Source organism: Gymnogyps californianus, chromosome 12, assembly GCF_018139145.2.
Source record: "Gymnogyps californianus isolate 813 chromosome 12, ASM1813914v2, whole genome shotgun sequence".
In the NCBI taxonomy this organism is placed as follows: domain Eukaryota; kingdom Metazoa; phylum Chordata; class Aves; order Accipitriformes; family Cathartidae; genus Gymnogyps; species Gymnogyps californianus.
In genome coordinates, this window is record NC_059482.1 from 14,591,490 (window position 1) to 14,868,123 (window position 276,634).

The 276,634-nt window shown below is 40.1% G+C and overlaps 9 protein-coding genes and 1 long non-coding RNA gene across 14 annotated transcripts; 4 read left to right on the plus strand and 6 right to left on the minus strand.

Moving 5' to 3' along the window:
• Positions 1–41,719: 41,719 nt before the first annotated feature.
• Positions 41,720–60,857, minus strand: SHCBP1 (SHC binding and spindle associated 1). The gene is made up of 13 exons (XM_050904274.1): positions 60,728–60,857; positions 58,266–58,436; positions 57,539–57,654; positions 56,300–56,508; positions 55,167–55,259; positions 52,326–52,559; positions 52,056–52,224; positions 50,669–50,789; positions 47,511–47,642; positions 46,464–46,582; positions 45,619–45,705; positions 45,148–45,289; positions 41,720–44,390 (listed from the first exon to the last, which is right to left on the minus strand). The coding sequence occupies exons 1-13, from the start codon at positions 60,855–60,857 to the stop codon at positions 44,068–44,070; spliced, it is 2,046 nt and encodes a 681-aa protein (XP_050760231.1). The 3' UTR covers positions 41,720–44,067.
• A 32,276-nt stretch (positions 60,858–93,133) lies between these two features.
• LOC127021299 (histamine H3 receptor-like) lies at positions 93,134–97,052 on the plus strand. Its single transcript, XM_050904275.1, has 3 exons — positions 93,134–93,389; positions 93,469–93,635; positions 95,994–97,052. The coding sequence occupies exons 1-3, from the start codon at positions 93,134–93,136 to the stop codon at positions 96,876–96,878; spliced, it is 1,308 nt and encodes a 435-aa protein (XP_050760232.1). The 3' UTR covers positions 96,879–97,052.
• A 2,385-nt stretch (positions 97,053–99,437) lies between these two features.
• VPS35 (VPS35 retromer complex component) lies at positions 99,438–126,077 on the minus strand. Its single transcript, XM_050903719.1, has 17 exons — positions 126,044–126,077; positions 119,017–119,115; positions 117,435–117,531; positions 116,536–116,659; positions 114,799–114,981; positions 114,263–114,476; positions 113,405–113,488; positions 112,838–112,947; positions 109,722–109,818; positions 109,484–109,632; positions 108,750–108,957; positions 108,062–108,217; positions 105,092–105,214; positions 103,947–104,126; positions 102,513–102,752; positions 101,652–101,795; positions 99,438–100,338 (listed from the first exon to the last, which is right to left on the minus strand). The coding sequence occupies exons 1-17, from the start codon at positions 126,044–126,046 to the stop codon at positions 100,159–100,161; spliced, it is 2,391 nt and encodes a 796-aa protein (XP_050759676.1). The 5' UTR covers positions 126,047–126,077; the 3' UTR covers positions 99,438–100,158.
• Positions 126,078–126,303: 226 nt separating this feature from the next.
• On the plus strand, positions 126,304–133,383 carry ORC6 (origin recognition complex subunit 6). 2 transcript variants are annotated; one of them, XM_050904034.1, is made up of 7 exons: positions 126,304–126,368; positions 127,108–127,237; positions 128,065–128,228; positions 129,357–129,446; positions 130,568–130,680; positions 131,962–132,036; positions 132,692–133,383. In XM_050904034.1, the coding sequence occupies exons 1-7, from the start codon at positions 126,304–126,306 to the stop codon at positions 132,859–132,861; spliced, it is 807 nt and encodes a 268-aa protein (XP_050759991.1). In that variant the 3' UTR covers positions 132,862–133,383. The 2 variants fall into 2 exon arrangements, with proteins under 2 accessions (XP_050759991.1, XP_050759992.1); XM_050904035.1 differs by having other exon boundaries at positions 131,965–132,036.
• Positions 133,384–134,729: 1,346 nt separating this feature from the next.
• On the minus strand, positions 134,730–171,528 carry MYLK3 (myosin light chain kinase 3). 2 transcript variants are annotated; one of them, XM_050903877.1, is made up of 13 exons: positions 171,475–171,528; positions 154,706–154,796; positions 152,973–153,411; positions 149,506–150,077; positions 147,691–147,796; positions 146,464–146,557; positions 146,034–146,143; positions 144,667–144,808; positions 142,381–142,451; positions 140,707–140,835; positions 139,505–139,657; positions 137,494–137,626; positions 134,730–136,480 (listed from the first exon to the last, which is right to left on the minus strand). In XM_050903877.1, exons 1-13 carry the CDS (start codon positions 171,514–171,516, stop codon positions 136,409–136,411), a joined length of 2,154 nt encoding a protein of 717 aa, XP_050759834.1. In that variant the 5' UTR covers positions 171,517–171,528; the 3' UTR covers positions 134,730–136,408. The 2 variants fall into 2 exon arrangements, with proteins under 2 accessions (XP_050759834.1, XP_050759833.1); XM_050903876.1 differs by lacking the exon at positions 171,475–171,528 and adding an exon at positions 158,267–158,779.
• A 12,707-nt stretch (positions 171,529–184,235) lies between these two features.
• Positions 184,236–198,147, minus strand: C12H16orf87 (chromosome 12 C16orf87 homolog). Of its 2 annotated transcripts, XM_050903883.1 has the most exons (4): positions 198,024–198,147; positions 193,484–193,580; positions 190,653–190,835; positions 184,236–184,949 (listed from the first exon to the last, which is right to left on the minus strand). In XM_050903883.1, the coding sequence occupies exons 1-4, from the start codon at positions 198,087–198,089 to the stop codon at positions 184,831–184,833; spliced, it is 465 nt and encodes a 154-aa protein (XP_050759840.1). In that variant the 5' UTR covers positions 198,090–198,147; the 3' UTR covers positions 184,236–184,830. The 2 variants fall into 2 exon arrangements, with proteins under 2 accessions (XP_050759840.1, XP_050759841.1); XM_050903884.1 differs by lacking the exon at positions 190,653–190,835.
• A 5,368-nt stretch (positions 198,148–203,515) lies between these two features.
• On the minus strand, positions 203,516–239,162 carry LOC127020986 (uncharacterized). The gene is made up of 3 exons (XR_007767148.1): positions 239,120–239,162; positions 222,435–222,545; positions 203,516–204,222 (listed from the first exon to the last, which is right to left on the minus strand). It is a non-coding gene; the product is annotated as an uncharacterized LOC127020986 (long non-coding RNA).
• On the plus strand, positions 209,345–237,699 carry GPT2 (glutamic--pyruvic transaminase 2). Its single transcript, XM_050903878.1, has 11 exons — positions 209,345–210,025; positions 220,827–220,916; positions 222,414–222,522; positions 226,781–226,914; positions 228,880–229,123; positions 229,893–229,972; positions 230,546–230,682; positions 231,381–231,555; positions 232,379–232,534; positions 233,608–233,720; positions 234,971–237,699. Exons 1-11 carry the CDS (start codon positions 209,684–209,686, stop codon positions 235,059–235,061), a joined length of 1,671 nt encoding a protein of 556 aa, XP_050759835.1. The 5' UTR covers positions 209,345–209,683; the 3' UTR covers positions 235,062–237,699.
• Positions 239,163–248,938: 9,776 nt separating the features above from the next.
• On the plus strand, positions 248,939–257,046 carry LOC127020984 (borealin-2-like). Of its 2 annotated transcripts, XM_050903879.1 has the most exons (10): positions 248,939–249,068; positions 249,808–249,936; positions 250,943–250,983; positions 251,330–251,390; positions 252,057–252,124; positions 252,928–252,995; positions 254,306–254,404; positions 255,551–255,683; positions 255,925–256,011; positions 256,846–257,046. In XM_050903879.1, the coding sequence occupies exons 1-10, from the start codon at positions 248,939–248,941 to the stop codon at positions 256,891–256,893; spliced, it is 864 nt and encodes a 287-aa protein (XP_050759836.1). In that variant the 3' UTR covers positions 256,894–257,046. The 2 variants fall into 2 exon arrangements, with proteins under 2 accessions (XP_050759836.1, XP_050759837.1); XM_050903880.1 differs by lacking the exon at positions 248,939–249,068 and having other exon boundaries at positions 249,277–249,936; positions 250,937–250,983.
• A 2,859-nt stretch (positions 257,047–259,905) lies between these two features.
• On the minus strand, positions 259,906–272,485 carry DNAJA2 (DnaJ heat shock protein family (Hsp40) member A2). The gene is made up of 9 exons (XM_050903887.1): positions 272,347–272,485; positions 269,329–269,388; positions 268,139–268,362; positions 266,659–266,739; positions 266,209–266,342; positions 264,294–264,490; positions 262,437–262,581; positions 262,143–262,270; positions 259,906–261,654 (listed from the first exon to the last, which is right to left on the minus strand). Exons 1-9 carry the CDS (start codon positions 272,422–272,424, stop codon positions 261,466–261,468), a joined length of 1,236 nt encoding a protein of 411 aa, XP_050759844.1. The 5' UTR covers positions 272,425–272,485; the 3' UTR covers positions 259,906–261,465.
• Positions 272,486–276,634: the final 4,149 nt, after the last annotated feature.

The window sequence follows — 276,634 nt, forward strand, 5'->3', positions numbered from 1 at the left end:
ACACACTCCCTGTGGCTCCCCAAGGAGGTGAATGGCATGGAACGCTGTACATTTACGAGGTAGCAGATAGACACCCTTTGTACGCTGTTCATCCATCATGTTGATTAATAAGAACATAACCTGATGTTTAAGCTACCACTCCATTTTCTAACCAGTTAATGGAGATGTCCATTCAACATTAAAGTTCTCTGGCAGGAAAGCAACATTTGGATTTATCACAGTTTACATCAAGAGTATTTATTTTTCTTGATTTGCTTTAAGTATCTTAATTGGTAGAGCACACAAATACAACACATTTGGGAGGCAGTAAAAGATTGTTTGCTGTTTCAAGTTATTGATCAGAAATAAGCATGGCTCAAAATGATTCAGTCTCAAAATTATGCATTATTTTGAATGGCTGACAAAGTTCTCTATAGCAAGAAGTAATTTAGGAATTAAAACAGTTGAAAGAAAAGAATATTTTGCTTGCTTAAATTTGTGGGGAAAAAATACTAAACAAAAATAAATACCATGTTCCTAAAGTAACTTAGAACTTGCTGTTTATGTGGAATACATGAAGGAAAGAGGGGGAGAAAAATGAAAAAGAAAAAAAAAAGTGCAATGTATGGCCCTAAAACTGTTTCCCTTTAATCTGGGGATATCCCTGTCATTTGCTACTGGTAGTAGAAGGTAACAATTCCTCTGCCTTTCTGTTTGTTTGGGGGAGCGAGGGTATTTCTATACAGGAAATTCTATTCTAAAGCCATTTTCTGATGCAAGTTACATCAAAGAAATCACTATATGCTGCTGAAAAGTTTTGATTCTCATCAGCCCACATTTCTGATTAGGTTTGCTGGGCTTATTTTGTCACAGTTCCTGACCAGCTGTCCTGTAAGGACGTGATACAGGAACCCATTCTGTGTTTAGTCCACTGAGAGCAGGAGTCTGTTGCAGTCCTACAAGTGCACGTGTGCACACACACACACACACAAAACCCATGTTGTCCAATAGGCCAACTGGCTTGCAAATCAAAATATGACAATTTAGCTTAACAGCAGTTAAGACTACAAAGGCCAAATAAAATTGTTCAACTTTTACTTCAGTAAGTACAGTCATGCAGAGGCTGTACGTGAAAGTGAACAATGATCAGTAGTTGCATGACATTCTACCTTAATTCTGATCTTTTTTTCCCATTTGACTTCAGCCATGTAGCATTCAAGACTGTAACAGCACCCCTTCTGATATTTATTCATCGCTATAGCAATATGCCAGAGCACTCTGTATCATTTAAAAACCTAATGAAGTTCTAACATTATTGCTAGTTAGACTATTCATAAAATTTTACTATGATTATTCATTTTTGTTTCCATTCCAGTACTTCTCTTCCACATTAATCTTGCGCATCATACTAATGGAAGTGCTTTCATGTAAGCTAATGTCTGTGTCACTTGCATCCTTAAAGGTTGAGCATTCTCTGTCTAGGAGTCACTGCTTCTCCCTGTGTATTTTATTTCATGCTCTGACAGCTTGTAAAGAGTATCAAAACAGAGCACTTAGGACTACAGGCAACAGGAAAACTTTCTCTTCCATATCCCCTAGCCAACAGCTCTCTTACAAAAACTGGTCTGTTGACCACCTCCTCTCTTCTTCACTGCAACGCAGTACTGTCACCCTTATGATTAATAAACAATACCTTACTATTGGACAGGAAGGAAATTCCTTCATGCAAGTTAAAGCCTGGTCTATACACAGATTTTGCTCCACTGTAACTCATACATAAATGAGAATAAGAAAAACCTCAAGCCTTGATACAAGGTTACCTTCACAATCTAGCACCAGTGGAAATAGAGAAGAATGCCTTCAGCCTGCATGCAAATATATCTATAGCTGTCATCACATCCACAGGGTGATTGTGCTACCTAAGGATAAGATGTACCTCAACCACGTTTGTTCAGTAAAAGTAATAACACAACGTGGAGCTACACAGAACCTTATGTTCCTTTTAGTGATAAGCACAGCTACTACTTGAACACATCTGCAAAAGCAATTTCTGCATTCATCCTGACACAGTAATCTTCAACCAACACAGAAATATGGTAACTTTCTACTGTCCTCGATTGGGGCTAGTTTCAGAGAGGTTTGCACAGTATTACCTCAATAGAATTGCTTGCTCCTTCAACAAACATTGTTTTCTGTCAAGCAAGTTTCTTTATTGTATTCTTCTATTGATGTGCATTGTAGAGAAAAGGGAGATAATTTTGCAAGACATCAGTGGTAGTGCAAAACTGAATCTGGAAGCAAAGGAACATTTTCTTATTTTGTTACGTATTAACAATATTTAGAGAGGAAGGGAAGCAGCTCTTTTTATCTGTTATTTTAAAAATAAACTTGGTCTAAACTATTTAAGTGAAGAAACTGTCTTAAAACAATTTCAAAAGAAAATTTCTTAAGGTTCACAATATGGTTTTGTGATTATATCTATTATATCATATTTCATACATACCATTTTAAAATAAGTGTGCACTATTTGAAAATTCTTAGCCATTAAATGTAAACAAACACTACACATATTCAAAATAAGAATTCTTTTTTTTTTTTCAGGTTTAAAAATAATTTAACCTAATAAAGTCAGCATTTCTGTCTTTCATAGTGAGGGAGAGGCCCAAGCTTCTGCAGCCTGTATTTCACCACTTTTTCTTGTCTGTGCCGTGTTCCAGTGCAAAAATATTAGAGCAGGAGTTAAGGCAAATCCAGCAGCAAGTTTCACCTAAAAGTTTGTTCTCTGTATAGGAAGAACTATTGCTAGTTCTTCCTCCATCCATCTATCCCATCGCAAAGATCACTGAGCCATGCAATGCCTAGCTCAGATTTTTTTCTTAAATTAAGCACATTTATAGTCTCAATACATGCAGAATTTCCAACAAGGGCACGGGCACACATACACACATGGGCATATTCAGCTGGAGAAAATCTTTGCAGTTCAGAATTCAGAAGTTATGAGATTTTGTCTGGGTCCTACTATGCAGACGTGTTCTTGCTTTACCTCCTGGGCTGTTGCACAACATTTTTTTTCCCTACAGAGTGCCCCAAATACACTGCCTAAGTGTTGCTAAACATACAGGTTTGAACAAACTGAATTAGAAACCTGAGTTATGAGTGAAATCTAACACTTTTGACTTAAAGTCACAACCCCTAGAGTTTTTATGGCTTCTTAGACTTACAAACCTGGGTCCAGAATTACAGCATTTCAGGAGAAGGACTTGCATTCTTGTCATCTTTGGCAAATCCACAATAATTAGGGGTTTTATCATGTCCAAATTAAGCTATATTTAACAGATTTAATGATATAATATTTAGTAGTTTATCCATAACAGAAGAAAGAATGTCAAGGAAGCTTTGACAATTTTCAGCAATTGTTAGTTTTGCTTTATATAAAAAGTTTATATAAATAGGCTTACGCAAAAAGTTTATATAAAACCTTTTGCAGAGGTTCAGGGCAAAACACCTTCACTTCTGCTTGGCTGAACACTCCTGGAGCGCTGCTAGAATCCTGATCATTTTGCGCAGTATTCAGCTGATGATGGTCTCAGCTGACATGCAAATTCCTGGGAACCAATAGGCTTGTGTGATAAAAGAGCACCGTGTGTTACAGTAGCGTTCATCTAGATAATGATTTAGTCACCAATGGTCATGTTATCATGAAGATTTACAATGAAATTCTGACCTCTCTGCACTAAACAACAGAACTATTACCCTCAGTGGGACCAGCTCACTTCATTCTGACAAAGATGCACCTGGTGAAAGGGATAGCAGCTATCCAACAGAACAACCACTGGCCCTTAAGAAGTGCTCAGAAACAGCAGTTGCAGATGCTTTAATTCTTCTGGAGGAGAGTTAGTTCTTCAGGGAGTGTTATGAGACATCTTTTTGGGGAATAGCGATTACAGAGGAGTGGAAGGATTTTTTGAGGGAAGCACAAGCATACAAGCACAGCTCTAACAAAAGCAAGATAAAGTTGTCCATTTTCCCTCTATCCAGAAACTGTTTCACAGATGAGTAAAATAAGCAATATAACCTATTTTTATTCTATCATGAACTCTTGCAAGGACCATTCCTGACCAAGGACATCTGGGTAATTTCATTGCTAAAAACTGAAAAGATGCCCGCATGCTTCCCTACTTCTCTAAGACACACTACAATATCTGTCTTGACTTTTTTATTCTCCTGATTGATTACACTTCCAGGGAGACTGGTTTTTTCCAGAAAACTAAAGCAAATACAGTCTCTCCCATGGACACACCACAGGACTTTATGAGCTGCTTATGCAAATGACTACTTAACTGGAGATGGTTCTACACAGGACACTAACATCAATTATAAACTGGGATGCACAGAACTAAGACACAATAGGAACCCTTCTGCTTCTGTTTTCATGACATGCAGTTTAAACTATACCAGTACTTTCCACGGGCCTCTAATTCAGTAGACAAATAATCTTACAGCCAAACTGTCTCATCAAAACATACATTATTGGTACCGCTACTGCTTAACCCACTTTTTTTCTGGGAGATTTACTTTACACTTCAGGATTGGCTCAGTGAGGGAAATTAAATTCATCCCTTCTGCAGTTTCAAGCATATTCTTCTGACTAAAAACTTTCACCTGTGAGGGAAAAAAAAAAAAGGGGGCAGGGGATTCTCACAAACTTTCTACTTGATGTAAACAGGCACAAGCATTTGTGTTACACAAACAGATGCCTCCCATGTGCCAGCCTTCAAACACTCACTGGTCTGCAGGTGGACTGAACCTTCTTCTCTGCAATGCTCTGGATGGGGACTGATTGCCTCATTAGGTTCTTACTTGTGTTCAAGTGTAAAGATAGGAGGAACCTTCCTTGTTGTGCACCTATATTGTGGAAGAAACAGTTCTATTCTACAAAGCTAGACTACCCTTGCTTTCTGCAGGTTTTTTTTTTTTACCCGCTTACATTGAGTATTTCCTTGGGAAAAGGGAGGAAAGTTGTTCAGGTTGGGGGGGGGGGGGGGGGGGGGGGGGGGGGGGGGGGGGGGGGGGGGTGATGTGTTTTTTTTACCCCTCCCAGGGAGAATTCACTTGTTCTTAAGATAACAACGTAACTGCTTTAACAAAGTTCAAACTTGCAAAGACAAGGCCCTCCATTCCAGCAATCTGACTTGGCAAAGTTAACTTGTGTATGTCTAACTACTCTTATGCTTGAGAACAATCAAATGCTCAAGTGCCAGACTGCAACAAGAGCGTTCAGCATCCTGCAGGATCAAGCCTTGAATATAAATACAAGCTAGTAAGGAGTTTTCCAAGCATTTCATTCTTTTGGTTCTTCAAGGTGGCATAAAAGCGGGGTTTTTTATTTCTTGTCATATAATATACTATTTTATTCCTTGGATTTTATGTCAACTATACTTTGCACTTCAGATTTTTGGAAAAAAGCATATCCTGTGAGGTTTCAATTTTAAATTTCAGTACATTCTGAACAGTTCTGCACTTGCACAAAAGCATTGATTTCAACTTTATCCCATCTCAGTAAGTGTTCCCTAGGAATTAAATGGAAGTGACAGCATCAGAACTGGTTGTAGATAACGTATTTGGAACCAGATTACATAAAGTAGTATTATGTATAATTAATAGATCTCCAGAGAGATCTGCCTTTCTAGACTCAGTTATAGAAAGAGCGCCCTATGGCATATCTTTGCAAATCTGTTTTCCTACAACTGGGAAAAATTTATGTCTAAAAGCAATGAAATATGTCATAGTCCTCCAGAGCACAGATATTAACTTTCTCTGAAACTAAACTGCGTGAAGTGAAAAAATTAGCATAGGATTAACGTTTTTTAAGGACTCCTAACATGCAAAATTATTTTACTGAAATTGACAGCAGTTAGGTTTGTCTCTTGACGTGGTACTAGTGATGGAGAACCCCAGAGGGACTGATGTTCCAGCCCTAACAACTAATCAGGATTCAGACGCTTATTAGAACTAGTAAGAATAAGTAAGAAAAGTAGTAAGTTTCTTGGAAGATATTTTTCCCTCTGTCCTCCCAGATAGAGTTTGAGCCATTTCTTTCAGACTTCTAGTATACAAGATAAATCTTGGTTTAGTGAGACTCAGGAAGGGGGAAAAAAAGGGAGGGGAATAAAACATCAAGTATGAGGAAAAAGAAGAAAGTCAGGATTAATGAAAGTCACAAATGGCTCAAGTTCAAAGTCTCCTGATTTTTTGCTATAATCTAGTACATTCTTTACATTTTTCTAACTATGTGTTTTCTTTGCCAAAATGCAAACTTTTTACTAAAACAAGAAGGGAGAACAAGTACAGTCTTATTCAAAAATCATATAGTATTTAAATGAGAAGAAAAACATTTCTGAAATTTCAGATTTTGACATGTAACATTTAGCTACACTGATTATCAAGTTTAGTGCTGAGATATACCAGATTGCACTAGTCAGGTGATTTCTTCCAATATGACTGCCTTTTCTGATCAGGATATATACTCCTGCATATCTTTTCAGTAAATATTGCCAAGTACCAAATGCACTATAAACAATTTCACAGAACACCTTTCAAAAATGTTGAGACTCAAAGTGATCCAATATTGAATTCCAGAGGTCTGGGGTTTTTTAACCCAATATACAACACTGCAATGTATAAAAATAGAAAATTAGTCAACTACACATGAAGAAAAGAAAAAAAAAAGAAGTTATATTATATATCAGTTATTTTTAATAGTGTTTTAACTTGAAACCTATTGTTTTCCAAAGTACTCACTAAACTGGAAACTTCTCATAACCTCACAAAACAGAAGCAATTTCCAAGTGCAACCACTCGACATACAAAACAATTTAGTGTTACTATAGCAACATATTCACATTTCTAGACTTCTTTGTTTATTTTAACTGTGAATCTTAACACTGCATGAGTGTACTTTCACACAAATACACAGTGGTGGAGTAACATCATTCTCACAGAAGCCAACAGAGAGATTCAGTACTGAAAGCAGTTTGGTGGGTGAAAAATTCCACCTGCTAGCACATGTCAGCAATGTATTTAGTATATACGTGTACAAACCACAGAATGTGAGACAACTCAACCTCTTTCTGGTTTCTAAGTGCTACCTGATGAAACAGCAGTAATAATCAACACACTGATTACTATGCATACACATGCTTGCAGTATGTGTCCATTTGAGCATAAGTTCTGGTGTAGCTGGACAAACAATAACATGAAGGTTATCATCTCACATAAAAGTGAACATAGCCATCTTTAGAAGGAAATTGCTTAAAGTCAGTCATGTTTGTTTATGTTTTGTCCTTACTTAGATGCAAGTTTTGTAAGCTGTTAAAGTTTTATACCAGAGTGCCTTCTAGTGGTAAAGGAGCTACAAACCTCAGCTTGAAACAGAAATCCTAACATTTACCAAATAATTATTCAGTAAATGAATCAACACCAAAATATATTTATATATGTCTTATTGGAAATATCTGTTGCATGTCAGAACCACAGTTTTCCATAGTAATGCTGTTTATAAAAATAGAAGCATAATTTAAGAATGAAAAGATATTACTTACCAAATGGATAAGTGAGAAAACAACAAATAATATATACACCATTCAGCTTTGGCAATATACTTGACCTGGATTGCAGTTTTATGCCAGGTGGTAAAAATTAGCAATATCATGAGTTAATTCCACAATTCTATTAGCAGTATTTATCAGAATGATTTTCAACTGTACCAGCCACATGTCAAAAGTTTATGTAATACCGAACCATTTAAAAAAAAAAAAAAAAAAAAAGATGTTTATACTTGGATCTGCTTAAGAGCTGTCAGCCAGCCACCTGACACCACAGTAGCTCAACATCTAATAGACCAACACTGCATTGAGCCCAACTACATTTTCTTTTTTAGATCAGAAAATAAAATCTCACTGGTGAGTTACACATATAATAATAGCCCATTCATGTTATCGAAATATCCATCTAAACTCCTGTTTGTTTAGGTCCTTCCCAGGAAAAGGAAGCATGAAGTAGTGAATGGATACTGTTGGCTCCTATTCAGAAACCCAGTGTAGGGGAGCTAATCATTGGAATGCATCGCTAATCATTGGAATACATCATCGTCTGATGCTGTAGTTTGTAACCAAATCCAGGCTGTAATACTTTGATCAGACTACAGAACGGGATTGAGCATCAGACCAGTACAGAAAAAAGGACCAAAACCTACTTTTGTAACAACTTCCTCAGGCATATCAAGCACTATTAACTTCATAATCAGTCCTTAGGAGTTTACAAAAGTAAATATTACAAACAACCAACACAGTCACAACTGGCAATTCTGAGATATAAAAACATCTGAAAAGGTGGAAAAGAAATGGTCAGATTGTTCAGGGATTGTTGCATTTTTCTCAGCCTATCAATCGTACCTGTAAAGTGTTTTGCAGAGCCTTTGCATTAAGTTATATATAAACTGCAGGTGTAGATCGCTGGCTGCTGTGTTTAATGTGCTTTTAGTAATGGCAGTCAGCTTTGGAACAACCCTCTAGCTTGAAATGCTATAGGAAGAAACGGAAACTACTGGTGAGGGAAAGGATGAGGGAGGGAAGGGAACTGTCTGTTCAGAGAGATTGTGCATCTTCACCTAACCTCTGGGCTAGCTCACCAGCACTATACTGCATTGAAGTCACTTCTTCATCTCTTTTTCTTTTCTGGAAACATAACAGATCAGTATACAGAAGCTACTAGGAAACAGTACCATATCCAAGGAAAATCAAAAGAGATTATGCACCAAACTGATGCTAAATTTATTTGAATGTTTCATATGCATTTCAGAAGAGATGCTTAATGGTTACAGAAAATCTAGGCAGAGGGCTTCATTCAAATTGAGGTTATGGTATTAAAAGTTAAGAAAGACTCAAAGCCAATTGCAAATTAACTTCTATAGACAACAGATTAACAACCCATACTTTCCAAAATCACTTCTGTGACTAGCAACCAAGTTATCACACACACATCACTGATAATGATCTTAAAGTCCAGAAGTAAATTCTGCTGCTCCCATAATCCCCAACGAAGGCTTGTCAATTAGGACAGCTTTATACCAGAGAATTTATTTCTCTCACATAATCCTGTGATTAAGTTATTTACATCTGTTGAAAAACATGACAAAAACCTCTATTAATTTAGGGAATTGCGCATGTAGATAAAAACTGATAAACATCAACTGAAGTATTAGTCCTACTAGAGTGCCATCCGGTGATCTGTAAGCAAACCACCTAGCAGACAGAAAATGAGGTGTTTTTTTTCTTTTCCCCTGGGGCCACGACTACCAACTGCACCTCAGCACTGCCCCTCACGAGGACGCCTGAGGCGGGCTGATCACCCCTCAGAACAGGAAGGTGCCTTCAGACCGTGGAGTTACCTAAAGTCTCACGGCATCCCCAGGCGCGTACCGTGGGCATCGCACGGCCGCAGCGCGCAGCCCCACGCTGGAGGACGAGCTCCCAGCCACGGACCCCGCTCCCGCCGGCGCCCGGGAACCTTCTGGAAGCTGCGGGCTCCGCGCGGCCGCCCTAACGGTTCCGAGGCCGGGAGCTAGTGAGCCGTTGGTCGGCCCTCAGCCCCGGCACGCGCCCGCGCCCCCGCTCGCTGCTTCGAACGGTTCGCGGCTCGCGAGTAACCGGCCGCCACGCGACTGCCTTCCCGCTCCTGCGCACGGCGCTCGGTGAGCCCCCCTCAGCCCCAGCGGGGCTCGTACCGCCATTGCTCGTGGCGCTACAGCCCTTCCCCGGGCACCCGCCGCTGAGCCCGGCGTGAGGCGGCAGCCGCCCGCCCCCCCCACAGCCCGGGCCTCTTAAAGGCTCGGGGGCAGCTGGCAGCGTTTGTAGTACGCAGCTCCGCCGCCCCGGATTGCCGTTGAAACCGGCCTGGTGTGCCCTCACGTTCGGGATACAGGAGCTCTGCTGACTGTATTTATTCTCTGGTGGCAGCAGGACTCCGTACCTGATGAACCACAAACAGGGTTGCTGTGGGATTTACCTCCAGCTCCCCATGTATACAAAAACTGTGCTTGTAGCCTGACAGTGGAGAGGCCATGTCACCTCAGTACAGCCCATAAGGCTGTAATAAATCACTTGTGTGCTTTGTTGGACAACATTCAAGCAGTACAACGCAGCCTTTGTACAGGCTCCCTCTGTAAGGAGTTGCTGCCTCAGTCACCTCCATAGTCACAGAAGAATAGTTCAATTTACGCCAATGACGCTAATTCATACATGCAAAATTAAACACTATGGAAAGTGGAATCTTATGCAAACAATATACGTAGCATCTTATTAATTTCACTGAGACTCAATGAAGACTTTTAACCAAAGAAGTCACACAAACTAGTTAACTGCATACATAGTTTCTTAATAGTTGTCAGGCAACTAAATTGCCAAAGATAAATGCTCTCCCCTCAGTTCAGCATCAGTAATGGAACAGGTAGCCTAGCCCATGGCAAAGTAAGCCTTGTGGGACCTGCCTATAGTCTGCTTTTCAGGACTACAAAGATGACAGAATGCAATATCCCAAATAAAGCATCAGAAACCAAGTGCAGTCTTCTCCTTTAAATAAATTTTCACAGTTGCAGTCTAGCTCAGCATACCTGCGCTGGAAATAAAAGCCAGGTCAGGTCGTCTACTATCTTCTACTTCGGCAATAGTTGTGTGGATAGGCCTGGATCTCAGCAACATCTTCTTGCAGCAGCTGAACTGTTTTTATCACCCCGTTCCTTCTCCACAACTAGTCCTCTCTCCTATAAAAGCACTTTCTAGTGAATTCATAAATGCAAGAGGTCTTCAGCACATGAACGTTCCTGCATCCCTTTCTGAGATACATAGTTCTGTGTATATGACAATACTTAATAATTTCAGGTTAGCTTTGATTACTGTACAAAACCAGGGGCAATTTCTAATATATGACCACACCTGCAATTCCATTCTCTCCAATCCACTCTGTTCATGAGTAGAATTACCTTTTAACTCCCCCACAGTAATCTATGTACTGGTGGTTATATATCCCTTCCAGGTAGAGGAATGATACCAAGATGAGTTTTCCATACCAACACTTGAGCCAACGCTTTAGTAACAGAAGAATAATTCTCTAATCCTGTTTCAGTTTCTCCTCTTTCTCTCAATATATTTGTAATATATATTGTAATATGTATCTCTTACGTCAAGGAACAGTAGCCAATATTAGTCACGGATGTAAAAGCAGTTCTTAATCAGTGAGCTTGAATGGTGGTATAGAACACAATTTCTAAGGCGGATTTCTTAAAGCTTCCTGCTGAAAGAGGGAAGGGCAGGAGGTGCTCTTCATAAAACTGGTAGTTATGAACTCCTGTATTCCCACCTCTCTGCTGGTGACATATAGTTCAACAAGACACATGAGCTGTTTGTACCAAGTTGCCATTTGTAAGACAGGAGAACATCATTTACCACATTTAGCAGATTAGTGACGAGAGCAGATAATTGATGTTTTCAAAATATTTTAAAGTTAAAATAGGAGTATTAATTTTTTGTTCTCCTTTCCCTGCCTTCAGCTTTACTAGAAGTTTCTCCTTGTATGTGCTGGTTATGACTTTTAGCTTCTCCAGCAGGTTCTCCGCTAGACTCGGAAGTCTGTCTTCTATAACCTTTCTAATCCTGTTGTGAGCTCCTACCCTTTAATGTAGAAATGATTGTAGTGGACCCATTCCATTTTACAAACTGCATGTGGATCAGCTGTTTTGTAGAAACGCTAATTCCTTAATAATTTATGCTGTATGTGGATCATCAGGAGACATTTTTGCCCCCTTTCATAAATTCAGTCTTTTTCACTGTTGATGCATTTCATGTCAATAAAGACAACTTTTTACTGAGATCAAGTCTTGAGGGTGGGAGTTGTCAATTTTAATAGATATGCTACCAGCATATTCTTGAGACTCGCTTGTTTGACACCTTGTTTTTATATTTCATACTTACAACAGGTAAGTGTAATGGTAAAACATGCAAGAACAAGGCAGTGTTTTGACAGATTGCACTCTGGCAGCAATTAGAGAACTTGAAGAGTGTAGTAGTATTTTGGGAACATTTCATTTCAAATCCAAACATGTTTTCTGATTTGTTTCAAATACATACAGAACTTCTGCTGCATCATCATTATACTGTGTACTGCTGCTGGAGTATTCAAATGCCCAAAGTGCAGAAAACAACCAGTAAAAGCAGCTGTTCAGAGCTAATCTGTATCTGTTAGGACAGAGACAATGCCAGCCACAGGAAACTGAAATCTTAAGCACCTGGAAATCAAGAGATTGACTTTCAGACATCAATGCTTTTTAAAATGGTGCATTATGGTTCTTTTGGCTTCTTGGTTTTGATACTTTAGAGATGTGAAAGACAGCATCCTTTCCTGTTGTTTACTCACAGTCAATGCAAATTATGTCATATTCTAAAAAAAATGGTCATGCAGATTGATGGTTTGCCTTGCTGTCCTGGGAGGGATAAGAAATTGTCAGGAAGGAGAAGGAAGGAACACACCTTCCTTAAGAGCAACACGTATAGTTGGCTGGAAGAGCCTCCTACAATCCACATGTAGGTGAGCAGGAAATGGCAGGGCAGCAAGGAGGGAGCCTGCAGCACAAGGGTAGGCTGGGAGAATCCTGGTGAACACGGGGCATGGGTACACAAGCAGAGCGTTGAAGTGGCAGGGGGGAAAAAGCCTTTTCTTAGCCACCCAAAGTATGCTTTTTTTTTTTTTTATGAGAAAAAAGGTGTTAACTAAGGATGGAAAGGGTCCATACCACAAGAACACAGCGGGCAAGGGCAAATCATTGCCAAAATGCTATTTTCATTCCACTTTACCCAAGTGATTTGATTTTCTTTTAATTTCCAGATAGCTTGTATTCATAAGTGTTTTTTGAGATTAGTACATTCATGCAAAATATTTCTAATTTAGCAAGACAGAATTCCCTGACAATGGTTCTTTAAAAAAATTACTGACAAATTCTAACAAAGTTTTTCATATGCCCCACATATGTGGATAGTAATTCTAGCTGCATGTCATGATTAATGAGACAGCTCCCATCAAAGACAACAAGAAGAGACTGAGTTTGTTTTTACTGAAGGAAGCAATCAAATGGTATACAAAACTAAAAAAAAATCATAAAAAATATAGAACTATCTATAATTATGGAAATATAAACAGTACTTCACCAAGTGGGGAAGTTTCAACTAGACAGTGCATGGATTTGGCAAACACTTTGCTTGCACAAATAAATTTTGTCTTTTCAGAGCTTCAGTGAAGAGGAACGGCATTGCTACAGCTGAAGGAACTCTCCAAAGATTCTGGACTCGGTGGTATGTGCATTTCTTACGTCAATATAGAAGGAAATGTTTTACGTCAGTTAAAATGGAAAGAATGTAATGTTGGCCTGCTTTACTAACGTAACTGATGAAATCCCAGCTTTATGGTTTTGCTCTTTATCAACATCTTTTATTAAATTGCTTCATAAATAGTCTTGCCTCTGAAATGAGCAAAAGCTCATACTACTGCAGGTAGTGAATCGATGGAATGAATATCCATTTCTGATTGCTGTCAGATAGACAGCAGTTTAGTAGAACACTTAAGCTTTAAAGAGCAAGCTTAAATCTTACTGGAGACAATTACATCCTTTGCTAAATTTAAACTGAAGAAAATGGTTGTAGTACCTTTAACAGGCTCATGGTTATGTTCAGCAGTAAGATAAATAGTATTAATAAAAGGTAATAATAAAGTAGCCTGGACAAAAAAATACATAAGACAAATACAAATTACCTACTGAATAGGAGTGTGTTATATTAAAAAAAGTATTTGTTCCTTTAGCTCAAACTTGAAACAGTGGGTCAGACTGTATATTTCCGGAAGGAGTAACATTTTAAAAGTACCCTTTGCTGCATAGTAGCCATAATAACGTCTTGGTTTCTGTATTCTCATCCTAATTTTCATCATCCTTTTTATAACAGGGAGGATTTCCAACAAACACTCAGTCCAGGGCAAAATTAGTCAGTGTTATTTAGAATTAAGTTTCAGTTCATTTTTCAAACTGAAAGAGGGTTAAGCCAATCTAAGCTTTATGACATATCAGCCCGTAGAGAAACACAACATTAGTAAAGGCCAGACTCTCAACAGGAATCAAGGCTATAAAATACAGTGCTACATAATAGGATCCCTGTCTCACAGGATGTTTCATCTTATACTTTGTGATACTGTTATGCCTCTGTGCTTCTTTAACCAGATCAGGTGGAATTTGTAGGCATCTTTCTAATTTGATTCATGTGCTGTCTGTATGTTAGGTGACAGGTTTGCCACTCGAGTGTCAGTAAGATTTTTTAGGACTCAAAATATCCTGATGAAAACTTCTGTTGGGAAGTTCCCAACAAAATCTATTAAGAGGGCTCAGAAAACTCTTTACTTTTTTTTCTCAAGTTTCTACCAGCTGTAATATCCACCTCTGAAATCTCTGAAAATTTAAACTGAAAGCAAATATTATCTGTCTTTAATTCTTCCGTTTTACAATGGTCTTGGAGCTTACTGTAGAAATGAGTTGGTTTTAGTCACATTCTGGATTAGAAAGGCTTTAAAGAAGCCACAAATGTCTGACCAATTATACCTGCAGTTGTGCAGTAAGGGTAGGATTTTAGTTTCAAACAATATGCAGTATTTCACTGTCAAATTATCAAGAATATTGGTTGAAAAATCACATGAACTGGGATGCTATCAGCAAATCAGAAAACAATTAAATGGAGTATGGATTTATGTACGTAGTACGGAACTATAGAGAAAAGAAGTTTATGTTTTTCAAAGTAGTGATGCTAGTTTCACACTAATTGCACACACCAGGAGGTTTCATTTTACTGGGACATATTCATATTAACATCTTGATCTGTGTTAATATCCAGTTATTCTAAGTGTATGTTTATTTTAAAAAGGTACTTCACAAACCACTAAGTATAATTCATGACAGGGCACCTTCAAAAATACTTTGTGACAGCAGGCCAAATTCACTACCAATGAATTTCTGGCACTTGATGGATTTAAACTAGAGGTGAATTTAGCCCGATGCACTTCGTTGTCTTTGGATTTTCATTGATTATATGGCTCCATAACGTCCTTTTGTCAGTGTAGTAGCTTTTTGTAACACAACCTCTTCCAACAGCCTTTCAGAATGGCTTCCCGTACCACTTCAAAATGCATGCTCTAGTTAAATTTGGATAGAGGCCACTGATAACCAAACAAGACAGGGATCCAAATAAAGTTGCCTAATCTTTTACTACCAATTTTTCCCCTGGTTCTATGAGAAAAGCCCAGGAGCATGTGAATCAAATGAGCACCCGATCTAAAACAAGCCTGAATTAGTGCTGTGATATGTTGGCCAACATGCTCACAGAGAGATGGTCTAGGTTAAGAAGTTTACAGTGGAGTTTCTGCCAGCTGTGATTTCCACCACTGAAAACTGGAAATTGCCTTCCAATACAACAGAATTTTTTTGTCTGTTTGTTTTTCCAGTACAGGTGGAGAGAAGACTCTGAAACTTCTTTTCTAAAACAAAAGGATAAATACCTCTGCATGGTTTTCCCTCAAATGTCTATTTTCTTCTCTTTTTAAAAAAATCACATGTACTTGAAAGGGAGATGTAAAGGCAATGGAATTCTTTCTGTAGTGTCAGATACCGTTCATGATTCTCTTATCCCTTCAAAATTCTGTTATTTATGGTGAAATCTGAAAGCAACCAGCTACAGGAAAGTCTCATTCTAGTTTAAAAGCCAAACACAATTGGAAAGTAAAACAAAACCCAAAGCATTTCCCTCCTGCAGAATTTTTCCTAATGCATTCACGCAAGCTTTTGCACCATATTTTATAAACAGTATTTGACAATGCCAGAAAATACAGTCATATATAGTTGTCAGGAATAGAAGTTTTCAGCCTTGGGAAAGATTTTACAGTGTAACATAGTCAACAGTACGAAAACTTTTAAGATACCCTTCTTTCCTTCAGATATTAAAATATAAGTTCATATAAGTCCATCATCTGCAAATTACTGCTCACCTAAGTAAGAGATTTTGTAGGAACAGACTCACAATCTTGCTTCAGCAGGGTTTTGGCATATGTAAGACTAGAATTTGGCCTATGGGAAGTGTTAAACTAATTTATATTACAGAGAACTAGTGACACAGAAAATCAAAGCAGATGCAATATCCATAAAAAAGCGCTCTCATGAATATTCAAGCTTTTATTTTAAGTAATAGTATATATTATCCTACTCAAAAAAAGATATTCAACATTACCAGCAGGTAAGTAGCAGTGGGGCAGAGTGCAAATTTGTGATGTGAGGCAAGGCAGGAGGAAATTCTACTTACAAAGAGAAATATGTATATCTTTGGTTTGGGAACATACATTGTATAACAGTTTTATAATTCTGCCTACATATTAATGGCCTAAATGTTTAGATTTGCATCTGGAGCAGATATTGGGCAGGACTTGCAAAGTCTCATTTTCGAAAGGTTTAAAAATCAGAAAATGTCTTTCTACAGACGCATATCACGCATCCAAACCACAAGAACATATGCACTCAAACATTGATGGAAATTAGCTAGGAAGCAAATTCCTATTTTGTTAATGTTGCTTATGGTTTGCTCGTATTTGCTTTTGACCTTGGAGAGAGATGCCCTCATGGGCGGGAATGAATGTTGTCAGTATTGGCTTTTAACAAAAATATCCAGATTGCATCCCAGATCCATGAATGTCTGTCCTGTACTGGGCAAAGCGGGAAAGGGGGAAAAAATAGCTTTACAGATAAGTGGCCAAGTACCACAACTGCTCTAACTTGGATGGCTTTAGAGTGCATCTGGGTTGTGCAAGTAGTGGCTCAATCCTACACTCCCCAAACTCACCTCATATTCAAACGGGGCAAACTCTGGGGTATTGCAGGACAAAGTCCCATGCAAGTCCTTTCAGCAGTGTGAACAAGCCAGGGAGAGCCCTGGGTAAGTCCAAATTGTCATCTCCCGTAATTCCTTATTAAGACCTCACACAATTAAAATACAGGTGGCTTCTGGGTGTCATTTAGACATGTGCGTTACAGATCAGGGAGTGTGTTATGCTTGAGCCCATTACTTGGCCCATCCTCTTGCAAATAATCTATAGTTGAGGATATGGGCCCAGAGAATGTTCTAACACCCTCACATCACCTTGGAAACCCTGTTACTCCGCAGAGCTCATTCTATGTCCATTTTCCATGACTGAATCATGCAAACGACCCTTTCGCACAATAGGTCTAAAACATTTATCTGTGGGAGCACAAGAGGCCACATTTCTCCTAGACCTATTTCGCATCCATTATTCTACAGTATGGTTTCCTCTTCTTTCCATAACAAACATAGCTCAAAGTTTTCTTATTCAAGGCTGTGTGGAGTAGTTCCCTAGAGAATTCTGGACACTTTGTGAGAGATTGACATAGAGGCACCCAGGATAATCAGCACAGCGCTGAAGTACAGTGTCTTTAATTATTAATTCCTGATTGCAGTTTATCTCCACCGACCCATATGTCAGAGAGCTGACCACAGCCCTAGCTCACGTGGGAAAATTTTGTAATGACAGAAAAGAAATACAATTAGATACAACCAGCTGTTCATGCCCCTTGAAAAGAGAAAGTGAAAACTAACAGGCTGTATAGAATGCCACATCATCGGGCATTCCTGCAGCTAGACCGTTCCAGAAAAGTCTCTTTGAATTTTTTCACTGCAGCTATTTATCAAATGTAACAGAAGTAAAAAACAAAGCAAACAAACTCCAAAACAAACAACTGGCACAGAAAGATTTTGTTAATCCCTTCAAGTTTTCAGTTATTGCTGCTTTCAGAAGGAACATAGAACTCCTAAGGACACTACGGCTTGGCACATTTCATGTAAAGCAAATAATTGCCCTTCAAACAGATTTTCAGGTTATGAGATCTCTATCCATACAGCTTTTCTGTTTTTCTTTGGGAAGTGGGTGGATTTTTTTTTTTTTCCTGGATTAGATTTCACAATCTTTAACCTTTCAGCAACCCCTAAAAGTAATAAAATGTTGTTCAGCTCCCAAAGTGCAGGAATGAAGGAGAAAGACAGACATTGTCAGAATCGCTTTGCTCTTTATTCACTACTTGAGGGAAGCAGGAAGACATTTCTGGATAAGAAAATAGTATAAAACACATTTGACCCTTTTACTGCAGAAGTCATTACGACTGGCAGAGAATCCATCTGTTCAGTGTAACACCAACGTATTTGCCATTCTGTCAGTTGATCACTAGAGATGTTACTTATTTGTGCTTTCACGGTCCTCTGCACATGCAAAGTATTTATCTGTGTCTTCAGTAATTAACGTCACATTACCAAAGGGGAAAGCAGTTTCTCAGTAGAGCGCAACTAACTCCCACCTTACACATTACACATTATTCCACAAACTTCACATAACAAAGACCTAGCAGTGATGATGATGCATAAAAACAGGGAGCCTTGCCAAACAAGATGCCTGGCAGCCTTTTCTACTTGGGTTGTCCCTGAGGTAAGCAATGCAGAGTAAATCAGAGATATTCCTATTTCCACAGAGGAAATAATAGTTCACTGATTTATTTTTGCTCGCTCAAACAGTAGATACACAGTTCCAGATTTTAAGCTGGCAAGGTTACTTTGTTAGGAACATGTTATATTTATCTCCATCTCCAGGTTCAACAAAAAACACCCGCTGTTCTAGTATGGGAATAACGGGTATCTCTCTCTTAAATAGACCGTGATGCAAATATGCTGTGCGTGTACACGTTTCACTACATATGTTGAAAACGTATACTGAGAATGAACAGACTATTGCGAAAGATGGTCAGCTGCATGGGGTTTTCTTTCTAAAAGAAAGCATCAGTGCTTCCCCAAGGAAACCCTTCCAAAGCAGAAAGGCTCTTTGAAAGGCACTTCCCTCAACTAATGCACAAGAATATTGAGTGGAAATCAACCTTCCTGTGTCCTTACCCACCCGGGACCAGAACCATGGTGGATAAATTCCATGCATGCAGAACACAAACACTATTAAAATCTGGTATAACTAAGTGTTCGATAACTCTTGCTCTAGAGGACATTGTCTCAGCATTTATAAATGAATAGTGGCCAAATACAGCTGATAACTAGGAACAAGGCATGGGTTCTCTAAGGCAGAGGAATACATAGGATTCCTTAACCCAACTGTTCACTTATAAATGAGACAAACCTCAGGGGAGTCATAGAGCTTTTGAGGTCTTAGACGCTTTGTTCAAAGTGAAAACTACTAAATGAGACTCTCTCCACCAGTGACTTCACAATATACTCCAACATCAGCCGGTTTGGAAAATATGTTGATTTCTAGGTCTGTCTTCTTAAACCTCATCTCTCTTTCTCTGGCACATGAGCACTCAAAAGGCATACAGTATACAAGCTAAGATTTTAAGTCCTAGTGCTCTGCATCAAAACTTTGCAGTTGCATTGATACTAACTTGCCTTTTGTTAAGTGTTCAAGTTGTGAGATCAGGCATGCACGACAGAGTTCCGGTTTTAGCTTGCAGGGCATCTAAAACTTGAGGTAAAAAATCTTGTTCTCTTTGTTTTTGAAGTCAAGACGAAATAAGTATTGATACCATATAAAATGAAGAGGATATTTTACAAGACTTCATACATTTCTTCCAGAGCAGGAAGACTCTGAGGATCAATAATCACTGTATCAAAAAGGCCATAAAACAATTGGCAGACACCAGATGTTACCCTTAGATGTTTCATTCAGTGATCTTAAGATATTATTCCTTCCACAACCCAAAATGTCAAATATAAAACAAAGGTAATGAAATCCAAGCAATAGAAATCTTCACTTGAGGCATGCTTATGTGCACCTTCCAGAAGCCAAGTAACAAGGTCATCCCATGTAGTTTCACTTAGGAGTATTTCTGGAATTAAATCTACCTGGCTTGCTTATTGCTTCCTCTTTAGTACATCTCCAGTAATAATTCACTGAAAGTATGCAGCAGAGCTACATCAGACAGTCACTACAAAGCTGTAAGCGCTTTAAGACTCAGATGGTATCACCTTTGTGATGGCCACAAAACCTGAAACTGATACTTTTTTAAAGTTGCCTTAAATGTATAAATGTAAAAATAGAACTAGAGACTCAGCATCAAAATTCTCTGCACCAAGTCTGAACACCTCTTACTGTCACTAGCTACCTAGGAAACTAAAGACCACCAATTTCCTGCAAGAGAAACCTGAGTATCGTCACTCCCTTAGAAATGTGCCTTAAATGTCTACATTTGCCTTTGAAAGTTAATCTTAAATTTTATCAGCCACTGCAGTTTTTCACTGCTTATGCCTATGAGCAACTTAAAACCCTTGTACATGGGGGTAGAAGTTATCCCTTAATTTCATTAGCCTAGAACTAACCAGTTTAAGGTCAGCATTAGATATTTTATCACTTTACTACTTTGGCATCTGCAAAATACTCTCAGCAAAACCATGCGAAGCTTCAGCAGACCATGAACACAGCTATTTAACATCCCAGATTTCTTCCACACCCAACAACTTGTGTGATGCAATTATACTTCACTTCTTTTTTGTGGTCTCAATGTAACTGAATACATAGAATACACTGGAAAAATAGGATGAGATTTAACAGATTGCATTAATTCAACCAGATTAATATGTCCAGTTTGCCAGGACTGAAATAGTTTTACAAAGAACAGAAAAGAATGCGTGTGCAGAGTCATTTCACCCCAGACGTTCCTGGCACTGATTTGCTCGCTTAGCCAACATTCTTACAGCTCTCAGCTGAAAGTGGCAGCTACCAAAATGTTTGTAACTGTGAGAGTTGCTGATGCTGGGCCAGGAACTGGAGGTGTGATGGAACCCAGGAATCAGCACTTTGTCAGAGAGGAGAGAGGAACTAACCTTTTTCTTTCTTTCACACACCATGTCTTGAAGGAACACAGATCCACTTCATGGCATAAATCAGGATGATAGTGATGCACATGTGTTTCTCTGTCAAGGAAAGGGAAAAGATCTTCCAAGAGTCGAAGGCAGTAGGAGGCTGAGAAGGAATTTGTACCATTACCACTGTAATGTACTCTCTTTGGTACGTTACAGTGGTAATGGTACAAATTCCTCCTGTACCATCTTTGGCACGTTACAGTGCCAATACAGAAGGTACGCAGGTGGTCTCAATGACTGCAACAAAACTACAAGAGCTCCAGGGGAAGAGGTGGGAATGTTTCCCACTGTCACCAGTGGAAAACCACCCCAGGACCAAAATATGCAAAAGACACTGGGCAGTGTTAGTCCTCCAATAAATCTCTCAGTCATGTGCTAAGCCTGGCTGGATATCAGAGCTTTAACCCCAGATTGTTCTTTCCAAATCATGTTTACATTATATTCTTCCGCAGAGAAGGACATTTCTCTCTGATTTTTTGGTGTTAGCTTGTCTTTGCTTTGTATGTGTGCAGCTCAGATTATGATGGAGCCCTGCACCCGTATGGTGCTCTAAGCTTTACCAAATTGATTACAATTAAAGTAGACAGTTCTTTGACTGATCCTCTTTTCTTAAGTAGAGCTAATGCAGATTAACTGTTCATAGAAAGACGCTTTAAGTATCCAGTGCAAGAGAAATCTCATATTAAACATTACCAGTGGCATCACGATGTATCATCGTCATCGTTTAATGTGTTGTGCTGTTTGACAATATAATAAAAATGAGCAAATAAAAATATACTTCTGTGCAAAAAGACCTAAGTTTTAACTCTCTCACTTGCATTTCATATGTGCTGTCTCATTGAACAGCAGTTCAAACTACAGCAAGAAGTAACCCTTGGGTGTCCTTCTGTCTAAGAATGAACACAGTTGTATCTACTGAAAAATTAGGCTGTCCACAGAGCCATAAATTTGAAATTTCTTAACTCCTTTTCAGTCTTAGTTTTGTTGCTAAACATATCCAAATACATAAAATGAAAGAGATGTGGAATATTAGAATGACTATTGAGACATGACAAACTCTCATAGTAGCGCATAACATTTTTCACAACTGCATTCCAAGACATAAAAAACCCCAAAGCATGAGCATGCATAAATTAATTATTAAACCACAGGGCTTTCAAAAATACATTTCTTAATTTCGAACAAGGGGTTTATTCTGCTTTGACTCATGGTCAAAGTTTTGAGAAAACTCATGGTCAAGGAAATCATTTCCAGCATAAGTAAGCAAATGAACAGAATTTGTACAACTTACTATATAAAAAACACCAAGGTTTGTATACGACAAACTCTTTACGTAAGCAGAAGGATGCAAAGGACTGATTCATAGGCTACTTTAAGTGAAATAAACAGTAACCTTGCTTCATTGTGATTAGTCCTTACAGAACAGATTGATGAGTAACTCACTAACTGTTGAAGGCACAACGAAGAATGCCCGTGGAATTTACGCAATTTACAAATCCACGCTGCTACAAGTTTTTTTCAATATTCATTTGCTTGTCTCCATTTCTCCTCCAGTGACTCACAGAGCTTAGACTACAGCTATTTAAGCCCTCCAAAGATATTCCTGGATACAAGCATGAAAGGCATGAATGAAGCCAATGCTAGGCGAAAAGGAGCATGTTTTGATTCTTAATGTTCCCAGACAAGAATACTCGAGAATTACTGAAACATCACAATTCAAGCGAAATTAAGCAGCAGAATGTTTGTCAATGCTTCCGTAAGAAAGGCACTTGTGTAACTAAAACCCAATTTCTAGATGAAGATTTGGCCCAGTTTTGGGAAAGATTCTCACTCCCAAATAATTTCATTCTTTATATATTTTAGTATATAAAGAAGTCTATTTGCTTTTAAAACCACACAAAAGTATGTCTTAAAAAAAATGTTTTGCAGCCACTACTTTCTTACGAAAAGGGATCTTTGATGAATAATTCTGCAGAAACATAGATATTAAATTTGACTGATACATAGTTGATTCTCCACTGCCTTTTGGGGACGGAGGAATGTTAAGAGTGCATAGAAATAAATGCCATGGCTAAACTTAGCTGGACTCGTATCAATATGAGAGAGCAACCGTGACAGCCATTACATCAGTAATACAGTACGTGCTCATGTTGAACTGGAAGGAAACACTTTTTCAGACTGGTTGTACATGGAAGATTTAGGTCTGATGACATTTTCTCTCAGCTGGAATTTAACCAGGAGTATTAGGTAAACTATCCTGTGGCAGTGGGAATTACATTACACCAACGTAAAGATTTTTGGGTGAAGACTTAGACACCTTCCTAAGTTATTTGCCAAAGCATTTTGACAGTAGCCTATCTCCTACAAGAAAGTACTGCAGCACACTGAAATGCAACTGCAGTATCCAGTGACTTGTAAGGATGCCAGTCTTTTTAGCAGTCACTACACTGTATCATCTATTACTATGCAGCACACATGCCACACACTGTACACTTGGTATTGTAATTTAACTCCCATGCATTGCATGAGTATCATTTTCAAAAAGTGTTTGCATGTGGCAAAGAGTTCTGAGAAGCAAGAACAAGCAAGCCAGCAACTGTTCCTCAGAACACACAAATTTTATTATGGCAAACCACAACAGCAGTCCAGAAGCCAAGAATACGTTAAAGATTATTATACCATCTGGTATGTTTAGAAAAGTTTTTATTCAAATTTAAAATCATATAACCCCTCTGGCTTCCCCCCCCCCCCAAAAAAAAAAACCAACAAAACAAAACCAAAAAACCACTTACATCATGTCCTTTTTCCTTAACATAACCTTCTGGCTGAGCGACAAAATGCCCAGCAATAATAATCTTTCATGGTAACGGTTTAGACTTTATAACATCATAACTGGCAAAGAGTCCCTGCTGAGAGAAGGGATTGTGACAGATGGCATGAGGTATTGAAGTAATTTTACTGACAAAGCAGTAAGCATGTGATAGAAGTTCAAAATCTATTCAATATATTCCAGTTGAAGCAAGTCTAACAGGTGTTAAAGTAGAAGCTTGATAGTAATGTTATTCAGAAAAGAGGAGAAGTTTTCTACACCATTGAAAATACATGTATGACTTTTTTGTTTGTTTTCTGGATGAAGGCTTAAAACTTCCATTTGGGGAATAAACAAAGCGCCAGTTTACAAATTATCTTCATATGCTAGAATAGGATTAAGAGGCCTGGAGCCAAACTTTAGAGCACTGAAAGAACAGGTTATTTAAGGTAGTGTAATTGGTAGACATTGTGGATTTGATACAGGCAAATGGTTCAAATAGTTCATCCATTTAAACCAGTACTGAGAAATCCATACACTTTTGCTAACAAATCTGAATTCAGCTTAAAGAGAGGAGTAAATGTATCACTAAATTTACCAAAATTCTTTCATTAACTTGTTAATTCTTTATGGATAATCAAATGGTCACAGATAAAAACAGTCATGTCATATCTTCATAACAAAAATGCTCTTGTCCAGCAAGTGGAAACTTAATCAAGGATGATTGCATCTGCTCCCAATTCTTCTACAATCCTTTGGTGTGACCTTGGGAAAGCCATTTTACCTCTCTGTTTATGATTTGTCATTTACCCTCTCTACTCCCCTTTGTTAGTCCTGTCTATTTAAAATATACAAGTTAGGGATCAAGCTGTAATGGAAGTAATCAAATCCTTGGAAGAAAGCTGTATGAATTATTGTGGAAAGAGAAGATAATACAGCAAATGATTGGCGTGCTAAGAGCTGCATTCAGTGGCATTTTACACAATACCAATATTTGTTATCTTAAGCAAAAGCTCCCACTGTAGCACTTCAGGGGGAAAAATACCGAAACATTTATAGACACCACAAAGTAAGGAGCTAGGCATCAGGACAGCAGAAAGGATTTTATTCCGGAATTGTTTAATTCTATTTTAATTCTTAGGGTTTTTATTTAATAGGGGAGGAGGTTAAATCTCAAAGATCTTTTTCTTGCACATTCTTATAGAACTGAGGTGCACATTCTGCTTACCAACCAACTGTACTATACTTTCGTGCACTACCAGAGCTATAAGCAAATCTATTGTTTAAAAGAGAAACCCACTGAGTGATGGTAAAAGACACCTAACAGCCTAGAAGTAGTTTGATCACATGACCATCAACAATTATTCTTATAACCCTGTGCACCAAGGTTAAGCAATGGTGATTGTTCCTACATAAATTGGAAGAAATACCTGAGTTCCTCCCCACTGGATTTCCCAAGCAATTTTTACTCCCTCTCCATTTTTAAATGGCACCTCTAATTGTTCCCACTAGTTTTGTCAAAGACTAGAAGGACTGTAATCAGAATCCTTCACTGTCACTACCATCCCCTTACTGAAACGTTCTGATTTTGAGACATTTTGTTCCCTTCACACAATCCTGTAGTGCTCAGTTATCCTTGGAAGCAACCACAGATCAATAAGATTGGGTGTCAGTTTTTCCCAGTTCTCAGCATACCTAATAAAAGATATTATGTCTTCTTGCAAACCTTATACCCATCAGATTATAATACCTCTACTACTTTGGCAGCCATTAACAGCATATTAGTAAATAGTTCTGTGGCAAGTTGTAAGCCAAGAAAAGATGAGGAAGGGAGAACTACATTGACTAGGTGCTTATTTTTTTGAGCTTGCTTAAAGGCACAGTCTACTAACTGTGAAGCAATAACACCCCCTGGGGGTGGTTAGCATAGTTTAAATTGTCAAAGGTCACCTGGGGCTTTTTCTCGTAGTTGCCAGAATTCCTATTCCAGCATCTATGGGCTCTGTCACTGAGATACATTTCCAATGTCTTTTTATTCCAGCTAAACCAACACAAAAATACAAACAGTTTTCTCTACTGTTTCAGCTCATTCTGCTTCCTGTTCCAAGTGTACAAGCATACACAATAGATGGAAGCAAGGCTAGCTTTTTCCCCTTTGCCTATTTGGGAAACTGAAATTGCTCCAGACTAAAGTGTACTTTATTTCAAATGCCAGTTGTGTCCTACCAGCTCGCTCATTCCATTAAGCCCTTTGTTAAATCATTACCAGAAAAGGATGATCAGCAACAAGCCAGAACGTTCTGTCTCAAAAAAGTAAGCTATTATATTGAAACAAATGTTACTGAAACAAGAATTTCATGTCTGGACTTCTGTAGGGTGGAGTTTTACAATTTTAAGTTATTGCAGCACTATAACCTTCATAGTAAATCAGGTGGGAAGACTGACATGAAAAGCCTTTTACATAAATGTAAAATATTAGCCGTTTACTTTGACCAAAAGTCAGATCTGCTCTTGGTAAGATTTCACTTCAAGAGATGAAAAAGAAAACTAATTTCCTTGTTCATTTGTCGCCCTCACTTTTGAAGTTATCTCATAAAAGGCATTCCCACCTCAAATATTATGGTGCAGTTACAAGCCTGTGACTCAGGATGTTCAAGATCTACAACCCATTCAGATGTAGTCCTTAGAAAGTCAGCTGCCCATGAGCACTGGGGGATGACTTTGGAACATGATATTTTAGCTTTTCAACATCCAGGAAAGCAGGACATCAGCCTTAGCTGAAGCTGTAAAGGAATACAAAACCAAACAGGTTTTTTTTTCGCATTCAGATCTCTTCTGCATGTATATCCCCCATAGATTAAATCTATAAAAGAAACAAAAACCTAACAGCTTGTAATTCCACAGCAATGTGCATTATACTTATGTGCGGGTAATCCAAAGGAACATTTACCCCAGTCCTCCATGTTCCCCAATGCTGCTTCATCTCTACCAACACCTACACTTCTTATACTGTACAAATTTTCTTGTGATGAGGATTACCTGAAGATATGCTTTTAAGAAACAGTACTTTTCAAGGATACAAAAGTCTTTGGAGATGCAGATCACATACCTGAGAATAACGGAAATATTACTGAAATCAACTGAAAGAGAAAATCCAATGGTTATAACAGAAAAATCTTTTCCTAGTTACAGCAGCACAGCTGATAGTTTGATTCCAGAAACCTGACTGTTTAAGAGTTATTAAAAAGATAATACAATCAGTTAATGCTAATGTTCATCACTAGTTGGCTGTTTTAGAAACGATAGGAATATTCATCAAAATGCAAATAAAAAGGATATTTTTCAAAATTAATAAAGATAAACATTAAAAAGAAGCAAGCAGCCAGGAAAAAAAAAAAAGTAGTCAACAGGATCATTAAGGAATGTGAATACACTAATAGTGACAGATGAGGCTGATGTTGCTGAAGGCCTGAATAAGTTATTTGCTTTAACATTCATGAAATAATTTGGAGGACATCCCTTAGACCAAATACATTTTCATAGGGGAGGGTCACATGGTGAATGAAATATGAGACAGTTTTATTATTCCAGAGCTCATAGAACAGTTCAATATTTAAGACAATGAAAAGCTGACATTGCATCAGCTTACAATGAGAATAACAAAAAAACTGGGCGCTCCTAACTTGCTCTTTTCCAATAGGAAAGATGATACAACAGCAGAAACTAGAAGATGACAGTATTGCACTTAGACCTATCAGAAACAAAATGGCTGAGCTGCTGGCTAAAATAGTTCCTTACTTCCTAGCATGGAGGACAAGAAGATTGCTCATGCTATTTCTACTCTTTTGAGAAATATCATAGACCTCACTTATCTAGCTTCCAATAAATTGGCTTAATAACTAAAAACAAAATTATAATGACTATTTGCTGACAGACACAAACAGCAGGGATGAGCCATGCTCCCTGCAGGCCACCGTCAGCCACATGACCTTTATCAGAGTAAATATACAAAAACCAGCTGGCAGGATCTGTTCAGGCTCACAAAAGGCCTTTGACAGTTCTTCAACAAAAGTCTGTTAGAAAACCCAAATAACCATATGATAAAAAGCAAAATACTTGCTCAAAACCAGAAACTGTCCAGGGGAGAGAAATTAAAGAAGGAATAATTGGTTTACTGTCAGTATGGCTGAAGAATAACAGTAATGCCTCAAGATTCTGTATAACACTGTTTTCTAAAGCAATTTGACAGAAAAAGTGAACATTTCATAGTATTTGGCCAGCTTGTTCAAAAAAACAAAAAGAAATGGATCATCTGGAATAGAGTTGGTAAGCAACATTCAAAGACACAGATTTGTGGTTTCATTAGGTAGATTTGACTGTGTCCTACGTAGGCAAAAGTTGTTGGGCCTGTTCCTCAAAAGCACAATGGACTGTGCTGTGGAGTTATGCCACTATTGCTAAAGAGGTTCTGACAAGCTTTCTCTGATTGCCATGGCTCGTGTCTAATTCTGTTTCCAAGCTGCAAGCATGCCAACTCTGTCACAGATTTATACACCTTATCACCTGAATAACAGAAATGTTCAGGCAAGTATAGCTAATTTGTCATAACCACAAGATGAATTTTAGGCAATCATTAGATTTTCTATTGAAGAAGAAAATGACTCCTGTTCTTTTTGTGAATGAGTAAGGTCATCCAGGAGGCATCTTTCACCTGCCAGTCTTCTGAATCACAGTGTTGAGTTGCATTTGTTTGAATCCCACAGGCCACTTTTTTTTTTTTTAATAAAATGAAAAAGCTTTCCATGCACATTTCAGCATGAAAGCCTCATAACTCCCTATTCTTTGTACTGATTGCAGCACTTACCTGAGAGAAACATCTGCTAGAGCGCAAATACTGCAGAATAATCTTCTTTGGGTTAACATTCTGTATTGCCATTATGAAATGTTTTTTTTCTAACCAGATAGCTATACTAATTTTAAATCAATCTAATGTACTATGATTAAATACTGTGATTAAATGAAGGAGAAAATTAAGCTAAGACCATACAGACCTCAAGGCTTTTGCAGCATCCGTTCCCTGTTGTAGGTGCAGAAGGGACTTGTTATAGGTGGCAAGAAATTGAAACTTTCCACAGAATCTTGGAATATCAGAAAGATCAGATATGACTTTATGTGCAATAAATGTAGCTTTTCATTACGTGACAGTAAAACTACTTTGCATTGCATTGTATGCAGATCAGATATCTAAATGAATTTTTGGCAGTATCTATCAGGGTTTTTCTAAGATGCTCACTTCTAGTGGGTGAACAGCAGAATCACATAGAACAAAGAAAGTATGGCTGCTTCAGTTGTGCTGTTACTAGTAAATCCTTTCCCAAATAGAGACTTCAGGTCATTGGGCCATAGGTATGTGGCTCATTTCAGCTGGGTCCTTATGCAAAGCTAACCTACACACAAGAAAAACATCTGCATTCATCATGCCCTCCCATATTTTGTAGGAACTGTTCAGGCTACAAAGACTGGCCCATTTACCTGTGCAAAATTACCACTGTTTTGGTGGAAAGCCCCTAGTAGCTTTGCTAAGTCAGTTGTGAAGTTCTTTCTCTTGCTGTGAACTGGCGTTTTTCAGTAGCTAAATATTTTCCATGGAAGAATGCTCAATGTAAATCTGCAAAAGGTATAGCTATCCTTCACACATTTTCATTCTTTTCCTCCATTAGAACTTGCCCTACACTTTACTAGGTGTCTTCTTCAGTGAAAGTACTATTTCAGTTAATGATGACATTTACTCTGTACAGCATGCTGGTATGGCTTTCTCTTCTGTGCCATAATTTGAAAGACCTAATTGTGTCCTGATATATGAAACTGTCTAGCTTTACAGGTGACTGTACTTTTTATGTCCACCCACTTTTCCTGATGTTTTCACCTTGATTTAGTGCATATTTAAAAAAAAATAATTTTAAGATCTGTGTTACAGGAGGGAAGGAGCACAAATACAGTACTAGTGCTTATGACTATCTCTACAGTCTTACACACAAAAACGACTGAGGTAACTTAGAGGACTCAGGAAGCGTTACAGCAGAGTGCTCACACACGTTAGTGATTTACACAAGTGAAACATGCTGTACTTCCCAGTGGACTGGTTTACATGAGATTTAAATTGTTTGTGTAGAGATGTTACACCAGCATGTTTCCCATCTGAAGCAAAATGCAACAAAATAGAAAGTCTCTCCCATAGTGAACTAACAAATTTAAACCAGCCTCCTTTGCCTGTTGCTATAGTAACCAGCTGCAGTAAGTGCTTTGCAGAAATTTCAGGCACAGGCTATATGAATTGTTTATGTAATCATATTTTATATGCAGACAGATCTCTGCCTTAATAAAAAGAAGTCACTGTATCACAGGAGAGATGTGTGTTTTACTGGCTGCACTAGCAGAACAGATGTAATACATGACTCTAGTATGAATAAAGCAAGAGACTGAATTTTCACTATGAATTTTTAACAGTTATGGCACATCATTACTCTATGATGTATCTGTTCTGGGACATGAAATAGAGCATTCTGTCTTTAGGGCTGTCAGTCAAGCATATCAGCCAGCATTAAATTCACTCGTAAAACATCTAGATTTTGTTTCTCTTATACAATAAATATTTTCCAAAATTACAAATACTTTTCTATAATAATAGAGTGTAGAGAAAATAAAAGCCCTGTTAGAGGGACATCTACAATCTTGAGTGAAGCCTTAGGAATGTCCTCAGAATATATAATATTCAGTCAGATATGACTGTTGTGTCTGTGGAGAGAATTTGAAATCTGAAGTCCCCTATGGACATTTTGTTTACCCTTTAAAAAAAGTTGGATTGCTTGTAAAAAGGGATATACACAAAAGCTCTAGAGCCTCCTGCTTAAATCTAAGAAGATGCAAAATAGGAAAGTTATAGCTATATCTCCCTACACCTGAAATGCAGTATTGACCTCCTTTCAGCATTGTAAAAGGAGATGTAAAACAATGCACATTACAAAATAAAACATCTAATGAGAGCCTTAATTACAGGAAAACATAGCGTTTCTCCACTTTACACCCAAGATGTGATTAATAGAGTCCAAAATACTATTTTCTTATGGATTTGAAAACATTTAAGCAGGAGAAGCTATGATTTTAGTCTATATTAATTCTAAGCACCTAACTCGTCTAAAAAATGCAGTCTCACAAAAGAAACGCATATATAGCACAAAAAGAGAAAAAGCATGTATAGCGTTTTGGTAAGATATGTCAGAGTAGTTCTGTGTTCATTTTTTCCTACGTTTGGCTGAAGCATTTCAGAATAAAATTTAGACTAGAGAATTATTCATACCAGGCTAAGCTTTATTTTTAACTTTTGACATAATTTGGCATGAAACAGTAATGGATTTAGTATAAATTTAGATGAAACTCTTTTCAAACACTTTGGTTTTGAGACAGTTCACCCTGTTGTTTTAATTCTCTGCACATTTGGTGGCATAACTTTGTTTCTGTGGCTTTTCTTCCACTATTCTTTTTTTTCCCCACTTACTGACACACTTCACAGGTTAGAAGCTTACTGACTGTTAATGATTTCATCATCTATCATTTAATTACTTGTATTCATTTTAAAGAAATTAGACTACTGCACAGGTCAAAAGGTTGTCTTGCTGCTTTGGTTAGCAAGAACATGAAATCTTCACAATCCGCTAGCTGACTCTGAAAGTGTGTTCTCCATTTCATTAACTAAATCATACCCAACTTCCATTGATAAACACAATAGCATGCATTGATTAAGTATGTCCATATTTAAGGAGGCAAATCAGCCTGCTTTCAGCTGATTAAAATTTTTCCCAGTTGTTTGTTATTCTGGTCTGACTCTTTTGTCTGTCTCTTTAGTGAGATGCTATGGGAATTCTGTTAAAATCTCTTTTTTTCTATTCCATTTGAAAGCACCAATTCTTTTCCCTAATCTATGTCACTAAGAGGTGGAACATTGCCAGAAAAAAAAAAAAAAAAAATCTGATTTCTACTATATCTCATTGCATTTCTACCTCCTAAAATACATTTAGAAGCTTTTTGCCTGCATTTGTGTTAAAAGACCTGGGGATGTTTTTTTCTCCCATAGTTATTTGATTACTTCGTTTCCACTCTGAATAAGCATTTATATGTTCATCTGACTGTAAACATATTTATCAGAAATAAAATTATCAGAATATAACCCTCGGGCTATATGAGCTTAAATTTGCATGGCTCTCCCTTTTTTAAGAAAAAGCTAAAGTATTTTAGGGGGAAAAATACAGACAATTTTGAAATCATTTAAGTATACAGTAGCAAACTACTACCCAAATGTCATGGAGGGAAGATAAAGACAACAGATGTTAGTGACAAAAATCCATTCAGTGTGTTTCCAATGGATTTTTATTTACTGGAGCAGGACGAGAAATTAATTGCAAAATGTTTTTCATGAAACTTTTTTTTCCCCCCACTTCTTAAAACCATACTAACTAGAAACACTTAACACAAACATTACTCTGTTTTGTGAAAACATCATAATGTTTTGTGAAAACTTCGTTGCTTTTGCAGAGCAGGGCTAGTTTGTGTTTGGTACCGCCACACACAGTACCTCTGTGACGGGCCCTGGCTGGCTGGCAGCTGGGGGACTGTTGTAATGCTGTTTCTCATAAGCAACTCCAGTGCTTCAGGTGCCCCCCCCCCCCCATTAGCACCGGCTGCTGCAGGGAACTCATCTCTGCCAGTGCAGGAGCGAGACAAGTCTTCACTGCATGCTCCTGAACATAGCAAATACGAGTAACTGCGAGGCAGTGAACGGCCATTTGTATGAGCCACCCCATATTATGAAGTGCAACAGTCGATAGCACCTCTTGTTTAAAACTAGAGCTTCATCCTCTATAACAAAACAAAAACTTTTCAAGTTGTTTGGGGTTTTTTTTTGCCAGTTCCCTACCTGGCTCTTTTCCTCCTCCTTACCTTGTATGTGGCTGTTTCTGGTGCCCTGCTGTTATGGTACTTTGAAATGATGAGCTAGAAATGGATCTGACCTACTTGTGGAAGAAGAAATGGAAGCTGTGAAGACAAAGACTACACAATTTAAAAAAAAAGAAAAAAGAATTAGCAGCATTTACCCTACTTGCAGGATTGTAGGGTAGGGTAGGAAGGTAAGGAGGAAATACTGAAAAATGCTAGTAACCCTCATAGCTATGTTCCGCAACAGCTTTCTAAGGAAAACAGCTTGGCACAATGTTTTCAAATCAAGTCAATGGTTATTCATGAAGTGTTGCAATCAATGTCATGTTTCTGATCACATGGCACCATCCTCCACTCAGCAAACTGGTGCATCCTTAGAGCTGGCTATAAAGATTGAAGATCACACATCACATTATTTTAATACATGCAAGAAATGCTATTTTTTACTTCTGATTTTTGCATACTGTTTTTCCCTGTCCAAAGAAGAAAAATGTTTTCCTTCTATTCGACTGTTTTCCTTTTATGCTTTACAACTAATCTACATAAAAATATCTTGTCACTCCTTCCTAGTGTTGCTGCTGAATATTTATTGCAAGATCCTTCAACATACTGTGTTTAAAGTCCACTCTTTTGTTCCTCATTTTCCTTGTAAAGTACCATTTGATCTTATTGTGTTCTGAATGGAGGAATCTGACAAATCTTTACTATGGATTTCTTGCAATTTAAACTTCACCTTTAAAGCAAATTTTTTATTTCTAACCTTTAAAGAGTCTCCTTCCTTTTCAGCTTTTAAAATTTGTTCCTTTCTGCCTCTTTGCTAATTCTAATTTCAAATCTGAGGTTTTTATCTTTTTCTTTATGTCACTGAATGATTTCTTCCCTCATTAAGTTATTTGTAAAGTTGCTATAAAAATAAAATTATCATTCATTCTATACTTCAGATGTAACTTCTGAAACACTTTACTGGCTTTATCTGAAACCTGTGCTCCTAAATAATTCAGGCACTTAAATGTAATGCAATCACATTTGAAAAAAGCAACATGATAAAGTAAGGCCAGACTGCTGTTTCTGATAATGACCAATAGCAAACACAGAGAAAAATAGAATTAGCAATTTTATACAAAGTTTTGTAGAAATAGCATTACTACAGTTGCAAAACTAAGAGAGTATGTTTCCTTGTTATAAGATACAGCTTAAATTAAGCTGGCTATCCAACCTATAATGGAATTATATTCTAAGAAGAATCCAAACATCACATGAAACAGAATACAAGGTGGATTCTGAGAATGCTTTCCACATTAGCTATTTCTGGCATTAGGTTGGGAAGAGAAATGGTGAATTTCACCATAACAAAGGGCCCTTATACATATTATTGGTGTCATCAAAGTTCCTATCACAGCACTTTGTGTACTATAATATATATTTATCAGAGTGAAAGATAATTTCCTCTATGCCTTTACTATAATTTCCCCATAACATTAGTCTCAGACAAGTTTTCCCACTAATACAGCAATACAGACAAAGAAAATTCCATACAACACTAATAAAATAATTATTGGCTTGTTCAAATTACTCTCAGTCAGTGAAGGAAGATAAACACATACGATGTTTAAATTGAAAACAGGAAAGTAACATCCTCAAACAGTAGGAATGATCAAAGTTACCTTGCACTGAAATGTTGAAATTGATTTTTCATTAGGAGTAAAAATACAAATATATCTAATGGGAAAAAACAAAATCAGTGTTCATCTGTGTGGGTTTTTTTGGCAAATTCTTTATTGATTTGAAAGAAATTGCAATTTAAAAAGTCAAAAAGATTAATTTACTGTATCACTTAACTACCACTCAGCAAACAGCAACAGTAAGCCTGGTGTACATAGCCAAAGAGACAGAATAAAAATTATCCTAACGAGTGTCCATGCATAAATGGATACACTGAAATAACAACCTAATTCTGGTTAATTCAGCTGCTCTCTCTGAATTTAATTATTCTAATTAAAATCGTCAAGCATCTACCAACCATGAGACAATTACAGCTTGCTTCTTCATATCCAAAACAAAATGCAAAGCTTCACAACTGAAAAGCAATCTATTACTACAGGATACAATACCAAAAAGAAAAACATGACTGTCTATGAAACCCCCCCAAGAATGGAAATGGAATATAAGAAAGACATATTTGAACGGTATATACTTGAGGCTGTCGTGTGTTTTACAGTACGTTTCCACTTAATCAGGTAGCACAAAGGAAGGACTTTAAAGACCAAAAAAGCAGTGAGGTGCAAGACAAATGCTTTTACACCTCCTGTCATCCCATTTTAAGGCGAAAAGGTTCTTGCTTTTTATCCCTATATTTCAAACAAGTCTAAAAAGAAAGAGATTCTTATGTGCTTAAAAAAAAGACAAAAATAATCAGGAGTTCTGTCTGCCCCCAGAGTCAAATACCAATACCCAGAACCAGGTAAAGGATGGCACACTCTCCTAGGCTGCTTCGTAATTCAAGATCCAATCTCGTAATATCTTATTCTTTTTTTGCACGTCCTCTCTTGCTTTTTGTGCCTTGTATCACTATGAGCATGAGGCAGACTTTTTGAATTCAAAAAAGCGTAACATAATACAAAAGCTACAGATGTGAGGTAGTTATGAAAGCCAGCGATGCATGAACATGAGTTTGTAAACAAGTATCAAGACCTGTGAACAGCATTGAAAGCATAATCAAAAGCATTTACACAACCACTGGTACAGCCCCTCAGAGAACTTAAACAAGAAGCAAGTCCTATGTCACCGTCATACCTTTAAGTAAATCATCCACATTTTCATGTTACCTTCCTCTGTCTATAAACATATATGAATTTAAGTGAAGCATGAAGATGTATTATGTCCCCCATATAGAATATTCACTTGGTACAAACAGTAGCAAACATTAATTGCAGATGGACTCAAACCTATAGAATGTGTTTGAGACATCCTGAAGAGAAAACAGAATCTGAATCTCATTTTAGAAAGTATTTCTAGAGGGACTTGTCTCAAAATAACCAAGTAAAAAGATCCAGCAGCTTTTAGATAGAGGAATGTTAACTACAGGAAAAGTGGAGATGCTAGCGCTGCAACATCTTGCACCCCACACAGGGAAAAAAAAAAAGTGTATCAAGCTTCCTTTTTATGTAAGTGCATTGCTCTTTCGAATACTAATTTCCACAATTATATAATCTGCTCCCAGGCCCTCATGACAATAAGAATTATTGTCTGCTACTATTATAAAGTGTAGAAACTAGGATAAACTGAAAGACATCTTCAAACAGATGAGTAAGGCAACACCACTGCAACATAGCATCGTGGAGTAAAAAGGAAAAGTTTTTGCAGGTTGCAAAGAGTGTCTTAAGACAATAGACAGCTTGACATGCAGTTATGCACAAATCCACATTGACAGAGATGCAGATAGGAGTTAAATAGACTCAGGTATTGGAAATACCTTCCTAGAGTCATGAAACACTATTGATAGTTTAAATACAATTATGAAACCAATATTCCAGTCGTGATCTCATTTCTGTTTCAGAACAACAAAAAAGGGGTTGGAAAGCCTTAGAAGCACTGAGCATTAGGCCACTTCATTTCAGAGAAAAGGTACGCTGCCAGCCAAACACGAACTTTAACCTGCAGTATTTCTCTCCCAAACTGCAGTAGGCACATCAGTGAATAGCACTTCCTTTAAAAATAGCTGCACAGGGTGACTTTGTGAGGACTAAGAATGTGCTAATGTGGTAACTACCTGTGACAAACATGTTTCACACTATTAAACAAGCACACCAAACCTGGAGAAAAGTGTTTGAACGAAAGGGCATGTTTTAAAATAAGCTTTTGAAGGAAAGATCAGAAAGACTCTTTGAGGACCCTCAAGTAAAGTGGTACTTCTGTTATACTACTGCTTTCAAGTTTTAATTTTCTGCTGAGAGATTAAGGCCTTACTAGAGTGGGTTAAGACTGCCCAATCATTTACCAAAAATTATACAAGCATCATATATAGTGTGACTCAAACTGCAGTCTGCAGACCACGAAACATGCCAGTGGACCTACACAGAGGAGTAGTCAATGACAGGAGTCAGTCAAGATCAACTAGAAACAGGCATGATGAAGAAGCTGAAATTAGTCTGAATACTTTGTTGATGTTTCTGTATGAGCCACGGGGATGAAAGCATTTGTAAAAAGGAAGAAAGGGTAACTATTCCTGCTAGAATTGGATGAGCATTTCACTAAGTAAACTAAGAAATCTGCTTGCCTGTCGGCATAAGGAGGAACTCTGAGTCAAGGAGCTTTTCAGAAAGTTAATCTCTCACTGCTGAGCCCTGAGAAGTCCACCACTTCCAGCCTATTACCCTGCACACATGACATTGAAAAGTGCATTGTTCAGTTGCCTCAATATCTATCAAGATCTGGCCTGTTACACATTTCAGTGATGTGAGCTTTGTCTTCCGAGGCATTTGTAATTTTACAAGTATTCGGACAGTGATGTTAGGAGCTGCACTGAGATGGTATCTACTGGATACATACATTAACTTCCATTTCCTTTTTTTTTTTTCCAGTGGATCAATACAGTGGTTAATTTATATGCTGTCCTCTAACCCACCAAAATTACTAGCCTTCTCCATCTTCCTTTCTTTCTGCCCTTTCTTTTTAATTAAAAAAAAAAAAAAAATCAAACAGGAAAACCAACAAGTGTCATCTAAACTGAGACTACACAATCACAGGGGTTTGTTTTGTTTTGGGTTTTTTCCATGAATTCGGCCAGGGCAATCACATTTTGTAATTGTTTTAGATGCAGCTCTGGCTGAAGCTTTGGACTTTTATTACAAAATCCCAATGTGGAATAATTATCCTCTCTGGAAAGATTTTTTTTTTAATAAAAATGGAAGATTGAAGTTAAAGGGATGCTATTAAAAGCGCGATTTGGAGCCACATAGCACTAAAATGCCTAAGCAAAATATTTTTTGCAGATCCTGCCTTAGCAGAGGCAGAGGTGCATCTAGAAACAGCTCTAACATCTTCGGCCATGACATTCACGTTCAATGGCAACAATTACCTCTACTTACAGTCAGTGTCATTTTGGCATCTTCACACAGAGCACATCTGCAACTTTAGAATTGCTAGCTCTGATACCTACGACAATGTAGCCATGCAGCATAGAGATCTCTGTGGCCTAACAAGATCAATCTAGGGCCTTGGGTATTGAAGCAGTTAGTTACAGCTAAACTGCTGCAGCTACCCTGCCTACACGTATATTAGAAAGTTAAAATAAAGCTCCATCAGCCAATGCACCAGGAGCTGTAATTGCACATTTGATTGCCTAGTCATCAGCCAAGGAACCTTCCTACATCTGGTCTGTCACCAATTTCTGCTTGCAGTGAGAGTCAAGCTCATGGGAATCAGGCAGACCATTCCCAAGGCCAGCTCCTCAGCCTTCAGCTCAGACTCCTAGGTTTTCAGTCTTTGCAACAGCAATTGCAGGCTATAAAATTCCTTCTCATATCACTACACTTGCACCTAACCAGAAACGAGGACAGGATGGGATGCACTGCTAGCTTTCTAGCAGTAGAAGACACACCGCTATTAACTGGTGTAAAAATGAGCTCAGCTAACTCTTGGCCTCCTTACCTTCCTGTAGGCATTGATCAATACCTTCTGTCTGTATTACTCCTTCTCCTGCCTTAACTAGTTCAAATATGACTCTAAAAAGTGGACTTCTAGATACACCAAAGAGTTTTTAAGAAGCCATAATCCACCCTTGAAAGAAGGCAGCTGTCCTCTTAGAAAATAGCTAGGTCATCCAAGAACAACATTTGCTTTAAAATTTAACACATCAGAACATGGATCTCTCAACTCCACTTGCCAGCAGCACAGTAAATACAATGATTTATATTCTTACTAAAAAACTTTTAAAAACACTTTTTATCCAACACCAGTTTCAAACCAAACACGCTGAACAATTTCTTATTCTCAGAAATTCTGTAAATGGTTCATTTGCTTTATTAGTAAATAGGTGGAGCAAAACAAAAAAATTGCATGACGTTCCTTCAAATTGCACTATACAGAAGCTATATCCAGCCTACAAAACACGAAAACCTGCCAGTTTCATTTCGGTTCCTATGTTTTAACCCTCAGCATTTTGCACATTACCCACAAAATCTATGCTTGCAAACAAAAGCCTACAATAAGTAGTTTCAGCAGAAGATGCGGCAAAACATTACTCTAAAAAACCCTCAAGCCAGCTGGCAAAATTCCTTTGCACTGGGGGGGGGGGGGGGGGGGGATCTTCTTTGGCACACAATAACATGCTGCTGCTGGCAAGCCTGCTGCGGTGTAGTACCAAATTACCACTTTGACAACATACAGACGTCATATTATCTAATCTCACATATTAAAGGACAGAGGCTAGACTTATTTCAGCCCTCCTTTATTTTAGAATAAGAAACAGGCACCTCACAGCATTGATTGCTCCTCTGAGTTGTGGTAGTTGTGCAGTAACTTTTTTCTTTGCTCCAAAAGTTAATTTTGTTGAGCTGAGTTTTATTGCCTTCCCCCCCCGCCCCCGCCCCCTCCACAAAGAAGATATGAGGTCTGGGCCCATACTCTACTGTGACTCTTCTCTGGTGAAAACAGTATGAAAGAAACCTTAAAGATAACAATATAAATTCTCAGAGGCATTCCAGAAATGATCTTTCAGATCCTAACTTTCTTTTATGAAAAGCATTTCCAAATTACTTGCAGATCAAGTGCTGAGGTAAAGCATACCTGCTTGAATTTATTCTGACTGGGATATTTGTGAAATAATGGCAATTTAAGTGTGAAATTCTGGAGAAACAGCTGGAGGCGGGGGAGGATTCTCTGTTCCTGCATAGATCCCCCACCCCCAAGGGTGGGGTGGGGGAACAGGAGCAGAGGAGATGACATTCAAAAACAGAGAACAAGGCAGACCTCAGATCAGCCAATGGCACTAGGAACAAACCACTTACATCATTAGATTTACTTTCAAATTTTACTTACTTTTAGATTCCTGGTGTGTTCAAATCAGACCTCTCCCATGACCAGTAATTGCTAAACCCCTTAGCTACTCACTCCAAGGTTAAGATTTCAGTCTCTTACTTAAGCTTTCTATTTTGTATAAATAATTAAATATTTATTGGGACAGACCTGGATATGATTCTCACACATTCCAGGTGAATGTAATAACCACTGTTCAGACCATTTTGGAGGCAGTCTCTTTTTAATTTTATACTTCTGGTTTACTAAAACAGGCTTGTGATTTAATCACCACGTTATCCACAGGAAAATGTGACTGCTGTAAGGCATAGATAAAACAACAACAAAAAAAATCCTCCTGTGAAGCCGAAGGTAATAGGGAAAGATTCTTAGCATTAAAAAAAAAAGTTTCTCTCTCTACCACTCCAAGTGTATAAAACTCCAAGTATTCTTCAGACCAGGAGTAGAGTGTTCTGTACAATAACTGGCTGGGTAATTCCTGATACTTTTGAAACCAGCCTGAACAGTAAGGTGTAAGGCAGCGTGGTTATCTGTAGCAAATGTAGAGCTTATCTGAAGCTCCACAGTTCCCCTCCTTATCTGAAGGGCTGCAAGGGGCACACTGATTGATTACAGGGAAAGAAGGTAGTTATTTCAGACCTGGCTTTGCACCCCCCAATTCATGCTGAGGGGTTTCCTCCTGTGTAACTCTCCACAAGCTCCAGGGACAGCACTGCCTCATCTGTGGGAGGAGGGGGCTGCCTCTGCTACATCAGTGGCTGGTTATCCCACAAAGGGAAGAAGATTTAAAATTAAAATAACAACTGTTGAAGAACAATGATGTAATTTTCTGCCTTGTTAGGGGATGACTTGGCAAACAACCTAGCTGCTACGCAAGGCCATTTTGCTTGTCAAGACAGCAATTCAGACATGCCTCCCTACTCCCTGGCACCAGGGCCTTCATCTTCTTGCCTGACTACAAGCATCTGCATGGAATCTAGTCATTAAGGCAAAAAGCTTGCTCACCATGAAAGCCCACAAGAGCCCAGCCAAGCAGCCAGGCACACCAGCAGCAGGTCCCTGGGCCTTCTGAGGCAGTGCCAGGTGGGGTCACAGCCACAGAACAACTCGTTGTGCCTATGCAGGGTGCCAAGAGCACTACGACAGGAGGTGAAAGGCATGGCTAAACCGCAGTCTCGGTGGGCTTCTCAGGTAACGTGCGACAGCCCTATGTCTACATGTACTGCAGCAATATATTCCCATTTGGCAGGTGTAGGAGTAGGGCATGGAGCCATTGTATGCCATTCCCAGAGAAAAATCATGGGAAAGTCTAGTACTATAAGCAAAGAACATTTTCAATTGCTTTACTGCTTATGAGCTGTTCTGGGTCTTTTTCCTCCACTGATGCAAATTCAGAGTTCACAGTCTGGCATATCTTCCCTTACACCAATAAAGTTCATCTCAATATAAAGTAATTTATACTGTAGCAGCTCTTCAGTTTAACATAGCTAATAAATGTTTTATAAAAAAAAGAGGTGGGTGGTGAGCTAAAAGTTATGACAAAGCTTGCAGCACTTCAGCTTTACTTCCCATGTGTTTTCTCATGAAAACGTAAGTGAATTTTTTGAAATTCTGCTGCTTAAACATTTCTTGAAACTAAATGTTTTCACCAGCTTTTCTTTGACAGCTACACAAGAAAGCATTCTGGAATTAGTTTCTCATTTAGGAGGCAGGGAATGTTCACAGAAAGGAGAGTAGATCATTAGTCATCGCTATACCATCAAATGCCTTTAAGAAAAAATAAAGACATTTAAGAAAATTTAAAAATGTAAGAAAAAATTAAAATTTAAGAAAAATATATAGAGAAACTGAATTTATGATTTCAAATATATAATCCGCTAAAAAATGCATCACTCCAAGTTGAGTGTACAAACCTTGTGTTAGTCAACAGTTCTTTCCCTTTATATCTAAACATTTCTCCTTCTGCACTTCAAAGGGGAATTAAAGCTGCAAAATAAAGAAACTTACATTTATCAATGACATAAGTGATTGGAAGGACAAAACTCTGAGATGAGAAGGCTCCATTCAAAGCTTAGTCCCTTGAGGCTCAAGTGTCATCACGACTTTAACCACAATTTTATCATACAGTTGCTGCACAAAGGAAACGGCTGGAAGTTGTACTAGCAGCCTCATCTTTTTACATATTGCTCCTTGACCTACTGACAACCTGCACAATAGAATCACTGTTGGCATCTTGCACAGGAACAGGCAAAATTGTGCTAGTATTGAAAGCAGAAGAGTTATGTTTTTATTGGTATCTTCATAAATGTAAAGCTGAATTTTAAAAAAGGGAGATAAGACGCTGTCAAGAGATAAGCCAGGCTTAAAATGAAGTGCAAGGGAAAGAAATGCTACCTACACATCACGAAGGCAGCTCACTCGGGAGAATTACGATTTTGAAAAGATGAGAGGAAAGAACCACAGAATTAATTTTTAGCCCCAGTCCTTCAATAAGGATTACACTTGGGAAATAAAGGCATAACATCAAAGCATGAAACGTGGCATGTGACCTGATGAATAGCTTAAGATACTAAACTACTGCCAGTCTTAGCATTAGGCTTTCACTTGACTCAAGTATTTCTTTAAAGTCACTAAGTGGCAAACAGGTATGGGTTTGTGCATGTTGAGATACTGCAATGGCATTTATGTTCATCAAAACCCAGAGTTTAGTCCGAAGTCAAATATCCTGAGCAGAACAAAACCAGAAGCAGTGGGCTAGGAAAGCTGCAATGAATTCTGTGGTTCACAAAATGGAAAAAAAATGCTTGTAAATTGCACTTTTCTCTTTTCCTTTCTATCAGCTGCTCACACTAAAACAAATCATATACTGAAGTGAATTTTGATTGTCATCTCAATTTAAGAACAGCTAGAGTGGAGTGAAAAATCTGGATCAGACTATTCACATCCACTTCTAGGCAATGCATTCATTTCTAGTGAAGGCATACACCTGCTAAGCTACTTTCAGAACTTATTCCAAAGTCAATTTGCTGGCAACATGCTTTTCCCTTCTTAACACCATATTTGATTCGGTTTCATAGGACATTCCGAATCACTTAGGAGTTAGTATTTTCCTACATACATTTCACACACCAGTTCAAAAACTGACCTACAACTCTTGAAGACAGTACAGAAGTTTGAAGAAGGCATCTAGATTTGTAATTAAAAAAAATCAGAGAGGCACTGAGAAGGAAGAGTCCTCAATCAGGCAGTCTTTCCAGTTTTTCCCTCAAGTAAAAACTAATAATGTGCAACAGTGAGCCACTGAAGTGCCTTTGTTTTACTGACTGTTCCACAGCTGTAGGCTGATGAGATTGCAGTGGAAAGTAATTTTTTAAATTTTCCATTCATTTCCAAAACCTCAGCTGCTACAAGTGCATACGGGTTTAAAAATTTTAGAATAATGCACTGAAAGCTACAGTATGAGACCACTAATAGACAGAAAGACATCTGTTTTGATTTCTCTTTATTCAGATTAATGGAGTTTAGTTAGATGCTGTCCTCCCTAAGGAAAAGGTGCACAGGCACTGGTAGCTGTTGGAAGTAAACAGCTGGGCACAGAAAGACACAGAAGACTGAATGATGCTACCCTTCCAAATGCTAAGTTTTCTAGAAAATCCTTCAAGTATGAAACATGGCAGCCAACCACTACGTTCCTAAGGAAGAGCATTTCACTAGCTTCTGTTCAACGTAAAAAATTAAAAAGTATGTCAATCTCTTACAAGAGTCAGCTGCAGACTAATGACACTTTAAAAAAATGTGGAGGAAGATGTACCACTAATTGCTGCACATTTTTTGTCCACTCTTCCATGATGAACCCTATCAATATTTTCTTTTTTGAGGATTTTTTTTTTTTTTACAATGAGAAGTTAAATAAAGACACTAAGAAAATTCATCAGAGAGCTAGCAAAGACGCAGCACATAGATTAGCAGAATACATGCACAGTCTCCATGCTAGAGTTCTGTTTTCTACCATGTTATCCATACTTGCAGCAAGGAAGCAAAGTTTCCACATGCAATATATATACTATTAATAAATATTTGTCACATTTTAGTAACATTATGGAAGGCTAATGGAACAGGTTAACTCCTTGGAAAGCAGCAGTGAAAATAACAGCTTGTGCAAATCTCTTATTGCAATGCCATTAGGAGTCAGGACAGTCAGAAAAGAAAGGTACCAAAACTTCCTTTCCCGTTCCATTTGAACTGATTGCCCACGATAGAAACAAACATTTCCTGTGACATTAAGTTGTCATCAGCTTCTGTGATTCCCAGTTCACTCAGTCTTTTCTTGTGCATCTGGCTCTTCTTTGCAGAAGTAGCCCCAAGTTCATTTGCAATTTCATAATTGCCTTCAGTTTGTTCAGAAATCTCAGCTTGCTCATAAAGCTCCAACTCATCAGTTACACATTCAGGTAGTTCTTCTTGCCTGAAGCCCTCTACACAGGCTGTCCCATCACCTGACTGGGTAGGCTGTGTAGTCCCTAAGTCAGGAAACAATAAGAATGTCATCAACAATCACGCAAAACAGCCAAATCATTTAAAACTCCTGGAATTAAATTTTCTTCAGTCTTAACATTTCTACCTCATCCCACTCACTTTTTGGATAACTACTTAGTGACAGCCACATATTCCAAATACAGTGCAAGATGCTTGAGGAAAAGGTTTCTTCTTGAGATGACTTCAAGTTGCCAAGTGATAGTGATATTAGAAGATTACAGTGGATTTACACATTGCACTTAGTGACAGTTCTTCTTAAATAAGACATAATATGAGAAATACAGTTGTCACATTTTATTTACTGCAGCGGAAAAATCTGTGCTGGGAGCACGTCTCAGCTCTAATGCATAAAAAAAATGAGCAGAGAATTATCATGAACCAGAAGAGCTGTAAGAGAAGCCATATTTGCTTTCTTGCTGGTCACACTCTTGTTTCTGTATGAGCCAAGGAGGCCATCAGTCATACAAGCTCTGCTTAGTAGGGAGCACAGATCAGGTACATGAGGACTTTACAATGGAACTGCACACACACCATGAAGCAGACATTCACCGTATTGCTCTGCAGCAAGTTCATCCTTTAGGAAATTCCAGTGTTCAGAGAGTTATGAAGATTTATTTCAGCTACATCAATGTAGACATTATTAGAAAATTTAAGAGACTTGATTATGAATTATGCAATCAAAAAACCTGGGTATACTAGATTTACTAGTTTTAGGAGTTTCTTCTAGGAAGAGAAAAATACCTTTTGTTCTCTCTACTGAAGCATCCTTTATGTCCAAGGGCATTGTTGGTCTAACCAGGACCACACCATATCCTTCATTATTATGGATCATATTATTGACCATGGTTATCTTGGGGATGTCATAATGTTCATCTAAAAAGTTCTAAAGCAAAGAAATGGAAATCCAACATGTTATGTCCAGCTAAAGGGATGCAAAATATTCCAGTTTTAGGTATGTATTAGCTAGAATTTTATTATTTACCTCTGCAAGTGACATTGCAAAAGGCATTTTCCTTCTGGCAGATAAAGTAAAACAAGTATACTGCTTTGGTGGACCAATCCAAGGCAAACAAGTACCATTATCATCATATGTGACATAAGAGTTCTACCATAAGGTATCAAGGTTATAAGCCAACCTAAACACAAATTATTTGCATTAATTCTAGCAGCTATAAGCTGTTGAAAAACAAGTACATTCTGCCTTGAACTGACCTTTATAAGTATTCCCTCCTTGCAGTGGTGTATGCCATTGTCTAAGAGGGTGCACGTACTACCTGGATATATTTCCACACCAGCACCCTACAAGATAAAATTGATAGCAGTTCACAAATAGTTCGGGCACATTTCCAATTTAACTTGACAACTCCATTGTGGATCCTTTGTGTTCATCTACCAGTTTGTGCAAAGCAAAATTGTGTTACTGCTCCAGCTTCACAGCTTCGTTAACCAACTTAAGCAGCAATACTCAAGGTTGAGGCCCCATGGATGATATCACCACCAGTCCATAAAAACTCTGATAAAGAGTAACTGCACAGCCTTGCATTACTTTCTTGTTCCTTAGTCATCCACCTTAACACTCAAAGCCCCATCATTCTTCGAAATGTTCTAATCAGAGTTCATTTCTGTGTTTATCATCCTTCTGTAAGAATCAATGGACAAGGTGTCCAGAAAGGGCATTTCATTTGCGGAATAAATGCAAGGTTTAATGAGAAAATTATTTATGGGCAGAGAAAACAGAAAATCACTTTAGAAGTATTGCAGGACATAAATCAGTCCAGAAATGCAGCAACGATTATTTCACAGATGTCCCCTGTTACTACATCATTTTCATATCATCACACACAAATCGGCATGAGACATTTCACTAGATACTATTGGAGGCTACAAGACCCCTGGGACCAATCTCTTAAACTCAAAAACATGTAGCTGTCCAAAATGAATTTGTAAAGGTTCTCTCAGGAGCGACAGAAGTCACCCCATTACTGACTGTATTATTTCCAAGCAGAAACCTTTATTTTAATTTAGGAAATAAGCCAGAGTTAAGCATTTGTTTGTACCTTGGCACCATACAGATCTGAGTTTTTCATTAATAGCTCAGCTGATGTTCGTACTGTTATGCCTGTAGTTTCACACTGTAACACACAATTCTCCAGCGTGGTTTTCCCATGATGGACATCTACATACACAGAAAACAAATATTGCTAAATGAATCAGTTACACAAAGGCAAACCCCTCCTACAGATAGATGGACTTGGAGCATTTTTGCAGTGTGATAAAATTACTATTTTAATTTTATCCACTTCAGGTTAATTTTACTGATTTGCTCATGCATGGTTTGAACTCATGCTTTTTCTAGTATAAGCAGGAACACTGCTGCAAGGGAGCACTAGTCAAAGGTTTGTCTGAGAGGTTTTTTGGCTTTTTTTTTTTTTGAAAGTGACAGCAACTATTCATTACATTCATAAAAGACCTTTGAATTAATAAGTTATTAAATACATGTATACAGGTGTTAATAAACATTTTAACATGTTTAAGACCAAACATCTGTTGAGGCAAAGTATTAATCAGCACCTTCTGCAAAGACAGAAGGCAGTGGCCAATAAACTCATTGGATACAACTTCGGATTATTTGAGCCTCAGTTTGAACGTGCTGTCAGCAAACAAAGTTCTACACTACTTCTACAGCACATGCCATTCCTCAACGGAGAGCTGGCTGGGTTCAGCTACAGCTGAATATTGCCATAGGGATTCTTTTGTGGAAAGAGGAATTATTTCCTTTTCCAGGTAGCCTGACATAAGCTGTGCAGCAGTCAGAGTCAGGTTGCCTTAACAGCAGAAAAATGATCAAGTCAAATGATCTTATCCAAGTACAGGAATAAAACACAAGAGCCACAATAGCTTGAAAGTACACAGAGAAGAAGTTATTTTGATGTCCACATTATAAGCAAGTTAAAAAAAGGGGGAAGCCTTGATACTTATACCTGTAGGGCTCCTCACTACAATATTTTGTTAAAACTAGTAAACTCCAACACTGGGTCCCAGCTTTAATTTTAACAGTAAATTATGAAAGATTCACAAAAAGTTCAAGATGCTTTTATACTTACTTAAAATCCCCTCCACAGCATCATGTTGCACTAACTTCAAACTGGAGATCCTTATATTGGCTCCTGTACAGTCAACAAAGTTGTCTCCTTTCCCTCGTTTTTCTATCACAATATCATCTGGCAGGCCATAGCCTTAAAGCACAGGTGAGAGATGCAAGTTTGATGAATAACTGGTAACAGTCAGGTGCTCAGTACATAACAGACATTTAAATTAAATACAGAGGTTTAAAACTTGAGGACTAATATCTTGAATAGGATTTTCCACCCAGTGGCCAGGCTACACCTTACATCTCCTCTGTACCAAGGTACAGGCACTCAAAACCAAACTCAAAAGTTACCTTACTTGAATGAGACACAATAAAATGCAAAGTTATTTTAGACAGTTGAACAAAAGGGTAACTGAGCTCACATTTGCCAAGGCCAAAGTTCTTACTCCCTAAAGTTACAACAGAGCAGGGAGAGAGATGTAGTAACCAAGGACACACAGGCACCTGCAGTCTGCTTTCAAAGTACAGAAGTTCACTAGAGCAGGCAGAGGTTCCAAAGAGCACAGGGAAAAAAGCAGTCACCACCACAACACAAGGAAGCAAGTGCAAAGGACTTGATATTGTTAGTAAGCTTCACTCAACTTCCCTATTTAAATGAAACTTGGGTCAAAATTTAATGTTCCTGTGTTACACGGGCTTCCATATTAATTCAGATTAAAAAGAAAACTTTCACAAGCATATGCCAACATTGATTTACTAAGCCATCCACAGTTGTCAGCATTCAACCACTTACAGGGAAATTTATGAGCATGTAAAGCTTTTATTGCATGTCACTGACAAGAATCATGATAAGGAAAGCAGTAATGCAACGTCTATTAAAGCAGCATGAGTCCTATCATTTTCTGAAAGCACACAAACTCAGATAAGAAGTGCCTGAGCAGGATGCTAGCTTTTAACCAAGCACATAAATAAATACTGTAATGTGCAAGTAGAAAGGTTAAAAAAAGAAAAAACCTTTGAACAAGAGTTGGCAGAGTTTTAAAGACAGCAGATGTAATGCAAAGTTAAGTGACTGATACTTCAACACACTATACTATCTAGAAATCTTTTCCCACTGCCACTGATTTATGGTCACCCCTGGGCAGAAGGTGGCATGGGGCGGTTTACTTCCAGTACGTAAACAGAGAGCACCACAGGACAGCAAATGGCAGATCTAGTTTAACTTCACACCACTACAGAAAGAGGTTGTTATCCAAGGCAAGAGTTTTAGAAATAACTGTCCTACAGAACACCGGCAGTTTTTCTGACCATGCTTTTAGCTTGCTTTACACTTCATCCCTGAAGTAGCAGCTCTAGTAGTAAGAAGGAAGCCAGTGACAAGACAAGGAATAGAGAAGGAAAGATTCACCTGCTGTCAAGTGGTGTTCAATACACAACATGGTCACAGCTGTATGCCTGCCTGTAAGCTAAGTGACTCCACAGGACCTAAAGGCAATTGTCATCCAGTAACACTGATCACAGATACTACATGGGCTGATGCTACAGGTTCCCATCCAGCTTGAACAACTACTGTACAAGCAGAAGGGAAGTTCTATGTGCCTTTGCTACACATTTTTGTCAAGTGTTAAAGTTATCCTTACCGTGATTTCCTGCAGCTGCTACTGCTTTAACCTTATTTAGTTCTTGTAAGTTTTTATTTATCCCTGACTTACTAATCCTCATACTTGCAACCTTAGTACTGACTTGCACAGTGGCCAGAAAAAAATAAAAGCTCTACTAAGCAAAGTGACATTATATCTTTGATGAGTCACCCCTTCATCCCAAGAAAGCCACCAAAACAGCCAGCTGCTCAGATTAGTGCCAGCAAAATTTTTCTTGATGCTCCTACTTCAAACATTTTTGGCTGCTACTATTGCTATAAAAACTTCTCTAACAGGAGTCCGTATAAGAAGATTACTCTGACACTTGCTCATTATTCAGAGTGGTTCGTACTAAAGATACATATATGCCTTGCTCCTTAAAGTAGAGCAGCTCATCCTTTAATAGGTGTGCTATTGCACCATTTGTATTACTGTTTCCTCAAAGCTAGAAAAGCAATAAATACCACCCCACATAATTTTAGAACAATGTCATTCTTGCAGATAAATCACTTTGAGGTCCTTTATCCTGCAGGTGCATTGTCTATCAGCATACATATGTATATAAATCAAACATAGACAAGAGAAGGGCGAGAAAGAAAGTGACACTCATAAAACAAGAAGGGCAAGAAAAATAAAGTCCAGAACAGCAGAAAATTAAACCCCCAGCCTTCTTCCCATTAAGAAGTTTTGACAAGATAAAAATGCAGCTAAATAAGTATCTGAACAGCTGTACAAGCCCCAGTGATATACAGACTATTGCACTGCAACAGAGTGTGCATGCCTAAAGCAGAGGAATTACACTGACTAATCAAGAATTGTGAGGAAGAGATAGCAACATATCCTAGACAAGGCAGAAGTATTTAAAACAAATATTTTGCAAGAAAAATGGAATCACATATGCTATGTCTGTTTCTACAGAAAAAAAATACACATTACATCAACAGCTCCCGCCTCTATCCATGCAGTTCACATAATGCAGATTCACACTGGTAGCCCCCACACACATTGCTGACATGCACTAATTGCCATAAACTAAGTTCTAATGGCACTTGGCTCTTTCCCTCTGTATTCACCAGTGCTATACTGGCAGTGAGTATATCTCTGAAGCAGATTAAGACATGCAAAGAAGAATAAGGACATCTCTCAAGTACTCAAGTTACTGGCTGTAAAAACTGAAGCCTCTCAGAATGACTTTTGTGCTTCCTAGATTAAAATAAAAAAATCGAGTCCTTCATGTTTCTGTTGAATCCTCTCTATTATCTATATAATCAGGATTTATCCAGACAGATAGTTAGGAGGAAATGATGAATTTGCTGTTAATCAGCAAAATTTGCAGTTTATTTGCAGAAGTAACTATGGCTAATGAAACAGCTTATTCCATCCTGCACTCTACAAGCAGACATAGGAACACTTTGAAGAAAAAAGCAAATGCTCCTGTCAAACTCCACAAAAAGTAAATCCTTATGCAGAGCTAGTTTAAGACATTCAGTTTACTTTGTTTTAAGGACCTTTACGCTAGCAAACCTTCTACCTTCTAGTTCAACTGAATCAGCAATGCAGAACACGCCATCTACAACATAATGACCAGGACAGATGATGACTGTGTCTCCTTCATAACAGGCATTTACAGCTGCCAGTGGATCACTGTGAAACTGTAAAAGACAAACAATATAATCAGCTCCTGAAGAATGCTATAAAAATGGATGCATTTATGCCCTCAAAGCTTGCTTTTCAATTAAATGTTGCTGCTTTTGCTTAAAAGAAACCCTTTTTAATGACCCCAATAATACACAATTTCTACTTTGAATTCAAGAATCATAGCACTCTGGACAAAAACAGCCTGAAAACATTCCTTTGATGTTTGTGTCATGTCCATTCCCCCATGAGAAAACTGGGGCAGAGACACAGATTGAAGAGCATATGCACCAGAAAGCAAACCTCAATATGGCCAGGCCAACATTTGAATTGTGCCTCAAGTGACTTGCCATAAATTAGTGAAGAAATAGATGACAGAAGGTAAAGAAAATAAAACACACAAACAACTCAGCAACTAGATTTGAGTTGGTCTGAACACTGACGTAACCCTTTGCTCCTGGTGCAAGTCACCCCAAAATAGAGTTCAGATATTACAGTGGCAAATATGGGGTCCACATGGTCCTTTTTCTTGCCCAAAGAGGGCAGGCTGATATCCTTCACAAATATTACTGGGAGATTCTGTATTGAAGGATAACAAGTAGTACAGAAAAATTGCACGTTTATTGCTTCCCAGGAAATTCCAGGGTAGGCACAGTGAGAGCATTTTTCAATTGCCAAGTCAGAAGATCTGATTTATAGCCCAAAAGTTAATCCAGGACCTTCCCTGTGGCTCCATTTTGGCCATCTGTAATTCATGAACTTGATCAGAATACAGCAAGCAATTTAATTTGGGCCTAAGGAATCCAGACTGTTCTTAACTGCTGAAGTGTTAAGTCCTGTCGGAATTCACTAAAACTAAACATAACAGCTCTAAAATAAATGTATCTCCTACACAGAACTAAAGCAACAGAATGACATTTCTTTCTTCAAGCTCTAGATCATTATCAGTAGCAAAGGACACAGGTATTTCAAAACTAAATATAAGTATTACACCTTACCATGTTTCATGGTAGAATTATTACAGAAGGTATATCTCATTATTTCTTACACACAGGAAGGAAACTGCTTGTATAAAGTACTCAGCAGACACAAATGCAAAGAAATTATTTATATCATCCAGTCTTATCACATATTGTTTAAATTACAGTGCTTTTTTTGAACTGACAAAAAATGATACTGTGCAAAAGTATTATCTTGCACATGATAAATTAACTTATTCTTCCACATCATTGTTTCTTGAGGAGAAAAAAGTATTAGCAGACAGACAATTCCTGTTACTGCACCTGTATTTCTAGCTCTTCACCACAAGATTCAGGGCAAAGTTTGTCCCTTATCAATGACTGCAGCAGACTTGCCATCATGGTTGAGGATACAACATGAGTGATCTTGGTACCTGTTGGTCTCAGTCCTTTAGCTTGGAGACCACTGTATTTTTGGTAACCAAACACATACCTAAAACAAGAGCAACAAAGCCATTAGTTCTTTCTTCAGTAAAGAACGTCCATGTATAGTTTCCCATATGGCCCTCCTCCTTGCACAAACCCACCAAGTACCTCAGCAGAGGATTCTCAATTAGTTTTAGCTTTTGTTTTAAGTGCTCTATTTTCTCATACAATTTTAGTCCTTCCACCATGGAGACATTTTCTACTTCTGAGTCTGAATCGCTGCTTGATATGCTGTTCCTCACATTTAAAAACTTCCTGTAAAGCTCTTCACATTGAGACAACAAGTTCTGGTAATCAGCTACAAGCCCAGAAGGCACACGATGTTCAAGGATGTCATAATGCCTGCAATTCAGAGCAAGGAGTCAGTATATTTCACATTTACAATTTTGAAAGATCAAATACAAACCCAGAGAGAACCTGAGGAGTTCTGCATCAGTACTTTAGTCAAGATTCTCTGCAGTCTATATCAACACAGCTCATTTTTTTTGAAAGCAGCAAAACCAAGAATCTGAACACACACAAACATATTACTGTCTAAATAGCTGCCCATCCACCTTGAAAGATTATACACGATTATCAGAAACTCACTCTAAAACAAAGGCATAAACATAGCTATAAAAAAGTAAGAATTCAGAAGGTAGATATAAAAATTAGTCTATTTCTAAGCATTTATTAGAACAACTGAGAAAATCATGTCTGAAATAGAAGAAAAATCCTATAATGTGAAGTCTCTATTAGCAACAATCTAAACAACTACCTGGACAAAAACACAGAATAAGAAAGGCATTATCAGCACCAGATGAAGACGTGAAGGCACTGCATAGTAAATTTTGCACTATCCCAAGGCTATCCTCTACAAATGAAATTGCAGGCCAGAAAATGCCAGCCCAAGGTTGCATTGCCAAAGTCAGAAAGATGAGGACACCTGCCAGCTAGACGGTGCCAAGAACTCCAGGGCCAGTCATGTAGGACTAATCATGGTCACTACAAAAAAGCTGGACAGCATTTAATGATACAAATAAAACAAGATTTAATTATCTCACATCATTTTTGTAGGGAACCAATTGAACACAGTATAAATAGCTCTATTCAATAGGCTACATGAAATAAGGGCAAAGATGTTCCCTCAGCTTTCAGAGGTTCTTTAAAGGGTGCACTTAAAGCATACTGCAAAGAGCAAGAAAATTTGTAGTCAGAGCAGTCAATATCTATACAGTTCCAATAAACAGGGTGTACAGAAACACAAAGAGCCTCACAAAATTTTGGCAATGGGATTATCAGAGGCAACAGTAAGTCAATGTAGCATGATTAACAGCAGAAGAATCTATAGCTATATAGAAATATAAAGTATTTGAAGGAAACAATGTTGTACATAATTTGGCCCTGAAATGCATGCTCTACATTTTAGGGCTGGTCACTACGAAAGCACATAAAACTATCTTGTTTTTTCAAGCTTTAGTTAAACAGTTCATACAGCTTTACTTGCCTCAGAAGACGAGTACCACCTAATGTGCAGTGTAAAGATACTGTCTGTTCTTATTAAAACAGTGCACACCAGAGATCTGAAAAGTTTAGAGCATCATATGTTTCCATCCATTGAAGATTAATATTATTTCTGAGCTGACACATCAGTACTTAGATCACAACACAGGATAGCACCAACACCAGTGTAGCTTGGAGGGCAGGCTTTGTATCAAGCATGGTATGGGAGAACAAGAAAGGATAACATTTACTTTCCTGCTTGAAGACATTGTTTAAGCATTTTGGATTCTCACTAAAGTGGCTGCAAGGCCACACACAGTGTTAAAAAAAAAATAAAAACATTATCCCATGGCACATCATTGCATTCTGGTTTCATTCCCTGCAAAGTCTCCATAAGGCTCCAAAAACTCAACAACAGAATAGCCATTTGCTGGAGCATACAAGTATAAACACTTCAGAAACACGTACAATTTCCATATATAACACTTTTTCCTAATTTGTATGATCGCAGAAAAATACAGACATATCAGAGTCCTCAAATGTCACATTGTGTCCTGTTTGAAAGAGAGGCCTGCAGCCACCTTTATAGTGTGGGTAATTATACTAATTTTCTTTGTAAAGTACATGCTATATGCTATATTCTAGCACATGTAATGCCATATTCTAAACGCCATTTCAGGGTAGGCTATAAATATTCACTGATGTAGTTCACCAGCATCATAGCAGTATCAAACCTGGATCTGAATGACACACAAATTTCTGGGTACTCATGATGCTAAGTTGTAATAACTAAAGAAAAGGAATTGAAAAATAACTCTCATGAAAGACTCAAGAAAAAGTGCATCAAATCTCAGAGAAAACCTACAGTAAAAATCACTTGTCAATTATTTGTTCTAGGCATGTTTTATGGTGTGCTTTGGTTATTTAGCACCCTCAAAAATATAACCAGATTGTGTCCTTGTGCACTGCTTCAGTTCCATACAGCAGGACAGCATTAAAAACCTACCTTCAGAAAACCTAATGCTGACTAATCCCACTAGGGAAAGAAATCCACACATTCCTCCTTCAGCATGACCAGTTTACAAGTTTTTGTTTACATTCAGTTCCATTCTGCTTCTTATTCTATGCCCAGAGGTATCAAAGCATCCCACGCTATCTTTAATTAGGATTACAATGCCTATGCCTGCAAGTTGAAGGAGGCTATAGCTGGGTTTGGAGCGCCATCTGATGGAAGGTCAAGGATTACAGGGAAAAACTGGGTTCAGAAATCAAGTGGCAACCTCAGTTGCACCCTCTTTCCATACAAAATTTTGACCATCAGACAGTGAATGCTGTTAGAACAAACTTCCTTTGATTTACTAGTGAACAGGTTTTGTTTTTTTTTTTTTAATCTAGTTGTGTGTCACTATTCCCACATCACCCTTTCCTGTGCTTCTACCCTAATAATATTAAAGGTGTTGCACTTACAATCTCAGTCGAGGCTCAACACATCGCACAAAGTAATCAAAATCATCCTCCTCCTCCTCGTCCCAGGTCCTCCAGATGCACTGGTAGAAGAACCTTTTGAGGCAAAGTAGGCGCTTAATCACACAAAGGAGGCCACATTTACCTAAGCAGAGACAACAGCACTGGAAACATGAATGTAACCAATTTGAGAATTCATCTCAAAGCATCACCTCTCTCCAATTCCATGTTACTGTCCTGTAAACTATTTAGTATACACAGAAGTTACTTTTCTTGTCTGTTGTTTACCTGCATAGTTTTATTTTGTGCATCTAAGTTCAAAATTCATAATAGTCTGAGTTCTACTTTCATCAAAAGAGAGTGAACAGCTAGAAGCTAGATTTGAAAACAAGACTTACACCCTTAAGATCCTGAGGCTTTTTGATTGTTTCGTTTTGGCCAGGCATCCTTCAGCTAAGCTTTCTTTTTCACAATGAGTTTGTCACCTCCATCATTCAAGCTTAGATCTCTACTACTGAGTAATTCTCAACAGAACATATCTCTTCTCCCCTTTTCCTCCCACACTCACCACTTCTGAAACAGTCCATTTTCTAGACGGGAAGGTCATTCCTCCTATTTTAGCTTTTTCATCCAGTTCTACTGCCTATTTGTAGACAGCTTTCAAACAGCACGTAATACATGAAAGCAAGGGAGATGGAAAAGACACAGAGAGATGATAAAGAAAGGAAAAGAAAGTAGAAGTAGTAAGATGTGAACAGACACCTGAAGAATAAAGAGCAAATTTAGGGGAGGAGGCAAAAGGCAGAAAAAAGAATAGGACAAACAACGAAAAAAATCCACCATAATGTTATAGACGAGAAAGGAACACTGCACTAGAGCCAGCAAGGTGATACACAGAAAGCAGACTGACAATAAGCTGCAGCTAAACGTACCTTGTGATTGCATGATTACCTGTAGCTGCAGAGGACACAACAGATTTTCTTTGTGAGCAGTCTCCTCATAGTCATCAGATTTATTTTGGAAAGCTTGACTTGTAAAGCTGCCAGGATGACTAAAAGAACTCAGGGCACCACCCATTGGATACTACCAGAGTCTGATTGTTCAAGACAAAAATAAAACCTTGAGGATTTTCCTACCTGACATGCTCTATGGCTAGTGCTGTCTGGTCAAACTCTCCTGACTCATCATACACAACCCACAGCTCCTGCAGTGGTATCTGACGCTCCTTCAGCTCCAAGAGTTCCTGCATGCACTCCAAGGTAAAGGTGCTATCCCGTGACTCACACAGGAAAGGCTCACTGAGTTGCACAACTGCTTTCAGAGCTGAGTACTCCACATCAACAACCTGTTGGAACAAATTGTTCTTAAGATTTCTCAGAACCTTAGATATAGGTGAGGAAGGCTAACATGAGATGCATAAGTCAGCAGGCCATACTGCAAGTGCCAGTTGAACCCCACAAAATGCACATTGTATAGTACAGCGAAGGCAATCTATTCAGCTGAAGTGATAACCCCAGAATTAAGCTTCTCAGAACCACATATCTAGAGCCTTTTCCACATTCAAAACTTTGTTCAAATCCTTCATAATATTCGTACAAGGCCAGCAAGCTGCTTCCCTTTTTTGTTTGGTGTTTGGTGTTTTGTTTTTTTGTTTTTGTTTTGTTGGTTTTTTTTTTTTAAAAACAGGCAAAAGCAGTATCCTTAGACTCAAACAAATCAATACCTTACAGTTCTTACGGACTCCTTTGGGGCTCATTTTTCAAAGTGCCCACAAGACACAAACAATCCAAAGAGTTAGTCTGGGCCAGTGAAAGCCATTTTGTCACTAATTGGGTTCAAAAGCTGAGGAGGTACAAAGTTTTTCCCTCTTCAAACTTGTAATGGAAGTGCAAGTTTGAATATCCAAGGTTTGCACAAAATTGTATGACTTGGACATTGAGACCTAGAAAAGGAGTATCCTAAACCGGCAATCTTCAGTGGGTCTATGACAGGAGTATGCAATGCAGAAGAGCTACTGTCAGTACCAATGTGGGTTAAAAGGAAGAATTTTAGTGATAAAAAAATGACAAATGATCAGAGCCTGATATTTGAAAAGACTACATTACAACAGCCAGCTCTGGACCAAGTACTTATCCCCTCTGTGCCCACAGAGTTCTACCTCACAGCTCACTTGCACTGACTTGGTGTTTTCCCTTCCAGTTCCAAGCAAGGAGCCCTTTGAAAAAATTCCTATTGCTTTAGCTGTCACTGGCAATTAGATATGAAAACATTACTATTTTCTACCAGCTCATAAACTTCATAGATAAATGATCTGTCTGTTAGAGACAAATTATGTCAATTGGAGACAAATGCCTGAGCAACTGCATTCCATTTACCTCAACAAGGACCTCAAACACATTAGTGCGCCAGACTGCCTGCCATCCAGATGGTTCAAGGACCTTCTCCAGGTACTCAGCTGTGAATTCTTTCACCTCAGAAGCTTTGCAGTCAGCTAAAAAGAAATTGAAGACAGTACATTTATGCAAGGAAAGAAAGAAAAGTCCTCCAGATCACTGGAAAACAAAAGTCAACACAGTTGAAATGTTCCTCTACCACATCTAAAATTGGACTTAATTCCTTTTTGGCTCATGATAACCATCAGCATTTTTGCTGTCTCCCTCAGTACTGAGAGCACTGGACAGTCATCTGTTTTGTGCTTCTCTGGAAGAAGAGATCCAGTACTCAACTTTCCAGGTACTGAAGGTTTCAGTGCCAGTGGTATTAAACAGCTAACCTGTGCCTTAGCTTAAACAGTCTTACTACACACAAAAAAGTTCTAGTAAGATCAGTTAAAACAAGGCACAGAATCTGGTATTAGCACCTTTGCCTTTCAATCATTCAGATTTTATTTACTTATATTAAAGCCATTGCCTCCTGGTCCACCAGCTAGAGCAGCTGAGGTTACAGCGTAAGCGATGGCAGTACACTACATCTTTTCTAGTCCCCGTTATTAAGAGCATCTCACAGTTTAATATGGAATTGACTCCATTTAAACTGGATCATTTAAACAGTCACTACAAGAAACCTGACTACATGTTCTTTTTCTACTAAGAAATTACTTACCCAAGATGTAATCCTGGTAAGCTTTAAATCGCTCATAAAACAAAAGATGATCGGTGTGAAAAATATCTGGAAAAAGCACGTTCCCATCTGGCACAGTCCTTCCTAAAGCAGTCCCTGGTTTGTCACGACTGCCATAATCACTACAGGAATCATCATCTTCCTGGAGCAGATCTGAGGAGAGGAGTGGGAACAAAGCAAGCCCCACAAACTGTCAGTTCAATGCAATCGTCACTCACTCCTGTTCCCAAAGAATTCCTGTTCAGCCCACGATCTATCATGAACCTGCTTTCTACAACACATCTTAAATTATCCTTGGTGAAGAGACTATCTTACTTGGTTACTTGCTCTCTTCTTCAGAATATTTACCCTGTCCCAAAAGAGGATCTCCCTATTTGTTGCCACCTGCCCTGAGCTGCAGTTACGTGCTAATTTACTTTGTTCTATATGTAAGATCTAAAATCCTTTAGGTAATACCTTACCATTCATGTACATATTATGCCTTGTTAGTACACTGCCTGCATCACCCAGACGTGATATCAAGCAATAATCCAAATGATTCTGGAACATGTATAAAACCAGCTGATCCCACACACAACTGATGCAAAATAGTGGACAGGATTACTGTGAGCAAAGAGCAAAATATAAGAAAGATGCATGATAAAATTGCAGATACTAGTCTCAGCTAAAGATGCGTTTTCACAGTTGCCCTTTCCTTCTCTTAAGTCTTTCCCTGTTCTTCAGTACAAGCATTCTTTCTGTATTTTAATAAACTAACAAATAACAAAGTCTCCACACCTGAAGTCTCCATGGAAATTCCAAGCAACATATTAAGGCAGAAGGGACACAGCGTTGTAATTTTTAGCCTGCTTAAATGGACATTGGCTGAATCTTTACTTTGAAGGTCTCAATGCAATGATAGCACCCCTTTAGAAGTCTCCAAAAAAGTGTCTCCACTTGTGTTCTCATTACAAACTCAGTGAACTCAGTCACTGTTGGTCTTGCAGTGTCTCTCAGGCCTGGTCATCCATAAGTTCAGAAAATATTAGAGAGATGACTGCAGTAAACCAAGGGTGATGATGATTCAGGTCTTTTTTTTTTTCTTTTCATTAATGTAACAGCTCAAGATACCCTCATTGTCCATAACTTGATTCTTTAACAATCCATAGACCTCTGCATTTTCATTAGACTACAGTCTGACCTTTAATATATACCCAAAAAAAGAAAAAAATCACATTCTATTTCTAACACATCCCTTACATTTCAGGATATTATGAAATCTAGCAGTTTTGACCTCAAATTTGTTAAAGTTCTTACATATCTGGGGCCAAACTCAATCAACAAAACAAAAATCGGAACCAGTGTATGAGCCAATTACAAATGCTTAGACAATATAACTTTTCTTTGTAGCAGAACCACTGTAATAACATGTAAAGAAAGGAAATGAAAAGGTGATTTTAATCAAGTATGATTTACAAAATATTTTAAAAGATTCCTGTAAAACTGTAGCTATGTTACATGTACACTGTAAGTAAGAATTTTTTTCCTACACACCCATGGTCAAATCCAGCAACTATGATACCAATAGCCCATACAAGCCACACTATGAATTCCAGAGCACAGCATACGGTCCAGAACAAGCCATTTAATTTAGCTTGTTCTTTATTTACAAACTGCAAGCCTGTAACCATGTATCAATAATGACCTGGCACTGAGCAATGATACTCAATAGATACTAAAAGCACCAATATTCCAATATTGTGCTATTAAGGCAGAGCGCAGGGGAGTCACTTCCAGGAAAGCATTTTTCCTCTGTCAGCGTTTCAAACACATACACGTTCCTGGACCCTGATTTAAATGCCTGTGGTATGCACCCGAGACGCACACCATAAGTTCATAACCAAAAGAAAAAAATACTTTACTGTGTTTATTTCCAAAGACATCCCTATGTTCCCCCGCAGGGCACCGTTTCCAGCCCGGTCCCCACCCCGCGCCCCAGCAGCCTTACAAACCAGGGAGCGCCGAGCCGCTGCCTGGGGACGGCCCTGGGCACCGCAGCCTCCGTACCGACACCTGGACACAAGAAGCAGTTTCCCCGTAAGGGCGGCCAAGCAGCAGTACAGGTTGTCCGGGGAGGTAGTACAGCCTCTGTCCGTGGAGGTATTCAAGCCCCGGCCGGAGCAGCTCTGAGCAGCCTGGTCTGATCTCACAGCCCCTCGCCCCGCTGCAGCCGCCTCACGCCGGGGCGCAGCCTCCAGCGTCGCCTTCCGCAGCTGCAGAGCCGCCCCGGGCAAACTGCGCGTCCCTGCTTGCGCTGCCCTAAAGCGGGGCGGACGGTGCCAGCGGCCCTCCCGCGGCTCGCCTCTCCCTTTCCGAGCGGCGGCGGAACCGGGGCGCGCCCGGCCGTAGGTGGTCCCGCGCCCTTCCTCCCCGCGGGACGGCCGCCTGGGACAGGGAGCCCCTACCTGGCTTCGCCTCCTCGGCGCGCTCCTGCAGGCCAGCGCCACTCACTGCCGGCAGCGGGGCCTGACCTTCCCCCTGCGGTCGCGGCGCCGCCGCCGCGCTCTCCTCCAGCTCCGGCCCCGGTTCGGCCATGCTGCCCGCCCGCCCCGCGCTTCTCCGCCCGCTGAAATTTCAAACTTCCCCGGCAGCTAACCCTCTGCAACGTCACCGGCAGCGACCGCCCTGATTGGCTAGCGGCAGCCGCGGGCGAGTCCGGCCGCAACGGGAGGGCGGGCGGCGCCGGGGCCGTTGCGCGGCGGGGCCGGGACTGCTGGCGGCCGTTTCTGCCGGGGTGGGCTGGTGCGACAGTGTCCGCGGGCGCGTCCCCGCTGGTCGGGCGGGTGGCTAGTCGTGGGGCTCCGGTGCTGCCCCGCAGGGTGTTCCCGTTACCCGCAGTTGTGCCCGGCGGCGGGGATGACTGTGACCGATACTCTCGCGTTTTCCAGAAGGCCGGCCGGGCTTCCTCTGGAGCAGGGTGACAGCCGGAGAGGTCGGAAACGGAAAAGAATGCTTAAAAACTTCCGCCTGGCAGTCACAACCAAACCGATAAATTGGGGTCGTTCTTATTAGACAAAACACAGAAGCGCCGGCGAGGATGGGCACTGCCTCTTCGAAACAGAGCCTTGCTTCCAGGTGTTTCTGTCCCTACGGAGAGGTGTTTCCACAGCGCACTGAGAGAAGGATCAGTCAAGCGTGGCTGCAGAAATGTAAAAAAAAAACAGCAATCTTTCCCCCCCGCCCCCCAAACCCCGTAATTCACTGAACGACTTCTTCACATAACTCCAGGAAGACATGCTTTGCTTTTAGCTCTGACCGGTTGCTACACAAAAGGCCCCTGATCAAAATTTAAAGCACGGGTTTTTCCCCCTCTGAATTTCTCAGTGCTTTCAACTTTGTGTCTCACCCATCTTAGCATTAGCATCTCTCATTTCTGTCTTGACATCTCATCACAATCTGTTTCACGACCCAGCTCTTCTCTTCAAGCCACTGTTTGTGTTTTGAGCTCTGTTACCACAAGTGCCAATAAGGATTAAAGTCAAAATGATGTAAGTAAGGTTGAGCTAAGCAGTTGGAAGACATTAATATTTAACTGAGTAGATATTTAGCAAAGACAAGTTGATTGCAGGTCATTACAGGATCTGGGGACAGGAAGAAACTAAAGAAAGAAAAAAAAAATTCAAGATGCTCCAGGAAGAATATGCAGCCTTCTGCGCAACACAATTCAAAAGAAACAGAGGATCAGTGTCCTGTGACAGAAGATAACCAGGCAGATTTGGGACAGTACAGATTTTGTTCAGGTAACATACCTCTTCTGCCCATGCTGAAGCCAGGTATGTAGGATTGCTACTGTAGGCCAGGCTTTAGAGAGCTGCTCCTGGCAATTCAATCACTTCAGATCAATACCACACAAGAACTGGTTTTGACCTGTATTAGCACCACAGGTTGTTGGTGTTATCAACACCTTTAACAAGTGTAACAGTACACAGTAGAAATTTTAAATCGGGAAGCATTCATTTCTCCTCCAAACAATGGCTATTTCTAAATGGTTTTTGAAACAGCAATTGCTTCAAAACATAAATGGTCACGAGGGGGCTGCCTTAGATTTTTAACAACATGATTAAAGAGCTACCAGGTTAGTTTCTTCATGTTTACTTTCCAAATATTAATTGCTTTTGCAGCAGCAGTGCAATGCCTACAGCAGTTTGCACATTCAGAGTAAACCAACAGCCCTATTCATGCCATTACACGAGTCTGATTTGCCATAGGTCCACTGACATCAACCTTTGCCCATCATAACCCCAGAAGAAAAGAGAGTATCTTAGTCCCCAAGACTCTTCTGCAGTATGCTATCAGAATTTAATGATTATAATAGGCATGCATGTTTAAACATACTCATGTAGTTTTCATCTATCATAATTAGTTACAAAATTACACTAAAACATCTAAATCTCCCCCAAAAGCTTATTTTTTTGGTAAGGTCAGCTTTCAAAGCAGAGTGTGTCTGTAAATGAAGTGTCTGTAAATGGGTAAGTTTTAAGTAATTAAGAACTGGGAGTTTGTCCGTACTAAACCTGCAATACCATTGAACATGGTATTATATTTGAAATGGGATCTGCCGTATTTAAAGAGTAAAGTGACACAGTTATTCACATAAATTCTTTGCTATAAATCCACAGCACTGAGATTCTGCAGTGGGCAATGCACATTTGTTATATTCGCACAGAAGAATGTCTCTGATACGAAGGAAACTTCACTGAATGAATAAGGGTTTTGAATCCAACCTCAGCAACACATACTAGCAAAATTGTATTCAGGCTGTACACTGAGTCAGGACGAGTAGAGTAATGGTCAAAAAGAGAAAAAAAAGAGAAAGAAATAGTCTAACAGAGAGGAAAGATAATGGAGGAACAGCAAGAAGAACTTTCACAATAGGAATGGGAAGGAAGATAATATTTGGAAAGAAAAGTACTGGAAAAGGGATATTCCACCAAGATGAAGAAGGTCATCTTTCGGCACTTAGGTCTAAGTTACCCTGGTGGGATGTTCCTTGTCTTGTACTTTTTTCAACACCTAGAATGAAAAGAGACCAGCAGCATGAAAGGACAGAAATAGCAAACACAACAGGAGAAAAAAAATGAGGAAGGCCAAATAAAAGGGAGGAAAAGCAGAATGCCAAAGATAGCCTGGAAGATACATGAGAAGCCAGAGTGAGTCTCAGAAAAAATGAGAAAATGTTTTTGTGACTACAGGAGCACGTGAACAAGCTTTTTTCCTGAACACAGGAGCTAAATAAAGGATTCAATAAAAAGCGTGAGGTGGATACAAAAGGAAAGAAAAGGGGAAGCAAGTGAAGAACAAGCAAAAAACCTCATTCCATTATATATTTTAGATATCTGCTGTTAAATGTCCACTATTACATATTTATGTATATAACCTTAGGCCCACAGTCTTGCCTGTACGTATAACTTGATGCATAGAGTAACTGTATAACCATAGTAACTATATAACTGTAAAGTTATGGGTATGTAGGTTCCCATATTATTTAAATGTTTAGATTATTTTTTCTCTAAATAGATATAATGAATTCAGGGACTCCTCAGGGCTCACAACGGGAAGATCAGTTCTTTCACATCTAGGTGAAACACTGGCACAACATTGTGAACAGGACAATCCATTTACCCCTATTTGTTCAGTTTTCAGCATCGCTGGGGGCAGAATGTGTTCTACTATTGTGCTGGTTTTGGCTGGGATAGAGTTAATTTTCTTCACAGTAGCTAGTATGGGGCTATGTTTTGGATTTGTGCTGGAAACAATGCTGATAATTCAGGGATGTTTTCGTTACTGCTGAGCAGTGCTCACACAGAGTGAAGGCCTTTTCTGCTTCTCACCCCACCCCACCAGCGAGGAGGCTGGGGGGCACAAGAAGTTGGGAAGGGACACAGCCAGGACAGCTGACCCCAACTGGCCAAGGGGATATTCCATACCATATTACGTCATGCTCAGCATATAAAGCTGGGGGAAGAAAGAAGGGGGGGACATTCGGAGTGATGGCATTTGTGTTCCCAAGTAGCCGTTACGTGTGACGGAGCCCTGCTTTCCTGGAGATGGCTGAACACCTGCCTGCTGATGGGAAGTGGTGAATGAATTCCTTGTTTTGCTTTGCTTCCGTGCGCGGCTTCTGCTTTGCTTATTAAACTGTCTTTATCGCAACCCATGAGTTTTCTCACTTTTACTCTTCTGATTCTCTCCCCCATCCCACCGGGGGTGAGTAAGCGAGCGGCTGTGTGGGGCTTAGTTGCTGGCTGGGGTTAAACCTCGACAACTATGTAAGACACTTCCACAATGTTCAGTTAATTATCCCCAATCCTTGCAACAGAGCTGTTTTACTTCAAAGAAACACAGTCCTGGCAGGGCTTGCTGCTGCAGGCAACTAAGTCATAGACTGATCAAGCTCCATTGTGTTCAAAAAACTCCACCACAGTTGGTTTCTTTCCCCTTATATTGGAAATAGAAACTCAGTCCTCTTATTGTTGGAATTCTTCCACTTTCCAGCTTGAATGTGCGTGCACAATGCAGACCATCAGTTATTTTCTTGAACTTAAACAGTTCTTTTTCTCCCTACAATTTATTCTTAAGCATGAATTAGCGCTTTCCTGAACCTCTTTTGGTAAGTCACAATCTCTCTCTCCTTTTGCACAGCAGGCTCTCCATTCCCCTGATCTCACTAGTTGCCCTTCTTTGCACTTTTCTCCAAGCTTATTTTTTTCTTGAGTAAGAGTGACCAGGTCTGTGTGAAGTGCAGAGGACTGGCAAGACTTTACATGGAACATTAACGCTCCTGAGTTTGAAAGGAGGAAGAGAAAGTGGTTGCCCTCACACTCTGTACTCAGCTCTCACACTTTTGAATGAAATCTCATTGCTATTGCTCCTGTCAATGAGGTGTATGCACTTTGATGCACCCAGATGCTTCTAAAACCCCTAGCCTTACCTTAAGCCCCAAATATATTTGCTCAGCTGCCTTTCCCTTGAAATATTAAAACAGTGAGGAGCGCTAGTATGCAGAACTCTGACTTTTGAAATCTGAAGTAGACCTTCACTCAAAAACATGACACAGCAAATACAGTTTGTAAATCACAGGCGGCCATTAATTGCTTTACAGAAATTAACGCAAGTGCAGCTCCATAAACCTAAGAAAATGCAGAGAGGAGCTAGTGTCTTAGTACTAAAAGATAATTTTCTTTTGGTATTTCACTAGTTTTAACTGAAGGAACACAATGGTAAAACAGATCCCATATGTGGAATTTGGCCAGTCTGGGTGTCCTGACAACACACACATCACAAGCAGTCGAATGACAGTAGCTCCAATGCAGGTGCCACATGGGCATCAATAAGACTGTGTTGGCTCAAAGGCTGGTGGTAACCCACACCTCTGGCTAAGAGAAGCAGCAAGCCAGAAGGGCTGCTGAAGCTGACATATGCAAGTCAGCCTACAACCCCTTCTGGAGCAGGACTGGCGTGCGATGGAAAATTATTGCTGTGTAAAATTATGCTGAGCTGTTGCTTCAGCTCTCCACAGTGCAAGTCTGATGGCTGCCAGTTATTAAAGATAAGAGCATGCAGTTCACAGGGTCAGGATAGCTCTTCCTTTTATATGTGGGCTTATGAAGAAAAAACACTCATTTACAGAAGTATATGTAGGCTAACACACTCACTTGGTTACTGTGGACCAGAACTTCATTATGTGCCACTGATTTCACTGGAGCAATGTCTGTTCACACCAATTGAAAATTTGATTCCAAAGTTAAAAACCTGAAGAAAAATAGCAGAGTGTTTTATCCAGTGTTCCTATCCAAAGAAAAAATATCTTAATTCTAATTCACTGCTGGAAGATAAACCGCTTGATATTAGTTCTCTTTTGTGGACATACATATATCTCAGTTGAGAGCACAGGCTACTTCTGCTTTAAGATGCCTTAAAATAATATCTTCTTTGTCATGTCTCATTACAAGGCAACCTTAAGATACAAATAGAATCAAAAGATCAAATTATTTTATTACAGGTAATGAAAAAAATTGTTAGGTAATATAAGGCTTGCAAATTGGAAAATGTCTATCAAATGTGTGGAATAAGTAATTCAGAGAAGCCAGCAGAGATGTGATAGTGATGGGAAAGAAACAACAAACATGCACAAAAGACAAAAAAAAATTCTAAAAAGAGACTGCTACATAAGACGGTAAAAAAAATTCTGTGTACTTTTCCTCATCTTGCCACAAATTTTCTTTGTTGCCATGGCAATCACTTTAGCCTCTCTAGGCCTCCATTTGCCCACTATAAAATGCAGATAATATTTTTTACTGCATATGTTTCATTAATTCATTTGCAAACCACTTTTATGTCCAAGGATGAATAGTGTTACATAACTGTAGATTGCTGTTAATTAGTTGGGTTATTAGCTATAACTGGTGTTCTTTGACAGGTATTTCATCAGTCTTTAGACTTCCTTTTATAGCTGTATAAACTTAAACCATTGTAAACCTAAATAAATTTAATCTAACCAGAAAAGCAATTAAACTTTTGAAAACCAGTATAGTTTCATTCCCTCAAAAAGTAAAATCCAGTTATTTTTTATGAACTATTTTGGAGCTTCACGTATGAGTTCTCATCCAAATGTCTACATTTATCAAAGATGGAGCCATATCACTGAGATCAAGATATCTGACTTCCAGAAGTCAGAAAAATTAGAGCTGGAGATCACCTGCTTGTATCACTGCTTCTCTTTTTATTAACAGAGGATGCTTTCTTAAGTGTTTTCTCTAGTGTGATTTGAGTAGTTTTCAGAATCTTCTCAATATTGGCTTCTTCAGGAAGGTACTGGGTGGCCTTAGAATTGGTCTAACAGCCACCTTATATTTTAAAATCCCAATAACAGCATTGCTCATTTGGATTTTCCTATTTATAGAACCTTCTTTTCTTGCAATTCCAAGATTCTTAGTGCTTTGCCTGCTGAGTGTTGAGTTTTTCTTAACCACAAACATGCCTGGTATTGCTAACTCCTTAATTTTCAGAAATGCAAGTTTCAGCTGACAGACCTTGCAAACTGAACCTTTGTTCCTCTTATCGAGGAGTTGGTAAAACAGATTTTAGCCTTTTTCCTCATTGAAGAATATACTGCAGTTCTGTTTTCACTCACCCCTCCACATGTTTTCAAGTTCCACTGAAGAGCAGGCAAGCTGCTTCAGTAGGAGTAGAACTGGCTCTGACTGAGGACTGATCTAATTTAGGTGGGGTTTTCTTTTTTTTCTTTTTTCTTTTTTCTTTTTTTTTCCCATTATTTCACATGTATTGAGACGTATCTGCCTCTCAGCCATGCTTTCATCTCAGGGAACATTCGATCTAGATATTGACTTACAGAAGGAATCTACATAATAATGGAAAATTCAAGTCTATGGAGATTACTTGACTAAGACTAATCTACAACAGAATTGCTATTGATCATGCTCCCTTAGTATTGGGTAGGCCCCTTCCCCAGATATTCAGCTCTCTGGAGGAAGCTCTGAAAAGAGCCAAGAAGCAGTCCTTTTTCAGATGTTCCAAAGTTTTCAAGAGCCCCAGAAGAATAGACTGAGCCTTACACAAGGTGTTCCTCAACTGACTGCAGAGATACAACAGGAACACAGTCCATAACACAATGTTTTCTTTCTTTGGAGACAAACAATAGGCAGGCAGATTTTCCAACAGACGTTAAAATTGAAACTGAGTGTTGATGGGAATAAATAGAGACTTTGGGCAAAAATGGAAATTGTAAACAGGCTTCAGCTTTATGACTAACACTGTGAGATTGATTTATCAGGCATTTAACATTGTATAACAGAGTGAATGCTGTATTTTGCCCTATTACTGTCAAAATTTTCATTGGCATTAATAAGAATAGGTATCATTGCCATCACTGGCCCCTTAAATTTCTGCCCCTCTAGAGCTGCTGACCACACCTTTGAGAGAATAGCAAAGATGCAGTGATTAAAGATAAGGATGAAATCATGATTACTGCAGATGCAGAACACAACAAATCATTAGGCATAATTACGTCAGGAAGAAGGCATGCTTGAAAAGAATGAAAATTGCTTGCAGTAGTGATTTCACATGATCATTGCACCTCTTCATTCACTGTAAACAAAGCAAAATTAAATTTACTAATGATGCAAAAGAATGCAGCTGTTGGTGATGGGATACGTTGTTTTGATCAATGCTTCCTTTCGTTTAAGTTAAAATTTTGAACACGGCTGTTTAAAAGCGATTCTTCTATAATTTTATGATAGTTCAAGTACTTTAGGTTCTTTTTTCCAAAGGACAGCTGTGTTGTTATCTTGACAACTAATGTGTAGTAATGATGGCTCTCGGGTCTTAAAAATTAGCAAGTGTGTGGGAAAAGAGATCAATTAGCATGAAGTGATTTCTGACAAACACTTGTCAGTGGGCTTATGATTATGCCTTAACAGATGGTAGTTTGAAAGGTTGGAACTATCTGAAGTGTGCTACTTCGACTGATAGTCAGAACAGTGATAGGCAGCCAGTTCATTGTGGGCATTATAAGCCAGAATACAGTATGCACAGGCACACTGGACTTTTCTAGTTGCTTTTCTGTTGTTCACTTTGTTTTCTGTGCTCTGCAGTCTGCTTAGCAATTTGTGCATAATCACAATAATTTTACCACATACTACATAAATGTGTAAATATAATAATGATGCAACATATAACTACATACACACTCAAATGATAAAGTCAACTCTTTTTCTAATAGAATTCTTAAAATATTTTGGAATTTTAAAAATATGTTGAAGGCCTTTCAGGAAAAAATGTTTCAGACAAAATACAGGTTTTCTGCTCAGTAGAGCAGATATTGGAGTACATTCTAAGGTCTGTGGTTTATAAAACAATAGAATATGTGACCCAGTGATCCCTAACAACCACAATTTATTAATTTAGATAAAATTTGTATGAGTCTTACATTTTATAGGTAGAATGGCATATATGTTTGCATTCTTAGGTGTCCACATTTCTAGATCCCCCAAAAATGTTAGTAACAAATGACCAGGATGAAAGTTATTATTTTGTGTGGTTACCATAGTTTGTTGGAGTGGGGTTGTCTGGGGTTTTTTTTAAGTAAACAGAATATAATACGGAGCTTCTGGGAGACCAAAACCATTCATAAATTGGATCAAATTCAATTAACAGTTGTATCAAAAAATGGGCTTTTTTCCCAAAATATCAAAACATATTTTGGTTATTTAGTGAAATGTTTTAATTCAAATATGACAATGAAAAGATGCATTTCAACCTGTATATACTATCTTTAAATTATACCCAAATTAATAAACAAAATAATGATTAAATAGTGTAAAATAAAATATTATTTTTCTTTTGAATGAACTCTTTAGTTTTATCCAAACCAATTTCCCCTCTGGTGGCCCTTTAACTGGCTGCAAATCTTACCCTTCAAAAACAAGGCCTTATTTATTTAAAAAATAAAAATGATAAATTTAAAAGTATTTGAAGCCACTGTATTTCTTCCCTTTGTACACATCACCACTCTGTAATAGTGTCTATAATGTAGAACAGATCTCTAGTGAAATGGAAAATATATCTTGTCCAGCTAAAAAAAAAAAAATAAAAAGAAATCCAAGTTCTTGATGTTGTTTGTATGCTCTTTTTTTAGATACACCTTTTTTAGATATACCTTTTTTGTTTGTAGCAAAGCAGAACACTATGTGCTGATGAGAAACCATTGCTATGTCTGTACAGTCAGGCTTCTTCACAAAATAACTAAAGATCGTCCTTAAAATAAGACTACTGCTAATGAACAGTCCCCCTTTCTAGCTTTCTTCCTAGCTTTCCAACACAGGAAAAACACATAGAAAATATCCATCATTGCAAGCAGACATGTGTAAGTAAAAATCCCCAATGTGAAAAATAGTCTTAACTATTTTAAAAGTGTGCAAAGCCAGTAATTTTGCAAGTTCCCCTCAAACATAACATTCTGTAGGTAACGCTGAACTGGATAGCAGGATCTTCCCAGGCTCAATCCAGTTCACAGCTTTACCTACCGTGTACAGCCACTATCACTGTGCAACAATGCTTACAGGAAATGCACAAGCGTCTCAAAACCATGGTGGATTGATCCTTACCACACCTTTGTGGGGCCTAGAAAATCTTATTTGCACAGAGAACCTGATTTCCCAGATCATCAAACACTCATGCTCCACTCTCAACTAGTAGGGGCTATGCTCAGGTAATCCCTGAGCAGCATTACAAGAAAATCAAATATTTTAAAATAGAGCATTAAAAGTTTACTCTTCAAGTTCTGTGTACTTTATGTGACCATTTGCAACTAAAAAGAAGACAAAGACAGCTTCTAAGCTTCTGCATTCCTCAAAACAGGGGGGATGTGTGAATTGAGTACTTTGAATTATACCCAACGAGAATGGACACCAACATGGCAGATTAAATGCCCTGGTAGCAAATACAATGTAACGCTGATGGAAAGAAAACTGAGACACTCAGATGCATCAGTGCTTTTTGAATGAAATGTAGCCACTCAGCAAACCAGCCTCGAAGAGCAGCATGTCACCAAAAAGAATGTGTGTGCAAGGAACAAGACAGAAGACAACAGGCAAGTTAGCATGTTCTTACACACACAGAGGAGAGGACACTGAAATATTTGTGGCTTGCTCACCACATTTTTAAAAAAATGAAGGGGGAAACAGAAGAGATTCTTTCAGTGTGTGCCCAAAGTGAATTAAAGTCTGGAAAGACTTTGTACCAAAAGAGACTGAAATCGAGCCTGTTAATTCAAGCATTAAATTGTTTTTTAATGTTAAAATGAATAGCTTTTTCACACACATAATAGTGCACATTGTTCTACGAGGAGCTGGTCCTCTCTTCTGAGAGAAGACAGATAACTGTGATGAAAAATATACTATGGAAGAATTTACAGCCAGCTCCTGAGCTACAGAACGTCACATTACTGTTCTAACAGGAAGGGTTATCATTCAGATTGTTTGGCTTTGTATTTCTTTTTCTATTATTATTGCACTTCTGTTTAGAAACAGAGACTGATCTTTAAGAAGAACTTGTTCTCCCACCTCTTTGCACTAGCATAAACCATAATTGCTAGCCTTCAACATCAGCTGCTTTTGATATTCCTGCAGAAAATACTGCATTTGGTATTTCTCCACTGAGCAGGCAGATACAGAGGACGCCCAGGGTCACGCCAATCTAATTCTCCAGCTGCTGACCAGTGTCCTCGGTGTACTAGATAGCACGTGCCAGCTGTGCTGCAGCACGTGAGTCATGTCACAGCAGCTTACTAGTACAAAAGGAACATTAATAAATAATGGCAGCACAGCAGGTTTGATGGAAGGACAGCACTAAAGCAGTCAATTTGGTTCAAATCCTTGTTATGCCATAAACCAATATCCTCTCAGACAATGTGATACATGCTTTGTATCAAGTGCACAGCTCAGAATACCTGTTTGTACAACTTTCTGTCTGTGGGAACTCACAGCCTGGAGGCTGTTAATAGAGTGAATCAGGCCCACTAATTAACTAATTCTTCGAGCTTTCAAGGAGGCACATCGTGAGTATTTCTGTTAAGTGACAGAGCCAGCAGCAGAATCAGCACAAGAGTCCACACCCAGAGCTCCTCAGCTCTTACCTGCAAAATGAGTGGTCAAAAGGACACTCCCAATGTCTTCTAATCTTTCAGAAAGTGAAAAGCAAAGCAAGAGTGAGTGGGTTTTCTCCCATTCAGTCCCATTTTTGTAGCCAAATCAATATTCTCATCTCTGAATAAGGGACCCAATATTCAGCTGTTGTAAGCTACCACATCCCTTCCAACATTACTGAGACAATACTGACATAAACAAGCTGAGCCCCTCTGTATCTGTCCAGCCTTCTAGGTCAGTATAAGGCCTCCCCTCCAGGTAAGAAACAAACATTTTATGGTCTGTATTATCTTTGTGCTAGAAGTACTGAGCCTTTATACAGCTTACACAGTGGAAAAGTGAAGGGACCACATCAGTATTGCATACCACCACTCAGTACCATGACTTTCACAAGCTGGGTGATGACTGGGACACTGCTGTGGCCTTTTAGTTATGACTTCTGGAGGTACGGTGGAAAAATAAACATCAACATGAGTGACAGTATCCCTGCTGACTACACTCTAAGCTGTATGAGGCCTGACAGTACAATTGGACCTTGGAGTTCTTGGCAAAGTTTGTCCAAAAGGAAACAAGTGACAGGACAGAGCTGGAGGTATCTTTGGCCTGGTAGCATCTAGAGAAGTCAGCAGTAAAGAGCAGTTAATAACACAAAATAGTGGCACAGAGTAAATGGCAAATGCTATCACTGTTTTGCATAGTACTTTGAGACACCCAAACAACATTTTCCATAGCAGGATTGCTTCTTTTAAAATATTTCCGTTATGTTATAATCCAGAGCACCAAAATAATGGTTTAAACCGGCTGTGAAGACGTGAATGGACTGAGCTTTTTATGTTAGGCATTAGTAAAAAGGATACTGACATCCTTTTGGAAATTGCCTGGGAGGGGGAGAGAAGTTTCCAATGTTAGATGTTTTTAAGAAGAAATAGAGAACCATCTGTCACTAATGAAGTGGTTATAATGAGCTCATCTTTGGGCACACAGCTGATGAGGCACAGCCCTACTTCCCATGATCCAGTGTGCTATTTTGTAAACTGAGTTTTGAAAGATACTTCCAACATACTAATGCTTTTTCATCCCCTAAAAGGCGATGAAGATACACTTCAGCTGTGACCTGCAGGCATCTGAAAGGAAAAAAGGCGTCATATCTGCTTGATGTATTGTGTCAGATCCCAGATTTGCTTGCACTTGCTTTTTGTTGAACCAGCTTGTGATGTTAGCATTCCTTTTCAAAGATCAATTTTCCCCCTCTTTTCCCATCTGCTACTATGTACACAGAGCTATCTGTTTCTCTGTCAATGCTGAACTAAAGCAGGTGGAGAGAAAAGCCTCAGTCCTCAATGTAAGCAGCTCAGCTAGGTGCTGTAGTGATTTATGGGGGTACTTACTTCCAGACAGCATAGCAGCATTGTGGGAGGCTACAATTTTACCTTCAGCAATCCCAGGCCCCTGAGGCCAGGGGGAAAGCCTGGAGCAAGGAAGACATACCATCAGTGGAGGAGGAACAAATCAGGGAACATTTAAATGTAGTGGACATATACATGTCCATGGGAACTGGTAGGATGTGTGCAGAAGTGCTGAGGGAGCTGGCCAATGTCACTGAGAGGCCACTCTTGATTATCTTTGAAGGGTCATGGTGATCAGGGAAGGTTTCAAGGAAGAAAGCAAATGTCACTCCTATCTTCAAGAAGGGCAAGAAGAAGGATGCAGGGAACTGCAGGCCAGTCAGCTTCCCTCGATGCCTGGGAAGGTGATAGAGCAAATAATTCTGGAAGCCATTTTCAAACATATGAAAGACAAGAAAGCGATTGGGAGTAGTCAGCATTAGGAACAGGAGATCATGCTTGACCAGCCTGAAACAACAATGAAATTACTAACTCAGTGGATGAGGGAACAGCACTGGATGTTGTTTATCCTGACTTTAGCAAGGCTTTCAAGCACTGTCTTTTATTACATCCTTGTAGACAAACTGATGAAGTATGAACTAGATACAAGGACTGTGGATCAAAAACTGATTGAACTGCCTGGGTCAAAGGGTTGCTGACAGCAGTATGAAGTCCAGCTGGAGGCAGTCACTAGTGGTGTACCCCAGGGGTCCATAGTGGGGCGGAAACTGTTTAACCTCTTCATTAATGACCTGGATGATGGGACAGAGTGCACCCTCAGCAAGTTTGCAGATGATACAAAACCAGAAGTGGCTGATAGATGGAAATGCCCATCCCATTATGTGCTTTAAACAAAAATTCTTCTCTTGCTGACACAAGGGCAACTCCATTTAAACTAATACCAATGTAAGAAAAAATGACTTGTTTTGTTAAAGTTCTATGAAAATAACAACATGATAATAATAATTAGATAGCTAAAGCTCTTAATTATTATATTTTAGCTCTTTTTCTTTTCCTACTTCCTTTCAGTCCCCCCTCCTCTGATGTCAGTGTCCTCTGCATAGGATAGATATGCTGTTTGAAGTAAAGGCCAACTTAAAAGCAAAGATTGTTCCTTAGATAAAAAGCTCAGCCCCATACATGGTAGGACAGTGGTCCCATCTGTTGTTGGAGCAAAGCTTTGGGGAAGCAAACAATAAAAACTCTATTAAAGCTGCATTAAAACACATGCAGTAGAGGGTGGCCTAATTCCCACAGCTCCCAGGCACCATTGCTCTGGTGTACTCAGCACCTGTTCAAAGAGCTGGAGTCACAGGGAAGCGTGGGTGTGCTCAGCTGGGTGGGAAGTGGCTGGCAGCGTGGTGTTCTCAGTGGATGAAAAAAATTTCTTTGTGTTCATGACCGTGCTGATGAATAAAGGCTGACTGGCTAGCAGCATGCCCATCTCCTGTCTCATCTTTAACATACTAAATGCAGCTTCCTGCTAGACAGATAAAACACCAGCACTCCCGATCTTGTCTATAAAAAACATCTTTTACTAACTTCCCTCTGTTAGTATCAAGCATTCTGCAACACTCGTAACCGTACCACTAGCATGTGCTTGTCACTGATGTTTTTATTCCCATATTATCTAACTCCATTCAAAGTAACACGGAGTTCATATGTTGTCAGTGGCAACAGTATGTTAGTCACCAGTACCATGGTGCCTGCATGGCACACTATCTCCTGTTTTCCTGCTGAAGTCTGGAGGAGTGAACCTCTTTCAGCAGGCACTGAAATACAGCAGATGACCTGAAAAGCCTTTGCAGGTGTATCATCAATATACTTCTAATAAATGTGCTCAGTGAGAGATGACACTTTTCACAAGACTGCAGATACACTCCTCTCAAAGACTTCCAAGAAATGGCACTGTCCTAATTCCCCATATGTGGCTTCATAAAAAGGTGGTGTTGGCCAGAGCTTAACACTGGTACCTAGCCAGATCTTTCACCTCTGAGAAGATGAGGCAGAGAGAGGCAGAGAGAGAGGCAGGGAGAGACAATGCTTTTGTTCAGCGCTCTGTTACTGAGAACAGGAACAGGTTTTCTCTAATTGTATCAAACAAACCTGGTCCAAATGGAATATCCAATATTTACATACATTTGCTTTCTTTATGCCTCATCCATCCTGATCTTTAGCTATTTTCTTGAGTCTAACAAACATTACTCTGTATGGAACTCTGCATAATACCAACATACAGCCAGGCTTTTCAAAATATATAATAGGACAAAATGAAATGTCCCAAATATTCCACTGGTAAGACTGAAATAAGATACCATACTCATCACTTGCCAATTAGCCTGGTAAAACCAATTTGTCACAGCCCCCTGCCAGAATTGATATATACTTGAGAATGATAAAAAACAGGAGCTCTTAATAAAAGGCCAGGACTGAATCTGGTTATTTTCAATGTTAATCACACTGCAATGCCACTTATATTGAGCTGTTGTACTGCATGGGAACCAAAAAGTCCTGCAGAAACTTGCATAGCCAGGACAAACAACTCAAGGATAAAGCATACAGATGGGCACTGAAAGACCAAAACAGTAGCACAAATCCAAGCACAAGCACGGAGTTTTAAGGGAGGACAGAAAAAGTATTTTGTGTGTGTGTATGTATATATATATGTGTATATAAATATGCATGGAGAGACCTTACTTAACCTAGGAAAAGACAACATGAAATCAGTAATAGAACAGACTATAGCTGCACCCAAAAAAGCACAAGTGATACAAAACCACTTCTTTCTTAGGTACTAGAAAGAAAAGTATAGCAAATATTATACCTGTGAATAGAAGAAGAGGCTTCTGGGGAAGTCAGGTTAGCCTAAATACTGTAGATACATGACATTTTCTTATGCTCTACTCGTGATGTTATTCATCTAATCTTTCTGAGGCCCTGGACTTCTTCACAAATAACTTACAAAGTAAGAAGGCTCAGTCTGGCACACTTTTCTCTTCAAAAGCGTCTCCCTTCAAAATAGCTAGTTAGCATGGTTCCTTGTTGTAAGCGTAACAACAAGGTTAACAGTTATTTCAGAGCCATGAACTCTGCATATAACTGAGAACTTAAAAGTACAAATACCTGCTCAGAAACAGAAAACCATACCCAAATTATTGCTTTGCATAGTTTCGTCATCTCAGTTATAATCACCAGGTACCTCATGATTCAAATTTTTAAAGTCAGTCTAACACATCCTGTATGGTAACCCACTAGCGTCATCTGCAGTGATGTGTCATAACATTTTAAAACCATATTAACTTACTAGTTAATGTCAAGTGCCAATGCACTGCATCAGTTCATGTCTGAGATGTTATTACTACCTAAAATTGACTTCACATTGCCTATATAACTACATAACTTATCCAATTTCTGTCCAATGAGCTAAAGTAGCCAACAGCTCCACAGATTACACAGTAAACAACAATTCAACAACTGTTAGAACATACCACAAGCTCTTCAGCGCTAATTTATGATGATACATAATTAATCACAAGAACACTAAGAAACAGAATTTAATGAAAGACACAATGAATGCAGTGTACTACAGAAGAACACTAAGAGGATATGCTTCTAATACAACCTAAGTTCTTTATCCCAAAACTCATTACTTATATTATCCATCACAGCAGGAGAAAGTTTCAGTTAATACCTAGACCTTGCCTTTTACTTTAGTGACAACTGAATGTCCTCTTGCCCATGACATTCAAATACTCTTTTTTTTATAGATAGATATATATATCTATAAAAAATGCTAGCTGGTACTGTACCTTTGCTTGTGGCCTGTGCAGAAAGCAGCATGCCTGAACACTTCATTTAACACTTACTGCATTTTACACTTGTTTGGCCGCCTTCTATTCAGTTCTTTGACTAGTCCACTTGACACATAAAGTCCTGAAAAAAACACTGTATGATTTCTCATTTTATTTGTATCGCTAATTGTTGTCCAGCTTTTTTGGAAGTGACTATGACTGGGTTTTAGGTGATTGGCCCTGGAGTTCTTGGCACCATCTAGCTGGCAGATGTCTTAATCTTTCTGACTTTGGCAATGCAACTTTGGGCTGGTGTTTCTGGCCTGCAGTTTCCTTTGTACAAGATACTCCTGGGTAATGGTGCAAAATATATCATGCAGTGAATCCAACTGTGTCCAGCAGTGTGACTATTACTGGAGTGAAGTAGAGTAAGAAGCCAGCCTGGAAGAGGTAACCTCTGCAGGAAACAGCCATTTACTGAGAAATGAGATATGTTTTTCAAATTTATACTTAAAATAATAAAGAAATTGTGGCCACATATAAATAAACACTAACAGGCTTTGTCCTCCAAGTCACTCAATGTGAGGAAAAAGAGTAGCCAGGACAGAAATTCACTAATAAGTCATATACCATGTCACACACAGCTTCTTCAGCTATGAGATGGAGAGTATGTCTGTACTGCACATGACACTGCATTGCTGAGACACTGCATTGCTGAGACACCCCATGCAGGTTGGTAGTTGGCTACTGGCAGCTGTGCAGAAATGAAAGGATGGAGCTCTATAGCCAAAGAAGTCCATCACTATACCTAGACTGCTTCTCACGTAATGTGCTTGCAGTACAGACATGCACACAAGGCACCTTTTTTTTTTCTTCTCTTCTTTTCCCCAGATCAGATCCTTTATTATTGAGTGTTCCATGTAGGTTAGAAACAAACTAACTCTTGGGAAAAAAAACGGGCAGGGATTATACTTCAAAAAACAAAGCACATGTCCAAATAAGCAGGTTGCAATGCACATTGCCCTCTTCCTCCACTCTTCCTGCAATAGCTGTCATTAGAGCACTTCTCTAGTGCTGTGGGGAACTCAAGTTCAGTTTCCTCCTCAGTCTTTTAGCTTCTATCCTCGAACACATATGCATGAAGAGATGGCTAAACAGTTCTATCTCTGTCACATCACAGACAAGTAAAATGTAAGAAACACCAGCCTATAATCCTTTCACTTCTCTAGTGCTGTGGGGAACTCAAGTTCAGTTTCCTCCTCAGTCTTTTAGCTTCTATCCTCGAACACACGTGCATGAAGAGATGGCTAAACGGTTCTATCTCTGTCACATCACAGACAAGTAAACCGTAAGAAACACCAGCCTATAATCCTTTGTGATATAAACAAGTTTCACCGATGTAAAGAACTTAGTACAGCAACATAAATAAAGATCCTCCAGAAGTTAAGATATAGATACAGTTCAAAGTGACAAAAGAGTAAGGGAGAGACATTGAATAAGCGCAACTGTTGTCTGAGGTCAAAGTCTCACAGGACTAGCACGCTATTAAACATCTTCCTCAAACATTTGGCCTTTTCAACTTTGAATGGTCATTTTAGCCAAGGTCTGACATTGGTCCAGATCTGTGCACTGTCTTGCAACACAAATGGCTAATTCTGATGTTGTCTTTTGAATTTTACCAAATGCTTCTGATACCCTTTCCTCCAACATCCCATGTATCTCAGTTTACTACCTTATGAATGTGTGTTTTCATAATTGAAGAAATCGATTTATTATTTAATCTTGCATCATCCTGCTAGATGCAGGCTGCTATCAACAGTGAGCCCCTAATCGTGTTTCCCTTTGATGCAAGTATTCATCATCTGGCTCTGGTTATGATCAAGGCTGAGATATTGAAAATCAAGGGCTAACATAAGAACATCCAAACCAGATCAGGCCCAAGGACTTAAATCCTGTCTCCCACAGAAACCTTTGCTGGGAAAAGAGCATGAAAACAAAGCAATCATATAATGAAACTTCCCCAGAACACTCTCCCAGTCTCCAAGGATTTCCAGCACAGGGAATTCTTGAGAATGAGGTTGCATCTTTGTGTTTAATTACCCTCAGTGGATAAATTCACAGACAGAAAACCCAATTGCTTTTTCAATTTATGTAAACTTTCAGCGTCCACTATACCCAGTGACAAGAAGCTCCATAATCTATATGTTGTGTGAGGAAATGCCAACTTTTGTGTGAGGATATACCAATATATTGGTATATCCTTAACTTAATATATTGGTAAACTTCATCATACTTTTCACCCTTTTACTTCATGCTGCTGAACACAATCTGAACATTACACGACTTACCACAAACCGAAGAGTTTGTTAATTTCTGCACTACGTAGAGCTCAAAGGACTAAGCTGTGTGCTTCTGTCAGTATGAACCAGTGGTTTATGTTTGGCTTTGATAAAACATTGGCCCACTTTCTATGATTATAGCAAAGGTAAAAGCTAAAAGTTCAGGAAAATAAGAGCTCTAAAATCAGTCAATTGCTGAATCTTCTAGGACTCCAGTACAAGGTTGAGCCAGATGCTTGGCAAGGAGCAAAGGCTTAGCCTTTGTAAAAAAGCCATCTTGCCTGCATTTAAGGTTAGGAAGAAGGAGGCCTAAGACACTCCATGCAGGTCTGTATTCTGCATGTTTCACAAGCCTAGAACAAGGTGCGCAGGTATTAGCAAGCAGGTGCCCAGGGCTGAAGTTTGGTTTTGGTGGGGGATTTCTCTCTTTTTTTTTTTTTTTTTTTTAAATCAGTAATGGTAAGTTTATGCTTTGGTAAATAAAGGCTTGAACAATGTGGTTTATTCATGGATCTTGCATGGCCCTCCTAGCTAGATTAAGGTCAAAAACTGGATAAAGCCAATAGGATAAATCTTCTCACTATGGATTAGGCTACGGAAGAGATTAGGAGCAAATTTTAGGAAGAGGAAAGAAGAGAAAATTTTTTCTAGCTTGATGATCTTGCAAGATCAAGGCATAGTTTATTGCTAGAATTTTCCTGTCTGAAAATGAGAGAATGAGAGCTGACATATGCCACTATTTTCTGCTGACATTTAGTTCTAATGCATATATTGCTTATCAAGATAAACTAAGTTTAGGACAAGCCTGCATATGGACACTGAGTGTCATTCATTTGGAGTAGGCTTTATACTATGGCAAAAATGTGGGAAAAAGAAAAGGGTCAAGGACTTCAGGTTATTGCTGACACCCATACAACTCTCGGGGCAGAGATAAAGTCTGACATCATCACAAAAATCCATTTACCTTTGGCAGCAGTGCAGGATTTGGTCACCTACAACTTTTGGCAAGGATTAGGGCTTAGAGACAGAGGGAACAAGATGGACTGGTGTACGTGGACCATAAGACTTGCACAAAGGTTTACATCACATGCTTCTGCACCTCAGGTAAGGGCATCAATTGGATTAGTGGTTTGCCCAAGGGCACAGTCTCTCATTTTTCTTGCCCTGCAGATAGAACAAAATGCAGTCACACCTTGAAGAAAAAAAGAGTTCAAAAAAGTCTGTTTTCAATTCTAAAATATAATAGCAGGCTTTTTGAAACCCTAAGTTTACTGGAGTAGAAAGGCCACTTACAATTCAGTTTTATTCTTTGTCTCTTACCCACTAAAATTTAGAGAGTCATACAGTTAGAGACAGACAGGGAAGAAATATCAAGAGACAGGGATCAAGATTCATCTCCTACAGCAGGAACCAAATTCAGGAGAAAATCAAAGTCAAAACAGAAGACAGGAATTCACAGTAGACTTTGACGCAAGCCTCAATAAGTGAAGGCTTTAGCCATTTATGTAGAACCAGTTATATGAAACTGCTTTAGTCCAGGGCTCATGCTACCAAAAAGCTCACCTCAGCACACACCACACCCTTCAAAAGGGGCTTGTGCTGCAGAGGTGTTGACTTGCTAGGCTCAGCTGTTTCATAGAGTTGAAAGCATCTCCGAGAGATCCTACTCAAGCTTATTCCTTGGGTTGCAATACAAATCAGCTGTGTTAGCAACAGCCTCTTCACCCTGCTGCTGACTCAGGAGAGGTTAAAGCCTCCACTGAGGAAAAGCTAGTATCTCTCTGAGTCTGGTGGCAGGTTTGTTTTAGTGACCTGGCTGTGCTGCATGTTAGCAGATAATACCTAAAGGCTGTATCTCTATATACCTGTGTTACCTTTTACAGGGGTAACATGGCATGTTCTGCAGAGTGTGCTGCTGACAGCGAGCCTTGGGCAGTCACAGAATACCTGCTCACTGCTCTCTTCCCTGCACTCTCTTCTACAGAGCTATTAGCCACTCTGATAAGCAAAGCTGCTTCTCTTTTTAGTGGTTAAGAATGACATTGTTTTTCAAAGCTGAAAGTATGAACTGAATGTCTGATTCCATTAATATTTCCATGCAGCTAGTGTGGGTGGTCTTTGACAGCTCAATACTGATTCTCCACTTTGAATGTGCATAGGGAGCAACGGGGTGCTACAGAGTGTCAGGTAACTGCTGCTCTTTTGCAGCAAACCACTTTTATTGGATTTGGTAATGGGAAGAATACAAATAGCCCCTATAACAAAAGCAGAAAAACAGTCTGAATCTGTGCTGTATGTTTTATCAGACAAATGAATTCCCTAGAAATTTCATTTCAAAGCAATACTAGATTATCTTCTCTAATAAGTAAAAAAATGAGTGAGTTCACACTAGCAAGGTGACATTTATTTTACTGAAAGGAGGTGCATTAGTACCTACAAATCAATTCCTTGCAAGATGCAGGCCCTGAACAAACAGCTCCTTAGATACTCACAGCAATCAGTGTACTGTTTTGTAAGCACCAGACCAGGCATCTGAAGCCTAGCTTGTTAGCTTCCCCTCTGTTCTTATTAAAATACAGTCACACTCAAATGTAAGAACTGGTTTCCCATTTGAGTGTGGGGACTGTGAGAATATTTGTACATTTACTGCACTTTCCTGTGTTCCTCTAGCTTTCTATATGTCGCTGGTCAGCATATGAGATGCACAGGTGACAATCCTGTGTCTATACGAGACAGGAGGAGTCTAATTGGAGGGGCCAGAGTCCTTCAGGCTATTTGCTGAGGAAAGCAGAATTTTGGAGACTATAGCAGCAACATCCACCAGACAGTAGCTTTTAAAAATTAATCCCTCCTTCCACTCTTTCCCTTGTCTGAAGAGAATTTCCAAAGATGGCATTCAGATGCAAGAATTTTTCTGCTGAAAATTCTTCTTTCTTTCCTTTCTTAGTCCCATGCTTGAGACTTAATTAACAATTTTATCCCGTTTCTTTTTTTTCTTTAAAGTACTTATAACAATTTTGAAATGAAAATGCCCTTTCAAATTGAAAAGCTTAAATATTTTGTTAAAAAATAATACTCTCTAAACGTAACATTCCAACATAGAAAATGATTCCCTGCTTTTTTGGTCAAAACTATATGTCAAATATTGATAGACTCTGTCCTGAACAAGTAAATTCTGCCCTTATCCCAACTGAATTTTTAATGAAATTCACATTTACCAAAATAAATTCAGCCAATTGTGCCCAACACACAGATTTCCTGGTATGGGGAATCATTGAAAAAACAGATTCAGATTTGCTCATCTTTTTAACTATAACACACAGAACCAATGGTTTTAACGTCTGCTATGTTGAGATTTAGATAGGAATGTGATATTTCACTAGCACATAAATGAGCACAAAACTTCAAGCATATGAGGAGTGTCAATGACTTCTTTAAAAAGAAATAAATGTTTGTTGGGTTTTTGGCTGCTTTTTTTTCAGAATGATTAAAGGCTATCATTTCCTCTTAATGTTCCATAATTGGTTATTTAACTCCCACTGACACTAATGGGAACAGCCTGCTTAATCACTGCATGCCAAGATGAATATATGTGAACATGTGGTGGGTGGAAGCTGCCTTGCCTATTAAGTTTAACTATAAACAGAAAAAGGATATGAAATCTGTTGTTCTGCTGACATTGTTTTATGAATCTCTCTAACAATGTGAATTTTTAAAGCTTTTGCTTCTAGAATATATTTTCAAAAGAAGACTTTTAAGTACGCTGTCCCATGCAAGAATATTGAGACACACAAAATCCGAGTGATTTCCATGACCCCAAGTTTACAAGTTTATGGCAGAACCAAGAACAGAACACAGGTTTCTGCCTCCTACTTCTGTGCTGCAATGTTCCCTCTGCAATTAATTAAAACTGATCCTTCTGTGCTTTCCAGCAAAATGCACAATTAGGGGCTGATGCAAGTACACTGAAGTCAATGGAATTCTGTTTAGCTCAGTGGCTTTTGGACCACTTCATATATATTTCCTGTAGCTACATCTCTTTCATAAATTGTTGATTTACAGCTACAAAGACTGCCTACATACATGCCATTGGGGGAGATATAACTGCTTGCATACTGCTGAGGTTTTTTTTCTCTTTGTAGTGATCCTGACCAGGTGACCATTGTATATTGAGGAGTTAATGATCCACAATACAGTTAACCTGAGCAGGCCCAAACCCGTGCTGTGCTGAGCTGAGCTGTGCTGTGGGAACAGCTTAGCCTTCGGGCCTGTGTTGGGCTGCACAATTTCCTTGGTCACAGGACAACCTCAGCCAGCTCATTGTAACAGAGGAGCCTGCAGGCAGCTCCCACTTGGTACTGGCAATTACACTACCTGTGTGCCTCATCTTTATCTAAAAGTGCAGCAAGAAGTTCTTATGTGAACTTCTCTTTTGTTCGACAGTAGAAATGATGAATAGAATTCTTTTCTTGTACGAAAATCATGTAATAGCTCAGATGACCCGAACAGAGGAGCTTCTCTTTGCAGACAGGATCTGCGCAGCGTGCCGTGGGAAAATCCATCCCGGGTCTGTCCAACACTGTACAAACATGGGGTTTCCAGCATCTTGTAAGATTTACTATCTATATTCCTCTTTTTATTCTATCTTATTAAAACATCTATTTTATTAAGCCATTTGTTGTTGGGTCTTTCTTATGGAGATCCAGAAAGAACCCTGCCTACTGTTTCTCTCTTTCTCACCTCACAAAAGGTAACAATAGAAAATCTTGGGGTTTGGTATCAATAATTTGGACCAGTAACCTACTTCATTTGCTTGCAGATGTTGTACAAGTTGTACAACTAGTAACCTGATTTACAGTGTCATTTCTTGTAAAGACTTTGACCACCATTTTGCATCAAGGACTTTTGCTTAAGGTTTTCCACTGATCTTAGAGATAATATGATCTGCTCAAATTGCTTGCGCAGTCCTAGAAATCTCTGCCACAAGTTTCTATTTCTTGCTGTGTTGCCAAACTATTGCATATGCTTTAACTTATTTCTGCCTTAAATAAATGATTTTTGTCACTGAAAAATAAGTATACCATAAGGACCATGTCTTAAACTAATGATACAAAAGGTTAAACGCTTAACTGAAGCTATGCGGACTAGCAATAATCTCCTGCCAAACATAATATTGAGGATAAATCACTGTCCCAACTCAATTCACAGGAGAATGGGTGTATAAAGGGGTAGTATCACAAAGATGTTGTATCTCAGATAAAATATTCACAATTCACACCTCTAACACAAGCATTTTCACAATGACCCATTCTCCATATGCTTATCTACTTCTGCCTCTTTAAAGATCTCAGTTCCTTTTTTCTGATTTTGGTTCTTTTTATTTAATTATTTTACATTTTTCCCCAATTGGCTTTTTCTTGGTTTTGATCTGTTATATTTGAGATATGTCTAACCTAACAAGAAAGCATCTTTCAAGTGTCCTGTCTAGTTGTGGGGTTTTATTTTTTCTTTTTTTCCAAGTTAGTTTGTCAATTATCATGTAATAAGTCACGGCAATTATTTAGTTTCATTAAATGTGTGTTTTTTTCTTACATGACCACACTTCTTCATTTCACCTTTTCTTCTTATTGAGGAGAAGCCTGAGGAGTAAATTAAACAGGGAAGCCCAGTCGTAAGTTGATTCTGACAGGATTAGGTCTGTGGAGTCCTCAGTCCCATGCCGTTGAAAGTAAGTTGGTCTCATGAATTCATGTACTTGCAGACAGAAACACAGCTTCTTCATTTTGTCAGAAATAATACATCTACCTTGCCATTATGAAACATCCTTGGGAATCAGTGTGAGATGGTCTGCTGTCAGAGTGGGCACTCGAAGCTTGTTTTCATTTGTGTTACCTTGTTTCTGCTGTTGGATGTCTTCTTCTCAGGAGTCTGTTATATTCTGTGCTTCCTGTTCTTAGTAGCTCATGAAGTCAATAGCAGGCAGCATCTTTCTTTTTCTTATCCAAATCCATCTTTTGTGGTCCTCTGAAATTCTGACTCAATTGTTTCAAAGACAAAATGCAAACAAGCTAATCCTGGTGAGAGTTCACCAAAGCACAGCAATACGAAGAGGAGCAGGCTAAGGGGTATCTAATTACACTCTTCTGCTACCTAAGGACTAATTACAGAGACAGTCACACTGTTCTCAGGGTTGTACCGCAAAAGGTCAAGAGGCAAGTTTATTTTATAATCCAGTTATATACACTAGCTGCAGCAAGGAAAATTTGCATTAGATATAAGGAACATTTTTTTACTGCAGAGGTAGTCAAACACTGGAATGAGCCTAGACGGACTGCAGAATCTTCATCCTGGAGCCATTCAGGACAGGACCCATAGCAACTTGATCTAACTCCAAAATTGACCCTGTTTTGTGGTCCATAGACCAGATGACCTCCAGAGGTCTCTTCCAACCTAAATCAATCTATGTCTTCAATTTTCTGAGTTTTTCAATGTGCTTTAACATTTGGTTCCCTCAGCAATGGGCTAAACACATCACTGTCAGTTCTGTAAAGAAGCACACAAACTTTACCAATCCAGTAAAAGTTTGGGATCCCTTCACTATCTTCTTTTAAAACTTGGGAAAACTAAAGCCCAAATAACCAAGTGATTGCCTCCTGTCTGCAAGCTAAAATTTTAAAAAATTAACTAGAACTGTCAGGCTGCTATATTCCTTGAAGTCAAACAGCATTTACAAATCTAGTGACCAACTAGTTTTGTATATGGGTACATAAATGTTACAGCATCACAGGTGACACTGAGAAAACTAGTGACAGCAAAACTGTATTACAAACCAAATTCTCTACCAACAGTCTAACTGACATTGATATATCAGTAGGAGAATTTGCTCTTAGGTTTTTGTCATTCAGCCTCTAAACACCGCTAACAGACAAGATGCAGGACCACTGCAGAGCTGTAGAATTATAGAAAGTAAGGCTGGAAGGGAGTCTGGGGGACTATTTAACCCAATTCCCTCTCCAAGGCATGTTCAGTCATTTCTACATCATTCTTAATAGATTTCTGGTGAAACTATTCTTTTGGATCTCTAATGATGGAGATTCCACAGTAGTTTCAGACAGTCTATTTCAATGTTTCACTACCATTAGACTATTGTTTTCTTAATTTCATCTGCTGATACTTAAGACCGCTATTTCTGTCCTGTAAACTATGGACATGAAGAACAGTCATCTCTTCCTCTTCCCAGGAACCACTTTTTATTTAAAGAATACTAAGTATGTCTGACCAATAAAGTTGGAGATATGAAAACACAAAACGAGTCATACAGACTTGTATACTTTACTAAACTGAGAAAGGGTCTGACAAAATTCTGCATTTTCCAACTTTTCTCCAATCCAAAATGAAAATAAATCTTGAAAACATAAAATTTCATTCCAAATGGACATTCAAGTTCCTACCTACCCCTATTACACATAGTGTAACAAAGACACAATCCTAAATAATAAAATCCCCACGCAAGTCGAAAAATGATGCATAACTATTCCCTTGACCATCTAAATGCATAACAGAATGACGAGCTACACTTTGCATGCATGTCAACTCTGCTGTATTGTACATTTCCAGTATGACACTGACCATGACACAACTACAGTAAGAGCCTAACAGATATATCCTGATAAAGAAACTCTGTAATATTCAAAGGTAGGAAGAAGACAAATAAGCCTAACTATAGTACAGCAGACATTTGTTGAGTTTCTGCATAAAGTGAGAAAATAGATATTAGAGAATGCATAAGTGAAGTTTGAAATAAAGGAAATTTGAGTTCCTCCCTTTCTCCTCTGTACAAATTTATACCCCACCAATAACATGAGGAAACAAAAGGTATCTGCTAGTATCAGAAAGATCTGAATCTGTCTTATTACAAAGCCTATGTGACAGTAACTGGGTCACTGATTAGTAACAATGATGAGCCGTGCTCCCTAACACTAAATTCATCTTCTGCTAGCAACACATTCATATTTGCTTGAAATTTCACATCCTGCCATTGAAGCAAATAGGCATTAACTTCCCAAAGAGGCATGAGCATTAAGGTGACTGTATTGGGGACTGCTACTCCAGCTAAAAATGAAAAATGGACAGCCCTGAGGAAAAAATTAATCCTAACTCATTCTCAAAGCTGTAAAAACTACAACAGATACTGACGCAGCTTCAACTACTACTGATACAGATAAAATGCAAGCTTAGAGATGCTGAGGAGAATATTCTAAATCTGTGGTTATTATCAGCTTGCCATGGAAATACCCTCCTGGCTTGGGTCAGAGGGAGATGCAGAAAGCAGATACGCTTCCAGCTTATTTCTTGGGAATGCCATCTACTGGTGGAAAAGAAGATATTGAGCAAATGCATCCAAATGCCAGAAACGCTGGTTTCCTGGGACTTCAGTATCACTCTGGCTAGAAATACTGCTGCAGATTAGCAAGATTATATATCTGGACATTATAAGTGCAAATGAAAGAGGTGACAGGCCAGGAGGAAAAGGAACTTTTCCAAGGATTAAGGAAGAAGGAATTGAGAATGAGAAATAAGCCACAGTCTGGGTACCTCTGATTTTTGCAATGTTCTCATCACCAATACATTGTTAAGAGATACTTTGTAGAAGTCTGTCCAGTTCTCAGTGAGTGAAGCCAAAAAACATTCAGTCCCCTGTAATGTACTTGCAGCCAAGAGACAAAATTGTGATGATATCCTTTGATGCTGGCAACATAAGTGAAACCGCCCAAGTGAAATACTGATGCATCAAGTAGCCAGGATGGGAAGGATACGAATGCCAAATACGTTGCATTGCTGAACGGGTAATACAGGGTAGTAGTAATAATAGGTGAAACTGCTGTATCCAGAAGGAGCAAAAGGAAATAAAACTATTTGTAGTGCCTAGAATATATTTCGTTATGATGCTTCTCGATGCTAATATAATTTTGGTGTAACTTTAAGGCAATTGCCTATGGGATAACCATTTCTTATTGCAGTCTAATTATCCAAGTCTATTAGTTAAATCATATTTCAAATCTCTCATGTATATTCATCAAAATCACGAGTCTTACTTAATGACAAATGGTTATTAAAACAATAAAGCTAGACATAAAGGGGATCTCAGGCTCATGGTATTTGGATGAATTCATATAGAGTGTGACATGGCAATCGTGACGTCACCTGAAGTGCAGAATGCAGTGCAGAACCGAATCATCCTGGCCTGGCCCCTATTACCTCCCTGATACTGCATTCTTGTTTACATGTAAGCACAACAGGACTTCATTAAGCAGCAAATCACACTTGGAGTGGATGGAAACCAGTTTATTGATGTCTAAACAGGTAACAATGCGGCTCATCAAGAACTGAGGGGATAGCAGTCTGCTTTCTTTGTGCTATTATGGAAGCAGTACATCACCTTTGAGCTCTAGCTGTGCCTTTACAAGTGCCTTAAAACTAGGCCGGGATAACTATAGCCAGCTGTTGGTACTGATACCTACACCAAACCTTGCTATCCCACAAGGCTGTTTATGCATAGGACTGAATTCTACTGAATGTTTCTTTAGTGAAGAAAATAAAATGCGTAATCAGTAAATGGCAGGTAACACTGTGTACTCTGAAGTAGATGCCTTTGCACTGGCACAGGTCAAACAGGTGTTTTTTCTCTACATATGTGGGAAAAAGAAGAGTTATTTTAAAATATGAATTGCATCATACACATGGAGACATCTACAGAACATTAAACAAAAAGAAGGGAATCAGTATGCAAGCAAAACCCTGACTGGCAAAGGGCATAAGGTTAACAGGAAATGACCAAAGCAGAATTCAGTTTTCCCCATTCATTTCACTAGGATCAGCTCTGTCTGACAGCAGAATTTGATTTATCGGTTGATAAAGCCACGTATACATTCTCTCAGACAGTCTAAAAATCATTTCTCTTTTCCTGGCCAAGGAAGCTTTTTCTCTGTCAAATACCAATCACTCATGGTGAGAGAACAGTTGACAACAACCTATACATATTAAATGGGGCTATTAGCAGGTAAATATTTTGTCAGGAATTTGCAAAACTACTAATGAATAGTTTCCTTTACGTAAGTGAAGGTTCCAGCTATGGTATGCTTTCACACACTTCACTGAAATGGACAACAATTGCCCTTCAGTTCGCTAGGGAGCAAAGCTTAAGTAAACCTTTGGTACCAGACAGCTTGTGGCATACCGAGAAAGAGTTATCCTGCATGTGAAATCCTAGGACTAAAACAAAGTATCTTTAAAAGAAACAAGCAGAGGAAGAAACATTATGTACAGTATGTTATTTGGTAAAAGACACAATGATTTAGCTTTGAGTTCAGATTCAGGCAGAGATCCAATGTAAGCGTGCTTACTACCTTACTTAATTGTACTTCAAAGAAGATATTAGCTGAGAAGGTCTTCTGCATCTTCTGAACCAATAGGCTACACAGCCAGCTGGAGTCTACCCCCTCCCTGTGTCATTGCCCAAATCTATTTGGAAGCTGAATTTGGCCTGTTCTGGGAAAAGTGTCATCTGTCTGCGGTGTGGGAAAACCATTCTGTTTTTCTGCCATTTCCGTAGATATACTCACCCACATACACTAGAGTCATGGGAAACTGCATGATTCAGACAGCGCTCTATTTAAAAAATCAGTGAAGGAAGTCTTACGGAAAAGAAAACAATTATCACCAAAAAAATCACAGGAAACAAAAATTAAAATTTAAGAACACGTCAGTATTGATATGCCTTGGAAAACGTTACATTTTTCATTATTTTCTTGGGCTACTGTCATTCCTCTTTACCAGTTCTAATCAATTATGTCTCTTGCTCCAAGGATTAGATAAAGATCAGGAACAAAATAAGTTCTCAGAAGTCTACAAGTCAGTCTTACACAAAGATATCTTATAAAGAGTTCTTCATCTACTTTTACTTCATTCTGCCAGGATCCACTAATCAGTGTTCTCCCTCCAGGACAGACTGCTTGGACAATGGAGCCGATGAGGTATAGCTCTCTTCTCTTTCCTGTGCTCGTTTCAAGATTTTTTTTTCCCAGTGTGTGCATATATGTACACCACCATAACATATATTTTGAAGTAAAGTGAAGCTCTTCTCCCAAGAATTAATGTTCTTAAAAGAAAATCAACATAGCTCAGTAAAAAAACCCAGTAACTCATGGGACATGAAAAAAATCCTTTTTCAGGGAAAAAGAAAATGCTTGAAGTCTGGATTTGTAAAACCTGCTGTTCTGAGAGTGCTGGCCACCTAGTGCACACTTGAATTTGCTGTCTGCAAGGGTCTCTGGACAGCACTAGTAGTCTTCAACAATAAGTCCCCAAAGTGCAGCTACAGACTGATGGTTCATGCTTTTAGGAACAGAATTTTGTTAAGAGTTGCAGTCATCATGCCTTGCCAAAGCAGCAGTAATAAAGGAGCATCAGAAGACAGTAAAGGTGGTTATTATGGGACTTACTGAGAATCTCAAAATCTGCCAGGAGGTAATATGCTACAAAAGCTACTTCAAATACAGTACACAAGCGTACATGCTGCAAACTCACTGAGCTGCTGTAAAATTACCTTACATTAGAGGAGTTAAAGAATATAGTAATTATTCGTGAAAGAATAAATGAATTCTCCCATGTTTTCCTGGTGATTGAGATATTTTTTTTTCTTCTTTGTGTCTCTTAGCTGCCTCTGTTACCTTTTATATTCCACAGCACAATCAGATAGCAGTAATTATCAACAAGCTTGATCCTGCCCAAACTGAAGTGAATGAAAAACTGCCAACTGGGCTCAAAGGGAAGTGAAAATGAGTCCCCAAATTAGGGAAAAATAATAATCACTGTGGTAATAAGCTAAGGCATCAGTGTTCCTGTCACTTTTGCTTTGTGTGGCTTTACTTACTTGCTTTAGAGAGATAATGATATGGGGGCATGTAAAAAGAGTATTTTGCTCATACACGTTAGACATGCAGCTGCTGTTTCTGTCTCTGGACTGACATAAATAGAGAGGCTGTATCATAAGCAGTGTAAATTGCAAAATCTCCTCTGTGGAGCTACTGATTTATAGGGATTACCTGGCCTGGAATTTGTACTTCCAACATTGACAAAGGCTTGATGCTTCCCTCTGGGGAAAAGACCAGTCCACCATTACCCTGAGAATACATGCTCAACCTCAGACAAATAATAGCCAAGTTATTAAGCTGTTCTTGCTTGTCTTACCTGATGTCCATGTGAATAGCTCTCTCTTTAGAAAGCTGCTGTAACTGCTTATAAATTTGTTATTTCAAACTGCAGATTTATACAAAGCTTTTATAAAAGAGGAGTTTACCACATGTGAAACATTGGCTAAATTAAGTGAAGATTATGTGCATCCAATGATTGTTTTTGAGCAAGTTCTGTTTTCTTTTAATGACAAAGGGGCCATACCCAAGGCAGCAAGTCCCAAACTGCTTACAGTCTCTAGGAAGCTCTCATGGAAGGCAAAGCTCGTCAATGGCCACATATTTTAAGGCACATGATGATCCAGTGGGCCAAATCATGACAGTAGAGGTAGGCCGCATTTCCTCTCTTAAATTACCCTTCAGTTTTGACAGACTTCTGCAGCTCATTCAGGGGTCACTCTGTCCCATTCCTCCTCCCCAGCATCAGGTCAGCCATCTTGCCAGAAGCTGAAAGAAGTCTCAGCCCTTCCCTGGCTGCTCACGTGTTTGGTTTCTGGAACAGATCTGCCTTCTGTGATAAAACTGGCTCTCCGACATCATCGTCACAACGCTCTTTAAAATACTGTCTAAATCCACTGCCAGTTTTGGAAAGAGAGGTTTCAGAAATACTGCGTTCCTGCAAGTTTTGTGAAAACGAGCAGCCAGGCACAGCAGTGAGACCTTCGTAGTGCTCCCACAGATGGAAAGGCTGAGGTGGCTGCAGCCTCGTCCACCCCACGAGACTGCAGGCAGCGAGCTCACTCAGAAGCACAAGATGGCCGTCCAGCGCACCGCCACGCCGCTAGCTCTGCCGGGCCAGCCAAACGCACATGTGAAGGCGGCAGAAAGTCTACTAGTCATGGCAGAAAGCAACCATCATTTGAGGACCCTATGGGCCATAGAAAAGAGCTGCAGATATGGTGTAGGGCGTGAGCCATAAAAACACGGCAGGCAACTGAGACCACCCCACCAGCGACAGCACATGAGGAGGAAACGGGGAGAGCCGTTGACAGCAGGCGGGAGGCCGTTGGGAAGCCGTTGGAGAGCCGTTATGAGGGCGGGCGGTCTTTGGAAGCGTTACTTCACGGCGCTTCACAGAACGGGCTCGTGAGGGAGCCAGCCTGCGGGCAGCGGGAACGGGGCTCTCCCGCCCGCAGCCCTGACAGCGCTACGGTAGGACTCCGGAAAGTTCTGCCACACCGGCGCCGTCCCAGCAACGGGTCGCAGCGGGGCGGGCTGCGCGCAGCGCCGAGCCGCCCGTCAACTGCCCCACAGCCCGCCGCGCCGGGCCCCTCCCTCCGCCCGGCGGGGGCTGTGGCGGGGCCGGGGCGGTGCCAACAGCAGAGCGGGGCGAGCGCAGCGACCGAGCGCGGGGAGCGCCGCGGGCTCTCCGCCGGGAGCCATGGGCCAGGACTTGCCGTGGCTCAACCACTCCGGCAGCCCGCGGGCGGCGGGCAACGCCTGTGCGGCGGACGGGCAGCGCGGCGGGCCCTTCGCCGCCGCCACCGCCGCGCTGCTGGCGGCGCTCATGGGGCTGCTGGTGCTGGCCACAGTGTTGGGCAATGCCCTGGTCATTCTGGCGTTCGTGGTAGACCGGAGCCTCCGCACGCAGGGCAACTTCTTCTTCCTCAACCTGGCCATCGCCGACCTCCTGGTGGGTGAGTTCCGGGGCGCCGGGAGGGGCGGAGGGTTGCGGTCCGCAGCGCTGCACGTGTCACCGCCGAGCTCTGTCTGCAGGCGGCTTCTGCATCCCTCTCTACATCCCCTACGTGCTGACGGGCGAGTGGAGACTCGGCAGGGGCTTGTGTAAGCTGTGGCTGGTGGCAGACTACCTGGTGTGCACCGCCTCCGTCTTCAACATCGTCCTTATCAGCTTCGACAGGTTCATCTCTGTCACCAAAGCGGTAAGGGCTGGGCAAGTGGTCCTGAGGGTGGTCTGCAGGGGCTCCAAGGCTGCCCTTTCAAGCAGGATGGTTTGCTTAGGTCACCTGGCTCTCAACCCCATTGCACCTCACTCAAACACCACAGGAGACGGGGTATCGAGGCAGTTCCCCTCAGTCCTGGAAATAGTTCTGGGAGTGATCAGCTTTGGCAGAAAAGACATTTGCATCTCACTTTTACATTGGAAGAGGTACTCTGCTTTAGAAACAGGCACAGTTTGTATATGCTGCTGTTCCAGCTAGAAGGGCAGAGGGAACAAGGTATACTTATTTCTTCCCCAGCCACACCTTGGATAAGCTTAAAAAGTACTACCCAGCTGAAAGAGACCATCTCCCTCAGAACTTGGCAGTGCACCTGTTGACAACTGATAGCCCAAGCCAGCCTAGCTGCATCCCAGCTGCAGCACGAGGCAGAGACAGATCTCCTAGCAATGGGTACCAAACTCTCAGGGAGAATTAGATGTATACAGCTATGTATGGTTCAAAAGTGGCCCAATATAAATTAACATCTTTCAAGGGATGCAAATGCTATTTCCATGTAACAGCCACAGAAATAGCTAGTCTTGCCTCAGTCACGCAGCATGTTGGTTATCGAAAAAGGAGTAGACTAGACTTTGCAAAATCAAAAGCTAACTTCATTTTCACCTAGACCATACTGCCTCGAAGTATTTTGGATGGTGCCAAAATAACACATTTTACCTGCTAATAGGTTTCACTCTTCTACACACACATCTTGGTTATTCTTCAGCCCCCTGTTCCACCCACATTTCCTTAAAAGGTTAATTTAGCTTCATTCCTCATTCTAAACCACACTAAGAGGCAATGATACTTTTTAGGCAAACAGTACAAAGAGGCTGCAAGATCACTTTACCAGTTTATATGCAACTTAGTGTTTTACCAACTTCTTTTTGAAGAGGGAGAAATGAACAGATTAATTCTTAAACAGTGAACACTTACAATTCCTTTATTTTCTATGTTCTGAATTAGCCATGAATTTTGCTTTCATAAGCCAAACTCTCATGACTATACACATAGTATAAATATATAGACTGGATGGTTTCAGAAACAGAAAGGGAAACCGGTCATAATAAATCAGAAAAATCAGCCACTTCAAAATACTTCAAATTAATCCTCCATAATAAAACCCTCCCCAAGCAGGAGTACAGAAGCTGCCTGTTGGGTTACGGCAGTATAAGAACATATGAACAGGAATATATGAAGTTCTAAATTAGTCTCCATCTCAATGAACACTGTAATCTTCCCACAAGACTGCTCTTGAAATCATTAGCAGCTTTGTCAAGGATTGCAAAACCAGACCTGATTCAGGCAAACTCAGGATTCCTTAGTTGTGCGGGTATTCTACCAGAACAGCATTGGCTTTGGAGACCAAGATCCACGGACTGGGGCAGTAAACATGAATCCTATACAGAATTCAAGCTTGAGAACTTCATATTCCAAAACACTGTGGCCACTGTAGAGATGTGAAGATTGTACTCCAATTCACTATATGAATATTGTCCACTACACCAGGGAATTAGAACATTGAGAAGTAGAAGATCTTGATTTTAAGATTCTACTGAATTCTATTGCCAATACAGTTTACTGACTCAGTATTACTGACATACTTACTGGTTTTTTTGCACTTTAGCTTCTCTATTTTCTAAATAAGGGAAATTACTCTTCCTGTAAAGCACTTTGCAGACCACAACACTCCATCTATACATCTTAATTGCAGATAAGAGTTCTGCAAGTACTTAATAAAAGAATGAAATTAAGGATATCAAACAGAAGTAAAAGCTGTTACCCATTAAATTTTTGTGTGGTTTTCACATTAAGGAAAAAAAAAAAAAAGGCTATCTCAACAAAGCAGAAAAAAGAACTTGCATGGGTGTTCTATGAATTCAGATCCTTTTATGTATTTTAAATTAAATGATTTAAAAATTCTAAGTAAGTGAATTTTGAAGGGCCATGTTTTTAGATATGCTATAAACTGGTGTCACAGCTAATGCAGTTGAATATGTAAGCAACTGGTGACAACCAATTCTAAGAATAGCAGTGGTTATTTGCTTTGGAAAAGCCTTGGTTTTCTAGCTTTTAAGATCCCATGCACGTTCTCAGAGCATATCCTGTCACCTTGATAATGTTTGTTGGAATGGATATTTCAGAAATAGCTTTTCTGTGGTACCGGTAAGCTTGGTATAACCCCCGTCCCTAAACCAATATATTATCAACCCTCACAAGTGACAGAGAGGGCCATATTCCAAGGTAGTCATGTAACTGAGATACTAGTAATGTATGTGACTTATCTTTTCTCTCTCTCAGGTCAGTTACAGGGCTCGGAAAGGGATGACCAGAAATGCAATATTGAAGATGATCACTGTATGGATTGCTGCTTTTCTTCTCTATGGTCCAGCCATTCTCAGTTGGGAGCACATTGCCCAAAAGAGCATCCTCCCTGAACGAGAATGTCATGCAGAATTCTTCTACAACTGGTATTTCCTAATGATTGCCTCTACTATTGAATTCTTTACACCTTTCATCACTGTTACATACTTTAACTTAAGTATTTACCTCAACATCAGGAAACGCACATCCCTCAGAAATGAAAACCTATCACCTGGTCAAGATGACTGTGAAATGAGTTTCCAGGGGGAAAAAAGGGAACACACTGTATTTTTTGTAAAACCTGCTAACAGACACAAACATGAGAAGAGAGCAAGCAGCCTTTCTCCCCCAGAAAAGGCTTCAAGGCTTAGCCTACATAAGCTTGACAATCAGTCATTAAATTTCAACATCAGTCAAGACCTTCCACCACTTCAGGTGGAAGTCAAGACCAAGCCTCATAGGAATGGTTTCTACAAAACTACAGAAAGCGTATGCAATGCCACCAGCAGAGTGGACATTGCTAACACTATGGCAAATAGATTTAGACTTTCCCGGGATAAAAGAGTAGCAAAGTCTTTAGCAATTATTGTCTGTGTGTTTGGTTTGTGTTGGGCTCCCTATACGCTTTTGATGATCATCAGAGCAGCTTGCCATGGGCACTGTGTGCAGTATTCACTCTACGAGACTTCATTTTGGCTTCTGTGGGTGAATTCAGCCATTAACCCTGTTCTATACCCACTGTGTCACATGAGCTTTAGGAAAGCCTTTATAAAACTCCTGTGTCCACGAAAAGCCAAAATTCATCCTCATATTTTTATGTGAAAAAAAGAAAGTGTGAAGGCTGACAATTAGTACATCTTGCTTTCAGTGGGAGCATAAACTGGCTAATATTCACCTACAAGTATTAAGTGCAATGTGCACTGGGTAGTTTATGGAATACTGATAAGTAGGTACAAGCATAGATATTTATGAATGTATAGAAATACAGTCATCCACGTAGCTGGAGAAATCACAGCAATGAAAAGGAAGGTAATTGCTCAAAGCTCTTTGGGAAATTATGCCAACAGTGTATCTTCTGGTAATGGTGCACTAGCGTTAAAGTGCTGAAAAGGGAACACAACATCCATGGCCAGTAATTAGAGTTCAGGCTCTCTCACTTTTACTAACTGTAAATATTGCTGGTAAGGAATTTCATAGAGTGTTAACCTTGGACCTGTTATATTTTATGCCCAAACCCACTCTAAAATGCCAAGGGTCTCAGCTGTTAAGTGTAGCATGCTTTTTCCCCCCACTTAGTGGCAAGCCAGACAAGATCATGACCAATGCAAAAAACTAAATACTGGTGTCCAGGAAAAGCATGGAACAAGAGGCACAAGAACAGTCAGGTTACCAGAGAAGCTGAGCAATTGTAGCAGGTAAGGGAGCACTGATTTGAGTGGAAAAGGTGATTGAGAAATAAGAGTAGAATTTTTAATAGAACTAAGTTCAGGAACAGGATAGAAAAGGGTTTTGAGCTTTGGATAGGAGATAGGAGAATTGAGAGTTCATACACTGGAAGAGTTTCACCATGAGTTTCCTCCCCTGGCTATGACTTCCTGCCCCCTGCCAGGATCCTGCATGGGCAGGAATCTACTCAAGTCAAACCTCTACTCCTTACAGGACTGACAGGTATTACCCTTCTATCTTTTGCTGTAAGTATAGAGTAAGCATAGTAAGTCTGTAAGATCTATGACAGACAGATCTTGCTATAGACAGATCTTTAGGTAAACTTCCCTTGGAGTAATTTTAAAAACATTTCCAATTAGACTGTTACCAGTTCTGACTAGCTCTGAAAAGAAAAAAATGTTGTTTTCCCTTACCCCATCCATTGGATCTATCCATCCATCCAGTGGTCAAAAAAAAAAGTAGTACTACTTGAAGTGTTCAGACATTTTCCAAGTCATGCATCATGAATAGCATGACTCAAAAAAGTCTGTTAAAATTTACAGCCTTGCTATTGACCATGAGTGTGAAAGAACGTGAACAACTACATACTGTTTCTGCCATTCTGCCTCTACCACAAGAGAAGCTCACACAGCTAGATCCTGAGTTTTGACTAGATTTGTCCCACAAGAGGTATCGATTTGAACATCACTAGTGATGCGAGTTTGTTTCCACTATCATAAGCATTTTCTACGTAGCTTAACAGATGCTTTCCTTTGCTGACAAGAGTGATAGCTATTGAACAGCTGTAGTTGTCCATTGCCACAGCCAAAATGCATGTTAGTACAGCTGATCTTGAAGTTTACAGACAGTACTTAGAAATTATTTATTTTGTAAAGTTTCAATAAAAGTAAGAACTGTGGAAGAGTCATAACTTTGTAGCCTTAACAAGTGGTACATGGGAAAAAGCACTAGCCTACGTCATTTGGGTAACTGCAGTTGAAACCCCAAAACCATTATTCAAAGACAATTCCTAGGTTACAAGGACTGACCTTGAGGATTAAACAAACATGGTTGGCAAATATTGTAAACTAGGTGGGCATATACCTACTATATGAATGTATCTACATGAACATGATCATGTTCTGCTATGGATGTTTTATAACAAAACAATCAGCTTAACAGTTCTCTTAAGAGGAACAGCATCAACAGATAGAGAGCAACATGAAGATTTTTGAATAGCATTAATTATACCACTGGGCAAGTAAAGCCATTAGATTATCTCCCCATTCCTTCTCCCCTCCAAGCCAGACTTCCACACTAGTAGATAAATGATTTAATTGTTGTCTACTCCATAGTTCTCATTTCCTAGGATCGTATTTGCCTTTTTCAGAAAACAGGTAGCACTAAATTATTGGACACTCCCACCAAGGTCTCATTCACTATCCAGTCAAGCCAGGACAATTTTCACAATAGTGGTCAACTCAAGGAGTAAGGAAGTTCAATCAGTTAGCTTTAGAACATTACATTCAGTTAAGGTAAAACAGACATTTCAAAGCTTTCAGCAACTGGCATTAACCTACAAACTAGACCAGTCTTCACAGGAGTTGCCACTGGCAATTGCTCTACTGCTCAGTTTCCTACAGCTTTGTCATTTAATTGCCACTCATCTCTCTAGCACAGACCTAGAATCCAGTAGGATTCTCCACCACTCTCTCAAGATATGTCATAAAAAGTATTCTGAAATGTGAACACACATCGTCTCAGCATCATTTGGAAAAATACTGGTTTTGAATGATAAACTTCTACATTAGAAAGGCTAGCAGCCTCCCAGCTTGTCCAGGTTAACTATGCCTTGATTTTTCTGTCCCTACAAAACAGAAGTTCTTTTGCTTTTATCAGAAGGTTCAACATTAGCATTAGGTTCAACAGTGGGCTCTGAAGAGACATGAAACAACAGGTGTTAATAGCAACTTTATTGTTTCACTGGTGCAAAATCATGATACTGAATAAAACTTGTGTAATGCATTTTCCCCTAAATTTACAGTAATGAAGGTTATACATATATCTATATAGATTGCAATTTCTCTATTTTTATACTATTTGGAACAAAATTATCTTGATAAATATGCCCTGTGCACAGTACTGGCCCTCACCGAATGTCACAGAGCCTTAATATGCAAAATATAACTTCTGTTTTTGAACATGGTACTTTGAAACTCTCCAAACATGCATTAATATATTCTAGTTTTTAGGGAAAAATATTACACTTAGTCTTAACTTGCATTAAAAGAAAAGCACAAGCAGAATCTGACATACAATAATCCCAAAAATCTGATGCTCTGTAAGGATCAGACACAGTTTCAGATGACAGTCACTGCCAGTTTAGAACTCTAGTGCTACAGAAGCAACAGTGAACAGACAGAAGAGAAATCAGAACCAGAAGAGCCCTACCATGTCACATGGATTTCAAAGAAAGTTTCAGCCATGCTAACTGATGAAACCTCTACTTGCTGGTCCAACCTTTCAAATTTGTTAGAGTACTCAACACAAGTGTTTGAAGTGCCAGACTGAACACATGACTGTTAACTTGACATTTCTGAAAGGCACAACCTATGAATCTATCTTAAAAAAACATACGGTATGTAAATGAAAAGAAATAAGTACAGTGTTTATCTTCCTAAAGAACAAGACCTTCATAAATTGGCCCCTCAGACTCTGGTGATTCCCTCCTCAGACGCAAGTGCTCCAGTGTGTTGTGAAAGTGTTTGTTAATTTGCTCTGTTTCTTCAGTGGACTCAAGGTTTGGGAGATCTTCTCTTATCTTCTGTATAAGCTGATTCAAAACCTGAATTGTCACCTACAGGAAAACGTAAACAGAACAGAAGTCATCAACAAGACCTGTGTATAAGTGCATAGACATTAGTTTTAACACACTTGTCTCTAAACTATTGATATTTGGACAGTTCTTAGAAATATTGCTAAGACTGTACGTAGACAAACTGTTGGAGACTGCCTTCTCTTGCTCCTCATAGGACCATTCTGATTTCAGAGTTTTGTGAGAATTCCCCCCATCCCAGCAAATGTGAAGAACTTCGTAAGTCATTAACCTGATAGCTTTGTAACTTTTACCACAGCATTTCTCCCAGTTTATTCAATACAAATTTAAAAAGCTTTAAACAAATAAAGCACATAACCAGATTGTCTATGCATTCTAACATAATCTGTTTCTTGTAGAAGTCAGTCAGGATGGTAATATCAGATTTAAATTTATTCTTAGTGACCAAGTCATTACGTAGGAAAGTATGGCTGCCTATGGTGTTAAGTCCAGCACTACACAGAACACCACAGCACAAAATGCACTGCAGACCACCACTGTATCCAGAGACTATTTTTACATCTGCCAAGTGCTTTGAAATTCAAAGTTTTATTTTCATCTCCATCAGATACAGCATCTCCTATACTAAAGCACTGCTACAGCAGGAAGCCAGTTCAGTTGTTGGAAAGTCAGCAAATCCCTAAAATCTCTTTAGATAATCTCTCAGAACAACAGGGTATTCATTAACATCTGCTCTTGATCAAATGATGATATCGGATGGGATGTTGATCTCTACTTGACCAAGCAGCTTTTTCAAACTGGGTAAGTTTCCTAGTTATCTGCTAACAGAAAGTGTATGAGGTAACTATCTCGGATTTCAGATGCAGAATTTAAGCTGGTACATGAGATGTCATATCTATTTCTTGAAATTAAAGCTTACACGAACCGTTTGTGGCACACTTAGTGACCTTGAACAGCTGTAAGAATTTTCTTTCCCTTATGTACATATTAAGTTAGGTACCTCTAAAGTTAAATGAGAAACTAGTAAGATTCTAAGTCCTACTAAGTTTTGATCTAATAAATATTTCAGGTACCCAAGTCTCACAATATTTAAGTTCATAACTAAACTGCAAACGTTTGGTGTTTTACCCCATGTAAGAAGAATGAAGTTTTATCCACAATTTTACTAGCATCTCAACAATTGACTATTCTGTTGTTATTACCAGAACTTGTGCCTCTTGTGAGAGACTACAGAGTAAGTTGAAGAGACATGATTTGGGGTATAAGTGTGAATGAAGAGCTTAAAGAAATGCTCTTTAAAAAAGATGCAATAGAGAGAATGCATTTCCACTCACCGCCTCATTTTCCTTTTCATAAAAATAGATGTATCTATTCAGAATTTCTATGAAAAGTTGGACTTGAAGAGAAGGGTCCATGCACTGATTTGCTATCTTCAGAGCCTTCTTTAGGCATTCCATCACTCTTTTTCCTCCATGAAGCTAGAAGGAAAAAAACCAAAAGTTACAAGAAATAAAAGAACCTTAGGGAGCTCCGGTATCTCTTCCCTTGGCACATATATGGCATTTCCTGGTGGTCTACCACAGAAATACAGAACTACACAAACTGTGCAGAACAAGCTGTTATTGAAAGCTTACTTTGCCTGACTGCCACCAATTTTAAGTTTTGTTAAATTAGGCAATAACATGAACAGTTGTTGAAAGCCTTCAACTATGAGATCAATGAACTCAATTTTGTAATATGTACACTAATGCGTACTTTGAGAAATACATTTCAAACACTGCTCTTTGTAATTACAACGGCTTATGTGACAAGCCCTGAAGAACACACAATTTTTTTTTACCTTTAATTTCAACAACTTGTATCTTTAATTTGGAAGTTTAGTAGTTCACGTGCAAACACAGCTACTATAATAAACACATACAAAATGCAGTCTGTACTTTGACAGCCAGTCTTAAACTAGTTGACACTCAAAAGCTTGCGTGGTACTTCCACCCTTAAATTTGAATTTTCTCCATTTTTGTATTTATGCAGCTTACACTGCAGTGAGATTTAGAAGCTTCATATATTAGAATACATTCCAACCAAATGTACATCACTAAGTGATATATCTACTTTAGAAATAAGCGCCTTCAGAAGAAAGGCAGAGCTATGTTGCTGAGGTAGGATGCGTTACGCTGCTGTTGCTTTATTCTTACCTCCTCTCCATTCTTGTCAGTATTTCGGCCAGACCAAAACAGATGGGCACAAGTGCTCACGGCCCGGCATTGGTCTGGCTTCTTAAGGAGCTTCGAGGCTGCCAGCGCACACTGAGTCCTCAAAGGCTCATGGTTCTCCTCACTGAAGCACTTCATCCTCTCAAATGTCCCAATTATCAAGGTGATTGCAGCCAGCTGTGCTTTTGAATCACTGATTTCATCTTCATAGAGAGAGAAGGCCTAGGCAGGGAGAAAGCAAGACTCTTAACCACTGCTTTAGAACACATCAGAAAAAAACCAAGTCACACCTGCTAGCGACATGGCAGACAAGTGTCCAGTTTTACATTTGTTAAAAACTTCAGGCAGGAAAAAAGATCTTTCATTGAGAGCGTCAAAATCAAGTTAAATCCACAGACTGGAAGTGTCTTGCAAGAAATACTTCTTACTTAAGTGGTCATAGTAAACAAATGTAATCCTACATATAATCTGAAGGTTGAGTTTTTACTCATTTCAAGCATCTGTTCAAATACAGAACTTCAGTAACAGAAATAGTCCCTGAAGAGGATTTGGTTCTTTAACACACAAAACAGTAGAGCAGAAATTAAGTGGTAGGTCAGTGACTGCAGAGTAGGTAAGAAAAGCGTTTGCACTGCTGCTACATGGATGAAGAGCCTTGAGAGAACGCACAAGACAAACTCTTGAACCATATCTCTAAATAGAAGGTACACAATTGTCATGCTGCTCTCATCTTCAGAATTATGCTGCAATAGCAACTGATTCAAGACCGTGAGGCAAGGCTGAGGTTATCAGTGACTCAGTTTAAGAATGTGCATTAGTAGCAATATTAGAGGAAAGGTTAGGACAAAGCTTGCAACATGGATAACATGAAATACATTGGTTCTTTATCTGATGGGGAGGATGGGAGGGTTTTCGCAACAAGTAAGGCTTAAGACCAAGTAACAGGTTTAAGTGGATTTTCAGAGTAGTTTATAATAGGTTTCAATACAAAGATTTGCATTAGCAAAGCCCAGCATAGCAGTTGTGAACACTGCAAATTTTTGAGAACTTCCAGAGTGCTTGTGGTCATGGCAATACCAGCTAGATAACAGGAGCTGGGAGACAGTCTTAGAAGCAGTGAAGGAGCATTTTATGTTGAGAAAGCTACACTCCTCCAGTGAGCCAAATATGCAAGTAAGAGGCAGCACTGCAACATACCACATGTTGTCAGACTCAGTATTCTAATTAGGAGCAATGGAGCTTAATTCCACAGCAGCCTGGGAAACAAGAATGAAGATGAGGAGTTTCTACCTAGTAGCAGTAGCTGTCAATCGTTTCAGATGTTTTAATCACACTGGATAGTTCAGTGTTCAGGAAACCAACCCAAGCCAAATTTAAGGTAGCACAGGACAGTGACTGTAATAGTTGGACACTCACCTGGGACATGAATTCATAGGCCACAGTTTCATGATTCTCAAAGCCAATCTCTCCTGCAGCCAGTGCTCCTTGTAGGAAGAGACGGAGAGGCAGCTCTGCCAGTTCTGCTTTGATCAGAGCACTGATGGTCTGATGAGCAAATGAGAAGATCTTCTGGCACTTCTTTTCCCATTTGTCATCCTAGAGAAGTGAAACAAGTCAAAGCTTGAACAAGACTACTGCTATAAGGAAAAGAGAATCTAAATTGTAATAAGATCTGTTAAGTGCTCCAGTCTGTTGTCTTCTGCATGCCACTCCAGCCATTTACTTACTGAAGTAGTAGTGCCCTAGCAGTACTGTGTTGATCTCAGTGGGTCTTCAAAGTATTTCTTCCATTTACAAAGAGTTCACACTTTTTTCCTACCAGCTCATAGAAACCTTCCTCAGAAGCCTACACTGAATTGCAGTTACCACAGCTATGCTTAGAATGTAACTGAGCAAAAGCCTCATTAGCTAAGTGGAGAAAAAGTCTATTCAGTCTGGAGCAATCAGAAGTGGAAGAGAATTTTAAAACATTCATTTTGAGGAGTGTTTTAACAAACAGCATTTTAACTTACTTCCCCATGGTATATCCCCCACAATAAGGGAAAATACATATTTAAGCTAACTATCTCAATCAGAAAGCATTAAAGGGCCAAAATGAATCAGTGATTGTTTTATCGTGCACTTTTGCAACTACCGTATAAGTTAACCTACAAAGAAGCGCTTGCTTTTAGAAACATTAGAATAGTATAGCTACAGATTTAGAAGTTGATGAATTTCAATATCCAGATTTAAATCAGTTTCATGCCATCAGTTGCAGTGTCCTAGTTCTCTGGTCTCCACATAAAAACACATAATCAGTCATCTTCATGAATAAACACAACTAGCCAATTTCTGCTTCACCATTCGTCAAGTGCTGAGGTAATTTAATATGAATTGATAAAAATCATCCTTAAATTAGAAAGCATTCACACCTCAAGTAAAAAATCTGCCTCGAGCAAAAAAAAAACCAAACCCCACTAGCGTTCTGTATCAAGTCTTAGCATACTGCCACCAGACAAAATGCATTTTTAAGAAAGCCAAAAAGAAGCAAGTATACAGGAGTTACCTAGAGGGCAACTTACCACTTTGGAGTTCTCTTTGTAGCGAAAAGCAAGCTGGTATGCAGCAAAAACCAGTGGTGGCAGTGTAAAACGAATACGTTGGTTCCCACCTGCACCGAAGTGTTTCCGGGCAGTGTTTAGGATCTGAAACAGAAGCACTGTAAGCTTAGAGAATTCTTGAAAGAGGTGTGTTATTTGCATCTATAACTTAATCTGCACTCTATGGAACAAAAGCATCAGAAGGACATGGTGTTAGCATCAGATAAACTACAGTATTTTGGGGGGACTACACACAAGTTGCTTTACTTGAATTAAATTTATGCAGTCCCTGTAGCTTTTTATGAGGCATCTGCCCAAACTTTTCCTACAGCTGCTTAATAAGTGTTAGGCAACGCTTGTACTATATTAACTGCAGATATATTTTGGATTGTGCAGCGAGATGGAAGTTGCCTGAGCTCGCATTTAATAATGACATTGGATACATTCTGTCCTCAACTCAATGGAAGCTACAAAAAGGACTATTCTTTCTTACAGTAGCCTGTAAGAAAGTAAAAGAAAGAAACCAAGTTTCATGAAACTAAACACATAAGTCAATAAGGCTTCTCATACTCAGAGAAAGACTACAGTGCCACATTCTGGTAGCCACACCTGCAACTTTTGCCATTTTTCCCTGTTTTCAGTTCTTCATTATGCTCATTAATGACAGCTTCTTTTATTGCCTTTCTCAGTTTTGAGCACAAACTGCACACACAACGTGTGCATGTGATGCACACATCGTCCTTGTTCTAAACCTGTGGAGAGGGACAAAGGAGCTCTACTTGTTTGTACTGTTCACCTCTCCCCTTCCCCTTGTTTTGGGATTATTTCTATCTATTGATATAGTTAGTCATGTATTCTCATAACGAGAATTCTCAGCAACAGCAAGAACTCCAGGTATCGGAAGAGAAATTAATCGGTTCCAAGCAAGCTAAACATTACATTAGTTGTTTGTAATAACCTGACTGCCTTTCAAAGGGGACAAAACTCAGACATGCCATATTTTACACTAAAACTTCTGAAACCAAATTTCAGAAAATTACTACTAGAGATCAGAGTTAAAAAGCGGGGTTTTTTTTTTGTTTAAGTGTCAGAACAAAAATGTCTAGTTACTACAGCCAGGTATTACCTTGCGTTCTGGTCATAGCAGTCCCATTACCACTTTGAAACAAGCAAGTGAACCTCAGTGTCCAACCCTACATACATTTTTAGATTACATCTAGAATTCATGTAAATAACATGAATAAATAGAAATCTGTCATCACCCATTATATAGTGTATTAGCCACTTTGCTTGTAATGCATCAAGGTGTTTGAATTTGCATTTCAGATCTCTTCCATACAGAATGCATAATTTAAAGTGAGATGCTGTGAAAATCCCATGGCCTTGGATTTTTTCCTATCGTTCCTGTAACGTAGGAAAATTTGATACAAGCATTCGTGATACTCATCAAGAAGCTATTAAGCATTTTTACTAAAAGGTGTAAAGTAGCTTACAGAATTCTATCCAAAAGGTAATTTGACAAGTCCTATGATGGCATTTAAAGGTGGTCAATCTGATTAAAGCTAAGCATTGCTAGATGAGAAAGAAGACAGCCTGATGTTCAGAAGCTTTGCAAAAACAGCTTCAATATCTCTAGCTATGCAAAGTCTTTTGGGGTAAAAATACATCAACTCCCTTAGTGCCAGCATCCCTCTGAGGGAAGCTTTGTTCTCTACTAGCAAAATACCCCATGTAGTTATCTTGGCTTTTCCTATATGAATATGATACTTGCTAGCTGTAATCAACCCATATAGTTCTTGAAATGAATGAGGACCTTGTTGACCTTCCTGCCTTACTGCAGCAATATTCAGAAATAATGCAGTCAACGAAGAGCAGGTCCTGAAACACAACTGTCTCCAATCCTTGTACAGGCCTTAAAGCTATGCTTCTCCCCATTACAGAAGTTGCGGCAAAGCTCTACATTTCAAGCAAGAAATTTTTATACAATATTTTAAACCCAAGCTAAATGAATGCCAGCAATGTTATGCATAGCTTCTACTGGATTATGTTGGTCTATTCTCACTGTTTATACAGTATGATATTGCTGCAACTTTAAAACAGAGTCAGCCAATTGTATTTCAGGCACACCGTAACTTCACAGTAGTCCGTACTCAGGCCTGAGCTCTGACTAGAGCTAACTAGCTGCCGCAACCTGTAACAGCATCCAACTGCAGCACATCATCTGCCAGCTTCTCCAATGGATTTTGCATAGACAGAATATCCCTGTCCCTCTGCCCCAACACACACTTCTCAAAACAGGGAGATCATTTAAACTTGAAATAAACTAAAGCCACAAATAGCAGATTAACAGAGAGCTACATAAAGCTTTGATGGATCAATTCAACCTATTAGGAGTAACATAACGCGTAAGTTTCAAGGCCATATCAAATCTGCTATTAAGGATGGACCTTAAGAGAGGAAAAACATTTGTAACCACTAAGCAGCAGTATACTACATGCTATATGAAGACCATATACTTACACTAATTAAAACCCCTGAGGCCAAACATATTAGCTGTATTTTCTGAGCTTTTTGTGTGTATTTTGATACTAAGAGAATGCAAATGGCATAGTGCTCCAAATTTCACTTGCTGCTTTTTAGATAGATGGTTATATGAAGCTGTCAGAATGTTAATTAAGAGTTACCACAAACTAATATAGTTGCATCCAAACTGCCACCTCATGGGATGACAAGTTTAAATCCACAAATGCTTGCAAGTCCTTGCCTACTTTTCCCAAATAAACAACATTTCATACTACCATTAAAAGTGTCATACATAATGTTTTCTACTGAGTTTGCAGTGCCAGAGCAGTGATGCCCCAGCTCCCAGCTACACTAAGTTCTTATATAGTAAATAATGCAAAAAGTGACAGTTCAGAGAGCACAAGCAGTCAGAAGCACTGATCGCCATACCAGATACTGTTGGTCAGGGTCATCTGAACGCAAAAGATGAATAAATCTTCCCACAAGACTCTGCTCATCAGCAAAGTCCTCAGGGTCAGGATCTTCAGCAGGCTGATCCGGTTGATCCTGGATCAGCGTGGATACCAAATTCATGATAGCATCAACCTGTTAAAGGCAATATAAGCTCTGTTTAAACCGGAGTAGTCTATAAGCATAAGTCGACAGCAACTGGGAACATCTTTACAGCCATTCGTAGTGCTGACAAAGCACTAGGAAAGCCTATTAGCTGGTGATGCTTTAGGACATATTTGCTGTACTCTCTGAAGAAGGGTCCCTCTTAGCACAAGTGGGACAGCACAGCAGTACAGAGGAAATTCAGATTCCAAAAGTACTATCCAGCCTTCTTTAGGTAGCAGGCCTACTTTTAAGGGGATTCAGGGTCTTTGTTCAACCCTAACAGAAGTAGTCTCTAGGATGAGGTTAGGTAAGATGTGCAAAGACAAGATATTTAAGAACATGGGTGGAAGAATTATCAAGTGGGATAAAGCCTGTGCTACTAAGATGGGGAGGCGGGGGCATGCAGGGGCATGAAGGCTGGGAAACAAAGTATGCCCTGCATGAAGTCACTTAGTATGTGTTTCCAAGTCTTCAAACAGTAGTTTAAATACCTAGAATTTCAAGTTAACTTATGTCATACCTGTTCTTGGGACACAATTTCTGTGTTATAATCCAATACATTGCTAAGCACGTAACAACTCATGCTCTTCCTGGACTCGTAATCAAAGTATTCAAAGAGTGGGTGAAAATGTTTTAGTTTCAGAACTGTCAGGATATTGTTGTAAGTATCAATAGGGATTTTCAAAAGTCTAGTCAGCTCCTTTGAAACAGCACTGCTTGTTGCAATACTAAAAGAAAATATATGCAAAACACACAATTAATCAATAGTTCACACATGTAGACAGATTTAAAGTCTGCCTCAATACCAATTCTGATGTATACCACAACATCTAAGCAATTTGCTGCTAGGGAGAAAGGAAATAAAGTATCAAAACAAGTCATATCTTGCTCTTTAGGATGTACAGTGGAAACTGCACATTTTAAGTTGCTGATAGCAGAAGCAGAGACTGTGGCTGCAAATTCAGCAAGATGAGAACTCTAGAGTGCTGTAGGGGATGAACAGATAATGACTACGCATAGCTTGGCATACACATTATGTAGTATACAGCTGTGCAGTAGGATTTATGCACAGGTGAGCAAGTCCTGGTTAGCCAGTAGTTTATCAGGATCCTCTATAGCTTGGCCCAAAAGCAGTAATCTTACACATCCAAAGCATGTGTCTCTGCTATCCTGCCAAATGTGGTGAAATGTAGAAGTCAAGATTTTAGAGCATTAATTGCCACTCCAGAGAGAATGCAAGAGACATTTACTTACTGTTCCAGATTAAGTTTGTTGAATATTTCCACGGTTGTCTCCAACACCTTATCAACATAGTCAACACGGTCCGGGTAGCATTTCATAGCCAAGTTAATGAGAGAAACTTGCAAAGATACCACATCCTCTGAGGGCATGTCCTGGCGAGACTGAAATTTAAGACAGCACTGAGTTGATAAAAAAGCATGTAACTTTGCAGAACAACTCCAAAAACTGCATGCAAGAATACCCAGCATACCTGTATAACAGTAGCAACCTGCTGTGAAAAGATGTCAAACAGTTTGATATCTGCTGGGATACCAGGTCCATCTTCACGATGTGCAAATAAAGCTAACCTGGTAACAGACAAAGGAAAGCAGCTTGGTCAGCATAGTTTTTCCACTCCTCAGACACAGGCCAGAATGAGATACTGGCAGAAGAAGCAAGTCCTTTAGGTACACTTGTAAGCTCTATTACAAGCAAAAAGGAAATTAATGGAAGTCAGAAGCCTTAAGAGCAACTGAGCCTGGTAAATATCAGTCCTGGAAAAGAGTGCTGACAGAGATGGCAAGATGAAGAAAGAGCAAGAAGGACGTTTCATAATCCATGTTCTTCAGCTAGTAGCAAGTGTTCTGTTCTTTTCAGCAGAGAAAGAGGTATAGAGTAGGCTGATGGAAGAGCAAATATCCTGCAGCCATTCAGTGATATTACTGACAAGTTAGACATCCAGTAGCATTCTCTGCAAAACAGCCGCCGCAGAAAACACAGAAGAAATATGCTGACTTAACTATGCTTTGTCTCCAAAGACAGACCAACATGTTTGGGACTTCCACTGTTTGCAAAAAGCAAAATACAACGTAAATTTGAAGTGGAGAAGAATACTTTTTTGGGAAAAAAAACAAAGCAAGAGATTGCTATGCAGCAAGCATCCAAAAGATGTTGTAGAGCTATCTCTATCTGTAACAGGAGAAAGTCATGCCAACCACCATTTCTGCAGAAATCAGATACAAGATAAGAAGAATCTTGTAGGAAGATTCTATAGGAAGGCTAGCACCTTACCAAAGCTGCAGCTTAAAGCTCAGCATTTCTATCTTTGCTTTCTAATCATTAAGGGATTATTCTACTCTGAATTAGAGAAAGACCTACAAAAACATTTAGGAAAAGGCACCCGATTAAAATTTTTTAAGTTATTTCTTACAGGGTTTCTAAACTTTGATTCTGAATGAACTTTGGGTCTGAAAAAGAGGCAGGTAAGAAAAGGTTGAGGTGCCAAAAAACTTCACTGCCAGGAAACACAGACATTGAACTACTCTTATATTTCATTAGGGTGGTAACAAGCAGACTTTCTAAAGCCAGGAACAATCACTGCCTTTTCTCAAAGGGACAAGGCAGTTTTTCTTGGCAACAGCTCAGAGGGTAAGGCCAGCATGCTACAAAGTATGATCAAGTTGCAGGCAGATGGCAGCATAATTAAAAGCTATGACCGGTTTAGTAAGGCAAGAAAGATCCCAAAGCAGTAAGACTATTTGCAGAAAGATTCCTTTAACGGGAAAGCCCCATGGGAATAGGGACTAAAGCTTCACAAGCTTCCTCAGCAGTCACTGATGTTCAGTTTCAATTATCCCATGCCAGCTGAAATAAAGATGAGAAATGCCAACAGGCACTACCTGTATGGGGCAGACTCGTATCTTAACTACACAATACTGAAACGCATAACAATTGCTCCTAACAACTCCAATCCAAACACAAGAGCAACATCTTCCCTACGTGCAAGAACATATCCACTCATATTCTCCAACACTTGCAGTAACATTGCAGTCAAAAGCACAAGTTGCCATACTCCAAAGAAGATAATGATCACACTGCCACCCTTCTACCCTTGTCCTGTAACCAAATGAGAAGGCTCTGGAAGACACTATTAGTGGCCCAACAAAACACAGTAGCAGTAAGTCTAGGAGGACAGCAGGTTCACTGCTAGTCAGTTGCTTACTGTTGTTTGTAACATTAAGAATAGAAAACTTGCTGTGGAGGTAATATCAAAGCTGTTTAAGTCCTCTAAGTAGACACGACAGCAAAAGCTACACGAGGAAAGCCTTCTTGCAAGAATTGCATTGCTACACACTAATGTAAGAACCTAGCAAAAGATCCTGTGACCTCTGTTGAAAGCAGTCTCAAGATAGACAGTCTCAGAAATTAGATTGTTATAGGCAACGCTTCTTGGGATTTGGGGGTTTTGTGGGGTTTTTTTTAAAGCTAACAAAATTATGAAAAATCTCAGCCACGGCAGCAAAGTGTAGGAAACCAATGAGTTCCTGTGAACATCTCTGGATGAAGACAGAGCTGCTTCTCTGCCAAATGCACAAACACTGAAAGATACTCCAGTAAGACCAAAGTCCTGAACAAATAGATCTGATGTAACCTGGAGAAAACAAACTACAGATTTGTTAAGCAAAAAATTAAAGATCCTAAGTTGTACCAGTTATGCTTAATATACATGCTCCATCTCCAGGCATTAGAGAAGATAAAGAAACAAAGCCACAACACCACCACTCATTGCTGAATGCCAGTGGGACTCAAAATCCCTACGGTAACTGAAGTCCATACATTGATTGGTACATGGACCAGATATACAAAGGTACATATGTTTGTGTGCAAATGCAAGGACAAGGCTTTTTTGAGCCTTCAAAAAGCCGTATAAGTGCACTTCCTTTCTGCAGTAAGAAAGTACAGGTACTCACTGGTAATCTGTGTTTTTCCTTTCAGGATACAAATCAAAACTTCAGTTCCGATTTCTCCCCCATATATGAATTCAGTGCAAGCAGTTTTAAGCAGTACCTCCACAGGAAAAAAAACACACTTTTGGGAGAACAGGCAGGAAGCTAGTGGTAAACTAAGAATTAAGAAGGTAGTTCCATTTCCTACTAGCTCTTCTCCGAAGAGGCATATGTTATGTTCTCTGATCAAAACTGCAAGGTAAAGTATCCTTGATATATGATTTAGCTATTAGGATCTTCAAGTTTTCAAGAGGTACCTATGACTGATACGGCTGTCAAAGTGAACACTGCTGCCACTTTAGTTCAGAAACATGAAATTGGTCGATACTAAATGGGTTGTTTCCTGGCTTAATCTGTTTACAAGTTTTAATCAGTCCTTAAAGCAGGTTTCATTGGAAGCTGTAAAAGCAGAGTCCAGAGAGCAGAAGCTATAGAAATAATATTCTTCCCAGCCTTAATTACAGCAAATAGAAAGACATGGAAACAGTGAAGTTAAGTGATATCAAAAATTGAAAGCTTTCAAATGCTAGAAGAATTATCATCTGCTTGTGCACAACACAAACTTAATTTTGAGCCAATTTCCACCCCCTTGGTCACTCACCTGTCAATTAAAGCAATAATTATATTTTTCACATTCACATTTTGGTGCAGCTCAGCACAGGCTCTGAGAAATGGGTTCAGGGTTTGGAGGTGAAATTCATCTGGGAAAACCTGAAGTTTTAGATCAATAGTCATCAAGTTATAAACTGGATTTGCCCATTGTTACACAGCAGTAAAATGCAACAGAGTAATTCTAAAGCAGATAGCCACACAGTAAATACAGTCTGGCCTACGAATGCTTTAGGGTTCCCCAAGCTGACCTTGACTGGGTAAATGCATGAAGCGAGAGATGCAAGACAAATGGGTAACTTGAGGGCCCAGCTATCTCTTACAATTCACACTGCAGGCACTGCTGCTCAGATGCTTACAAGCTTCTGCAACAGAAGGAGCACAAGATAGATTCATCTACACTCTGTCCCAAAATATGGGACAAGCCACTATGTTAAGAGTCCCAGTGATGAAGTTTTCCACTTGATGAGGAAGAGGTGAAAGTAGCCTGAATCTGACTAAAAGTACAGGAGTAAGTGTCCCTGTGTCCCATCACTGCAATTGAATTTAAGCAGCTCACCTGTATGATGCACTCCATGAGGTACTCCTGAGCTAAAGCATCTCTACAGTTTACAACTTGCTCCAATATTCCAGGCAGAACAATCTGGAACAGGAAAAAAAGTCTCGCAGTGATTTTACAATTACTTTCTAAGTTTATATTCACACATATGTATTTAAGCCAAGCAGAGCAGTATTTCTAACATTTCTCAGTTTATTCTTTACATAAAGGCTTTCTGATAAAACGTCCCAGTTTTCAGCAGTTCCATCCCTCAGAGGAAAAAAAAATCTGCTCGTCTCAGACACCTGTCCCTTTCGTACATTTTACGACCTGCAAGCTTTGATTTAGTAAGTCAGTGCTACTAGCTTTGCTGGCATATACCACTACTCAGGGTCTCAGCAGTACCGCTCAAAATTGTTTTCAGCAGCTCTATGGCAGAACTTACAAGGGACAGACTTCTAAACAATATATTTGCTTGACTATCAGTTCATGCAATAACAGTTTTCTTGAATGCTTTGGGAAGCATAGCTTCATTTAACTTGTAAAGTCTATCACAGAATGCTGTATGTGTACACATCTCTTAAACCAACTCATTATTCTATAAGTAAAATGAGAATCAGGAAGGAAAGTTTTAAGATTTCTTGCCAACATTACAGACAAGCTTATAGGAAAAATGCATGAGTCATGTCCTTAGCCTCACAACACATTATACAGCTTCATTACCATTCAGAACTTTTCCTCAGGTGAAGAGTTCAAGAAGCACCAGGATTATTGAACTTTTAGCATAGCTGTCACACTTCAAGCTGCTCATCTGAGAGTCCAAACTGGTTTCATTTGGAAAAAGCAACAGAAGTCAGAAAGAATGGACAGACATCCCACCTGCTTATATCGCTCCACATTAACACCTTCCAACTGACTGAGGCGAACCAGGTTTGTTCCTACTAGGATTCTCAGTTCCTGCCTTTCTCGCTCCCTTTTCTCTCTGTCCCGACTATGGCCCTGGTGTTGCATTCGCACCCAAAGTTTGTTCATTTCAGCAAAGTTCAGCAGCACAAAATCCATCGAATCACTGATGTCTCCAGTGGTTTCTTCACTGCAATTGAGAACAGGTTAGGAACAAGAAAAGCTTGTCAGAGGTATTCATCCTTCCATCCACTGGTGAACATCCAATTTTTAAGAAGGTAGGAGGGTGGGGAAGCGTGTGGTGGGATATCTGGGCTCATAAGAAAGGTTCATACCCTCACTTGTAAGAAATCTTAGTTCTGGAAGGGAATTCTTAATGGACAAAACACCTGTCAAGTCTATAGAGTTCTAACATATCTACTTCTCTCAAACCTGAAGAAAGCCATACAGAAAATTTAAATATGTTCCGTTAAAAACAGTCATTTTTTAAAGTTATATCCCATCTTTCTTACTCTGCTTGCTCGCCTTCATCTGGTAAGATATTCCTGGTACACTGCAGGAGATAATTTCTAAGAAAGAGGCCTCTAAGAGGATGCTGTACTCCGCGGCACATCTCCACCAGGTCTTTCAAAATATCTTTCCTGGACTGTGGAAATGACTTGACATAGACAACACCTACTGTTATCAGGAGATACCTGCAAAAGGCACAGAATCAAACAACAAATTGTAAAGTAACAATATCACGCTTAAAGGCAACAGTTCCTTTCTTCCATCCTGCCAGTATTACCAAAGGCAACAGTTCCTTTCTTCCATCCTGCCAGTATTACCAAAGGCAACAGTTCCTTTCTTCCATCCTGCCAGTATTACCAAAGCACAGAAAGCAATAAAATATCACTTAGGTCCCATAATTTGGATATTTAGTCAGCTTTCAACTCCTATTCTCCTCTGCTACAGAGCACAGCGAGTCTGAACAGCCACTTGACCTCATTACAATGCTTTATACACTGAATGTGTAAACGTTTAGCACGCATAAAGTTCTGAATGCTCTCAGACTAGCTTGTCTATACTTCCAGCACCCCACTAAGCTGGAAAACAGCCCTGGCACATATAGATAAGTAATCTATTATGGTGAAGCAGTTAAGCCCCTTTCACACTGTAGTCTAGCAGGATAGGTGTTATGCTCTTTGGAGATCTCCAGGCCTGTACTCATTCCTTCAGCATCTCTATATTAAGCAACAGGTAGAAGGAACATGCAAGATGCAAAGGACTCGTGCTCCAGTATACTTGGACTCCCCTTCAGCTTAAAAGAAAAAACATAATGCTCAGAACCTTCACATATTTGGTTTAGAGGCCTCAAGCCTCTCTGCACGCTTCTCTGCCTCATGCATGGATGTGCACAGAACCTCCAGGAAAGCACCAGAAGTGTTCACCAGTGAGAACTAAAGTCTACCTCAAGCAGGTAGGAAGACAACTCAAATGATTATGCAGAGGGGTAAAGACATTGTGGTAGTCATTAGCCAAACTCCAGAAACTGCATGAGGATGCAGCCTGGTGTCTCCAAAGCCTCCTCCTGGCATGAACATAAGGTCAGGAATTAAAACACTGCAGTACCAAGCAAAATCCAAGTCCTAAGCCTGAATATCTAGAAGACCTACTCCAGCCCAATGGTCACGTTTTTAAAGGTAAGCCTTCCAGTATCATCTCTAGCATGCTAACACATAGCCAAAAAAACATATTCAGAAACTCAAAACTTTTAAGTTACAGAAACTCTCAGCTTCCTTCTCACGCTTCTTACTCTCCAAAGAGACAGATGGTTACAAAGCACCTACTATGTGTGAGGATCCAAGACCTAGTTCCTCAGCTACAAGTTCATTAACAGATAACAGAAAAAGTTAATAAATGTGTAGTCAATCTCACTGATCAGAATGTGGTACTCGGTTAATCTTCCACTGACCAGCTCTTTACCCAAAAGCCAACTTTATTCCAAGATCAAAGTGCTTCCATCTTGGTCATGTGCAAAATCAACACATTGGCAGGAGGAACTGACCTTCTGCAGCTGCACTCTTGGCCTACATCTCAGAAGTCTCATAGCAAGCCAGTCTTAAGATATGCAGAAATACTATTCACCATTGCAAACTGAATTCTTGCTGTCAAGCAAGAATGCAGTGTCAATCATTATCTGCACCCAGAGTCTGACCACTATTTACCAGTTTTAACAAAAAAAACCCCACTAACATATACACACTTACAGTCTTGGAATAATATTTCCAGCATACTGTACTAGCTCATAAAGGTCTGCCACTTTCCTTCCTTTGGCAAATTCATCTGTCAGGTAGACTTCCAAGTAGTGTAGCTCATCAGAAATTGCCATGTCTTTTTCTCATAGTTAAGGATTTTAAGTTAGAATGTCTACAACAGTTTTATATAGTAATTTGCTCATTCACATCAAGGAGGAAAGATGCTGTACCAAATACACTCATGTCCAAGTCGGTAGTACTTCTGAAACAATAATCACTATTGGGATAAATGTGCAAAATTATCCCCAAGCCTTCAACCGTCACTTTTAGCATATTAGAAAAGGGGAAAAAAAAACCTAAACCAAAATAGCAAGCAAATGAATGTGATTGAACAGAGTATCTAAAGTAAAGGCGTACTATGTATCACAGAATATCATCCACACGTGGGGAGTAGTATTTCGGTATATTCACATTCTCTTCCCAAGTCTCATGAAAAGGCTCCCCTTCTTCAGATACCACAGTATGCATAAGTAAATACATCGAGGCACTGACTTATGGTTAGAAGCTAAGATAATAACGAAGGGCAAAAAAATAAGTTGGTTTTACAGATTTTTGGGGTAGCATACTGCAAGCAGAGTTGCAGTATCTTTATAGAACTAGACTCTTGAAACCTCCCAAAGGAAGATATGAAAGACATTACAGACCTGCTTGATACCAAAGGGAAAAGATGAACTTACACAGTGAGCAAAGAAGTGTATATTCTCCTACAATATATCCAGATAACTAAATACTGAGGAGAAAAGTGCTAGTAAATATCTGAGACAGACAAGATGCCATTGTACCAAAAAAGCAGATGAACATTTCATTCCAAATTCAGCACTTCAACTATTCGTTTCCTCTTCAAAGGATACAGAGCTCATAATAGCTCTTTGGAGATAACATAGAAGTCCGCAGCTCACCAAGCATGTTGGAAGCATGTTTCAGAGCATCCATGAGTTTGTTTTTGTCCTTTAGAGGAAGAAAGAGAGAATAGTCTGTAAGAGATAATACTAGGCAACTGCAGTATTTTAGAAAGCTACACTTTTAGCTTTTTTAAAAAAGCATGCAAAGGTTAAGTAAACATCAGGAAAGCGATAATTAAATCAAGTGATTTAGTATCTAGCTTGTACTATGTTGCCCACCCTAATCAAGTGGAACATTGTACCTGGAGGTGGTAAGAAGACGTATCTGAAGACAGAGCTACAGTAATAAATTGTAATACTAATGGTACAAAAAACTAAAAGAAAATTTTGCTTATGCAGAAATCTCCACCCACCACTCAGATTCTATCCAGCAAGCAAAACAGAACGGATTCCCCCTCGCAATCTGGTCTGTTGTTTTGCTCAGATCTCATGAAGAAACCTCTAGCAGACAGAGGATACACACTGCCAGCAGACCACTGTTAGAATTAGATTCCTCTTCCCCTACTTCTCACCCAAGAACAACACCTTACTGAAAGCCATAGTTTATTAGGCTGCATATAACTTACACTTATGATGCATACAATCACCTGGCATCACAGGATACAAGACAAACTTCTAATCTACCACCTATACATACTTGTTCAATCCATCACAAGCAGCAGCATCAATTTTTGGGGGAGAACGGAAGGAATTGCTAGTGTGATCCAGTTAGTATATTATCACTCAGTCACAGATAGCAGTGAAAAGCTCAGCTGCAGCTACTTCAAAGATTTCAAAAGCATTCCACAGACTACAAAACTGGAAGAGGTGTTACCTTTCTTGCTACTGTCACTTGGCTGCAAACAGTTAGCTTGGCTAACCATGTGAAAATATATGGGAATATTTAAGTTTTCATTGCAACTTTAAGCAGTTTCTCCAAATAAAAATAGGCTTCTCAAACCCAAGAAGCTATGCATGATGACATCATCTGCCTGCATTGGCTACAATTTCAAGATAAAGATCTCAGCATAACCCTAGCCAATGGTGTTTTCCAGTCACAGAAGAATTCATGCATCAGTCTACAATTAATCACTACAAAATTTATCCTGTGCAGCAGGTAATTCATTATTAGCCTCACGGTCTGTGGTTCATGCCAAGAAAAGACTACATGGAAAAAACAACAGTATGTTGAACATAAACAAGAATAGTTTCTCATCATATTGTTCCATATAAAATGAATTGGAGCAACAACCTTCTGATGTCAAATGGCAGGCTTATTCTCAGTTTAGGTTTACTTAAATGCAAGCACATAAATTATAAAGGTACATCTTTATAATTTATCTTGTCAAATACCAGAGTAAAATCAGGAAGACACATTCAAATAATACTCAAAGCTCACTCTCATTGAGTAGCTGCCTCATTTATTTGCAAAGCCTCTGCCAGAAAGATGCATAAAGGGTTAATTTTCCTCACAGCACTAGAGATTAGTATTGATTTACTGTTTTATTCCTAGCAGACAAGAAGCTTCATTGCATTTTGAAGTCATTCTTACCAAGCATCTCTTCATCTGGAAAGACTGCACCTTCACAGCCTGAATGGCTTCATCCAGGAGTTTTTCCTGTTCATCCTGCGGAGATTGCTGTGTTGTTGGCTGGAAGAAAAAAAAAAAAAAAAACACAGAACTCAATTTTTTTATGAAGCTGTTTATGACTTGATTCAAACTGGGTTCCTGTAGCTTAGAACACAGTGCAAGTGACACTGCAGTATGACCACTCAAGAGCTGTCAGAAATAGCTGTGTGATATGTAAGGGAGAAAGTTCCCAGTAATTTGCAAAAACCTGAGGGCAGGGAGAAAATAGGTTACGGGTAGCCTGTGAGCACCATTGCTTCTTGGAGTGCAAAGCCATGGGGACAGAACAGGGTCAACTTTTCCCTTCTAACATTTAGGGGTCAGGAACCCAGTGCAAGTATCTGGCAAGAAAAAGCCTCAAGAGAATGCAAAGACATCACTATGCTGAGAGGAAGCATTGTTACTTCTTTCCACAAAGCTTCAAAGCAATGCCCAGACCGCACACACTGCAGCTGTACGGATGCTTTCCTGTACTCTCAAATTACAAGTTCTCAATTAACTGCTATCTGAGCCACACAACTCTATTAAGGACAAGTTTCAGATAAGCAAAGGATAAAGTACAGTTAGTGCCTTCCAGAAGGCAGAAGCCACTTGCAGAAGGCAATAGAAAACTGAAGAGAAGCAACAACTCTTCATGTCCCCTACTTGTCCCAGTGACCCTCTTCCTCTTACCTCTCCTCAAAGAGCCACATTCCAGACCTTCAACTTGAACTTTCAACATCTTTCGCCTTTCCAAGGATCATACTGCTTTTTCTTATAATATTAAATCCATTGCTTACAGCCTTAGATTTCCCCCCAACCCAGCTATAATAGGCCTCCTCCTACTGCAGCTGCTCCCTGCCCTCTACCAGATTGATGAGATTAGTTTCCATGAGCATCTTTAAGTTATCCTCTAAGATGTCCAAATTTACTTAGATCAGAACTCCTAATGCTCTCCCCACCTGCAACCAGCCTTCTCCTAACACCTTACAAGGAAAGGCCACCATCCACCTATTGTTTAGGCCCAGTCTTCAACATCTCATTACAGCCTCCCAGCCTCTCCCAATCTTGCAGTTTGTTTTCAGATGGCCTCTCTGAAATATTGACAGAGATAAAAGCACTGATGTTGTGTCCCAATTACATCTTCTCTAGTCTTGACAAATATCATGTACACAGTGATTTGCACAGCAGGTTCTCTGAGCCTGCAGCTTCAGTAAATTCTCAACTATTTATATTTGTTCCCCTCATCCACTGTGTTCAGAAGGTTCCTGGTCTCCTCTTTTTAACTAAATCTCAGTAACAAGCTAGCATGCCATGAATTACATCATCCTAATGTTCTTAAAAACAGTATCTTCAGTACCAACTCCTCCCACACACCCCATGCTTGGAGTCCCCATAAGTATCTTTTGAGAACTGAGATTAAAATTGAGGTCTTCATTAAAATAGAGAGATTTTAGTTTAACAGCAACTTAATGGTTATAGAGCATTGCAGCCTTGGCACACTCCTGTTTTCTCCCATATTCAATTGGGTTCTTGTTCTGCAACTAGAATCTCTCTAATAACAGTCACAGACAGTATCTCCCCCTTGTTCTCCCCGCTATCCTTTTCCACATACAGAAAACAGACAGTGCCATGCAATACTGTTCTTGCCTTGATCACGCCCAAATAGGCGGTGAAACTCTGCCCTTGAAGGTTTTCAATCACCCAGCTAGACAAAACCAAGGCTGATCTAACATTGGTGATAATCCTGCTTCAAGCAGGAGGTTATATGACATAAGGTTCCTTCCAACCAACACTTCTATGACTCAATGTGCCTCAGTAATATTCAAACCATGCACAATAACTAATTAACAAATCTATTTAGTCAACAGCAAAAACCACCTCTGCTAATTAGAGTGACTGCACCTCCTACAAAGCTCTCTCTATAATTAATCACATAAAGTGCAGGTCTTCCAAAAAATTATTTAAGCATAAGGTGAAAGTACTATCCATGGCTAGATGACCCTATTTCCCAGGCAATTCAACAGCTACAAACTCTTAGAAAACCTCCAACAGTGAAGCAAGTACATTCTGCCAGCAGAACTTTGCTGTAATTGCTAAGTTTTATTTATTCCCTGACAGATTGGACTTTCAAGGAACAGAAAATGACAATGCTAGGACTAGCGTGCAACAATCCGTATCAAAACATCACGTAACAGACTTGCTGAATTATATCTATGCCAGAATGTTTGTCACATTCTACAGTCCCCAAACCCATACTAGTGCTTTAGAGAAGATACATCACTACTGAGCTGCATGCCATATGCTCTAACCACATCAGATCTCTCTATATTAAAGAACAGCTAAAAACAGTGCAGTAACGTTAACACTAACCACAACTTCCTAAGCCCCCTTCTCCTAATGGGCATTAAGCTTACACAGCTACCAGTCCTGCTCTGCCATCCCCAGTTGTTCATGTGGCCACGTAGCACTGGGAGAGCTGTTTAGGCTGCAGAGCATCAAATAAGCTAGAAGACTAGCCCAGCTGATTAATAGTTTACCATTCACCTAGTTCACCCTACAACCACATAAAACATTGCAAGCAGGGCTGTGAAAAGGCAGCCTTTTGACAGCAACACCAAGTTAAAGCATTTATTGAAATACATAATATTTGCTACAGCTCCAAGAAGTGGTTGGCAGAGCGCACATGCATCAGTTTCCTTACTTTTGGTGTGAAAACCACTGGTTAAAGCATAATGGCTACTACAAGTTTGAGACTACGCTTTACATGATACCAATAATGATCTCATCAGAAACACCTAGCTAAAGGTACACACTTTCTTATGCAACTTTAACCACTGTCTTTTAGCAACAGTTGGGGAAATAATGGATTTTCAGAGCCTTGCTCTGTTGGACCTACCTTTCCCATTTATAATGAACCAGAGTCAGCTTTACATCAAATTCTGTCTGCATCAACAGAAGACATTGACAGTATTTCCATTTCTACTCAAAATTTGAGCAGCAAGTTCCCACACTGCATTCAACACTGGGACTGTACTAAGTACATGACTGAATTCATCGACAGAAGCCATTTCCATGTTACCACTATAAATTAACTTTTTTTATTCTGTATCTCTTCAAGATTAAGAGTAAGATTATATTCATATCTGTTCTGATTTGAAGACTAAGGCAGCGACTGGTTTAGACAAAGATGTCTTTACAAGGGTTCTGCACTTCATGTCTGAAGAAAAGACAATCTCAGCATTTTACAGTTGCACAGGTAGCGAGATAACCTACCACTGACTGTGACGAGCATGCAACGGAAGCAGCCTGAGGTGTTATTTGTAGCAGCTTTACTTCTATATGAAGAGAAAACATCTTAACAGCAGCACCACTGAACAAGTTCCAACTCTTTCTTACTTTTCAGTTTTCAAAGTCTGAATATTTATCAGCTTACCCTTTTATTTCTACTTCAGAAAGCAAGCTACTTTCAGCTTCAGAACTATAGAGGTTTCCACACATAACCTGGTTATTATCAAGTGATACACAAGATCACATTAAGATTCACATATCCTGACACACACACATGAAGTCTGAGGAAGTTGTAGCAAAAAGCAACTGAAGTAAAGAGAACGTACAGCAAAAGCCTACCAATCACAGCAGGGCACACACCAGACTAGAAACCAGTTCTTCTGTCAGATACAATGTTGAATAAAGCTGTTTATGCTCTGTATCTTCCACTTCAAATTAGGAACCTAATAACACAAGACGGTATTTTCAAGTGTTATTTTATCAAAAAATGCAACTGTGCTGTGGAGTCCTATGCCAATCTACAAACAAGAATCTTGAACATAAGCTTTTGAAGTGGAAGGTACTTTGACGCTGGAGAAAAGCAACAGTACTCCGTAATCAAGGCACAGAATGTACTGCCTTGTCAACAACATGTACAATAAGGTATAAACTCCAGCACAAACACAAGATAAGCAATTTATAGCAATTATGCAGCCACTTAGACTTTAGAAATGCCTGAGCCCTACCCCCATTAGATATGCTGCAAATGTTGAAGAAAATAGGACAGTTGATGTGAACACAGTTTTCTGCTTTACTTGTTCCCTAACCTTTTTTCCTCTGAAGCCATAAGGAAGGAAGCGAGCAGCGGAGAAGGGACAGAGAACTGCCTCTTTCAGCTGCACTATCAGTTTCTGTACAAGAGACCATAGTCTTTCTCTAGCTTTGAAGAAAGGACTATCCTAGGTTACCACATGCAAGTTATGGAAGTCACAACACACAGCAGCTGAATTCGGCAGGGGGGTGAGGAGAGCTGGCTTTTAGTGTGGGTTTTTTGGTGTGTGTTTGTTTGTTTCAGGTTTTGTTTCTTTGGTTTTTTAAATAAAGGCTAGTGAACTCTAAGTTGCCTTGCAAAACAAGAATTTTTTTTAAACCCCAAGCTAGCTTGGAAGAAGTCTACTGCCTGGCTGATCAGAGTGGGTAATACAAGTCATCCTGCAGATAACAATTAGAAAAGGGTATTATTGCAGGAGCAACCATTATTCTGGACCATGCCTATCCTCATAATAGCAACTATTCTCAAACATACAAAGTGAACATCACACCTATATATTGTGTACGATTTACTTATTTTCTAACACTCAGTTCCATGGGAAGACTTCATAAGATTCATACTTAGTTTCATACCTGACAGTTAGCCACACTCTGGAGATGGTTATTATTTTGGGTCAATGTGTTGACTAGCTAAGATGCTCATTCCACTTAAAAATCTGGTAACTTGCAGTAGTCAAGAGAAAGAATTACATAGTATTGAAATACAGCAGAATTCAGCTTGTGGAGCCTACCAAATAGCTTGTATTCTGGCGATATAGGTATCTTAAGCTGGATGCAGAGTATAAATAACACAAAGTAGAAGGTTTTGCTTCTGTTCCATTCTGAAGTGCATTTTCATCTAATCTCCAAATGGTTACGTACTTTTCTTTAGGTAACTGATGTGCTTACAGCCTATTCCACACATGACTTTTCCTTCTGTTTGCTCACATGCTTGTGTTTAGTACCACAATGAATGAGATTTACCCAAGGAGGTTTTTTGCCTCCTCCTAGTTGGATTTTATTAGGACTACCTACCAACCAGTCACCATTGAGACACTTGAAATTAATGCTACCCAAGACAGAAGATGAGTTAGCTACGGAAGCTCATCAGGACAACTGCCAGCCTACAGATGAAGCCTGGGTGCACACAATGCATTGCTGTAGAAGTCATTGAGCTGCTCGGAATGAACAAAAAAAACATAAGCATTTTACACCATACAGGAAGTATTACTCTGCAATACTAAAGGTAACTCCAGAACTTCTATTATATCTCACAGTATAGGAGCTCAAAGATGAACCAGAGAGAAAAAAAAACATTTTTCACATGTTTAAACTAGTACTTACTGCCACAGGAAGCCACAAGACAAGAATCAAGGGGCTGGACTTTTTATTCAGGGGATGATCAAGAACAGCCAGAGCCCTCTTAAAATCAGTCTTGTTAAAGGTACTTAAACATTCAGCTTCAAGGTTTAAACCAAGCTCAGCCATAGGAAATGGCAGTGGAGCCTAATTTGGTAGAGGGAAATATATCCCACGTTTAACACTTATAAGTTTATTTTTTCTGAATCACCTGATATCAGCTATTCTTAGAAAGAGGACATGACACCAGACAAGTCTCAGGCCAGTTCCCATGGAAGTGACAGGCAGAGGAAAGTTGTGTCATTCTTAAGTTAGTGACTGCCACAAAGCATTTATGTGGGGGACAGAGACTGCTATCTATGTAGATTTAGCATTTCTCATCACTCAGTTAAATATTTTCCATTCATCTTTCAAGTAACATTCCAGGTTTTGCCCCCACACACTCCTCTAGAGGATATAGTATTAAACTGATGCCAACATACACATAACTTTAAAGTCTGTGCCAAAAGCCTAAGAACTGTGCAATCCCTGCTTTATAAAGCATTCAGTTAGCTTTTGCCTCACTGTCTAGACAGTTAGTACTGTTTATACCCCACACTTAGGCTAATTAACACACCATGACAGTTATAGCAAGTGCTGCTTAAAATTTTATTGAATATTAAATACCACAAGACACACTAAACAGGTAGACTTTTCAGTTTTACTAGGAAACTTGACTGTCCCCTTATTTTTATTGAAAATTGAAAAGCATTTCTCAATAAAAGCTACTTCCATGCTGAAATTTCAGGTTTGCCTCTCTAATAAACACCAACATTTGTCCCAAAACAGCTCTATCGAGCTGGGCCCACCAATGCAAAACCATCTTTTCTGCAGGAAGAGAAAGGAGGTTCACTAGGAAAGTCTGAAACAGCAGTCCTGGAGGGTCAGGAAGAACTGAACACCAGACTGCAATGTGGACAACAAGAGCAGATACGCACAGCACTAGAAACGACATAACCTCGGGTTTATGACAAGAGCAGCATGCTAAAATACACTTAAACTCTGACCACAACTGCAGGAGCGGTTCCCGAATAAAAACACCTACTTCCCCTGCGCTCCTACAAGAAAGCTCCGTTGGACCCAGTAAAGCAGTGACTTGCACTGACCCGCCGAGGCGGCGGACCGTGGGCAGTGTTCACCACAGCGCGAACCGTTACCACGGACACAACGGGCCTAGCCCTCACCTCAGCCCCGCCCGGGCCGGGCCGGGCCCGGCGGTGGCCTCCGGGCCCGGCTCCGGTCCCCCCCCCCACCGCCGGCCGAGCGCAGCCGCTGACGGCGCTCCCGAGCAGCAGCGAGCAGGAGCCCCCAGGTCCAGGCCGGCCCCGCGCGGCCGGGCCTGCCCCTCGGCCACCGGCGGGCGCGGGCCGGACCCCTCCCGCCTGCACACACGGCGGCGGCGAGACCGGCGTCGGCACCGGCTCCCGCGGGCCGCACCCCGCCGCACCCCACAGCCCCCCCCGCCGCGGCCCAGCCCCCCGCGACCCCTCACCATGGTCGCGCCGCCGCCGCCGCCACAAGCCGCCCCCACCAGCAACACCCTGCAGCGCCGCGCACCGTCATGTGACCGCGCCGCCCGCCCCGCCCCGCCGCCGCGGCCTTCCCATTGGCCCGTTCCGAGGAAGTGGTCCGCTCCAGGCCGATTGGCGTAGAGGGCGGCGATTGGCGGCGGGGCCGGCCAGTCCGCTGCCGAACCTGGCTTCGCGTCAGGAGGCCGCGCGCTGCGGGGAGACCGGGCGGTTGGGCGGCAGCATGGAGCGCGGCGCGGTGCGGCGCCTCGCCGCCCGGCTGGGCCTCACCGAGCCCGGCGTCATCAGGTACCGCGGGCCGCCCGGGGGGGCGTACGGTAACGTGGGACAGCTTCCCCTCGGGCGGCCCGGCCGCCCGGGAGACACCCCGAAAGCGGTGTCTTCCTCCGGCGGCCGTTATCGCGGGGCGGGGGGTGTAGCTGCCGGGAGTCGGTGCCGTCCCCTCGCGCTGTAGAAGAGCCTGCGCGACATGCAGCGCTCCTGGTTCCTGCCCGCCAGCTCTAGCCGGCTGCCCCCGCTTTCGGGAGCGCTGTTCCCGTCCGGATAAGCGGGTCCAGCCGTGCGGTGCTGGCCTGGCCGGCTCCCCTCCAGCCGCCTGACCGTGCTGTGCCGCCGGCCCGGCCTCGGCTCCTCCCTGGGGGCACTGACGGGCCCTAGTAGCTCTCCCGGCGGAGCGGCGGCAGCCAAGGTCTGCCTCGCCTCCTTGCAATGCCAGCCTGCCATCTGTTTCCTTTGGTTCTGGTCGATGTGAAAAAAATCACAGACCTTAAGGTACACACAGTTAATGAAAGAGCCATTTCAGGCTATGAAATGTAAAGCTACTGCTGCAAATTATTAGAGAAAGGGCAGTGTTATCCTGTGTTTGCTGTCCTGTTTAGCACCCCTTTCCCTAAGTGTGTGCTACAGCCACTGCTGCAGTCGGGGTGCTGGACTAGGTAGACCTCGGATCAGTTCCTGTCCTGCCATTCTTACTGTCTTGTAACTGTGGTTTTGTTAACGAGGGCTTTGTATGCTGGGTGTTTTGCAGAAAAGCTGAAGAGTATCTGCGGCTATCCCAGGTGAAATGCACGGGATTAATGGCTCAAATGACAGCAACAAGCAGTGCTGTGATGTGCCTGGACCTAGCAGCTAGTTTCATGAAACAACCAGTTGACAAAGTAAGATACAGTATATGACTTGGCTGGCTGGCGCGTTCTCCATAAGTCCACTAAAATCATTGTTCTGTGTAGTGTGTGTTGGGCGGAGGAAAGGGATAGTAATAACTGACATTACTTTAGACCCAGTGTGCTGCTAAACACAGAGTTAGAGCTTTCACTACTCAGAGTTTGAAATAGGGCAAATTGAGATCAGTGTCATAGTCACTTCACGAGTTGAGCTTGCTTTGTTATAATTTCAGCTCTTTTAGTAACAAACTGCCAGCAAGGATGTTAAATTTAAGATCTGTCCCTTTTACTGTGGGAGGGAAGCAGTGGCTCCAAGGGATCCCTCTCTATACTGGTACTTGTAAACCTCCATCTGCAGACTTGCTGGGTAAATAGCACTGAGCTGCCAAAATAATGTCTGGTACAAGGTGTTCGTGATTGTCCATTCACAGACAGAGGAGAATTTAATTGGACCTGAGCCTATGAGGAGTAGCATGAAAGTATTGCTCAACTCTTCAAGTTTCCCAGATCTTGGTTACCTTTGTTTTTAACCACCTTGTGATAAAAGGGCCATGTCATATTATATGGAAAAGACAAACCTCACTTCCAGTGAAATGGTCTAAAAATAACACTGCATTAAAAGATGTGGTATTCTTAGGTGGTTAATCTTTCAGTGTGCAGTCAAAACTTACCTCATTCATTGCACAAATTTGTTTAATATAGCAAGTGAACTTTATTTTATGGTGTTGTGTAGTTTCTCCCTAGTCTATTTTGGTTGCCTGAATAAGATGTCGGGAAGGAATCTTGCTAATTCTAGGGGTTTGTCTTTGTCTTCTTGAAAGAGCTATTTTGTTAAACTCTCCGGTTTGAACAAGACGACCTACCAGAGCTCCATGAAGTCTTTGGAGTGTTTGCTAGAGGTGAACCCCAGACTGGGAATGCGAGACTTGGCTGTGCAATTCTGCTGCACAGAGGCAGTGAGCACCGCTTCAAAAATACTGCAGAGGTGAGGAAGCTCTCGTGAGCAAACTGGTAACCACTACTAAGATTCTTTGTTCGTTAGATGTGTAAAGAGCTTGATGGTTTGAAGGGCCAGGTATCTCCCACTGACTGGAGTGGTGAGGTGAGTTCTTAGCACTGACACTCCAGCCATTTATCTAGGCCACTTTTTAGAATACATGTTAGAAAGACTTAGTCTGTGAATCTCAGTAAGTTATTGTCTGAGTCCCAGTTCTTCAACTGGGAATAGTCTAAAAAATATAGGACTCTTAGTCCCTGTATTCGTCCATAGCATCACACTGTCTTCCATTTAACTGCTGATCATGTCACAGTTCAGAAGTAATGCTCAGTAGAAACAAATCGTCCCTTCTGGAGAAGCAGATCTCTTACAATGCACAGTACTCTACCTGTAAAAACAATAGGTAGAATACTTCAATGGAGATTCAACAGATTTAACTAAAATTTTGCACTCTGTAATATCTATTTTAACAAGAGCAATCACTGAAGAGTTCTGTTCTGGAGTGCTGTCACCATGATAGCACGTATTTAAATGCTGTTAGGGATTTAGAATATTCTGAGTTACAGGTCAGTGAACAAAGGCTGTGTATGCTTGTTGGTGCTTAATACAAACTAAAAAAAATAGCTTGGGGACAGGCGGACAATAAAAAATTAACTTCTTTAGTGCTGCACATCCGTCATGTCATTTTCTATATTTAAGCCTTCATCTGTGTAATATACATATTAGAGGAATCAAAGAAACTATAATTCAACCCTCTATTATACGATGGATTTATGCAAAGCATCTCATTGTAACTTTTAGATGTAATGTAGAGATAAAAGTGCTGTGTGGATGGGGAGCACAAGAAATAGATTTTACTGACATGCCTTGATCCAGATCCCTAATTTAAAATACCTTTAATTCCAAAAGAGGAGGTAATCCTAATTCCCTTCTTTTCCTTAGTCTCTTCTGCTCTTCTCAGCCAGTAGCAGCTGTTTCTGCTTGACTGGGTTGCAAAGGAGCAAGTGATCCAATAGGAGACCTGTTCAACTGCTGAGTACCGTGTGACAAATTCATTTCAACAGCTTCATTTGAGGCAGATGCACTATTCAATTCTCTTTTATTGTTGTTCTTTAGGTATGAATCCAGCCTCTCTGAAGCACAGCAAATGGACCTTGATTTCTCAAAACCACTTTTTATAACAGCTGCACTATTCACTGCATGCAGGTGAGTATAGCTCAAGGGATCTTTTATGGGCTTAAATGCCGAGCGAGACACCAAACAGACACAGTGCTTACAGTGTAAGCAGCTGATTCATTCAGCATTTCTGAATAGTCTGAAGGGTCTTGCTTAGCACATCCTGCTGCCCTGCTCCTGGAAATGGAGACAGCTGTAGCAAACCAGGCCTTTCCTTACAGTGAAGTCTCCAACCTATACTGCGTTTGCCTTCAGGAGAAAGCAGAAGTATTATATCAAATATACAGAAAAGGATCTTGAGTTATCTATCCTAAAATGGATGAAATCTGTCTTCCCTGATGTGTAAGTGGATGCTGTGGGTAATTCCATTAGGGCATATCCATGGCAGTAGCTGAAGAACTTCTGTTAAGCATTTTGCACTTCACTATCCTTCCTTTCAGCCTAACCAGCGTAATTCCTTAGTAACATTTTCAGATTTAGTGGCAATTTTTTTCCCTTGTCAGGATAGATCTGAGCTGGGCACAAAGCAAAAACTGGCTTTTGGTGAGATACTGCTCAAGGTGCAAGAACGGCTGCTAGCTTACTTCTGAGCACCAAGAAGCAGCCATTCTGAAGAAGGAAAAACCTTTGGGAGGTGGATCCAATAGCTGTAGGCCTGCATCAGCTTGGAAGATAAGTGTCAGGAGCACCTGACTCAGCCAACCCTTTGTAAGAATTTGCTTGCATGCAAATATCTTCCCTTTCAGTACTATGTCTTGTAACAATCTTATGAAGCGATTCAGGTGCTGTGTAGTTGCACAGCTCCTGACGAATGTTCTCTTTACACAGGGGTCCCATTCAGCTTTTTGCAGTAGCAGGATTTTGTCCTGGTTCCCTCAAAATCTGAAAAGTAGCTTTATCCTAATAGAATTTGCTCATGTAACTTGAATGAACCCTCGCTCTCAATTTCTGAGCTGTATTGACTGAGTAGTGTAGGGGTCTACTTTTTAAGCAAGTTTGTTTCTGAGTGAGACAAGGATTAGATAGGACAAAAACTCGGGCCTACCTTCCTCATTCTCACAGGCAGCGTTGGTATAGTAAGTGTCACCTCACCTGAGTGACAGTTGCGGGAGTGTTGCTTTGTACAGAGGTAACTTAACTTTCTTTTGTAGGTGTTTGAAGCTAAAAGTGGACAAAACTAAAATGTTGGCTACATCTGGAGTGAAAAAAGCAATATTTGACCGGCTGTGCAATCAGCTCGAGAAGATGAGCCAGCAACTCAGCAGTAAGTTTTTTGGCTTTATGCCTGTAAGACAGCATACCCATTGCCTGGCCTCACAGTGCCCCATCCTTTTCCACTAGTGATTTCATTCTGAACACTTTCAGCCATTCCCTTTCAGCCAAACCTGCCCATCCATGCCAACGTTTCCTGCAGCCCAGTTCTCAGTCACAGTAATTGCTTCTGGGGAAGTCACAACAGCTTAGCATGTGGCAAGGCCAAAAATAAATATTCTCCTCTTCTCAAATGCTCACTGCTCCTTACATTCTCTGCTGCTGCAATTTATTCCCTGCTTCTCTCATACTGCCTGACCTATCTGGGATTCCTCCTTCTTGCTTGCTTTCTGCATCCCGTTAACATGGCAACATAACGCACAAATTAACATAAAACATCTTGCTACCTCTGTTACTTTGACTGACTCACTTCTGTGTTTTCCTTTCCCCCACTGCAGGATTAACAAGCCTAAGCCTTGCTCTTCTGGTAGTAATTCAGCCATTACCTGACACCATCCCTCCACATACAGTGGGCAGACTTGAGGAATCTTTCTTGCCCGTTGTTGAACCTGCAGCTCTCTCCACTCCTTTTTGTAGAGGAGGAAGATTGAAATACGGCACACGTCTTCCTGCCCTTATATCTCTGCTCCTTCATACTTACCTCCTTTTTCCTTTCCCAGGCTTTGATTCTTACTCTCCCACTGACAGTACCCCTGCTTCACCCTGTCTTCACGCTTCATATCATGAAGTTTTCTGGAATGTCCTGAATCCAAACAAAAAGCTGCTGCTTTCTCCCTAGGCATGGACCTTCCCCTAGTGCAGTGCCCTATAAAAAACCCAAAACCTTACCCCACCTCTAAAGCAGCTAAAGGCAGCTGGGAGTTTATGTATCAGTTCAGGGAAGAGTGTGCATCTGTATACATGGACAGCCCTCCACATGTTGTGTGCATCTATAATACAAAGTGTGGAAATGGGATAGAAGGGGAAGAAATAACTGATAATCCTGCCTGAGTAATCAAGAAGGGTAGCAGTGTGTTTTTGGGGTATGAATATGGATCATTGTGGTTACAAATGCAGCAGCAGTGCTAGTTAAAGCAGCCAACCAGTCCGTGCAACCCTTGAAGTGTGCTGGCACCTCTGTGTGTACAGCTTGGGCATCGCTCTGGACCAGGGAATTGCTCTGACTGGGAGACAATACTTCTGGAAGGTGGCACTGCTGTCAAAGGATTGCACGTAGAACCCCACCCTTGGGGCCCCAAACACCATTCAGAAGTAAAGCAACTTATTTTTTTAGAAGATGATGTTCCACTGGCTGCAGAGACAGCTGAAAGCTTGAACACCAACCTGGAGCACAGTGAGAAGCAAGATGGTAAGTTGTGTTTAGCTATGAACTAAAATCGGCTCACCAGAGCAGTCCTGAGCTTTATTGCTGCATAATAATATTTTATCATAGAATATCTTAAGTTGGAAGGGACCCGTAAGGATCATCGAGTCCAACTCCCTGCTCCTTGTAGGACTACCTAAAACTAAATCATACAACTAACTCCTTGAACTCTGACAGGCTTGGTGCCATGACCACTTCCCTGGGGATCCTGTTGCAGTGACCGACCACCCTCTCAGTGAAGAGCCTTTTCCTAATGTCCAGTCTGAACTTCCCCTGATGCAGCTTAATCCCATTTCCTCGTGTCCTATATTTTAGTCGTGTAATACGCCATAATACTGAGTTCACAGCAGCTTACTCCATTCTGCAAACCACTGGGTAATGAAAGGACAAAGAGAACCTAGCAGAAGGACAGTGGTGTTTAAACTGAGTAGACCTAGTAGAATTAAGGACAACTCTTCCATTCAGACACAAAGGTGAAGAGGTAACTGTTCTGGCAGGTGAGGGGAGCAGCAAACCACAGGATTAGATAAATACCATGACAGACCCTGTGCTGTGTCTGTACATTTGCTCGCTGCCATGGTTATTGCTAGCAACGTGTTGCCCATGATGGCCTGTCATGGACTTTCTCCTTCTCTCATAGAATCTGAAGATGATGAGGAAATGCCATGTAAACGGCCAAAGACTGAAACAAAGCAAGACTATGAAGAATGGAAAAAGAAAATCCTGGAAAACGCTGCTAAGGCACAAGAGACAAGTAGGAGTACTGTCTCCGTAGTGCCACCTAGTAATATCACTGCTGCTTGCTCATAATTTTAACTCTCCCTCTGCTCTAACAAGAGTTCCAGTAGCGTATGAGTGATGGCTGCCTGGTAGCCAGCTAATTTTGTTTATGAGCTAGTTTTTAAGTATTTAAGAATGTTATTTTTAGTAAATGACACCAGAATTGAGGTGATTTTACAAGAAGCCTGTCTGACTACTCACCAGGCTGGTACCTGAGCAGCTGTGGCATAGATGGTAGAATAGCTTCATTTCTCTTGCTGCAAGAAGCAGGTAACATTCTAATGCTGTGTTAAGTGTAAATAAGTTAAGTTACATGCCTTTGTGTCCCTGGCTCGAAGTAGTCAGTGAAAAAAGGAGGAGGGGACCAACAGTGCCTTGTTAAACTGCAAAACCAGCAGAGGAATTAAAAGACTGATTTTTTTTTTTTTTTACTGTTGAAGAAATATTGTTTAGTCACTGAATTTGACTTATTTTTATGACCTGTATGGGACTGAAGTCTCTTGTGCTTGTAAGGGATCCTATATATTCCAAGAAACAATAAAGATAGCAGAAGGAAAAGCTTTGTATTATGACATCAGGTTCTTGGCACTTGTCATATATAAAACCCTTAGAGCACAAAATAAAAGACATACATGAGATGTCTGTGCTTTAAGGAAGATATCCAGGGAACAAGGATCTTGTCTGGGTAATACAGGTTTTTTGTCTCTCACAGTCATAAACTTAGTGAAGGGCAGAGAGTGCCCTGCCCTGTAGCTCTTAGAGGCAACTTCTGCGGTCCTACACTTCCATCCCAGCTACTCAAACTACAATTTGTGTTAACTACTTTTTGAACAAAAATCACAACTTTTAGCAATACAGGGCTGGTGTAACTATAATAAAACCAATCCACATCTTCTGCGCATTTCTCTTGCATGTTTTCTGCCTGGGATGTGGAAAGAGAAGTTAACATTCATAAACCCTCATTTCAAAACAGCCCAGAAAACCCCAAGTGTCCATATGAAGCAAGATAATTTATCTCATGTCTGAGCATTTAGATTTGAAACACTGCTCCCATCTGAGCTTCTTCTCAACAGTATTTTAATGGCTCACCAAATGCCTCACTGCTGTGCATACTCCCTGCTTACCCGGGTGACACTGATTGCACCAGGATTACAGTAGTTGATAGTTTAGATACCAGTGTATGGGGCCAGTTCTTTTTGTCATACTTACTGTTCCAGTGACTCACAGGTCACCTGTGGTTCATCCTTCTAGCTTTTTGTAGACCTCAAAGCAAAATGTACAGGACCTGGTGAAACTTCCCATAAGGCTGCAGAGGTGGGTTCCACTGTACTGCAGAACCATGTGATGGCTGCGGAATCTAAAGGGATTTCTTTCTATTAGAAACAAAATAGTAATCCTGCTGGCCAGGTGCACCTTCTTTTTGTAGAAAATGGAGAGGAAATACGTACAAGACAGCACAAAGCATCTGTGTGTTACCCTCTTAGAACACTAGAGGAAGAAGCACACAGTAATTGGAAAATTAAAACTTTCTGGCCATTTTCATTTTACTTCTCCTCCCAGTGCATAAAAAAGGAAATCACTTGAAGCCAACTTTACTTTAATTAGCAAGATCTAGTTTCACTCCAGATGAGAGTTCTGAAATGTAACAGTAACTATTAGGGAATGGACTCCAAACAAATGCCTGATGTGCAAAGAAAATATGGGATAATTAACCCAGATTGAGTAAGAGCTGTAACAAAATGTCTGCCGTTTAAAGTGATCTAACATGTAGCAGAGGGTCCTCAGGATGGGAGAGAATCCAACCTAGTACATTAGCATTCTGTTAAGACCTGCTCAGAGATGCTGTCAGGTTTGTTTGGTGGGGGGGTTTAAACCAAAATTGAGGAATAGGCTTGTTCCACTTTAATGGAATTTATTAGTATTAATTCACAAATATACAGACCAATTAATATAATCACATTTAGCATGCAGAACCACCGTGGAAGGAAAACATGAACAAAAGTGGGCCTTCACAGAAGGTGATACATTGTCAAGATTATTTCACTTGATTTTAATAATTCTTCTCTGTCTCAATTCTGGAAATGCTGCAGAAGTCCAGAATTCAGGACTATGCAAAGTGAGAAGCACTAGAGTAGAAAAGATAACTAGACTAGAGTAAGCCAGTCTTACAGACCTCTTTATTAGCAACCAACACTTTTGCTAATTCAAGGGACGTCAAAGTCCGTAAAGTTAAAGGGAGCTTTACAGTGGTTTGATGCCTTTGCTGGAAAGCTAGTTTTAGTAGTATTAGTTTCTTTTTTTCCCTAAGAGCCCATCCAGCTCACACTGAGTTTTGCAGAATCTAGAACAGGAATAAAGGAAACCACACATATAATAAATAATGTTATACTTTTAGCTGAGAGATTGTAAGTGGCTCCAACTCTTTATACATCAGGAAAAAGTTTAAAATCCAAAATAAGTTAGTATTGTGAAGAAAACATTTAATGTTCAAGAGCAAAGTGGGGGGAAAAAAGGGCTTCAACCTCCTAACTGGGCTAAAGGCAGAGTCCAGCAACACACCGTTTCCCTGCCACTGAACAGCAATAAAACCTATTTTGCATATCACACCATATCAACTTCTCAGATGTCACTAGAATTGTCAGAGAGGAGAAAAAAATCCTCAAACTAAAACTTAGAAAATTAAGGGCTGCAGTCACAGCCAATGAGAAGCACTTACAAGTTTTAAATACATAGAAAACGATGTCTGGAAGTCTCTTCGTTTCTGGACAACATGAGATCTTTTTGCATAGACCCAACGGTCATTAGGTGATTTGTATTTGTGGCAGTTTCACCTATCTCCTTCCAAAAGTTCCATCAATTCAGCTCAATTCAACTCACCATAAGAAAAAGCAGCACTGGACCGACTTACTTAAGTTGCTTCAAACCAGGATTCCTCATATTTCCTAACTATGCAGTGACTATTTTTTTAAAGGAGAGAGTAGAATAAAAAAACCAAACGACTAACCAAAACCATTCAACTTTGAGTAGCTGCACTAAATCATCATCATGTTTGGGGGAAAAAAAATTAATCTTTTTGAAAAAATTACAGAAGGATATCCGATATCTTTTGTTCTAAGTAACAAACACCCAAGGGAAAAATTGTGCCACTGTTGTGGCAGTGCTCTAAAATTGATGACATACATCAGTCATGAAGAAAGTCTTTAGAGATCCCATGCTTGGTGTGAGAAACCAGAAAACTGACAAGGTGTTTTCGGGTGCAAACACACCAATAATACTCTGCAGAATCAAAGCCTTCAACAAGAAGTCAGCCCCAACAACAGCCATGTTTTTCCATCACTATGTAAGACAACTAAAAACTTGTAAAAACAAACAAGGTAGCTTCTGCTTTTAGAAATTATTTCAGTGCCTCTTCCTTGAGGCACTTCTGGAACCTTAGCACTAACACACATAATATTTGAGGAGGACAGACCCAAAAGCTTATGTTATAAAACAAAGGGGTAGAAATTATTGAAGACGCTGAGTCCTTCTTCCATGGCTTCATGTCCATCTCCAAGAGTGGTAGATGCTTCATACAAACTTAAGCAAGCTTGACAGACATACTCTGAAATCTCTTCAGCCTGTTAGCAGCAGCCACCACATAAAAATGTTTCTGTGAACAAAACAGAACAGTCCAAGTGTGAGTGCAACTGAGGCAAAGGACCTTTTCTGTGGCTGACATGGATTTTTCTTCTTGGTAAACCCATTTACCTCTAGGGACCCACATGTTGTGTGGACTGCAGTGCAGAACAGCTTTGTAGTGGGGAACCACTGATTGCTGCAGAACAGACTGCTGGTACCGTGAACTTCTGCAGCATTATTACAAATTGTACAGTGATACATCTTTAGATTACGTATTTTCTAAAATGCAAGTGCAGAAGTCTGTGACCAAACAGCTGGAGTGCAAGAGTAGAAAAATTGTAAGCGTCTGGTTTAACTCCTTGGCAAGGAATTACAACTCTCCAGTGACAAAAGAGGAGGAAGGGGTCCTCACTGAGTTTTCCTCACATTTCCACAGGCTTCTTTGTAACACCACCACTGTGTTCACCTTTCAGGATCAATTATCTATAATCCAATAGAGACTCCAATAGAAATTCTTATCTATCACTTCTTCATATAAAATTCGGGTCTGAAGGAGCATGGGGTTATCAGAAAGGTCCTGAAGAGTTCTCTGGATGGGTTTAAGCCTAATTTTTTCTCTCCCCCACACTTCTGCTCTCTGCAATGGAAGGCACAAAACTGCCTTATGTTGTATCCCTACTTCATAGTGACAACAGAACAATGCAACTGTTGTCTATGGAAAAAATCTCTCCAATATGACGAGAAAGAACATTTAATATAAGCTAAGTAGCACCTGAAGTCTCTGAAGTTGTAAAGAAAATGTAAAACTTCTAAACACCAATCAGAAGGAGTAAAAATTGAAACCAAACTTGCTAAAAATAGAAGCAATACCATTCTGCAAGAGAAAAAACTTAATTTACAACTGAGAATAGACTTCCCAAACTCATATTTAGAAGAAGCCTGTGGGCAAAAGTGAGCCAACACACAAAAAAGGAGGGAATGGCTCTGCCTGTGTTGAGCTGATTTTCCCTCTGGAAGTAGATTTGCCAGACTTTGTCTGTTTACCTTCCATTTTCTGTGAGCCATGTAACTCTGCAGCAACAACTGCGACTTCAGGCGAAGCTTGGACTTCCTGGCTTTGGCAGGTAGATTGTTTAACCACTCGTGCTTCAGACACTGCATTGCACTCATCCGGCAGCTGCGGGAGAGGAAATCTGCCATGTAAATCCAGCTACCCTCGTTGCCATTTTCTCAGTGCCCCGTGCTCCTCAATATTATTGATAAAGAAACTGCCTTAAATGAACCAACACAAGTGAGTGGAGATGCCTCCTGACATGCTGTTCATCCCAGTGCATAGGATCCTAATGACATCCTGCACTCTCCAGTATAAGGGGTGAGTGGTGTGAAAAGCTGCTCGTGGGTCTGCAGTGGGTTGATTAAGCTGTGGTTAACTACTGTATTTTGCCTTTTTAGGGTTTGGTTTTAGGTGTGGTTTTTTTTTTCTTTGAAGCAGCAGCTGTACAGGTTCATCAGTTTATGTATCATTTTATTATATGAATGCAGAACTTTGCTAAGAGAATCAGTGCATACAGAAAAATATTTGTGGTGTCATCTGTCTGTCCTGATAGTGCAGGCTTATTCTGTGCCTCATATTTAAAAAGCACAATTGTCTATTCACCCTAAACTTGGATCAAGCTAAGCATACATTATATCCTGACATTCAACAATGGGCCCAAATGTGAAGGCCGATCCAAAAAGTTTTGAGAACTATACGGTAATAGAGGAAAACTCAGGGGAGAGGTGTTGAGAAAAAAGTTTAATTTGCCTTTTTTCAAAACAAAAGCCTATGTCTAACTCCTGAGCTTTGTCTGAGCTGTCACTGAGAAGAGAACAAAAGACGACTCCTGCCTGCTTGCACCTAATTTCAGTAGTCAGGGGAGGTAGGTACAGATCTTGCACAAGGCCAGACCTGCTGTCCCAGCATGGCAAAGGTGCCTAGTCTGTAGGAGAGCGGAGGCTGTCCATACACCTTGTGAACAACCGGGCCAACTAATTGTTGCTCTTTGCATCTCACTGACAACACTCCTTTCTTGCATAGTCATTTCATTCACAGCTTCTAACCAGACTTTGCATAGTGCCCCTCTAGAGTTCCTGCTCCCATTGCACAGAAAAATGGAAGACTCCAAAGCAAAGTTTACAGTGTCACAGCAAATCATCACCACAGTCTGAGGAAAAAACCCTGTGTTGTCTCCTGCTGGCAATATGCTAAAGTTCAGTTTATTCTTAGCTTTTCATACGACTTATTGTTCAAAATGTAATTAGTACTAGAACTGATTTGTCTGATTTAGGTAATGATCTGGAATTTGTTAATATTCTAAGCACTCCTTTGAATTCCCCTTGAACACACAATCTGTTTTACTGTATGCATCATTTCGTGTTTTGATTAGTTTTGTATCACTACTCAGCAAGAGAAGGATTTCTCTACTCACTTACCCAACCCCATAGCCATGGTCTGACATCAATATCATCCTCATTCTCTGCTGTTGTTTCATACGTGCAATCACTTTTTATTTCAGTGGAGCCAAGACTGAGAAGCCACATGCAGAGTTAAGTCCCAAATGCTCCATAATATCTACCAAATGCATGTAAACCACTTTAGAAGAGAACAATGCACATTTTCACAGCTGCAGCTTCCATTTATCCTCCATGGCATTTGAGAGACATTTTTGCAATTTGTGTCAGGGCTTGTGAGAATCCAAAGTAACAATAGAAATAGCTTTTGCTGAGAGAAGGAATACTAAAGACAGATTCCTACACAGCAAATCTTTCCAGATTTCCTCTGTTCTGTCTGTATTGGTGCTATTGTGAAAAGCAACTTTCTTCAGTCAAGGTACGCAGATGTTTTCCTTTTAAATAGGGGCTTTTGAATCACTGAGGAACTGCCCAGCAAGCACAGATACAGCATACAAAAATGTCACATAGTAAGTTCTCATTGTTGGCTGCAATCCAAGCAGCTGGCTAAAAGGAACTTAGTGTCATTAGGTGCTACTGTCCTCACCATCAGACAAAGAGGTACCTTTTCTCCTTCACAAGTAGTCTGGAAATAAAGTCTTTAGCTTCCTCCGATAGCTGTTCAAATGCTTCCGCATCAAAGTCCCAGCTGCAATTGACTACATAATTCATTGTCTCTGCATCAGTTTCTCCCAGGAATGGGGACAGGCCACTAAGCCTTAAAAAAAAAAAAAAAAGAAAGAATGGGAGGGAGATGAGCAGTTATTATATGCAAGATGCATTTTTCCTTCTGTGAATCCTCTGCTTTATAATTGTTGTTAGCTTATGGAGAAGAAAGACTCTCAGCTATGGGGGGTTCCACGTCTCAATCCCTGCCAAGATAAGCCAACAGTTTGGAGCAATAAAGTCTTGTAATGTTAGTGTTACTCTCTGGCAGTTCACTCAGCTACATCAGGGAGCACTATTAATAGATCCCCAAAGAAATTAATTCAATGGGGATCTAGATACATACTTCAGTGCTTTCCCAGCTAGGAAAGCTAGGGGGACTCAAGAGCTTTCCTAAATCAAGGCCCATATCCATATTTGGCTTGAATTAAACAGAATTCTGAACAATAGCATACTTTTTTCAATTGGTCTCTAAGCCCAGATTTATTGCTTCAGTCATTTATTACTTCATTCAGTTGGGTTTTGTCTAACATACAAATTTAAACCAGAAATTTATCCAGTTCACAGAAAGCAACTGTGAAAGATTCTGGGACGCAAAGTCAGCTCATCAGAAGGCAGAGACTTTGGACAGACAAGCCGTCCATGGCCACCATCCAGATATCACAGAAAAGTTTTAGCCCTATTTGTGACATGACATCTGTGCAGATGCACACCAAGTCCAAGCTACTAAAATGAACAGATTGCAAATTTGAAAATCAATTCAAGTCCTCAAGAACGCAATCAAAATGAAAATTCTGACATGCTTTGGGCAAGTTTTCTGAGTAAAAAAAGACCTAACCCATTTTACCTTGCTAAATAAGGTGGTAAGGGAGAAGAACATTTACATATTTATCAAAAGGATTATTTGTTGTCTAGAGACTTTGTACGCACAGCAAGGTGCCTTTGCATTAAAGACTGGGTTTTTTAACAGAATGAATTAGGAGGAGTCACAGCCAGATGGGCTCAGTGGCTGCTGCATTCCTGCTCTGCAGATACCCTCCACTGGCATGCTCTTGCAGAGCCTTTGGTGCTATCACCACGACCCCTCGCAGGGTTACTCACAACATATACGTGATGACGCCTACGCTCCACATGTCTGTTGGGAAGGAAACAAAGTCATAGTTCACCACTTCAGGAGCCAAGAACTCTGGAGTTCCAAAATTTACCTTCAGTTTCTCACGAGGTTTGTACCTTTAGCGGAAAGAGAGAGACATCAGTGCTGAGAGCAGGCTGGGGAACACATCTCACGTTTGTAAAAATCAAGGCACGGCTTTTTGCCACGCGAGCATGGCACAGCAAGCATAGCAGACTCCTCAGGCAATCAGGACAGCATTAAGGTCTTTAAAGAATAAATGGTGAATTTTGCTGTGACTTCAGGTGAATATACCATCAGCTATCCCTTTGCCAGAGCAAAACCAGAAGGAAGGCCAAGGGCAATAAAACCTGCAAAGGCCTCCCCCACAGAGTGACAGCAGCTTTCCTCCCTGCCAGGCTCCACAGGACGCTTTCCAGCAGATGTTGTCCAACATAAAACAAATAAAGCAGCTTCCATTAAAACAGGTTTGGAGAACATTCGCTTAGTAGGATGTACCCACCTACAGCTCAGGGTAAAGGTCTGTATAATAGATATGAGCACAATATAACTGCTAAGGTGGGACTCTGGAGAGGATTATTTGGGCTTGGTAACAAGTTAAACAGTGATCCCATATAGCGAGAAAATGATTCTGTTCTATTGCTTAAAAGGGAAATGTTACAAAACTGAACCAGTAATAATTGTCACTGATGGCAGCTGGAGTTACATCTGTATACAGACAGAACAAACCATTAAAGCATTGCTTTTACATCTCTATTTCCTGGAACATCTTGTTTTCAAAACTGCTTTAGTAGAAGTTTGCATCTTTACCCTCCCAATTTAAAAAAAAACCAAAACAAAACACAAACCTCAATGTATCCATTTCTGTAAAACAAAACACAAACCTCAATGTATCCATTTCTGTTTTCATAAAATACTTCTAAAAGAAAAAAGTCCTTGGACAGATACTTACATACACACACAGGTACGAATATGCATGAATGTACCAGGTTTTGGCTTAAGAAAAGCCTCAAAGGGTTTAGAAACGAAATAGTATAATAGTAAGAACAGCAACATTTCTCTAACAGGAGTCATTCCTTTTTATTCCAGGGGAATTGACTCATGCTCTCACAGCTTTCCTTTAACAAACTCATATGAGCAAAGTAAAAGAATGGAGAAAAGTCCATATTTTTCTGAGGGTTTCCTGTTTGACATGGGATGGCTCAAACATGCCTTTTTTTTTTTTGCCCCCTTTTTTTTTTTCCCCCCTTCAATCAACTTATCTATGTAAAGAGTTTAGCAGATAATTTCTACAACTAGAACCTGCACAATAAAATCCAGCAGTCAAGAAGTCTCCGAGACCCTTCACGGAGTCCCTAGAGTAAAAGCTCTAAATGGGGAATCATTTTGAGATAATTAGAACAGCAGTATAGCTTTATCCAACAGAAATGTTATGTGAAAAAGTAATTAGATAATTAATGCACACAGCAGAAAACTCATGCCTGCAGCAGCATACTGCTTAGCTCAGTCACATAGCAGAATTACTTTAGAGCCACCAAAATGCATAAAAAAACCCACCCAGGAACTACCAAAAACACATCAGAGGTTTGTAGGTTTGTTTTGATTTTGTTTTTTAAAATAAATTCATAACTGAACTCTCTTACCTCCTTGCTAATCCAAAGTCAATAATTTTAATCTGGTTTCCTGTGTGATTTACACATAGTATGTTTTCAGGCTACAAAAAGAGAAGAGGGTATTTTGAGTTAAATGTACAACTGTTTGAGAGAGATCTAGCAAAAGAGTATAAAAATCTCAGATATTTTAATGAGAATTTTTAGTATAATACTTTTCCTTCTATTCCTGTCATGGGAGAGAAGGATTTGACTGGCATACTGAGTTAGTGAAAGGTTTGGTTTTGGACCTCCCATAAAGAAGTTTAACTTCTGTTCCCGTGTAACAATATTCCTATATTTCACCATAGATGACAAATAGATTTTGAAATGGAAAGGCCCCTGTGTAAAACGGTAGAGTCAGTCTGATGGTTGAGGCCTACCCACTGGATTTACTCCTTCAGTATAAAAGTAACTCCATAAAAAGCCACAAGAAACACGTCAAATGCATCCTTTGGTTTGCCCATGAAGGCAAAAATTTGTTTTTTCCAATGAGAATATTTTTTAAGGTGGGAATGGGGGGGATGATGATGTCCAAACTTACTACAACTGCAGAACTGTTGTATTGGGTTTGCGTAGCAAGGTTTTGGTAGCGGGGGGGCTACAGGGGTGGCTTCTGTGAGAAGCTGCTAGAAGCTTCCCCTATGTCCGATAGAGCCAATGCCAGCCGGCTCCAAGACGGACCCGCTGCTGGCCAAGGCCGAGCCCATCAGCGACGGTGGCAGCGCCTCTGGGATAACATGTTTAAGAAGGGGAAAAAAAACCCTGCACAACAAACAGCAACCGAAGAGAGGAGTGAGAATATGTGAGAGGAACAACTCTGCAGACACCCAGGTCAGTGAAGAAGGAGGGGGAGGAGGTGCTCCAGGCGCCAGAGCAGAGATTCCCCTGCAGCCTGTGGTGAAGACCATGGTGAGGCAGGCTGTCCCCCTGCAGCCCATGGAGGTCCACAGTGGAGCAGATATCCACCTGCAGCCCATGGAGAGAGGACCCCACACCGGAGCAGGTGGAGGCCCAAAGGAGGCTGTGACCCCGTGGGAAGCCCGCGCTGGAGCAGGCTCCTGGCAGGACCTGTGGCCCTGTGGAGAGAGGAGCCCAGGCTGGAGCAGGTTTGCTGGCAGGACTTGTGACCCTGTGGGGGACCCACGCTGGAGCAGTCTGTTCCTGAAGGACTGCGCCCTGTGGAAGGGACCCATGCTGGAGCAGTTCGTGAAGAACTGCAGCCCGTGGGAAGGACTCACATTGGAGAAGTTTGTGGAGGACTGTCTCCCGTGAGAAGGACCCCACGCTGGAGCAGGGGAAGAGTGTGAGGAGTCCTCCCCCTGAGGAGGAAGGAGTGGCAGAAACGACATGTGATGAACTGACCGCAACCCCCATTCCCCGTCCCCCTGTGCCGCTGGCGGGGGGAGGAGGTAGAGAAAATTGTGAGTAAACTTAAGCCCAGGAAAGGGAGGGGTGGGGGGAAGGTGTTTTTAAGATTTGGTTTTGTTTCTCATTACCCTACTCTGATTTGATTGGTAATAAATTAAACTAATTTCCCCAAGTCAAGTCTGTTCTACCTGTGATGGTAATTGCTGAGTGATCTGTCCCTGCCCTTATCTCAACCCATGAGCCTTTCGTTATATTCTCTCTCACCTGTCCAGCTTAGGAGGAGAGCGACAGAGCAGCTCTGGTGGGCACCTGGCCAGGGTCAACCCACCACAACTGTCTACAGGCCAACCAGGTCTAGTATCATTTGTGTAAGGTGTATAAACAAGCAGAAAAAAGAAAAAATCAGTTGGTATTTCTGTTCAAAAAGATCAGTTATTAAGGGACCATTAGGAAAACATTGTCATTTTACTCAGTTCAGTTCCAGGCAGTAAAAAGCACAAACAATAGGAAGACGACTGAATAGGTATTTGAACACTGGTACAAGGGGGTAGTGGGAAGTGGAGGGAAGACTGCAGGCATTTCTAGCCAAAGAGGTTTTGGGGTGTGGTTTTTTCATTGATGACAAAAGGGCATTGTTTAATTCCACACAGAATGAAAAGCTTCTGATTTAAGAGAGGCAAAAGCACAGAATCCTGTTCATTTCACTATTCTAAGCAAGCTACCAAATAGACATTGAAAAAAAAAAAAGTAATGAATCTCTAGAGCTCCATTCATTGTGGCTATTGAATTAAGCAAGTCTATTCCTTTATGACGTAAGTCCATGAAATGAGAAATGACTCTTGTAATTAGAGACACTGTGGTGATCCAAACCATAGCATCGCTAAAGAGTAGAGAGTATGAACTACTGACCTTCAGATCTAAATGGAGAATATAATGCTGGTGCAAGTAGTGAACTCCTTCACAAATCTGTTTGGTAAATAGGATTGCATCCAACTCAGTTAGATTGTAGTTTTCATCTGTGATCCGGTCAAATAATTCACCACCATCAAGACTAAAATTTTGACATAGAAAAGTGTTAAAAACCCGAAAATTCCTCATTAACTCAATTTATTTCCAAGTTGGGAACACATCCAATATAAAGTGTATCAGTAGTCTCAATGACTTCAGGAGACATTTTTGAGTGTGAAATTAAGTATCAATCTAAATTAAACAATGGAAAAGTTGTCGCTAACATTTGGGGGAGGGATATATATGTCAAACCCAAACCCACACGATCTGGTGATCTGATGGGGACCTGGAGAACCTACAGGGAGTACCACAGCATCTATTATTCGCTCATCTTATTAGTCTAGAGAAAATAAGTCTTCAACCTATAAAATTTACTAAATGAAACTTCTCAAACTGAAAGCTATTTTACATGAGCTGACAATTGAACTTAACTCTGCACAAAAATTAAGAGAAAATTACATCAGACATATAGTTCTGACAAGGTTCTGCAAGGTAAAAACTTCAGGTATTAATTTCAATATATACATTTTAAATGTCTTATCATATTTATATTTGCTATTTCATTCTGTATTCTTTTTTCCTTCATGTCATTAACAATTAGTTCTGTAGCAGAAACTCAGTTCTGAAGTTTTATAACCTGAAATTTTTGTAAAGCAATATGCCACTACACAGAAAAGGCAGCAGGTATACATCATGAAATCTCCTTTTTGTGAATTCCACATTTGATATAGATCAAAATTCTTATTTAGCTTCAAATGGAGAGGCATTTTTACTAATCTTAAAATTATTCAAAGGAGGCAGACCATGCATATAATTAATCACCTTCCTACCTTCTCCATGTCTTTTCTAATTCTACTTAAAACACCTCACCTTCACTCTCTCCCTAATATGAGATTTTATTTACCCACAACACTTATGTAATTTGGTAGCTAGGGACAATGTTGGGGCCTGTAAGTTAAACTTAAATGAAAAATGAACCATAGTGAAGTTCCATTCATTACCAATCTTGTAATTTGGTTCATACTCTTGAAGATAGCTGCCTTTCTTATCATTTGTTTAAACTGTAATCTTGTCAAATATATACTTTTTAACCTGAAGAAATTACCTTTAAAACATATATTTTTTCCTTCTGAAAGTAAAATCAATTCTCTCTTAGGCTGGGAAACCACTCAAGTCTTCTTCACATCTCAAAATTATCATTCCCTATTTCCTTTAGTGACCTGAGAAAACCCAAACATCTGACAACTCCTGAGATCATTTAAACTTACTATTCCATGATCAAAGTGATATTATTTTTGGCTTCAAAAGCATCATAAAGCTGGATCAGATTCACATGATTTAATTGGTTCATGACGTTAATTTCATTTTTTACTTCCTCCTGAAAAAATAACAAATTAACAAAAAATGAGCAAAATATGCTCCTTAAATTCCAATATATTCCAATACAATTATTTGTAAAACCCAGTAACAGCTATACCACAGGTCTCATGTGGGCAGAAGGTTTAATCACAAACACAGGAGGTGACAAACAGTCATATAAAGTCCAAGCTGCTACTTACTAAGACAGGTTTTATAGTATTTGATACTACCCAATGACAAGTTGCCTCTTACGGGCTGATTCAGGGAAGTGGTGTTAAGGTGCTTGCAATAAGGCCAGGTTTAGAGCATGCTCGCTTGGGTTCGCAGCAACATAGTTACCCTCTCTTTTGCTCCTTTCACTTTTATGATTTTGGCTGCCAGGTTGAGACCAGTTGATATTTCCGTGCACTTGTGAACTTGCCCAAAACGCCCCCTGTTGATACCAAGGAAAAGATGGGAAACCGGCTTAACACAGCTCACCGCAGAAACTTTTCATACAACTATTCTTATCGTTGATTAAAAATAGCACAGTACAAAGTGAACAGAATCAGGTGGCCAGCAGCATGAATCTCCCCTTTCTCTCAGCTTACGAAGGATTAGTTTTATCTTTCCAGCCAGTTGTTCAATGCTTACATTAAAATATTATGCCCCCTTCGTATTACTACATTTCACTGCGGTATGACGACCTGATGATATTCTTTTTCGGTTCTGTAACTGTACCCGCTTGCTGTCCTTCAGTGATGCGTTAGTGGGTATATTAACAAGGATATTTCTGTCCTGATCTCATAACTTTTTAAATGACTATAAGACCAGTAACTGTAGCCACTCCACAGACTGCATTTCTTGCGTGTTGTAAATTCTCCTCCATGTCACCCAGATACGTTAATGCCCCTTGGGATGATTTCTAAACACCATCTTCTCTGCTATTGCATCATATTGCTTATACTTATTAAGCCATATTTGTACTTGGATCAACGTGTAAATCAAACCTTCTTGTCAGATAAGTAAGGATACAAGAATACAAAGGCAGAAGCAGCTGCAGACTTCCTATGAGTGAAAACTAAATATAAGGTCAAAATAATTATAACTTCTCCCTTAGTTTTCTTTAACAAGCAGTTCAGCACAGAAAAAAGATTTTGGAAGCTGCCTGACCTAACGGGCTTTGCTGACTTCAAATGCTCTGAATCTGTCTGCCTGAAGGGTACAGGTTTTTCTCATGACACCAGCTGTGGCCAGGATTATTATAACAAATGCAAAAACCAGTCATCCAAGATCATAGTCAGGCATCTGAAAATGGAACTGGGGCAGAAACCAGTCATCTAAGGGACAACCCTCCCACACACTCCAAAATCAACAGAAGGTTGATAGAAGGAAGCCATCAACTATGATAGCCCAAAAGGTCCCAAGGATGAACCTGCTCACTCTGGCTGCAGTGAGCTTGTACGCACCTCACCCACGCACACCTCCGGGCCCTCTGAAGAAGACAGCTCTAGCTCTCCAGCTAACTGCATTTCTCCATGCCTTAGCTACCAATAGCAGTACAGCATTAGGGACAGGGATACTTACCCTCCTAGTACTTCATGACGACACACCGAGTAGCACGTTGTCACCTCTGTTTGCTTGACACTCACTATGCGATGTTCGAAAGGAGCCGGAGGAGAAGGGCTGTCATCTAAAGAGGAGACAAGCTGGTCATTGAGATGTTTCTGCACACATCACTGCACTCGGTTTCACCTCCCTCACGCCAATTATTTCAATCCACAGGACATGCACATCACCTTGTTGTGTTTCCTAAGTGTAATAAGAAGTCTCAACTGCCTTCCATGCTCCCAGTATCTACAGCTCCACAAGACCACACTCTGGTGCTCCCCCCACCTTCGGCATCGCTGTTCCTGAAAGGATGAACCCAGTTTCTCAGACAGGCATTGCTGATGCAGCCCTCAGTGCTTCTGTGGCTGTGGGGCTCTAAGGGAGAAACACTGGGGGCCAACACAAACACCCGGACAAGCCAGCCTCCGACTGCTGCCGATAAGCTGCTAATGCAAACATTCAAAACAGAACTTTATACTGAAGTGCACTGCCCTCTCTCCCATCTTTTCTCTTTGCTTCATGTTCCTCTACCACGCCATCATTTTTTCTTCTACTGGAATTCAGACAAGCACTGAAGTATCTGGATAACATTAAGCATGCGATTCCTTCGCTACTTTTACAGTGGCCTGCAAGGAAAATAACCATTGCATTTGCAGCTAGCCATAAGAAGGGAGGTGCTGAAAATATCCAAAATCTCTCTGTTACTTCAAGTGAGGGACTTTTACAGCTAACATCCTTTTACAGATGAGGAATAAAGGCCCAGAACTGAGAATAGGATCCCACCTGCTGAATCTCAACCCTGTTTTTTTAACACAGTAAACCCATTGGACACCTTTAGAAGATCAACATCTTAGTTTATGCATTAACAGAAGAGGTTACCTGAAAAAAAAATCTGGAAGTTTGAAAAAATTACACTTCATCTTCTTTTAATCGTTATATGGCAGCTGGAAAGACCAGCACAAATACGCAGCACTAATAAGCAATGACAGTTATTGGTAAAATCAGGAAGTTTCTCCTAGCAGCAAGACTTTTGCAGACAATGTCCAAGTTAAAGCTGCAAACATTAACATTACAACTAAGTTTAATCAGTTTGTGGTAAGCTAAATCAGTTAACCATGATACACTTAATGTCCAAGTTTTTCTAGGGTAAAGCTTCCATAAATCCACTTTTGGTGTCCCCCATTCAAAGCAATTTTACAATTAATCTCCAGATATCTTGGGCTGCAATTTAATATGTATTCAACTCATCTCCACCCACTGCTGAGAAAGCCAGATCAGTCAGGACATCTACCCATGTATGTACATTCTGGGGCATACACATATTTACGCTGCCAGGAGAGAGTACTCCCTGAAACAATGCAATCGAGTGTTCACAGAGTAACCGAGAAGAGATCTATGGTCAATAACACAACAAAGACCACAGCAAGATACTCCTCCTGCAATATTTTGCTGCTCTCTGGATTTCTAATCCATAGTTGCTAAAGCATACCTGGTTTGCATTCTCTATCTTAAGGAATAAATGCTTAATCTAGAGAAAATGGATTTTTTCAAAATTACTCATACTTCTGATCACAGATATATTTCACCCAATTTTATTTTAAAGGAACTTTTTTCCCCAAAACAGACTTTAAAAGGAAAATTACTATTAAAAGAATTTGTACAAATGTTAATTCACTTGTTATTTACATAGTCAAAGATACCCATGGCAAAATGCTCTTGAACTTTAAGACACAGGTAGTCTACTGAGCACTGCTCCACGTAAAAGTTTGAGAGTAACTGCGAGCAACTTACCAACGATCATTTCATCCTGTGTGGGAAGCTCTTTGCTAGCTTCCAATGACTTCGTCTTCTCTGCTGCCATTCCTGTACGCTGACAAGCATCATTTTCACTTCCCCCTGAAGATGCAGACTCAGATTCTCTCCTCTCAGAGTTGGTATCTGTCAGGGATTCTTCTGCTTTTGCTGTTACTTGATGGATTTTCACTTCTACCCCCACACCTTTTGTAGGCTCCTTTGCAGACGTATTCTGTGAGGTTATGGGCTTGCATTTTAATTCTGATTTCTCTTCAGCCTTTTTACCTGGTTTGGGCTTGCTCAGTAATGGCTGTTGCTTCCCTGTTTGAGGTGCAAGTTCATTTTGCTTATTGTCCCCTTTCACTTCTTGATTTGTCTCAGTGCTGATGTTTTTAGGACTCTGTTGAAGTTTTAATTTGTCAGCCAGCTGTTTGACTCCTTCCACTTCTGCTGGTGTGGAGAAGGGGGATTTTACTTTGGGACTTTTACCTCTGTGATCATTTAAGTTTCCTTCCTTGGTCATCTCAATCTTTTCTTTCATTTCAGTCATATGTACATTGATGGATATCCTGCAGAGCAAACAGTTGACATTTTATGCAGATGACTAGTCTTGCTTTTGTAAATTTGTGGGGGAGGAAAAATCTATAAGCTTCCGAAACCACAGATTTCTACAGTATCAAAGAAATCTAACCGTACCAATCCTCTTAGGAAATACAACACTAAGGGAAGAGCACCAAAAAGCACGCTGATGCTTTTTCTGTGTCCTCATCTGTGTATATGCCTGCCTTTTGCTGAACACAAAGTGTCTCACACTGCAAAGTGTTAATCCCACACTTGAAAGCTTACGCACTTTTTGCAACTATTACAGTTGGTCTAATAAAATATCACTCATCTGGGCAGAGAGGGGGTAGTGATTGCCTTCACAAATTACAGGCTGATTATCTAAATGGCTGACTGCTCAAATGGCTCTACAAATCCAAAGGTTTGCATCCATCCCAGTCCTCTTCCAGCTGGCTGACTTGCACACTCAAACATCTGTGTTTGTGTCTTCTGATGGGATAGCATTCTTTCCACAGCTTTCTGTTAAAAAAAATGTAACTTTCATAAACTCTCTCACACCACCAATACTATTTTCCTCAGCATTCTAGCTACTAGAAAAGTTTAATAATTTTTTTTTTCCTCTTGTGTTGCCTAAAAAGAATATGGGTAAAAACCAATTCTCTATGCTCCTAAAATCCAAAGACATTTGTGTGATAATTTTTGAGTAAACTGTTACTGCTCCAACTGTCACGAGCACATAGTCTGATTTCAGTGAGGCTGAATTGAAACTGGTGAAGTTGTAAAGTAGATTTTATACAACAGCAAGTAAAGAAAATTTCCGATGTCTAGGAGAGTATATACCTCATTTTCACAAAAGTTATTGCCTCTTTCAGTGGAGCAACCTTATTACAAAAGACGTTATAAAAGAAAATGTTTCTGCTTTTGCCTAAGAGTCTGAAGTTTCTCATTTTCAGCACCTTTAATACCCTTCCGTTGTGCTATGAATCTAAGCTGCACCAGAGTGAGCTATCAGAGCAGCTGAACGCAGCTCTGAGCAAACACTTCCACTACTATCTAGACAAGCCTGAACTCGGCAGGACTCTTGGGCATTTCTCCAAGCAGGGGAACACAATGTTCTTTTGACACTTCTGCGTGGGCTTACAGACTTCATTAAAAGTTGCGTTCATTTTAGAGAGGCATTTACCACCCTCATGTGACTTCACACACAAGAGCATAATAGGTACCCTATGCAGGAAGGCTGCAGCTTCCCCTGGGGTTTACTCTAGGTTCTGCCTTCCAGTTATCCGTCGGCCTCCCTCCTCCCCAAACCAGTCTTTGGGGCTCAGACACCCCCCTGTCCAAACCAATCAGCTGCTTCAGAAGCTGCTGCCTATCTCCAAGTTCACCGCCTGGCACATCATGATCAACCAGCACTGACTTCCAAGGGGTAACAGCAACTGTTCCTCCACTGCTTCACAAACACCTTGAGTCATCCTCAAAGTACAGTACAGGCAGAGCCTCCAAGGCAGCGCTCCGGCAGGCAGCTGGGACGAACCCACTCCAGCTGCTGAAGCGCAGTGCTTACGGCTCAGAGCCTAAAACCCGCAGGGGAAGTACAGGGAGGTCCCTCTGGTTTTAGTGTTATTACAGCAACCAGTTTGGAGGTAACAATGTCTATAAACTGTACACAAAGTTGTTCCTGAATGTTTGAAAAGAGGCCACAGTAGTGAAAGCTTCTACTTTGTCCTGCCACATCCCTACACTCAGCCTCTTAGGAGAAAAATATCCCAGTGTGCCAGTCTTCGCAATGAGCCCTTTCCCTCATGAAGCCTATGTGCTGACATCAGGACAACTTTCATTCATTTTGGTAATTTATTCTTCATTCACTTTTTTTTTTTTTAAGAGAGTCCTGTAATCCCAGTAGACACTTACCCATTGCACAGGAAGATTTACGTGTCCACCCTATATTCACAAGTACCGCTACAAATTCAAAGCTTTCAAATTAAAGTACACATACACAATAGTGGTGTCATGTTCTTGTCTGGGTTTCAGACATCAATTTGTACACAGGAACAATGGGGAAATCCCCCCCACATATATATGTATGTGTATGTATGTGTGAATGTGTCTATCACCTATACATACACACACATAAACACACAACTTCATATCCACCAGCCCAGACAGAGAAGGCATGGCAGTTAGAATTTGCCACAGACTTTCCATCTGTTGGCATTTGGTTGGTAGGGGGTTTTTGGTTGTGGGTTTCTGTTGTTTTTTGTTGGGTGGGTTGTTTTTTTTTTTTTAGTTTAAATAAATGGAATTAAAATCAAATCCTAAATAAATAATTCAAAAGGAAATGGATTATGAAAGACATATTACAAAACACCTATATGAGGAAAAGATTAGGCTCATAGAGATTAATAAATGAACAATCTGGTCATATCTTTAGGTGACCAAGGCGTAAAAAAAAAAAACCCAGAAAAGCACTGAGAACAGCAAATGAAACAAGTTGTTCGGTTTTGTCATATACTAGTAAATACCTCAAATTCTTTTCACCCCCATGGTTATAGAAACAGAGGAGTAGGAAAGGAGTGGTTTATAAAATGTCCAACTACTTGAGCTATACTAGGGTGGTCACCTTTCTCTAATACACAGGAGCCCCGATCATATAAAAAAATCTCCCATACATCTAGCCCTCTGACTCCTTGGCTTCATAGAAATTTACACAGGGCCCTTGCTGCTTTGATTTTTTTGCCTTAACCATTTGTAAGGTCTCACCACTCCTGTTCTAGCATGGCTGGTTTTCCCCTGGCTCATGCCTCAGCAGGAGCTGCCTCCTTTCGTGACCTGGCTTTCCTTTTTTCCTTCTAACACATGAAATGGTTTCAGATCACACAGAAAGCTACCAACAAGGCCATTACCTGGTATGTGTCACTTCACACCCTGTGTCAGATATAGCCCGGGATGTGGAGGGCACAGCTTCCTGGGATGCCGCACTTGACAATGGAGGTTTGTTTTCATTCTCTCTGAGTTTCTGATGAACAAGCTGCCTGTGGCACTCATCTAGGCGTGGGGCTCTGTCCATATCATGTACTTTAGCAGGAACATTTTGGTTGCCTACATGATCTTGATTTACAAAGGGAAGACCGTTGTGTTGATTCAAAGCTTTGACACCAACGTCCTTTTGCTGTTGACAACTCTTAGAGCTGTGTGTTTTGCCAGCACCTTCTACTACTTGCTGCTGCGCTGTCCTCTCTTTGACTTGGGATTTGGAGTCAGCTTTGTGAGCTACAGCACCAGAAGTGTTCACCTTCACACATGCTCCCTTGCTTTCATCCAGCTTTTTCCCACTTTTTGTCTCTGAATAAAATAAGCCATTAATACACTATCCTTGACAAAAGTGACAGCAAAACAGAGAGGGAGTAAAGTAACCCACCATTCAAAATAACCTACGCAGTTACGTACATCTGAAAAGGTAGCAAGAAACCCCCCCACAGGTTTAAAATCCTTACACCAGCAGGCTTGAGACAGCCATTATTAATGCTCATGGCTTAATCAGAGGTTCAACTGCTCTGCTGGCTTTCCAGCAGTGTTACAGATTGAACTTGGATTTCCATAAAGCAAACAAAAACTGCAAGGTTTACGCTCACTGCATCTAAAATTTGAAATCACTCAGCAGGCAAATATAATGAGTAGTTTGGGCACTGCAGACCCATCCAGGACCCTCCTGAACCTGATACACCCTCTACCTGAGGGTGCAGAGGGGCAGAGATGCACTGAGCAAGACTCCAAGGGACAGTGGGGCTTGAGACAGTGCCTCTTGCATTTTCCACAAAAGGACAAGAAGGTTCTTCAGCATCTTCTCATGACGATGGTTATGAATATTAACAGTGGAAATTTCTAGGGTAACTTCTTTCAGGATTCAGCATGCACAGGTCACTGGCAATCAAGGTTAGTTCACAACCCTGTGTAGCTTTTGAGTCCGAATCGTGACCATCTGCTTTATTTTTGTCACTTCCTAAATGACAAAGCTAAAAAGGGGATGGCTCATAATTTAAAGGATTCACTGACAATCTATGAAGACAACAGCATGACAGGGCCTGCTCAACATCACATTCACCCCTGTTGCAACTCCACAGGCATTAATAATGGATGCAACAGGGCAATGCCCCGACAGATGCATCCCAAATAGGAATCTAGCCCTGACATGGCAATGAAATTTGCAGATCAAAAAGAGATATTCCCAATGTCAACATGTCCCTTTTTCAGAGAGGGGGAGGAGGGAGGGCTTGTTCAGATGTGTTAAGGGAAAATAATTTATTAGGTTTGCTATTGCCACTACCTTCATGGTATCTCCAAACAAGTGCTGCTCTCTTAATTCAGCTCATTAATTCTAAAGCAAAAAACTGTGCAGCCAAACAAAGGTGCTGCTTTCATTTTCTTGATCTTCTGGCGTTCTGTGGGGCTTGATCCGGGGGACAGATCATCTTGCGGAGGAGGTGAGAACAACTCTATTTTCCCAGTACGGGTGGACAAAATTACTCAGTTACATTTGAGTAATTCAGGTAGTGGGAAATAGCAGGCTATTAATTTCCAGTTTGTCTGCTGCACATTCTAGAGTCAAAGCTTGTAGCATGCCTGGAGTGATACATACCTTCCAGAGGCTTCTTGCTTTCAGTTTGGGTTCCTGTGTTACTAAGCACATGCTTAGGTTTTGCACCACTCTCCTCGGGCTTATCTTTGGCCTAAAAATGACAGGGGAACACAAAAATAACAGTTATGGCCAAGAGTGTTTATTTCCCACTAGGTTCCTCCAACTATGTAGGTATTCAGACTCTGTAAAATGGACACTAACACCTTTGATCTTCTGAATTTTTAGCTACTGCTGTGTTTACTCCCTTATTCCAATCTCTCCCTGCTTTTGCAGACAGGCATACTTCTAAAACAAGATGACACAGAATAATACATTAGCTCACTGCTTTCCAAAATTTTGACTGTCAGATTTTGCCTCCTGTCATCTTTACTCACATTGATTAAAAACCATGACACGTGAAACATAAGAGAGATATTAGAAAAAGAAATTATACTGTATTTCTGTTGCTTTTGGGCTGGTGACTGAGAGATAAGCAATGTCTCTGAAGATACTGTTAATATATTTGTCTCAAGGCATCTAAATATTCATGATTAGAGCTATGATAGAGGTGATACCAAAAAAAGAGCCTCTAGCTTAACATCACATGTGTCACCTTCGCATGGTTAACAACATATTTATCTTCTTTTTGAAGCAGATTTTTATTTTTAAGCAAATTTCTTCCCCCAATTAAGAAAAGCACAGAGGAGGGATATTTTGTAATAGCACCACTAAACACAGCAATACATTTGAAATAAAATTAAAACTAAATAACTAATATTTAGCAAAAAGCATTACACAAATAGGAAAAGGCATAACATATTTCTTGGTTGGCATATAGTTAAAATCTAGCGATGAGCGGCATCCTATCCTTATTTGTACAAGCTAATAAGCAACATCTAAAATATTTCTGCAGATAACTGATTACAAGACTCCTGCAAATCAGCCCCTTCATCTGTTAGTAAAAGCAGTTAAGGATTTCATGCTCCAACCATACAGATTCCACAACAGAGCCCCCCCACCTCCCCCTTTCCAAAAACCAAAACACCCAGAGAGTAAAAGTAGTAAAATATCACTACCATTTTCATAACAGCTCTAAGCAAACTTGCAACAATGACCAGGGGGAACATTATTCTTGCAAAATCCTATGTGCAAAGAGAGCCTTGGATAAGTGACAGTTTAATGCTGGTGGGTTTTTCCGTCTGTTTGTTTTTTAAGTAAGAAGTTAGAGGTTTGGATCCTATGAAGCTCAATTCATAGTCTTTTCTTAATTTGACTCCAACCCTGCAAAACTTCTTCCATAAGCATTCCCATGGCATCCCTGGAATGCCGTCATACCATCAACAAACAGCTTCACCCAGAAATGAAAACATGACCTCCCCACTCCCATCCTCATACTGAGTAACCTTGCACTAAGCCAGCTCCATGATAAGCAGCATGCTGTTACAAAACAGCAAAGGCTGGAAAACAGAAACAAGCAGGTAGCAAATTCCTTTTGTGTGCAACCTCCGTGCAACTGTGGAGCTCTTTGGACGTGTCTATATTGCTATCACAAAACAGGCTGCAAAAACTAGACCAAAGGTAGCACATGGCTCAGCACAAGCTAATCTGTTTTTAAATTCACCCATGCTTTGCTCCACGTTACCCCAGCTAGGTCACGTACATACGCTACCTCACTAATTCAAGCCTAGATCACTCAGCAGCCTGTGATCAAAGTATAGACATATCTTAAGGTCTTATAACTGACCTCAGGCTCCAATTTCAAAAACTCTTCATGAACAGAAACAAAAAAAGGAGAACAATGGTGGTCATATTGCAAAACTGGAGTAAGCCATAAAACTCTCCGCTTGCCCAATACACATTGCCTGTTCTCCAAGTGAGGCAGTGGTTAGAGCCTGGGCACAGACCTCCACACCATCCTAGTCCATCAGGTCACCAATAGCAGGTCATTTCACCTCTAAGTCTCTATCTGGCTATCCATAAAACTTGGGTGAAGTTCTGACCTCCTTCAATCTCCTCTTTTGCAAACACCGATGAGGAGGCAGTGCATAGTGGCTAGTTGACGACTAATCCCGACAGTATGCTAGAATTCCACGTGAAACATTCCTCCAGTATTCCTCACATCACCTCCCTTTATTTACATCCCTCCTTATTGCTCTTTTCACTTAGAAACTGACAATCTGGAAACAAAATTAGTTTATTATCATCTTTATACTCATCTTCACCTGGCCATTGACATACTGTGCACTGTCAGTTCAGTTCAAGGTGTAAATCCTGCAAAGGACTGTATCTGTCTGCAGGCATTTTGCAGCGACTGCAGGCAGGAACTTGTAACAATGCAGCTTTAACCAAAACATATCAAACTTCAATTTCTCCAAAAATCTGTAGAACTGAAATTGGAACTGCAAGCAAGTACAAGCTTCATCTTTATCCAGAATTAAGATTGACACCTAATGTATGATTTATTGTTCTCAACACTAATGGAAACTCTTTATAAATTGCTTGGTCTCCTAACAGTCTAGCTCACTTGTCAGCCTCTGGCACTTAAAAAGGGAGACCAGGAAAGCACTCAAAGCCTGAAAAGGTATGCTAGCATCTAGCATTGCCCTGTTCTTGTAAAAGTTTAGGTGTACCTTCCATCATAACATTTTACAGTTTGGTGAAAAATATTTGAATTAAGATACAAATGGACATTTGCATTTGAGCTAAGTTCTCCTTACTGTAGTCACACCTCTACATACAAGGAGATTCTTGGAATGAACAAACCTATTCCAACTCTTGCAGTTTTCCCCCCCTTCTTCCCCACTGTGGGATACAAGCCATAGTGAAAACTGAAAACTCCCATTAGCTAAAACTAATTCCAGATGCCTGTAACTTTTAAAAACAAGGTTAATAGAGTCCAAAACACCACATCAACTACATACTGGTCTTGCCTGTTCCTCCCTCGCTGTCCTCAATAATTAAGAAATGCTTAGGAATTGATGTCTAGGAACTTGCAAACACAAGAACTATTTGATTTGAGGAGCGAACAATGCCGATGGAGTTGATAAAGTCACAGTTTCATCATAAAGATGTAACTAAAGACAACTTAGATGTCTAAGGACATATAAATCTGCTCAATAATATGACCATGAGACAGCACAGGTTTTAGTAACTGGCATTGTGTTCAGAATTCATGATCAATCAAGAAAATAGAAGCTTCTTCCAAAAAAAAAAAAAAATGCTTCCAGTATGTTACTCATACTTTTCACTGGGGCCTCAATTCAGTCACTAATTTGAATGGCATTGCTGATCTTCGAGCACTGGTAGTAGCTGAATTTTCCTTCACAGTAGCAATCTGCTCCTCATACTTGTTACAGGATTGCCTGGCGCACTTTGGGAACCTCAGACATAAGACTGCAACGCGTGTTTTGTGCCTTGGTCTCTGCCTTAAGAGCCTTGCAATTCAAAGGTCACAGCAGTAACCTGTAACAGCAATACTGAAAGGAAAACCTGAATTATACGTTATGCAAGAAATCGGCACGAGAGCCTAATGCCCTGCTATGTCATAAAGAAAAACATGAAGAATAGTAAAACAAAACCAACCTCAACAAGGATTTCCAGCAGACTCCCCTTCTTCCAGGGCACAATGCCTTTGAGAATAAAATCCACTACTTTAGAATTTTTTAATACTTCTCCCACAAATGTAATAACTTTATCCAGTGTATCAACCCTTTTCTCTATCTTTGTCAGCCTCTCCTTATGCTTCGAGGCATCTAGCTGGGCAGCTTTCATCAATTTCAACACTTCTGAGCACATGCTCTGGATATCAGTCTGGTGAGTACTGTCCGATACCTTCAGGCCTTTTTTCATTGCATCTGTCTCATCAGGAGCTGCTCGGGATACTGTTAGCTTGTTAATGCCTTTTTCTACATCATCAATGCCTTTGTTAACTCGCTGCAGTTTGCCTGTCAGATCTTCTTGGAAATGCAACAGTTTGTCCATCTTTTCATTCAAGAGATTCAGTTTTTTGTCCATCATACTTAAATTGTTCACTTTTGTAGGCTGTAACTTTGTCAGGGCATTTCCCTCTGCAAGGTCCAAGCTACCCGCAGACATTCTGTCCAGACAGCAGGATATCAGATAGATTAGGCTGGCTTTTCATTAATCATAAATTAGGAAATGAGGGTCTGAAAGTTCATCTTCTTTAGCTATTCCTATACCAGACAACCTCACTTATTGGAGTCGCTAGAGCGTATCATGAGATAGGTACTGCACAAAAGATTTATTTCTGTGTTATCTATTTCTTACTGCGTGCTTTCAATGATGGAGGTAATTTGGCACCAGACTATATTTTCTTGGGCCTCCCTGACGTCACAAAACTATTTAAAATTCTTTCTTGAGTGGCTGTTGATAGGCAAGCATCTTAACAATTGCCAATGCCTGAGCAGACCTCTGAAGGGAGAAGGATTGTTTTTATGATCAGTTTTAGTTCTGTAATAATGGAAAGAACTTGCTAGAGCATTTCTCTTCATTAAATAGGAAAAACATAAAAGTAAATTTGGTGGCCTTGTGCTAAGGCTTGGAAGAATTCAGCTTTGTAGCACGGATGCAGAGCACCCAGCACAGACACAGGGTGTGCTCTTTAGGTTGGCTGGCACTTGAATTTAAAAATAGAGTACAATGACAAGGATCTGAAATACGTATCTAGCACCAGCATGTCTTTGTCAACTGAAACTTCTAAAATTAAATCTTTCTCCCAGGCTATGAAAGTGAACCAAGTAAAAAAAAATTCTTCATGAAGGCACAGCAGAATTAGTTCAACTATTAGCAACAAAATTATTAAATCTTAAATCTTATTTAAAGGATTTGTTACTGACTTGCTTTCACTTCTGAATCACAGTGTGTCTACTACAAAAATTACAGTCAGTCACTAGAGAACAGAAAGACAGTCACTTTATACTTGCACAGCCCCCACTGCCACAGTTCTGAATGCTTTAGGAACATTAATGAATGTATCCTTACAATACAACACAGAATGAAAGTCAGTTGTCTTCCACAGAGGATGAACTGCAGCACCAAGAGATAAAGCAGTTTGTCCCATGCCAGACATGGCATTGTGTCAAATGACTGCATCTAGTTCTCCCAGGTCCCTTTTCACTGCTGTATGTATGTAGAGCACCTGGGAGAACGCAGTGGGGAAATTCTGCTGCCACAGGAGTCCTGGTGTGACAGGACAATGGAACCACATCGGAGGCATGGGCTTTGGGATACTGAGCATCCCTTTGCCTCCAATCCCTTCCTCATCTTTTGGAAGGGGCATATGGAAAACAAAGTGTAATTCTTAAAGTGAATTTCCTGTATGAGATAGGACGTTCTAGAAATTAAAATCCTTCCTCTACACACTGCAGAGTAGTAGCAGCATTAAAATTACCCTCTCGAGAAGATGTTAAGTCCTTGCCACTTCTGTAAGACAAGGTTTTTTACCTTTACAATAGAAAAAACATTTCGTTACGTCTACCAAGGCCACCAAATAATTACAGCCAACCTGGTGGTTCTGTGACATTTAGAGGCCAATAACTGGCTTTACAAAAGATACCAAAAGCTTTAAGACTTGGACTGTTCCTCACCTTCAAGGGAGAGTTTGAATACCAAGCAATGACTTTAGAAGAAAACTTGGCTTGTGAAGACTGATGGGAATCGGCACTTCATGCCATGTCACTTCTCCTGATCAAAAAAGTATTTTAAAGTCACTGGTATTTTCACAGTGGTCTGGGATAGTATGGCATAAGTCTTACAGTATCTCATATAATCTTATTTCAATAATCAAGCATACAATGCAGTAAAATATACAGCTCTATCTTGAAAGTATAGGACATTGGCAATAAAAGCCTTGCAACTCTACTACTGCATTTAAAGAAGCAGAGTTTTCAGCCAAATGCCTTTAAGCAATTAATTCTTTCAAGCCTACACACATGCTTGATGACAAATAATCAAAACAGCCAACAGTTTTACTAAATCAAGAGTACCAGCTGAATGTTGTCCTCTTAGGGACAGAAAGAAAAAGGTAGAGTCATTAGATTGTTATCTTTAAAGTCAGACAACTTGCAGCAAATATTTCAATAAGGAAACCTAGCCACAGAAAGTCATCTGCAGTTGCATACTTAGAACTTAAAGTTGCCACCACCAGTGTGCTATTACAGGCACAGCATGCAGTCGTGAAACAATGCAAGTACAATAAAAGTGCACAACTGGCCTCTGCGTTTGTGAGCAAATGGGAGTCTTTTGAAATCTTGAACCACCTTCTTAGTTATTTAAGAATTGAGAGCAAAAAGCATTAATGCTGCACCATTGTTATTTACTAGTGTTGTTATTCATATAACTGATTATTTAATCCTCCTCACATACAAAGGACTCTAATGGTAAATGCTGTGTAAAACAAAAAAGAGGACTTCAAAAAAAAAAGGAAATCTCTGAATTTATATTAGTTTACACAAGCAGACTCGCCTGACTGCAACTCAGGGGGCACAAACCATCTCATCTTCCTCCAGATTCAGTCACATGCACTGTGTATTTCAGCTATGCAGAACAGATTTCACCACCTAATACCTACTCACACAGTGCATCGTGAGATGTGTAAGATAATGCACTACGGAGAATTCTTGCTACATGCAGCAAATATTCCTTGCTAGTGTTGTCTGAGGTACATACAGGGAAGATACAGCCAAAACTGCCTCCTACTCAGATACAGCTGTTTGACTTATAACACTACTTACATCATACTGTGCATCCATAAGCAACTGCAAAATTATGGGTGGGATGAAGGATAGAGAAGAAGGAAACCTTATTTGGCCCATAGTGAGAAGTTTGAAACATTTGTCACAAAGTTATTAAGGTCAGCTTTTCTTTTTTTCTTTCCATTTCCTCCTCCTCTCTCCCCTTTTGAACTGCTGGCAAACACACAAAAAGAAAAAATGGCTCCAACGGATCTAACTGATTGTTTTGTCTTCAGGATGATAATATGCTCAAATACTGGCAAAAAATCTTTTATTCCTTTTGCTTTGAATTACAATAGAGGCAATTTTTGTTCAGAACATTGATTTAGTGCCTAATGTTTGCACCTTGCTTGAGCAGCCTGAAGAGTGCATTCAGTTCCATTGACAGTCTCAAGCCTTTTAATACTTACCAAAAAAATAAGAGAAAAATCCTAAATTACCTGACTCCATATTACAGATCATATTATACCCATCCTTAGACATCACAAAAAAGTACAGTTATTGTAACAAATGCAATAGCCTATTAAACTCACTTTTTCTTTGTGAGGAGCTATTGCTTATAATGACATTTTGCACTTACATACTGCAACATATGTTGCTTCATCTTCAATACCCCCCAAATTACATCTGAAGAACCTGAAGTGTTGTATGAGCAACAAATACCAGTGAATCTTGCAGGACCTCTGTCGATCAGTCACCCCGTGTTGTCATTGGTAAAACACACTGGTGATTCACAAGACTCCATAATAGTCTGGATGTAACTTGAATAGTTTCTGATGATAATTGGTCTCCTGTGGATTTCTGCTTGTTTCTTCCAGGTAACAAAAAATGAGCACCGTGATCTGAAGTGTGTAGGCAACTGCTTCTGTTCCACTAAGAGCTGAACTGAAATGAACTTCTCAGATACCTTTAAAATATCTCCAAGGTATCAAGTATCTCAGGAGTGCCAGAGAAAAAGGAACACAAATGCTGGAGAACCAGAACTACAAGTGACCTTGAACTGATGATGCCAAAGAGACTTCTGTTCTCAAGGGGGAAATGAGAGTTTATTCCTCTTTGGCTTCAACCCCACGCACACTCTCCCAGTTGTGAGAGAGAGATGTCAGAAAACAAGAGAAAAATCCACATTCAACACAAAGAATCTATGATATGGCAGTTCAGTTATGATCCCTCCTTCCTAGCTCTGACCCAAGGGAAGCAAAAAAACACAAAGATAGGGTGAACAGAAAGGTAAAAAAAAAAAAAAAAATCTACAGCTTATACTAAAGTGACAGCAGAGGCTTATATCCCAAACAAGAAATGTCACAGAGGTTAAAACCAGCTGCTCAAACAGATCATCTCATTAGATTATTGCATTGCTTCCAACAACACAGTAAAACTGGAGATGGCTGAAAATATGTAGGTAAATGAAAAAATAACCTTTTATACGGCCTAAACAAAGCCAAAACTTAATAGAGAACCTGAGGGCTTTGGGAGAAGTTTGCAGTAGTTGCAATGCAACAGAGTTCTAAGGAGATGAAGAACTCAATGTGCTAAAATGTCAGGAGCTTGCAAAAAAGGAAAAAACAAACAGCAGATAAAACAATCTGGCTACACATGCGAAACACTACTGAGGCAAAAAATACTAATAAATATCTTTTACATATTTAGAAACCAGCTGTCAACTTTTTCACGTTACACTGAAAATCTACTTAATCTACATCTAGTTGCTGCAGCTCATTAACATACACTTCTTAGTTTTTCCCCCAGCAAATGAAAGGGTAACTAAACTTTTTTAGGGTACCTAAACTTTTGAAAAATTAAGCCCTACACCAGTGAGTAATTTCTCATGAACAGCATGTTTCCGAGACACATGAAATGTAATAAATCATGTCCACAGAGTAATGGTGCAGCCACAGACCAATTCTCATGACAAATGGCAAGCACGGAAATGGGCACTGGCTCTAATTTAGAGGAATAACTTCCAAGGGCAAGATATGCCATACAGTCTGGATAAGTCTATCTAGTCCAATAGTTGGGTTTCCTGCTGAGATCAGATCGTACTAGGAACTGGCCCACACCTGCTTTAGAAGGCCAAGAACCTGACATTTAACAAATCACTCATGTCGGCTGTTGGTTGAAATCCACCTGCACAGTAAAAGGGTCTATAAAGCACTATCAGTCTCCCCAGGTGACCCTGGCATGATACATTTCAATACTGCCTAGCTCACAACAGTACAACGTTACTGTAGTACCAAATCAACTAAATCTTAACAATCACAACATAAACTCTTTTTTTCTTTTTGTACATATTTAATGACAGAGAACTGTTAACACAGTAGGTTATGAAACACTCTCTTGCAAATCCTGACTTCCTCCTCCCCTTCTATTTAATTCTTTTTCAAACAACTGAATCTAAGGATAATGTTCCCAGGCAGTGGCATAGCGAAGGATAGGTTACTGAATCTGAGATCATGTGTAGCATTGTAATGCATCTCTGTCAAGCAGCTGACAGCAGATAACTGAACAGATCAATTATGACATTTCATTTACATCAAAGTGATGAGATTTCTAGATAACACTGTCTACCATTTGCCCACATGGCTTAACAAGAACCTTTAAGTCCTTCTTCCAGGTTACGTTGCCTCTCAGGAGGCCACGAGAGCACCTGCTGCCCATCCACACTCACTCACTTGACCCCAGAGCTTATTCTCACCACCAAGTCTGTTACCCACAGAAACTACATTAAGAAGCTGTCTCATTACTTTTAATTTTCATTCTTTCAAACTTTTTTTTTTTTTTAAAACCTCAAGCAGCTATTAAACTATTTTACCAACTTGGACCAAGAAGAGCGGTAATCAATAATGTTTCCCTGGTGTGGTGGTAAGGTTTCGCCCTCCCACTCCTCCACATCCTTCAACAAAGAGCTCTCCTCTGGAAACTGAACAGAGAAGTCATGTTGCTCGTTCTGCTTTCCCTGAATTTAAATTATTTTATATGACTAATGCAGTCAGTTCCTTGTAAAGCCTGCTGATTTTAACAGTTAGCCACAAAAGCTACCCTTGGATTCAAAAAGCCTCTCATTTACAAGATGCTTTCTCACTACTACTAAGAGCTCAGCAGAGAACCCTAAGGCACCTTTTACACCTGCCAAAAGCTCTTGTGTCTATGGCAGTTTGTTCAGGTACAAATAATTGTAAGTCAGTAGGGATCCACCATAATGTAAAAGAGTAGCCTTGGCTGTGCAGTCATGCCAATAGGAATAAAATCAGGAAAAGCAAATTCCTGTCACTGAAGTGATGCGATAGGCCTCTCAGTATAAATATATAGGGAACAGATCTGTTGCATAAGGAAGGGTTATTGCTAGACAGTCAACTTTTCAGAAAAAAACCTTGCCTAATCCAGAGTTCACTCCAAAACACATTGAAACCAGCACAATCGTTCTTGCTGACTTGAAATTTGACTAGCTTCAAATCAAATCCCTCAGGAAAGTCTCTGCTTTGCGAGCAACATACTTTTGTTTGAGAAGATGAAAATCACCAAACTGCACTGTGCTTTGTGTTGTCTTCTGTTCCCTTCCTACTTCGGAAGATCTTTTCAGCTTCAAGTTTGAAAAATTACCACAAAAATGTGCACACAGAACCATAGTAACTTGCTAATTTGTAACCATTGTTTGCAACTTCACCTTTCTCAATACCATGACTGACAATTGCTGTAGGAATATATTCGGCTTTTTTCTTTGCTCTTCCACTTACATTTCCAAAGTTAAAAGGCAATAATACTGTTCTCCCAGCTACCCTTCTGCCCTTTGCAGTTACTGACTGAAGCATGATCACCTCGAGCACAATTTTACATTGCATTGGCTTAAGTGTTTGAAAGGTAAAACACACAAGCACCTCAAATCATGTCTGACTGCACTGAAATTAAGTGAACGAAGTATTCATGGACAGCCACACGAGGGGCAGCCTCCAGCCACTCACAAACCATTTGGCTGGACTTGAGCGTGCCTTGGCTACTGACAGACACTCTTGGAAACTTTTCCCAAGTAATTGCAAAAGCAGTTAGTGCCATCATTTCAGGCCTTGTGCAAGCTGGAGTCTCAGTTACCGATTTTCTTCCTCTCCCTCACATTTCCATCTGACAGTTGCCATTGTGGTACAACAAACACCAAGTACTGTGCTCAGTGTTCCTTGCTAATAACAGCCTTTATAGGAACCTAACAATGGGGGAATATTTTTTTAAGTAAGAACACTCCTTGACATTGGTATTCCCACTAATAACCAGAACACCATGTTAAGGAAATTCTAGATCAAGTAAATAGTCATCTGTCCTATAATGAAGTCTGTTATGTGCTATATTCACCCGCTGATTTAGGTGTCTCTGACATTTTGCTTTGACATCATTCACAAATACAGGAAAACTTCATCAGTTCAGGCTTAGTCTCAACACAAACTCTGCTCTGAAAAGGATTCAGAGCAAAAGTGTTTGCAAAACCACCAGCTTTTGTACACAAACTCTTCTCAGTAATCAAATACTCACAGAGAAGCCACTTGCACTCCTTTAGGTGAATGTTTAAACGTCTAGCAAAAAACACAGAAAATGCCGCATCCATTTCAGATGTGCAAAAGATCTCCAGCTAAGTTTATAATGGTTTTCATCAAGTTGGAAGAAAGATGCAGGAAATAAACAAAAGAATGTCATCTACAGAAAAGCTTGTCAAAGAAAGTTATACCACATGCCCGTGGAATTGTGGAAAGCAGCTAACAGGCATCAAGCTTTCCAGAGCAAGGAATGAGAAGGCAATTTTTTAAGTTTATCTCTCTAAACCAGATAGTTTAAGAACAGTTGGGTGTGAATAAGAAGCCTTGAGTTAGGGCCCCAGTGGTATGACTAAGCACAGTGATCCATTTTTCCAGCTGAAGTTAGTATCTCAGCACAAATATCTAGCAAAAACAGAAATCCAGAGCACATTTGGTACAGCCATTTCCACTCCCAGAACAGTAAGCACCCCCTAGTGCTTCTCTGCAAGGCTTCTGTAAGAACTCAGGAAGTTTTGCTTCTGAACCACCTTGCTACCTTAAATCAACAGCCAACAGACTCCAGGGTATTAATTTTAATCAACCACATAGCAGGTTCTCTGCACTCATAAGAAGTTCCTGAATTAAAACTACTAAACCATCAATTTCGCAATTCTGCTATTAGATCAGTGACAAATTAATCTCCAGATGCATTGCAGAGACAGCTGTAGTGTAAACCCAGATACACCCATTATCAGCGTGAGACTAAAAAAACAGCACCAAATCCTGGCACTGTAAAGCAAAACTCACTCAGAGGAAAGCAAGCAAACAACATTGTTGATAAGAGATCCAGGATATAAATGGTTTGGATTTCATATTAGTTGATATCAGGAGTATTTGTCACTAAAGGGTAGTAGGGCAGTGCCAGCCACACATCTAGTAACAGCACATCAAGATCTTCTCAGTGTGAGAAATTAGGAGAGTAGTTAAAATGCTGGGCTGGATGCTGGAAAAGACTGCAGTAATATTCTGCAGAGAGGTGAGCAAGTTACACCTGGCAAGAGTCTCTACATACAGTCCATGAAAATGGCGAAATACAGAGCTTCCCGGCTCTTGTTCAGCCACAAAAGGAGGGACAGGAAAATTTTGCAAAAGTTTCTCTAAACTGAATCTAGTGAAAAGTGGATCTTATGAAATTCTGCGTTGACCATAACCCAGTGAAAAGTGCACTGAAACAAGCTCGATGCCCCACAGCAACGACTAGCAGCTTTCTACCTGGCTTACCAAGACAAATGATCGCTGATAGCCATGGTAAGAACTGCCTCACGGAGGGGGATGACCCAGTCAGCCATTTGATAACTTGTGCCAATGTTTTCTGGCCCTAAGACTGATAATTCTGTACAAAGCAAAACAAGAAACAAGAAGGTCAGTCAATCATCAAATCTGTAGCAAACTAGTTTCTTTTTATAGCAAGAGAGGTCAAGGAAGATGCAATTCAGGCTGTGCCAATTGCTAAAAAGGTGCTGAGAATTAACCAGGACCTGAAGCTGAAGCTCCCCACACTGGGCTTCTGGGAGACTTCAGCTGAAACTGGGAACAGGAACCCACCAAGAAAATATCCAGACAGAGTTATTTATAGGAAAAGGGCACTTCTTTTTAATTCTACCCAGCCCCATACAATACCAGTGAGCATGCAGTGACAGTGCTGGAAGAAATCAGGTCTCTGAAAAGAAGCATTCAGGACAGTACATACCTGAAGTCAGAGGCATGTACAAATAAGTTGGATGAGCCAGAAAGCATGTGTACTGCTCAAGCCCAAACACCAAAACGAGGACACAAATGAGAGAGTGAAAGGTGAGCCACAAATATAGAAGACAACAGCAGGAGGACCAGCTAGCTCAATTCAGCCATGGGAGAAGGTGAAAACAAACCTGTTTTGTAATGTCAGAGACTATATATAGCTTACTACCTTAGTTTCTGGGATATGAACTGTCTGAAAGGATACTCAATAGAATATATTTAGACTGCAAAACACTATACGCTGGTGCAAAATTCAAATTGGAGCATATGACATCTTTCTCTTGAGTTCCCACAAAGCCTGGGAAGACAGCGTTAACAATTGAGATGCTCAGCAATTTTCCAACAATGTATTTTTCTAAAAATCCCAATCCTTCAAAATGGCTTACTACTTCCATTGATTCCCTTCCCCCCCCGCCCCCAGTCTGTCCACCTTTCTGCTAGCTCTCCATAGCAGTCTGCACATAGCCTGCCAAGACTCTGGACCCAAGGATGGTAGTTTAGGCCTCTGCAGTACACAGACTGCCCCAGAGTCTGGGATCCCAGATCTGGTCTGCTGAGTAGAGGAGTGACTCCCCAGGTAAACAGGAGCCTGAACTGCAGGTGTCAAGGCCTGATCTCCATCAGGCCTATCCCAGCAGCTCTGTAATCCAAGCAAATAACAACACAAAACGGGAGACAACTGTTCAAAGAGAGATTAAAACACAGGTAATTTTTGTGCAGTGCAAGACATTCAAAAACGAATACACAGAGGTCAAGATATGAACCAAGAGTACCTAAGGAGTTCCAAATAACCCTACACAGGACTCCCAGAAGAAATAAGTCTGAGTAGCAAAATCAGCAAGATGTTACCCCAAAAAATGAAAGTGGAATGCACACCCGCTACTGCAAACAAGAAGTAGGAGAGGAGCATCAAGATTAGCTTATGTGAAAGACTAGATGACTTCAGATATCTCATTAAGTGGCCATGTCCTAAAATAAGAGTCAGGTCCAGCAAGTTAGCAGAAGAAAGAGAGCAGCACCACCAAGGTTAAAAGGATTGATGCAGCTGAACATCAAAGCTGTTCAGCTCATAGGAAGGAAAAGCTTGAAGAAAGTATAGGCAACTCGGTCTTCAGGCACATGTCAGAACACTCCTGTCACTGCCTGTCCTAACAAAGAGTCCGATTAACTTCGGAAATACAAAATGCCTCATCTTATTGCTTGAGCATGAACTACACCCTCCACTGTACATCTGAGCAATAACACAAATTCCAAGCAATCTGTAAACACACTCAGGCCACTGTTTACAGAGCTGCCTAGTGTTACGAGTCCTTCCATAACACCAGGATCAGCTGAGCCAGCCACTTACTTGAGCACAAGCAGGCAGATCATCAAGTACTATGCCAGAAAGAGACTACAGTCAACAAACATGCAAACAACAGGTTCCACACTGCAACCACTGAAATCAGAAGCGTACATACACTCATCAGCTCCTGCTGGAACAGGCTCAAACCCAACTTACAGGCTGCCACTCTATGTGGGAGAAGAGAGCTCTCACTAGGGTTAATATTAAGCTCACAGATTAGAGCAGTTCTCACCAACTTTAGTAAGAACTGCACACGTGGTCCAAGACACTATTTACCCTTATATGCTTCTCTGCTGGTCATATCCTCCAAAAGCATCCTTCCCTTTATAATGTTCCATGAATTTGAGTGCTAGCTTTGTGAACAAAATAAAGAATGATTTTCCAAGAGCTAAACATAATGAGTTTGGTAAACTGGCTGGAGTGATGTAATCCAATGCAAGACATCCAAAACAGTTATTTTTGATTCTTAGCTCACTGAGGACTAGGAAAACCAATATATCAAACTAAATCTAAGATAGCTTTTACCTGTGGACCTTAACGTGTTTTCAGAAGAGAAGTACCATTATCACTAGTTTTACAGAAAGGGAAATTGAAGCAATGAATACGAAAGAATTACTCAGTCACCCAACAGATGAATTACAGAGAAACAAGATATTCTGAATCTCATTATAGCCTTCATAATATTGCAAAATACTAACTCTGATCAGCACAGAGCCAAGCCACAGAATGCCATGTAGACAGATAACTGCAGTACTGACTTTTTTCCCCCCCAAGACATGACTAGTCCAAAAAACCCGGGATTATTTGCTTTGATGGTTCTAAAGCCACCTTCTGTAGCCCTTCCTGAAATCTCTTTCATTTGCACTCCTCTAGCAACCAGCAAAAGAAAACTGCATGTATTTCAGGCTGTTTAATATCTTTCTTTAACAAAAAGCTGAACATCAATTTAAACACATGATTATCTGTTCAGCATGAAGAACAGTTGAGTAGTATATTCAAATTAATAGACCAAAATGTTTTTCTGCTATGTTGCCATAAATAGATAATAAATCATGTGACCACAGGAGTATGAAACGTATCTAGTCTTCTGAGCCATTCTGTTTCTTATGTAATAAATGATAACAAAAAAAAAAATCATACTGTACTCTTGGCTATATTAAATCCACTACATTACATTAGATGAATTTAAGGCTTTGGAACAATATCCTACTTGTTGAAATTAGTAGAAATTTTGTCCTTTTCTTCAACTGGGCCAGAATTTGGTTTATTACTGTTGATTTAGTTCATTTACTCCATTGGCTCTTTAAAGAACAAAGATGATTACAAATATAAACTCTTTAAGAAAGCCCATTAGAGCTATTATTGAACAAAATACATGATTAAATCCTTTCTTCAAAATTTTGAAAGAGAATGGACTTAAAAAAACTCACAACAATCTGATCCATTCTCTTTTAAAATGCAAATCCCACAACTTTTTTTTTTTTTAAATTACTTGAACATTATTACCAGTACATGGCATTCTTTTTAAAGGTTGCTTAAGTCCATTTTCTGCTTCTGTCTGGATGGTAATGGTCTTTTCAGCAACTCAAAAAGTAAGCAAATGCAAACAAACCGAAGAAAACAGAAACAGTGTTTCCCTAGACTTCCTACCACTGTAGCAACTGAAACTTAACTCCACAGATAGCTTTAAAACACAGTGTGGTTTGATGAATAGCTTACAATGGTAGAAAAGCAGACTCCTATTCTCTCTTCCACCAGTAACGTCTCTATGTCTTTCCTCTTGCAGGGTTTGTGGTCTGTTGATCGGTGGTTAAGCTTTCAGACACAGACTCTCTTTCACTTTGTTTCCTCAGACCCTTGCACAATGGGTTTCTGATCTCACAACTTTTAAGTACTACCACAGAGCACACGTTTGAGGTATTGAGCGCCCACTGCTCAAGCTGACTGCACTGCTTTTACCACAGGCCAAATGGGCTCATGCAGAATTTGGCTCCTCATTAAATCGCCTCAGTGTGAGCCTGTCCGACAGATTCATTGTCTTAAAACTCTCAGACATATGACAACTAAAGCAAAAAGCTGTAACAACCAACCTCCACATAATCTGAATGGCAGTCTGGCATCCTATACTACAAATATACCACTTAGAATAAAAGTTTTAATGTGCCAAGGCTCTAGTGAAAAATAAATTTATTTACAAAGGCAAAGCCTGCACTCATCATTTCAGAAACACCTCTTTGACATCAGCAGGTGTTTTGCACGCCAACAGACTGCACAACCTGGCCAAGAATGTCAAACACACAGAGCACTTTACAAAAGGTACAGAAACCAATACTGTGCCATCAAGAAAGTTTTTACTTTCAAACTAGGCTCACAATAAAACACTAAGGAGTCCCTTACCGTAAATCTCTCTACGTAATCAGAAACACAAAATCCTCCCATGTTCAAACGAAGGGATCTGTGCAGGGAAGATTCTTGATATAAAGTTCCATCCTGTTTGGCTTGTAGGGTGGTCACCCAGGTAGCCTGCAGCCTTTTACTGAATAAAGCTGCACAGCCTCCCTGGATCTTGCTAGAATTCTGCTTGTGTGATAAACTAGGCATTTTCTTATCTAACACTACACCAGGCATTTCAATCATTTCACTTCCTTATCAGCAGTACTAAGTTCTATCCGTATCCCAGCAGCTCACTTCCTGAATTACTGATAACAGCTACTGTAAGGCACGGAAACAACAGAAGATGACAGCCAAATCTCTTGAGTCACTAAAGAGTCCCTTCTTTGCATTTCTCTGTTCCTTAGCTTATTTTTGCCCAGTTTAACATTGTTTTAGCTATAACTTAAGGACAGCATGTTTGCTTCAGCCAAGCAGTGACAAGACTGTCATTTACCTGATTGCTGTTCTTTGTTCAGTGACACTGATTACTGCTGCAGGATATTTGCTCTAACATAACATGATTCTTATACACGCTGGCATTTCTTTTATTTCCAATTTCTTAAGCACAGGAACAAAGGGAACAAAAGAATGGACAAAAAAGGACAAATATTCATCCTCCATCAGAATTCACATACCTATTTATGCCTTCAAGCACTGTTTCTACAGTCTGATGCTATGCACACAGAGCCATTCACTTCAGTCTGTAAAATACCTTACAGTCAAACAAAAGTACTCACACAAGTGTATGTTGCCATGAAGTCCACGTAGGCATATTTGTGAACCCTTAGATTTAGAATCTTCCAATTTTTTTTTTCTACCTACACAGTTAGATTAATAAGCAGCCATAACGTACCCAAATGATGTTCCTCCTCACACATTTGGTCCTCAACTAATAAGTTCCTTTTTATTTTGCCCTGTGTAAAATACACTTCTTTTTTTAATCGAGTTCTTACCTAGAAGGTTGTGTCAGTGGAGTACAAATATACAAAGACAACGGATACCATGCTGGATGACCTAAGAAGGAAAGTAAGTTCTGGAGAAGTAGAAGCAAATCTGCTTTCAATTTTCATCTGGGCTGTGCCTTCCCTTCCCACTCTGCCAACAAGCTGCAGTAAAATTAGCAATATTTGATTACTAGCCTCAAGTGATCTAACATTAACCTGAATCACATCAGGCATGGGTAAACAAAATGACAGCCACTCACTATGGACCAGCGGCCTTTGAGCAGATGGACAAGCATCTCAGATAGCAGTATCTGGGCTTAGCATGGGCCATGTCTTCACTGCTTAAACCAAAATAGAAGTGTGTTTTACCACAGGATGAGTGCACACATGCTCTCCTCTAAAATAATCAAGCAAGCAATGGAGATGAGATATTGTACCTTTATCATTACGATCTAAGAGACGTCAGGTCCAGAAGTGTGGGTACAGATCTGGCTACCCCTCTCACAGTAAAAATGAGTGCTTCGTTTCCACTTGGGTTTGTGCAGCAAGATAACCAATCTGCTGTTAAAAAACAAAATAAAACCAATGTGAGTACAGACAAAACCAGTGAATTGAGCTGAATGAGGAACTCTTGCAGGGCAAAAGCCAGGGAGGAGATGGCCATGCTTGCTCTGCTGCAAGTATTTTTTACTGCCTGGCAGGGAATATTTTTCAGGCCATTCAACAAACAAGTGAAAAGGCCAGGGGTTGGCTGGGGTACAGGATGATTTGACCACAGCTCATAGAGGTGAGATAAATTCCACCAAAAGGTTAGTAGTCTAACATCCCGGTAAAGGGACATAGGCAACCTAAGGCTGCCTGAGACGCTGGACTTAGACCTCCAGAAATGTGAGGTCACAAATGATCACGTTGTTACTCCAGATTTAATAAAGAGACACTATTACTTAATGCGGCAGCAGAGGCACGTACAGCATGTAAGTGCCATGCCACGGGGGAAAACTTGCATGACAAAGAGAATCCTTTAGGAAATTTGGCAAGCACTCCGGAACAAGCAATGCTCAGCCTGCGACCTCCCATTAGCAGATCTAAATACAGAACTGTAGCGTAAAACAACACCTTCCTGCAGTATTTTCATTAATTAATACTAAGAATATAATTATTATGATGAGCTTCACTGACTTGGCTTTTTCTCCACTTTAGCTTCTGAAAAAAATAAGTTTGGACTTTTCTCTCCCGTTTTCATTTCAGATCTTATGATGCCGATTCTGGACTGTGTCTTCAGATGAGTATTAAAAGCAACAAATCAGTAGCAACTATATAACATCCAATCCACAACAAGGAAATAGTCCACTTTTCACAAAGTTAAATGTATTGCTGTGGATAGAAAACAGGCAATGGACACAGGACTACATTTTCTTTAGTACTAGGGAAAAGTCTAGTGGATTTTACATACAAGGAAAAACAGAGTTTGGTGCCTTGTTCTAAAATACTAACAGCTAGAGACAAGGGACATGCTCACTTCGAGGACAGGTATTCCAGTATAGGCTTTGTAGATGTCACAAGACATCATTTACTTATAGAATAAATGCAAAGCTTTTCCAAAAATCATGCAAGTAACGCTCAACAAATGAAGTCAAGATCAAGGTTAGTACTTTAGCTTTTAAAGCAACTCTTTGAATCTGCTATACTTAGACTCCAAAACTCCTCTTTCAAACCAAGAGAGGCATCTGATGGCTAAATCAGTGCATTTGGAGCGAAGACCAAGAAAAGGAAAAAGGTAATGTTAAGAGGCTATTAATTATTACTAGCTTCCCCAGCCAGCCGCTGACAGATATGCCAATTGCTGCACTAACTACAGAGTAAAATGAAGGGGCTCAGCATTTTTGAGGTGACCTCTCATCTTCCAGCATCAGCCTCCGTGAATTAGGAGGAGGTGCACTGCTCCACAAACACATCCCATTTTCAGGGAATTTATAATCTAAACAACATTCCTTAGCTGAAACTGTTAACATGGCAGTTAATACAGAGTATCTTCCTTGCTGAAATAAATGAGAAGCTTTAGTCCCTTGGCACATTTCTTTCATACACACTTAAGAGTTACTAAATTATTTAAGTATCTCAGAGCCTTTTTGTCATTAATAATCAGGGGCAGGGAGCTACTAACACTGATGTCACCCAGTTTAACTCATCATGACTATGCCCAAAACATCTAACTGAAGGTTCACAGTTCTCTTCCAAAAGGGATTTCCAAACTCTACCAATAACTTACCCTTTCATTACGCTTCCATCCATGCAACAAGATAGAACTGAATGCCAGCATACAGGAATGTTCCCAGGGAAATGCACGCAGAATCAGCAAGCAGAGTATTGATACCAGAAATGTTCAAGTCCCCTTCTGTATCTGATCAGGACAAGTATTCAGGAGTCTGTGAAGACTTTGACTGATGAGGCGTTTTCTAAGAGCAGTCAATTCCTGGTTGTCTCTGTGCCAGTATCAGCACATTTCTAGAGCTGTTCCACTCACAGTGGATCAGTATTAAAGGCCAGGTCTGAAAGCCTCCCCACCTCATTAATATTCATTTTATATTTTAAATACCATTTACACAAGGGCTCATCCCCAAGGCTAGAAGCCTCGTAAGTTATATTCCATTTTTAAACCTGCAGTATTTACTCTCATTGTTTCAGAAGCAAAACACTAGCAGACAGCTTTAGGCAGGCTGCTTTTGTTTAGAAGAATAGTATCTAAAGCCCTGCTTTAACTTCATTAGCCCACAAAGATCTGCACTACAACGAATTCTGCCTGCAAAGCACAAACACAACTGTCAGCAGATTTTAATTCTTTCATTATTCTGCTTTTGTTCCAGCTGCCAAAGCGGGTGGGTATAACATCTGCAGCTGAATAAACTCACAAAACGCAACTTACCTAGTGAACACTGCAAAAATAGCGACAACCACCATAAAAACAAATTAAAAGAGACAAAGCGACTCAGTATCTACTTTGTCTCCTGGCAAGCATGGGTAGATGATTTTGCATTCAAAGCATACTACATTACATAGCAAACCTGGCTTTGACGGTCATAAAAAATGTCCAAAGGAGAACAGATTCAAGGATGTGGGATGTAAGGATGGGGGCCAATTTTTGGGCAGTAGTCTTTTACTTCTGTACAGCACAGAGCCTTGTTACAGAGGTCAACCCTACAGGCAGCAATAAACAAGTTTGGGATGCTGAGGCAGACAGTGCCTGCACCCTTCTAGTCTCCGCTAGTGAAGGAATGAACAGCAAAAGGAAAAAGATGAATTTTTCTAGTTTTACCTTATTATCCTTTGCAAAGCATTTGTTGTAACACAGGTTTACTGTTCAACAGCCTGTTAGTTTTTAATGCGGAGGGGTAACCTTTTGCAAAAACCTGAAACCAAAAGAATTTGACATCATTCCTCCACTTGCCCTCAAAAAAGCCTACCAGTAGTGAGAAGAGCAGATCAAGCGTGTTTCCCAGAAGATGGGATGAGTAGGCCGTCACTTGCATTGGATGATAGATTTTTATCAAGCTCTTACTTTGCACATGCACTATTCTGTACTTTTTATAGAGAATTAACTCATACCCTCTTGCCCACTCTGAGGCAGCCACAAAGCATAGCTGGCAATTACAACCTCTCATTTCAATGGTCAAATTAGAGAAGACATAATTTCTGTGAGTAAGCCCCATAAAGTACACATGCAGCACCAAAATTATATGTCCAATGAATATATATGTGGTAATCAGATTTATAGAATCTTTTACATTTGAGTGTGAAATTCAGAGGTAAGTATTTTAGATGTACTTTAACTTTGGCAGTCTGGATTGCTGACTTCCCCCCCCCGGTAAATCAGTGTCCACTAACTAGGTTCGCTCTAGTCCTCAAAAACCTTCTTTACAAGATGTTTCTTCATTTTGAATCAGCTCTGAAAAACAAGGATTAACACTCTCAATCCCACTCCCAGTGGTGGGGGGGGGATCTTGTTCATCTTTCACATCGTGTCTGAATGTTTCCCACAAGAAAAGCCCAGTAAACTCACAACTAAGGATACAGATGGGGAAGCCCAAACACCAGAAATAAACGAATATAGCCTCTGGAGAATTCATTTCTCAAACCACCTAATTTTTAGGTAAAAAGGAACTGCTCAACTCTGACAACAGCTTGAGTAGCAGCATCCTTACTCCTCCTACAAATGCAGCACCTCTCCAGTCACCTCTCCCTTGTTCTCCAAATTGCCCTGCTCCTCCCCACATCGAGAAATCTGAAAGACACGCATTGCTTTCTCCACCATGATATCCTACAGAAGGTCTCCATGTCTCTCTCCCAACAGCCTTAACACACTCATCTTTAATTCACATCATTATACCCTTCTCCATTCTCTAGCTAAGTCTAGCTTTTCTTTTTTCTACCCTCACCATTCCTAGCTTGGTCACTCTGGTCCCTGCCTCCTTCTCATGTCTGGAGTGAGCCGCACTTACCTTCCTCCCTTTGCTATATAAGGAAACTCCACTGCAGCTATAACACTGGCTAACACTGAGAACTGCATGCCTGAAATCCCAGAAATTGAGATTAATGTAATCATCATACAATAACAGTCTGCCAGTGGCCTTTTAAGTCATTGTGATTTTGAGTATTACTGCAGTCAGTGCAAGCTGTCAAAAACCCCTTAAGATATCACAGCTTGATCAGCAAAGTAGTAGTAAATTGACAAGCAGCAAGCAAAAATCTCAGAAATAATCTAATATAATCTCCACCCACCTGTTAGTCTCACAAAATATCTGTATATCATTTTTGTGACTCTCAGACTCCCCATGTTAAAATAATTAATCTTTTTTGTTTCCCAGGAAAGCATTTGTAATACAGGCATTCAAAATAGAACGCATCCCCTGCTCTTTTCCATTTGCTGTATTTTTACTTTTTATCTTTCTACAGTTGGTAGGAGTACGGTTCTGTTAATTTTTTTCAAGTTCTTGTAATATATTAACAATCTAATTAAGATTTTAAAAGACAAAACATTTTATGAGATGTATTTTCCTATATACTATTGCCATCAGTCTCAAAATCAAAATTGCTGAACAGTACAAATTGTTAAAGTATGTTTCCCCTTCCAAACTCTGTACTCCTTTAACCTTTTTTTTTTCCCAGAACTACATTTAGATGCATACACAAGCTGTACGTAAACGTGAGCTTCACTGTTGCTAAGTAACTGTGTGCCAGTAGATAGCACTGTGAATGTTGTAAGCAACATCATACAAGTTGCCAAGTTCGTAATTTGGTCAGCGCCAAGAAATGTAAGCTAAATATTTTGGATGAGACTCTCAATCTTTTTAAAACAGGCAAGAGAAACAATGAAAGAAAAATACATTGAGAAGCTACTAGACTCATGAGTAATCCTACATGCTGTGGGACACTTTTTCCCTATCAGGACAGTTAGGCTATTCTTCAGAATGCAGCTATTAGTATTTATCTAAACTGGACTTCTTTCTCAATTTCCATTTAGCCCATTATTCACCACTTGGAGGTACTATTTTCAAAACACTCCTCTATGTAAGTGTTAGACATTACATAATTTTAATCATTCAGTTAAATAGTTTATTTTAAAAGTACCTTCTTGAAAGCCTTTCATTGGATGTCAAGACCTGTCATTGTAAAAAGATCCTAAGAGTAAATTCTAATGCTCATCTTCAAATCTCAGTATGGATTTGTCCGCTTAGTTTGGTAGGGAATTCCACTCGTACAATTTTTTTTTTTTTTTTTAAGTTTTTTTACTTAGTTTCTTCTTTTTCAACAGAATTAAGAGGTAAAACTACAGGATCAAGCTCTGAATCAGTACTTGGCCAAGACTCGATAGATCTCAGTGTATTAAGCATTTCATAACTTACTGTATCATTTTTCATTCTTTGGAATTGCTTGGTCTTAAAGAACAGAGAGATTTGTTACTTTTTCAAGATGATAGGAAGTAATCACCATCCTCCACTGTTTCAGAAAGCTAACGTAAAAAGCAATTATACCTTAACCCTCATTCTACAGTAACATAGGTTCCTTAGTGAATTTAAAAAACTTTGAGCCTTGCATTTCTAACTTCATTCATTTGAGGTAACATATCAACATTTCATAGTTTTAACACAGTCCTCCAGCTGACAGTCTTATGCAAAATAAACAGCTATTCTTTTCAAGAGTTTCTTACACTCATGCCTTTTCTCTGATTTCTGTCTTGTGTTCAAGACAAAACCTGTACTACCTTCAGGACGCTCTGTGTGGTTTCACAAGATAGATTTAATACCTAGTGCACCTCTTATGCATTTTATGACAACACTAGATCTAAAGATTCATAAACTATGCTGTTAATAAACTGTATCCCTTCACTTAAAGTGTCCTTTAGTACATCAGAATTATTTTAATTTGCCAAAAGAAGTAAACTCCATCAATAAACATTACTTTCAAATACATTACAGACTACCGTTCAGTGCCAGTAAAATCAGTGTTAAGACTCAGTATCATTTATTCATTTTACTGAAAACCAGAACTCCTGGTTCACCTCTTGCTCCAGCCAGTTCAGTGACCTTAGATGAAACACTTCTTTGCTGTTGTTGAGGATCAGGACCTGGGGCCCAGACCACCTACACAGCAGACTCCAACCATGCATCTCACCATTACGTGTGCTCACGTGTAGGTACCCACACACAAACACACACATTCTGCTCCACAACTTCTCCAAATAAAGCAACTCTGATCTCAATCTGAAGATTTTTCTTTATTAGTAAGATATTTTCAATAAAATATTCAAAAGCTGTTTATTCCAAGACAAAACAAAAACCACTGAGACTTGGAAAATTGCCAGACTATTAAAATTTGTACTCCTCGTATCTGGAATACTCACTGTTCTTAACAGCATTTCATGGTCTTCAACACTGTCCAGGATTAAAAATAGTGTTTATTTCTTAACCCTTACGACAAAATTAAAGGCTAAGTTATGACTGAAAGAAATAATGCATAGGAGGAGACCAAAGGCAGTAAACTAACTTTTACAAGATGGAGTTCAGGTTCTATGTACAAAGCTAAGAAGCACCAAGAAAAGCAGCTTGTGAGGGGCTGGGGGGGAAAAAGAGGGAGTACCACCTGACTTTTTCCTGGGGGATATGCTGCATGATGACATGAAATGGTTCATGAGAACCATGTTTTGAGCTTGAAATTAAGCAACTTCAGTGAAAGCAGGTTTAGGTTTTCTTCTGGAGAAAAAAAGAAATACACAGATTTATCCATTTCCACTGCCTTCTGCCTAATCAATTTCTTGCTTTTTACTTAGATTGCACATCCCAATCAACAGCTAGCATCCATGAGCAACCCTTTTTAAAGTAAGAGTAGAGAAAAAAAAGCCCAAAACACTCTAGTACATTGATTTACAGATACTTTCAGTTCATTATGAATTCACAATATCTACTGAAATCATGCAGTGTATTTCTGCGGTGTCTGATCAACCACAAGGCAAGAAAACTGATCATCTTCATCACAACAGAAAAACTGCTTAATCAGATATAGCTTTGGGGCAGCCAGACTGTTAGAATTCTGTAATTACTAGTGAGTTTTGAAAGTGACAGCCTAAAAAAAGAGGAAAAAAAAATTATTCTACTACTAATTAGAGCTGTCCAACCACCACTGCTACCTAAATAGCAACCTCCAAAAAGGATAGCAAATAACCAGGGAAAGCAACATCTTGAAATGCTACAGTTAGATTCACTAGAGGTTATTTGCCAGAATTCACAGGGAAATAATAAAGTGGGAAGCCTACTACAAAACACTGATGACATTGTTAATACTTCAAAGGATAAATTGCTTTTAGACTCACCTAAAAGCATTGGTTAAACTTGTCAACATTTGCTCTGCTACATTTTCATAATAAGCAAGAAGTGAGGCACAACAGGAAATCTGCAGAGTGAAACAGTTGGTACTGAGAGCTCAACACCTGCTACAGGCAGTCCTGGTCCTGCAGACTAAGCACCCACTAACAGTTGAAGGACATCTTCAAGGTCAATGTTTTGTAAAAGGAATCTACTTCCTGCTCCCCAAGACCATTCCATGATGCAAACATAAGCACTGGAAGTATAGACTACCATGAGATTTGCTTGAAACACACACTCCTAATCCAAACAAAAACACTTGCACAGATGCACCCAGAGATACAAAATAGGACACCAGCAATACCTGCACATGTTCATGCAGGCAGAGGAATCGTATACTGGAGAACAGCAACTCAAAAAGGCTTAAGCTAAACAGTGGTTTAAGACTTCTTTCTGGTTACACTATTTAATGACAGGTTATCAATACCGTAAAGGTTATCAGTATCTTAAAGAACAAAAGTCAAGCACCATGCCCTGTTAGGCAAGAAGATACTAAGCATCCTTGATAGTACAGTCCAAGATACAAAGAACAGACACAGTGCTGCTAGTAGCCTACATGAATCACTGTTTCACTCAAAAAAAAAAAACCTAGAATAACTAAAAAAAAAAAAATTTAAAAGTGCTAAGTAAAACCAACCTGATAAAGACCTGATATTTGAAGCAAATACCTCAGTTCAAGTCTCCCTCTCTGTAAATCCTGCTGCCCAACCACAGGGTGATGATAATCTGCCAAGTATTCCCCAATATCTTGCCCCATTTTCAACTTTTTTTAATCAACCATAACAGTACTAGAGTGAAAAAAAAAAAACAGGAAAACTAGAGAAGTTTGGAAAATTTGACCAAAGAAAACTTACATATATAGGACTTCCAGGGGAGGTAAGGAAGAGTTTCCTTAAACTATTTTTTATTACATTGCCAATTTAAAGTTCAGAGTTCTTTGGTCTTGACAAATCATTCATCTCTACTAATTTTCACAGTTCACGAGCTAACATCCCACACAACTGATGAAGCCATCTACTTTCAGTGCAGATAGCCACTAACACCCATTAGCAGGATTTTAAGCTCCCATGTTAGATATGAATGAGTGACATTCTAAAGAAAAATAATCTTTCAGTGTACTTTCACTGAAAACTGAATACTATGCTTTTCCTAGTATCAATAGTAAGAATGCCTGAATAGACAGTAACTGTCTTTAGAATAAGGCTGCCATCTAGCAGCAGAATAGAGTAAGTGCAGAGAAATCTCAAGCCAAAATTTCAACTGTGAACCTGCTTGATGGTCTGACACGCTATTACACAGAGTTAGAAACACTGGAAGCATAGTTCTTCAGAATAAAAAGGGAAAAGAAGTGGCAGAAAGCAGAACTTGCTAGATGGTGGCTTATAAACGGGCAGTTCTCCAGTGCAATCCTAAACTATTCAGTTCACAACACATTTATCTAGTCAGGTAAGTCAACATGTAGAGGCAGTATAGAGGCGGAGTGGTATTTTTGTGGTGGTGATACACTTGATCTTCTTTCAAGTTAATTAAAAAAACTGCAGCCTAATTCACTTTTTCTGAAAGAAGACTATTTTTCTGTGTGAGGTCTCACGCTACAAAATGCAGTGAAACAAATTAAGTTAGACTGAACCACAAAGACATTCAAAGGCAGGGCCTAAAATCTTATACTGGAACTAGAGAGTCACAAAAAAATATTTGCATAAGCAACTTCCTGAAGTGTTACCATATTTATTCTTGCTTCTTGGAAACTATACAGTTTCCAAGTCAGAGCTGCAGTACATAGACTTTTACTCTCTCATCATTTAGCTGTCACTGGCTTTATTTTAGTTTTGTAGACCGAGAGCCAATACATTTTACAACTATAACGTACAATGATTTGCCACAGTGTTTCATCCCTTGATCATCTCTAATACACAAAGAAAGAGCTCTTGAGATGCCATCACGTTGATATCTATTTCATACAATGCAGACGCTTTCCAGTTCAGTCACTGAATACGTTCCAAGAAATCTATGTCTTAGCATACCACAGCCACAGAGTTACCAAGGCTTTCGGAAGATGCTGAAGTGTCCTGTCTATGTAGGAAGGGAAGGTTTGTTTCTGTTGGTGGAAAGAGAAAGTCAGGACTCTTGCTTTGCAAGATCCACTCGCATCAAGGCCACCTGCTTCCATCACAGCTTTCTTGAAGAAACTGGAGCCAGCAGGGGAAGAAAAATAGCATGACAACAAGTGGGAAAGAGCTGACAGCAGAGACCTGGGGAAGACAAAGGGAAAAAGTACAGAAATAGAACTCAACCGCTGTTTCAAGAGAGTCTCCACCAATGAAGGAGGAAAAATGTCCTTGAGCTTTGGGAGGTATGAACATATTTTTCAGTACTTATCAGAGGAGGCACTAATCTAAATGTAAAAATCATAAGTTAAATTTTGTCACATCTAACAACATTAATTTCAGTCCTCTGAAGATAACTTTAATTCCATGTACAGGAGCAGAAAGAAATAGATACCTGCAGGAACACAGGTTAGCACACCGAACAGACTGCATTAGTAGCTCCCATTGTCCCTTCTTAACACAGTAGATCTCATTCTAGCAACAGAAGGAACACAAGCCTGATCATATCCTTACATTTTCAAAACTAGAACTTCCCTTTTGTCATTCTGACTTTAATAACTTACCATGCAAACATATCCTCTATCCTTAAGAGTTACTCATCTGTCCTTACTACTGGTATCTGTGACAGGCTACAGTTCTGGAAAGCGGAAGTCTACATGATGTAGGGAAGTAGGTCTTGTGTTCTCAATTCCTCATTTACTGGAATAAAGACAAATGTATATTAGTCGTTTAAGTGCATTTCCACACCCATCCCTCTCATTCAGTGTTTAAAAGGACCCCAATTACTCCTTAGGAGTTAAAAATCTAAAAAATCACTTTCCATGTTTCCTGCTTCTGCTTACAAAGTTTGCATCTGATCAGTCCCTTGTGGCTTAACTCAAAACTATCATAGCTCCTTCCTTTAACCAATAACTAATAAATAGTCAGTATTTGATAGTCTATCTTTATTAATAAAAATCGCTGCTTTCACCCAGAGATCAGTTCTGTAGCAGAACCTCATTAGGTAATTCTCACTATTAAAGTAACGTGATACTGACAAGCATGAGTAATACTGAAGAAAAACTAAGACATTTAGTTGCATTCCCCTTCTTAGAAAAGTGAATGAAAGGTGACAAAAAGCTAGTATGTCAGATTTTACAAATGCAATTACCTCCTACACCTCCTCCCTCAGGATTTTACAGGGCTTGAGCTTTTTTTTTTTTTCTTGGTAAGACAAAACCCCCATATATTTACTAAAGTAAGAGTTTGGGCTCAAATTGCACTATAGCACTTGAACAAAGACTGCTTTGTTGAATGTCCTCCCCAAACCTATTTCTACCAGAACAGCTCATTCTTGCACACTCAGGTAGACTTTAGCTTTGGTATTTACAGTCAACAGTCCAAAGACCATACTGCTAAGAATTACACTTTTAAAAGACAGACAAAAAAAAGCTACTGAGAGTAAAAGGAACCAGCATATCCTTGTCTTTTGGAAATACCAGTAAGAAGATGATAGCTGCAGATCTACATCTCTAATTCCTGCTTCTCTCCCTCTGCAGTAAATGATGGGCCAAGAAAGAGTATGGGAGAAGTACTTACCGGCTGGACAAGGCAGACACCCAGCAAACAGTTGTTACAAAACAAGTGCTTAGCTCTCAAACTTCAGGAGTCTGACCCCAAAAAGTATATGTGATTTTTAAAAAACAACTCCATGTAACAGGGAATCATTTTCTAGAGAGAATTCATAAACAATACGAAATTGTCAAGCAGAATAATCCCACAAAATGAAGCTGCTTTAATTTCCTTCCTATCAGAATTATATCACACCTATTAAAAAAATGCAAATCTAAAGTCATCCCTAGGATTAATACCACATTTCTAAGAGGATTAAAACCAACACACCCTAAGTACCACAAATGTACTTAATTCCCAGTTCAATAAAATACTGGAATATCAATTTATTAAAAAGTTATGTGAACTGTACATAGGTAAACTGCAATATAGCTGAAAAATCTGAAATATATAATTTTAAAGGAAAATCATTTATTTCTGAAAATATTTAAAATATTGCATTTCTGGCAGCAAATTTAAAGGAAGTGCTCTGGAATGGGTGCAGTCTCTCTGTGCATTTGTCTAGCGTTTGTCTTCAAAGCATAAAACATATCTGCTTTCTGATTTTTCACAGCACAATCTTGTGAACACTTTCTTTCTGACTTGTAGAGACAGAATTCGATTTCCAAGAACAGCAGCAGACTTTTAACAGGAAATACTATGGTCCTTGTCGGTGCAGACAACACACTTCCCGAGAGTCCACGACACCTTGGAAATATGCTAGCCATTCTGCATATAAATGCATCAGATTGTGCTTACAAGTTACAGAATAAGTCTTTGATTGATAATTTTTCTGTTTATTTCCGCCAAGGCCACTGAAAATACGAAGGCCTTTTCATCTGAAAGGTTAGCATACATGTCAACTTCTTTTTCTTGTTTCTCTGTAGAAGAAAAAAAAGTCACTATTAGAAGCTTTTTCCATTATCTGAAGTTAATGCAAGTTACATAGTAGTTAATAAATTATGTGGAATGGAGTACTGGAACTGAAAAGAAGTTAGACAATCAACTCCTATGCAGGGAGGAATTGAAAGGAGGAAGGAATGGAGGCACACAAAGGTGCTAGAAGAGTCACAGAATTAGTCATCCAAAAGCATGACTGAATTTCTGTTCTTTAACGATGAAGAAAGAATGAGTCATTAACATTATATTGATTCCTGACACAAATGAGTATTCAAGTGTTCCTCCAGGTTTTGGGGTGTTGTTTTTTTTTTTTTTTGCTTTTACATAAACACCTCCCATCCTAGACAAGAAAGTTATTTTACAATATCCTCATTAAGCATGACATTTGCCCCCCTATCTTACATCTAAGTAACAGAAACCCAGGAGTTTAATTACAGTGTCCAAGACCAAACAGCAGATACATGGCAGAAGTCAGGTTCCAAATTTGTCACCATGAACATTTCTGGACTTTCTATACTGCTGACTTTCAATCTTCCCAGATACAGAACAATGCTAACACCTCACTGAGCAAGTGAAAGCCTCTGAATTCCCTCTGCTGATGTTGGCTTGTTTCAATGCTACAGACACACAACAGCCAGCCATCAAGAAGTTGCCATACTGCAGTGTTCAGGTACACGAAGTTACACTATAGCATATGACAAAACTCAGAGAATAGCATGATTTCTTAAATACCACTTTCATAAATACCGCTTACTCCAGATCATGACTATTTATATCCCAGTTTAGCTAGCCACGGGTAGCTGACACAACTCATTAAGAAAAAAAAAAAACAACAAAAACCAGCTTTGTCAGCAGAAGAGCAGGCTTGTAGACACAAAGAAGAGAGGAATACATATAGAGCTTTAAGGCTGGTGTCTAGCTGTGGAGCTCCATCTGTAATCCAAGTTCCACAGTGGCCTGGACTAATTTACAATCACAACACAACGCTCACCTGACAGACCCCTCTGTCTCATTAACACACAGACATACACCTACACGCTCTTTTTGCCCACAGCATGCTCTGGCAGACTGCTCCACCAAGATACCTAAATCAGCAATGGGTAAGTGAAAGACAAAGCAGCATTGAAAAATAATGGAAAGCACCATGTGGAAAAAAGATCCCAGCATCTCATATCTCCACCTACTCACACGGTTATTCCTTCAATGGGTCCACATTCATAACAACATTTTAGATTTGGCTTCACATCTGATTGTTTATCTGTGTTACAGCTACAGACACCATTCCAACAGACTGCCTTCCCTGTGAAGTCAAGTGCTTGCATTAAACAACTAAGTGGGAGAAACTGAAAAATCCTTACCACTGTGTTCTGCTTTAATACTGATATAGACACACACAACAACAAAACTCTCTACTTAAAGACTTCTAGACAACTTAAATCACACACAAGCTCATCTTTCCCTGCAAGTAAAATTGCTTAGTGAGGAGCCTGGACACAAAGACACATCAGTTTTTAATCTGAAAACAAGAAACTTGCTTAGCAAAGTAAGACAAATCAAAGCATGTTTGATATTTGGAATGTAAGTGATTTCTGCTGGTTCCTTGGCTACGCAAGACAATATTGTCCAGTGTATTGAGTTTGAAATGAAAGCTAAGAAACTGAGTTTCGCTGCAAGTCCTACCCTGTAGTTTAAGACAAATCAGTTTCTATATGTACACTCAGTCTGGGTTGCTCCACTTCCTCCCTCCCACTATTTACAAATTAACAATGCTGGGAGCTGTTCTGAGCACAGACACTACACACACTGGTTATTCCACATTAACCTTTTCTATTTTCATATCTAAACCCCTCCCCCCTTTTCATACTTCCCAATCCAAACAAATCCAGCCACCACCTGAATATGTCAGCACCCAGCAAAATTAAAAACATTTTTTTTTTTTTCGCCCTGGTTACTGTTAACAAATTGTAGACTTCTTAGCAAAAAAAATTTCTCAAGTTTCCCTTCCCCTCCATCCTCCCAAAGTACTGGCTTGTTCTGAGAGACTTCAGCTTTAAAGAATTCAAATGTTGATATCAAACAGTATCAGGGATTAACACAGGTTTGTAAGCTTTATGCATTCTTAAGACAATTCCGGTTGTCATCAGTAACTAGTGAAGAGCTTGCACCTGCATGACATTTTATCATATGCTCCTCATAGGATACCGTGGTTTCTACAGACACTATTAAAGCGTTCCGCTTTAGTCTTACCTGGAAGTAGTTTTGACTCATTTCTCTATTATTAGCAAAAGACTGTCTTACAGAATCACAACACCATTTTTGTAAGATGTTAAAAATACTAAGTCTTTTGCTATACAACTAAGAGGCTAGTTAGGTAAAACTATTCAGTCTTTCTGGAGCATGTCTCTCACATCCCCAGATCTCCTGCAACCCACTAGACCCATAGCCCTTAAAATTGTGATTATGTACAAACCAAATATGGACCCTCCCCCCTCACAAGTTTTGTACGGATTCAAAATCCAAAGTTCTGAGATTCACTATCTAAGATAGTAAGTTACTTCAAATGTGCACATTGGGCAAGCACATGTATGAGTAATACAGATGGAAGTTACTGGAAAAGGAAAACCTGGGTCAAGAAATTTAATTCGGCTTTAGTTTTATCAGGATATTGAAATGTATATATCTTTATAAAGATATTGTAGCCTTTCTGACAAAGAAATAAAGTGACAATTTTGACAATCCAAGCCTGCAGGGAGAAGTTCCTATTTTCCAGGGTCATCACATGGCTCTGAAACATGTGATAGGAGTATTCTCTGGGTCCCAGCATTCTGCCACATCCCCTCAATCTACATCAGCTTCCTCTTTCCTCCCCCTCCACTCCTTCTTAGTAAATCTGCAGGAAAAATAGCTTATTTTAAAAAACCCTTTTGCTTCTCCTATTCTTCTTAATTGCTGTTGAATCCTGCAGCTCTTTGCTCTAATGTGAACCAGTCACAAAGGATACAAAAGAAGTAGTCAAAGGCACAGACATAACTGGGAACAAGCACGCTATGTATGAAAAGACCATGACAAGCAAGGAAGCAAAGCTACAGATGTCATGGGTGTCTTTAGGAAGAAAATTTTCACAGCTGGGTGGTCTTCAAATGGACAGATTATCTGCTCTCACATGCTATTATAAAATTCAGGTGTTCTCTGTCCTCCTGTTTTTCCATCTACAAATGCATTAGGCATTGCAGAAGCCTAAGACGCACCAAATATTTAACAGCTTTGCAAGCAGTGGCCTCTTTTCAAGTCTTTTGGGGGAAAGAAGAATAGCACCATCTCTAGTGGCAAGTAATGTATACCTAAAATATCCTAGAAATATACAATAGGCAAGGAAATAAGATACTTAAAAGTCTAACACTAAGCTAATGTCTCGCACTCCAGAGCTGACTTTCAACACTATACAGACTGATACAAGGACTAGCAATGAGTCACACAAAAATCACCTTAATTGTAGTAGAAGAGTTAAAGTTGCTTAATATGCTTTTACGCAAACAACACTATCAAGCAGCAGGTTTGGTAAAGGAAGAATATTTCTAAAATTCCCACTAATTACTCCACACGTAGTAGTTAGGCCGATTTTATAAGCCATTTGAAAATGGAGAAGTCTATGTTAACTTGTTTTCTAGTAATTACTTACAAAATGACGGGTTCTCTGCTGAATTTATTTTTACAGCCATGAGACATATAGATCAACTTTATGTTTGTTTTTTTAAATCTGCCCAATAATCACCACAGTGGTCTACACACATTACAGTCCGACATGACCAGAAATAAGTCAGAAGAAAATATCCTGAGCCCACTTATTCCTAAGCAGTAAGGTGTGCTGTACTGGTGAGGAGCAAAGATAATTACAAATGGGTGTGAACCCAAGCTCTGTACCAGCTCTGCAGAAGAGGTCAAGGAAGAAACTGTAGCAGTAGTCACAATACCAAGTAAAGGGGACAGCAGGACAGGACAAGAAGATGAAGGTAATCTTCTCAAGTGAGATTCAACTTTAAAAAAAAATACAACACCAAACACCAAGAAAACAACACACCACACACGCACTCCTACGCAAAGATCTCACTGCATCCGTATTTCTAGTTTTCCACCTCAGAGCACTGCCATATTGTCACACTTTGTAGTATGCAGCAAGAGGTTAAAAACATTCAGCCTAGTTTTGGACAGGCAAACATGTTCTCTAAATATCCCTCATGCTTTCGAATTCTTGCTTTTTGGAGACTATAAAACATGCATTAAGAGAATGGATTTTTTCTTTTGATTGCTTAGATTTTCTTTCCTGTCCTCTGAAAGAGAGGAAAACGATTTACTTTTATAGGGCAACCCAACCAGCTTGCAGGGATTTTCAAACCAAAGCTGTGTGTGAACTAGACTGGCAGTAAAATGCCTAGAAATGATCCTACAGGTGCTAGACAAAGTCTGACTTGAATCATCAACAAATAGGGAAGCTCTGTATTCTGTGAAGCTACATACATCAATAAGCCATAAGCAACAGTGAAGAGATTAATTATAAGTGTATTCCCATTACAGTAAAGCAACTGCCATCCAGAAAACATACAGAAATCAAATTCCATCTCCTCTTTCCACAACCAAAGCACTAAAACAAATCCCAATTTATACTTTGTTTTTATAGAAGGAAAGAAACTTTAAGAAAGAACAGATTTACATTAAACAGCAGAGACAATAAAATCGGTTTTGAAAAGTTAGAAGTTAAAGGAACTCACTTTGCAACATGGATTAACATGTTAATTTTTTGTTAGTTAATAAGGTGGCAGGGGAAAAAACAATTGCATTTCTGAGTTATGTCAGAAGGTATGCTTGAAGGTTTCAGCAGTTTTAAGAACAAGATCTTCTGAATATTTATATGAAGTCTTGTTCTTCCCCTCCTATCTGCCTTCCAGCCTTTTTAAGTCCATGCTAAGTTTTGGATTCATTATTCAGGCCTAAAATTAGTATCTCCAAAACCATAGATAGCAAATGCAGTGTCAATAGGCTCTTAAAAAAACGGGAATCCTAAGTGACAGTCACATACTTGAAGGGCTCCAAAATTACTCTAGTGCATGTAACAGTCTCTTTGTTGTATAAAGATTAAAAACAGCAGGTCACCAAGGAACCCTAATAAGCAAAGAGGCATTCTTTCCTCTAGAGTATTATTCTGTAGAAACATGGCACAAAAATTCAGGTCATAGTAGTGACTCAAGATGCTCTTTTTACTTTGGCCCTCCAAAAGGTTTCAAGGAACTTTTTAAGCAATCCAGTCATCCTAATCACTCTCTGACCACAGACATCACTATATTGTTTGTCCTTGTGGCACAGAGCAGCGGTACCTCAAAAAAAACAAACCCCAAAAAACAAACCAAAAAAACCTACCAAGCACTACAGTCCAATAGCTTTCAACCTACATGTTGAAACTTGATATGGTGGCTAAAAATACAGAGTTAGTTCTTTGTAGTTAGTCCTAATCAGACACTGAAACATAAAACCAGAGGTCTCTACAGGTCTCCTCCCCATATTAAGATAACAGGTATTGGCTGAACTAGTCTAGTTACTTAAGTGGTTTGAATGGTATAAAGGTTTATTGATTAAAAAAGTCTTCATACAAAAAAGAAAACCCAATGAACATATTTCTCCAGTTCTCATACCTCTTTCTTCCTCATGCTTTTTGGCTGAGGCACTCTTAGGTCTTCCTCTTCCTCGTCTGCTATGATCTGAATGGCTGTTCGACCTGGATCTTTTTCGGTTTTCTAAGTCTTTATTTACTGCAGAATTTATCTTCTCTCGCTTAACTCTCTCTGTCCGTCTCCTTTTCGCCTCACTCTTGTTTTCTGTGCAAATGAATAGAGATGGTATGATCTATGGTTGTTTTCATCTTTGTTCTTAATTTACTCTTAGTGCCTACCCCACCCAATCACCTTTTTTCTTTAAATCTCTTAGCAAAAGTGGTTAGATGTCTATACCTTTACAGAACAATTACATCTGCACAATATCCATGTAGAAATTAAGGTGTCAGATCCAGAATGACACTTCACTTCTTGATTACAAGGATCAAGCCTTTAATTACTTCAAATGCATTTTGCAACATGAGACATTTGCTACAAAAAGTTCACTGTTAATAAGATGGAAAAAAACCTGTACAGATCACAGCCATCAAGACAGCCCATTGCATTTGTTTCCACTAGCCAAAAAAACCAGTTTATCATGTAGGCAAACAGCAAAATAATTCATCCTCTTCTGACGCTAACAATGAAATCATTCCTGCTGCTCACACAAATCGAAATGCTGAGTCAACAATGCTGTCAGTAAATGCCACATTACATAGCATGTGTCCCACCAAATCTAGCCTATGACAAGGCCTCATAATACTTAATGCTGAACAGCTGTATCATTTTCCTACACACCAGAGTCAAATAAAAAAAAAAGAGCATTTACATGAGTTTCACCTGTAAGTTAAGTATGGATTAATGAGCTTGGGTATGAAAATAGTACAGTCACCACAGCACACTATTGAACATAGACTAGTCGCACATTTGCAAGGCTGCAGCACCATTCTGCAGTAGCTATATTGTTGAAAATACAGGAACAACGTTTTCTTAAAGAAGTTGCAGTTGCCTAACAAGCACAATATAGACATACAGGGTCTCCCACTGTATCTTCCTGGGGAACTGGTTTCCTTTTGCTGCAGTTGTCCTATTAATCTTGTATAGACACAGGGTACAAACTGGACAGCAGGGTAACTTGTCACTAATGTTAATACAAAAGCTGTATTTCACAGTATCACAAAAAGGTTGAGGTAGCAAGGGACCTCTGGAGACCAACCTGTCCAACCCCCCTGCTCAAGCAGGGCCACCTATAGCCAGTTGCCCAGGACCACGTCCAGATGGCTTTTGAGTATCTCCAAGGATGGAGACTCCACAACCTCTCTTGGCAACCTGTACTAGTGCTCGGTCACCTTCACAGTAAAAAAGTGTTTCCTGATGTTCAGAGGGAACAGCCTGTGTTTCAGTTTGTGCCCATTGCCTCTTGTCCTGTCACTGGGCACCACTGAAAAGAGCCTGGCTCCATCTTTGTCAGACCCTTCCTTCGGGTATATACAGACATTGATAAGATTCCCCTCAGCCTTCTCTTCTCCAGGCTGAACACTCCCCGCTCTCTCAGACTTTCCTCAGAGGAAAGATGCTCTAGTCCCTCCATCACCTTTGTGGCCCTTCACTGGACTCTCTCCAGTATGCCCATGTCTTGTACTAGGGAGCCCAGAACTGGACACAGCACTCCAGGTGTGGCCTTACTGGCGATGAGTAGAGGGGAAGGATCCCCCTCCTCGACCTGCTGGCAACACTTTCCCTAACGCAGCCCAGAATACCGTCAGCTGCCTTTGCCACAAGGGCACATTGCTGGCTCATGTTCAACCTGCTGCTCACCAGGACCCCAGGTCCTTTCCTGCAAAGCTGCTTAGCAGCAGGGTGGCCCCCAGCATATATTCATGCATGGGGTTCTTCCTCCCCTGGTGCATTTCTTATGTACAAAGCTGAATTATACAAGAGCTCTGCTCTATCAGATTATGGCCTTTGGCATCATTTGGTAACTACTTTATCAACAACCAGGGAGAGGGAAAGAAAATTGATCAACACTTCCAAACTACCACAGAGATTGCTTAACCTCCTCCACCTTGAAAGCTCAGTTATCTAGCATAATGTCATGTAATTCCTACAAGCTGGTAAACTACAAGTAGCCTTCAAAATAATGATACAAAATATCAAATACGTAGCTTCCATTTTGTAGCCCAGTAGATAATTTTAAAAAGTAGACATTATAGATCAGATTTTTTTTTTTTTTTTTTAAAAAAGAAGTATCTTCCCTGACAGGTGCTTGTTCTGACTAATTCCTGCTAGGACTGGAGGAAGTGATAAAAATTAACACAAGGAGAACGTTAATCATGCCAGAATGCACATTCAACCAACTTCTTACTATGCCCATCAACAACAAAAGACATACAAGTTAGACACAAAAAATACACTATTTTTTAATTTAACCCATGCAGAGAGAAGCAAGACCCACCTGGTTTTAGATTAAACATATGACCATTTTTTACTTTCAGAAAATCCAGCTTCAATCAGCATGTACTCTGAAATCTGATCCCTTTGGCACGTCTAGACATTTAGCTTCAAAATAGGATTAACAGAAAGCTTTCTGTAAGGAGTTATTTTGCATAGTGACCAATGTGTGCAGCTAGAATATACACAGAATAAATGCCAACATCACAAGTACAAAGGAAGTAAGACTGAAAAGACCAGCTTTTTCCCCCCTCAAAATTCAAGAAGAATTAACATATTCAAAGTCTACCATGCACAAATTCAAGGGAAACTGAACTGACAACAGTCAGTGTACACAGAGAAGTAAAATAGTCTATCCTTTGCCTCCAAGAAATAAAGGGAAAGAACTGTTGTTCCCTTCTTCCCATCTCTGTAAGTATTACCTGTGATGGGTGGTGATCTCTCAGTACGTTTAGCATGCAAGAGTTTTCGACTAATAAATATGTAGCCACAGGGACATGATTTACATGCAACAGGAACCTGGGAAAACAAAAGACAAATATTTCAGATCATTTCAAATTATGACAAAATTCCTGTCCAATGAAGAAACAAACCTAGTAACTCGCATTTTGTCGTCAGAGATACCTCTTCAAATTCAGTTTGTACTGCAAACTATGGACTGTACTATTCTACAATTGTATTTAAACATAGTAAAAATGGGTTCTGCTGTGAATCACCCACCAAGACTTTTCTTTATGCAGTTGTTAGAAAGCAAGCTTGAAATGTACAGCTGTTGTGACAGCTTTGTACTACAAACCCTTTTCCCCAGACTGTCAGGAAGGGTGTGGGGGAAAGTGGAGAGCACTAAAGCAAGGGTGAATTAGAATAGAAATACGATTTCTCTTCAGAGCTCTCAAATATCCCCAGTCAAATCAGTCAGACATTCCCAGTTTTGCTTCCTTCATTTACTTTAAAAAAAAATTAAAGAAAAAGTATGAGTTAAAACTGCCAGTACATTCTAAATACATTCACTTCCAGAGGCATTTGAAAGCAACTCCTTTAGAGAGCAGGAGCAGCTTTAAACAGGCGGCACAATAGAGCCCAAAGCAGAACAGATGCATTTGTACCACACTGTACAACAGCGCTGTAGACAAGGTCGGGTGGTTACAAAAGTACCTAGTTAATTCAAAATGCAAATAACCTACCACAGCTAGTCAAAAGCTGACTGCAGGATGAAGAGTCTGAGAGACTATAGTGCTTCTCCTGATGAGCTAAGCAGTCAGGAGCAGTACATTCCCGCAGCATAAAACAATTTAAAACAAGATGAGAAAATCTGGAAATGCCACACTTAGACGAAAAATGACAAAAATCTTACTCCGAGCAATTAAAAAAGCGATGCTGATAAATTACAAACCTCATTACCTTCACTTAAAGCCAAGATCTTTTGAGATCTTCTAAAGTAGTAGGGAATACACCATATTGCTTTGATTAGGTTTAAGATTGAAAACACAAATCAAAGCAAGTTTAAACAGAGATCTGGAAGAGATTAACATAACACATATTAAAGTCAAGTCATGTTGAAACACGACAGTGGAGAAAAAAAGCAGGAGGTAATTTCTCAAATGTAATTCTTTAAGACAGGTCTCTACAAGTTTGCCAATGTCCACTGAAACAAACAGGAGTACAGAACCATGACTGCCTGATCAATTTTACCGGACGTGCAGAAGAACCAAGTTCCAATGTTCTACTGGCTAGGAAAAAACCTGCCAAATTAGTACATGAATCTGTAAAGGGGAACTTAACTGCTACTCAGAATAAACAAACTGTTTTGCTTTCTGTAGCACATCTTAACTCCTGTACTTCACCCTATGAACAGCTTACAGGTAGACTTTTGATACAGGTTTTATATAACTAGAGACTTTTTAATTCCCTTTATGGAGACACTGACATAAAAACAATTCTAATCAAGGTTTATTGAACCTTAAAGCTCAGAATTTAGCAGACTTGTGTGCACACTTATCTCTTTGTTCATGTGTCAGTATAAGAGTACTAAAGAACGCTACCTAGCAGATAGTTTATCTGTATTGTTAAAGTGATATAGGAGTTCCATTATAACCCATTTTTAAACACCTGGGTCTCTCCAATAATTACATTTCCAGGCTCAGCCTAAAAAAAATTTGGGGAAAACCACCCAAGGGGATTGGAGCAGATCCAGTATTTTTCAATTAACTTAGCTGTGTTTAACAGAACAATATCATTCTCGTGTTACAAGTTTGGCATGTAGGGGTGTGTGCCATTTGGGGGGGTGAGGGGATTAGGTGGGAAGGGGCTTATTCACTGAAACATATCAATTATCCTTTGAAGCCCTACACTGATAACATCCTGTAACATAACTAAGGCAACATAGTCCTACAAACACTATTTTACTCTGTTTAACATTTTCCTAACCAAAAAGAAATTGAGTTTCTCACACAAGAAAGTTTACCTGAAGCTAAACTAAGAAGTGATAATTATTTCTCCTGATTGACTGCAAGTACTTCAGGCTCCCTAGTTTAATGGGGCCATGATTTGGTTGTGAAAATATCATCGAAAACCTTTTTTTTTTTTTTTTTTAATTTTAAAAAAGTCTAAATGGCAACTATGTATCATCTAAATTACAACAGAAAAAGTTTAAAAGCCTAAGAAGCATTACTCAATATTACGCTCCAATATTTGTGGCTGTCTAAGTATTTCCATGCATGCCACTTCTAGCAAAGAAATCAGAAACAAATGCAAAGCCCTTGTTTATGGAAGAATTTAAGAAACGCTAGTACAGGACACAACCACTTAAGAGTCACACAAGAGCTTCCCCACACTCCGCAAACAGCTGACTTGTACTGTAGGTTTTAGTTTCTTGTCCTCTCTCAAACATCTGGCACTGCAAAACAAGGTCCTAGGAGCAATGCTTGTGCTGGGACAGGACACATATGCACATTAATTCCATGTTAGCCACAGAAGAGTTGCTAACAGAAAATCTACATTGACATATGCATATCATGTGTTTCAGTTTTAAAGCACAGAACAAAGCGAAAGTTTCAGCATCAGCTTAAAAAGCCTATAATGTTTGCTTACTTGCTCTTCCTATTGTCAGTCGTTTGACATTCACTACATTTATTTAAAAAAAAAAAAACACAACCAAACCCCAAAAAACCCCACCACCACTCTCACATTCAGCTTCTCACTCATTTTAATTTATTCCTTCACCAACTGAATAACCAGAACTTGGCACACAATTTTTTTCTCAGAAATAGTACTTCAGTGACATGCTTAACATGAGCATTTGCAGTGGTTCATCTATTGCTTAAAACATGAAAGGATGCTCCCACACAGCTTAACATTCCAAACTGTTCCAGGATGAGTAGGAAAAACTATAAAAACTATGCAAGTCAGAAGAAATAAGATGACTTTTTAAAAACCTTTAAAAGCAAAGAAAAATAGCATGAGATTTATTTTTTTTTTTTTAAGTATAGCTAAAATAGTGTATACCAGTCAAGCTTCAGGATCAAATAACAGAAACGTGTTTCCCATGACTACATGTAAAAGCCTCTCCCCCTATCCCGAGCCCCACAGCAGCCTTCTGCAGTGCTGTGCTATTGTTCCAGCAGAAGAGCACTGCTGTAACAAACTGGCCTATTTTTAATAGTAACATCATTACCAGTAAAAAGCGTAAATGAAGACAAGCTTGTGATATAGTAACAGTGAAAATCAGCTGTTGTTAATGTTTAAGTGTAACTAACTCCATTTTGTACACATAACAAAACTGCAGTGAGACATAAACAACAGTTCACGTATACATTTGGACTACACCATAGAAATTGCAGCAAAGGTTTCAATTTTGCTGTTTCTGAACTACTCCATGAGAAAACAACACAACTGAATGCTCTCCCGACTAGCCTTAGGCACATTAGTCATCCAAAGGGCAAACTGCATCGTATAAATTACTAAGTTAATTATATTTTTAATAAATTACATAGTACTAAACAATACTAGCACATAAACAAACAATTCTGCACGTCGCACAGAAATCCTTCAGCATAATATAACCATTACACTACCCTGCAAGAGGAACACGATATTTAATCCACGTTTCAAGCAGAGACTGCAAAGGCAACAATTATTTACTTCATATAAACACTGCTTCACAGCGGCACGGAGAGAGTTTAATTTTTCCCCCCTCCTCCCTCAAAAGCAAACAGCTCAGTCGACAGCTTCTTGCATTGATACTGCAAACGCATAATCTGCAGCGGTGGGTATCAAGAAGCAACCGCAACCGACACACAGAGGAGAGAAAACAGGAAGCAAGGCTGTGGGTGCTAACGCGGGGAGCCGCTCGGCGGCCGGGGCACGGCGCACAGCCCGGCGCCCCGGGAGGTGGACGGCGGCCGCGAGCGGCCCCTGAACTCCGCCCGGCTCGGCGACAGGTCAGTGCGGGACAGCGCACACCTATCGTGCCGTGCAAGGACAAGCCGAAGCGGAGTCGGCAGCGGCTGCCAGAGAGGGACGGTGGCTCCGGGCGGTGAACACCAGAGCTGCGCTGAGGGAGCGGGTCCCGCAGCCCCGCCACCGACCGCGGCCGAGGGGCTCGGACCCCACCGACAGCCACGAGCCGCCGACGGGGGCCGAAGCCCGCCTCCCCCAGTTCCGCCCACGGTTCCCATCCCTCCCTTGAGCCGGAGCCCCGGCAGCAGGAGCACTTGTCCTCGCTGAGGTGGCCGGCGAACCCTTCCGCCCCAGGGCACCCCACCGGCCTGTGAGGGCCAACCAGCCCCGATCGTCGGCCGCCGGCTGACGGGGCGGGTCCCGCGCCCTGCCTCGGGATGGGCAGAGGCAGCGGGGCCAGCGCTCCTCCCGCTCACCAGGGCGCCGTTTGAACCCCGCGGCCACTAATCCCCCTTCGCCGGCGGGGACGGCCCTCGAGGGGAGCAGGCCCGGCAGACGCCTCACCTGCTGGTCGCACTCCGGGCAGGACTTGGTGGCCATCTTCACTTTCTTGGCCCTGCTCGAGGACATGCTCGCTGCTGCTCCTGCTGCTGCTCCTGCTACCGCTGTTACCGCCGCCGCCGGAGCGCCGGCCGCCCCGCCCCGCGGCGGCCGGGGAAGGCGGGAGTAGAGGGCAGAGGCGCGGCGCGGCGCCGGCCGGGGGCGCGCGGCCGGCAGGAGCCTGCGCGAGCCCCGCCCGCCCCCGGCGCAGCCCTCCGACAAAGGAGCCGCTCCCCCGCGCCGCCGCCGCCGGAGAAGCCCCGCCCGCCCCGGCGACGGCAGAGCTGGGGCGGGGCGCGTGTGCGAGGAGCCGGCGCCGCCGCCGGATTGGCTGCGCGCCTCGCGGCGCCGGGGCCGCGCGCGGGGGGGGGCTCGGAGCAGTGTAACGGCTGGGCTGTCGCCGGGCAGTAACGGCTGCTCGCGTCCCCAGCGCCAGGACTGAGGTGCCAGGACACGGGGCCGCGGGGAGGGCCGGCGGCGGGGGGCCGTGGTGCCCGCCCCGAGCCGAACCTCTCGCTGTCACCTCCTCCCGCGGCCGAGCGCTGCCGGGACTCCGGCGCGATCGCCCCCCTCGGGTGTCTTCGGCGTGGTTGGAAGCTGGGCAGTGTTCCACAAAAGCTAGTTGCTTCTTAGTTTTCATGTTTTCACGGTCTTCGGTTTAATTCGAGGTAATAAGAGACGGGGCAGCTCCTTTGTTGCCTTCCCGCTACCTGCGCCCCATAAGCAGCACCAGCAGGATGAAGTTACACTGAAACGTACAAGCAGTCAGAAGTGTTAAATACTATTTTTCTGGTCTTCATCTCAATTCAGAAAAAGAAAAGACTAAAGTTGAGGCAGAGGGTTATCACCTGCTGTTCCTTTATCTTTGGGAGCATGGTGGTTCAACACTTAGGGTATTCAGTCATGCCTCTAAAAGTTGTTACGCTTGCAAATTTGACGTTTTCACATTAGTACGTTAATTTTCCTTCACTCCCACCTAAAAATACTAATAGCATAATGTAAACTAACTGCACTTTTATGTTTCTCATAAAGTACATTTTTAAAGAAATACTAGAAATAGTATTTCAGAACTACTAGAAATACTCATTTCAGCTCCAAAAATCCTTCAAGATACAGCTCTTACACTGAAACTTCGCATCAGCGTGTAAAAGCTTTGTATTCCTACAAAATGCTTGTATCTGAATCATTTACCTTTGGAGTTAAAAAAAGAGGAAAGGGATAATGACAATACTGCTATTAACAAGAGTATGGATGTTTGGGGTTTTTTTGTACCCCAAAATGTCTACAGGAGAAAAGTGCAGCAAAGTCTCAACAGAAAATTCTTTTTGAAGATTACTGTTTAAAATAGCCTGAAGTATAGCTGCCAACAAATATTAAAGAACTGTACTGGAACTGTAGTGCTTTCACATGGGTAGCAATGAGTGCATCTGTGAGGCTGGCTCTAGGCCCAGTATAACAGAATTTTTATTTTATATTTGTAGTTTAGTCTTGAACTCAGTTTGCTGCACTTACGTATTGAGAAAAAACATTGGAGGAGAGGCAGTTTTAATAAGACTTTTGTCTATACGTCTCTTTCAGGGAAATTAACCTAAAAGCAGTTTGGAGGAAACTTTTTTCAAGTGACTTCTACAGCTATTTAAATGTTAATACCATTTACTAGCTCATTACTGAGTTACTTTGATGCATTTGGTCAGTTCTTGGTGGACAGGAATCTAGAGAATTTATTCATCAGTCAGGACAGCCCAAATAATTTTTCCCTGCCAGGCAAATTAAAAAGATACTTCTTCCTTCAGGCAGAAAAAGACTAGCACTTGTCATAGTTTCTCACAGAGTAAAATTCTCCCTACAGCTGAAGGCCCAGTGGTCTTATCTTCCTGTGGCTTGTTGACCTTCCCTACAGATCAGATAGCTCATGGGATCCTAGGTGCCAAGTCAGTTTGTCTAGAGTCTCACTAGTGCTTGATTTATTCATCTTAATTGTTGAGGCTAATTTATTACAGGTTCTGTGAAACTTGAAAATGGAGTTCCAGATTCATAGCAGACCACACATGCTCTAGATAAGCAATATGTTTTTATTACAGATTTCTAAGTGACGTGATTGCTACGCATACCTTAAATGTAGATTGTAAAAACTGAAATATCTTCTGAAAGGCCACACAGAGTAACAAATACATATATCTATTCTGAGGAAAATCTGAACATTTAGGGGATAACACAGGGAAGTCATGTGATATAATAAACTTAACAACAGTAAAGAGGTACATCCTCACCTTAATCATTTGAAATGTGGTTCCTCTTAGTAATCTTGACAGTTAATCTTCTCATATGCCAAAGTCCACAAGTGACAATCTTACGATAAAATTTTCCTTTTCTAAACTTTACAAACAAATCTCTTTCACTTCATACTAACCATGCTCTCCTCAGAGTAGATTTCTCACATTTACCGTTTGAAGTGGGAGGTTGCAGTTCTGGCTCCAAGTACAATCACTCCAAGTCATTTACTCTCTTCCCTTGTTGACAACTTACCTCGATGATTATCAGGGGCAGATCTCCAATGAGAGCTCTTGGATAAAACAGAGTAACAGAACTCTGGACTATGTTGTTTTTCACATGCAAACTGAGGAAATGCAAGGGTTTTAATCACTTCTAACCTGTTTAGGCTCCACTTTTCCCACATAGCACAGGAGAACATCTTCCCACCCTTCCTTTAGTAGTCACCCTGAAGAGGCAGAAGCCATCTCAAAGCATCCTAGCAGAGAGGGGCATACCTTCTAATGGACAGAGACTCCATGAAGACAGTCCCTACATGAAGAAGATTATGATCCATGTTTGTACAAAATACTGTACTTCTCATTGTACTTTTCACTGTACTTAATTTCACAAGTGTTTCAGGTAAATATTTATAACTTTGTGTATTCACTAATATACGCAAGTCAATTAAAGACACTGAAAAATCTATTCCGGTAATAGACCACCTGTACTGTTTCTTTGTTGTTGTTTTGCACTCTTCTTAAATGAATTGATTTAATGTAAAACTGTTGTGATATTTAAATGACCAGAAGGATCTGTTTGGTAAATGGTTTTTCTACCTGTTTTCCACTGGAAGCCCTACATGTCACAACTGGCTGCAGTGGAAGCTTTCGCATTATTGCAACATAAAGGATTTTGATTTCAGGTGATAAAACAAATGCTGATAGAGGTAATTACTCCAGATAGCTTTATATTTTTGCCGGGGTAAAAAGTAAAGACAATAAAATACCCTCAACATTTTGATTCTAAATTACTCACATAAAGCAAAAGAGGATGGATGCTTATTAAACTATTCTACAGCTAAGATTTCCACCACTGGAACACATACTAGTTAGACTTTAAGTGCAATGCTTGCTTCATGCACACTATCACAAAATGAAAGCAATGCCGGAATGGATATATGAATTGTAGGCAAACAAAAATAAACTTATAATGTAAAGTACATATGGTCAAAATATAATTAGAAGTGTTTTAAATCCTGAGTATTGATGGTGGGGGAACATCACTGAACTCTGATTATCATCTCTCCACACAAATATGAGTGGTTTTCTAGATGCTGCGGGTATCTAGATGCTGTAAGTTACAATGAGCATATGTAAGTATTAACTTCGTCTCTCATAGATAAATGTAAGATACACAGGTATACAGTTTTTTTTGATCTAGTTTTCCTGATCCTATGCCCAATGCCTCAACTATAAAACCATCCTTACTGCAGTCTCATACACAAATTTCTCTTCCTGAAGACTGCAGTCAATGTTCTCAGACAGCAGTCTGCTACTACCGTACCGCTACCAGGACCAAAGCAACAGGAAAAGCACTAGACCTCTGCTGTCTCAGCAGGGCCTGAATTTCTGAGAGGCAAATTACATTTATGCCTTAGAAAGTATCCTTCAGATTCCCAGTTTGTCATGCCAGCCCTCTCCATCCTTACTACCAATATTGTATGATGAATAAAGAATCAAACATCTTATCATTTGCAATATCCTTTCCTGTGACAGTACAACCTACTGATTTTTTTTCTATCCTTCCTCCTCCGTGAGTGTCTATCCTGAGCCCAGTTCCCATGCAGAGCATGAGAACACACTCTTCTGTACTTGTGAGCATCTTGGGCTCCCCCATGTGTGTGTTGTGGTTTCTACGTGAGTAGAGTTACTGAATTGGCTGGTTTGCCCTTTTCCTTTTCTTCTTAGTATTTAAGTTATGTCTCAGAGTATTCCCTTTTCTCTCTGCATATTGTTTTCAGCCTATACCAATCCATTACCAGCAGAGGTCTTTCTCCAGAGATACACAAAGACAAGACAGGTTTATTTTTCATATAAACTGTGGCTGTTGCCAAAAGTACCAATGTGTTCTATGTAGGCAGGACATCCAGATTTCATTCCTGAATCAAGACCAAATCCATGCAACCAGGACCTTGAGACTACTTTTGGATTTTTTTTTTTTCGTCTTAACTGAGAAGGTCCAGACATAGCAAAACATAAAGACTCTTTTGGTATTTCAGAGGGTCTTTATAACAGCAGGGGGCTCCGCTGTGTACGGTAACAGTAACAAGTAAAGAAGTTAATGAATATACAAGAGAACTAACAGATCTATTACAATACTCTGCCTTTCTTTATAGAGCAAATAAACTAGTCAGTGACAGCTGTTCAACTATTCTAATACAAACAAAAATATTTTCCTTATTGAATGCAAACAAGATAGTATTCGTAGCTAGACAGCTGATTATTAAGATTTACCAAACAGACATATATTTTCCTTGTTATTCTAATCTATTAACACCTTAGTTTTGAGTTCTGAAAGTCCAAGACTATTTATTTTGCATCATTTCAGAGGTTTAATCCAGCACTGAGAAAAAAACAACGAATACCTTTTTAAGGGTACAGGTACCTCCTCTCTTCAGAGAGTCAATAATGAGTGGCATTTTGCAAGACCAAGCCTCATTTAAAATGTGTTTTACACTAATTTAAAATAGAAAATAAGAAAGTTATGCCATTTCTCTATTTTCTGAAAAGCTACACATGACTTTCTAAGTGCCTATTCCTGATGGCTTCTTTTCTTTGCTGTTGTCACAACAGAGTCCAGCTGACCTGAATGGTCTGAGATCTTAGGGTTCTTTCTCCCCTTCACTGGAATGCAGTGTATATGTGTGCCACACCAACTTCTTGCACACTGCAGTATTTTGGCGTGCAACTATAATTTTACAAGAAAAAAAATCTCAAAGTAGGTACAATTCACATATCTAATCCACATTAGAGTTGGAGAGAGAAGCACTTCGTAAGTCACATTTCTGCTCACCACTACAGACGATTTGGAAGCATTCTGCTCTCCTGCAGTAGAGTTCCCTGTGAGCTCTCCTGTGAGGGCTGACAGCCTCAGACCTGCCCAAGAGCTGACAACATGTAGCAAATTGAAAAATTAAATGCCTAAAATGCTGTGCAACCTTGTGTCAGGAAGGTTATAAAATGCATCCTGATTAAGTAACGACTTCCTAATTAGTCAGCTATATTCAGTGGGGTTTTTATTCTTTCCACAGATAAAGTACTGTCTAGAGAATTATTAAGTTATATCTAAAATACATGGATATTCATACCAAGAACAGAATGTATCAGAAGAAAATTACAAATAATAGGAACAGCTAGATGATAATATCTGCAATGTTACCATGAATGAATTGAAGTTGTAATGCTACAGCATACAAGTGGTAAGAGGAAAGTACTATATAAAGATCAATTCATTATACAGACAAGCTTTAATGCTATTTTCTATGATTCCGGTTTTGGCAATTTCGGTAATCACAACAGTTTGCAATACTTAATACTGTTACTGTGCTTCTCATCAGTAGATTTCAGGGTAGCTGTAATCTGAGTACCCTCTAAGTCCTTTCGTAAGAAACCAAAGTTGTGCCTAAGAAGTCCTTTGAGATCCCATTACTCTGAACTTGGGCAAGAACAACATTTAAGTGGTACAAATGTTGGCTTTGTTCTCCAAGTACAGCTAAATATTGAGCATTTCCCAATTACAAAGCATTTTGTTCTTCTAAACGTTGTTACGCATTGATGTCTTTTGGTTTCAGGAAGCCCACATTCAGGTTGACTTCCTGTCTCCAGTTTAGGTTTCGCACATTAGAGCTTGCCTGAAAAAAAAGACCATGCCACCAGTGTAAGTATGACAGCTTCTACCAACACAATGTAACTGCTAGCTATTTCAGACAACTATGACGTAGTTAGGAGCCAGCTCAAAATGTCACTGCATCATCAAGCTTCCCAGGTAATCAAGGCCCGCTCTTGCTTTACAGTCACTGCAGCACTTTCCCACCTCTGCAACTGAACGTCAGCATCACTTGTCCACCACAATCCATGGCGACAGAGTCTAATCAAAGTGAAGCCCACTTCAGTAAACAACATTTTACATTTTTTTAAGAAGTCATATCTTCTCTATACCTTTACTGAGCTTCTTTTTGTAATCAGAAAGAAACATTTTAATTTCTAGCTCCTCTATTTTACTAAGTTGCTATATTAGTAATGGAAAAAAAAATCCTTGAACTTTTCCATTCAGCTGCTTGATTTTACTTGATTCTTAAAGCAAACATGTCCAATACAGTGACCTTGTCCATATATTTTATAACAATGTGTTATATGTCGCTGAAACCCTCTAGGGGTAAAAACTTGGAGGGAAGATCCCTCTCTAATCAAGCTGAAGCATAACCTACAAAATTAGTCTTATGGCCCAGGTCAATAGTGTTTTTTTAAAAAGATTTATTTGCTTTGTGAAGCAAGTCAGCTTCAGATGAGATTTTTAAAAGAAGCTTTTATTAAAATATTAATAATTTAAATTATTTAATGCCAGTAGCAGCTACCATTCCATAAAAAAGGCTTCCAACATTATATTCTCACAAATCAGACCTTTTTCACGGGAAACTTTATTAAAATCCACATGTTGTTCAGAACAGTTTGGTTTCAACAAAATCATTTTTCACTAAAAACTTTCTGAGCAGTTTTATTTTAAATGTAGTCTGTATAAAAAATGCTTCACAAAATAAAATTACTTTATTTTCATAGAGCACCTTTTCAATTAATTCTTATGAAGACAATTCAATAGACTATTTTACATGTTTCATTTTGGGTTTGTTTTTTGGGTAGGGGGGTGGGCTTTTTTTTTTTTTTTGCTTATCATGAGAGAATGAGAGCTGGTAAACATTAAGATATGAAGTTACTGAACGGACACTTTTTCCACTGACTGCATTGAGCTTTGGACCAGATCTTAAAGGTTTATGTTCAGTCTGAAGAACAGTAGGAACAGTAATTTCTCTGAAGATGCTCCTTATATTCTGAACTGCTACCATCAGCAGTATTCTACAGAAAACAACCATTCTCCATACTTCTACAACACAGAATACAGAAAGGGTTTGCTCTTTTTGCCTAAAACCCACAGTTTTTGTAATGTGGTTTCCATTTACTTAGTGTCCTCAAAGATTCCTAAATAACATTAACGACACTTTGCCATTTTAAGCTATTAGGAGTAGTTTTCTATCCAGTGCCTTTATTTAAATTAAACAGCAGAAGAAAAATGAATGCTTAGTTACCACGTGCAATTATTGTAATCATGGGGTTTAAACCATGCAACTATTCATGACAAAGAACCTTGCTGAAGGTCTGTCAAAATGGAAACATGTGACAGCAGCTGTTAGTCTGTTTATCAAGGTTTTTTCTCCAACTCTATCTACCTTTCTATGTATTTATGCATTTGCTGTTGTTCTGTATCTCCAACTCCTCACCATCAACATGAAGTTCATTATTTTAGCTTCTTATGACAGCAAGAAAACCATCCTATGTCTTTATGACTAAAGATGGAATGCAACATGGGGATCAAGGAACTGCCCTCAACAAGCAGTACTTGCCACCTTCTTTGTCTGGCTTGTCTGAAATTTGTGTTCATATGATTTGTATAGGATACATAAACTGTCTGTTGATTAGGCCAATTGATCACCACAGGCCAACTTGCAAAAGCTAACGTCTTCTCTGAAGGGTACAGCATGAGCCTGTAATGATGCATGCTATCGTCTGCAGTTCAACTCAGGGGGAAGGGGGGGAGAGAGAAAGGAAGATTTCTGTTAATAAATACAAAAAGATACTTCATCCTTAATAGGTCATTGCACAAGATTTTTGCAAACATGCATGAACTGATTTCACAGCTCATGAGGTAAGTTTTCTTTTCCTCATATGATACGTAGATATGCCAAGCCACAATAAGTCGAAGTGGCATGCACAAACACACAGTCACACTGACATGGGAGTGGAATGCTGATTCTCCTGAAGTCATCAGGAGCTTTGCTGCTAACTTCAAAAAGCAAGAAGATAGGCACAACTTTGCCTCAACACTGCAAGTTCATCATATGCTATTTGCTTTCTTGAACGTATCTGAATGAAAATAACATTTGGAGATACATTTATCATAATTAAAGCAACAGATATTTTTTCTGTAACACAAACACCACTTCATATTACACTGAACATGGAAAGGCTTTTTTTCATCCTGTTTATTTCCTGTGTGCATTTCTAAACTTAGGAAATTAATCAGACTATTGAATTTCAAGTTTGCATATTTTCATTCAAATGTTTTACTAAAAATGTATGCTTTGGCTTGTGTAACATGCGTTTTAAGATTGTTAGCCTTATTCCAATGGTGCCGTGCTATGTTACGTGCTAACAAGCAGCATTACAGAATTTGCAAACAAGGTCTGAGGTCTTGCTTGGATTGTCAGCTAGAGGCAGAAACGGAGCTGTCAGGCAGTCTGTACCTTTCCTTCCTGGGGGATCAGAGATACCGACCGTGGCAGTGCTGGCTGGAAACTTTCTGCTACGCCAGCTGTTTCTGGGGGGCGGATTGGGGGTGGAACAGTAGTGTGTGGACCAAGAGTAAAGGTTAATTTGTGTTCTTCCCCTAGCAAAATTAGCGGTTCCAAATCCATTGGACTTCGATTTTTAATAGGCTGGGTAGCATTTCAACCTTGATTCCTAATGAACCCTGAAACACACTCAAATCAAGATGTCTGGGAAGTCTACTTGTATACACTGAATGTAAATATTAGAATTTAAAATAAGCTGAACATTTCAGGTGATCTGATTAAAGCTTACTGCAAAATCAGTTCTGGTTTTGTTTTTGTGGTAAATTTGACCTTGACAAGTCTTAACACAGCTTGAAATCCTTTCTTCTGGACTACATTTTATCAAACCTGGAAAAAAAGCACCATGACACTGCTTGTTAATTATCAGCCAAAAAGCCAGATTCAGGTAACACTCAGCTTTCTAGATACATGACTGATGACAACTTTAAAGGAAAAGTGTCGAAATATACAGGCTCCAAAACTTGACATTTCAAAAGTTAAAAAGGTTTAAAATATGGAAAAAAAAATCAGTCTGAAGGAGATACAGACTGCAATGTCCTGAAACAGTTATTAAAGCTGCAAATAAACAAAAATGTCCTTCTTGGAACTCGGATTTCTAATTTATAGTGCTCCACTGGCTCATTTTGTGAGCAGGATTTTGGAGGGAGGATAAGCAGGGCCAGACACACTCCACTCAACCTTCACAAGCTGAGCAGTAAACAAGAAAAAGCTTTCAGTACAATCAGTACAATGACTGGAAATACACAAAATTTAATTCCTGAGTAAAACAAATGAGTTTTCTGCACCACCTCAGGGCAGTCCCTTCAAAAACCATCCCATTTCTGTTATTTTGTTAACTATGAATTGACTAAAATTCTCAAGTAGCAATTATTTTTAAATTAGCACAGAGCAAGAGCTAAAATACTGCACTTGAAATAGAGTAAGGACTGGAACAAATTACTTATGAAACTAAACACTATGGCAAGCAGAAGCTCGTTAGAAAGAAGAAATAGTAAAGACAGGAAAAAGACTCAAGATATAATTGTATGGGACAAAATAAAATCAAACGCAGCAAAAAGCAGCTTGCTTTCTCTTCATCAACCAAGGAAAGATACCAAACCACACAGAACAGAACCCAAGTCTCAAACCATCTAATTTAGGCACCTAAAATAGGAAGCTGGTTTTCTATATTCTCTCTAAGGCAGTGGAGAAAGAGAAAGTAAAAAGGAAGGTTCTACAAAAACAATTCACAAATAAGCCTGATTTATAGCTCAGGCTCTTACTCAGGGAGGTAACATTAGGTCATAGGAATATTCCTGAGTGAATGATCCCTTATTCCACTCTCTGAGCACAAACAAGGAGTCTCTTCTGGGCACCCAGGACGGGTAAAACGGGCCTTCTCCTCCCCAGGAGCAGCAAGAAGGAGAGAGCCTTTACCTCTCTCCCCTCTGAATTCTGCTGCTGTTGTATTTCATGCCAGATCTCCAGTCATTTGCTATGAAAGCTGAACTGAACCCGAGAGATAAAAACATTTTCATCATCTGGAAACAATGAGGAAACTGAGAGAGGACCGACTTGTTCCTGCGGGAGGGAAGGATCAGGAGAAAATGCTCCACTGGCAGAGTGACAGCGTGAGGGATGAGGCTGCTGGCGTCCAGCCTCGCTGCCCGATCTCTACCCCCGACTCGCCCTCCAGCAGCCCAGCAACAGGTGACCCATCTGCAGACCCACCGCTGCACATTAAACGTCACGCTGCATTTCTAACGCCACCGCGAAGCCGGGAACGAGAGCAGGAGGCTTTTTTGCCCAACGGACAGAGGAGAACCAGCGGGGCAATACTGCATTTCTCAAACCGCAGAGCAGAAAAACAAATCCAGACAAAGGGAGCGCTCTCTGCCGCGGGCAGGCGGCGGCGTGCGGCGGCACGGCGGAACCCGTCGCCGCCCGCGCAGCGGGAGCGGGAGCGGGAGCGGCAGCGACGCGCTCCCCGCCCGCCGGGGCTGCGGCTCCGGCCCCCGCCACCCCCGACCCCGCTCCGGGGCTTGCACCGAGAAGACTCGGCCTTGCTATTCCCTTAGGAAACGCCCCTGGATTTGCCCCCTCCCCGGTTCCCCCGGCATCTCCAGCACCGGGAGCGCGCCCCCGCCCGCAGGCGGCGGCAGACAATGCGGGACCGCGGGCCGGGCCGGGCCGGGCCGGGGAGGCCTGTGGGTGCGGTAGTTCCCTGCCCATCACCTGATGCTGTGGGCAGGCGCAGCCGAGGGCTGCAGGAACTACAAAACCCGCCAGGCAGCGCGCCTGGCAGTCTCGCTGGTGCAATCCACACCTTCGCACGCCTCGGGGCCGGGGTAAGCGCTGGCAGGGGCGGCTGCTGGCGCTGGCTTAAGAAGGATGGTTTTACCCGGGACTCTTCCGGAGCACTAGCGCGGGCACTTCTGTTGGGCAGAGGGGTCTGCAGCGCTATTCTGATGCAATGGTGGGATCTATTGCTCCTCTGGTGGCATCGCAACACTGCAAGATCAGTTGTATTCATTGCAATTAAGTTTGCAGGATCTGGACATGGGAGGATCGAGCATGTACGTGTAACTGTGCCAGCTCTTCGGCATTTCTTCTGACTGCCTCTCTTGCTCGTGTGCGTCTTACTAGCTCCCGGTTCTGATTAGAAAATACACCGATCCTCAGTCTTGCTTTGGGAACTACCTGAAAGACCATGCATCGATTTGTCTTGGTTGCCAGGCAAACTGCGGCAAGCCTGGGCTGCAAAGGGCCAGGGGTCTGCCGAAGCGGAAGGAAAGACATGGCTTTGCGCCGCGCCGCTTCGCTGGCGGCGGGGCGGCAGCCGCGGTGTCCCCGGCTCCCGCGGCCGGCGCGGGAGGGGACGGTGCGGTGGAGCAGCGCTGCCAAGGCCTCCGCGGTGAAGATCAACGAGAAGGCGAGCAGGGAGAAGATCCTGACGCTGGAGTCCATGAACCCGCAAGTGAAGGCGGTGGAATATGCAGTGCGGGGCCCCATCGTCCTTAAAGCCGGCGAGATCGAGAAGGAGCTGCGGAAGGTGAGGCAGGGGCGGCCGCGGGGCACGGCAGGGCAGGGCAGGCCAGGGCAGGGCAGGGCACGGCAGGGCAGGGCGGCCTCCCCGCCGCTCCGCTCCGCGCCGCCCGCTCCCGCGGCATGCCCGCCGCCGCCGCCCGCACTGGCCCTGCCCCCGGGGCACTCCTCCGCCGCCGCCGCTCCTGATTGGGGCGTCGGGGGGCTCGGCAGGGCCGCGGCCGGCGGTGGGGCCGACGTGGCAGGCGGTGGGGCCGCTGACACCCCGCGGGGCCGAGACGCGACCCTGTAGAAGCCTCGGGAAAGCGGGAGGCTCGGGGGCGGCGGCGCTGCGAGTGCCAGTGCAATGCCGCGCACCAAGTTAAAAACTCGCAGACCACGAGCAGCTTTTCCCCCCATCCCTGCTGCTGCCCGAAGCCGCGGCCGGACGCGCTCTCCCCGCGGGGGGCTGCGGGAGCGGCCGGGGCCAGGCCGGGGCGCGCAGCCGCCTCCCGACCCTGCCCGCCCCGGGCCGCCCCCGGCCCCGCTCCGCTCCGCTGCGGGACACCCCCCCACTCGCGCCCCTTCACACGGGAGGTGGGAGAGGCACAAAACAAAGAAACCGGCCCTCTGGCTACTGTTTATCTCGTGTCACTGATTGCGTAAGGCAAATACGGTATACCCCCATAAAGCAGTGTCTACATTTCTTCAGCCACTTGGACCCTTTGCTGCAATCGCATGTCCTTTGTGTTATACAAGAGGGTGACCGACCAGCTTTCATCATGCTGATAGAGCGTTTAAAACGTTCGTGAGGATTTTAGAGATACTGCCTTCGCCGGGGCGGGGAGACACCTTTGAAACCGGCGGTCTCCTAACACGTGAGATGGACCCAGCTCTTCCCAGGCACCGCTCCGCAGGCTCATCCAGCACTCCTCTGCCTCTGGGTTCTCCAAAGCCGGGGAGACTAATGCTGAGGAGACCACCGATCCTGTGCTTCTCTTTTTTTAATTGCAGAAGCTGAGGTGCTTGAGGACAAGCCTTCAGAGCACAAACGCTCGGTAACGCTGCCCAAAGTTTTAGGTGGTTAGTGCTTTTAGGAGGATTTGGCAATAAAGCCTGATACAAGATACTCCTGAGAGTCTGGGCCAAGATGTACTAAATAAAGCACCCAAATCAGTCAGTGCTTCCATTTTGTTCTTCATATTTTTTTTCTTATTCCTTATCTTAATATTAAGACTTAGCATTGAAAAAAAAAAACCAAACCCTTAGCGATGCAGGCATGGCTTTTTGCTTGTACTGTTCACATCACAGCTTCCCCTGTCAGCACAAGGACTCACTTATTTTTGTTTTGAATAAAGCATCTGGCATAGTTACTTTTCTATGATTTCAAATATTATTCCCTGCCTTCACTGCTTTAGAAAGTCTTGCTAATATGTTATTACAGGTACTGCAAGACCAATTTGATTAGTATATGTAAAGTGCTTTGAACAAAAACAGTGCCACAGCAATGCTAACGAGAAGAGATTACTTTAATTCTTTGGTCTTTGTGTTACTTGCTTCCCCTTGTTCTAGAAGGTGAAGCATGTTTTCAGCTCACTCTGTATTACATACATCAATTACTTATGTCTAACTCAATAATTATTACAAACAGCTTCCTTTTTTAGAATTCTACTTAAAAACTTCAGAGTGGTGATGGAGATTTCATTTCAGAACATTTGTTTTGATTTTTGCCTTAAAACTTGTTTATAAAGGTGTCATTGACTTTATGCAACTAGATTCTCTAGTGGGTGCATCTTCCAGAGTATAAAATCTTCCAGTGTTCTCACTGAGTATGTTTGTTTTCAAGTTAACATCACAGGGCAGGAGATATTACTTGACAAAACAAATATAATATGATCTTCACTAACTCCTCCCAACTCCCCTGCTTACTTCAATTACCAGCTGAGTCACTGGCAGAGAGAATAATCTTCTGTGCACTTTTTAAAAAATGCAAGAGCAAGTCATTGCCAATCGCTTTATTAAAAGATTGTTATGGCAGCTTTGTGCCCGCTTATGTGGCATTTTCCATTTAAAAGTTTTTTTCTTGAACCAGGCTCATGGAATATTATCAATGGCTACCAGCATTCATAGACATGTGACTAAGATGACTAAAGCAAACAAAAACCTCCCTGTTGGCAGGGAAGGAGGACAGTATTACTGCAAAAGTTGAGACAACGTATCTGCAGAGAACACTAATCAACTTAAGGAAGCAGCTGAAAGACTTCTCTTCCGCACTGCTCAAGTTATTCACTCCTCTTTGCCTTTCTGATAAAAATACTGTTATTCCTTCTATTGTTTAATCAAACTGTCTGGTAAAGTATACAGCCTTGAGTAGTACCTAGGTTCCTTATAACTGAAATATTATGGGTTATCTAAATGTCTATTTTTTGGTCTAAAATTGACTTCTGTGTGATCACAGGTCAATGGCACTTCTTTGTTTACTTTTAGTTAAAACTGGACAACTACTTTTTTCATCCCTCTCCACCTTAGCTCACAGAGTTAGGTCAACTACTGCCAGCAGAATTAACACTGCCTGATAAAGAGGCTGAAGCGGTTGTCAGAGAAAGGTGATGCCCCATAGCATCTCTAGATCCATGGTTCCTGTTCATTGACAGCAAAAGGGTTGCCCCATAGCAACTCTACTACATATGATGGGGAAGGAGCTTTGCACAGGCATGAAAGCATGGACTCCATAGTATGACATGGAAGCGCTGCACTGCCTGGTGGTAGCAACAGCAGGCAGGGCTGAAGCAATGATATACCCACTAGTAAATCTGCATTTGTCCTGTTCTGCCGAGATGCCTTTGGGTCATTTGTTTCTAAACTAAAAGCATCTTAAATGCAGACATGATCTAACCAGATGCAATAGAGGCTCTCCCTGTTTAAACTTGGTTTCATTCAGTTAGACATCATGCTTGTGTAATTTACACAGCTTATTATGTAGACTATAAAATAGCTACTTGAAGCTGTTTGCACAGTGTAAGCTTTCGTCTTCCTTGAGTTTCGTTCTGCTGTCTCATATTCTGAACCGCAGTTCCTCTGTTACTCTGTCTGGCACTTGCTTCTTTTGTATATTAACTGCCGATGATTACAACAGGAGCTGTATCTCCACAGTGCACATAGAAATAAGGACTAAAATGTTACTTGAGAAGTCTCCGACTAGGCAATTTAAGGGATAGTTCTTTTAAAAAGTAAATAAAAATGAGGCATTAATTTCAGCTAATGTGCTCAGGATTAAGCCAGTGTAAGTGACAAGTTAGAAGACTCTGTTACAGCAGGATAAGATTGATTGCTCAGGAGTACGGATGGGGCATGCTGTACTTGGACTTCGTAAGTTTTGTTGGCCTGTGACCTGTGTTCATCTAGGTGGAAAATCAAGGTTTTGATCTACATTAAGTCTTTCCAGCTGGAAATCTTTCTGCAAAATCACTTACCTGAATCACTTCTCTGAATATTTTTTTTTTATAATTTTGAAATTGCATCATGCTTCAAAAGTGAAAACCTGATTTCTCTTCCTCTTTGCTAATGGTAATAATCAGCTGATTCTGGCTTACTAAGGTGATACATGGAGAAAGAACTGACGTCAACCACTTTCCTTGGTGTTTCTGGAAACTTTTTAAAGCAAGCTAGAGCACAGGCATATTTTAATAAATTATTATACTCTCAATAGAATTCAAAGAAATAAGATCTTTTTTCTATCCCCCTTTTTTTAGACTTGCTAACAGATGGCCATCATATCAAGTATTGACTTTAATTACATTTCAGACTAGAAATTTTAGCCTGAACATGGATTCAACGCAAGAATAATGTAATCTCTGGACAGAGCCATTCTCTTTACTTAATCAGTAATAACAAGCTAGCTTTATCTTTACATAGGCAGCACATATACCTGATTTGTTACTTTGCATTCATGCTATTTTAACTGACCTTGTTACGGAAAGTCCCTTCATATCTGTTACTCTAACATCTCTCTCCCCTTACGCTCTCCTTTTCTTGCCATTTCCTGCTTAGGTTTTACATAATGTCAAATTCTGTGTCAGGTTAAGTTGGCTTACACATACTTGCAAAGCATGTGCATATTCAACAGCATTTTAGGATCCACAAGTCAACTCATGTAACATTGGAAACTGTGCCTGGCTTAGCGTAAGTCACACAACATTAGGCCCCTGTTCAAAACTTTCAAGTTACTGAAACAGAATTGTAGGGCAGAAAGGGGTAGAAGGATGGTATGCAGAGATACACTGATAGCATGTAGAAAGTTCCTTCAGATCAGCACAGGTGGTTAGCATATTCCACCACTGGGTCTGGAACTACGTGCCGTTAATGGCAATACGCAGTCTCTACACATTGAAGTCCATTTTTTTCTGAACAGCCACTGTAGTCTGGCTTACTTTTACAGTAAAAGGATTGTACACTCATCTCCTGTGCCCATGTTTTTCATTTGCGTAACTACTGCAAATAGGTTCCTCTTGCATGTTTATTCTTCAAGTCACTGGTTCACTCCCTACATTTCTGTTTAGATAATAAAACTACCAAAATCCCTTTTACTTATGTAGCTATAATCTCAGGCAGCTTCTGCTAAAGTATTTTGGTTAAAAGACTGTAGAGCTTTTCTTTTTTTTTACTAATTCTTCAGGCTTTTAAGTTGAATAGAAAAAATTCTGACTTAGAATCCAGACTTAATTATAAATGTGAGTTGTCTGTGTCCCTGGGAGTTGTGGAAAGATAAAACACAGTTTAGACAATGACATGCCGAAATATCATTTGACATGCCAAGAAAAAGACACAAGATTGACTGGTACACCCAGTAATAAAAGATGTTAAGCTTAAATTACCATCCCATAATTTTATGCTTTGAATACGTGACTGTGTGCACACTAAGAAAGTTATCTTCCAGGCAAGAGCATTTGACCTCATTAAGACAGAGCTGTTGTTCCTCAGTTGACTGTACATGTTCCATACAGAAGTGAATCTGTAGTAAAATCCATGTGTTTTAACAAGGCGAAAAATACTGCAGATGAAGATGAAAGAAAATCAGTTTTAAGAGTACGATTACCAAAATCATATGTTCAGAAGCACACGGTCCACAAGATCCAGTTATTTGATCTTTTCTTGTTGAATACAGTAGCAAAATCTTATTCCGAAATAGCCCTTTTCCAATAGGTCTTCAAGTTAAGAGGGTCCTAATGTCTAATCTCCTTCCAATGAGCATTATTTTAATTATGTCATTTACAGTCACATTAAAATCTAGGGCTTTGTTGATATAGGCAAAATTTCTGAATGCAAATGCACTGTGAACAATATATAAGGCAGAAGTAACTTGAGGACAACTCCTGTTCTGTAATCCCTGAATCAGATCTGCCAATTAATGGCCAGCCCCACTGATGTTCTCATCTGATATTAGGGGGCATGCAAGTCATCAATGCCATTTTAACTCAAAATCCAGAATTTGCCTTCTCCTTCCTTCCAACAACAGTTCATGTCAGCTTGAATTACACATGCATAACACAAACTCAAAGCCTTACTCTGTGGTAAGCAGGTCAGGGTTTATTTTTCTGCTGTGAGCTGTTTTAATAAAAAGACTGGAATGCTAATTCAGGCCTTCAAGTCCCTATTAGTTAAGAGCCTCTGGGAAGTGCTTTCTTGGCCCTTTGGGGCGGGGGGGAAGGGGAAGCAAGCAAGCGACTTGGCTACTACAGCATAGATCTCAACTATGCTGAAATGTTTGGTTTGCTTATTATTTGTATAATAAGCTCTCTTATTATACAGCTTGTGTGTGCAAGTCACAGCAAAACCAGACTCAGCTTGTGCTAAGGAAATAGCACGATGTTTCATAGTGTGATGTTATTGCCTGATAACCATCAAGAGGAGGCACAAAGCAATGGCAATGAAAATGAAACAATGAGGAGCAGCTAAGAGTGGACAAATTCTGAAATTCAGAAATAGTTGAAATACCATGTTGCTTTTCTGGAATTAAAAGCACCTCACATTTTCATGGCCTCCTCAAGGGAACCCTTTTCAATTCTTTCCTATCACCATTACCAAATCCAAATCACACAAGCCTCTCTACAGGCTGAGGGTTTTCCTTTGAAATTTGCTGAAGACTTTAGCAAAGACAGCTTTAGGTCAGTTTGCACCCTTCTTTACCCTTTCTGGGCACAGTGTTATTTTGCAATTTGCCAGCATTCTTAGATGGCACCATTGGGCATACTAAAACTCCTAAGAGACAAACCAGCTCCTGGCAGTGCATTGCCTTCATGTTAGTTGTTTGGGATAGTGTATGTTCTGGCATCATATCGTCTCTTTGATCAAATAATTCTCCCAACACTGATTGCATGGTGACTCTCTCCTTGTGAGACAGCTCATCATTTCATACTGTACTCCTTACCTGCTGGGTTTCTTGAGGCTGTGGGGATGTCTAGGGGAAGAGGAAGCTTCTCCAAACCTGGTTACTACATAAAGATTTGTATTGACTCTGCACCAATGAATTCTGGTTCACATATGAAAATCCCTTCTCCCAACTTTGTGTGATACTTAGAACACTGATACAGTTGTTAGAATAATCCTGTCTGACCTGCTTCAGGTTTCAGAGGCTTTTCATCTGGTCTCTTAAAAGACTGCATTTCCTCTGAGGAGAGGAGAGTGACAGAAGTAACTGCTGAAGGAACTAATTTCCAAAGAGCTTATTCCAAATCTGGGAAGATTCCTTTATTTCATTAAAATCCTTTCATTATCAAGAGGACAGCAACTGAAAAAAAATGAACACATTTTTATATTTGTTGCTTACCATCTGAATTTGAAAGTGCAAGATGGCTTCTTCAGCTTTAAAAATAGCTACTACAGTTAGTCCCTTTGCTAACAATTTCAAAAGAATGGCAGAAGATTGGCTTTGTTCCCAAGATGTCCCATGTTGTTAGGACAGTGTGAGGTGCCACCAAAGGCAGAAGGCTGTAGCAGTGGTTGTTTTGTAGGGCTAGGGCTTGGTTTTCCTCCTTGATGTGGTTCATACCCTCTTCAGTAGACACGAGTATCAATCTGGTACTTACTGCTCTCGAGTTTGTTATTAGAGCTCCTGTTCTGCAAGCTTCACTTTTCCAAATCTCTGCCTGCTGGCAGGGGCCAGTTACAATCCAGTCAGACTGCCTCTAGAACACACCTTGAAAGCCTGCCCGTACTGAGAGTGCAAGTGTGTGTGTGAGAGAGAGAGAGAGAATGAGAGTATGAGAGAGAGTATGAGAGCGAAAATATGAGAAACAGAAGGAGGGGGGGAGAGAGAGAATATAAGAGAGAGAATATGAGAGAGAATATGAGAGACACAGAATGGGGGTATGAGAGAGAGAGAATGAGAGAGAGAATATGAGAGAGACTGAGAGAGGGGAGAGAGAGAGAGAGAGAGAGAGAGAGAGAAGCCGGGGGGCGGGAGGGGGCAGCTCTCTATCACTAGAAGAAAGCAAAACAATTCCAATGGCCTAGTTTCTGGTCCCCCTGTATGTTCCTTGGCTTGCCGGGGACTCAAATTGTCTCAGCACAGGCATGTTGCTAACATGGTCAAAGACTGCTTAGCCTTCTGCAGTGAAATCAATCTTGCCCTAACAGACTATGTCCTGTTGGAGCACTTTTCCTGCTGTTCTACAACCTGATATTGAGGTTATCAACACCACATTCACACTTCCTCCTTTCATACAGATCTTTTCATAGACCTTCCAAAAAGTATTTGACATTAATCTTTCCTTGGATACCCATGCACACCAGTACCATCACCATAGGAGAAACCTTGACACAAGTAACCAGTGACTAATGCCACTCTGTCTTAAGGATTTAAGTAGAATTCCACCTTGAACTCATCTGCAGAGTCATAGGCACTGTCTAGACTTCCCTTGATGCCAGCTTCTGATATTCTTGCTTTGAAACTTTGACTCATTACCTTTTGAGGCTTGTTCTTGCCTGTTACTGTTTCATGTTCCTTCTTTCTGAAATGGTAAGATGGGACTTTTTGTTCTGGAGGAATCAAAACTAAATCTGAACAACTTCTGATATTCCTTCTTTCCATAGAAAGACTGGGAATCAAGTAATAGAAAAAGATGAGAAAAAAACTAAGTAGTCATAACAATTTTTTTCTAGATTTCACTAGGAGGGGATATAGTGAATCTCGTGAAGACAGTTCTAAACAATTGCTGATATTAACTCATTGTCAGGGAAGGCAAAGGCCCCAGTTATTTAAAAGCATCTCTCTTTTGAAAGACAAAAAGGGCAACAGATCTTGTAGCCAAGAAATTTCTTGTACCAAGAAATACAAGTTAGTCAAGAGGACCATGGGCCTTTAAGCAGGTATGTGGGAACAGTGTGTACAACACAGAAAACCTAACTGTTCCTTCTCTACCAGGATTTTACAGTAAGATAACTGTTATGTATGTTTTGCTATTTTCTCCAGATCAATCATTTTAGTAGCAAAGGTAGTGTGGGGCTTATGGAGTAGGTGATGATTATATACTTGCAGTTGATGCCCAAAGGCAGTGATGGCATAAACACTGAGTTTGGCACTAGCAGAGATCTGGATGGTATCAATGCTAATAAGCTACAACATTATTTACAATAAACCTGACACAGACACCAAAAAGGTCTGTTACCTTTGTTGTAAAGGCTGTACCACTATAAAAACTCCAAAGGTACGTTATGAAATGCAGGGTACCTTTCAGCATTTCACTAACCAAAGAAGCAACTATTTTTTATTGCAGATCACAATAGTATTTGTGTGCAAAAACCATCTAATTTGCCTAACATAATATATTTATGTTGGTAGGGGTTTTGTTTGTTCTGTTTTTAATCTGGTAAAACAGGGTATTTCTGTTTCATCTTATTGCTGAGAACTGCTATGGTTTTTTTACACTGCCTAACTTAAGGCATCCCTTGTTCTTTAGCAAATTTGTATTACTGTGCAAATCTAGTCAGACTGATTCAGTTTGCTGTAAGAAGGACCAAATGCAACCAAAATCTGTGGGAATTTTTCTTAATTTCATGCAAACTCAATTTGTTCTCCTTCTATATGTATCTTTCTTTTCCTGCTTATTTGTAATTAGAATGAAACAATGTTGTGCTATCAGTGGACCCCAGATAGTTTGAAGAGAACCTATTTCTCACTGTTTGCATTTCTCATAAATTGCTAAACTTCAGCCTCAGATACCTGCAATCTTTATCTGGCATCCCTATTCCTAAGTCTTTATTTAAGGTTGAAATACAGCTCTTATTTAGGCACTCACTTAGATCAGCAAACATAAAAGCAAATGACTTGATGGAGTCAGTGTGTCACTTTCAATTATTTTAAGTGAACGTTTTTTTCAATTCCTGCTAAATTTAAGGCCACATAAAATTGACCCTTTTGAGTAAGGATCATGTAAGTCCCATTGTCTTGTTTTAATGCCATTTCTAACTACCTATTTAATTTCAAAAGAAAAAACTAAATGCTATCAGTTACATGATGGACTAGATCTGTAGTGGGGATTTGAATCACATTATCACATAATGTCTCAGCCACATTACACAGCTGTAAACCTCCAAATCTTGGCATACCGGGGAATTTGTATCCCTGGTGACTACTAATATTTTGGTTATGGTTATCTTTGCACATCTGGGTTCTGGTCTGTCATTGAAGTCCAACGCATAATCCATGGTAGACAAGCAAAAATTAGTTAAGGTTTGCCAGCTACATATTCTATATTCAAAGCCAATAACTTGCTGTAAATACATGGGCCAGGAAGAGGCTTTGTGAGTTCAGTCCACAGCCAGAGCAGGTTGTTATATGTTATTTTGTACAGAAAACTAATCAGTCTAATTGTGCAGTTCCTTAGTCCACATGAAAATTCTGTCACTGTTAGAAGGCCTCCCTACTATCTCTCATACTTAAATATACATTAGAAAAGCGATAAATTTGTTCTTGCCTACCTCATTTATTCTTCTTGTAATGTTGGCCTTTACTTTCAGTTAATCTTTCTTATTTTAATCAATGTTGTTTTTTTCTACCAGTCAGTTCCTTGCCTTTTTTCCCTTATTTTATTTTGCTTTTTAAAGAGCTGTGATTGCTAATCAACATTAATCAACTGTTTTCCCTCTGTTCTTATGATGTATTCAGTTCCTCACAGGAAAAATGGCTGTCTGTTCAGATTTCAGAGATTAGGAAGCTTTTAAATATTCATGGTGATTATTTAGCACTTGTGCTGTTTATCATATAGAGCCTCACTATGACATACTTTGTAAAACATCTGCATATGGAAAAGTGGGGTCATCACACAATGAATAGTTAATTTAAATAGAAAATAAATAAGCAAGCAGTATCTTTACTCTTTTTACTCTAAAAAGTACTAAAGGTCTTGAGGTTTCTTTTGTTGGTGGATTTCTCAAATGTCCTCAAATCTTTTTAGCTTCTTGACTGATCCATCCCTCCCTTAGGTGTATCAAACAAGTTGCTCTAATACTGACAATTCAAAATGCCTCTTTTTCATCTTCTCTACTTCAACGTGTAGTTTCCAGGCAAGTCAATCTCTTACTTGTAGCTAGCAGAAAAAAGCAGCCAGCCTATCATTTAAAAATTTGTCACAGTCAGCATCATTTCTGTAAAGCATTTAAGATTTACTGGCAGTATTGTATAAGAAATGCATTAAGCTTTACATTAAACACTCTATCTGCTCTGAGATTAGGCACTGTTTAGTTACAGCCATATGACAGATACCAAAAAAGAGGAATTCTTTATCATCTACTTCAGCCCTAACAATACATTGTGAATTATCTCTTTTTAGGGAATCAAAAAACCTTTTACTGAAGTAATTAAGGCCAACATTGGAGATGCACATGCAATGGGACAGAGGCCAATCACCTTCCTCCGTCAGGTAAGAATATTATAAAATATTATTCTTGATTTTTTATTAGATTACCAAGAATGCCTTAAAATCTGTCTAATGTGTGTATTAGTATAAATTATTCCCTAGATGCACTTAGACTTAAAATAGTTCTTTCGTAAAGAATTACAAATCTTGATTTCTGAGATGAAGTCCTATACCTTGCTTGCTGTGTGTCCTCTTTCAACACAGTGGCTTTCCTTACTTTTCAGATCATTCCCCATCCATACTTTCTCCTGCCACTTCTCAGTCAGCATATTCAGTATCAATAATGCACCTCAAAAAAAGAAAGTGGTTGTCTTCAAAGAAAAAAGCAAATGCCTTTCTTCATCTGACAGTATACTTTAAGATCTGCACACAGTTGGGTGCAACTAGCTGTACTGTTGCTGATTTTGCACGTTTTACCTCTGGGCAAGCTAATTGGTAGGTTAATTTTCAGGAAAGACTACAACAGAATCCACATTTGTATATTATTCTTAAAACATGAGCAAGGTTTAAAACTAGTATTACGCTATTTACTGAGCATCCCTTACACACACATGTAAAATCCTCAGTCTATAATAATGTAAATTCAGGGAGTTCCAGGACAAACTGAAGCCATATCAAACTGGGGGTCCAGGTGATGAGATTATAAAATTGAGCTATACAGCAAACTGTCAGCAAACTAGGAAGACCAGAGCTTCTTACAAATTATTCAGATCCAATGTTATTAAAGAAAATACTGGGTAAATGGGAAATCCTTTCTCCCCATGACTGTGTGCACACATGGATTAATTCTTTAGTCATTGTCCCACAAGATGACAACAGCCTATCCATATTACACCATGTAAGCATAAAAATGAGAGAGAGACTGGAACAAATTAAGCTGATCTCAAGCAAGACCTCTAGATTCTTTGTGTCTTACATTCCTTCATAAACTTAATTCTGCTAGGTCATGTTTCTACTTTTATGATGTTCTATATCACCACTTCTTTTTTAATTAAATATTTCCCACAAATTCAAATTAGTAAGAACTATAAGTTATTTTTGGGAAGGATTATTAGAACATGCAACTAGGACTTCAGAATTTGATCATATTTCTCAGCTCTGCTCCATATTTAAACTCTTGATTTCTTGTCAATAAAGTGGGCTAGTAATACACAAAGAGTGGAGGATAGAGCTGTTTAGAGATAACATACGAATAATTAACTGTGTTTTACTGTGTTTGCACTATGCATAGCTCACTCAGACTCCAATCTTCACTGTCCGTAATACAAATAGTTAATAATTCTATAACTGTTTTTGTCAGCAGAACTTGGAACCCAATAAGATTTCTTCACTTCTGTAAGCACTACACTTAAAAAAACAACTGCAAACTCTTCATCAATAACCTTTGTTTTAAATTAGCTAGTATTTGTGATCTTCATTTCCAAGGAAAGTTTACAGTAATACTACCAACTTAAAATAACCATTGAGAAGTGACCAATTTACATTTTCTTGGCACTCTAGGTAGTGGCACTGTGTACATACCCAAACCTGTTGGACAGCCCAAGTTTTCCGGAAGATGCCAAAAAGCGAGCCAGACGGATCTTACAGGGTTGTGGAGGAAACAGCTTAGGTAAGCGTCTGTTTCAGTTGCTCCTGTGGGTATTAGAATCAACAAAGGTAGTTTCAATATCTGCAGTGACTAATAGTGCGAATTTTTGGTGAGACTTGTCACAGAAGAGGACAAGATGAGGATTACACAGTTACGGAGCCCTCACCGCAGTAACATCTAGGCATAACCCTAAAGAGAATGCTGAGCTTTTTTGTATTAGAAAAGTAAGTGGCAGGGAGTACTAGTGAAGCTTTGTTACTGTTCTTATGACACCTGTTAATCCTGGGCTCTGACAGCTATGTCTCCTGCTAAGTCTAGATGGGGCTGTTTACAATTTTATCATCTCTAGATGTTTCTCTGCCAAGGAGTCTACTGTCCCTGTAATGATGGTATCAACAAACAATGTATGTCCACCTCAGCTGATCCAGTTCACAGTCCTGCATCTTAATTTTGAACGATCAGTCCAAGTATGTTTGTCAGCATATGAACTGGGGTATCAGAAGCTCAGGTATCAAGGTGATAATGCTCTGCAAAGGGAAAGCTACACAGCTGAAAGGTGGTAGCTTTTTACTTAGCCGAGATAGTTTTAACTGAAGATGTCAAAGCCCTATTTCTCCAAGGTAAAATAACCCTTGAAAGAACTGAAGAACTCTGTTCTTCAACCACTGTTCCTGCAAGAGTATACGTATAATATACACATAAATAAGTACAAACTTTGCATATTCAGTAGAGAGGAAATGGAAAAGACAAATCCTTTATCATCTAGCAACTGTACTGCCTACTTGTACCTGGGAAATGCCACTAGAATTTCTACTCTGCAGATAGTGTTACAGCTGCTGGGTACGGCAAAGAATCTAGCACACTTAATTACATTCTTTCAGGTAGGCTAACAGTGACATTTCAGAGTATGTATTAGAGTAATTGGCATATTTCTTAATCTTTGTGATTGCAGTGCCTATTTGCACTGGCATATTTTGAGAGTAGGTGCTGTGAAACTTAATAAAATAAACAAAACCTAAATAGTGGTTACATTAGCAGTATTTCAGTCTTGGACTATTCCTAACAACACAGACTAATACGGAATGTATTTTATCTTCACCTTTTTTGCATTGATTTTGTCTCTATATGTAGAACATTAAAAATACATTTATCAAAACTGAGAAGTTCCTCTAGCTCCATGAATTCCTTTCCTGGCTTACTTTGGAACAATTAATACACATAGTACTAGTTGTCATGTAAGAGTTACTGGAGATACATTTGAATTTTGCCTCAGTCTTTCTTTGTAGTGATTTTCGAATTCAGGGACATGGTAAGAGTTCTCAGAATGCTGGGTCTTGGCCCCATGCTGGAGTGAAATGAAAGGAATTCAGCCTTGCGTGATATTTCAGAAATATGTTGACTCTGTACAAAATCACCTTTTCAGCAGATCACATATTTCAATTAATTTGCATTAGCTCAGTAGATGCCGAGGAATTAGGCCTGAAACAGTTGCAATACTCAAATAAGATGATCATTCTGAATACACCCTTTTAATTTCAGTGGATAAATTGAAGTTCTATAAGTAACTGGAGTCTAAATGATTTTTTTCCTGAAAAAAGGAAATTTGTGCATCCTGCGCAAGGATGACATGCAAATTCGTGAAGCATTCCGTATCTGTCGTGGTTTAACCCCAGCCAGCAACTAAGCACCACGCAGCCACTTCCCCCCTCCCAGTGGGGTGGGGAGGAGGAAAAAAAAAATAAAATTCGTGGGTTGAGATAAGAACAGTTTAATAACTAAAGTAAAATAAAATACACTACTAAGAATAATAATAATAATAATATAATAATAATAGTAATGAAAAGGAATATAACAAAAAAGAAAGAAATAACACCGAAGAAAAGAGAAGTGATGCACAATGCAATTGCTCACCACCCGCTGACCAATGCCCAAGCAGCGATCTGCCCCTCCCGGCCAACTCCCCCCAGTTTATATACTGGGCATGACGTTCTATGGTATGGAATACCCCTTTGGCTAGTTGGGGTCAGCTGCCCTGGCTGTGCTCCCTCCCAGCTTCTTGCACAGCTGCTTGCTGGCAGAGCATGGGAAACTGAAAAACCCTTAACTTAGGATAAGCTCTACTTAGCAACAACTAAAACATCAGAGCGTTAGCAACATTATTCTCACACTAAATCCAAAACACAGCACTGTACCAGCTACTAAGAAGAGAATTAACTCTATCCCAGCCGAAACCAGGACAGATATGTACCAAGAACAACTGTCCCTCTAAATTCCTGAAAACTAAAACCACTGTAGACCTTACTGATCTGCTGTACTGGATTATGCCTTTTCTCCACCCTCCCTGTCTCCAGTATCATATATCAGCCCCTTTTCTTGGCCTCAGTTGCTCATCAGCCTCTGTACAGTACTCCATAAACACGCAGTCTGAGGCAAGTGGATGTGCAGCTGAATGGAAGTTACTCCTATCACTTTGTTGGTAGTCTGACAACTTACTGCTGTTCTCTTCATGGCTGAGAAGGAGAAATTGGCTTTCTTGGGAAAAAGCAAAGGTCAAAACCTGATCCCTCCATGTAGCTTTAAGTGCTGTGTTGTGTTCTAATAAAACCTTATTTTCAAAAAATTTGTCAATCCAACACAGAAGTGGCTTCACTACATATGGTCAAGCTATTTGCAGCATTGTACCCACATCTATACTGGCCTATTTAAATGTATTAATTGCAAAGTTAATATGAATATCTTGACCTCTGGATATGAACTAGAATAACCTCACTTCCAATGAACGTTCATTTGGCAAAACCCTACTCATAGTATTGAGTCTTGCTACTCCCAGACCATGTATGAAGCCTCAGATATGTCCTCAACTTCTGTTGTGTTCAAATACTCTGGGATTCCTTTGACATCACTTACTTTGCATGTGGGATAACTGTCATACCTTTCCAGGCAGTTGCGAAATTTACCCCTCTCCTATATATAAAAATATCTAATATATGCACATGCACCTTTTTGGGTTGGGTTTATTTATTTGCATCCCACAGTGCAAACAGATGGGTTCTAGTCAAAGCAATCAATTGAGTACAATTAAGTGTAGAAGACCTGAAAATTGAATTCAGGTCTTCTGTATATCCTCACTGAGTCATGGGACTCAACCCTCAATGAAGCACAAGACAGAATGACAGCTTAGGTTTGTTCTCCTACTTCAACAGCAGCTTCCTAGCTGTGGTCAAAGACCCATGTATAGACCCAATATAACTTTTAGTCCCGTAAAAGTAAATGTTTAGGACATCAGGGGACTTTGTGCCCTGAATTACCATTTTGTCCCATGCAATTGCGTAGTACTTGCAAACGTTCTTTGTCTTTATAAATTATGCTTTCACAGAAGTATAGGCAGACTACTAGCATATAACTGAGTGATGAGAGTTAAGTCAGGCACAATTATTCCACTCCACCCAACAAGCAAAGAAGATTCTGCAGCTTCATGACAGTGTTCTAAATTAGACGTACACTTGTCACTTCATTGTCCATCAGTCTTAGGCTTCATAGCTTGAATCCGTTCCTCACCTTGGCTTAGGCTTGTTTTTACTCTTTATTTGTTGCACATGCTCAGCAATGATGCACACAGGCGTCTAACCTCTTACTTCATTTAAGATTATTAGTTGTGCTCTGTAAACTGCACTCGAGGCTTATAGATTGGCATAATCCTAGATGTTTCTGCTACAAAACTGCAAAGAGGTTGTGGGAGATGCTCTGGAGGGAGAGAGAAGCAGTTTCGGATTTTTTGGGTTTCAGACTGTGGGAGAAAATGGTATTATATTATTTTCATATTGCAAATAGAAATCTTATTTTTGTCATGGATTTGAAGAAGTTACTTTCCTTTCTATTGCACATGCTACCTCTCTTCCTTGTTCCCATTACTTAAATGTTGGTTGACATTCTGAAGTGGTTTTCAACATAAAGCAAGCAACTGGGAGATAGTCAAAACGGGATTGCTGTCCCAGTTTGCAAAGTAGCCTTTAAATCCTACTTTTTACCAAAGCAGTGTATTATTTTTGTATTTTAGTGATACTTATTATATTTGTCTAATTCCAAATGAATTCTTTTGCTCTATGAACAAACCAACTCCCTTTCCTACTCCTTGGGAAAAAAAAACCCAATCCTGGGGATCCAAAGCCCTCATATATACAAACTACTTCATCCAATAATAGCTCAGGAGTTTTGCTAGCAAACAGAAAATCTGATGATCATTGTACTCAATTCTCATCTCATTCTCTATTTTTTACAGGATCTTACAGTGCCAGTCAAGGTATAAATTGCATCCGTGAAGATGTTGCTTCATATATTGAAAGAAGAGATGGAGGGGTTCCTGCAGATCCAGATAACATATATCTTACCACTGGGGCAAGTGATGGTATTGCTGTAAGTGTTAAAATTAAACCTGTCTCTTCTTGGTATAAAATATAATTTCTCAGTTACCTTTGGAACTACAGATCTCTGTTGAACAGCTGGTCTCACAAACTCCTGTGAGTTTGATCTAACAGATACTGAAGTCACATTAAGTGGATATCCAATACACCCAATTATGTGGGTGTAAGATGCCAGCTAAGAAACAGGAGCATGGAGACAAAGTCTCTTAATATACATTAATTTGTACCTTTTGTAAAGGTAGTATAAACTACATAAGTGCCTAAATATAAATTTAGGAGATTCAGACTATTCAGACTAAATAATGGTGTCCTCAGTGGTTAAGATACATAAGCACTGAAGATCAGAGGGTATGAATCAGTGGCAGAGAGAAGAGGGAATGACCTTGGAGGTGAGAAGTCTTGGCAGCTCTTCTTCCTAGTAAACTCTCTGCTAGTGCAGATTAATGCCAGTGAAAATCCCAAAGATCTATTTCAGTAGCCGGCTTGTTTGGGAAAACTTCAGGTTTTGGCTTCAACCAAGGTTCAAAGATGGTCTTCAGTTAAGACAGAAATAACTGCTTTTATTAAGGCAGCCTTTTATAGCTTGTTTGTAAAATTTTTTTTTTAAATGACATCTAGTGGCAGAGTTCAGAATGACAACGTTCTGACATGAACAGTTCTCCACATGTCTTCAGTGAATTGGCTTTCCAGAGTTTATGATGCCAAGTGTTATACCGACAGCTTGTCAGGAACGGCAGCGTAGCATATCAAATCTGTACCATGCTTATTTGATTTCACCAGTGATGAAAAGTCAGCAGTACAATGAGTCTCATTATTTGGCACTTCCAAGGATAAAACGACTATTGTTTCATAACTTGGGGGACAGAGGGTGTTAGAGTTTTTAAATTTGCATTTGATGCTGATTATGCATTTTCAATGCTCGGTATTTTTAAACTAGTGGTGGGTACAAAATTATGTTGATTATAAACCATTAGCTTAGCAGCTGAATTAGTATGTGATGAGAGGCACAGAAAGGCAGATTTTGTTCTAGAACCACCAAGAAACTTTAAGGATACCGCTGTTATATCTGAAGAGATATTTTTGTTTTACACTATCAATTACATGTTGATAAGGATGCCTGCTTTGATTGCACCCATACTTCAGAGTTCTCCCTTGATTATAAAGGCAAGAAATCTCTCCACTTCGTGCACAAAATGCACTCTTTTATTTAATTCACATGGAAAAAGCCTACACATAGACACACACAGACACACAGCCATTGGGCACAGGTAAATCCTCTGGACTGACCTTAACACAAGCATTACGTTTCCGTCTGTATCTTCTGGGCATAAACTACATATGATACATTAGATTTCCATCCCAAGACATGCAGACTTTTGGTCTCTTCTGTTACTTGAAAATGAAACCATAATGCGAGTCTCTAGCTTTGTTCCCACCTGGCCACAATTGCTCCCAATCTAAAACAGGTCTCTCTGTTCCAAAGGAGAACCTCCATAGGCCCCAGTTCTAATTTCTGGTTTTATTTATTGGCCTCTTGTGTTTAGTGAGATACAGTGAGTGGAAGGCAACAAGCAACAACTAGCTGAGGCTTCTTTGCTTACAACTGGGCACAGTAGAAAAATCATTATCTTGATATTCCTGTTTCCAACTTTCCCTCTAGCCTTGTGCTCAGAATGTTTTTCCTAAATTTTGCAGTTGATCACACATGATCTTTAGAAGCTGTGACATGCAGAGGAATTCCATTAAGCTGAGTTAGACCATCCTCACTCAGCCAGTAACTTAACTTGAAATAAATAAATGCCCTTTGATATAAGAAAATGACTGTATGGTTCTAGAATAGAAACCTACCTTAACTCCAGATTTTTAAAGAAGGAAGATCAGTAACTTATTCTAGATTATACTATTAATTCTAGTGTGTGACTTTTTTTTTTTTTTTAAATTCCTACTTTTTCCCCAGACAATTTTAAAGATCCTGGTCTCAGGAGGTGGAAAATCCCGGACAGGAGTGATGATCCCTATACCACAATATCCCTTATATTCAGCAGCCATATCTGAACTAGATGCTATCCAGGTGAACTACTATTTGGATGAAGAAAATTGCTGGGCTCTAGATGTGAATGAACTTCGCCGTTCCTTGAATGAAGCTAAGGCATATTGCAATCCAAAAGTCCTCTGTATCATCAACCCCGGAAATCCCACAGGTCTGTAGCAATTTTGTTTAATGGATAGGGTTTAAGACTGATTTTTTTTTTTCCCTCTTTCATTCATTTGACATTGTAGGCAAATCCTAAATACATATCAAATATATAAAGCTGAATTCTAGAGATCAATGCTCCAAGTAGGACAGTATGTCATACTTTGATAAACTTATTTTCAATATCATGGAACTCCAGGGATTTGGGAAGAGAGGAGGGAGCAGGTTCACTTCACTGGATCCCATTTGAAGCCACTGCTTCCACTGAACTTTTGCAGACTTGTGGAATGACTTTCAGTCACTTTTGGTCTTTATCAAAGATCTTGTCCCTGACATGGCCTGTAGCCTCTTGCCTCTGAGAGGCAATGACTACAGATACACTCTGAACTCAGTGGCAACCTCTGCCTCCCTCAGAAGAATTTAGTTTTTTGAGTAGTTTACATTGATTAGTGAGAAACTAGATCTCACTTAACCATCATGCATGTGAGTATTTCAATTGATCAGTTATAAACAGAGTACTCTTAATAAGTTATTGATTGATTATTGTATCTCACACTTCCTTTGCTTGAGATGGACTAAGTTACCTCCAACCATAATTCCTCCAAAAATGTTCCTTAATTTCACACTTAGTGAATTGAATTCTAAAATTCAATAGCACTTTTCTGAGAAAGAGGGATATCTTATTGAAAAGCTAGTAGTCTAACTAGGTCTGGGCAAAAAGATTTGTATATATATGCTCCACTAACTTTCTTCTTGCTTTAAAAATCAAACTATAGGACAGGTGCAAAACAGAAAGTGCATTGAAGATGTGATACACTTTGCTTGGGAAGAGAAACTTTTTCTTCTGGCTGATGAGGTAATGGAATATTCTGTTCTCTCAAAAGCACAGCTAAGAGTATGCATATGAGGTGTAATTTTGTTCCATGTGTGGTATTGATATTTTTTAAGTACAGGGAACAGATTCTCTGTTATCATATTAGGACATGAACAAACATGCGAGATTCTTCATATCAGAGGATTAATATGGGAGGTGGCTTGATCTGGATTTGAACTAGAGAGAAAGTGTAGGGGGGGACAAGCAAGGAGACACAAGGAGGAACTTTGCTGGAACTGACCTAAAAACCTATGTGATACTCAGACCCCTTCAAATGAAAGAAACAGAAGGAAAATAAATTTAAACATACAAGTAAAGGTTAAATTATACAAAGAAGCTCACTGTTCTGCCAAAGGCTAAACTATTAAGTGTGGCCACATGAGATAAAATGTATCATTACAGTAACTATTACTTAACAAAGAACCTTGTGTCTTCTAACAGCTTTAAGTTTTGAGTGTTACCACTGTTTCTTCAGTTCAGATCTGGCGCTCTAAAAGGCCTTCTTTTATCCTTAGTTGGGGGAACAGAGCACATTAATGTCTTCTGACTGTTCAGGTTTACCAGGACAATGTGTACTCTGAAGGATGCCAGTTTCATTCTTTCAAAAAGATTCTGTATGAGATGGGACCCGAGTACTATAACAATGTTGAGCTGGCCTCTTTTCACTCCACCTCTAAGGGATACATGGGCGAGTAAGTCTGCTTCAGTTTTTTTTTATTTCATCTTCCTCATTAATCTGGTTGGACAGCCGTTTCATGTTAGTGACCTGAAGGTAATCCACTGCCTTCTATTAATTTTAACTAAAAACTATTAAGAAAAGGAAAACAAGCATTTAAAGCACAGAGTAATGGATTAGCTCAGTGGTTTTCAAAGTACCGAATAGTAAGTCTATTTATTTCAGACACCTAATGCCTCAGTTCCACAAAGGTGAAATCCTACAGTCCTAAACCGGACCTGTGATAAAAGAAAATCTGGTCTCCCACATTCAAGGGAACAGCTCAAGAATCACTGAGATGTTTGATATTACAAATGTTTGGGTTTGGTTGTTTTGGGGAGGAAGAGATGGAAGAAGAAGAATTTTCTGATTAAAAGAATGCTGCTACAGCCATATGCTCTTGTTCTGAAGAGCAAACAATCCAAGTTAATCATTAACTTGGCTAACAGGGAAGCTGCATGTACACTATTTTCTCTGTATGGGATACTAGGGCTTAATGACATACCATTTAGTTCCATCTTAAAACATCAGTATAGCAGCTGTTTCAACAACCTGTATGTTACATATTGTAAGATCCTCATTAACTGTCTTTCCACTTCTGCAGTTATTTTCATTGCTTTTCCAGTATTTATACATTTGAGGCTAACCAATCTTTTCTGTTCACTTTAATCACAGATGTGGCTACAGAGGAGGTTACATGGAGGTCATTAACTTGCACCCAGAAATTAAAGGACAGCTTGTTAAGCTGCTTTCTGTTCGCCTTTGTCCTCCAGTCTCAGGACAAGCAGCAATGGATATTGTAGTGAATCCTCCAATACCTGGAGAAGAATCTTATTCACAGTTCATAAAGGTTAGCAATAACATGCTTGTTCTTTTGTGCATTTCCTAAACCTATCCTAAGTATTATGAACTCAAAATATGCACAGAGACCAGACTTCTCTCCTTTCTTCTCGGACAATCCTGTAATAACACCAATTTACAGAACTATGCAGGGTATTTTAAATTAACTCAATATGACTACCTTTAAAAATATTTTTTATTCCTGTTATGGTTCCTTTGTTTAGGAGCCAAAAAAAGCTAAGAAAGCATTATCAAATCAGCTTTCTTGCTGGTAAATTCAACTTTTCTCCTGTGTTTAGCATAACAAAAGAATTACTAAATAAGATTTGCTTTTACTAAAATCTAAACAGGAATGTAAGTTCAAATACAGTTATAAAATCAGCCTTGTTCTTAGGTATCCAGTGCCTCTATATACTGAACAACATGGTATTCTGTATTAAAGTATACATATAATTTCTCACTTGTAAAAATGAAACTGAATCTGGCTTAAGAAATTACAATATTGAGTCAGATCAAAGGTTCAGCTAACATGGTCTCTAAAAATAGCCAAGAGTGGATGCTCAGAAGGAAGAATGTCAGAAGAGGGCACGCAGATAGAGACTTCTGCAGGTTATTGTCTATCTACAACACTTTGTAGTTATATCCTACTAATGCCTTTTTGCATTGCTGTCTCTAAAAGTATGACTGGAACTAGGAATATCATTTGCTCTAATAACTCAGCAAAGCCCTGAAAGTGCTTAATTCGGGGAAGGCTTCTTGAAGCAGCACAGTTTTCTCTGGCGTTTTTATTGCCGCTTCAAATGTGTCAAACTGAACACCTTCCTTTTAAACAGGAGAAGGAGTCTGTTTTGAACAATCTTGCCAAAAAAGCCAAACTAACAGAAGACATGTTTAACAAGGTACCAGGAATTCACTGCAATCCACTTCAAGGAGCTATGTATGCTTTCCCACGGATCTTTATTCCTTCCAAAGCCATTGAGGAAGCCAAGGTCAGTCAGTCATTTTTACCTCAATCCATTTTAAGCTTCACACACTTGTGCCTGCCACTTCTAATGATGAATTTTTATTCCAGAGATAGAATAAGCTCATGTAGTTACAAAAGCAGTACTTCATTGACTACGTATGATCTTAAATATAACATGACCTTTATTTTAAGAGAGGAAAACAAAACAGAGCATTTAACCACAGTGGTAAGGCTTCCAGGTTGAGAATGTTACCCAAGGTCGTTAGTGTTACATCGATTAAGTCATAGGGTGGGCAAGTAGCTGGACCTGTGCAAATTCCAAATTGCTGCCCGTGCCTGGGTTAGCTAGGCCAGCACGTGCGATGGTGATTGTGAATGGCAGCGTGCTACTGACCCTGCAAAAGAAGCCCCATGCAGCAAGTGTGGGAAAGAGGGAGATTTCCTTGCAAATTTTACTTCTGTACAATACCTTTTTGTATTTGGGTCAGTAAGCTATATTACTAAATGACAAGTCTTTTTGTTTCTAACTAGAGCTCTATTACCTAATGTGTAATATTCATTTTTAAAGGAAATTTTATCAGCATAGTTGAGGACAAAAATAGGGCTGTTTTTCAGCTGATTATTTGATTAGGCATATAATCTCCGTGTATTTAAGAACTTCCATAGTTATTAATCAGGGGACTTTCTAGTCAGCAGATAATTCAGGGGAAAAAAATAGTAACTGCCAACAGAACTGGAACACACAGCTCTCAAATTAATTTCATTTTGTCCAGTGTCAGTGGCTTAGATTTTTGTAAGTACAATTTTGAGACTTTTGACAAAAGTTACACGCAAGTCAAGGAGAAAAACAAAAATATCTAAACCCTTTCTTTTGAAGTGAGTGTTTTGTGTAGGTTCTTCAGCCTTGTTCCTCTATGAAGTACTGTTATTTAATTCACAGTGTGAACTGTCCCATTCGCAATTGTTCTTCCTCATCTTTAGTAAATAGAGTAAGAAACTAATAATGTAAGATAAGGTTTCAGGAAGAAAAGCAATCATGAAATTCTATATATTTGGAATATTTTGACTTCAATAATTCCAAAGCATCCATTCCTTTAGGTTCATAAAATGGCACCTGATATGTTCTATTGCATGAAACTTCTGGAAGAGACCGGAATATGTGTTGTACCTGGAAGTGGATTCGGCCAAAGAGAAGGAAGCTACCATTTCAGGTACAGTTTCTGTTTGTTTAAAATCAAATGAACTGTAATAAGCTAAGTACCATCCCAGTACTTTCTCTTCTGATTAAATATAGGGATTTTAATTTCAGTTTATGTTGTCTCACTTTCTACTGGACATTTTCTGTGGACTGACAGCTAGGTCAAAGACCTAGTCTGCTAGATGAGCTATTCAGGTTTTTATGGTGTTTTCACAGCTTGCTGACATAGTTTTATTCTATTTTTGTACACTGACATTTGAAATGCCTTCTCCACGAGTACAAACAATAATAATAGCTTATACTCTAATCTTGACGTTGGCTAAGGCATTACAAAAATTGCCCTGCTTTCTTCTGGGGGGAGGGGGGATTAAACAGTGTTTCCATATGGAGAAATTGCATGAAAGATGCAGTATCTTCCCTATAAATCTGCTCCTTAAACACGCTGAATAACTCTTCACTTTACCAAAACAAGATGTTGGACTAAATCTTGTAATACCAAAACTGTGAACATAAACTCTAACGCTTTTGCTTCCAATAAACAGCACTTTACTCCAGCCGAGCCATTGATAGCTAGAATTTATCATGGAATTTAGTCTTGTTCGGTCTGAAGCAACATAACAGAGGGTACCTTTAGCCATGATAGTTCTGCAACACAGATAGCTGGGTTAGATATCTGGGTGCATGCAGCTCCAGGAAGAAGCTAGTGTGAGTTCATTCCTGTACCAGTGTGGGAAAATCATTTTGTTCTGTAGGTCTTGCATACAGTCTTGCACACATACTCAGCGTGATTTTCAGATTATGCAGAAGAAGGAAAAAAGGGACTAAAAACTGCAGTGTGGCATGTTGCATTGTTTTAATGCTTCTGAATTAAGTTTTCAATTCAAAAAGAAATGTACATTTACTCATAACTGCCCGTCCCTAAAGCTCAAAAAAACTGGGTAAAATTTGGCATAACTGCCCCAAAAATGGAAACTGAGTTGCTGTTATTTCTTACTGGTAACCTTCTTTATCACTCAACAGAAAATAACAATTCTTGAATTCCTATATATTAACCAATTGAAACAAATTGCTCTAGTTTAATAGTATAGTTCAATTAAAGCATAAATGCAGAAAATAAGAGAATCACATCAAAACAGATATTAAACTTAACACATTACTAGCTATGCCCTGTGATTAATCAAGATCTGTGCAAAGGTCACAGTTTAGTTTGTTTTGAAGATAATGTGGGTTTTTTTTTTTCTTCCTTTAAATATTATTTTTCAGAATGACCATTCTTCCTCCAGTAGAGAAGCTGAAGATCCTACTGGAGAAAGTGAAAGACTTCCACATAAAGTTTCTTGAAAAATATGCATGAAACTACTGTGGCTTTTTCCCCTCATCCCCTCTCCTTCAAGATGAATGCAGAAAACGAACAAAGATGTGCTGAGAATGTGCTGTTCATCTAATTTAACTAAATTCAAAATAGATAGAACCAATCTCAGATACTGCTACAACTTATTGGACTATTAAATTTAATGTCTGGTATAGAAGACATTGTTACACCAACTTTTTTTTTAAGGGGAAGAGGAGAATGTGAAGAAAGCGGTGAGAAGAGAGAGTCAGTAAATGATTTTGTGCCTTGATTGGAAGTTACATTTGTGAACTTTTGACTCAATAGGTTGGGGAAGGGAGTTGCTCATTAAAATTACTACTGTTGTGTGTTTTTTTTTTTACAAAACAGAAATGCCAAGAGCAATTGTTTAGCTAGGAACATGTTTCCCATCTTAAAATTCTACTAAACAAAAATTCAAAAGCCTGCATTATAGGTACTGTTCGGTTTATTTTTTGTTGTTGTTGTTAAGTATGAAGTGTTCTCCAAATCTGATTAAGCATGTAGGTACAGCGTGCTTATTTAAAAAAAAAATCTTTGGCAGATGTGTGCAAATACCTGTGAACTTCTGTGAAAAAGAAATCCTGCCATCACAGCATAATCTGAGTGGAATATACAGTTTTGATCAGAGGAATGAACATGGTGTCTGCTTGAACCCTAGTTTTATGAAACTGAAACATAATGAGGAATATTAGCTTCTTATTCATATGCTATTCAACACATTACCCCAGCATAAGATAAGAGCACTGAACACTTCCTCTCCTAACAACTCCATGAGTCTCCTGTTAACTCACATCTTTTATATACATGGAACATAGTAAGTTACTGTTTCAAAGCAGATGTGAGTACTGTCAATCCTTTCAAGTAGGGTAAAATACAACACTATTTCAGAATCGCTTTATCTATGGAGAACATTTGTTTGGAACCACATGACTGAGAGACCCGTTAGCTGGCCAAAATCCAGCTTGAACTGGCAAGGACTAACAAATATTGTTACCAGGAGAAATGCTCATTTCCTCCTAATGAAGGAAAAGGTATTTAAAGGAAAATGTCTTGCACCAAGCATAAAGATAACGATAGTACATCTCACTCTTAAATCTTCCACAGTCATACGGCTGGCTGAATGATCCCGAGTCCTTATAAAAACCCAGCTAACCAGGTCGCTATCTAGGAGTACAGCTGTATTACTCTACTAATCTATGCCAGTTTCCCTGCACAATGGAAGAAGGCTGCTGTTTCTCTAGAGTTGGAAGCTGGACACCTTCTGCTAGCACTGATAAAGGACTGAAGGAACATAGCTTCCAGTATTCAGCCATGAAAGCATTAGCATTTTTCAGGCTTAGGCTCAGCATTTACAAAGTTTATTCATTAAGAAACCTCATTTAATCTAGTCATTAATTTTTTAAAGTTATTATTTAGAAGTAAACTCATTTTAATGTCTACTAGCACTTTGTTAGGCTGCCTTGATAGCTGGTTCGACATCCTATGCTGATCCAGGTTACTAAAGCCAAGGGCTAGAGAATCACCATATGGATAAAGCATGTGCCATGCTTCTATTATGTGTGGAAGACAAGAGATGTTGTCAATAATTATCCTTGCAAAGGCAGCTACTAGTCTATGACATAGCATTAGCAGTTGGTGTACTTCTCACAGTTCCTAACTGAAGTCTGTGAGAAGAATTTAATGCTTCTCAATCACCTGCCAGTGGTCACAGGTTCATAAATGAAAATGGCACGCTGCTACACAAAGTTACTATGGAGGCTTGGAGAAAAAAAAATTATACTTTTATCCTTGGAGAAATGGACTTCTTGGAGGACAGCAGACTGAGAACACTTACATTGCTACTATCCATTGATAAATACAACCTTTTATCTGTTAGCACTCTCCACTTGGCATCCTTAATATGCACTAATAAAACAAATCCAGAAAGCAAAACCGTAGTAAGAGGTCAGAATATTGATGTAAAAATAAGACAAACAGCACTTTCCTATTCTAGGAATGTGTCCAAATCAGATCTGGCTTTGGACTCATAATGCAGTGTAGATCGAAGCTAAGATCTAACAATGGGAGTTAGAATATTTTTTTATATTTTTGTAACTACAGCTTTTTCATGGGGTAGTATTTGTAATCTAATAAGTCAATAGATTTTATATTTGCCTTGCATTTGCACCTGATACTTCTGGAAAAAAATGTAAAGATTTACAAGTTTCTTATGATAATTTACAGGTGTGAAAGGCTTTTTTGTTTTAAGTCGGGACAGCAATTCTTACACTTTTAAATCAAAATATAATGGCATAAACTGAGTTTTTTCTAAACATTCTATTATGGTGCCTTTTATGTTTCTGACATAAGGGATAACAATTTGTTCTTGATGCATCTCATATGGAAGGGTGGTGATTTCTATTGCCCATCCACAATATTTGTATGTACTGTGATAAGGTTAATGTGCATTTTTGTGGAACAATCCTGTAAAGCTAAGAAAACAGACTTATTTTCAATGTCTTTGAAATATTTCATTAATAACAGACAATCCTTACTTTCAAATGCATGCTTCTAGGTTTGATTTTCCTACAGGTGCTCCTTATAATGGTACTTCAGATGTATGAGACTTCCAAATAATAAAGCACATATTAAAAAAAAAAAAAAGTAATAGTTCTCCATTTCCTATGTCACTGAAGCAACACTTGCTGGATTGCACTATGAGGCATTTAACTTCATGTTAAAACTAGTATTTACATTAATCCATGTACCAGATCGTTAATTTCTGCATCACTCCAATTTATAGACTTGAAATTTGTCAAACTTGTTACCACAAAACTATTCCCTACCAACACAGAACTGTAAATAGAGATGGTCTTAGGCATGTTTTATGCTCGTAATTAATCATATGTTTTTATGCAAGGAGTTGTAACCAGGAGTTAAGCAAGCCAGACTTCTTTCTTCATAGAGAGGATCAATCAGTCAGTTAAGGCTGATCAACTGTGGCCTGAAGGCTTTGGTGAGGGGTTTGTTTGGTATTGTCGGTTGTTTCCTTTTTAAAAAACTTCTTACACAGCTTGTATGAGATTAAACTTACAGAGCAACACAATCTTGTCTTTTTGCAGTGACACCTCAGAATGACTTTAGTGGTGTTTGCTAATTCAAAAGAAAATGAAGTTTAGGGAAAGGGAAGCTAGTCCTGCTTCCCTAAACATATATGCATATGCCAGCACCACTAAAAAAAAGCAAAAGCAGGCTATTCTCTTCTTTGCATCAGGTATTTGAGTGTTTTCTGGAGCAGAAACATTCACCTGGGTTTTTTTGGGAGTAGGTTGTTTGTTTCACAAACAAGAACATAGTCTAATATAAAATGGTTATATTATGAATTGTCAGTCAGATTTTTTACGGCTTATTTTGAGTGACGGAGGCTGTCCCATCTGGATCAGTAGATAAGGATACTGTGCCAGACACATGAGATACAGAAAAAGCTACTAACTTCAGAGAGCTTGCAACAACAACTGTATACACCGTGTGAAAACTACTAGTGTTTTAAAACATTATCTAAATGCCTTTTTACACAGTTCCGTGGTCAATAAAGAATACAGGTTTGATCATTTGTACAAAATCTAAGATACTCATACCTCTGGAGTGATTTTTTATTTCGATGCAGGTAAGATAATACGTTTCTGCAAGGAATTCTGCTTTTAAGGATATGGCTTTGAATGTTTTTATACATTCAGTACTATGTGTAGTCATGCCTTTCTAATGTTCCACATTATTACATGTTTATTAAATACTCTCTTCACCTGATTAGACTTTACACAACTTCTAACCATTTGCATCAGGCAGAGCAGGTTATTCACTTTGCTAGCTTTGAAGCACTGCATATTCTGCACACTGAACAGCAGTAAAATAGCTAAAACCAAACCTCAGCTCTGAAATAGGGTCCTTCCTATACAGCAAAAAGGTTTCCCAGTACCTGTCCAAACCCTGGCAGCACAACCGCTGCCAGCCCCAGGCCCTGGGCCTGCGTTCGACACCCTCCTGCGCCGCTTACTACTCACCCCCAGGATGAAAGCGGTCATCTGCCCTACCGCAGCTCCTCACTGTTATAAGTTTGTGGTCCAATAATTGAAATGGAACCAGTCCGATTATTTAAATCAATTTATTTGAGCAAGCAGCAGTAAGCAAAACAGCGCTGGGCGGCCGGGGAGTTTCCACTCTACCAACGGCGCGCGCAAAATGGAGAAGGGTTCCCTTACTTATACAGTCTCTAGTCCCTGTGTCCGTGCTGGCTGGTATCGTTTGCGTTGTGTGTGCGCCTGCGCTGGCAGTTGCTAGGTGGTCGTAATCTGCCTCCTGGGGGTTGCTGGGATGAAGGCCGAAGTCTTCCTCAGCTGCCTTCTAGGTGACTTAGGTCCCGCTCATGTTCTTGTGAAATCGCCTTTTCTTTTATCCGTTACTCAGTTGTTTCTTCTACCGAATATTTGGCTGTCCCTACCCCCACATGTCTTTAGATAACTAAGGAATGTTTCAATACTTGCAAGCAGACCCCCACATGTCTTTGGATAACTAAGGAATGTTTCAACACTTGCAAGCGACTTTCCCACAATGTGGGTATACATCAGCGAAAAAAAACCAACAAAACTTTCCACATGTCTTATACAAGCAAGATTTGATTAACAAACTCAGGGTTCTACTTATCACAATTCCCCCTTTTCCTTTTTATTATTTTGTTCATCAAATCTTTGAAGCTCTGCATAACTCAGGGCTAGTGTCTCTTCCAAAACAGCTTCCGGATTCACAAGTTCATATTTAGTTTTCATCATCATTAGGTGCGCTGCCTCTAGTCTACCTTTCACAATTCCAATTATCTTATTAAATATACATGGTCCAAAGGTTAGTCCTAAAATCAATAGTATTACTGGTCCTGCAATAGTGGATACTAGGGTGGTTAACCACGGAGAATGATTAAACCAGGATTCATACCAACTTTGTTGTGATTCTCTTTCCTTTCGTCTTTTTTCTAGGCCTTCCCTCAGTTTTGCCATAGTATCCCTAACTACTCCAGTGTGATCTGCATATACACAACACTCTTCTTGTAAGGCTGCACAAAGACCTCCTTGTTGTAAAAATATTAAGTCTAACCCTCGTCTGTTTTGTAATACTACTTCTGACAATGACCTTACAGACTGTTCAAGAGCAGTCATGGCTTTTTCTATTCTAGCTAAATCTTCATCTACTGCTATTCTAAGGGATTGAAATCCTTGATTTTGTTGTACTAGTGAGGCTATTCCGGTTCCAGCTCCTGCAGCTCCAGTGACCATAAGAATTGCCACAGTTAAAGCGGTAAAGGGCTCGCGCTTCTGTATGTGATGGAGTGAGGAGGCTTGGTTACTGTACATAAAGCTTTCAGGGTGATAAATTACCCTAGGTATTACAATAACTTGTATACAGAATTCTTTTGTCCAATCAAATACTTTTGTTGATAAACAGGGCGTGACTCCAGTTTGAGAGCAAACCCATTTTGCGTTTTCAGCTGGGAGTAACCAGTCCGCCTGTCTCCCACTTGGCCCTTGGACAGTTTTATTGCAAAGATGTTGTTTAGATCTAGGGACTGTACCTAGGCACCTTCCTTTTCCGGTGACTTGTGACACGGTAATTCCTTGTTTCCGAGTATCCCATAGGCATTCAGCCGGGTTGGTACCATTAGCTTTTCTATGCCTGTGATCTATTCCTATAGCTTCGTAATAAGGTGGGCGTATATCATAACATAACCAACAATGTTTCGTTATATTAGGATTGGTTGTATTTAGGACCTGAAAGCTTGCTTGCAACAGGTTCCATAACGGGTTGGTTTGGGGGGTAGGAGTCGGAGTTCCAGGTTCTGGCAGATTTATCTTGGTGTTATTTTCAAAAACAGATGGAGTTATTTCTGTAGATGGAGTTATTTCTGTAGATGGAGTTATTTCTGTTAAATCCGTTTCTCCGTCTGCAATAATAATAGAGTTCGGGCCAACCCCAGAGGGGGCCTGGGGTATTGGTTCTTTCTTAATTAGTATGAGCCCTCCCTTATCGGTTCCGGGTTCCGTGTACCTCACTCCCCATATTCTTCCAATTGTCCACCCAATATCCGTAGGTTGTGTAATATTTAGGAAAAGGTATTTACAGTTTCCACGTCCTTTCCACCCCTTCGGTGGGGTGCATCCATACGGACCCCACTGGACCCTTAGGTATTTATCTCTGCCACATCCCGGTATCCAACTAGGGGCTATGGTCTCACAACCCCAATAACTACAATAATATTGATTAGGGGAGTTACAGTACCCTTTTCCAGGATTTGAACTAGGGCACATATAGAATCCCATATATTCCCAACATCGGGTTCTCGGGACTAGCTGGCACAAAGAGGAATTAAAACTCGGTCCTCCAGATGTTATCTGGGTCGCGATAACTGTCTGATCTTCGAATCGACTTAGGGTCCATTTAAAGGGTTGGTGTGGATAACCATTAACATTTGTGCTCAGGTAACTTATCATAATCAGAAACACGGCATATCGAGAAGGGTGGAGACCCGACCAATTAGGGGCTACAATTTGTATTCGCAGGGCCCAATTGTTCTCAGTACAGTTGTCGTTTAATATATACTTGGTGGGATTTCTTTTATTATCCCTGAGGCAACTCTTCCAGCATCTTGGCGCAGTCCCACTCTGGGGTTTCCTTTCTCCACAGTCTTTTACCCCTCTGCCTCGCTCGTCGACCCGGTTGCTTCGAGTCACGAGGGGTACCATCTTCTCGGCAGCAGGGGTATTCTTCAGGAGAGTATATGCACCGTCTAGACACTTGCCTCCGTAGGTATGTTTCCCAGTTTTTTATTCTTTATTTCAGGTGAAACACACCGGACCCCTGTAAGGGTCTTACGACACTGTACCCTAATAATGTCAATCATAAATGGAATTGGCTCATTGGGGTGATAACAATAAAGTTCTGGATTTATGCCCCGCGTAAATACTTCCCATCATCTGTTAGAATGTTTCCGAATTATTCTTGAGATACTTTAATTTTTAAAGTTAATTCAGTGAGTCCACTCTCTTTACCCCAGCATATTTGACATACCCCTCGAAGGGGAACCCCATAAAGGCAATGGGTCCACCACCGTTCTCGGCACACCTTACAGCTAAAACAAATAAAAGGACAACAATTACAGTTTGATACACCACATTTTACCTTGATGTCCTCAGTGCTAATATATTCGTATCCTACTAATAGACTATGATTGCTTACGTGTTCCAAGATTATACATGTGTCCATTTATGATTTCCGAAGAGTCATCTTCAAGTCCCCAGGTGAGCTAGTGATTTCCCAAGAACGGTCTCTCAGAGGCCCCTTTACGCGGCTTGCGTGGGTCCAGCCTTTTTCTGCCGTTCGAATGGCTGTTTCTGTGGTAAGTAAAACGAGATAAGGTCCCTCCCAACGAGGGGTTAAAGAAGACTCTTTCCATGATTTAATTAGGACTTTATCCCCTGGCCTTATATTATGCATAGCTATATCTAAAGGAGGTCTTTGTGTTACCAGGCCTTTATTCCGTAACTGGCCTCTTCTGGCCATGAGTTGGACTAAGTATGGTTTTAATTGTGCACTTTCGATCTGGGGGTGATCATGGGGTATTTCTAAATCATATGGCATCCCATATAGCATCTCAAAGGGTGATATCCCTACATCAGTTCGGGGTTGTGTTCTTATATTCAATAATGCCAAAGGGAGGCACTTTACCCATGACATTTTAGTTTCTAGCATCAATTTTGTGAGTTGTTTCTTTATTTCTCCATTTACCCTCTCTACCTTCCCTGAACTTTGTGGATGCCAAGGGGTATGATATTCCCATTTCGTTCCAAGAGAAGAAAGAGCTTCCTTTGCTATTCTTGACACAAAGTGAGGGCCCCTGTCCGAGTCTATTACCTCTATTGATCCATATCTGGGGATTATGTTTTCCAATAGGGTTTTTACCACTGTCTGTGCTGTGGCTCTGGCTGTGGGAAAGGCTTCCACGAAATGGGTGAAATGATCCATTATTACTAAGAGGTATTTATATCGTCCTACTTTGGGGAGTTCGGTAAAATCTAGTTGAATTCTAGCAAATGGTCTGTGAGCCAATTCTCTCCCTCCCGGGATCCTTTCCCGTAATTGATGTTTATTGACCCTTTGACAAGTTATACATTCATTTACTATTCTTTTTGCTATATTATATACCCCGATACACATATATTTTGTGGCAAATTGATCCACTAGTGCCTGGGTTCCCCAATGAGTGGTTTCATGAAACTTTTGCATAATTTTCAAAGCTAGGGGTTTGGGGAGAACTTCTCGCCCATCTTGTAGCTTCCACTTTCCTTCTTCAGTTTCACTGATCCCCATTTTAACCATCTTGTCTTTTTCTTGTACTGTGAAACTGAGGATGGGATGTATCTTCCCATGTAGTGGGTAGTGGTCATACTTGGGTTTCCCGCTTTCATGAAACAAACATCTACACGAAAATGCATCTATCCCAAAATCCTCCCAACACTTATAGCACGGAAATTCTTCGTTATTCTCCCCACAATTTATACAATCCTCTCTGCTATTTTTAATTTGTATCAGCATTAAGGCTGCCCTCTTTGCTTCTTGATCAGCAAGGTTATTTCCTCTAGCTAGGGGGTTGAGTCCTTTCTGGTGTCCTTTTAAATGTACTACAGCGACACCTGCTGGCCCTCGTAATGCCTGCAAGATTTGAGTTATTAGCTCCTGATGTATGAGTCCTTTTCCTTGTGAGTTAATCAGACCTCTTTCTTCCCAAATTTTTCCAAATGTATGTACTACACCGAATGCATATTTTGAATCCGTAAATATGGTTCCAACCTTGCCTTTTAAGATCTGTAAAGCCCTCAATACGGCATAAAGTTCACAAGCTTGAGCCGACCAATTAGGACTTAAGGGTCCAGATTCTATTACATTAAATGATTTTCCATCAATAACTGCAAAACCCGACTTCCTTTTCCCTTCAACTACCTGGGATGACCCATCCACAAAAAGCTTTTCTCCTTCCTCAAGTTCTTCCTCCTCTAAATCTGGTCTAATTTTCGTTTGCTCCTCGATATTACGGAGACAATCATGGCTGATTTTATCACTTGGTTCCCCATATAGAAATTGTGCCGGGTTTTGTAGATTTGTTACCTCCAACTCCAATTTAGGGGAAGAGATCAGAATGCCCTCATATTTTAGGAGTCGGGCGTCTGTTATCCACTTATCAGCCTTTTGTTGTAATATTCCTCGGATGTTGTGAGGAGATAGCACTCTCAATTCTCCCCCGAAAGTAATTTTATGTGTTTCTTCCACTAAAAGGGCCGCGGCTACTATTGCCTGTAGGCAGGTAGGCCATCCCCTACTTACGGGGTCCAGGAGTTTAGATAAAAATCCCACAGGCTTCTTTTTACCTGCCCAATCTTGAGATAATACCCCGAATGCTGTTCCCTCATCAACATTAATAAACAAGAAAAAAGGTTTCTTCACATCTGGTAGGCTGAGCACTGGGGCATTTACTAGGTCAGCCTTTAAAACCTCTAGCTGCTTGTCATCACTCTCCGTCCATTTTAGCAACCCATCTTTAGTCAGTTTGGCATAAAGGAATTTTACTTTCTTGCTGTAGTTCTCAATCCATTGTCTACAATATCCAAAGAGGCCTAATAATTGCCTGATTTGCCTTTTAGTTTTCGGGGCTTGTAGTGACAAGATAGCATTTACCCTTTCAGGATCTAATCTTTTAGTTCCTCTAGTCAATCGATGTCCTAAATACTTTACCTCCTCTTCGACAAATTGTAACTTTGATTTTGATACCTTAAGTCCTTGTAAACTCAGGAAATTCAGTAATTTAATACTCTCTTCCCTCACCTTCTCTTCACTTTTTCCAGCTAATAGCAGATCATCTACATACTGGACCATTGTGACCCCTTTTCCCACTTCATATTCCTTCAAAATCCGTTCCAGAGCTTGCCCAAATAAGTTCGGGGACTCAGTGAATCCTTGGGGCAGTACTGTCCATCTTAACTGTTGTTTTCTGTGGGTGTCCGGGTCTTCCCATTCAAATGCGAAATAATCCCGACTGTCCTCATGAAGAGGGCAGGCCCAAAAGGCATCCTTTAGGTCTATTACACTATACCATTGATTATCCGGCCCTAATTGACTTAGGAGAGTATGTGGGTTTGCTACCACCGGAAAGCGAGCTACTGTCCTTTTGTTAATTTCTCGTAGGTCATGTACTAACCTATATTTGCCATCTGATTTCTTAACTGGCAAGACAGGAGTATTAAAGGGGGACATACAAGGTTCTAATAATCCCTTTTCTATTAGTCTTTGAATTTCAGGTTTTAGACCTATCCTCCCTTCTCTGGAGATGGGGTATTGCTTTATTCTAATCGGTGTATCTGGATCCTTAATTGTTACCGAAAAGGGCTCAATGTTCAATCTGCCTATGGTTTCCGGAGTATACCAGACTTCAGGATTAATCTTTTGTTCATCCTCCACTCGCAGGGGACATAACTTAATTTTTATTTCTTCATTCTCAATTTCTAAACCAATTCCTAGTTCAGTCATTAAGTCCCGTCCCAACAGGTTATAATCTGCTTCTGGCATGAGTAATAGGGACCCCACCCCAATTTTTGTTTGTGTTTCAAAAATCACATCTTTTATTACGGGTACTCTAAAGGGCTCCCCCTTTGCCCCGATGACTTGTACTGTCGTGGGGGATATTTTGCATCCGTGGGGCAATTTCTGGACAGTGGATCTCTCTGCCCCTGAGTCCACTAGGAACTCAATTTCTTGCTGCTGGGGACCTATCTTTAGCTTTATCAAGGGCTCTGTTTTCTCCCGGGTCCCCAGCAAATAGAGCCCCTGACACCCCTAGTCTTCCTTAAACATTTTTTCATCCGTAATCCTCTTCCTACAATCCTTCTTGATATGCCCTTTCCCTCCACAATAAAAGCAAATTACAACTCCTCGATCTTTTTCCCGTGGGGATTCCGGGCTTCCCTTCTCACTCTACGATCCTCTGCTCTTTTTCCAGAAGATGGCGTCCGCTGTCCTTCCCTGACCGCGGCTACCAACATTCTAGCCTGTTTCTTATGGGTCTCCTCCTCTCTCCGAACGTACACTTTCTGAGCCTCTCTTAGTAACTCATCTAAGCCCTTATCTTGCCAATCCTCCATCTTTTCCAACTTCTTTCTAATATCCATCCAGGATTTGGCCACAAACTGTGTTTTCAACAAAGCTTGCCCCACCGGTGTTCCAGGATCTAATCCTGAATATAATTGAAGATTCTTTCTTAACCTTTCCAGCCACTCTGTGGGAGTCTCGTCTTTCTTTTGGTGTTCACTAAAAGCTTTGTTAATATTCTGTCCCCTGGGGACAGATTCCCTTATCCCTTGGACTATAATAGTCCTTAAATCCTGCATATGGCCCCTGTCTGCTTCGTTTTGGTTATTCCAATTAGGTTTCTGCAGGGGCCACTTGGTGTCTGCTACAGGACCTTGCTGATGCTGTTGGTCCCAAATACGCATCCCCGCTCGCCTAATCATTTCCCTTTCTTCTGCTGTAAAGAGGATAGCCAAAATGGCTTGCAATTCCTCCCATGTATAGATATTAGGTCCCAGGAACTGATCTACTCGTTCCGAGACTCCGAGGGGTCTTCCAACAAGTTTCCCATTTCCTTCCTAAATTCCCTAACGTCCCCAGAATTGAGGGGGATGGAAACATACCCCATACCAGGTTGTGCTCCTCCCATTGCAACCTCCCTAAGGGGTACAGATTACTCCTGTCCTCCCTCATCCTAGCCTGACTCCGAGTAACTCGCCGAGTCTCGGGAGAACTGTCGGGAGAGTTAGAGTCAGGGAGGTTAGGTGCAGTTGGGACAGGTGGAGGTGCAGGCGGGACATAAGGGGGGGATGAGGCAGGAGCCTCATCCTCTTCTCGGGGCTTTCTTTTATTCCCTTGTTTTTCTTCTCGTAAGGGGTATAGGTTGACCCTGGTTTCTGACTCTATCCATAGGTGTGCATATTCACTCTCCTCCAGGCTAAAGGGTTCCTTCGAGTTCACATATATGTTTAAAGCTTGGCACACCCAATCTTCAAAAGATCCAAAAACTGGCCAATATAGGTGGTCTCCTCTAATTTGTTTCCCACCCCAAACTTCTATACAATAATGTATCATTTTAACTTTATTTTTACCCTTCCTAGAGGGTAATCATCCCAATGTTTAATCATCAACCCCAACGGGCTATCTGGCGGTATCTGGGGTAACCTAACGTTAGGCATTACCCCACCCATGGGACCAGAAGACTTGCTCTTCTTCTGTCCCATCTTCCGGAGTGCCCTCACACACACACAATTGTTCCCCCTCCTCGTGGCCCAGTCCCTCGCGGGAAATGGGAAACGCACTACTAAGGGTCCGCACTCACTTCGTCCTTGAGCGGACGTCTCACACAGACGCACTCCGGGATACCCAACCCCAACCGAACGGATCACCGGCCTATACTTACTCACTCCTGAGTCTTCGTTCGGATCTTCGTGCACAAAGTTTACGGGGTTGCCGGCGTTTATTTGCTTTACTGCTGAATTTCGGTTCGTCGGTAGAGGCTTTGGATGGAAGAATCTCAACAGGGGCCGCTTCTTCAGCGGGGCGCCTCCCCCGTAGGGTTTTTCCCGCCAAATTGCTTCTATCCGAGTCACGGCACCAAATTGTTATAAGTTTGTGGTCCAATAATTGAAATGGAACCAGTCCGATTATTTAAATCAATTTATTTGAGCAAGCAGCAGTAAGCAAAACAGCGCTGGGCGGCCGGGGAGTTTCCACTCTACCAACGGCGCGCGCAAAATGGAGAAGGGTTCCCTTACTTATACAGTCTCTAGTCCCTGTGTCCGTGCTGGCTGGTATCGTTTGCGTTGTGTGTGCGCCTGCGCTGGCAGTTGCTAGGTGGTCGTAATCTGCCTCCTGGGGGTTGCTGGGATGAAGGCCGAAGTCTTCCTCAGCTGCCTTCTAGGTGACTTAGGTCCCGCTCATGTTCTTGTGAAATCGCCTTTTCTTTTATCCGTTACTCAGTTGTTTCTTCTACCGAATATTTGGCTGTCCCTACCCCCACATGTCTTTAGATAACTAAGGAATGTTTCAATACTTGCAAGCAGACCCCCACATGTCTTTGGATAACTAAGGAATGTTTCAACACTTGCAAGCGACTTTCCCACAATGTGGGTATACATCAGCGAAAAAAACCAACAAAACTTTCCACATGTCTTATACAAGCAAGATTTGATTAACAAACTCAGGGTTCTACTTATCACACTCACGTGCCGAGGTCAGCAGCGGCCGCTTCAAAGCAATTAACAAAAAAGCACAATTAATTTTGTGCCACCAGGACAAAGCGCGTGTGCGTGTGGATATACGTAAGCCTGCCCAGCTCCTGTCAGGACGTGAGGACCCCAGCTTTGCGCCTGTCCGGCCGCGCCCAAGCCCATCCCTGGGGCACCACCGAGACGGGGGACCCCAAGATTCCCAGCCTCACCGCTTCCCCGCACCTCCTTCCCTCCCTTCTGACAGGAGAGGCCGGGAACCCCCGGGGTACCCTGCCCCCCTGCCCCGGCAGCTCCCGCCCCACAAACCGGGACCTCCCGGGATGCCCCGTGCCCTCACACCCGCAGCCCCTCACAGGGGGCCGGGGCCGGGGCCGCTCGCTCCCGCCGCCCCGGAGGGTGTGTCCGCCCGGGCCCGGGGAGGAGGAGGAGGGGAGGAGGGGGAAGCCCCCGCTCTTACAAAAGCTTCCCGGGCGAGGAGCGGTGCCTTTGTCCCGCGGGGTGGCAGCCATGCCTCTGAGGAAGCCCGCGGGCAAGCGGCGCAGCACCGACTCGGGTGTGGAGCCCGGCCGCGGGGCCCTCTCCCAGGAGAAGAAGGATCAGCGCATCGCGCTCTTCCTCAGCGACTTCGACCAGCAGGGTAGGGCCGGGGGGCGGCGGCGAGGGCCTCGGGGCGGCCCCGCGCCCCTGGCGGGCGCCGGCGTTCGTAGGTGCTGAGGCGGCTCCCGGGGCGGGTCGGCGCGCTGGAGCTGCCTAGCACGGTGCTGAGGCCGGCCACCGCGCTAGCGGGCACCGTGGCGGTACCGGTGGTGCCCGCCCGCCCGCCCGCCTGTGCTTCCCTGCCCGGCGACGGGGAGCATCGGCTCCCGGCGAGGACAGTCTCCGGGCCGGAGCCGGGGCGAGGCGAGCGGCGAGGAGAGGGGAACGGCTCGCCCTGTCCCGTGAGGGGCGCCGGGAGGCACCCGGGCCCGCGCTCGGGCCGGCTCCGGGGCGCCGCCGCTCCGGGAGGGGACGCCCTGGCGGCCGCCGGGGCCTGCGCGGCTTGGGGGCGAGCGGGCCGCGGCGCCCGGCGCTGCCTGCGGGAGCCCCGCGGGCCTCGCCTCGATCGCGGGCGGGCGGCGGCCCCGCGGCCCCCGTCCTCCGCTCCTTCCACTTCGCTGCAGATCTGAGGCGCAGCTCTTGTAGCTGCCTGTCTGCACCGTGTTTCTCGTCAGCCTAAGGAGTGTCTCTGCGATGGCGGCTTTCAGGCGCTCTGACTCCCAAGTCAGAGTAGCCTGGGCAAAACGTGATTTTAGCTTTCCTTTTTAATGCAGTCTACCAGTGCTTATACTTGGAAATATGTAACACATATGGCAATAAAAGCCTGTTTTGTTTTAAAGCCAAGGAAAATATCCAGGAAATGAAGAAAGAGCTTGATTCGCTTTTGCAAACAGCTGAGAAGGCGTTCACAGTGGAGCTGCTGAAGATGCCAGTTGCCATCAGGAAAATGAAAAGAAAAGACTTGCTTAGTAAGTGTGCGTGGTCTTGTATTTGTGAGGGATGCAGACATCATTACAGCATGATGTACTCATGTGAGAAAACCTGTAAACTTGGTGACTTTTATGAAAAAGTTTTCTTTGCTGAATATTTTAAGCTAATCAGTAGTGGTATTACACTGCAGGTGCTCAGTAAGCACTCTGGTTCAAGTAGACTGACCTGTGTAACACAGGGTATAGAATTAGTAGGTAACATTGTATAGAGTCTGGAGCCTTCTTTTATGTTTGCTCTTAATTCATCTTATTTAAAGCCTGAAGAGACAAGGAATAATTACAAGTCTAGTATTTCCTGTGCATAAAAACTTAAGCACTTCTTTCCATCTGAATCTGTTCATCCTAGCCACAGAGATTATTTTGTCTTTCTGTTAATTTGAAGTCTTTTACTACTGAGCCTTTCTCATCTAGTCGTTTACCTGTGATGATGAGTGAGTAAGTTTAATTTTAACCTCACATTTATGCAGCAGTTTAAGCTGTGGTGTACAGTTGGCATCAGATATACATTCTGGTGAGAACTGACGTTTTTGGAATCTGCCTTGCAGCTGGAAATTGCAGGGGCCGCACAAAGACCAAACCTAAGACTCTTGAAGAACTTGAGTTTACTGTAAGCCTTTGCTGAGTATATATTTCAATGTCTTTCTTGAAAACTTCTGCCCAAAAGCATTAGCTTTCAGCAGCACAATGTACAGGGTTTTTTCTTCTTTGAATTCAGGTTATATACTGTGTGACTATGCTTAGTATCCTTTCAAAGATTAAACGTACTGAAATGGCCTAAGATTTTAATTGTTGTTTTGTAGGAGTGACTATCCTACAAGGCTTGAATCTTGTTCAAATGCAACATATATGCTAGCTAAGGTTAACTATTTAAGCAACTGTAATCCTGAATTACTTGTTCAGCTTCATAGCCCATAAGATAAGAACCTGCAGATAATAATTATGCAAGTAATAGTATAAAAGCAAGTTATACTTTCTTGAGTTACAGATTTGCAAGGAGGGGAGGAAGTGGCTCTTGCTGCTGCAGTGGTAAGTGTGTGTTTTCAAATTTTATCACAGCTTGCAGAATAGAAGTCTTCTCTCCCTGCTGTAAATATTTCAGACAAATGATTTTGTTTGGCTGTCTGTTTAAATAGAAAATGATATGAAAAGGCTAGACAGTCAGCCATGGTGCAGTTATGAACACTACCTAAAGCTTTAGGGTCATCTGCAGGCAGAAATCCAGATGTTTCTGAAAAAATAAACTGGTGTTTAGCCAATCCCATTTCTGTCACTTGCTTTTATGCCCTTTTAGTTCACTGCCTTTTGTAGGATAATATGCATTTACTGGGCAAAATCTGTTGACTTTCTCTTGTTGGATAAACATTTTTTTTAGACTGACTGCTCTCTAGAAGATATACCAAATCCAAAACTGGTGAGGACAAACAGCAAAAAAGGCAAGTCAATCCATTAATATATAGCTTGGTTCTTAAATTTTCTTTTTTTATTGGTTTGAACTGAGCAATTGTAACATGAATGTTAAGCCTGACGGATACAAGAGGGAAAAGTGTATAACTAGAAGTATCATGTACAGGTCCCCCCAGCATTCATTGTGGAAGATCATGAGCTATGCTACTGTTGAGGTACTTTAAAACATGAGATAAGAGTTCCTGCCCTTTGGATTTATCACTGAAAATGGTGAGAAGAGACAGATTTAAGTGACCTGTCAGTGCTTTACAGTATAGCAGAAGAGCTAGGAAAGTCACCCCTATTTTCTCATAGGTTCCCTTTTGACCTCCTGCCCATTGAGGTTTGTAAGGAAAATACCATTTCTCTTCATACTCCAAAATATGCAATAAGAAGGACACTACCACTGAAATGTAATTCTGTTTTGTCTGGGGGTTGAAGGGTTATCTAGTGTCTCTTAACTGCCATGTGTCACAGTGTCTGTGACGAACATGCATAGTTTGCTTTGAACTCTGTCCCAGGCGAATGACCATCGGATAGCAGAACTGATACATAGCTGTCAGTGGGTAAATAGGCTGCAAACTAATGAGTTTGAAGTGGTGTTTTGTGCTCTTCATGAGATTTTTATTTTCCTTGTCTTTCTAATATATTTCTAGTTAAGGTAACTACAATTGTTGAATATGAAGATGCCAAGCATATTTCTGCAAAGAAAATATCTAAAAAAGTAAGTTTATTCTGAACAAGCAACATAAGGGTTTAATCAGTTCTGACCTGCTATGAACCCTGCTAGATCCATGACTGGGCAGGCCAGCGGCCTGCTGTTTGTTTGAAAAATCAGTTGTTTTAAATTCAACGTATTTTAAGTTAAGCAAGGATAAACTGTATAGTAAATTAATTTCATAATGAAATATGGTATCTGCACTTCTGGTAACTCATTCACACAGACTTGGAAATACTGGCATAGTCATTCTCTCTTTACTTGCCAGTAAGTCTTGATGGTTTGAGGAACCATTTTTTGTTGAAACTTTTTAAAAAAAACCCTCAACTTCATGTTTTAATACATGCTTTTCTGTATTTGAATGACTTGTGCATTCCTGTCCACCTTGATCTCTAAACCAAATAGCACAGGTGTATTAATTTTACCACCTCAGTCCATCTGTGCAATGCAGTGCCTCAGCCAGACACTGAAGTATGTAGTAAGATGACAACAAAGACAAAAAGATTATATGCAGAGTTACAGGCATTAATTATAAGAGGGCTTACAAGTTGGAAGGGTGTATACTAGAAAGGTGGTTGGTTGTACAGAACTTCAGTATGAACAAATACATTTTGGCATTATGAAACTCTTGTTTTGGAATGTGTATTTGCCATTTTATGTATATGTAGAACTATATAGAAGGCAGCACTATGGGGCTTAACTATTCTTTTTCAACAGGAAATTCTTACGGTATTGTTCCCTGGAAATAGCTATCATTTTGCCTTAAAACGCCACTTCTTTTAACTGCAGTTTTACATATGCATTTTCAGGTTTCCAAAACAAAGTCGTTGGTTTCATTGGCCTCTGGTTTAAATAGCAAACTGAACCCTCTTTCTAGGTAAGACAGACCTTTGATAGCTTATTTAACTCATCTGAACTTGTGAATGCTGAATAAAACTCTTTTCAGGCATAGTACCTGAGATTTGAGGCCAATAGGAATACATCTGATAAAAATGTCTTCCATAACCTGAATCAGATGCATTGTAGTGATGTGAACCCTGAACAAAAAAGCACCTCTAGCTGATGAAGGGATGTAGTTGTATCTCTCACTCACTGAATAGCACACAGTTCTGAATCTATGTAATCAGTATAGATTTCCAAACAATACTTATGGAAGAGAGTGTGTAAGGGAAACATCTTTGTTAGGACTAACGAATTGTTCTGTAATAATTTTGCCCTCATACATAGCTGAAAGGGAGGTGTCACTGGCAAGAAAATACATACTTGCAAAAACACCTTAGTCACACTTAGTCATGATGGATCAAATTCAAGTCTCACTATAAGATCTAATGAATTTAAAAATTGGTGGGTATCTGCATGAAAATTTTTTTGAGAAGCTCCCGCTATACCTGCGGCTCCAGTGTGCATACTTGTACCCACTGGCACTTATTTTGATACATTCAAATTGTCTTCAGAGAAATGCAATTTAAATAATGTATCAGTGTTTAATGTGCCTAAAAAGTTTAAAAAATCTTAGCCAGGTTTAATTACTTTCTTGAATTGGGATTATAGAATTTTTGGCTCAATAAAATCAAACTAGAGAAGGCTGCTTTGCCTGGGGAAGTCTAACTTTTCAGTGTTTGAAGACTGCTTTTATTCAAGTATACTAACACTGGACCAAAGCCACATGCCCTTACAATATCTCCAAAATGTGCGTGGGAAAAGGGAGACGAGGAAAGAGTGAGGTAAACTTATGTCATCAAGATTTCTGTGAACTGAGTTAAAATCCAAAACCGGAAAAAAATTGTTCTCTGGATTCAGGTCAACCACACAGGTCAAATATCCTGAGAAGTAATCTAGAAAAATTAATTCCTGCTGAAAAAGAAACTTCCCAAGAAACTTTTTGCACACTTGAATAGAAACCTGTGCATGCTCCCTTAATTATACCCAGCTTTGGTATTGCAGCCCTCTCTTGTCTACTAACATAAATTATCCTTTCACTCCCCTATGGTGTTAGGTCCCATTATATGTCTACCTCAGGAGGGCTTCTTCACATGTATATACACTAGATCTGTGTCATGGAGCACTTCAACATTCTCTAATTCACCAGCTGTCTATCTTCATTCTAGCTAAAACTCTACAGTAGATGAGAAGGAAATAAAAAAATAAAATAAACCCCCCAAACCAACAACCACTTTTTTTTTGTAGGTCTGTCCACTCTTCTGCAAGTGTGACTGAGGCCATTAAGTCTCTTGCTTGTGATTACAGTGCCACAAATTTCAAAGCCACGCCAAAGGTATCTAAAAGGTAAGGGTTTTCTGGCTTGTTCTTAATAAATAATTTTGTTAAATACCAAGACACTATATATCTACATTAATATCAATCCAGATATTAATCAATCATCATCAATCTAGATTTAATAGATCTTCATAATCTGCCACTAAATTTGGTAGCTGGTATGTGAACCAGTCACACCTCCTGCTTTGATTGTGGGTGTTAACTTACGTTCTCATGGAGGTACAGGATTTGATGTCATAACTAAGCCAGTTTAAAAAAAAAAAAACAAACAGGTTTAGAATATAAATTCTACTCCCACCCACTGTTGTTTAAAGGTGTAGCTTACAGCTTAAACTAATTCTCAGAGCCGAAGCTTGATTAAAATGTTCACCAATACTGCTGTGTTTTAAAAAAAATAAAAATAAACCAAACCCCCAAAGAACCCCAACCACAGAAACTGACAATCAGTTCTTTGCGTAGCGACCAGTTAAGGTTTTCAGTTATTATCATTCTCCATACACTATAGGGTTTTGTTTTGGCAGAAGTCATCAGCTGAAGTGAGGGGGTGAAAAACTTAGTAACTTAAATGGGTCATGAAACCAGCAAGTAGCTTAGTTTCACCTTGGCCTGCTATAAATTTCACAGGCTTGTTGCCATGCAGAAGATACCCAAATCTTACAGTTTTGGAGTGTAGTAAGAACAATTGTATCATGAAAGCAGCTTAGGAGTTTTGTATGGCATCAGGCATGCCCTATACCTCTGAAAGCTGGCAGCTTTAGTATTTCTTGATATCTCCCTCTGTAGTAGACAGATGCAGCACACATCTTATCTTAATCCGAGGCATGAAGTTTCCTCTTTCCAAAACTATAAGCATTCACTGTTGATATTGGAGAGTGGATATTCTTGTTAGTGGTCCAAATGTCAGCTTGCTCACTGGGCTGTAACAGGCTTAAAAGGTTACTGCAGTGTTTCAGGGTCATAAAAAGTTATTTGTGGTGCTAGTAAATGCTGCTGATGGCTGGATTTCCTGTAGTCTTCTGGCAGAACTGGAAAAATTTAAACATGACTGCCTTTCTATTAGGTATGTTTGCTACTACTTGCATTTGCTTCATGCTTGAAAATTTTCTGCAGAGCATAGGAAGTTAACCTCAGAGTAGCATTTTTATTGTATTCTAGTGCTGGACTACAACAGGCTGTCTCAAGAACTGTACCTACCAGTGGAAGAGTTCAAGGCATGTTACTAAGAAGTAAATCAGTACCCCAAGACAAAACTGTTCCGTTTGTAAACATTCCCCTTGCTGATGGACAGGTATCAAACCTTTTTTTTTTTAAAAAAAAAACATTTTCATCTTACAGTAGTTGATAAACTGTGAATAGTCTGACAGTGATAGCTCTTGCTATCCCTAAATGAGTTGCTGCTAAACAAAAGGAAAAAAGGTTACTAAAGTTTTGCAGTGTAGCAGGGAAGCACATGATTTTCAGAAAAGCTGGCCATGCAAGTAAAAACTTTCAGAATAGTTTTTATCTTAACTGTTTCTCTTCATGTTTAGACACTCTGTACGGCTGGTGGAGACCTCCATAATATTGATGTGCAACTACTAAATCAAGATACAGTACAGCATATTCATAACTTAGTGGTAAGCTTAAACTAGTAGGCTTATGTATAAATATTCAGACACCTAGTCTCAGGTTTTCATGTGAGATACTGTCATGAATGCAAATTCTAAGTGCTTTAACTCTTCTGAGGTTAAGCCTAAATTGGTTGGCATAAATTGGAGGGAGGAATAGGGCAAGGGAGGAACAGGGAGGGGAGAACTGCTGCACACAGATAACGTGTAAAAGTAAATGCACTTAAATAAGCATGTGCAGTTTGGTAATTGCCTGGGCAACAACAGCAGCATAAACTCTTCCTTCTAGATTGCTCTGGTGTCTCTCCTACCATGTGAGCAAACTGCCATTCTCTCTCTCATATTCACAAAGGCTTACAAAGCTACAGCTAAGTTTTGATTCTTGTTATAATCTCTCTATTATTCTATGTGCCTTGCTGAGTAAGAACTATACTCCTGTTCATTCTCTGCTGCAATGGAATAGTAACTGCCTTACCTTTGGTTACGGAAGTAAATGGTTTTGAAGCAGAATGAAGTTGAACAGAACTTTGTAGCACATAGTGCCTGACTCTTCTGAAGATGAGGGTACCTGGGCTTTTGGATGAAGTAACATGCAGCACTAGAAATCTATCTAGACATATGAAATATTAATCAGTTTACAGTCTTGCAGGTGTTCAGACTTGAATGCAGCTATATGAGTTAAGCTAGAGGTCTGGAAGGTGTTTTGTATTTTATAACATGGACCGCCTCTGTAGGTAGAGAATGGGGGAGTGCTTGCCCACTGCTTGCTTTAGCAATAATGACTTTTTCTTCTTCCAAGTTCTGTTGGGTAGCTTGAACTAAAATGAATTTTCCCCCCCTTAGAGTGAGCTGACTGTACTATGTGGAAAGGCAACAGCTAAACCAAGTTAATGGAACTGTCTTGTGACTACAGAATATTCATGACAGCTCTTGCTTGCTGCCTCTGAAGTGTTTAGAGAATGTCTATAATGTCTTAATAAAGCTGTATACTGCTCAGTAAACATTTTTATATAAAAGCTTACAATGTGATGTGTATTAAGTTCCTGTTATCTCTGTGAAGGATATAAAAGTGGAAGAAAATAATTCTACCTTTTCAACTTTTATAAAAAAGGCTTAGTTAACATCTAACCTCAGTTCACAGTAAAATGAACAGTGATAGGTTGTATGTAGGAAATAAGTTTTAACTCTGATATTGTAAATAGGACTTTTTTTTTTAAATAACTATTCATAAGTATAGAGCTCTCTAATGTCATTCTTCCATGCATGCCACAAGCAGAATGTAGTGTTGGTTTACTACTCATGTTTAGTCTTCCCAGTATCAATATCCTTGAATCTAACTCTGGAATTAAGCTGATGTGCAAGTTTCTAAATTCTTGAATAGAATTTTAAGGCATGTAACTTCAGTTCTGTGGTGGCATGTATAAATCTGACACAGGACTTATTTCCAGTCTTGTGCTGTGACATGACAGTAATGAGCAAGATGACAGGTAGTAACCCAGAGTTACTGTAATTTGTGGTGTCAACCCAATTTTTCTAGTATTTAGGTACTTTTGTGTAACTTGTAGGAAAGGCTTTTAACATCTTTTCAGGTCAAGATACCAGTCCAGCAGTCACTCTACTGTGAGTGCTGTAGTATTTTCAGAACTTGAGGATGCACTTGGCTTTTACTCTGCCAGTGGTGATTTCAATTAAATGTTTTCACTGTGGTAAAGGATGGTATGAAAGACTCCTACACTCTTAAAACATTAGTTTAAGAATGAAATCTACATTAGTTTTTCTTCTGTTCTGCTTCTACCCTTAAGGAAACAAAGGTCATGAGTTTCAAATAAGGAAAAAAGCAAGCTTTCCAAGGCATGGGAGACAAAACTGGTAAAGAACATGAAGTTAAAACACTATCAAACCTAGATTAAAACTATGCTCTCACTCGGTAACCAGAAAATACAGGAATAAACCTCTCATTCAGATGACACATGAAATTTACAGAACATTGATGAATAGTGAGTTCTGTAACTCAGGAGTTTAACCTGAATTAATATCCATTTTCCCTTAAATTGATAAGAGCATCACATCAATGTGGTATCAGCTTTTGATCATTGCAGACAAATGGACATTTCAATATGAATGATTTAACTATTCATTCCCATCCTACACTAAGGTAACCAAAATTGCAATGCAGTACTGAAACCTGCGTTTTTTTGAATTTTTGGAAAAGTTACAGGGTTAGGCATGCTTTTCAAGACAGGCCAATGCACCTTTGTTTAGGTATGGTGGTAGTCCTATTACAAAAATAGCTGCTAGTGTTTAATCCAGCCTGTTCTTGTTAAAGTATTTTCTGAGTTGCAATTTAGAGATTAGTAGTAGCCTTTTAGTCACAAAAAAGCTGAGAGCTGGGAAAGTGTTTCTGGGCCCTGACACAAAGGGCAATTTCAGAGGATGTACACTGTAATGAAGCACAAGGACTCTTCAATCAACTGAAGTCATTCTTATGAGTTGTCACCAAGTGAGGAAGCCTCCAGAACTCCATTTATATCTACAGTGTTCCTTTTACATACAATTAAATGCCCCACACCTCCTTTACAGTGATTGTTCAAACTTCATACTTGCATCAGCCTAAGGCTATAGTAGGTGGTTATGGGTTAATAACTAAAATACAATTTTCCTATTACATCCTATTTAGAGGGCTGAGAAATTGCTGCATATGAACAGGTAAGTCTTTGACATGTTTCATTTTTTCAAACAGCAGTAATCTTTCTTCCACTGATTACTTCTAACTTCTTTGCAAACCTATTTTTCAAAAGAACACAGCCTCATCTTTTATGTGAGCAAGAACCACACCACTGTCGGTATCTTATGAACAAATACTCATTGTGAACACCTTGGTAAATTAAATGCACTCAAGAGGACAGATAAGACTTTCTATGAGAGTCAACTTTAGGTCAATTTTAGTGACTGTATATGCAGAAATAGATATATCACAAAATAAGCTAGATGACTTCCTGAGTTTTTTTCCTTTCAGCTTCCTGAGGCCAATATTAAAAATACAAAAAGTGTCAACTAAAAAATGGTTCTAATACAGTTCTGGTGATCACATTTTCTTTCTCCCCCAACATACAGAATACTCATTTGTTTACAGTACCACCTCTAACATAAATACTTCAGTTGCAGCTGTTTATTATTGAGAACACTCAACTAATGTTTATTTGATTATTCATAGGACAGTCACATTGCCCCAGTTAAAGCATTAATAGCTATAGCATTAATAGCTATGTTAAGCATTAAACTTCATCAGTAAACTATTAAAGCACTAATAACTGTAGTAGTATACTACTTGCAACTTAAATATTGAAACCAAGACAGTGTGGACTGTGAATTTATGTGAAGCTTTTCTACACTACAACTTTGTAAAGGGATACCCTCTCAGTAGAGTAGGAGATACATATAATAAGGGCAGCTCTGAAGAAGTCACCACTCATTGAAAGATGCTGCTGTCAGGAGCCTAAATTAATGCAATCTCCAGACTGAAACAGAACTAGACTAACTCACACTACATACAGGGATCAACTTCCCCTCTACCGTCACTTCAGCATGCTATCCAAAAAAGTTACCATGAATCCCTTCCTCTATCCCCCTGAAAAAAACAATTTGAAGGTAAGGAGATAAAGTTTAGAGTACATACTCAGTTTTCCAAGGAGGTGCATCCTAAAGCTACTCCTTAAAAGCAGAAGACTGGTGTTTTAATTGTTTAAGGATTACAGGTTAAGATGACAGACTTCTTGGAGAAATGAATCGGGGAAAGGATCAGTGTGTAACCATGGCTTCACAAAAAGCAACCTGAAGTTTTAATAAATGAAAATAAAGATTCACTAGATGAGAATGCCACAGACTAAGAAGCCAATACTGAAATACAGGTCAAACAGTATTTATTCTTGCTTCAGTTTTAGAGTCTATAACAAGAATGTTCAGCAACAGTCAAATGCCAATGCCTACCCAAGCACATGGAAACCCCTGGAGTTTGTCCCTCCAACCTCATTGGTAAAGTGTCAACAACTATCTGAGCAATAATTAAACAAGTCACACTTCAGCTTTGTAAAGAAAAGTAGAGGCATCTTTCAACTTCCTCGCTTGAACAGGAAGAGAAACCTCACTATAAAGCAGCAGCTTACCAACCAAAGTTCATGCACAGTTCCTTCACATTGTAACAAAATGCTTAGATAACTAACTGCACCTGATTATTATTTAAGGTCACATTTTTGCTTTGTTGTGGTATTTTTACCAATTAAAAGCATATAAAAAGGAACAGAACTGAAGCTGGAGAACTTAATGTCTTAATAGTTAAAACAGAAAGTGCAAACTACTGGAAAAGTAACAAAGCCATCTACATTTAGTATGTTTCCAGATCAAAAGTTTTTGTCAAGTACAATATTAATCTCAATCTCTTTACAAACTGTGTTAATGCAACCACAAGTTGCCAGGCATAATGTTCATTTTTACAAAGATGTTTTAAAACTGGAAACATTTCTCTAGGAAGTCAGGCTGAATCAGGCTTTGAATTGGATTCAAAGGCTAAGAGAAAGATGCCATTATTTTGGGATTTAATCATCTTCATTTAAAAGGTTTTGTTATCTTCTGATTGAACTCAGATATCCTTGTGTTTTCTCCATACAAAGGGGACATGGCTGCAGCCTTCCCTGTGCCGATTTAGTCATATCTCATTTCAAGAAAAGACTTTTATGTGGCACACAATTGTTATCTAACTGCAACCTAGTCTTAAAGCAGTGTCAGCCTCCCTGTGTTTATAAAATGTCTACCATCTACATAGTCTCTTCGTACACAGAACAGTTAAAGCCACTGGGAAAGTAAGAGTTGCAAGGCAAAAGAAATATATCATACACCAACTGCTTTTATTTAATTTCAGAAACCGTTCACAAGATGGTAGAAAAAACTTACAACCACTTCTAATTTAGTCTTCCATTGTTCCCAGTCAGCTCTAAACCCATTATGTGCAAAGCCCATTTACCATGCATCTAGATGATAGATACAGGCTATGAAATTCTTTATTCTACTTGTAGCAGCTTATGCAGGTGCAGCCAAATACCAAGCCTCAGGACAAATTGTACACAAACTTTACAATGTAGAATTTGAATTTAAAATATGAAACTTAAAATCTACACAAAACTGGTAAAAATCAAGCACAGATACGAGGACAAACTTAAAACCCATGTGAAAAGGAGTCTCGTCTTCCTTTCAAGTGCTTTATTCTGCTACACAGTCAAAATGAAGATGTAAGCTTGTGGTTAGTTTAAATTACACTCTGTAGATACTATAGACCAATTTAAAAGTTACACATACAGCAATAGATGTCCATTGGTTCATCTGGATTACTTATACAATCCAGCTGGATTGTTGAAAACAAGTCAGGCAAAATTTGAAAGAAAATCCTTGTGCAACTTTTTAGACAAACGTTTACTGATGGGCACACTGTACCCCAGGTCCATGATGGCTGCTTTCTTCATCAGAACTATCGTTATAAGCTTCACGTCTCTGGCCACCACCTGAACCACGAGTGGTATCAAATTCCTGAAGATCTACCTCTTCTGCATCACCAATTACATTGGGAAATTCTGGTCTAGCTGGCAGAAGATCTTCAAGTTCCTGCCCCAAAAAAAGAAGTGTATTCAGTACTACATCTACAACTGCTAAATAAAGTGACCGGTTTCCCACAATTTCAAGACTCCCTCTCAGAGCAGGTTTGGTTTAGAAGTCTAAGCTGATGTAAACCCTGAAATGCATACTCATTTAAAAGTATCCAAAGTATTTGTATCAACTGGAGGACACCACTTAAAGAAAATCAACAGCTCCACGTATCATCAACCAAAAGGGCAATCAGTGAATACAGTTGCACTCTGAGAACTTATCACACAGCAGCAGGAAGATTCTTCCTCCTGCCCTCATCTGCCCAGCTCAAATACAGGTTCCATAAATTCATATTCCAACGGGTATTTTCAAGCTACATGTTAAGAGAACAACTGTACTTGCATCTAAATTTAAGCACTGAAAGCAAGCACGTGAGGTAAACACACACACACTTTGCATACACTGTCAAATAAGACCACCACATTTATGCTTGAAAAACTACTTACTGAAAGCTTTTCTGGGCTAATCCAGTTATTTTCAGGAAACTGAACGTCAAATTTAATGTAAAGATCCCCCTTCTCAAAAGGATTGCGATACTGTGGCATTCCTTCACCTCTGACTACACGAACACAACCTGTAATTCAAAGAGAAGTAAGCTGGAGAGTGCTAACCTCAGAACTAATCTTTCTCTATACAATTCTCTTCATTTCTCCAGCCTAGGTTCAGTCAACAAGAATGGGATTAAGTGTTCAAGAATCACAAAAGCATAGTCAAAGAAGTCCTTATTAGGTCAAGCTTACCTGGTTCAATTACTTTTCCAGGAGGATATTTAACCACAATTTGACGTCCATCAAGGTGCTTAAATGTGAACTGAAATCCACACAGTGCTTCAACAAGTCCAATCTTGTGCGTCATATGCAAGTCATTCCCATCCCGCTGGAACACCTGAAAAACAAGAACAGGAGATATCTTTTCTAGTCCTATAATCATATCTCCACAAGACTCGTTATTTAGAATTCATTATTCTTAAAATTCAATGTCGGAGCAACCACCTTCGTACAAAGTTAGCTTGATTCTGTTAATTCAAATAGCTTAACATGCTTGGAAAGTTTGTGCCTGTGAAAGTGTCATCTAAGATAAGGCAAACCACACTATATACTATGATGTAAAGTTGAAATTAAACAAGAAGGCCTGTATAGCAGCAATGCTCTCACCCCCAAGATCTTCCACACAAGCAACCTACAAACAAAACTTATGACAGTTTGACACTACTTCCCCTGCACTGGAGTACAAAAAACACATCTTTGTTTCTCAACATTTAACTAGTCATCATGCATGTCTGCCTCAGCTAGCTTTACCTACAGCAGGGCTTTGATCAATTAGTCCACAGCTGTCGTAAGTGATCTTTAAGCCATAGCACTCAGGATTCTTAATCAGAGTAAATGTAAGCTTTATCCACTGACAGAAGCATGACTCCCACCTCAAGGGAAATTCTAAGAATACTAAAAGCTTCACTAAAAGTCAGTCTAGTTTTACTCACTAGGACACAAGGTACAGTATTTTTCAGAATTGTTAATACTGTAAAACTAGATGTAGATCATTAGAAGACTAAGACAGAAGTGGCATCCACCATCTGGAATTTGATGCCATCATGAATGTCTGACTGTTCTGTATGCTTACAGACTGTTTCTCCCTTATCATAGTAAAAAATCAATTGTGATGCCATGTTTCAACCAGTATTACAGAAGAAAGAATAGAGGAATGTGTAAAGAGCTATGCAAAACTGACAAATGTCCTTGACACAGCTTTGAAAAGCTTACAAAGTACCTAATTTTCAGATGACCAACATTGTATTGGTAATATGTGACTGAAATTTAAATTTTTACCCAATACTATTCTTTGTGTCACAACAGAACTTCCACCACCACCACCACTCCATTCAACATTTTTTCCAGAGTATAACACACAAACTATTTATTTCATCATAGTAATACCTGGCCTTTCTAAACAAAAACATTCAGAAAAAGCAGCAGTCACCTCAACTCTGCCCTAAGGGAGTTTTAACACAGAAAAAGATAAATTGCAATATTTAATTCAAAAGTGCAATTTATATACTCCAGAATACAGTAACCATAAGCCTTAACAAACTAGTATAAAATAATCGTGTTTCTTTGTTTTGTTAAATGAATCAGTAACATCAGCATTCTGTGTTGTATTTCCACAACCACAGTAGCAGAGATAGAAAGCACCATCTGGGGATTTTAATAGGAGTTCCCTGCCATGTCACAAGACATTGAAAAAAAAGCAACACCTAGCATTTTATTAGTGTCACAAGCAAAACAGATTGAAGTTAACATCCTGCATGGCTCTTCTTCACTGCGTCCACTGTACCAAAGTCAGCCTGAGCATACCTGAGAAAGCTGCCTTTTATTAGCATTAGGAAGCACCAGAATCTGCGTGCCCTCTGGCTAGACTTGCATTTTTTTCTGGCTCACCATGAAAGCCATGTTACTTGCTATAAATCTATTAAAAGCTATTCACCATCTCTCCCAGAGCTGCAACTATATGAATTACTTTGAAATGAACGGCCATCTATATCACTTAAATATTAAAGACTGGAATAATAGGCATTTAAAATATAAATTTAAAAGCATTACCTCATTCTCCTTTTCTTGGAGTAAAAGGACAATATCGCCTGGTTCCACACCTGGAGCCTGATCTGCTTCTCCACTGAATGTAATTCTTTGCCCATGTTTCATGCCTTTGTCTACATGGACTTCAAGTATTTTTACCTCTTTGATCACCTTCTTCCCTTCACATTTTTTACAGCGGTCTTTTTCATTAATTACTTCACCTAAAGAAAGACAAATTTTGAGTTCAGAGATTTCCTCATAATTGCATCCGATTCTGAAGAAAAACTATTTTAAAGTAGGCTGAAGAATACATGCAACACAACTAGTGATTTAGATGTTGCTTTATGAATTCCTCACAAGAGGAAAGCCAGGCTCAATTTACCCTAGCTGGAAGAGAAGGAAGGAAAAAAAAGGGGGGAGGAGGGGAATACAAAGATACACATAACCTTCCAAGCTGTCTTATCAAGGATTTTGATAAGTAAGAGTGCTTTAGAGAAAGGCAAAACAAGACTTTGTCTATAGCTTCTAGCGTTCCTTAAGTCTTAATTTGACTCCAGTATCCTTACCACTCAACTTACTCTTCTTAAAAAAAAAAGCCTACTTTTCCATTCCTTGTTATGGTGGAGAATGACAGCTATAAGAGAAGCATGAAGCTAAAACCAAACTGAAGCATCTCCCCTCCCTTAAAAGTCAGAACACAAATTTCAAACTATTTCAATGAATTTAGGAAGCTTAGTTCCGCTTCTGTTAACAACAGTGAAAAAAGGATTACTGGGTTCTCTTCACTGACAGCCACATTTTGCAGTATACCACCATAACAAAGTACTATGTAAATGCAGCCAGCAGAACTAGAGTCTTGCATACAAAATGGGGGTAAGATAGCTGGTCAAATCACAGTTTCATGCATGAGCAATATATAGGTTTTCCCACGGAAAGGATCTAACATTTTCCGACACATCAGGGATTTTACTTTTATACTCTGAAATGGAATAGTTTTTCACATTGTCCATCACCTCTAGCAAGGCAATTACTTTTTCCAGCAAACTGAAGGATTACTATCCAAAACAGCTTAAATTCTCTGTTCTACTTCATCTTTATTTTTCAAGTAAGCTAGTCTTTGTATGGAGTAACCAAAGTGTTAGGCCACAGGCACTGTACAATTTCAGTAGTTATTTCCAATACTGCTCTAAGTGCCACAAGCAGATGCACTTGGCTTAAGACATTAAACTTGCCAGCTTAAACCACCTTTCTGTGAAACAAAGCATAACATTATGATGCAGTTGAAACTACTAAACATGTAGGTTAGGAATGTAAACTGTGAAAACAAGATGTTCAAAGACAACATCATTTATTAACTGTTTTGACTAGTCACAAAATACAACTCTTTGTAATTTCTGAGTATTGTGAAGAGTAAAATCATCCGCAAGGTGACATTATTACTCTGCAAACTACAGAAGATCTAAAAAGGAATCACATGAAGTGCAGATCATGTGTTGAACTTGCTCCCCCAAACACAACCAATTCAGCAAAAGGTATCTTCTTAATTTGAAGAAGTTAAAATCCAACTTTAGGTTTCCATTTTTAACCTAAACCTGTCCTTGGATATTAGGAGACTGCAAAAAGACAAAAAGCTCCTAAAACAACAAAATCTTGGTTTTTACTTTAACACAAGAGTAATAGCAATAAGTAATATTCACATCTAAGTGTTTTTAAAAACAATCAATCCCCACTGTTCAAGGTTCCAGGCTGCTTTTCAGTACATTAAACACTGTAAATCTTGCTGTTGTTCCAAGTAAAATGATTTCTCCATGTTGACATCAGATTGAGACCCAACTGACTAGATAGGAGCAAAACTGTTCTGGATAAGTTCCTCCTGAGATGTAACCAGGAGGTTGAATCCAACTAAATGCATTCAGTAACATGGAATAGCTTGGCCTACCTTCTCCATTGCAGTCAGAGCATACAGACTGCATCTGCTGAACCATTCCAGGAGCCAGCTGTCTGATCATGATACGTACACCTCTACCCCGGCAAGCATTACACTTCTGAACGGCTCCAGCCTTCCCTCCCTGCCTAGAATAGAAAGCACCAGTTGCATAAAAAGTAAGTTTTTCAGAAACACGTAACAAAAACCCCCTACATCAGTAGGTTAACATGCCTAATTGCACTGCCAATTATAATTAGGTTCTCTCCTCCCTGACTCCCCCCCAAACAAAGCCCTTGAATAGTTCCAGTTCCATCAACAGTATCATTCAAATTCAACAATTTTCTAGTCTGAGAGCAGGCTCCAGCAAGTCAAATACTGATAAAGATCTGACATAGGAGATGCTTCATTACACTATATGCCAAGAAAGCAACCAGAAAACTCAAAAAATATAAACAAACTTACCCATTACATGCACTACAAAGGACATTCTTGCTAAGTTGTAGTTTTGTTGTCTTTCCATTATACAGATCTTCTAAAGACACTCTACAAAACAAAGCATTTCTCCTGGGTTATCATTTAACAACTTACTTTCCCCATGTAATTAAAATACTTGCCTAGGACAAATTAAAGAAAAACAGATCTTCATAAAAAGACTAAATCTGCTATTAAAATAAGATTTTAAAGCACCATTTTAGCTTTCACAAGAAGTCATTAAAAACTATTCCATACACAGGAATATACACACATAATCCTGAACACAGTTTCAGAGAAAAGCTGTAATTTAATCAGAAGAAACCAGATAGGATTGCTTGTGTTTCTCAATAGGAAACAAGCTGATCTAGCATTTTAAGTTTTATTACATAACATAGTTGACTTTTTTTTTTTAGTTCTAGCAGGCAGGTGAGAAACAAACCACTCTGGACAGTCCTGACAATATTTATAACATGCATACATAAGAATATATACAGAATACTTACTACAGTATTGGGCTTTCCACACGAGATAGTTTAATGGGGAGGGGTTAGCATGTCCCCAAGGCCACTTAGTTCTTTAGATTTGTTCATGTTTCAATTTTTTTTTAGAAGCTCTTGAATACACTATCAAACTCCAATAACCTTCATATATTGATAGAAGTTTATGAACACATTTTGTGTTTCTCCTACAAGGGTTTGTTAGTGGATAGAAATTTCATCTCAGTGTATTGAGAAAAGGTTGCCTGGCATCAGTGTTTACAAATAGCAACAAAACCAAAGCTAATTAATAATATAGCGTGCAGTACTAGCTACTAAACTAAGCAAGCATGTAAAAGTAAACAGACTTTACTAAGCACGGTTTGCCAGCCACAGGGAAGATGCAGCTTAACTTAAGAACTTAGAAAGGACCTGCTAAGCAGGCAAAAAGCCAGTCATGACTGCAAGCAGAGATCTACAAAACACAATTAGATGCGATATTCAAGCATGGCTTTAAAAAAACCACCACAAAACCAAACCCGCCACACACACTTTTCCATTAATTATGCAGTTCAACTTCAGTTCCAGCTGGTATTATGCTACGAACGCAAGTCAACTTAAGTCTTTCCAGAGTCTTAGTACCTCTGCTTCCCTAAGAATCCAGCTAATGAGTAATACTTGGTTGTTGAATGCTTTTCAGATTAGAACTTCCAAACATAATTAATGACCAAAACCAAGGAAAATAATGCTAACGAAGTATATACAGGCTAATAACCAGGCAAAGCAAAAGTATTAGGTAGTCTGTAAGATTAACCAATCATGAAAAGTAACTCAAGATGACTGCTTTCTGGGCTACACATGACACAGGTCTGAAAAGTAGGTGCAGACTGCAGAATATCTCAACTGCAAAGCACATCAAAAATATAAACTAGCAGAGTCAAGTACTGATCAGGAAAGCTTGAAAGTACAAATTGCAGTATCAAGATACTCACTTGAGTGGATGCATCATATCTTCTCCTCTTCTTCTACCATTACGACTTCTACTCTGACCACCCATGAAATTGAACAATCCACCACCAAAGATATGGGAGAAAATATCGTCCATTCCGCTGCTTCCACCGCTACCTTCTCGAAGACCCTGTTCTCCATACCTATCATATAACTCACGTTTCTCTGGATTTGACAATACTTCATAGGCAAAGCTTATTTCTTTGAACTAGAAGAGGAACACAGTCAAAACAGTGCATGATAATTTAGAACTTCAAGGGAGCATTTTACTACTGTTTCTTGCCCAGCATGAACACCCAATTAAGAAGGTACACAACAGAACAGTTTTCCACCCTCATCCTAAAATGCAAGACTTAAAAGTCAGACTTGGGCTTAGTTGTGTTACCTCTTATAAGAGATGGCATTTTATTGCAAAATTTTGTTGACTTTGTTCTTTACTGTGCCTAGCGTAAGACAGTTTTCTTACAAACAAAAAAACATCCAACCAAAGAAGAAAACCCCCAAGTATGCAATACTGCAGTAGCCAACAGGCAAAAAACCCCCCTAGTTACATACTAATGGCAAAGACTTCAAGATACGTTAGGCACTTAAAATACGCTAACAATTGAGCAACTTACTAAAATGCATATTAATGTGTTTGTCCTCAAAACAAATATCTTTTCATAGTCATCTCTGCTCACCTCTAAGCAACCATTAGAACTTCAGTTCTGTTAAAGTGAATCAGCTGAGTCAACTTAATTGACTTTTTTTAATTGCTATTAGCATAACAAATCTAATTCAACCTTCCCACATATGTAGTTTGTTTTATGCTGCAGCAGTTTCAAGAACCTCCACACATACATTTTTCCACGTTGGAAAAACTTGGAAAACCGAGTATCTTTTTCAAATACCTATGTAGATGCCAATGCCAGCTGACATCATCTCGGCAGATGGAGAGAGGCAGTTTTTCTCTCAGCATTACCTTCTCAACCGATTTGACTCTGCCAACGGCTGCATTTTTACATGAGGTACACTGGTAGATTTTGAGATTGGGAAGAATTAGACCAGACAGGGTTCCCTCTCACAGTTATTATTTTTTAATAACTTGTAACAGCAAGCCCCCAACACCTGTATTTGGTCCCTTAGATGCTACTGTAATAGCAAACTTCAGGAGTTTAAAAAAAAAAAGTCTTACTTTGTCCCCTGCATTTGGATTCTTATCAGGATGGTATTCCTTGGCCAGCTTTCTGTATGCCTAGTTGAAAGAGATACAAAATTAGTTTCAATTTTGATTAATCAGTTTGTTTCTGAGAAACTCAAGGAGCGTCTTCAGGAAGAAAGAAAATCCTAACAAAGTAAAGTGAGAAAATAAGTGTTTTGAAATCACTCATACATTGAAATGATACATAAAAAATTCTGACATTGCCATATTCATAAGTTAACTACACTTGGATTTACATACAACTACGGCACACAATAGCTAGAACTAGTTTTCCTGCTTATCTTCATTAACTTACAGGAAGAATCACATTGGACTTTCATTAAAATTACTTACTCTACAGAACCCACTCAAAACCTACAATATGACAATTTAAGTTTCAACCCATTTGTCTTTCACCTCAATCACAGCAATACGTTAACAACAAAATGGCTGCCTCAGCTTCTCATTCAACCCTATCAGTCAGTCCTCACAATAATAATTTTATTCTTCTTTACCTATCAATAATGGAAGATTTCATCTCACTTTGAACTAAGTACATGAGTTACATGTGCGGAAATGTACAGATCATCGCTTTTATTTAACTTCATTGTTCTAAAACAGTAGGAAGAATAAGTACAGCAAAATCTCCAGAAGACATTTTTCAGAATGCTTTTTTTTGACCAGTACTTTGACTCTCAGGACCATCACTTTTTCTACAGCAGTACTGCATCTGTTTTGCTTATACTTTTAGAGGATCAAAGCAGATAACAGGAGAGGCAGAGCTTTTCCTACAATTTGAGTTTTTGACAGTAAAGACTTTATCTCTTCCCCCACTCCACCTGAACAGCCCCCAGTAACAATCAGGGGAGAGACACTAACAAATTACATAGTATACAGTCTTTTATTTTTTTAATTATACATACAAAAAAAGCTACAGTTATGCAACTGCAAACAACTGAAATACTGGTTCTTAGAGTGGATTTTTCAAAAGCTCTATTTCTGTAGAACTGAGCATCTAAACTAGCTCTTTAGAACTACAACATTAGGAGAGCTTTACACACAAAGCTTTACAGAGATCACAACTTTCCACTTTGTACTGGAACAAGTAAGATTGCTTTTTTGTATCTGCACAGTTACTTCTCTTTACTGATTATCTTGAAATACTCCGTACTTCTGCATACAATCAAGAAATAAAGTTTGATAAGGAACTAATGAAACAAAAATAGAACATTGATATTACAAGCTAAATATCCTAAACCACAGTAAGCATAAAGAACAAAAATCATAGGTCCTATAGGACAAATTACCCATCAGTAACAAAGCATAATCCTCCATAAACCCACATATTCTGTAATAAAAATGGGTTTTCCCCCCCGTATTTTAAGGAGTCTAACCAAGGAAAAAACCAAACAGCAGAACACTAAACTGAAAACCTACATAACATTACCTAATCAGGAGAAAAGCAGCTTGCATGGTGATCTTTAAAAAGAAAGAGCACTCAGGTCTTTGCTGGTAACAGCATTCCAGTTTAGAGCAATTCTTAAGACTACCCATGGCCCAAAAGGAACCTAACACTATTTATTTAATCAGAAACGGATCCAGAATCAAGGTCTACACTGGCACCATATCATAACTTCAATAAAAGTTAATTTAACTAATCGGTGTTAAAGCCTGTTCTCTCAGCTCCTTTTGACTAAGCTATTACCTGTTTGTTTTCACTTTCCTATACTGTTATATAAGAATATATATACTGATATTTTAGTATCAGATTAATAAAGCATCCATGTGACCTCTCAGCAACAAGAAGATATAGATGAACTTCTTGCTGTTGCAGGCAGTTGGAAACTTTACATTCCATGATAAGTCTAATCTATAGCAATGAATATTGAGCAGCACAGGTTATCCAAGTGGAAAACTGCTGTCAGTTTTTCATTCTTACAGGACACATACCTTTAAGAGAATTCACTAAGGAAAAAAAAAAATTCTACTTGACTGTGTTCAGTATACAGCACTATCTTCTCACCGCATGTCTTCCACCTCTAACACTGTTTCAACACTGCAGTTGCCTATCCCTGCACAAATTGGGCTACCACATGCATGATGGGTAACGCATAGTTGTTAATACCAGCACCACCCATCAGCGGAAGCAGGTCACTGCTAGTAAACTGTCTGGTTAATTATCCTCCCTCACGTGTAAATGGTCATTAAGTCCTTTTAGAAAAAAAGTGGTTTATACACTACAGAATGAAATGGACATAGTGAGTTGTTACACTGATGACCTGGCTCCAAGCTTTCACCTCGCTTCTTTGTTTACCTTACCTTGTCGCTTTCGGCCTGTGAGGGAGGGATCACACACATGAGCAAAACGAAACCTTACTAAGGCCTACACGTGGGGCAGACAATGGCTCCAGTTAGAATCTACTGGTTCTTCACGAGGATTTTTACACCCAAAAAGCGTTTCACCGGCTACGAATATCGCTCTGCCACGCGGGAGGGACGCGACGCTGCGGGGGCGAGACGAGCAGAGTCCCGGCGGCGCCCAGAGCCGACGCGGGACCCGGCGGCGCCGGGCCAGGGACACGGGGAGCACGGCCGGGCCCCGCTGCTCCCTCCTCCCGCCGGCCCCCCTCCCCTCTCCCTCCGGGGCCTGCCCGCGGCCTACGCCGCTCCGTCGCGCCCGCCCGCAACCCAGGCCCCAGCGGCTCCGCGGCGCGGCCTATCCCGGCGGGCTGAGGCGGCACCGGGCGCCTTCCCCCGGCGCCGCACCCTCCCCTCCCCCCCGCAGGCCTCAGCCCCGCGGCCCGGCAGGCCGCCGCCGCTTTCAGGCCGTGCTCCTTGCGCCCGGGGCCTTCCCTCGGTTCCACTCCCCTTGCCTCCCGCTGGCCCCGGGACTGCCCACCCCCCGCCTCAGCCACCCCGCGGGGCCTTGCCCGGCGGCGAGCTCGCCCCCTCCCCCACAGCGCTGCCGCCCGGTCTCCCCGGGCGCCGGCCGCCGCCGCCCCTCCCCCACACCTTCTTGAGCTCGTTGTCGGAGGCCCCGGGCGGCACCCCCAGAATGTCGTAGAGCTTCGTGTCGGCCACGTTCGCCATGACGGCAGCGGGCGGCGGGCGCAGGCCGGAGCGGGCCGAGGGGCGGCGAGGGCGAGACCGGGAGCAGGACGAAAGCCGCCGCGACGTCACGCACAGACGCCTCGCGTCACCACGCCGCGACGCAGGAGGAGCCCGCCCGCCCCCTTCGCCCTTCGGCGGCGCGGCCCCGCCCCCTCGTCCCACTTCGAGCGCCTGACCCAGTTCCGGCGGGGCGCGGCAGGGGGCGCTCGTGTCGGGGCGGGGGGGGGGGGCGGCCAGAGGCTCGCGCCGCCGTCCGTAACCGCCGCGCCCGGGAGGCGGGAAGAAGCTGTGAGGGCAGAGGAGGGACGTGGGCGTGCGGGTGCTCAGGCGAGGGCCTGACTGTCCCGAACAGGGGGGAGCGGCTGCCGTCCTGTCGTTTGAACCAGTGTTCCGGCAGAGAGGAGCATTGCACATGAAAACAGAATCCTCAGCTTTGCCCCCCGTCATTTTGAAACCTGGAATTCCAGTGCCTGTGTGCGTGCTTCCCCGGAGCCCTCCGCCTGGCGTGATTTCTCCTTGTTCGTGAAGTACGTCACTGAAGTTTACGGGGCAAGGGGCACCTGTGCACCAATGTGCTGCCTAACCTCAAGCACCAACATATTTTTCTTCAGGGACATACTGCTAAGGCTTTGGTAGTTATAAATAGCATTGGTACCCATCTGCTCCATTTTTGTGTTTTGTTCCACTTCGAGGATCTTAAAAAAAGCACTAGTTGCTATGCTAGGCCTAAAGTGACTCACAGGAGCAAAGTGTACTTCAGTGGAGCAGGGGCCCGGAGGCCCTAGCTAGACACCACTTTTGGCAGGCAAATAAAAAACCCAGTTGTGTTTAATTAGAGGTTTGTCTTTTAAAGGCTGGCCAGGAAAGCAGCCACTGAGCCTTTCCTCAGGTGTGGTCTCTTGGTTGTTAGCCTCTTGTTAGGCAGGGGCTGCTGGAAGGCTCTAAAAGCTGTGGCAGGTGCCTGGCTGAGGAAGATGGGGTAGGGTCTCTGTAAAGGTAGAAAACAAATAAAAGCTTCCTGGCCTCTCTGTAGGCAAGCCAAGGGTATGGCTTGGAAAGGGTGCTACCTGAGGAAGAGGTGAGCAAGGCTGAGCCCTGAGGAGAGTCTGCTGGGAACAGATTGGTGACCTGGCATGTCAGAGAGAGCAGAAAAGGCCCTTTGAAGTGATTCATGGATTTGTGGGGTAGAAATTTGAATAGGCCCCTTGCCCGAGGGGAGCAGATCTGAGCATTTGAAGGTTTCTTCTCTCATTGTCTGTAGGGGAGCTCATTGTCTTTAGTTCCTTGACACAGCTTGTGGTTGCAATGGCTGTATTGGGAAATGCAGTCTGCTGGTGGCTTCTCTGCTCCTTCTTAGGCTGGTGTTTATGGGGCCCTAAATTCCATCATTGTGTTTATTCAGTCTGGAATAATCTGATTCAGTAGATGATGGTAATATCTGCCTCTGGTGTTGTAGGTGTGGCAACAGTCAAGAACTTCAAAGGAAAATGGAGACCTGGAGGGAGAAAAACAATGGTAGGGCAGAGAACAGCTACTGGAAAGACAGTCCCATAGACTGTAATTATTAGTCTGTTTCAGAGATGTGCAGAAAGAAAAAAAAAATAAGGAGAGGTATGTTTCTTTGGTATTTTTGGAGGCTGTGTGTACAGCCTTTGGTAATTGCATTGTTTAACATATATGGCTAAAGCCAATAAGGCTTTACAATTTGATTTACCTGTGTTTTGCACTACTTGGCTTCATCTTTTATTTTGGCGAGGCTGAATTCAGCTAGTCTAAGAACTGTCTGGCATGCATACCTGGCTTGACTATTTTGGATTGTGCTCACTTACAGATTGATATGTTTCTAGAGAAGATTTTTTTTTTTGTCATACAGGGTTTTCTTTTTAGTGAGCAGTCAGGTGGGAAGAAAAGTTAGGAGTGTGTGGAGGAGCACTTCTTTGCCCTACAAGTCAGACTTACAATTTTAGGAGTTAAGCAGAATCAGTAGGACTGATATAAGCAGTATTTAAAATACCATAGGATAGCATTTATATGTGTCTTTGCATTTAAAAAAAAAAAATCTAAAGATCTGAGGTGAGCTAGCTCAAACCAGTGGGGTGCCATTCATATCTATGCCTGTAGGGATGAAGTTCACCAAGAGTATGATTCAGGCCAGGCTTACCTGTCCTGTGAGCTGAGTGGCTTGCTTGCAACCCAAGCCAGAATGTGAGCCAGCAGATTGACAGATAGTAGGAATAGTAGGTGAACTTGGTGTATCAGCTTGAACCCAACCTAAGGAGGCAGTTTAGAAGCAGTGTTTGTATACTTTCTTCTCCCTTGCTGAAACATACTTGTTACTACAGGCCTGTTTTATGTCTTATACAACCAAACCATGCAATAAATAATGAGAAAACTCATCTGGGATGAAACTTTACATTTTATTTTCAAGTGGAGCTAAAGAATCACAAGCTTGAATGATTACCTTTTTATTAAACTAAAATGCAGATGAATATCAAGGTAAAGTTTCCTCTTCCTGCATACTGCTTTTACCATCGACTTGTGAGCTGTACTGACAGAATATATGAGGCACACAGCTGAAATATTGTGTCCTCCCCCACTTTTCTTTGATAACACTTGCATGTTGTCTTTGTTTTCTTTGTATGTCTTTTTCCATTTTTTTTATTATTTTCTTCCTCCTCCAGATAAGAGCTTTTACATTTAGTTTCTAATGTTATTATTGTCACACAATGTGATGAGAAGCAGTTGCTATATGAAGTTTTGTTTGTTTTTTACGTACACTGCACAATTCTCAGCTCTTTGAGGTATTGTTTTGGCCTTACACAGGCACTAAAAGGGATCATTCAAATTCAGCTGTTGTCTCAGACCTTTTTTGCATTCTTTATATGAAACAAACTGAGTTTCTTTTTTAAGATGAAGCATTTTACAATGCTTCCTTAAAAAGCAAATAAGCATTGATTATGTTTATCACTGGAGAATCAGAAAGAGATCAGTTTTGTGTCACTGCAAAAGAAAAATAAACCCCCTTCCTTCAAGTTCATTTATCAAGTATGTGTTTAACATGGTCTTAATGTGAAAATATGAGTAGGCATTGCTGACTCCAGCTTAAATCTAATACTATACAATGAAATTTAAATTTTAAAAAGTGTTCTGTTTAAATACTCCTGAAGAAGAATGCAGTTACACTGTGAAAAAATTACAGAGCCTACATGGCCATCGCTTTGAACCTTTTTGGTACCAACTTTCATCAATAAGGCAGTTGGTGCATTGTGCACACTGTGTGTCTGATTTCTAGAACTTTTCAACTATGGAAAGAAAGCAAGCCAGTAAAGAACAAAGAAAGAACCTGAAACTTGTAGAGAATTTTAAGACTTACTAACTGACAAGCCTGTTAGGAAGTAGGCAGCTGCCTGTGCTGGCAGGTGTAGAAGGCACAACAACCAGGACTCTTGTGCCAGCCAGCTGTTCCCTTACTGGTCAGGAGGAGCACCCTGCCTGTCCCTACCCCAATTCTCCTGACCAGGGAAGCAGGCTTGAGTTTTGTGATATGGTCAGAACAACAGGTTTGGTTTATTGTCCTGTGTCAGCTGTGGTGATGAAACCCAGGGCTGCCTGACAGGTACCTCTGTGCAGCACCAGTAATATGAGTTGCATACCTTATTCCTTTTGCCCTTTCCTGGCCCTCGCTTTTGCTGTCCTTACACCTCTGTTTTTCCATCCCAGTCTCCTCCCAAATAAACAACCTACCCCTAATTACTTATTCCCCATTGGTCCCACTTTTGTTATATCAGTACTCAGATTTGGGTTACGTAGATACTGTTACTTAGATAATCTCAGCCTTATATGGTATTACTGATATGGTTACCTAGGTGCTGTTGGCCTTGCATGACTTTATGCCCTAAAAGGTCCCTAGTAGTCCCTTCCAATTATCTCTGATGTCCCGCAATTTCTCCTGTAACTCCCCATTAAGCACCTGTGTGACCCAGTCACCCTCACAGCACTATCTGTAACTTTTGTCACTGTCTCATAGTGTTATTTGTAATTCCTAATGATATTTTTTGTCATGTGCAGTAGTTTTCCACATCTTGTTCAGTTAACTGAATTACATGCCAAAACCTAGTCTGTCATTTGCCTGCAAGTCTAATTAAGCATAGCTGAATAACTGATAGAAAATCAGAATGCTAAATACTTA

What these genes read in the sequence shown, in the direction of transcription:
- DNAJA2 (XM_050903887.1), bottom strand. Translation starts at nt 272,424, where the DNA reads ATGGCGAACGTGGCCGACACGAAGCTCTACGACATTCTGGGGGTGCCG. An exon ending in CCGACAACGAGCTCAAGAAG is followed by an intron (nt 269,389 to 272,346) that starts GTGTGGGGGAGG and finishes TCTTTCAACTAG; the next exon opens with GCATACAGAAAGCTGGCCAA. An exon ending in ATCCAAATGCAGGGGACAAA is followed by an intron (nt 268,363 to 269,328) that starts GTAAGACTTTTT and finishes TTCCTCTTCTAG; the next exon opens with TTCAAAGAAATAAGCTTTGC.
- C12H16orf87 (XM_050903883.1), bottom strand. Translation starts at nt 198,089, where the DNA reads ATGTCCTCGAGCAGGGCCAAGAAAGTGAAGATGGCCACCAAGTCCTGC. An exon ending in GCCCGGAGTGCGACCAGCAG is followed by an intron (nt 193,581 to 198,023) that starts GTGAGGCGTCTG and finishes TTGTTTTCCCAG; the next exon opens with GTTCCTGTTGCATGTAAATC. An exon ending in GAGATCACCACCCATCACAG is followed by an intron (nt 190,836 to 193,483) that starts GTAATACTTACA and finishes TCATTTGCACAG; the next exon opens with AAAACAAGAGTGAGGCGAAA.
- VPS35 (XM_050903719.1), bottom strand. An exon ending in AAATTGTGTCCCAAGAACAG is followed by an intron (nt 108,218 to 108,749) that starts GTATGACATAAG and finishes TGCCTTTAACAG; the next exon opens with GTTGATGCTATCATGAATTT. An exon ending in CCTATGAATTCATGTCCCAG is followed by an intron (nt 102,753 to 103,946) that starts GTGAGTGTCCAA and finishes CTCCCTGCCTAG; the next exon opens with GCCTTCTCTCTCTATGAAGA.
- GPT2 (XM_050903878.1), top strand. Translation starts at nt 209,684, where the DNA reads ATGCATCGATTTGTCTTGGTTGCCAGGCAAACTGCGGCAAGCCTGGGC. An exon ending in TTGTGGAGGAAACAGCTTAG is followed by an intron (nt 222,523 to 226,780) that starts GTAAGCGTCTGT and finishes TATTTTTTACAG; the next exon opens with GATCTTACAGTGCCAGTCAA. An exon ending in CAACCCCGGAAATCCCACAG is followed by an intron (nt 229,124 to 229,892) that starts GTCTGTAGCAAT and finishes ATCAAACTATAG; the next exon opens with GACAGGTGCAAAACAGAAAG.
- LOC127020984 (XM_050903879.1), top strand. Translation starts at nt 248,939, where the DNA reads ATGCCTCTGAGGAAGCCCGCGGGCAAGCGGCGCAGCACCGACTCGGGT. An exon ending in GAAAAGAAAAGACTTGCTTA is followed by an intron (nt 249,937 to 250,942) that starts GTAAGTGTGCGT and finishes CTTGAGTTACAG; the next exon opens with ATTTGCAAGGAGGGGAGGAA. An exon ending in CAAAGAAAATATCTAAAAAA is followed by an intron (nt 252,125 to 252,927) that starts GTAAGTTTATTC and finishes ATGCATTTTCAG; the next exon opens with GTTTCCAAAACAAAGTCGTT.
- SHCBP1 (XM_050904274.1), bottom strand. Translation starts at nt 60,857, where the DNA reads ATGGCCGAACCGGGGCCGGAGCTGGAGGAGAGCGCGGCGGCGGCGCCG. An exon ending in GTTGAGCCTCGACTGAGATT is followed by an intron (nt 52,560 to 55,166) that starts GTAAGTGCAACA and finishes TCTGAATTGCAG; the next exon opens with GCATTATGACATCCTTGAAC. An exon ending in CAGATCTGTATGGTGCCAAG is followed by an intron (nt 45,706 to 46,463) that starts GTACAAACAAAT and finishes TTTATCTTGTAG; the next exon opens with GGTGCTGGTGTGGAAATATA.
- LOC127021299 (XM_050904275.1), top strand. Translation starts at nt 93,134, where the DNA reads ATGGGCCAGGACTTGCCGTGGCTCAACCACTCCGGCAGCCCGCGGGCG. An exon ending in CATCGCCGACCTCCTGGTGG is followed by an intron (nt 93,390 to 93,468) that starts GTGAGTTCCGGG and finishes CTCTGTCTGCAG; the next exon opens with GCGGCTTCTGCATCCCTCTC. An exon ending in TCATCTCTGTCACCAAAGCG is followed by an intron (nt 93,636 to 95,993) that starts GTAAGGGCTGGG and finishes TCTCTCTCTCAG; the next exon opens with GTCAGTTACAGGGCTCGGAA.
- ORC6 (XM_050904034.1), top strand. Translation starts at nt 126,304, where the DNA reads ATGGAGCGCGGCGCGGTGCGGCGCCTCGCCGCCCGGCTGGGCCTCACC. An exon ending in GCTTCAAAAATACTGCAGAG is followed by an intron (nt 128,229 to 129,356) that starts GTGAGGAAGCTC and finishes GTTGTTCTTTAG; the next exon opens with GTATGAATCCAGCCTCTCTG. An exon ending in GATGAGCCAGCAACTCAGCA is followed by an intron (nt 130,681 to 131,961) that starts GTAAGTTTTTTG and finishes TTATTTTTTTAG; the next exon opens with AAGATGATGTTCCACTGGCT.
- MYLK3 (XM_050903876.1), bottom strand. Translation starts at nt 158,779, where the DNA reads ATGTCTGCGGGTAGCTTGGACCTTGCAGAGGGAAATGCCCTGACAAAG. An exon ending in ATCACTTTGATCATGGAATA is followed by an intron (nt 144,809 to 146,033) that starts GTAAGTTTAAAT and finishes TCAAAATTTTAG; the next exon opens with TCTTGATGGTGGTGAATTAT. An exon ending in GACTTTGGATTAGCAAGGAG is followed by an intron (nt 140,836 to 142,380) that starts GTAAGAGAGTTC and finishes TTTCCGCTAAAG; the next exon opens with GTACAAACCTCGTGAGAAAC.